Source organism: Sphaerodactylus townsendi, linkage group LG02, assembly GCF_021028975.2.
Source record: "Sphaerodactylus townsendi isolate TG3544 linkage group LG02, MPM_Stown_v2.3, whole genome shotgun sequence".
Classification (NCBI taxonomy): domain Eukaryota; kingdom Metazoa; phylum Chordata; class Lepidosauria; order Squamata; family Sphaerodactylidae; genus Sphaerodactylus; species Sphaerodactylus townsendi.
In genome coordinates, this window is record NC_059426.1 from 14,770,613 (window position 1) to 15,058,970 (window position 288,358).

The 288,358-nt window shown below is 45.7% G+C and overlaps 3 protein-coding genes across 7 annotated transcripts; 2 read left to right on the plus strand and 1 right to left on the minus strand.

The window, feature by feature from the left end:
• The first annotated feature begins 34,508 nt into the window (after positions 1–34,508).
• On the plus strand, positions 34,509–141,090 carry ITGAV (integrin subunit alpha V). The gene is made up of 30 exons (XM_048485387.1): positions 34,509–34,846; positions 54,723–54,850; positions 71,501–71,592; positions 75,115–75,229; positions 79,737–79,798; positions 82,958–83,003; positions 84,922–85,047; positions 86,205–86,249; positions 95,366–95,409; positions 95,501–95,557; positions 98,407–98,459; positions 100,765–100,967; positions 105,345–105,536; positions 105,987–106,032; positions 107,352–107,459; positions 108,790–108,848; positions 110,251–110,405; positions 111,621–111,758; positions 113,093–113,160; positions 117,001–117,148; positions 123,550–123,642; positions 123,866–123,945; positions 126,943–127,023; positions 127,933–128,038; positions 130,147–130,305; positions 131,939–132,052; positions 136,495–136,608; positions 136,698–136,808; positions 138,916–139,038; positions 140,369–141,090. The coding sequence occupies exons 1-30, from the start codon at positions 34,695–34,697 to the stop codon at positions 140,462–140,464; spliced, it is 3,114 nt and encodes a 1,037-aa protein (XP_048341344.1). The 5' UTR covers positions 34,509–34,694; the 3' UTR covers positions 140,465–141,090.
• Positions 141,091–150,524: 9,434 nt separating this feature from the next.
• On the plus strand, positions 150,525–207,853 carry FAM171B (family with sequence similarity 171 member B). Of its 3 annotated transcripts, none has more exons than XM_048483760.1 (8): positions 150,525–150,583; positions 185,789–186,022; positions 187,456–187,548; positions 190,038–190,196; positions 193,401–193,571; positions 195,653–195,769; positions 202,552–202,660; positions 204,771–207,853. In XM_048483760.1, the coding sequence occupies exons 2-8, from the start codon at positions 185,794–185,796 to the stop codon at positions 206,098–206,100; spliced, it is 2,208 nt and encodes a 735-aa protein (XP_048339717.1). In that variant the 5' UTR covers positions 150,525–150,583; positions 185,789–185,793; the 3' UTR covers positions 206,101–207,853. The 3 variants fall into 3 exon arrangements, with proteins under 3 accessions (XP_048339717.1, XP_048339715.1, XP_048339716.1); XM_048483758.1 differs by lacking the exon at positions 150,525–150,583 and adding an exon at positions 150,663–150,908; XM_048483759.1 differs by lacking the exon at positions 150,525–150,583 and adding an exon at positions 170,589–170,712.
• A 5,268-nt stretch (positions 207,854–213,121) lies between these two features.
• ZSWIM2 (zinc finger SWIM-type containing 2) lies at positions 213,122–236,843 on the minus strand. 3 transcript variants are annotated; one of them, XM_048483337.1, is made up of 9 exons: positions 236,538–236,843; positions 235,425–235,501; positions 234,838–234,878; positions 233,187–233,400; positions 228,876–229,127; positions 225,197–225,281; positions 222,252–222,355; positions 215,650–215,803; positions 213,122–213,737 (listed from the first exon to the last, which is right to left on the minus strand). In XM_048483337.1, exons 1-9 carry the CDS (start codon positions 236,694–236,696, stop codon positions 213,252–213,254), a joined length of 1,572 nt encoding a protein of 523 aa, XP_048339294.1. In that variant the 5' UTR covers positions 236,697–236,843; the 3' UTR covers positions 213,122–213,251. The 3 variants fall into 3 exon arrangements, 2 of the variants coding, with proteins under 2 accessions (XP_048339294.1, XP_048339295.1); XR_007243439.1 differs by lacking the exon at positions 222,252–222,355 and having other exon boundaries at positions 213,604–213,737; XM_048483338.1 differs by lacking the exons at positions 215,650–215,803; positions 222,252–222,355.
• Between the last annotated feature and the right edge of the window lie 51,515 nt (positions 236,844–288,358).

A 288,358-nucleotide genomic window follows, 5' to 3' on the forward strand; every position in this document is an offset into this window, starting at 1 on the left:
CATGACAAACTCTGTGTGCGTGTGCCCACAGAGAGGGCTCCGAGTGCCACCTCTGGCACCCATGCCATAGGTTCGCCATCACTGCTGTATGATTTGTAGAAGATGGACCCAGGAATGAGGTTCTTGGGGCCAGACAAATGTCTCCTCATTTTAGGGTCTTTTCATGCTGAGTATTGGAATCCAGATTACGTATTCACAAAGCGAAAGGCTCTGAAACGTGATTCATGTAGGTCTGTCTTGCACATAAAGGTTTGCCAGACTTCACTTCTGGGAAGCATTCAAAGGACCGTTCGAACAGGCCAGACGGCTGGTGAGGAGACTGAGCGGCTCCCTGGCTGATAATTACGGATTCTGCAAGTTTGTGGAATGTGAGGCGCTGCTGCTGAAAAGAACTATTGACGAAAAACCTGACAAAGTCCGTGAGATGCGCAGTAAGATTTTTAAGGTGAGGAGCATACGCAAGCGCAGTGCGTTGTTGCTTTTGCAAAGGCTTGGGAACTATAAGTCAGGAGGCGAGGCGCATTCGCCATCAGTGGGGGACAGGATTCACATTTGCCCACTTATGGTAGGAGACCTTGAAGCAGTGGTGGGATCCAAAAAATTTAGTAACAGGTTCTCATGGTGGTGGGATTCAAACTGTGGCGTAGCACCAATGGGGCTGGGCAGGGCATGACAGGGGCGTGGCCAGGCATTCCAGGGGCGGGGCATTCCTGGGCGGGGCTGTGGCAAGGACACAGCCACTGCGCCGGTCCTTGGGCGGGAAACGAATGCACGCAGGCGCAGGCTGCCACGCACGCCGGTGCACCTCCTGCTACACTGCTTCAAGTTCTGCATGCTACTGCTGAGAGGAGGGGCGTAACTAAGGCAAAAATCACGTGGCAAAATCACCAATTTAGTAACCCCCTCTCGGCACACACAAATAATTAGTAACCTACTCTCGGGAACATGTGAGAACCTGCTGGATCCCACCTCTGCCTTGAGGTCATTATGGCCTTGTCCACCGACATTCATGTTATTGGCAGGTGTTAGTTAGTTTATTATTACGGCCTTGAGGCCAGCCAACGACCTCAGTGAGAGAAGTGCTCCAAGTCATTTTTGTTCTTCTTCTTCTGCTGCTAATTTGCCGATGCCCTTGTCCATTTATGGCTTTTCTGGTTTGACCTTCCATTTTATCTTTCATTACATCTTTGGCGCTACCTGACATAACTCTCCACTGATCTCTTGCTAGCATCTGGAACAGATATTGACGCAGTGCTCCACAAGCCCAGTCTACTACCCCAGGATTTATCACTTGAAGGCCTATGTCAACTTGATGCTTGGAAATGACGCACGAAGCGAAAGATCCCTTGAGAAGGCGTTTCAGAGCTGTAATGAAAACAAGTTGGAGAAATCCTGGCTGGAGTCTAGCAAGGTACAGTCTTATCAATCATCAGCAACAGCTTTCTTTGGAATCCCAGATAATGGATTGAGTAGCCATAGGATACCGTACGGTACGTTTAATAAACTGGGAGCGGAACAGATATATTTCTCACAATACTAGAACCAGGGGGCATCCATTGAAAATGCTGGGGGGAAGAATAAGGACTAATAAAAGGAAACACTTCTTCACGCAACATGTGATTGGTGTTTGGAATATGCTGCCACAGGAGGTGGTGATGGCCACTAACCTGGATAGCTTTAAAAGGGGCTTGGATAGATTTATGGAGGAGATGTCGATCTATGGCTACCAATCTTGATCCTCCTTGATCTGAGATTGCAAATGCCTTAACAGACCAGGTGCTCGGGAGCAGCAGCAGCAGCAGCAGCAGCAGCAGAAGGCCATTGCTTTCACCTCCTGCATGTGAGCTCCCAAAGGCACCTGGTGGGCCACTGCGAGTAGCAGAGAGCTGGACTAGATGGACTCTGGTCTGATCCAGCTGGCTTGTTCTTATGTTCTTATTAGAAAGCTTGGGCCACAAATGGGATCTTCTCCAGGACATTTTTTTAAAAGTAGTAGGCTGTCCGGATGGAATGAATTTTCCCTCAGAGGGCACATGACATGCAAACAAGGAACCAAAAACAGATTGAAAGACATTACGATTTCAAACAATGATGTTTTTAGAAATCAATATAGCAGTTTATATGTTTTAGATGCAATACGACGGAAGAACAGATCCTTCTGCAATTCTTTCAGTAGACTTTATTTTTTTTAAAAAAAAATGCTAATGAAACTATTTCTTTAACATTTATGTCGCCATTGGTGTTTGAAAGTTCTAACTGTGCTGAGGAGAAGGGCCGTGACTGCCACTGCCCATATTTTCTGCACAGGGAACCATTTATGTTCGTGTAGCAACAGCTGACGAAGATTTAATATTGTTTGGGCTGATTCTGAATCTGTATACGCATATTTTTGGTATGCATGTGTAACCCCCATGCTCAGAATGGGTTGACCCAGTAAGGGGTGGAGACTCAGAGCAGCACGAGGCAGCAGACCTCATGTAGTTGGAGGAGACAAGGCTACCAGACTCGGACCTTGGTTGTATAAGCCCTTAACACCTTGTTAAGGATTTCTTTTGTGGTTGTAATGGATGAGAGTTCTCCTGGAAACCTTCATCATGTTGAATCCTGTTCATCAAGCCCTTGGTGTCTTCAGGAGCCAACCCACTTGCAAAGAAGAATTGGACTTGGCAGTATCAGTAGACTGTAAATATAAGGACTTGAAAATGCAACCTGAACAGGACCTTGAAATGTGATGTTAAATGTTGATGTTATATGTTATGTTTTAAGAAAGTAAACCATTTTGTTTTTAAAAATTGTTGTTGCAAACTCATTCCAGGTTCTGCCCCACAGAACCCACAGTTAGAGGTTACACATGCACCCTCGTTCTATCCCCCACCAATTCCACAGCTACCACTGTTGGAGAACAGTAGACAAAAAATCAGTTGAAAGTCGTGAAGTTACATTTTGGAAATAGACGCCCAACTGTATTTTTCTAAATGCGTTTTTAAGAGGCTCACCTAGTGCTGCTCAGTTTAGAGAAGATTTTGAGTAGTATAGCATGGCTGGTTAATTAGTATACATCCAAGCAACTGGCTGAAATAAAATTTTAATTAAAAAAATTCCCTTCAAAGATCATTAATTAAAAAACATTAGTAATCACATTTGGAATCACTAGTATTCTTTTTTAATTACCAGGACATTGGTGTATCAGTTTTGTAGCCACGTTCCCACTTGGCTTGCCCCTGTTAAGTGGGGGCTCATCACAGTATTTTTTTTTTTATCATATCAAAATTCCATCATGTAGCCCTAAACCAGTGATGGTGAACCTTTTCGAGACCGAGTGCCCAAATTGCAACCCCAAACCCACTTATTTATCGCAAAGTGCCAACACGGCAATTTAACTTGAATACTGAGGTTTTAGTTTAGAAAAAACAGTTGGCTCCGAGGCGCATGTTACTTGGGAGTAAGCTTGGTGGTAGTCGGTGGCTTTGCTTTGAAGCAGCTGTGCAACACTTCAAATGGGTGAATCACGACCCTAGGAGGGTTTACTCAGAAGCAAGCCCCATTGCCAGCAACCGAGCTTACTCCCAGGTAAAGGAGCGCGCTTTAGTTCTTCGCATGAAAATCAGTGGGGTTTAACAGCGCTTAACAGGGTTACCTACACTGCTTCCCCAAACTAGGAGCAGCAGTGGCGTAGTGACTAAGAGCAGTGGCTAAGAGCAGGTGCACTCTGATCTGGAAGAACCGGGTTTGATTCCCAGCTCTGCCGCTTGAGTTGTGGAGGCTTATCCGGGGAATTTAGATTTGCCTGTGCACTCCCACACACACCAGCTGGGTGACCTTGGGCTAGTCACATCTCTACCGAGCTCTCTCAGCCCCACACACCTCACAGGGTGTTTGTTGTTTGGGACTCTTTAGTTTGGAGAGGAGACGGCTGAGGGGGGATATGATTGAAGTCTATAAAATAATGCATGGGGTAGAAAATGTTGACAGAGAGAAATTTTTCTCTCTTTCTCACAATACTAGAACCAGGGGGCATCCATTGAAAATGCTGGGGGGAAGAATTAGGACTAATAAAAGGAAACACTTCTTCACGCAATGTGTGATTGGTGGCTACCAATCTTGATCCTCTTTGATCTGAGATTGCAAATGCCTTAACAGACCGGGTGCTCGGGAGCAACAGCCGCAGAAGGCCATTGCTTTCACCTCCTGCATGTGAGCTCCCAAAGGCACCTGGTGGGCCACTGCGAGTAGCAGAGACCTGGACTAGATGGACTCTGGTCTGATCCAGCTGGCTTGTTTGTATGTTCTTATGTTCTTATGTTGTGAGGGGGGAAGGGCAAGGAGAGGAAGGGGGGAGAGGAAGGGGGGGATACAGGAGAGAAAGGGAGGGATATAAATCCAAACTCTTCTTCTTCTTCTTTGGTTTAATGCTAATAATCGAGCCCAGCGGCCCAGGCCAGCCTAGGTGTGTGGGGGGGGGGGGGCGGGACTCTGTTTGCACGTGCCCCCAGAGAGGGCTCTGAGTGCCACCTCTGGCACCCGTGCCATAGGTTCGCCACCACTGCCCTAAACAAATAGCAATAACAGAGGGTTAAAGGATCCATCTTGTCCAGCCCTCTGAGAAGGTCGGGTTCCTTTCCATCATACTGTGAACACTCCCCTTGCTTCTTCTAGGAGTGGTGGTTCACTGGAATGGTCCCCATGGAAGACTGGTGGTTGAAGACAGCTCCACATTTTCCAGAGTGGACAGTAGGGATGGCAGCTGCGGATGTTGGATCGTTTGAGAAAAATAAGTATCTGCTGAAGATGCCGGTGCTGGATGCTGACAAACAGTTGGTTTGGCAGAAACAAAGCGAAGAGGAAGCGGCATGGGAGCTCTTCAGAGCTACCGGAGATTACCCTGCCTATTAATGAAGCACCAGATAATAAAGTTTGGGTTAAACTGGGTTTATTAAATAGCAGCTAATCTGTACACCTGTTGACTATCCTTCACCCCTCTTACTAGATCAGGGATGGCAAACCTTTTCGAGACCGAGTGCCCAAACTGCAACCCAAAACCCACTTATTTATCACAAAGTGCCAACGCAGCAATTTAACCTGAATACTGAGGTTTTAGTTAGGAAAAAATGGTTGGCTCTGAGGCGTGCGGTACTCGGGAGTACGCTTGGTGGTGGTTGTTGGCTTTGCTTTGAAGCAACCATGCAACTCTTCGAACGGGTGAATCACGACCCTAGGAGGGTTTTCTCAGAAGCAAGCCACATTGCCAGCAACTGAGCTTACTCCCAGGTAAAGGATCGCGCTTTAGTTCTTTGCATGAAAATCAGTGGGATTTAACAGAGCTTAACAGGGTTGTCCATACTGCTTCCCCAAAAGTAGGTCTTAGGCCAGCCTAGATGTGTGGGGGGGATTCCCCCCCCATGATGAACTCTGTGCATGCCCACAGAGAGGGCTCTGAGTGCCACCTCTGGCACCCGTGCCATAGGTTCGCCACCACTGTACTAGATGTTTCCTATCTTCTGGGCTGACTGAAGGCATCCCTATATTAAGTACAGTCTGGATGGGAATTACAAGTGTATAACACAACCTGTCATGAACATGTTTCAAATCTGCTTGATGTTGAGGCCATATTCCAATGAGCTGACCTAACTATTTGTCATAGAAGAAGAAAAGGAGGAGGAGTCTGGATTTATACCTTCGCCTTTCTCTCCTTAAGGAGTCTCAAGGCAATTTACAAACTGTTTTTCCTTTCCTCTTCCTACAACAGACACCTTGTGAGGTAGGTGGGGCTGAGAGAGTTCAGAGGGAACTGTGATTAGCTCAAGCTCACCCAGCAGGTTTCGTGTGTAGGAGTGGGGAAACAAATCCGGTTCACCAGATAAGCAGACACCACTCATGTGGAGGAGTAGGGAATCAGATTAGAGTCCACCTGCTCTTAACCATTACACCATGCTGACCAGTATAGTCACTATTGACTACATGCTTAAAAATGTTTGCCTGAGATTATTAAAGTTGTCTTGAGTTTTTTTAAAAAATTATTATTCGGTGCCTGTTCAGCCCAGCGCTCAGTCTAGTTTAACCATGTAGTCAGTGTATGAATAGAGTTTATTGTTTTTATTTTCCTTTCTATGTTTACCTTCCCAGTTAGGTAGTGCGAGACCCACCCTCCCTGGGTTCGTCCCCATGACCGAATTCCTTCCCTCCAATCCCTTCCCAGGCATTGGCAGGCCCGTCCTGGCTCCTGGTGGATGGGGAACGGGGCGGGGGGGGGGGGGTAGTTAAACACAGAGGTGGGATCCAGCAGGTTCTCACAGGTTCCCGAGAGTAGGTTACTAATTATTTGTGTGTGCCGAGAGGGGGTTACTAATTGGTGATTTTGCCATGTGATTTTTGCCTTAGTTACGCCCCTCCTCTCAGCAGTAGCGCGCAGAACTTGAAGCAGTCTAGCAGGAGGTGCACCGGCGTGCGTGGCAGCCTGCGCCTCCGTGCATTTGTTTCCCGCCCAAGGACTGGTGCAGCGGTTGCATCCTTGCCACAGCCCCGCCCAGGAATGCCCCGCCCCCAGAATGCCTGGCCACGCCACCGTCGTGCCCCACCCAGCCCCATTGGCGCTATGACACAGTTTGAATCCCACCACCGTGGGTACCTGTTACTAAAACTTTTGGATCCCACCACTGACTACATGCTTAAGAATGTTTGCCTGAGATTATTAAAGTCGTCTTGAGTTTTTTAAAAAAAATATTATTCTGTGCCTGTTCAGCCCAGTGCTCAGTCTAGTTCAGGGGTCGGGAACCCGCGGCTCGCGAGCGGCATGCGGCTCTTCCGTCGCTGTTCTGCGGCTCCACGAGCCGAGCCGCCAGGTCCATCTTCGCCCGCCCTGCAAGCAGCAGGGTGGGCGCATCCCTCGCCTGCGGCCAGCCAGGCCGCGCCGCGGGCCCAGCCTCCTGCCCGCCTCGCTAGTTGCGAGGCGGGCGCTTTCCCGGCGGCCGGCCAGGCTGAGCCGCCAGACCCGTCTTCGCCAGCCCTGCAAGCAGCAGGGCGGGCATATGCTTCGCCCGTGGCCGGCCAGGCCGCGCCACAGGCTTTTCCTCCTGCCCGCCCCGCTGGTTGCGAGGCGGGTGCTCTTCCGGCGGCCGGCCAGGCCGAGCCACCGGGCCCATCTTTGCCTGCCCTGCGGGCGCGGGGGGAGTGAGCGGGCGTGGGGGGAGTGAGCGGGCGGGGGGGCGCGAGCGAGCAAGTGGGCAGGGGAGCGGAGGGGGTGTGTGCGAGTGGGTGGGGGGTGAGCGGGGGAGGGTGAGCCAAATGGCTCTTTGAGGGGAAAAGGTTCCCGACCCCTGGTCTAGTTTAACCATGTAGTCAGTGTATGAATAGAGTTTATTGTTTTCCTTTCTATGTTTACCTTCCCAGTTAGGTAGTGTGAGGCCCATGGGTTCGTCCCCATGACCGAATTCCTTCCCTCCAATCCCTTCCCAGGCGTTGGCAGGCCCGTCCTGGCTCCTGGTGGATGGGGAGTGGGGGTGGTGGTAGTTAAACACCTAAACCACAGGGTGAGGGCGAGGGGAACCCGCCTTGATGCTGTCCCTCCTCCTGGCTACCTTTTCCTGCACACACCCTCTTTCTGACTCCCCTCCTTCACTCTCTTTTTTCCCTCCATTATCTTTCTTCCCTTGTCCCAGCTCCAGTGGCCGTGGGCACATGCGGCCCGTCCATGCGCTGTTTGCCCTGGCAGTCCAGGTTTGGGTTCGTACCAGGTGGGCAAGTCGCCCGCCCCAGCACTGGACAGGTAGTAAACTTATTAGGTTAAAGTTGTTGTTGGATTGCATTAACATAAAACGACCAGCAAATGAGTCTAAGCCCAGTTCTCTGAGCTGCATTTCTGCTGCCAGTCCTGTTCCCAAAATGGTAAGTTTTCCTAAGCCTTTCTCTGGGTTCCCCCCCCCCCCTCCCCAAACTTGCTTTGCTGCACCGGGTTAGGGAAGATTACCCCAAACCTGGGCTGGATGCCCTGTATGTAGGAAAGTCTGGATTTTTTTAGGCCCTCTGCCATAGACATAGGGCTGCCAGGTTTCCTACTATACCAAAAATAGAAAATGGAGAAGCATAGAAGTTTGCCAAGGGAAAGGCGGCATAAAATTCAATGAAATAATAGCTAAAAATAAAAAGTGATGCAAACAGCTAATTTAGGCACACTGTGCAGGAAGTGGCTCATGTAAAGAGTCTCGCTACTCTTGCATAAGATTTTTTTTCATAGGTTTTTTTTTTTACAATTTAACCCACTAACATCATTTATTAGCTACGATTGGCACCAGTACAGAAAGGAGCTAGTGGATGTACCTAAATTTATTTGCGTACCTAGATTTATTTATGGATATGAACAGGAAGTTCATAGAATCATAGAGTGGGAAAGGGCCATTCAGACCATCTAGTCCAGGGGTCTGCAACCTGCGGCTCTCCAGATGTTCCCGTGCTGGCAGGGGCTGATGGGAATTGTAGTCCATGAACCTCTGGAGAGCCACAGGTTGCAGACCCCTGATCTAGTCAAATCCCTGCTCAATGCAGGATCAGCCTAGAGCATCCCGGACAAGTCATTGTTACTCTTACTGTAAACATTTTTTCTAATGTCCACTTGAAACCTTTCTGTCACTAATTGAAACCCATTATTGTGAGTCGTATCCTCCACGACCAACAGGAACAGCTCCCTATCCTCCTCTAAGTGACAGTCCTTAAAATATTTAGAGAGCAATCCTGTCCCCCACAATCTCCTCTTGTCCAGATTAAACATTCCCACGTTTCTCAACTTTTCCTCATACGGTCTTCAGGCCCCCTTTCTTCATAGGGCTGGGTCATATTTTTTAACGATATCTTTACAGTCTTCTTTCGCAAGCTGTATTTCAGCACTACTAACAGCATATTTTTTGGGGGGTGCTGTGTGGTTTCCGGGCTGTATGGCCGTGTTCTAGCAGCATTCTCTCCTGACGTTTCGCCTGCATCTGTGGCTGGCATCTTCAGAGGATCTCCTCTGAAGATGCCACCACCATGCAGGCTAAACGAGGCATGCTAAGCTAAATCATACAGCCCTGCTAACTCCTCACCCCAGTGATTCTGGCCATGAAAGCCTTCAACAATACATTTTTTTTTTAATTTTTTGTCCTCTCCTTTAGTTTCTTGCTGATTTTCAGTAAGGATCATTTATTATACCTCTCCTTTCCTACACTCTTGATTTATTATACCACAAACATATTTTCACCAGAGCAGCTCAGACTGTTCTCATCCCCTCCGTTGTAAATTCGCAATGGCCAACCAGTCAGTGAGTATCAGTTACAGGTCAGTGCAATTATCTTTTTGAAATGATCACTTGAAATAACGCCACACGAGGACAATCGCTGAATTTAACAGACGCTCCGTTGATGTGTTTGTGAAAAAGGACCTCTTGACAGCAAGGCTAGGTGAATGTGTGTGACCAAGGTTGTGTATTATAGGTTGGGTTATAGCCTACTCTTGACCTTGTTAACTGTGTTCTTCACACATGGACAACCGTCTGAGGTTTCTGTGTTCCTTCTATGGCTGCAGTGATAGGCCCACTATGCATGGAATGCTTTCTTTGGGGATCTTCACTGCACAGTGGGGTTGTAGTAGGATCTCCTCACATTCCTCTGTTTACACACAAGGAGGCTCCCCCACTCAGTGGTGATGGGGGGCAAATGAAACCTGGGGCAAAATGGCTGAAAAAGCAGCCTGACTGGACCCACCAGGCTGCTCCAGGCTTCTGCCGGGCCTGGGGGTGGGGCAAAGGGGAAGGGTGTGTGGGCCCTGCCCACCCCCCGACCCCCCCACTTACCTTTGTTCAGCTGGCTGCAAAGAGCCAGCCAGCTAAAAAAGCAGCCTTCTGCCAGGCCTGGGGGGACCAGGGGGAGGGGGAGGAGTGTGGGGGCAATAAAATTAGTAAACAGGAGTCTATTGGCTTCATGTTAAGGAGCAGGGAATCCAGTCCGTTTCTCCAGATCAGGGGTCCCAAAACTTTTTAAACATGGGGCCAGTTCACTGTCCCTCAGACTGTTGGAGGGCCGGACTAAAAAAAACTATGAACAAAATCCTATGCACAAATGATTGTAAAATGTTTGATTTCACCTTTCAGCCTTTCTGTCATGGTCTATTTTTAGAACAGTGACCAAAGTATGTCAAGTACAGGGTGGGCTCCAAATATTGTTGGGGAGGCTGTGGAATACCTTCCCCTGTAAAAAAAAAAAAAGCAGAACTTTCCCAATGAAACATTCCATCTAACCCAGGATCAGGTATCTTCCTGGGTTCTTTCCTCCCTAGCAGCCAGCGAGCGATTCGCCAGCCTGGCTGATGCCAATGGGAGTGAGGCGGAACAGAAAGCCTGAGAGCAACACATGGAGTAGCTGAGAGGAGGGCGGAGCAGGCATTGCCACATGTAAGGTTTCCAACTCTGGGTCAGAAAATTCATGGAGATTTGGGGGTGCCATCATGTAACTGCAATCAACAGCCGTTGGGGCTGGTTCCTCCTCTCCCTTGAGCCCCCACTGCACATGAATGGAGCCATCGCCGCCATGCCTGGCGGGCCGGATAAATGCCTTCAGGGGGCCACATTTGGCCCCCGGGCCGTAGTTTGGGGACCCCTGCTCCAGATTAAAGCCTACAGCTCTTAACCACTACACCTTGCTGGTTTCCCCATTCACTTTACGGTGAGGAAGATCTTCCTTCAACGACAACGAAACTTCAGCTAATTTTCTGTTTGCTTGCAATTATTTGTCAGTGTAGTCCACGTGATTCTGTCTTACCTCAAAAAGGCTCAGAGCTGTGGACATGGTTCCCCGTTTCCTCATTTTAGCCTCCCAGCAACTGTGCCAGGCAGGTTAGGTCGGCCTTCATAATACATTAAGAATTTGAACCCAGATCTCTTTAATCCTCGTATAACACCTTAACCGTTACGTCGGGCAAGCTCCGCAACAAAACGCAATAAAGACAAAGAGGCCGAAATTACGGGCTTCCTTTGGATGTTGGCGGCTGCAAATATTCCAAACGAGCAATTTCAAATCATTCTGTACTCTTCGTCATCGGATTCATCGTCCGCCTTCAGGGTAGGGTGATAGTACATCACTGTGAATATGCCCACCAACCAAGCTGCGAATATTCCACTGGAAAATATGCAGAAAGCGATCAGAGTCATGTTTGTGAAATCGTTGACTTCTAAATGCACGAGGCAAGAGATGTGGAGTTTCTCCTGTACTGCGCCAAAAATGTGAAGACCCTGAAAGGACTTGGGTTCGTCGCAGAGGATGGTGTCAGAGTCTGCAAGCACAGAACACAAAGATGCATCAGCCATTTGAAGCGGCAACCGGTAAGTCTGTGATTGGTTTTCGAAGTTAACACTTGCCGAGCAAGAAATGAATGGCCAAAGAGCCCTGAGGATAACGAGGAAGGGGTGCAAAGCCCTCTTCTCTCATAGGTCTGATTCTGAACCTGCCCCGGTGCAGATCAATAAACCCACAGAATGGGGCCATGTAAGACATTTTTCTACAAATCTGGAACCGCCCAGGGTTTGCAGGGAAATTTCAAAAGCCTTTTTAAAAAAAATTGGAGAGGGGGTGTCAAAATCCCCCAAAGCAGAGGAGCTTTATCTCTGCTTGCACCAGCTACCCTGTTTCCCCTAATATAAGACATCCCCGAAAAATAAGACATAGTAGAGGTTTTGCTGAAGTGCGAAATATAAGGCATCCCCGGAAAGTAAGACATAGCAAAGTTTTTGTTTGGAAGCATGCCTGACGAACAGAACACAGAAAAATAAGACATCCCCTGAAAATAAGACATAGCGCATCTTTGGGAGCAAAAATTAGTATAAGACACTGTCTTATATTCGGGGAAACACGGTATGTCAAGAAAAGAGATCTCACATTCCTTCCTTCCCAAGCAGCATCCTCCCCTGCTCCAGAGAGAAGGCAGCAAGGCAGGGGTGGCTAGGAGGAGGATTTGGCCACCCCCTCAACTGTTATTTTCTCCTCCCTCCCTCTTCTGTGCCCAGGAAAGAACCAAGTGGCAGAGGCAGAGGCCTGAAGGGGGAGAAGGCCGCTGCCGCTCGCCTTGCATTTCCCATAAGTTCCTCAAGGGGGAAGCAGAGAGGAAGGAGAGCCAACCCGGCAGCTAGAGGCAGCGGTGCTATTATTATTATTATTATTATTATTATTATTATTATTATTATTATTATTATTATTATTATTATTATTATTATTATTATTATTATTATTATTATTATTATTATATTGTTGTTGTTGTTGTTGTTGTTGTTGTTAATTGTATTTATAAACCGCCCTCCCCCGAAGGGCTCAGGGCGGTGAACAAAACATAGAAATAGAGCACACAATAAAATCAGTAATATCAAATTGGATTAAATAAACATTAAGCAGTGGCTCTATCAATGTTAAAATCACCCCAATAAAAGCAGCGATCAGTCAAATATATAGATGGCGTCCTACTAACGGATCCCCAAAAAAGAAAAAGAGGAAGGAGCGGTAGGATCCGCAGATGTTATAGAAAGAAGAAAAGGGGGGGGGCCATCAGCGGCCGGCCTCCCCAAAGGCCCGGTGGAACAGCTCAGTTTTGCAGGCCCTGCGGAACTCGTTAAGGTCCCGCAGGGCCCGCGTAGCTGGAGACAGAGCGTTCCACCAGGCAGGGGCCAGAGCTGTAAAAGCTCTGGCCCGGGTGGAGGCCAGCCGCATCATTGAGGGGCCAGGGATCACCTGCAGATTGGCCTCTGCTGACCGCAGAGGTCGATTTGGGACATATGGGGCAAGACAGTGAATGAGGAGACCTGGCAGCTATCGGAGAAGCAGCAGTAAAAAGAAAGAAGAGGCAGTGGAGCAGGTGAGAGAGGAGCCACTAATAGTGGTGGCGAACCTTTGGCACTCCAGATGTTATGGACTACAATTCCCATCAGTCCCTGCCAATTGGCCATGCTGGCAGGGGCTGATGGGAATTGTAGTCCATAACATCTGGAGTGCCAAAGGTTCGCCACCACAGAGGAAGGGGTGGTGGCAGAAAGAGTAAGATAAAGCAAAAGGCACAAAAAAGGGAGGGAAAAGACTGTCAGAGCAGAAGGACAGCAAGATTAAGCAATGGGATTCTACCCCACCCCTGGTAAGTCTCGCAGGTTCCCACTTTTCCAACACTAATCTGGGTCACTAGTCCGTATTAGACACTCATACCCAAGAGGGAGTGAGGTCCCACGCTCCAGCTGTTGTGAAACTTCTTTTCTAACCCTTCACGAGGCACTACTTGCAACTTGTTATAAATATGTATACCGTATATACTCATGTATAAGTCGAATTTTTCAGCACATTTTCAATGCTGAAAAAGCTCCCCTCGACTTATATGCGGGTCATTAAAAAATTGTGTTTTTACTTTGCTGGCCAGCAGGGGGAGCAGTTTTTATGCTAGCGGCACCAAAATTCCAGGGCACCCTCAGAAGACACTCCTGATGATACCAGCCAAGTTTGGTAAAGTTTGGTTCAGGGGGTCCAAAGTTATGGACCCCCAAAGGAGATGCCCCCATTCCCCATTGTTTTCAATGGGAGCTATTAGTAGATGGGGCTACCCATTTGGGGGTCCATAAGCCGTTCCAGAACATTATGCTTGTAATCATTGGAAAACACCCCAATCTGTGGTGACATTTTTACAAAGGGACAGTTTGTAATTTTTAACTGCATATCACATAGGAAAAACCTGTTCCCCATGTGTAGGGCCTTTTCCAGGTGGACAGTTTACCACAGATTTTCCCGGTCATAAAACCTTGCGTCTTGGAAACATTTTCTGTTGAAACCATTCTTCCCCCTTCCATCCCCATTGTCAGTTTTCCCCCTTGTCTCTTCAGCTGCATTTATTCCACAATCTACTGTCAAAAATGTATTATTCCTAACAGTGATGGGATGTCAGAAGAACAATTCTCCCCTTCAGCCATTTTTTCCTCCCCTTCCTCCTCCATTTTAAATTTTCTTCTATCACATTAGCTTTGTCAATTTCATCGCAAAGGAGCAATGCCCTGTTAAGGCAAAGATTAAGAGTGAGTGAAATTGACAGAGGAATATGTTTTTTTCAGAAGAAAGCTGACGAGGGGCTGCTGCAGTAAAGCGCCACCATTAACCGCCGCAGTCCCTTGTCAATGTCTTCCTGTCAAAGCAACTTCCCTTGCCAATTTCACTTGCTTGGTAAAAGTGCTTGGGGGGAAAACAACAGTGGAACAGTGGTGGTGGTGGTGGTGGTGGACGAGGAGGAGAAGGAGGACGAGGAGGAGAAGGAGGAGAAGGAGGAGAAGAAGGAGAAGAAGGAGAAGAAGAGAGGAGTTTGGATTTATATACCCCCTTTCTGTCCTGTAGGAGACTCAAAGGGGCTGACAATCTCCTTTCCTTTTCCCCCCTTACCACAAACACCCTGTGAGGTAGGTGGGGCTGAGAGAGCTCTGAAAAGCTGTGACTAGCCCAAGGTCACCCAGCTGGCATGTGTGGAGGCTTATCACCAGATAAGCCTCCACAACTCAAGCAGCAGAGCTGGGAATCAAACCCAGATAAGAATGCACCTGCTCTTAGCCACTACGCCACTGCTGCAAGATATGTTGTATCTTTTGGCTGCAAGATATGTTGTAAACAGTTCATGCACTAAAGGCCCATGATTAACCAATCCACTTGGCTTGTTTTCTTCAACTGGAAACTGCAATTCAAAGTATCAGATACAAAAGTCTTTCCCAACCCAGCTGCTATGCATTCTTTTAACTGGCAATACCAGGCAATGAATCTTGGACCTCCTGTATGCTGTGCAAGTACCGATATGCTACCACCAGGGACCTAACCAGTTGTGATGTTTTCCAAATGTACACTTATAAGTAACTCTGGGTACATTGCCTACCTTGGCATGGCTACTAGCATGGAAACCATTGCTTTTGCACTCTGGAAGGACAACACTGGACTTAATGGGGGGGGATAGGAATGATTCTGTGGCTTGAAAAGAAGAAAGCAGGAAATGTTGAAAATCCCACCACAAGGTAAGGAAGAGCTTGCAGAAGGGACAGGAAATGGAAGGGACAGGAAATGGAAAAGGTGAAATGATAGTACTGGCAGAGGAATTGCCTGCCAAGAGGGCAAAGTGTTGCTGCCACCTTCCTTGGGCACACCAGCTGCCCCCCCCATTGACTTCCTGTTCCTGCCTTCTTCTCCAAGGGGCTTTCCCCACTGACAGAGTTGAACTGGTCTCTACCTAGGTTCACCTCAGTGAATCCCCACTGCCACCGAGCTCAACATTGTTTTGTCTCAGCACCCCCACCCCCCGAACTGCGACATCCTTGTCGCAGTTATGAACTACACTTTTCTGCCGGATCAAGGTCGATACCGCTTCGAAGCTTCGAAGTGGGGAAGCATCAAAACGACACCTCATCCGTTCAACCAATCACGAGCCGCTTTTGTGGCATGCGCAGAACGGGAGAGTCGTGGCGGGCAGAAAGTGCATGTAACTGTAAACTGTAAAAACTGTAAAAAAAAGAACGCTCCCGTTTCCCACCGTAACACAAGCGCCAATCGTGATCGAGGAGCGAAACAGGCACCAAGATGATCCCGCCCACTCAGCTCGGTTCCACGGGGCCAACTCAGTTGCTGTGGGGACAGCCTGGAATCGCCCTGCACTGAAGGGAACCGAGTCGACCTTAGCTCCCTTCTGTAGTGGGGAAAGCCCCCAAGTGATTCTGTGAGGTGGCTTCATGGGAAAGCAACCCGTATGCCATCTGTTCCTCCCTCTGCATTCCTTCGTCTTCCTTGCCTCAGACCCTTCACACCTTGCGGTCAAATTTTCAAAGTTACTCTTTCCCCCCCTTTTTTTGCAAGTTGCAGAAGTGTGCTTTTGTTTTTCTCCCCGCCTTTCGCACCGGGTGAGAAACAACGTCCGCACTAAAAGACGAGACCAGTTGGCTTTTTATACCCTACTTTTCTCTACCTTTTGAAGGAGGCGGAAAGTGGCTTACAGCCGCCTTCCCATTTCCTCCCCACAACAACAGCCTTGTGAGGTAGATGGGTTGAGAGCTGAGAAAACTGCGGCTGGCCCAAGGTCACCCAGCAGGTTTCATGCGGAGGAGTGGGGAATCAAACCCCCTTCTCCAGATTAAAGTCCGCTGCTCTTTAACACTTCATCATGCCGGCTAATGGACATCCCTGGGCAGGCATAGAGGCTATAGATGGTGATGGTGGTACAGCCCTATATTAGGGTTGCCAACTCTGGGCTGGGAAATTCCTTGAGATTTGGGCAGTGGTGGAGTGTGACGAATGCACTTATCCTGCATTCAGTTTACAGGGTGGAGTCTGCCCTGAAAGAGTTAAGCCCTGGCCAGCCCTGATTGGCCAGAGAAAAAAATGCAGGTACTATAAATAGAGTCAGCGAGAAGTGCTTTGAAGAGGGTCTTTTTTGGTCTTTTTTTGAGCTCTGTCACAGGACTTTTTTTTGTGTGCCTTTAGATTTTGCGTTTTTGTGGCAGAGTGGAGGAGATTCCATTTGAGATCTCTCACTGCTGTTGTTTGTTAATAGCTGAGGAGAGCTATTAAGACATCTGAAACTCCTGAGTCTGGAGGGAGAGTGACCGCTACTCCAAGGTGTTTTGAGAGGGGAAAACCTCTGACAAGTCTAAAAGTCTGTCCTCCACAGTTAACACCAGTCTTGGGAGGCCCAGTCCTGTGGCAGAGAGGACCAAATTTGGGACTGTGTGGGAGAGGGAGGCTGTTATGCCCAGAATCCCACACGTGCGTAGACTGGGTGTTTTTTTGTTTAGTGGTTGGGTACAGTGGACTAGGAGTCTGTCAACAGAGAGTAGTAAAAGAGCCTCTAAAGAAACATCTTTTCTAGAAACATCTTTTTTCTGTAGAACAAGAAATCTAACTAAAGAGAGGAGACCTCACCCGAGTGTCTAAGTAATGTTTTAAAACTTAAGTGAGAGTGCCAATTAACATCTCTGCAACCACCTAAGCTCTGAAATCATTACAGCCTCTGAAAGAACCAACAAGCGTAAATCCTCTCAAGAATTACCTAGGGAGAAGCCTCTTTTAAGCCAGAAATAAACGTTTTAAGTTTTTGTTCAGTTAAATCCGTTCCAGTCTCTATTTTTTTGTCTGTGTCTGTGTTCCCAAAAAGGGTGGTGACCGTTTCATCAGTTTGTGTGGGCTATAGTAAAATATATTTTGGTGGCAGCGAAGAAAATCAAGCTAATTATTAGGAAGGTTCCTCAAACACCTGACAGGAATCCCTTCCTATAGAGCTGAAGCTAATCCGCTTACGTTACACGGAGCTTGAAGAGGGTGGAATTTGGGGATGGAGCGCAGTAGGGCATAACACCAGTCCACCTGTCATGACCAACCCATTTCTAGTTTGATCCTGCCATGTCTCCCAGGCGGATCCTCTGTCTCTCCTTTTCCTCCCTCCTGTATGCTTTGTTTTATGCAAAGCCTTATCTGCTTGTTAGACACCTGCTCGTTGCTGCTCTCCACAGTACTTGGGAATGTAGAGTGTTTTGACCTAAATGAAGCCCATACTGTTTCTGGGCCGTGGGATTGGAAGGGGCCAAAACACTCTTGGTTTCTGATGTTTGGGGGGGCGGAGTTGTGGAGGGCATGATATGGGGTAAAATGGAAGGCGTTTTGGCACTTAGTTAGTTCTGACAATAAACGTCTAAATGCTCTCCCCTGATGCTGTTTCATAATAAAGAAATCACATGGACACAGAGTCTAGTTATTGAACAGTCCAGGGGCACAACAGTACCCTCCAAAGCAACCATTTTCTCTGTGGGAGCTGATCTGTGTTGTCTAGAGATCACTTGTAATTTTATGAGATTTTCAGGCTACCTTGGAATTTCCCCAGATAGTAGTAGTAGTAGTAGTAGTAGTAGTAGTAGTAGTAGTAGTAGTAGTAGTAGTAGTAGTAGTAGTAGACGACAACGAGGAGGAGGAGGAGGAGGAGGAGGAGGAGTTTGGATTTATATCCCCCCTTTCTCTCTTGCAGGAGACTCAAAGGGGCTTACAATCTCCTTGCCCTTCCCCCCTCACAACAAACACCCTGTGAGGTAGGTGGGGCTGAGAGAGCTCCGAGAAGCTGTGACTAGCCCAAGGTCCCCCAGCTGGCATGTGTGAGAGTATACAGGTATAGATAGTTTGTACAGGTACAGGTACAGGAGTGTACAGGTATAGATAGTGTATAGATAGTTTGGGCAATCTGTTCAAACCTAGGGAATCTTGACGTCTTCTTTTTTTCTAATCTGAGGAAATAAATATTTCCCTTTCTTCATCCGGGTTCCTATTCTGTTTCAGGCTGTCTTTCTAATTATGTGTTGCAGACAACATAGCTCTCCCTTTTAGCTATTTCTCTCCATATATATGAAGCCTTTTGTATAAATGCATATTTATGAACCTGGCTATGTATTACACTGCCAGCGAAATTTTGGAAGTTGCCATTGATGGAGCTATTGGTGAGCCTGCAAGTATTGGTTCAAATCGTATGTTCTGAAAGGGATGGGTGTCATTTAAGGGCATAACATACAGTTTGTAGCTAGAAGATGGCATTCCTGCAGAACTGTGAATAAGGGAGAAAATCATGCGTCTCAGAAAAAGGTCATACTTGAAAGCTCAATTGTAGTTTTCTCTAGCCAGGTAGAAAGGTCCAGCAAGGCGCAATCACACCTCCAAGGGTTATTATTTAGCCACAACTGATTAAGGAGGCTCAGGTTTTCAAATACATTGTCAATGTGTTGAAGGCCGCAGCCACTGAAATCCAAATATGTCAGCATGGGGTTGCCACTGAAAGCTGTTGTTTCCACCAGTTTCAGGGTTGGGTTGCCGGACAGATTAAGCAACATTAACTTCCCAAGTTGTGATAAGGTATAGTGAGATATATAAGCAATTCTGTTGAAACTGAGATCCAGGTATATCAACTTGACAGTACTAATGAAGGTAAAGGGCAGGTCCATGGTTAGCTGGTTGTAGCTACAGTCCAGAAAGACCAAGTCACTCAAAAAGTTAGTTCTGATGGGCGATAAAGCAGTCAAGTTGTTGTGTGACAGGACCAACGCTTTGGTGGTCATTGGGATTTTGCGTGGAAAGCTGAGCAAGTTCTTTCCGGTGCAATCCACTTTTCCCCGCTCACAGGCGCATTCTATTGGGCAAGCAAGGCTTTTCTGTGTCCATATTATTCCATTCAGAATAGCCAGCCACAAAAGTATGAAGCCACGAAAAGAGAGCAGGTCACTGCACCTCATCTCTTCTTTCTTTAAGTAGGGAAGGAAAGGTGTCATCTTCCAAAGTTCAAAAGTCAAGGGCAGCCAATTACTGCTGGGACTGTTCCATGTTGTCTCAGTTGCTACCTGTTACTTTTGTGACATCACAAGCTTGATGCAAATCGACATGATGCCCAGCTTAGCAACAGAAGCGGTGGAGCTTGTAGCAACTGTTACAAGACTAGCGGAGAAGTGGCGCTTCATCTGGTCTGAGCTCATAAGAGCTCCCTGCCACATATTACTGAACAGGGCAGTGGTGGGATCCAAAAATTTTAGTAACAGGTTCCCATGGTGGTGGGATTCAAACAGTGGCATAGCGCCAATGGGGCTGGGCGGGGCATGACGGGGGCATGGCCGGGCATTCCAGGGGCAGGGCATTGCTGGGCGGGGCTGTGGCAAGGGCGCAGCCGCTGCGCCAGTCCTTGGGTGGGAAACGAATGCATGCAGGCGCAGGCTGCCACGCACGCCGGTGCACCTCCTGCTAGACTGCTTCAAGTTCTGCGCGCTACTGCTGAGGAGCGGAGGAGGGGCGTAACTAAGGCAAAAATCACGCCCCCAGAATGCCTGGCCACGTCCCCGTCGTGCCCCACCCAGTCCCATTGGCGCTACGCCACTGTTTGAATCCCACCACCATGGGAACCTGTTACTAAAATTTTTGGATCCCACCACTGGTTGCACAGGAGTCTTCACCTCGGCTCCCAGACAGCCAGGTGGGCTCCCCCGCCGGGGAGGAGAGAATCCCCAGCCAGCCCCCTCCCGGGAAACTTCCATCCTGCTGCCCCGAATGCCAAACAAGGCCTTTGGCTGGGGGCTGACTGGGGCTTCCTTTTCCCTGAAAGCCAAGCAAGGCCCTTGGATGGGGGCTGGATGGGGTTTCCTCCCGCTTCCACACACAGAGGCCTCCTGGCTGGCTGTGAGCCAAGGAGAGGACTCCTGTGCAGCACCCCCTCCCCCCCTCCTCTGTGGCCTGGCAGAAACTCACCTGGGAACAATCTTCTGATCGGTCTGCTGCTCCAAAGGAGGGGCAAAGCCAAGGACCGGGTCAAAGCCTTATAAAAGCTCCCAACTGTCCCTCCTGCTGACATCATGACAGTATGTCGGTGTCGTGATGCTGGTGCCCATATTGGGCCTGGCCGCTTCCTACCTTCGCTGTGCCCTTTGAACATCTCTAACTTTCAGTAGTGGTAGGATTACCAGTTCGGCGAACTAGCCACAAATTTAGCTACCGGTTCTAGAAAACCGGCTGAATCCCACGTGTGTGTGTGTGTGTGTGTGTGTGTGTGTGTGTGTGTGTGTGTGTGTGTGTGTGTGTGTGTGTGTGTGTGTGTGTGTGTGTGTGTGTGTGTGTGTGTGTGTGTGTGTGTGTGTGTGTGTGTGTGTGTGTTTTCAGGACATTATAGTACAATTTTTTAAAAGGCTTTTGAGTGAAAAAATAATTAACCTAAGTAAAGAGGGAAAGTGGGGGCGGAGGAAACTCTGTATTAAGTTATGAAAAGAGTCAGGATTTGGCCTGATAAAGTGGCCATTGTCAAGGCATTTTGCTGTTGCTAGAGATAACTGTTTCCCCGTTTTACCCTACAACACAGTTGTCAAACTCGCGGTCCTCCAGATGTTATGGACTACACTTCCCATCATCCCCTGCCAGTATCATGCTGGCAGGGGATGATAGGAACAGTAGTCCATAACATCTGGAGGGCCGTGAGTTTGACATCTGTGCCCTACAACATTAATCAGAATTGGGTCAATATTATTTCAAAGTATTACTTAATTCTGATAAATTGTGCCAGCCATTTCATGCACTCGTTCAAATCTTACAGCTGTACCTTTTCACTACCTGTTTTCCCCCCACAATCAGTTTGGTTCCTTTCCAAATATTTTCCCTGTCATTTTTCTCATTTTGCCATAAAGCTAAATACCTTTTTAGAAAGTGCTTCTCTCTGGTTCCCCTTGGGCTTTGTAGTAAAATGCTTGTTTTTGAATGGGTCACCAAAGCTGTGAAAATATTTGGTCCCTGTATTGTGATATATTTTGTGTGGGGTTGTAATACTGTCACTTCACTCTGAGTAAATTTGATACCCCTTGGAGTTTTTAAAGTGCTCGCGGGGGGGTTATTTTGCAAACATGTTTTATTTCTGATTAGACAGTGCCTTTTGAATTCCATGTGGTTTGCATCTAGAGCTGCTTAGAACATGTGTGTGTGAGAGGGAGGGAGGGAGGGAGGGAGGGAGGGAGGGAGAGTCTATATGCATCCATGTTCTCTGGACTTGGAGAAGCCCCGAGGTAAGCATTCCATGCATAACGGGCCAGAGACTTTTAACATATAGATACTGAAACCAAGGTATTTGCCTGTTACTTAAAGTGAAGAGTTTTGCCAAGGTAACAACTGTTTGCCTATCAGGAGTTAAGGATGTATAATCTGACACCTTCAGATTCCCAACTGTTCTAGTTCTAAATCGTACATATTTTGTTAACCTCTTATGTTAAGCGCTTTATGCTGAAACCTGGAATATGTGAGCAATGAAGAGCAGCAGTGGCGTAGTGGTTAAGAGCAGGTGCATTCTAATCTGGAGGAACCGGGTTTGATTCCCAGCTCTGCCACCTGAGCTGTGGAGGCTTATCTGGGGAATTCAGATTAGCCTGTGTACTCCCACACATGCCAGCTGAGTGACCTTGGGCTAGTCCCAGCTTTTCGGAGCTCTCTCAGCCCCACCCACCTCACAGAGTGTTTGTTGTAAGGAGGGAAGGGCAAGGAGATTGTAAGCCCCTTTGAGTCTCCTACAGGAGAGAGAGGGGGGATATAAATCCAAACTCCTCCTCCTCCTCCTCCTCCTCCTCCTCCTCCTCTTCTTCTTCTTCTTCTTCTTCTTCTTCTTCTTCTTCTTCTTCTTCTTCTTCTTCTTCTTCTTCTTCTTCTTCTTCTTCTTCTTCTTCAATAAGAGGCATTCCCTTGAGCAGGTCCACAATGCATTTCCATAGCCAAAGTGCACTTGAAAATGAGGAACTAGCTGTCAGGGACAGAAGAGATGTATTGCCTGGAGAGGTATCGCCTGGAGCCTTGCATGTTGATTTCTCTAGCTTTCACTGGTTAGCTGAAGTACCGTGGACTGAATCTAAATGACAGTGAGTAGAACTAAGCTCCCAGAGCAAGCAATTTCTTGCCCTTGCCCTTCCTATTGCAGCCCACTAAGACCCCTGAAACCCACCTAGGTTTCAGATGGCCCTCACAGACAGTGTGGGAGGGAAGAATTGCAAAAAAAATTGTGGCTTTCCACCTACTGGAGACACCATAATGTCAGCTGAAAAGCACCTTTGTACCCAACCCTGTAATTTGAAGAAAAAAAAACTCATTAAAGTCACCCCCAAGAATGCCTCTACTCAAACCTTCAAAATCCTGAGAGTCAGTATAGAGTCATTGTGGGATACTTGTGGAGGAGAAAAGTCAGGGGGGAAAAACAAACAGGAACAAGGGCAGGAAAATCCCATGTGTGGAAATTTCATCCTGAAAGCATGTTTGTTCTTTGTTTTCAGCAATGAAAGAAGCACAGAGAACCTTCCACGTGTGGAAGCAGCCAAAGACAATTACCACTCACAATTAAGCCTAAGCATTTTTATTGTCATTGTGCACGCACAACGAAATTTACAGCAGCATTCCTCGATGCACACAATTCCAGACTCATACCCCATCCTCACTTTCCCCTTCCTCCACCCATCCCTACACAGCCCCAAACACATCAACACGAAGCCGCGGAGTTCAGCATAGCCACAGCTCTAGAGTAGAAGCTGTCTCTAAGCCTCTTTGTCCTAGTTTTGATAGACCTGTATCGTCTGCCGGATGGTAACAGTTCAAAAAGAGAGTGTTCCCCTCCAGATGCTATTTGTCGGTTAGAGTAATTTATTGCTGATTTTAGATAGCCAATGGAAAACGTGCCAGTCTTGCTCAAATATGGCTTTTTAAAATGCACATCTGTCTTCAGGAATAATTTTAAGGGGAAAAAAACCCACATGAGTTCTGATTATATAATTCCAACCAAACCCCTAAGAGCCATTGTTCCATTTCTCCTGCCGGAGAGAGAAGTTTTGGTGAGTCATTTCTTCTCGCCAGAATTAAAGGAAATAGAAAGAGAGAATAAGTCGCCATTGTTTCTTATCAGTGTAGTGGGAAATTGTATCTTTAGATCTGCTTCTCAGAAGCCACATCATTGTTTTAGAGACTATTAGGGTGTGGATAGTCTGACAATAATCCTAGCTCTAGGTATCTTCTAGATACACTTGTGATGACTAAACATATCTTATTGGACACACAAAAACACAATTCCCATTGTTTTAAGAATTTGGCACTCAAAAGTAGCTAATCTTGATTTTGCTGCTAATGACTTGATAGTTGGTCATTCCCAAGAACACAGGTGTCAAACTCATGGCCTTCCAGATGTTCAGGAACTACAATTCCCATCAGCCCTTGCCAATGCTCATGTTGGGAGGGACTGATGGGAATTGTAGTTCATGAACGTCCAGAGGGCCGCTAGTTTGACACCCCTGCCCTAGAACATCTGAAACAATAGACATGGCAGATCTTATTGACCTAATATAATTTATAGGCCTAGTTCAGATCTGAGGCCGTCTATGCAAAATTGCTATAGTCTGTCTCAGAAAAAGATGTTCGTAGGGTTGTATATTTCTCCACCACAGAATTCAGCATGCTGGACCTTCTTTGTTGTTTGTTGTAGAATGCTCCGCCTGGGTCCTAGTACCTACTTAGCCCTGTTGTTCCCTCCCCCCACCTTTTGAAAGTTTGAAAGTATTGGTGATAGTCATTTAATGAACTATAAATTCTTCTGTATCACTGTAACATGTTCGATTATGCAAAAAAATTGTTTTTACAAAGGCAGCACATCAAAATGAATCCAATTCCAATTCCAAAGCCTTTATTGGCATTATAAATTACAGAGTTAGTAAAAAGGGGCATTTATCCACTAACTGAGACATTAAAATATTAAAATACATTAAAACAACGTTGAAAATTCACAACATTCACGCACACATAAAATATTTTAGCCGTTACTACTATGTAGGCAATGATTAGCATCCCTGACCAAATAGTTCCTCAAAAAAACTTACTTAACATTCTCACATATGAGATCACAGGAACCGTTGAGTAGAAAATTCATAGTAGATGGTAGCCTGACATCGTTTGAGCTCTCTATCAATGGACAGAATGTATGTAGAGCGTAACGACTCGTACATTGGACATTCCAATAGTACATGACCTCCCCAATCAATATTCCTGGTTATAAATCATTTGCACTCCAGGCCTCAACTTTAAAGAAGAGAGGCAGACCATCAGGAGGCTTAGTAACATTTATATCTCAAGGAATTGCCTCAACTGAACTTGATGTGTGTGAACCAATTGCGCAGGTGATCAGAATACTGTATAATAACAAAATGAATCCTAATTAGTTATCATTAGTTAGAGGAAATTAGTAGCAGATCAGAATGTTAAAGCTAAATTGTAAAGTGTGAATTTTATCACAAGGGATTTGACGTCACTCATACAGCGTGGTGATCCAAGGCAGTAGAAGCCGAGCCCCCTCTGATCTCTCCTGAAATACAACTTTCAGACAGTCAAACTTGATTCTCAAGATGAAAAAAAAATGGTCTCTTTCATTTTTTGTTTACAGTCTGGAGCCCGATGCAGTTGCCCGTTCATCTTGCAGTCCGAAGCCTGAGCACGCAGGGTTAGAAATGGATGTTTTCTTCCTTGAGGCGAGATAACCGTTTTGCCCACAAAACCATCCTTAACCACCAGTCAGTCTGATAGACTCAGACTGAAAACAGAAGTCTTGTAATCCTTTGGTTAAACCGCGGGTGTGTCAGATCTAGTTATTCATTCTGGGGGGAAAAAAGGCAAGGGAGCTGATAAGAGTTAATCTGTTTGCAAAACAAGAAATAATCCTGTTGATCCATGGTTATTTTTTCCTGTGGTTTTAATTAAACTAGGGGGGTAGAGGAAAAAAATTAAATTATTCTAACTCCAACTTCCCTTGAGGCTTTTGAAAGTTTAGTTCAGGGTCATATATTTCTCGGTGTGGGAGTTTAGTAGCACCAGAATTCCCAGTGTATAAACTTCAAAGGGTCAAAGTTCCCTTGATCAAATACCAGATATTTTGCTGATGTCTAACAAAGGGAGATTTGACTTTCAGAAGTTCATACCTCTAAAACCTTGGGGATCTATCAGATGCTACTGTACTCGAATCTCGTTCTTTCGCGGCAGACCACGGCAACTACACTCCCGACAGTATATTCTGGGTGCAGCCTCTTCCTTATTTGGATATGTCTAGACTGCTAATTTCAATGGGCTGTGGCTGAGTCTCAGCCGGTCGTGACTCTGTGACTTCGGTTTTGTTTGGCCGATGATTCAACATGGTGGGGGGGTGGGGTGCGGGGGAGGCTGTCAGCTGAGTCAGCAAAACGACTGCTGTCATTACTCAGCGGCTTCTCTTCTACCATATCAAAACACAGTGATGAAGGAAATCTATTTTTAAAGAAGCGGAAGTTTGAAGAGGAAAAATACCCCCAGCCACAGGTGATCAAGTTACAGTTTACTCAAACCTGATATGGCAGTGGAGGTGAACCTATGGCACTGGTGCCAGAGGTGGCACTCAGAGCCCTCTCTGTGGGCACACACAAACAGAGTGCCCCCCCCCCACACACATCTAGGTTGGCCTCGGCTGCTGGGCTCGATTATTAGCATTAAACCTAAGACCTAGTTTTGGGGAAGCAGTGTAGGTAACCCTGTCAAGACAAGTTAAACCCCACTGATTTTCATGCAAAGAACTAAAGTGTGATCCTTTACCTGGGAGTAAGCTCGGTTGCTGGCAATGGGGCTTGCTTCTGAGTAAACCCTCCTAAGGTCGTAAGTTGGAAGAGTTGCACGGTTGCTTCAAAGCAAAGCCACCGACTACCACCAAGCTTACTCCCGAGTAACGCATGCCTCGGAGCCAACCGTTTTTTCTAAACTAAAACCTCAGTATTCAGGTTAAATGGCCGTGTTGGCACTTTGCGATAAATAAGTGGGTTTTGGGGTTGCAATTTGGGCACTCGGTCTCGAAAAGGTTCGCCATCACTGTGATATGGGTTCTGCTTCATTCATGCAGCTGCACTCTTAATTGTGCTGAATCCATCGACCGTGTACTTCCAGATTGTCTTGAGTTTCCAAAAGTCAGACAGAAACGGACTTCCCCCTCCCTGCCCCCTGATGTGACTGCTTTAACAGCCGAGACGGCTAAGCTATTCAGAAGTGAAGATGGATGGGATACATACAGGGTTGCTACATTTTTTGGATGCTGCTGTAGAAATACAGGAACATTCAAAGGAACAGCAGTGGCGTAGGAGGTTAAGAGCTCGTGTATCTAATCTGGAGGAACCGGGTTTGATTTCCAGCTCTGCCACCTGAGCTGTGGAGCCTTATCTGAGGAATTCAGATTAGCCTGTGCACTCCCACACAAGCCAGCTGGGTGACCTTGGGCTAGTCACAGCACTTCTGAGTTCTCTCAGCCCCACCTACCTCACAGGGTGTTTGTTGTGAGGGGGGAAAAGCAAGGAGATTGTGAGCCCCTTTGAGTCTCCTGCAGGAGAGAAAGGGGGGATATAAATCCAAACTCTTCTTCTTCTTCAAATGGGAAAACCTTTTTACAATGTAAGAAGTTTTTCCATCCATCACTCATCCATAATCTATATTTTAGGGGTCAATTGACTGCAACAATGAATCTTATATTATCTAATCTATATATCTGAAAGAACGCCTCCCCCCATATAGACCTGCCTGAACACTGAGGTCAAGGGGGGGGGGCTTCCTGGTGGCTCCATCACCTTCCAAGGTTTGGGGGTAGGGCCACCCAGTGGGCCTTCTCTGCGGTGGCCCCAGCGCTCTGGAACACTTTCCCACTGGAAGTCCACCAGATGCCAACTTTGCGGGAGTTTAGGTGCCTGGCCAAGACTACTCTCTGTACCCAGTCATACATGTGATCCCTTCTGGGCAGTGCCACCCAGCCAGATGACTGTAACATCTTTCAGTCTCCGGAGAGAGGGGAAGGAAGAAGGGGTGGAAGCAGAGGTGGGATCCAGCAGGTTCTCACCAGTTCCCGAGAGTGGGTTACTAATTATTTGTGTGTGCCGAGAGGGGGTTACTAATTGGGTCTGCTTTTCCGTTAGAAATTCCACTAGGTCCAAAAATCATCAAGTCCTGTTGTTTCCTATGTGGCTGGTTAGCGAAGGTAGAAAACGGGATAATTCTCCCTGTTGGGCTGTTTTAAAAACATGTTTTAGAAATATGGTAAAGTTCCTTGTTTAAGGAAAGTATCCTCCTTTCGATTTCTAGAAACAAAACTAAGTATTTGAAAGTATTAAGTATTTGACAGGCAGTCAATTAGAGGAGAAGTAGCTGTTTCTGTTGGCAGTAGACGATAGGACTTGCTATAATGAGTTTAAATTATGGACAGAAAGATACCAGCTGGAAATTAGGAACTTTTTTTACAGTAAGAGTTTTTTACAGTAACAGAGAAATTATTAATGCTCCGCCCCCGTCGTGCCCCGCCCAGTCCCATTGGCGCTACGCCACTGTTTGAATCCCACCACCCTGGGAACCTGTTACTAAAATTTTTGGATCCCACCACTGGGTGGAAGGTGGGAAGCATAAATATACGCCACCTCTTTTAATATTTTAGCGTTTTGTAAATCTTTTCAATGCTTTAACTTTGAATTTTAATTTAAAATTTAAATTATTGCTAGGATTTATATTTTATTGTTTATTGTTATGGCATGTTTAATATATGTCGGAACCCACCCAGATCCCTTTGGAGATGGGACGGAATAGAAGTCAAACAAATAAAAATAATAAATAATGCTCCCTTTTATTTGGTACCACGCTCTCACCTGTCTGATGTCTCATGGTTTAGTCTAAGCCCAATTTATGAAATTTGCTGGGGCAGGCTTTACATGGGTTGGATGACCAAGTATTTTAAGGAGGGTGGATTACCGTGGGGGGTGGGGGTGGTTTTAGAAAGGAATTTCTAAGCCGGTTTTATGAATTTTATTTTAAGATGTTTTATGACTGTGCCCCACCCAGGGATTTGGGCGATGGGCAGGGAATAAATAAATCTTGTAGTGGCTGTTTGTGACCATTTGGTTGAGTGAGCTGTAAGAGAAGAAAGCTGCATTGAACACTGTGTGAAACACCTGCTTGATTAAAAACAAACTAGTTAAATGTATGGTCGAAGGCTTTCACGGCCGGAATCGCTGGGGTGCTGTGTGGTTTCCGAGCTGTATGGCCGTGTCCTAGTAGCATTCTCTCCTGACGTTTCGCCTGCATCTGTGGCTGGCATCTTCAGATCCTCTGAAGCCACAGATGCAGGCGAAACGTCAGGAGAGAATGCTACTAGAACACGGCCATACAGCCCGGAAACCACACAGCACCCAAACTAGTTAAAACTGATAAAGCATAAAGGATTTTATTTTTTTACACGGCATTCTCTTTGCGCTGATATGAAGGAGAAGAGTTGGATTTACATCCCCCCCTTTCTCTCCTGTAAGGAGACTCAAAGGGGCTTACAAACTCCTTTCCCTTCCTCTTCCCACAACAGATACCCTGGCTGTTTTCCGCACGGGCCCAAAAAGCCAGTAAAAGGACGGTAAAAACAGCATTGTAGGCGGGGAGTTCGAACGGCCATCACTGCAGAAACGACACTGCAGCGACGCGGCAACACTCCAGTGGGCCCACAACAGTTTATTCGAAAGTTGCTGACTGAGTGTGTCTTTTCAACAATGGCGCTCCAAAGTCGGCATTGTGCAAAGCGCCTGCCAGGAATCAGTGCTGCAGAGACTACCCCCCACAATGGTGGCCCACACTGGCCAATCCTAGCGCTGAACACCTGTGACGTCTACACTGGGAAAAAAAGAATGCCGTTTGTAAAGCACAGCCGTGCAAAGTGCCTGGGTTCAGCCAATGCGCTACCCGTCTACGGAGCACCCACCCATGCGAAAGCTCCAATGCTGCAGCATTGCCAATAACACTGATGGCACAACGCTGTAATTGGCTGTGCAGAAACCGCCCCTGTGGGGTAGGTGGAGCTGAGAGAGCTTGGAAGAACTGTGACTAGCCCAAGATCACCCAGCTGGCGTGTGTGGGAGTGCACAGGCTAATCTGAATTCCCCAGATAAGCCTCCATAAGCATAAGCATAAGCATAAGCATTTTATTGTCATTGTGCACGCACAACGAAATTTACAGCAGCATTCCTCGATGCACACAATTTCAGACTCATACATCATCATCCTCCACCCATCCCTACACAGCCCCAAATACATCAATATGAAGCAGCGAAGTTTAGCATAGCCACAGCTCTAGAGTAGAAGCTGTCTCTAAACCTCTTTGTCCTAGTTCTGAGGGCCCTGTATCGTCTGCCAGATGGTAGCAGTTTAAAAAGAGAGTTGGTGGCTGGATGAGACGTGGTCCCTCCAGAATATATTTTTTGGGCTTCGTATTTAGGCTCGAGACATTACTAGATTTCGCTTCCAAGGAGGGGAGAGGGCAGCCGATAATCCCTTTGTGCAGTGGTGGATCCTCACCCTTTGGAGGCGCCTTCCTATTCGGGGCTTCACTGTGCAACTGGAGAACCATACAGACACGAATGCAGTAGGTTAGGACACCTCTCTATAGCACAGCCCGGTAATTAGGACACCAGGAAGTTTTTCCATCCAGTTGCTGCTTCCTTAAAAGTCTCAGATAAAGGTACAGTCTTTGCTGGGCTTTCTTAACCAATCACCGCTGGCAGTCTCGTACTCCCCAGGTCAAATCCTCTTTAATCATAGCAGCTTCCAGAAATTTAAAACTAGCCACCCGCTCCACTTGATCTCCATTTTATAGTCAAAGGACTTCGAATTTCTGGAGCTTATTCCTTCTATAGTCCACTATGAGCTCCCTTTGTCTCTCGGTTAGTGTTAAGAACCAGGTTATTTTTCCTGCACCCATGAGAGCAGTGTTCGGTCCCACTTCCATTCCCGGAGTAAGGAGCAGACTCATCACCTCCAGAGATGAGCCCCACCACCGTTGTGTCATCAGCAAATTTGATAATGAGTGTTGTACCTATGATGAACAGGAAGTACAATCATATGTATAAGCAGAGATTGGAACAGTAAAGGACTCCAACATTAACAGCCCTGTAGGCGTTCCCATATTTAGAGTAAGAACTGAGGAAAACCCGATTTCCCAGTCTAACCACCTCTGGGAACGCTCCAGACAAAGAAGTCCCTAATCCACAAACAGATTGAATGTCAGAGAGTCCAATAGGTCCACAAAGTTTTGTCACTCAGTCTTTGTGGCGTAGATTAGTATTAAATGCCGGAACTAAAGATCCGCCAGAAAGAGCATTCGCACATAATTCCCCTGCTGTTCCAGGTCATACAAAGCTGTGTGTAAGAGGCTAATGGCAATTGGCATCCTCCTCAGTAAGATCTATTAGTCCGATATGCTAACTGATGTTTATCAAATGTTATCCCTGGAAGGCAAGAACTAATATGCCTATGGACCAGTTTTTCAAAACACTTCATGATGATGGGGGTGAGTGCCACTGGTCTATAATCCTGAAGATTGTCAGCAGGAAATCTCTTTGGTAGTGGAACAATGGTGGAAGCTTTCAAACAAGATGGAATGGTGGACTGGGATAAAGATTGATTAAAGATCCCAGTAAAAACACCAGCCAGTTGGTTAGCGCATTCCTTTAACACCCGACCGGGAATACACCCGACCGGGAATACCAACAGCTCAAGCAGCAGAGCGGGGAATCAAACCTGTTCCTCCAGATTAGAGTACACCTGCTCTTAACCGCTATGCCACTGCTGGCTTTAAAGATTATGTGTTTGTAGACATACTGTGTCAACTGAGGTAGCCAGTGAATGAGCAGCGCCCTGTTCCTGTTAGCTTCGTCGCTCCATACCGTCTCTGGCATCAGAAAGATTTTGGAGTGACTAACGCGGCATATTTGAACTGACCTCCCTTTTAAAAGGGCATTTTATTTTAGTACTTCTGGTTATTTTAATACTTCTGTAATGATGATGGCTATCCCATCAAGTGGAATGCCAGATCCGGGGAACAGCTTTGTGTTTGTGGCTGCCTCATTTGTATCTGTAGTTAGTACATTTTTACCCACCGTGTATCCGATGGTGAGGTGGATATCAGTCTCCCCTTCTCCATTTTACCATCGCAACAACCCTGTGAGGTAGTTTATCCAGAATGTTTGTGACAGAGGCGTAGCTGGGCCAAACTGCGCCCGGTACACAGTGTGTTTTTTCTGCCCCCCCCCCCCTGCAGCGCCTCCCCACCCCCCCACGGCACACACACACCCGCCCCCTTTCCACATTTACCTACGTTCCTTTTCTATTTCTAGTACTTTTTGAGGCTGAGGCCTCATCAGATGCTGATGTCTCCAGCTTACAAAGTCTTCTTCTGCCCCCAGAGAGCCCTCAGGACTTGTAATCTATGTTCAGGAATGGTAATGAAAGCCCCAAGGGTGGAATGTAATGTGACAACTGCAACCCTAACAAAGCTTTCTCTCTTATTGTGGCGTGGCTTTATGGGAAAGGCTGTGTGGCCCAGTGGGGAGAGAATATGCTTTCCAGGTAGAAAGTCTCACTTTCACTCCCAAGCATCTCAGGTGGTGGTGATGATGGAAAGTATTGTCAGGTCACAGCCAACTTATGACAATCCGGCAGGGGTTTCAGGGCAAGAGACACATGGAGGTGGTTTGCGATTGCCTGCCCGTGTAGGAATGCTGGACTTTCTTGGCAGTCTCCTATCCAAATACTGACCATGACCAACCTTGCTTAGGCTCCAAGATCTGATGAGATCCACCTAGGGCAGTGGTGGTGAACCTATGGCACTCCAGATATTCATGGACTACAATTCCATTAAGCCCCTGCCAGCATGGCCAATTGGGGTGATGGAAATTGTAGCCCATGAACATCTGGAGAGTCGCAGGTTGCAGACCCCTGATCCAGGGCATCTCACATCACAAGGGTTCGATGGGATCTTTGCCTGAGTGTCGCCAATCGAAGTAAGAACGTAAGAACTAGCCAGCTGGATCAGACCAGAGTCCATCTAGTTCAGCACTCTGCTACTCACAGTGGCCCACCAGGTGCCTTTGGGAGCTCACGTGCAGGATGTGAAAGCAATGGCCTTCTGCTGCTGCTCCTCCTGAGCACCTGGTCTGCTAAGGCATTTGCAATCTGAGATCAAGGAGGATCAAGATTGGTAGCCATAGATCGACTTCTCCTCCATAAATCTGTCCAAGCCCTTTTTAAAGCTATCCAGGTTAGTGGCCATCACCACCTCCTGTGGCAGCATATTCCAAACACCAATCACACGTTGTGTGAAGAAGTGTTTCCTTTTATTAGTCCTAATTCTTCCCCCCAGCATTTTCAATGTAGACCATCAGTGCTTTCATGCAGGCAGAATAATTTCATTTTTCATTTTCATTTCAATTATATTTGTACCCCGCCCTATCCCCGAGGGGCTCAGAGCAGCTAACAACACGATAAGCAATACCTTTCAGCAATATAACAAAGATACATCATAACAATAGTAAAATACATATAACTAAATAACCCCAGATGGCGACTTGATATTACAGGTGATACAACTTCTAAGACCTAAACAGCAGCATTAACAATAAGATACAGCTAAATCCATGTAATATCTAGTACTTTAAAGTAAAGCAATACATACAGCGAATGAATAGATTAACATCAGAGTAGCAATACAACAATCAATAGAATTATATTGATACATCTCAACAGTGTTATCAACGCATCAATATGCAATATAAACTTCATGACAATATATAACCAATAATCTCCTTTCAACACACTTTTGTGATCGTTGACAAGTGGATTTGGTCACTGGACACAGTCAAATCCAGCGGCAAAGTGTAAGTACCAACCAAGTGCCAATCAAGGAGGAGAGCCCATCATCTGACTCGCCTATGAATGATTTACAGCCTGGGTGACAAGCTAATGTATTTCCAGGGCCGGATGTGACATGCATGTGACTTGGTTGGGCTGAGTCCAGAGGGCATGAGGCTGCCTTGCCTGCTAAGCCCCCAGTGGGCTCTCCAGCCCAGACTGGCAGTGGGGAGGGGGTGTCCCTCCTCTGGTGAACCCACAACAAACTTGCTATCCCAGACTGGCACGGGGAGGGGCTTGCTATGTCAGAATGGGACGTGGCGGGTGCCCGACCAAATCTGGAATGAAGGGGGGATGGGGGCAGTGGTGGGATCCAAATCTTTTAATAACAGGTTCCGAAGATGGTGGGATTCAAACAGTGGCGCTGCCGCACACACGCACCTCCAGACCCTATTGGGCAGGGAGGTTGCTTTAGTAACCCCTTCTCGGCACTCAGAAAAAATTAGTAACCACTTCTAGAGAAGTGGTGAGAACTGGTTGGATCCCACCTTTGGATGGGGGATGCCTCAAGTGGCTCCTGGGCTTGATAAGCCCTCTCCAGGACGCACGTTTGACCCCCCTGCTTTACAGAGTCAGGACACAGCACACACATCTGTTTTCTATGTTCCCATGTAGGTTTCTCTATGCCAGGGGTCTTCAAACTATGGCCCCCCAGATGTTCATGAACTACAATTCCCATCAGCCCTGCCACTTAGCCATGCTTGCAGGGGCTGATGGGAATTGTAGTCCATGAACATTTGGAGGGCCATAGTTTGAAGACCCCTGCTCTATGCCATCGCATCTGTTGTACTCTGGTTATAATGCTTATATTTTTATATTATTTATTCTATTGTATTGTTTTAATGTGCTTTTATTTGTAAGCCGCCCTGAGTCCTTCGAGAGATTGGCGGGGTAAAAAACAAACAAACAAACAAACAAACAAACAAACAAACAAACAAACAAACAAACAAACAAACAAACAAACAAACAAACAAACAAACGGCACCCCTGAGCACCACCTACCCACCCCTCCCAGTTTAGAGCTCAGGCAACCGGTGTCGCTTTGGGGTATGCCAGAGCCGGCACGGGGAGGCCCCGATTCCCATTAAAGCGAAAAGGGGAACTTTTACCGGCCGGTCGAGGCGATCCCTGCTCGGATGGACGCCTCCAGCCCCGGCTCCGCCTCTGGGGGCGGCCGCATGATGCGCCTGGCGGGCGGGCCCGGCAGTGCTTTCTCCGCCCCGGCCCCGTCCCGGAGACGCGGAGAACAAAACAAAGGGGAAGGGCTCGGCCGGCCCAGCTCCGCGCTGCCCAGCCAGGACGTCCCTCGCCGGCCACCAGCCGGGCCCAGACCGCCGGGGGCCGCGCGGAAGGCACCGATCCGGCCAGGGCGCACGGCTTTTACGCACCGGCCCGGCCATGACGCGGCTGCGTTGGCTGCTCTGCGCGGCCCTCTGGCTGGCGCCCGGCAGCGCCTTCAACCTGGACGCCGACAGCCCCGCCGTTTACGCCGGCTCGCCGGGCACCTACTTCGGCTTCGCGGTGGATTTCTTCGCCCCCGACCCGGCCTCGTAAGTAACGAGCGGACGAGCCTCCTGCTCCAAAGCCCGGACCCCCTTGCAAGCTGGCGCCGGTTCCGAAAAGTTGGACCGGGTCCCGGGAAAGTCCTGGAGGGGGGATGAGAAACTGGAAGCGCGCCTGCCCTGATCTCCATTCCGAGCACACCTCTGCCGGGGAAGCCCGAACGTCCTGGAAATGAATGGAGCTTTTACTTCCGAGGAGATGTGGCGGGAATGGAGATCGCCGCTTGGCTCCCCCCGCGCCTGGCTGTGTTGCAACACCCATCTCCTCCTCAATTCCTCAGAAGGGCAGACAAGGGATGTGGATTTGGCAAATCGATCAATCACGTCCTCCGGCCAGCTTGCTTTCCTTCCAGAGCTGGGATTTGAACCCGCCTCTTCCAAGCCGGCCTCTAACCACTAGGCCACGAGGGTGTTGGCATTTGTATCTTACCTTTTCAGAGTTCCCCGGGCTTATCACACAGGCAAAGCATTTATTTGCCAATGCAGTGCAGAACAGTGCCAATTGGCCATGCTGGCAGGGGCTGATGGGAATTGTAGTCCATAACATCTGGAGGGCCTAAGGTTCGCCACTGTTCTAGAACATTAGAAGGAGGAAGAGTTTGGATATATACTCAATCTTTCTCTCCTGTAAAGTGACCAGATTTTCACCTTTTTAAAGCGGGACCGCTACAAGCCGCCATAGGGAGTGCTTCACTGCCTTCTGGGAGGCGCTCCCGGTTTCCGCCCTATCACAGAGGCCGTGGAAAAGGGGAGCGCCCAAACAGGAATCTTGGCAGAAAAGCGGCAGGCTTCCAAAAATGGGGACATTTAAAAAAAAAACCCTGCGGAGACTGGCTGACAGAATTGAAGTTAAAAGCGGGACTGTCCCGGCCAATAAAGCTGGACGTCTAGGTCCACCACCTATCACTGTAAAGAGACACAAGGCACCTTCCAAACTCATTTCTGTTTCTCTCCTCACAACAGACACCTTGTGAGGTAGGTGGGGGTGAAAGAGTTCTGAGAGAACTTTGACTAGCGCAGGGTCACTCAGCCAGCTTCATGTGGAGGAGCAGGGAAAGAAATCCAGTTTTACCTGCTCATGTGGAAGAGTGGGGAATCAAACCCAGCTCACCAGATTAGAGTTCACCATCCTTAACCACTTCACCGTGCTGGTTGAAGGACGGATTCAAACCCCATGCTTGGTTGACATGAAATGGAAGAGGGGAGAAATGCCGGTTGCTTGGATGCATGGGTTGTGGTCTGTTTCAGTCAGTCTGTTTCTGGGCTTCCTAGAGGCAGCTTGAGCCTTAACCTGCATGGTCCAGGCAAAGCTGATCAGAAGCTAAGCAAGGACATCCCTGGATAGTACTTGGATAGGAGACCACCTAGACAGTGATAGCGAACCTTTGGCACTCCAGATGTTATGGGCTACAATTCTCATCCGCCCCTGCCAGCATAGCCAATTGACCATGCTGGCAGGGGCTGATGGGAATTGTAGTCCATAACGTCTGGAGTGCCAAAGGTTTGCCACCACGGACCTAGGAAGCCCAGGGTTGCTATGCAGAAGCGGGCAGTGGCAAATCAACCTCTGTTCGTCTCTTGCCTTAAGAACCCTGCTGGGTTGCCAACAATCAGCTGTGATTTGACCACACTTTGTACAAATACAGACGCAACTAGTCAGCCACCGTGTGAACAGAATGCTGGACTTCATGGGCCCTTGGCAGAGGTGGGGTCCAGCAGGTTTGCACAGGTTCCCAAGAGTAGGTTACTAATTATTTGTGTGTGCCGAGAGGGGGTTACTAAATTGGTGATTTTGCCACGTGATTTTTGCCTTAGTTACGCCCCTCCGCTCAGCAGTAGCGCGCAGAACTTGAAGCAGTCTAGCAGGAGGTGCACCGGCGTGCGTGGCAGCCTGCGCCTGTGTGCATTCGTTTCCCGCCCAAGGACCGGCGCAGCGGCTGCGTCCTTGCCACAGCCCTGCCCAGGAATGCCCCGCCCCGGAATGCCCGGCCACGCCCCCGTCGTGCCCCGCCCAGCCCCATTGGCACTACACCACAGTTTGAATCCCACCACCATGGGAACCTGTTACTAAAATGTTTGGATCCCACCACTGGCCCTTGGTCTGATCCACTCTAAACATTTCTGCTGATTAGAGATCCATGTGGCAGGATAAAGTTATGGTGATTAGATATTAGGTATTTCTGGGTGTGGTTTCGGAATCTGTGATAACACCACCCTGTTGAAGCAAAACATGTTTAGACCTGGTCATTGTCTTGGGAGAGCCAGTGTGGGGAAGTTGTTAAGAGTGGCAGACTATTCTGGAGAACAGGGTTGGATTTCCCCTCCTCCACTTGAGTGGAGGACTCTTATCTGGTGAATTGGATTTGTTTCTCCACTCCTGCATTCCTGCTGGGTGACCTTGAGCTAGTCACAGTTCGTCCAGAACTCCCTTAGCCCCAACTACCTTTCAAGGTGTCTGTTGTGAGGAGAGGAAAGGAGTTTGTCAGCCGCCTTGAGTCTCCTTACAGGAGAGAAAGGTATAAACCTAAATTCTTCTCCTTAAGGGGAAACCTCCTTGGATCTGTACCACCTTTAGGTCCAAGAAAGAAACTTGCCACGCAAATGTAATTAAATACATACTGTAGAGTTGCCATCCAAGGTTTTCCAGGTCAATTTCCTAGGATAAATGAAGGCTGCGTCAAATGTTTGTTCCTTAAAATCCTTTCAATGTTTTTTAAAAGCGGCAATTGTTAGAATTCAACATTTATTTTATGTTGTGAAAGTTGTTATTATGCCCTAGCCTTGCCAAAACTGGGCTCAAGGCAGCTCACGTATATACTTATAAAAATATACAAATTCAATCTCAATATTACACACTTAAATACTAAGAAGAGAAGAAGAAGAAGAGTTTGGATTTATATCCCCCCTTTCTCTCCTGCAGGAGACTCAAAGGGGCTGACAATCTCCTTGCCTCTTCCCCCTCACAACAAACACCCTGTGAGGTAGGTGGGGCTGAGAGAGCTCCGAGAAGCTGTGACTAGCCCAAGGTCACCCAGCTGGCGTGTGTGGGAGTGCACAGGCTAATCTGAATTCCCCAAATTAGCCTCCACAGCTCAGGCGGCAGAGCTGGGAATCAAACCCGGTTCCTCCAGATTAGATACACGAGCTCTTAACATCCTACGCCACTGCTGCTCCGAAAAACATTAAAAGTGTGGTATCAGTCAACAATATGAATCTTGAGGATCGCGATAACCATTCATTTCAGGTGCAGTTTCTTGGCCCCAGTAACCTAAAAATTTAAACAGTTGCGGGAGGGAGAAGAGGGGCAGATCGGGAAGCCAGCAGGATGGAAAAAGACTGTAGCTGCCTCAACCAAAGGCCCAACAGAACATCTTTGTCTTGCAGGCCCTGAGGAACTGACTAAGATCCCCCAGGGCCCTGGTTGTGTCAGCTGATAGTGAGTTCCACCAGTCTGGGGCTGAAAGAGTTCTGACTCTGGTTGGGGCCAGCCAGATATCTTTAGGGCCAGGAACTACCAGAAGATTAGTACCAAAGGAGTGGCAATACAGGGGTTATTTATTTATTATGAAAAGTATGAAAAATTAAGCAGAAGACAACTTAGCATGATTTTGACAGCACTGCTGTTGTGAACAGCCTCACTCAATGTATTGTCGAAGGCTTTCACAGCCGGATTCAGTTGGTTCTGGTGGGTTTTCTGGGTTGTGTGGCCGTGGTCTGGTGGGTTTTGTTCCTAGCGTTTTGCCTGCATCTGTGGCTGGCATCTTTAGAGGTGTATCACAGAGAAAAGTCTGTTTCACACTGTATCTAAATGAGAAGAGAAAGTTTAGTGTGGTATATTGTCCATGTCCTTTGCATACCAAGTTCCACCCAAACACTTAATGATTGGTTCCCCATCTTGGGACATGGACAATATACCACACTAAACTTTCCCTTCTCACTTAGACACAGTGAGAAACAGACTTTTCTCTGTGATACGCCTCTGAAGATGCCAGCCACAGATGCAGGCGAAATGCTAGGAACAAAATCCACCAGACCACGGCCACGCAGCCCGGAAAACCCACCAGAACCAGCCTCACGCAGTTTAAAAACAAGCCTCGTCTCTGATTCCAGTTGGGGTCATGAACAGTCGCATCCTTGTTGTGTGGTAATCGAGGGTCTACTCCCCTGCAAATACAGACATCATGGCCCTTTGTCCACTTACAGTTTTTGGTGTGGCTGTGTGCTTCACGGTGGGGTCTCTGCCGTGTTTCCTCATGGGGAAATGCCCCACTTCCCCTGATCCTAGCTGCCATTTTGCCTACTCCCTGTTTCTCCTGCTTCCAGGTTCAAGTGGTTGTTTGCCACCTGTTTCAGTTTTAAAAAATATAAACAAACAAGGCATTTTGTCAATCTATGACTCCTGGGCTAGATTGAAAGTGTCTGTCTAAAACAAAACAGTGATCTGTTGATCCCCCCCGCCCCCCCAATGCTGGCACAACTGCTTCAGCATAGGTGGAGAGCAGCAGAAATGCCTAACGGAGTGAAACGCACACTGGTGTGCTTCGCTTTCTCTACCCAGGCAGGAGAAGAAATAGTGCTTTGGCCACTCTTGGAAACAGTGGGGCTTCTCTGATCTTCCACACAGTAAGTTCTGAAAAAGGGGAAACGTGCACAATTGAGAATCTGACCCGAGGATAATGTATGCTTGACCCGAAGAGACCAAACTTGTGCAAAAGGCCCATGTCTGATCATCATTGCTATCCGCCGAAGGAAAATTTGATTCTTGAAAGCTTATATCTAGGAGAGTGTTGGTGAACCTATGGGACGGGTGCCAGAGGTGGCACTCAGAGCCCTCTCTGTGGGCACTCATGCACAGAGTTCATCATGTGGGAGTGGGATGGAAAATCACCTCCCCCCCCCCACACACATGTAGGCTGGCCTGGACATGATCCTTTACCTGGGAGTAAGCTCGGTTGCTGGCAATTGGGCTTGCTTCTGAGTAAACCCTCCTAGGATTGTGATTCACCCATTTGAAGTGTTGCACAGTTGCTTCACCAAGCTTACTCCTGAGTAACGTGTGCCTTGGAGGAACCGTTTTTTCTAAACTAAAACTTCAGTATTCAGGTTAAATTGCCGTGTTGGCACTTTGCAATAAATAAGTGGGTTTGGGATTGCAATTTGAACACTCGGTCTCGAAAAGGTTTGCCATCACTGATCTAGGAAATCTTTTTGGACTCTTAAGGTGTAATGGGACTCGAATCTAGCTCTTCTACTGGAGATCAACACAACTACCCTCTGAAACTAGCTATCACTGCTATATTCTGTTCCACAGAAAGTTGATAGGTCAGTTGAGGTGCATCAGCTGAGAAAATTCTTCCGCATCAGAATATAGTCCTGAATGAATATGAGAATTATCATTCATTTTTACTGGCTGTCAAAACTATTATTTTGTGCATTACTGAACATGGTACTTTTGATACAAGAGCATTTATGCCAAAATGTATTTTTACTTTAAGACTTTCAAATGGATTGGGGGGGGGGGGGGGCAGGGCTAGGAAGGCACTAGGACCCAGGCAGAACATTCTACAACAAAGAAGGTCCGGCATGCTTTGTGAAGGAGTATACAACTCTACTATCATCTTTCTATGGAACAGAAATAGTTGCTCCTAATGTTATATGCTGCCATGAACGCTCTGTAGCTGTAGCTCTAAAAGGCTTTCCCAAACTTCTTTCTCTGTTGTTCTCTGATGAGATGTTGCTCTGTACTAGGTAGCTGCTAACTTACCGGATTGTCGCTGGAGTTGAAGCTAAGAAGCTGTGGCTGATTAATCAGATGGGTTTAACCAATCAATCAAATTCATCTGAATTTCCCACAGATGAGAACAATGGCATGTTTTTGGGACCTCTTTTATACCAAGAATCGCTTTTTTTTGGGGGGGGGGGGAGCCCTGTTCTATCACTTTGTTGGAAGTTCTTCCGTGTTTGAATGTGTGCTGCGCTAATTGGGAATAGCCCTGTTTTAAAAGTTAAAGAAGCGATTGTCCTTTTTGGTTAAACATAAATGGAGAGGGGGAATACCATTGTCTTGCAATTGATTATAATTATCTCCAAAGATACCTCACCAGCTGTGTGAAATGACAGTGCGTCTTAGGGGCAGAGAGCAAACGGAACAGTGGTTCGGTTAAAATGCGTTTGAGCCCTGCTAATGGCTGGGCTGTGATGCATACGTCGTTTCTCCCGTCCTTTCTTGCGCAGAGCATGATAAAGCAATCCTGGTTAAAAACTAACTCTGGCGACCAGTGATGTATGAATGCAAGCATGCATGATAACTGGAATTAATCCTCCGGCCCCCCTGACTCAACAACGGGAATTCTAAACCAGTTTAATCCAGGCTGAGAATTCCATTTATTGGGGGACAATTCTAGAACTATTTTTTTTTTGGTATGGCAAAGATTAGACACAATCATAAGGTTATGCCACCCAGCTGGGGATTGACTCTTTGAATGCTAAGAGGAGATTCTCCAATGGAAAGTCACTGCAGGGATTTTCATGAGTTTTGCCTTCAGATTTCTGTTTGTTATGTGCTTGTGCTACAGGAAGAAGAGTTGATTTTTGTACCCTGCTTTTCTCTATCTTAAGGGGTCTCAAAGTGGCTTACAAAGTGGCTGACAAGATACCTTGTGAGGTAGATGGGGCTGAGAGAGTTCTGAGAGAACTGTGACTCGCCCAAGGTCACCCAGCAGGCTGTATGTGGAGGAGTGGGGAATCAAACCCGGTTCTCCAAATCACAGTCCGTCACTCTTAACCACATGATAGCTCTCATGGCTCCTCAGCATGGAGCACTCCGTGTGATGTGGGATGCTATGTGAGATTTGGGATGCTAAAGTGTAGGGCAGCATTTAACACATGCAAGGTATAGAATGCTATGAGGTTAATGCTGATTCCAGTCAGAAGTTCCTCATGTAAAAGAAATAATCAACTATATTAATGGATTACTGAGGTACAAGTGGACCCATTCATGTCAATTGTCTTGGAATTGGTTTTTTCATTTGCTGGAGAAAATATAGAACTTGGACACTGTGTTTATTATAAGAGTTGCAATACTATCTTTAGAATGTTGGGGTAGGGTTCTGTATAATTTCCAAAGAAGTCTGCAGAAATTGTTGATGAAAGAGTACAGTTCTTCCATCTATTTTCCCCAATGTTCTGTTTAAATCCCGGCAGAGCAATCATGCATGTTCCTAAAATAATGTTTATCTACAGAGGATGGTCCAAAACTCTGCACAGCTAGTTTCAACTCTTTGTTGGGTTTTAGGCTTCTCAAACAGCGACCTTGAGCACGACAGATGGCTTTTTAAACTGAGGGGAATTCCAAAAGATCACAGATTTCACTTGACTGGCCTGTACAAGCCTACAAGTCACGAGGCCAATCTCAGCCCACCAGCCAGTCTCTGTTTGGGTCGTTGTCGACTTTCCTCAGGCTGTGCTTCCAAGTGAACAAAGTGGCTGTTTTGGGTGCCAATCAACAGAGAGTGGCAGTGAGGGAGAAGTAATGGGCGTGGTGTGTGCCAGTCATCACATCCAAGAAGCTGTGTTATCACAGCCTGGATTCGGCTAGAGCACCATAGGAGCTGTGGATATTTGTGGCACCGGGAATTGACTTCCTCTATTGTGGTACCAACACTAGTGCCTCCAGGTGGTACCAAAATACATAAAGGTGTATCAACACCTGAAAGTCTTTAACTCATATAGTCACTTAACTAATTCTTACCCTTTCTATATTTTTACAGATAACTCAAGATAATCCAGGTAAAAAGACTGTATTTGATATTTCTCAATAAATAAAACAAACAAGATGTTCTCTGATTTGGTCTCATTAACAAAACTAGTATCATGTGCAGTAGAAGCCTCTTACAAATTTGAGTTTCTGCTGTAAACATGCCCGACAAAATACGTATATTTTTAGTATAACGTGTTTTATTAATGGTTTTTATATAAAATGGATCTCATTATTGTAGGCAAAATATCCAGTTTATTTCTGGGGAAGCCATTGAAGGTATGGCATATCTATGCCCTTGTTGAAAACTGATTAGAATAAGTAATTTGAGAAATTAGTTTACATACCATTGAGTTTTATGTAAGGAGTCTGGTTTTGAAGCATATTTTCATTACGTACTTTCAGGAACTGGAGTTGAAGAAGGTCATCCAAAATAATAATCTATTTGAAGGTTCTGCCATCCTAATTTGTGTTGTGTATATATTGATAAAATATATGTATTTTGTTTATCTTCTTTATTTTGTTTATTGAGAAATATCAATTTCGTCTTCTTAGCTGGATTATCGATTACATTATCTGTAGAAATAGAGAAAGAGCTGTGTAAGTGACCATATGAGTTAAAGACTTACAGGTGTTAGTACACCTTTACGTGTTTTGATGCAGCAGTGGCATTTATTTAACCTTTCAGTTGCAACTACCCGATTTTTGATGCCTGAACCTCTAGGTGGTGCCTGGAGAGCTCCAGGATTTACCACTGATATCCAGCTCACAGAAATCTTGGACCCTTTCCCCACTTACTTTAAGCCCCGTGCTACTCTCCTCAAATAGTGCGGGGTCCCGGGGCACTCCCCACTACAGGGGCGGCGACACTGCCGCTCTCGCGCCCCCTCAGCACGCGACATCCCTGGCGCTCCTAAAAACGGCACCTTTTGATGACCCCGCGCAGAGTGCGGGGTCGTGGGGACACCCGAGCGCACACCAGAGATGCCGCGTGCTGGGAGCAGCACGCAGCAAAGGGCCCGCAAAGGTAAGTGGGGAAAGGGCCTTGGAGAAAACCTTGGAGAAAATGGCTGCTTTGGAGGGTGAACTCTGTGGCATTATACTCGCCTGAAGTTCTCCCCTCCCCAAGACCTGCCTTCCATGCTTGCCCCATGTCATCACTGCCTGGATCCAATGTTGGACAGAAGGAAGGTTCTGGAAGGAAAAAGTATGTGTTGAGCTGAGGGGTTCCTCACACATGGATCACACTTCAGGGCAAAAGTGTCTCTCAGGATCCTGGAATATGTATTTCAGAAAATACTTCAAAACGTAGTTGAATCTCTCACCTAATGAAGGAAAGACCCCTCAGGGGAAGAAAGGGCAAGAATGACTGGAGTCAATCTCATCCGTATCAGGGACTGTCAAGGACTATGTCAGAATCGTCTACAAATTGAATTTCACTCAGCTCGGTATGAGTAAATGACATAGCACCGCATAGCTGTGGCTACACCAGCCTCAGGACTGAATCGTTGTCCAGTCTCCCCTATTATATAGTACCGTTTTGCTCATTACCTTGCTAGTTAAATCCCTCAAGGTTTTGTGTTAATGGCAGACTTTGCCTTCAAATCAAATCTTTATTATGGTGATAGATCAGCATAAGATAAAATGACATAAAAGGATAGTTGACATAAAGGATAAAGCATATTAAAACAATCAACATAAATACTAAAAGGGATTTTTAAAATTATATAGGAATAAAAAGGCACTAAAATGGTTAAATTGAAAACTATAGCTATCACTAAGCTTACTTTGTTGCACAGACTATCATGGCGCCTCGTCTTGTAACTGATCGTGCTGAATGTGGCTTATAAGCACTGGGTTGCCAACAGCCTGGAGATAAAGTGTTCTGTCCCGTTAATATTGCCTTAATGCTATATTATTGCCCAGATGATTTTTAAAATCTCTATGGTAGGAGGGGCTTCAGCTGCCCATTTAAGCACATCAATCCTCTGTTAAAGCAACAGGACACATTTTATCCAGCTTGTTAGTAATTTTTGGTGTTAAGTACGTGGCAGAGTCCCACAGAACACATACAGCTGCTTGATACTGAATCATGAAGGTAAATATTGTCTACACACCTACTGGCAGCAGCTCTCCAGGGTCCTAGTAGAGGGTTTTTTATATCACCCACTACTGATCCTTTAAACTGGAGATGGTAGGGATTGAACCGGGGACCTTTTGAATGCCAAGCAGATGCTCTACCATCGAGCCTTGGCCCCTCCCCAAACTTTGCTCATGAAGTTACAAATTGTGCAGGATTGTTTCACCTATGATCACCACATCCCTTTTTTGCTGTCTGCCAGATGTACCTAGTTCTCATCTACTATTCTTCTTCACGGACTTACAGAACTGTGTGTATCATTCCACTGGGACTTCAGGAGTCTTGCTTCCATTTCCCGCCAATTCTTCTTCTGACTCACTTGTCATATTTTCCACTGTTGTCCGCTTCGTTTTTATAGATTGTTGTTAGCAAACTCCCTTTTAAATTGTGTCGCATTTCCGATTAACCAGGCTGTCGGCGAGGTCAAATCGATTCTCTTTGAGCTATTGACTCCTCTTTTATTTTTAGTCCATGACTCATTTCATATAGTTTTTCTGTTGATCCTTCTGTATTGAGTCTGAAGTCAAGAAACAAAGCGTGTGACTATAAACACAACCGTTTGTTCTGCAAGTTCTGATGAAGTAATTGGGAGCCATTTCTGAAGCAATATATTTGGGACCACAGTTCCTGTTGCCATAAGTAGAGAAAGACAGCTCGCTGTCTGAAGATGAGATCCCAAACAGTTTTCTCCCCAAACAGCTAAATTATATGAGAAATGGATTAATTGTTTGTTTGTGGGAAGGAGTTTAGCATGTTGGATTAATTGCACAATAGTCTATTGAAAAGCCCACTAAGGTAGGGTATACAATAAGTAAGATAATTAATGCTATTATCTTCTTGTGAAGTTCTTGTTTGTTTTAGTAATGCTTGTGTAATTGAATTTCCTGTCGTGTGTGCCTCCAGGTCGCCGTAAGTCAACAGCGACTTCATGGCAGAAATAAATAAAGATGAGTAGGTTTGATTCTCTGAATTCTGGGGGGAGTAACTGCATATGTGCTAGAAATATGCAAATATTAGGTGTTTTTTTTTTGCAATGACCATGTTTGCATCATAAGATACACCTTTTGAGGTCTAAGAAGACAATGGGAGTTACTCATATAATCATATTTCTGTCCCTGCTAGAGTGAGGCTCAGGGCAGGTCAAAGTTCAGGAACAACAACATAGTTCAATTTCAGCAGACGCACAACCATAACACTCTTAATCAGTCTACATTTGATTATAATTCAGAATTCCAAAATCATACGTAATGATGGTGCAGCTCGTACACAGTCTTCTCTTCCCTTCGTTCAGTGGAATATAAACATGGAATAAAGAGTAAAGAACTGCCGATATCAACGATGGTCAGGGGTGATCTAAGAGTGAAAATGGTAATGAAATGAAAATAGAGATGGGAGAGGACCAGTGCTCGGGGCCAGTGGTGAGATGGTAGCCATCGCTGCCCTCAACCACCAGCCTGGTGATACATCTTTGGTCCCTCAGAGCCAGATCTCTTCAGACAGAAAGTTCCACCAGGTGGGGGTCACAGCTGAAAAGGCCCTGATGCTGTTTGAGAACAGCTGGATAGACTATAGGCCAGGGATTGCCAGAAGATTGCTTGTTGAAGATCATAATGTTCTGTGGGGGACGTACAGGAGAGACAGTTCTGAAGGTTTGAAGGCCCCGGATCATTTAGGGGCTTTAAAAATAAGCACCATCTCCTTGAAATTGACCCACAAACCAGCATGAAGCCAGTGCAGCTGGTGAAACACTGTATGTGTGCCCTTCATGGAGTTCCTGTAAGGAGCTTGCCTCATTTTGGACCAGTTGTAGTTTCTGGAGCTGCCTCAAGGGCAGCCCTGTGTAGAGCACATTACAGTAGCCTTGCCTGGACATGATTGTTTTGTGGGCCACTATGGCTAGGTCAGAGCAGGACAGGTAAGGCACTGGTGAAGGCTGAAAAAAGCTGTCCCAGCCACATTTGTAATTTACCTCTTTAACATGAGAGAGGCATCCAAGATTACCCCCCATCTCCTGATACATGAAGAGGGCACTGCTTGGGTTCCATCAAGATCTGGAACAGGTTTCCAACCCCGCCACAGAACCTCTGTGATGGATTTAATTTCAGTCAGCTCTGCTTCAATCATTTCACCGCAGCCACCAGGCACTTGGCCAGGGTATCAGGGATAAATCCTGTCCTCCCATCAGAAGATAAAGCTATATATCCTCCCCCTTCCCACACACCCCAGGAGGTGCTGATTGGAGAGCTTTTCTCACAGTTATATCCTCTGTCCCTGACCTTGGAGGAATTAGGACAGAAATGAGCAAATCTAATTGGCACACTGACTTGGACTTGTAATAAATGATTCACATATATGTTTGTGCAAAGTTATTATTTCAATTATTTTTCATGTAAATGATAACTCTACTAATACTAACCCTATTCTAATATATTAATGAAAATCATAAAGGGCAATACATATATATAAATATAAAGTGCCAGTGTCAATGAAACAATATCAGTATATCATTTTCATCATATCACTTGTTAAGTGTATATTCCAAAGTCCATATGAGACTTCAAATTGATGAGTTCAAAGAAATATTTACATTTCCATTTTTTTATGATTCTCAAATGGAACCTCACGAGATTCTCATCACGTTACTAGTCAAGTGTATATCCAAAAGTCCATATGAGACTTCAAATTGTTTACTTGTAAGAAAATTACGATTCCATTTTCATGTGATTCCCAAATGGAACTTCACAATAGAGCTGATACATCCCGTACTTTGAGTCCATACATAGATGGTACATTGGAGCTGAGAATCTTGTATAGAATCGCACCACGCGTCTGAATGTGTTTTTGAAGGTATCTTCCTCAGTATACCGATTCTCAATAGCTTGATTTCATTCTGGGGTTAACTTTCTTATATAGGGTTGTCCTTCCCCTAGAGAGGAATTAGATCAGCCATTGCAAGGTTGTGCCTCAAAAATCCAGCGTCAGTGAGGAAGCAGGTCAAAAGAAGATCGCAACTGAAGAGCGTAACTCTGTTTAGGATTGCACTGTGAGCGAAAGAAAGTGGAATTGGGAAGGAGCGCTCGTGCAGATGACAGATTCCAGCCGTCTTTTTGTGTGTGTGTGGTTCTTCTCAGATTGTGGGGTTTTTTTTAAAGCTATGCTTGTGGATCTTCCGTGGCCCTCTGAGAGTGACAGATTCCTTTTTGGGATATGTTGGCCTGCAGCCGATTTTGTGGTTTACCAGTACGGCAATTCATATCTGTAGGATCGACGTGGAACACTCCTGGCCTAAACATTTGTGTTGGCCAGCATTCCTGTCCTTGGCAAACAGCTATGCTATGAGACACCAGGTTGGTATAGCGGCTCGTATGCCATGTGTTTTGCATTTAGTTGCTGGCTTGGAAGGTATTCGAATCAAGATATAGCTGCGATGTGTGTGTGTGAGTATTGGACTGTTCCTTTTCCTTGCTATTAAAACTTTCATATAACTCCTGTTAGAACTAGGCTAGCCTCATCTCTTCAGATCTTGGAGGCTAAGCTGTGTCAGTCCTGGTGAGAACTTGGATGGAAGACCACCAAGGAAGTCCCGAGTGGCTACAGCTGCGACTTGACAGCCCTTTCCACAACTAGGACCAAGAATGTCAAATCAAAACCATTTCAGTGAGGCCAACGATGGCCCTTTCTGCTCAAATTCCCTGAAATGTTTCTAAAACGTTTCCAATCCCCCCCTCCCATCCTTTACAACATAGGTGTCAAACTGGCGGCCCTCCAGATGTTATGGACTACAGTTCCCATCATCCCCTGCAGCATCATGCTGGCAGGGGATGATGGGAGCTGTAGTCCATAACATCTGGAGGGCCATGAGTTTGAGACCTGTGCTTTACAACATAGGTGTCAAACTCGCAGCCCTCCAGATGTTATGGACTACAGTTCCCATCATCCCCTGCCAGCATGGTGCTGGCAGGGGATGATGGGAGCTGTAGTCCACAACATCTGGAGGAATAGATGGCTGCAAGTTTACAATGCTATCATGTCTTCACCGCCTTTTCGCCTTCAGAAAGCGCATTCCTGGCCACCATTATGTGATTTCTCTCTCTCTTTTTGAGTTCTCTTTGGAATCGATGCTTCAATGCTTTATAGCCTCGTGGCACATTCTCTACTCCTCATATGCTTAATGCTTCAAAGATTGACACACACACACACACACACACACACACACACACACACGCACGCAAATAAAAGAACAAACAGAAAAAATGCTGCAAATGAACAGGTGAGGTGGAACAGAGTGAGCTCAGAAAATGATACCGGGGGGAAGTTCAGGGAAGCATAGGATCTGAAGATGTTTTCAAAACCTTTCAGCCAAAGAAGGGGATTCATTTAAAAAGTTTTGCGGCTGGAAAGAAAGCATTTGGAGGCAAAAACAATGCAGAACTCTGTGGAGAAAATGGAGAGCCAGCATGGTGTAGCGGTTAAGAGCAGGTGCACTCTAAATCCAGAGAACCGGGTTTGATTCCCCGCTCTGCCACTTCAGCTGTGGAGGCTTATCTGGTGAAATAGATTAGCTTGTGCACTCCAGCGCATGCCAACTGGGTGACCTTGGGCTTGTCACAGTTCTTTGGAGCTCTCTCAGTCCAACCACCTCACAGAGTGTTTGTTGTAGGGGAGTGGAAGGGAAAGGAGATTGTAAGTCCCTTTGAGTCTCCTTACAGGAGAGAAATGGGGAGATATAAATCCAACTCTTCTTCTCCTTCTCCTTCTCCTTCTCCTTCTCCTCCTCCTCCTCCTCCTCCTCCTCCTCCTCCTCCTCCCTCTCCCCCCCCCCCCCCCCCCCCCTCCCTTCTTCTTCTTCTTCTTCTTCTTCTTCTTCTTCTTCTTCTTCTTCTTCTTCTTCTTCTTCTTCTTCTTCTTCTGCTGTGCCTTAAAAGGTTTTAAAAGATTTGTGCGGAAAGGGCCAATAGGGAGTGTCCTTTTTGGTGTGGTTGATGGGAACTATGGACTGTGTTAGCTACTCTGAGGAAAGAGTTTGCCCCTTAGTAAGGATTGCCAGATATGATTTTTTCTATTTTGGAGGAAACTTGTTGTTTTTCCATGTACTTGTGAGGTGAGGTGTTGAAGGATGGAATTGTTGTATATTATGCTCCATGAAATGGAATGTAAAGAATAATTTCCACAAGGTTAGGAAACTACTAATCCTCACATTCTGCTTTTTCAAAAGTCTTGAACACTAAAGATTCTGCTGGTTAGTCAAGGCCGGCTGAGTTTCCAGAAGACACTGCTGCCAGATGGAGTTCATCTTTTTTTGTGTCTCTCCATCGTGGTGTAGTGGTTAAGAGCAGGTGCACTCTAATCTGGGGAACTGGGTTTGATTCCCCAGTCTGTCACGTGAGCTGTGGAGGCTTATCTGGTGAACTAGATTAGCTTGTGCACTCCAACACAGGCCAGCTGGGTGTCCATGGGCTAGTCACAGTTCTTCGGAGCTCTCTTAACCCCTCCTACCTCACACGGTGTTTGTTGTGAGGGGGGGAGGGAAAGGAGATTGTAAGCCCCTTTGAGTCACCTTACAGGAGAGAAAGGGGGGATATAAATCCAAACTCCTCCTCCTCCTCCTCCCCTTTCTTCTCTCTTCTCTCTCCTCTCTTCTTTGGTATTGCAACCCAGCTCTGTAGCCTGCCTGCTGTTGAAGGAATCGTGTTCAGTGAGTTTTGCTGGTTTAGCTAAATTAGATTCCTGGCAAGTGATATAGACATTCTGGGGAACGGCAGCCAAACCTCAGTAGCCCAGCGCCTATTCTGCAGTGCTTGCTGGTTAACTGTGCAGATGCATGGGCTTCTGTCGCTCTTATGAGACTAGAAAGGGCCCAGAAACAGCTGTACCACAGTAGCCATGTGCCAGCCAATTCCGCGCCACAAAAAGAAACGTTTTTAAAGACTGAAATATAAAACGTTTCCTGTTGGAATTCTGCACAGCTACTGTTTTGAAAATGTATTTTTTTTTATTTTCTTTCCCTTACACTGTTTTATTTCTAAAATACGTTCTAGCGTTTCTTTCCCCCTGAAGCGTTTTCCAACCGTTCCCTGCTCGCCCGTGTGGAAAGCGGGAAACGTTTCATTTTAGTGTGATTCTGTGGCTGCTCTGCTATGTGTGTGCGCTGACCAATGGAATCGAAGCAGATGAGTAGCAATACCTACACCCAATCATAGTGCAGGCAACATTAAGATCCAATCAGAGAGCCGGAAAATCAGCACCCCTTTGAAAAACCTTTTTGGCTTTGAATTCACACATGTGTATTAAAAAGGGATGGGGGAGGAGTGTTTTCTATGCAGAGGAACCAAAATGTTTTACATAAGTTGAAACATTGTCTGAATATTTTGGTTTGGCACAATGCAGAACAAAAACACGAAAACGATTCTTTTCAAAAGGTTTGCTAAACGTTTTGCAAACATTTTAATGCCTTTTTGCGAAATGGACCTCTGTAACCTTCCGGAAACTTGATATCCCTGCCTTTCCTTCGTCTTGCAAACATCAAAACCAGGAATACTGTTTAGCCTCTAATTGTCTGGTGGATTGGGAGGGAAGATGTCATAGTGCAGCCCGATTTTGTCAGATCTCAAAGCTAAGCAAGGTTGGTACTTGTGTGGGAGACCACTGAGGAAGGCTTTGGGTCACCATAAGTCAATTGCAACTTGGTGGCATTTACCTACATGTCGGGTATCAGGTCTTAAGAGAGAGCCAACGTTGTGTAGTGGTTAAGAGCAGGTGCACACTAATCTGGAGAACCTGGCTTGATTCTCCACTCTGCCACTTGAGCTGTGGAGGTTTATCTGGTGAACTAGATTAGCTTGAGCACTCCAACACATGCCAGCTGGGTGACCTTGAGCTAGTCACAGTTCTTTGGAGCTCTCTCAGCCCCACCTACCTCATACGGTGTTTGTTGTGAGGGGGGAAGGGAAAGGCATCTCCAAACAGGGGAGAAAGGGGGGATATAAATCCAACTCTTCTTCTTCTGAACTGTACAAAAAATGTTGGTTCCATGAATCCCATAAGAACATAAGAACATAAGAACTAGCCTGCTGGATCAGACCAGAGTCCATCTAGTCCAGCATTCTGCTCCTCGCAGTGGCCCACCAGGTGCCTTTGGGAGCTCACCTGCAGGACGTGAAAGCAAGGGTCTTCTGCTGCTGCTGCTCCCGAGCACCTGGTCTGTTAAGGCATTTGCAATCTGAGATCAAGGAGGATCAAGATTGGTAGCCATAGATTGACTTCTCCTCCATAAATCTGTCCAAGCCCTTTTTAAAGCTATCCAGGTTAGTGGCCATCACCACCTCCTGTGGCAGCATATTCCAAACACCAATCACACGTGTGAAGAAGTGTTTCCTTTTATTAGTCCTAATTCTTCCCCCCAGCATTTTCAATGAATGCCCCCTGGTTCTAGTATTGTGAGAAAGAGAGAAAAATGTCTCTCTGTCAACATTTTCTACCCCATGCATAATTTTATAGACTTCAATCATATCCCCCCTCAGACGTCTCCTCTCCAAACTAAAGAGTCCCAACGCTGCAGCCTCTCCTCATAAGGAAGGTGCTCCAATCCTTCAATCATCCTCATTGCCCTTCTCTGCACTTTTTCTATCTCTTGATATCCTTTTTGAGATGTGGCGACCAGAACTGAACACAGTACTCCAAGTGCGGTCGCACCACGGCTTTATATAAGGGCATGACAATCTTTGCAGTTTTATTCTCAATTCCTTTCCTAATTATCCCCAGCATAGAGTTTGCCTTTTTCACCGCTGCCATGCATTGAGTTGACATTCCCATGGAACTATCAACTAAGACGCCCAAATCCCTTTCCTGGTCTGTGACTGATAGCACTGACCCCTGTAGCGTGTATGTGAAGTTTGGATTTTTTTGCCCCTACGTGCATCACTTTACATTTCGCTACATTGAACTGCATTTGCCATTTCTTAGCCCACTCACCTAATTTATCAAGGTCCGCTTGGAGCTCTTCGCAATCCTTTGTGGTTCTTACCACCCTACATAATTTGGTATCATCTGCAAACTTGGCCACCACACTACCCACCCCTACTTCCAGGTCATTTATGAATAAGTTAAAGAGCACTGGTCCCAAAAGCGGATCCTTGGGGACACCATTTCTACATCTCTCCATTGTGAGAACTTCCCATTTATACCCACCCTTTGTTTCCTGTTCCTCAACCAGTTTTTAATCCATAGGAGGACTTCCCCTCTTATTCCTTCCTTGCTGAGTTTTCTCAACAGTCTCTGGTGAGGAACTTTGTCAAAAGCCTTTTGGAAATCCAAGTAGACAATGTCCACTGGTTCCCCTTATCCACATGTCTGTTTACACTCTCAAAGAACTCTAGTAAGTTTGTAAGACAGGACTTGCCTCTACAAAAGCCATGCTGACTCTTCCTCAGCAGGTCTTGCTTTTCTACAAGTTTAATAATTTTATCTTTAATGATAGATTCTACTAATTTACCAGGAACAGATGTCAAACTGACTGGCCTGTAATTTCCTCGTCCCCCCCTAGACCCTTTCTTAAAGATTGGTGTGACATTGGCCATCTTCCAGTCTTCAGGGATGGAGCCTGATTTCAGGGATAAGTTGCATATTAATGTGAGAACATCAGCAATTTCATGCTTGAGCTCTTTAAGAACTCTTGGATGAATGCAATCTGGGCCAGGGATTTGGTAGCATTTAGTTTATCAATGGCTGCCAGAACTTCTTCCTTGTCTACCACTAACTTCGCTAGTTCCTCAGTTCACCTCCTAAGAAGCTTGGTTCAGGTGCAGGAATTTTCCTCACACCTCCTCTTTGGGTGAAGACAGATGCAAAGAATTCATTCAGCTTCTCTGCAATCTCCTGTCACCTTTTAGCACACCCTTTTGTTCCTTCATCGTCTAACGGACTCTACAGCTTCCCTAGCTGGCTTCCTGCTTTTGATGTAACTTGAAGAACTGTTTGTTGCTAGTCTTGATGTTCGCAGCCATGCTCCTCATAATCCTTTTGCCTCCCTTACAGCTAACTTGCTTCTCTTTTGCCACCATTTGTGTTCTCTCTGGTATTCTTCATCAGTTAAGTTGGACTTCCATTTTCTAAAAGACATCTTTTTTTTCCTAATAATTACCTCAACCTCCCTTGTTAGCAACCATGGTGGCTTTCTTTTGGACTGGGCTGCTGCCTTTCCTAACCTGTGGAACACATTCCAGCTGAGCTTTTAAGACTGTGTTTTTAAATAACCTCCAAGCACCTTGGACATTTTGACTCTCTCTTGATTTTCCCCTTTCAGCTTCCCAAGACTATCCCCTCATCTTTGAGAATTTCCCTTTCTGAAGGCAAATGTAACTACATTAGTAGTTACCACTTGTTCGTATGCAGAGATACTGAATCTGACAGCATTGTGGTCGCTGTTCCCTATCGGCTCAACAACACTGACTTCCCGCACCAGGTCCTGGGTCCCACATAGAATTAGATCTAGGATCACATCTACCCTGGTTGGTTCTACAACCATCTGCTCTAAGCCACAGTCATTTAGCATATCCAGGAATGTTCTCTCCTTAATATGACCTGAACATGCATTTTTCCAGTTTATGTGGGGATAGTTAAAATCGCCCATTACCACGACATTTTTGCTTTTGTTGGCCTCTCTAATTTCTTTTTCCATCTCAGAATCCTCTTGTGCACTTTGGTCAGGGGGACGATAATATATTCCTAATGTTAAACTTTGCTTCACCCCTGGTATTGATATCCACAGTGCTTCTGTAGAGGAATCAGCTCCCCCTGCATCTCCAAGAAATCAGCCTTTACATTATACTAGTGCTCTTTCTGTTCCTTGATTCTCCTGTGCCTTATATTGATTCATACTCAGTTTTGTAGATTGTATACTTGATCAGTTGTCATCCATGAAACAGTGAGCAGTCTTGAACGGTCTCTCTTTGTTCAATTGTTTCTTGCAGGACATTTCTTCTAGTGGGTGCGCCAAAGGCAAATACCAGCCAGCCGGGAATTGTAGAAGGAGGTCAAGTCCTCAAGTGCAGCTGGAATTCCAACAGAAATTGCCTTCCAATCATCTTTGACTCTACAGGTAATTGTTAGAATATTCGGCATCTCTTTTATAAGTTATTGCAGGAGCAAGATAGTCGCCCCATTTGGTTTGCTTATGTTAATGCAAGGCAGGTGAGCAGTTAATTGGTTGATTGGGGGTCACCTTCATTGTCGGCATATTATGGTGTGTAGCTTGTTATGCTTCTGCAAGAAGCAGCAGTGGCGTAACAGGTTAAGAGCTCATGTATCTAATCTGGAGGAACCGGGTTTGATTCCCAGCTCTGCCGCCTGAGCTGTGGAGGCTTATCTGGGGAATTCAGATTAGCCTGTACACTCCCACACACGCCAGCTGGGTGACCTTGGGCTAGCCACAGCTTCTCGGAGCTCTCTCAGCCCCACCTATCTCACAGGGTGTTTGTTAGGATATAAATCCAAACTCCTCCTCCTCCTCCTCCTCCTCCTCTTCTTCTTCTTCTCTTCTTTTTCTTTTCTTTTTCTTTTCTTCTTCTTTTCTTCTTTTTCTTTTTCTTCTTTTTCTTCTTTTTCTTCTTTTTCTTCTTCTTCCTCCTCCTCCTCCTCCTCCTCCTCCTCCTCCTCCTCCTTTTTCTTTTTACTCTCCTCCTTGTCCTTACGCTGTATTGTTGAATGCTGTTGTGTTTTCCTTGTTTGATTATTGTGAAAGCTAGCCTGTTTGCTGGTGCTTTTTGGCACATGGCTATTTTGTCTCCCTCTTTTGTCAAATATGTTTTTGTCGCCCTTTCCGCGCAAAATCTTTTTATATTCCGAATTTTATTAGTGGATAATTCCTTTGTATAACTCTGCTGCGTTTCACTCTGCTGGGAACTGGATAGTTTCAGTTATTCTGTCAGTAGAGACTAATACAGTCACAGCGTTTGGCTGTTACCTTACTCGGCCAAAAACCAAGCACAGAGAACTTCCTCGGATTCTTACCTTCCAGCATTGGCATTCGGGGGCTTGCTGTCTCTGTGTTTCGAGGTTGCCTGCATAGCAGTGGTATAATGGTTGACATTTGGCTCATGTCATGACTTCATCTTTTGATCCAGGGCTTTGTTTCCTGCTGCCCCTGGCAGAAGCCTCTAATCCCATCAGATAAGACGGAGAAATCACAAGAGCTGTGTAAGACAGGGAGCCAGCCCTGTAAAAAGTGATTAGATAAAGTCTAGGAATGGCTCATGCTTAACTCTTCTTAGATGCTTCTGAACTTGCGGCATATATGGGTGATGATCATCTGAGGTTTTCCTTCTTAAACCTTCACGTACCTGCATCTGGGAATCCTGGTTGGCCAGAGTAGCCTAGTGTGTTTACCTGGAGATTGAAGATAATGTGTGTAATTCATACTTTATGTTTACTATGTGTAGTGTAGTGGTTAAGAGTGGTGGACTCTAATCTGGAGAACAGGATTTGATTGAAGTCTATAAAATTATGCATGGGGTAGAAAATGTTGACAATACTAGAACCAGGGGGCATACATTGAAAATGCTGGGGGGAAGAATTAGGACTAATAAAAGGAAACACTTCTTCACACAACGTGTGATTGGTGTTTGGAATATGCTGCCACAAGAGGTGGTGATGGCCACTAACCTGGATAGCTTTAAAAGGGGCTTGGACAGATTTATGGAGGCGATGTCGATCTATCGCTACCAATCTTGATCCTCTTTGATCTGAGATTGCAAATGCCTTAACAGTCCAGGTGCTCAGGAGCAACATCCGCAGAAGGCCATTGCGTTCACATCCTGCACGTGAGCTCCCAAAGGCACCTGGTGGGCCACTGCGAGTAGCAGAGAGCTGGACTAGATGGACTCTGGTCTGATCCAGCTGGCTTGTTCTTATGTTGTTATGTTCTTATTCCCCACTCCTCCACGTGGGCGGCAGACTCTTATCTGGTGAACTGGATTTGTTTCTCTGCTACTACACATGAAGCCTTCTGGATGACCTTGGGCCAGTCACAGAACTCTCAACCCCACCTACCTCACAAGGTGTCTGTTGTGGGGAGAGGAAGGGAAAGGAGCTTGTAAGCTGCTTTGAGACTCCTTACAGGAGAGAAAGGTGGGGTATAAATCCAAACTCTTCTTCTAACAGGCAGTCACTATGGCAGTAGGGTAGCCTTGTCAGTCTCTCACAATAAGCAGAAGTTTTGAGACTTCTTAAATATGAATGCAATACATATAAATGATTTTTTTTTCACATAAGCTTGTGTCAAGTCAAGTCAAGTAGTATTTATTGTTTGAGTCATTGGGTATAACATCCAAAAATACATACAGTGGAACCTTGGTTTTCATTGCCTTCGGTGTTCATCGGTTTCGGTTTTCATCGATTTTTTCACTGTAAATAATATCTAAATTACAAGCTGCACAAAATAATCCAAATAGTTGACAGAATTTGGATTGAGTGGCCAAGATTCAAAGAGCTTCTGCACTTCAAATGTTTCCATGTGTTCGAAGGAATTTGTCTGATGTTGCATGCAGTTGTGACCCCTTGAACTACAGGGTCTTCCTGCGACCCTTACAGGAGCACTTTGCTTTCTTGGGCGGGGGGCGGGGGGGCGGAAAATCCTCAATGTGTATATGGAAGACGTTTCAAAAAATTTTTGGAGCCTGGCCTTCATTCAGGATCCTATAATCCACTCTGGTTTGACATCGTTATCATCTAACTTATTTTAAAAGCAGCCGATTTATCCCTGTTTTATTGTCGTCACTTAGCCAAATCCAAATCCAAATCCAAATCCAAATCCAAAACCTTTATTAGGCATAAAACCGGAGTGTGTCATGAATTCCAAATACAGTAAAAAGATCATTATTACACAACTTGCAGTACACAGAGTAAAAATGTAGCAACAGCTTCAGAGATTTCAGCATTAGAGTTATTTAGAAGCTTAGCCATTTTTACCTTATCAGAGAGAAGCATAAATCCTGTTGGTAGTACAGTTCTCAAATCAGTTCTGAAGTTGTTATATTTTGAACAGTGAAGCAGAATATGAGAAAGTGAATCAGTTGTATCAGGACAGAATCGACAGCAACGCTCATTTTGTGGGATATTAGAGAAGCGGTAATCTTGAGATGTACTCGATCGGAAAAAGAGTTACACCTTGCTCTAGTCAATGACCCATCTGCAATTATAATTAACAAGATGTTCCAGGTATATAGCAGGGCTAGATTGCTGAGGGATAATCCCAAAGAATATTGGAGAGCAAGAGCTTTGCGCTTTGCTCAGGAGAATCGTCACTTAGCTTGGGCTTAGGGCAAGTCAAATGACCCTGAAATATCATACTGTGTGACAATTGCACAAGCATTGTTTTCCACTGTGCGCCTACTGAGAAGCCATGGATAGTCATCACAGATGGTCCATGGAATGGACTTTGGAATAGACATTTCTCGTCTTGTGATGTGATCCTTGTATTCAGTATTAACATTGTGACACTGAGGACTAGAACACTGCCAGTTTGAGTTTCGGTCCAAAGACTCTGATTCTGTAAGATTCTAGTTCTGTGTTGCTGGTTGCCATTAGGAATTTTAGTAACAGGTTCCCATGGTGGTGGGATTCAAATTGCAGGCGGTTTCAGGCTGGGCAAGGTTGCATGATGTGGGCGCGGCCAGGCATTCCGGGTGGGGTATTCCTCTGGCATGTGCAGCGACGCCAAGCGCGCTGGTCCCTTGGAAACGAATGCACGCAGGCGCAGGCTGCCACGCACGCCGGTGCACTTCCTGCTGGACTGCTAAAAGTTCTGTGCGCTACTGCTGAGAAGAGGGGCGTAACTAAGGCACAAATCACGTGGCAAAATCACCAATTAGTAACCCCCTCTCGGCACACACAAATAATTAGTAACCTACTCTCGGGAACCTGTAAGAACCTGCTGGATCCCACACTGAATGCGGCTATATGGTGGACCAAGTTCCTTTTTCATTGGACCTGTGGTTTACCAGCTAGCTCACATACCGTACCCTAAATGGAGTAACATAAATATTTCATTTGCAGATGCCTTTTTATGTCGCAAGGGCTTTGCAAAGTATGTTGTTCTGGTTCCTTGTCAGTTGTTTAAATTATTCGATAAAGGGCGGAAGTGTTCAGAGTATCTTTCAGAGTAAAATCTGCCTGTACAATTAGCCTTGAATTCCTGTGCTGTGAGTTATAGAGGACCCCAGCGACACCCCAGACCAAAGCAGCAGCAGCAGAAGAAGCAGAAGAAGCAGAAGAAGCAGAAGAAGCAGAAGAAGAAGAAGAAGAAGAAGAAGAAGCAGAAGAAGCAGAAGAAGAAGAAGAAGCAGAAGAAGCAGAAGAAGCAGAAGAAGCAGAAGAAGAAGAAGAAGAAGAAGAAGAAGAAGAAGAAGAAGAAGAAGAAGAAGAAGGGGGGGGGGTTGGATTTATATCCCCCCTTTCTCTCCTGCAGGAGACTCAAAGGGGTTTACAATCTCCTTGCCCTTCCCCCCTCACAACAAACACCCTGTGAGGCAGCTGAGAGATTCAGAGGAACTAGACTAGCCCAGGGCTCAGAGCTCAGGGTCCACTTCATCAAGTTTCTACCAGCATGGCCAATTGCTGGTAGGGGCTGATGGGAATTGGAGTTCCTGAACATCTGGAGAGCCAGAGGTTCCTACCCTGGACTAGCCCAAGGTCACCCAGCTGGCGTGTGTGGGAGTGCACAGGCTAATCTGAATTCCCCAGATAAGCCTCCACAGCTCAGGCGGCAGAGTGGAGAATCAAACCCGGTTCCTCCAGATTAGATACACGAGCTCTTAACCTCCTACGCCACTGCAGTATATACGGAGAGATCTCTTTCTGAAAAACTGCAAAACTTCTTCTTTGGTTGAGACAACTACATTTTTGTTCAACGTTGTTGGCCTCCCGAATCCACCCCTCTTCCTTTTAGTATAACCTTGTATTAGGAAGAGCAGGGGGTTGTTAACGGAAGTTGATGCCATCTGTCTATATTTCAAATGTTTTATTAATTATGAGTATTAATTTTGTATATGAAACGTTGTGTGTATATGAAACGTGGTTATAAATCTGTTAGCCATCCAGAGCCTGGCCTCGGGCTGAGAAAGGGTGGGATACCAAATCTAATTAATTTTAAAAAAACTGAGTAGAAGGTTTTTAAAAGGAGAAGGGTTTGAATTCATACTTCCTCTTTCTCTCCTGAAAGGACAGTCAAGGCTGATCTTTTCCCTTGGGAGGTGGGTGGGGCTTGAGAGAGTTCTGATTAACTGTGACTAGCCCAAGGTCACCCAGTAGGCTTCATGTGCAGGAGTGGGGAAACAAATCCGGTTCACCAGATAAGAATCTGACACTCATAAGGAGGAGTGTGGAATCAAACCCAGTTCTCCAGGGTAGAGTCCATAGCTCTCAACCACTACATCACATTAGCTTTAATCACTACATTACCATGGTGTAGTGCAGGGGTGGGCAATTATTTTTTCCAGGGGGCCGCATAAGAAAATGAAAATATTGTGGAGGGCCGGGCCAAAAGGCAGGGGGGCGAGGCACCTTTGAAAGCCCCGCAGAATCTGTCAGCCAAGGCAACCGGGCTCTCAAGTGGGTTTCTAAGCAGGCACCTCGCCTCTGAAAGCACGGCAGGGGCCAGTCAGGGTCATCTGGCGGGCCGGATGTGGCCCGCGGGCCGTATAATGCCCAGGTCTGGTGTAGTGGTTAGCATTCAGGACTAGGATCTAGAAGACCCAGATTGAAACCTCAACTCTGCCGTGAAATTTCTGTGTGACCTTGAGTCAGTCTCTCTCAGCCTAACCTACCCCATCGTATTGTTGCAAGGAAGAGGGAAAATGAAGTAGTTGCTTTTAGTCTCCGTGGAGGAGAAAAGTGGGGTATGAAATCCATAAAGAAACAAACAAAAATGAGGCTATCTTAGATTTGATGCATAGTTGCGTCAAGGAATGAACAAGCCATTGCTTTCACCTCCTGCATGTGAGCTCCCAATGGCAATCTTTTGGGGCTTCAAATTCTCATGAAAGTGAGTTAGCAGAGAGTTGGACTAGAATGGACTCTTGGTCTGGATCCAGCTGGTTTGTTCTTTATGTTCTTATGTTCTTAATAAAATATGAAAGATGTGTCCTGAACAGCAAGGTTTGTCCTTTGTTCATTTGAATATCATTGTATCTAATTCTGAACTGAGCACTAGGGTGCGGATCAAAAATGTCTGTGGGTATAATTATATGGATTTCCCCCCCAAGGAAATACATAATTTAAAATCCCATTTCTTGATTTAATGCTAGACTTTCATGCCGGGTGCCTTTAAAAGGGCAGTTCATTTGGTTCCCACTTCCAAAAAAATGCGTGCAGGACAAGGAGAAAGAATTAATAAGGAATCAAACGTAGGATTCCTGCCCTCTTCCTGCCAGGTCGAGCTGTCTAAAACCATCATGTCGACTTAGATTTACTGGACGCAGTGTGGCAGAAGCCCACTTAGTTCCACTTGCCTTCATCGGAGCATCGATACCTACGGACAGACCCATTTGTCATTCATTCATGGCTTGTGTTCTGTGCCGTGTTAATGGAAGACCACGGCTTTAAAAATAATAAACGTTTCCCCTTCACCGGGCAGCTTAGCCGCATTCTCGACAGCATGCTAAGAGAGTGACCACCCCGTGCCCACAACAGGAAGCTTTGTTGAGAGCCGATGCGGTCACCCGCTTCTGTGACCCATTTAAGCGTAGGGATCTATCGTTGCTGTTTGAGGCAGCCTTGGGGTCAGCTGCTTTCTTTCAAAGCCCTCCAGGGCAGAACATTCAAATGTGTCATTGTTGAAAAGCTGTGTTTGGAGGTCATCTGAAGGCCCTTTGTCGTTTATTCCGACTTTTGTAAAATGCTTGCCAACAGTACAAACGTGTACAATACTGAAGCCAAATCTAACAAAATAAGGGCAGAAGCATCAAACGCCGAAACAACCAAACCCCTTTTTCTGCTTTAGAGGAGTTTTCTATTTGTCTCTGCTCCTGAAGATTGGTGGGTGGGTGGCCGGAGGAATTTGGCGTCGAAGAACAATTTATAATGACTGATGAAATCTTTATTTGTGTGCTGTTCTTCACCTTTAAAACAAAAGGCTTTTTTTGCCTTTTAGCATTTTAATCGGCTTGCCACTGTTTGGTAATTGACATTTTTCTATGGGCTTTGGATTATGGATGGATTGTCTTCTTCTAAATTTGATCTTGCCTAGTTTGTCCTGGTGGACTACCTAGGGCGATGGTGGCAAACCTTTGGCACTCCAGATGTTATGGACTACAATTCCCATCAGCCCTTGCCAGCATGGCCAATTGGTGGGATTCAAACACAGTTCCTCTGAGCTCTCTCAGCCCCACCCACCTCACAGGGTGTTTGTTGTGAGGGGGGAAGGGCAAGGAGATTGTAAACCCCTTTGTAGTCTCTCCTGTAGAGAGAAAGGGGGGATATAAATCCAACCCCCCTCTTCTCTCTTCTTCTTCTCTTCTTCTTCTTCTTCTCTTCTTCTTCTTCTGCTTCTTCTGCTTCTTCTGCTTCTTCTGCTTCTTCTTCTTCTGCTTCTTCTTAGCTTCTGCTTCTGCTTCTTCTGCTTCTTCTGCTGCTGCCAAGCTTTTGGTCTGGGGTGTGCGCTTTGGGTCCCTCTATAACTCACAGCACAGGAATTCAAGCACAATTGTACAGGCAGATTTTACACTGAAAAGATACTCCTGAACACTTCGCTACCTTTATCTAATAATTTAAACAACTGACAATAAGGAACCAGAATAACATACTTTGCAAAGCTTCCTTTGGCGACATAAAAAAGGCATCTACTGTAAATGAAATATTTATGTTAACTCCATTTAGGGTATCGGTATAGAGCTTAGCTGGTAAACCACAGGTCCAATGAAAAAGGAACTTGGTCCACCATATAGCCGCATTCAGTGTGGGATCCAGCAGGTTCTTACAGGTTCCCGAGAGTAGGTTACTAATTATTTGTGTGTGCCGAGAGGGGGGTTACTAATTGGGTGATTTTGCCACGTGATTTTTTGCCTTGAGTTAATGCCCTCTTCTCAAAAGCAGTAGCGGGCAGAACTCTGAAGCAGTCCTAACAGGAAGTGCACTTTGGCGTGTCCAGTGGCAGCCTAGCTTCTGCGTGCATTCATTTCCCTGCCCAAGGATCGGCATGCAGCGGCCTGCGTCCTTGCCACAGCCCCCCTCTAACCCAGGAAATCGCCCGCCCCTGGAATGCTCCGCGTTGGCCATGCCCCCCCCCGTGCGTTGCCCAGCCCAGGTGCTCTTTGGCATGCTTAACGCCACAGTTTGAATCCCACCACCATGGGAACCTGTTACTAAAATTTTTGGATCCCACCACTGCTTTCAATCCTGGGTGGAAGAGCTGTTGTGTAGGTGAGGAAAGGCAAGGAGGAGCTGGAAAACCTGAAGGGAACAAAATGCACGCTAATTTCTTCACCCACCCTGTGAAGGGAAGGAAAAAGTCACGCTCTGCCCAGTTTCAGAAACCGTGGAGCTTCTCAGATCTTTTTGTACAACGCACGCTTCACTGTACAGGCATACAGAAATGTCCCGCAATCCGATTGGCTGCACCTGAAACTAAGTGATCTACTCCTTTGACTTTATCAGACTTTATGCTACGGATGTTGATGCTAGAGCTGAGGCGAATGCGGTTCAACCTGTTTTGCAATCTGTGATTCATTGAACAGCCACACCTGTCTTCACAGTTTGTAAGCTTGCTGTTCTCCCACGTGGGACTGTACAGTGGTCACAATGACGAAAAACACTGTTGCTCTCTGTAATTGTTGTTCATCTAGTGGTACTCTGTACTGGCACACATCCCTCCCACCTTCTCCATTGCAGGCAGTCGTCTAACTCAAGGGATAACCCGCTGCGTGTGGCGAAGGGAGATCTGGAAGGAGAGAGTGTACCTCCTCCAACCAATTATCGTGATCCTGGACAGGAAGAACAGCTAGCCCAGGCTTGTGACTTTGGGAGGGGAACACTCATCTAGTGACTAGAAGCTCTTAAAGTGCTCACTAAAATGCTCCGCTGCAAGCCTGCACAAGCATAGTCCCACGTGTGCCTGTACAGAGAACGACTAGATCAGCCATTCTCAACCAGGGTACCGTGGTACCCTTGGGTACCGTGAGCATATCCCAGGAGTACCGCGGCAACACTAACGCCCCCCTCATTTTGTGTTGTCTCCCACCGACGCCAGCAAGGACATGGAGCTGGCCCATGGGGCAGGGCCTGCCACAAGGTCAGCAGCCACCCCCACCCCCAGTGCTTCCCTTCACCCTGGGAGGGGAAGGTGGGGTGTGTGGCAAACAGGGGCAATGGGAGGGGAAGGTGGAGGGTGGCGGCAGGGGTACCGTGAGGTATGAAGAGTGAGGTCAAGGGTACCCTGACCTCGAAAAGGTTGGGAAACACTGCACTAGATAAACAACGGTTATGATAAGCAACACTGTTTTTCTGGCAGCTGTGTAGCAAGAGTTCTCAGTTTTGTCAAAGGCTTTCCCGGCTGGAAACACTAGGATGTTGTGGGTTTTCTGGGTTGTATGGCCGTGTTCCAGTAGCATTTTCTCCTGACATTTTGCCTGCATCTGTGGCTGGCATCTTCAGAGGATCTGAGGGTAGTAAAGCAAGTGGAGTATATATGTCTGTGGAACGTCCAGGGTGGGAGAAAGAACCATTTGCATTGGTTAAAAGTGTTAAGGGCTCAGTTTGCATGTTTTAAGTGCAATCCACCCATTTTAGCATACGTATGTAACACCGAAGTTGCCTAATCCAATTAGTGAGTGCATCTGCATAGCAGTTGTCTGGCATTTAATCCAAAAACGCGTGCGTTCCTTTTGGCTCAAAGAAGTGATGATTTATTGTGATGCGTTTCCAATTTATACTGATAAACGAATTGAGCCCTGATTCAGTGCAGCATGCCGAAGGCAAAGTTGGAGGAGTGTACAGTATGCCTCTTCGTGCCCCCCCCCCCCCAACACAAACACGCAGGTCCTGGCATTAGTGACGTTAGTCATTGTGCATCCGGTTAGGTAGATGCCGATCCGGATTTAACTGGATTTATTTAGGCCATAACTAGATGCTGAAGGGAATGCATTGTGTTGCTCATGCTGCATTAGCAAAATGAACTCTTTTTAGTGGGATTAAATTATAGTTCTTTGCCCATTTTGTGCAAGGCAGGTTCTTTCTGTTTCCAGTAAGGACTCATTCACCCAACCATAGGCTTATCTGCCGCTGGAAAACGTCTCAAAAATTCTGCATCCATTGTGTCTATTTGTCTCTCTTTCTGTGTGTGCGTCTTTCTCTCTGTAACCAGCTGGTTGTATACATGTGCCCTTTTAAACATTTTATCTGCCACTGGAAGTGGCTGAAACTGTTTTGAAATGGTATGAATAAAGTTTATTCCGGTACACGGCTGCCACTGCTCACAACCCACTGGCCACAGAAACCAGTGGTGGGATCCAAAAATTTTAGTAACAGGTTCCCACGGTGGTGGGATTCAAACTGTGGCGTAGTGCCAATGGGGTTGGGCGGGGCATGACGGGGGCGGGGCATTCCTGGGCGGGGCTGTGGCCAGTCAGTCAGTTTTATTACGGCCATTAGGCCAGCAAAGCGGGGCTGTGGCAAGGACGCAGCCGCTGCGCCGGTCCTTGGGCGGGAAACGAATGCACGCAGGCGCAGGCTGCCACTCCCGCCAGTGCACCTCCTGCTAGACTGCTTCAAGTTCTGCGCGCTACTGCTGAGAGGAGGGGCGTAACTAAGGCAAAAATCACGTGGCAAAATCACCCATTAGTAACCCCCTCTCGGCACACACAAATAATTAGTAACCTACTCTCGGGAACCTGTGAGAACCTGCTGGATCCCACCTCTGACAGAAACCACTGTATGCAGGACTGATCCGTCCATAGAAGCGAACTAGGCCATTGTCTGAGGTGCCAAAACACAAGGGCGCCTCTCTCTGCTCTTTAGCTATCTTGAAAAGAGAGCTCAGGGAACCGAGAGGCACCTTGCCAGCCTGGAGATATTTCCTGCATTGTAGAGCACTTTTTTTAGTAGCCTGGCACATAGATACTGATACGAAAGAGAGGAAATAAAGAAAGGGCAACTATTCATTCAGGCGTCTGAGAAAATAGTATTCTACTCGGATCTTTCAGTGTGTTAATACCGTACTATGCTGGTGCGCACATACAGGAACAAGTTGAAAGAGTTTATCCAAGGAGGAAAATATGCAAACTGCAGCTGTAGACATTATCTTCATACCTAGATTAATGCACTGTTATACCTCCCTGTTACTTTCTGTTCCGGCGTGGGTTCAAGCAGTTAACACAGTGATGGCGAACCTATGGCACAGGTGCCAGAGGTGGCACTCAGAGCCCTCTCTGTGGGCACACACAAACAGAGTTCATCATGTGGGGGGGAAATCACCCCCCCCCCCCGCCCATCTAGGCTGGCTTGGGCCACTGGGCTCGATTATTAGCATTAAATCTAATACTGGGGAAGCAGTATAGGTAACCCAGTTAAGTGCTGTTAAACCCAACTGATTTTCATGCAAAGAACTAAAGAGCCTTCGGGGAGGGCGGTATATAAATATAAATAATAAATAAAAAAATAAAGTGTGATCCTTTACCTAAGAGTAAGCTTGGTTGCTGGCAATGTGGCTTGCTTCTGAGTAAACCCTCCTAGGGTCGTGATTCACCTGTTCGAAGAGTTGCATGGTTGCTTCAGAGCAAAGCCACCTTCTACCACCAAGCCTACTCCCGAGTAACGCACGCCTCAGAGCCAACCGTTTTTCTTAACTAAAACCTCAGCATTCAGGTTAAATTGCCGTGTTGGCACTTTGCGATAAATAAGTGGATTTGGGGTTGCAGTTTGGGCACTCGGTCTCAAAAAGGTTTGCCATCACTGAGTCAACATTTACAGTGTCTTAAGCTAGCAAGCCCCTGACAAATAGGACTTGAAACCCTCCTCTAAGAATTGCCGTGTAGAAGCACAAAAACCTGATACCGCCATGTTGGTTGATGGCAAATACATTGGTAGTTTCTCAGAGTGTTTATTAAAAAATAGTGGATACATGCAACACGGGGGAAAAAACAATGTTGTGGTCACCACCCATGTTGGTTTATGTGAGACTTTCATGCTTTTTCCTTATAAGGAAAGGTAAGAAATTCCTAACGTTTTGGAACAGGCCTGAGGGGCAGCATCAGTGGAATTTCTGCAATGGCTTTAGGGTTACAAGAGTCCAGGTGGCGACTGAAGATCTCCTGCTATTACAACTGATCTCTGGACGACAGAGATCATTCAGCTGCAGAAAATGGCTGCTTTGGGAGGTGGATTATATGGCATTATACCCAGTGGTGGGATCCAAACATTTTAGTAACAGGTTCCCATGGTGGTGGGATTCAAACAGTGGCGTAGCGGGCATGACGGGGGCGTGGCCGGGCATTCCAGGGGCGGGGCATTAATAATTTCTCTGTTGCTGTAAAAAACTCTTACTGTAAAAAAAAAGTTCCTAATTTCCAGCTGGTATCTTTCTGTCCATAATTTAAACTCATTATAGCAAGTCCTACCATGTTTCCCCGAATATAAGACAGTGTCTTATATTAATTTTTGCTCCCAAAGATGTGCCATGTCTTATTTTCAGGGGATGTCTTATTTTTCCTGTGTTCTGTTCGTCGGGCATGCTTCCAAACAAAAACTTTGCTATGTCTTACTTTCGGGGGATGCCTTATATTTCGCACTTCAGCAAAACCTGTACTATGTCTTATTTTTAGGGGATGTCTTATATTCAGGGAAACAAGGTATCATCTACTGCCAACAGAAACAACTACTTCTCCTCTAATTGACTGCCTGTCAAATACTTAATACTTTCAAATACTTAATTTTGTTTCTAGAAATCAAAAGAAGGATACTTTCCTTAAACAGGGAACTTTACCATATTTCTAAAACATGTTTTTAAAACAGCCCAACAGGGAGAATTATCCCATTTTCTACCTTCGCTAACCAGCCACATAGGAAACCACAGGACTTTATGATTTTTGGACCTAATGGAATTTCTAACGGAAAAGCAGACCCAATTAGTAACCCCCTCACGGCACACAGAAATAATTAGTAACCCACTCTCGGGAACTGGTGAGAACCTGCTGGATCCCACCTCTGATTATACCCCATTGAAGTCTCTCCCCTCCCCAAGCCCCAGCCTTCTCAGGCTCCACCCCCCAAATCTCCAGCTTTCCCCCATCCTGCTATTGACAACCCTCCGTGTCATTCCACTATAAACTGTGCTATTAAAAATGCAGAACATTTTAGATTTGTCAACTTCCGTTTTTCAGCAAGAAGAAAAATTCATCGATTTGGAAGTCTTCTTAGTTACTTTCAGTTGCGTAATTAGCATGCTGTTCATGAAAGGGATGGGCCATTTTTTTAACAATAAAAGATAGTCCTAAGACCTCAGATTTCTACTGGAAAAGAAAGAATGTGATTTAAGTTCATGCTGTGCTTTTGAATAAATCCCCACATTCATGTTCTTGTTTTAGTTCTGCAATCTTCTACAGGGCTAAAATCCAAGTTTTAAACCAGCTGTTTTGTATTTTGCTTGCCAGCAGAGACAGGAATATAGTTCTCCAGGAATTTCCCAACAGGAAGTAATGCGGTGCCTGAAGAGATAAAAGATTTCCGTACAAATCTCTACCAGACAGAGATGTTTGGATGAGTCACTCGTGCCTCACAATAAAGCAAGCTTCTGCCTCACAATAAAGCAAAAATGTTCTCCTTCTGGGCTTGATGGGGGGGGGGCATGTTTGTGCATAATCAGCAGGCAGGGGGATCGCAACCTGGTTGTACTTTTGGGAGGCAAAATGCACACAGAGGTGGCTGTCAGCATCATCAGTTACTTTAGCACCTACACATTGGTTTTAAAATGTGCCCAAAGCACAGCCACATTCCATTCCAATGTTGCTGGGGGGGTTTTCCCCAATCACCTGCAGCCCTAAAAGAAAAAGAAAATCTGGTTGGCGTTTGGCTTGAGTTAGTGAATACAGCCCAAATACAGTACATCTGAGTTTTTGGACTGTTGTCATTATCTAAGGTGACCAGATGGTCACCTTCGTAAACCGGGACAGGTGGGCGGCCCCCCGTGCGCGTGCGCACACACACACACACACTTGCGCAGCCGCAGGAGTGCACTGCCTTCTGGGGCACTGCCGTTTCCCACCCTGTGACAGGGCAGGAAACGGCAGCGCCCCAGAAGGCCATGCCTCTGCGGCCGCGTGCGCATGCGGCCGCAGGAGCGCACAGCCTTCTGGGGCACTGCCGTTTCCCGCCCTGTCACAGGGTTAGGGCGGGAAACAGCAGCGCCCCAGAAGGCAGTGTGCTCCTGCGGCCGCGCGGGAGGCTGCTGCACTGCCTTGCGCCCCAGAAGGCAGTGCGGCAGCCTTCCAAAACCTGGGACATTGGGGAAAACCTGCGGGACACGGGACAAGTTCTTTCAAGGCGTGAATGTCCCACCAAAACCAGGACAGATGGTCAGCTTACATTATCTGTACTTTTTATGCTTTGCGAATATATCCGTCGTTCGTGCATGAATTGAGTGCGTGTTTGTCTGTGGGAGAGAGGGAGATATTTGCCAGCGTGACTTTGCTGTTTATTTATTTATTTCCTTTCCGGCCCTGCTTTTCTCACTAGGAATACAGGCAGATTCAAAACGAACTTTGGCATTTTAGTGCACAAGAGGCCTTTTTTTTCGCCATCAAGTCACAACAGACCTAAGAGGACCTCTGGTGGGGTTTTCCAGGCAAGAGACCTTCAGAGGTGGTTTGCCACAGCTTACCTCCATGAGACAACCCTGGCATTCCTTGACGTTCTCATCTAAATATTTGCCAGGGTTGCCCCTGCTCAGCTTCTGAGATCTGACAAGATAAGGCTAGCCTAGTTGGGGACCGTGGCAGTAATGCCATGTGGCTTTATCTGTCTGGAAACCTATCTTGTTTGAATTCCAGCGTTCTTTCTAGGAGGTCAGGACTGTGGATGTAGTCCTCTGTTCCCCGTTTTACACTGGAAATAACCCTATGAGTTATGTTGGGCTGAGAGAGAGAGAGAGCGTGAGCACGAGCGCGAGAGACCGCAAGAGAGAGCGAGAGCACGCAAGAGAGAAAGAGTGTGAGCGCGCGACCGACCGAGAGAGAGAGACTGAGAGAGAGAGAGAGACCGAGAGAGAGAGAGACCAAGAGACCGACCCCCCGATCCCGACCGACCGACCAACCGACCGACCGATCAACCCGGGGGGGGGGGGACATGGCTCTGAGGTTGAGTTATCTGCTTGGCATGCAGAAGTTCCTAGGTTCAATCCCTGATATCTCTGGTTTAAAAGATTTGGGTAGTAGTTGGTATGAAAGTCCTCTGCCTAAGTCTCCAGAAAGCTGCCACCAATCTGAGTAGACAATTCCGACGTTGATGGATCAAAAGGATCTGATTCAGCATAAGGTAGTTCCATACGTATGCCAAGGTCACCTAGTGAGTCTGAGGCCCCTTCCGCACATGCAGAATAATGCACTTTCAATCCACTTTCAATGCACTTTGCAGCTGGATTTTACTGTGCGGAATAGCAAAGTCCACTTGCAAAAAAATTGTGAAAGTGGATTGAAAGTGAATTATTCTGCATGTGCGGAAGAGGCCTGAGTGGAGACCGGAGACTCCTCAGTCCAAGTCAGTCTTCATTAGCACTGCTTCTCTCTGTGATCTATATTTTACCACTTATTTTACCACTTATTTATACCCTCGTAACGCCCGCCACATTTACCATCTTTGGCAGTGCCTGTTGCTTCCATCTCTCGGCGCTGCCATCCCCTCTCGGCCTTTTAGATCGGGTGCCTCTAATCCAGTGGTTCTCAACCTGGGAGTCGGGACCCCTTTGGGGGTCGAACGACCCTTTCACAGGGGTCGCCTAAGACTCTCTGCATCAGTGTTCTCCATCTGTAAAATGGATAAATGTTAGGGTTGGGGGTCACCACAATATGAGGAACTGTATTAAAGAGTCGCGGCATTAGGAAGGTTGAGAACCACTGCTCTAATCCAATCATGCATTGTACTGTTGTGATGAAGTTATCTGCTGCATTGAATTTTAATTAATGTATTATTGTTTTTAGATGGTTTATATATTCACTGAATTGTTATGCGGTTGTTTGGGATCGTTGTGAGCCACCTAGAGCCCTTTGGGGATGAGGCAGCCTATAAAATCAAATAAATAAATAAATAAATACATACATACATACATACATACACACACACACACATACATACATACATACATACATACATACATACATACATACATACATACACACATACATACATACATACACACATACATACATACATACACACACACATACATACATACATACATACATACATACATACATACATACAGCCTGCTGTCATAACACAGACCTTTTGGCATTTTAAATTCCAGGAGAGCTATCTGTACAAAATAATATAAGAGTTATAAGCATCTACCTGTTTTTTTCTGCTTTTTCCCTCAAATGTTTCAATAGAAAAAGAGGAAATTATTTTTTCTCAATTTATTGAACATTTCCCTCCCCCCCTTTAATTAGACATGCGTTTTAGGAGTAAAATCAAATAGATTTTGCAGGGATACTGCTGAGTGTCCAACAAAATTGGAATTGTTTCAGTTCACTGAATTCTTTCTCTTTTTCAGGCAACAGAAATTTTGCTGTAAATGACCCGCTGGAATTCAAGTCACATCAATGGTTTGGAGCATCGGTGAGATCTAAAAATGATACAATTCTGGTAAGGCTTCAGTGCTTTTCACATGTTGCTGTATTCAAACTCTGCAGGGACTCTTACAATAAAAAATAATAATGTATACAGAGGGGAAAGAACTCTCTGCCCTCTCTGTCTGGGGACGGCTACCCGACGGCCTTAGCAGCCACCTGTGCGCACTTGGGAATTATCTAATGATGTGTTACATAATAATCTTTACACAGTACAGTTCTTAGAAAGCATTTTGCACAAGCACTTTCTTTGACTGCGGTTTGCTCAGATTAATAATAGTCATCTAAACGTGGTTGCAAAATTTGTATTGGAGTTGGTAAGCTACGGTGACCATCCGTCCCGATTTTCATGGGACAATCACTCTTTTGCGTAGAGTGTCCCGTGTCCCGCCGGGTTTATGCCATTGTCCCGATTACAGACAATGGCCCGCAGCAGCACACTGCCTTTTGCGGCGGCACTCCCCAGTCAGGAAACAGGGAAGCACCCCAGAAGGCACCTGGTAAGCACAGTGACCTTAAAAGGCCTAAGGGGAAAAAAAACTGAAAAATAGCATAACTATTGGCTATAATGACTTTTCCGTTCAGTTTTGTCCGAGGGAAAAATAGGAGATTCGGGGAAACATTGGGAGAAATTCCTATTTGATGATTTTATTCTCTATTGGTTTGAGTGAAATGCTATCAACACAAAGTCTTACTCATGCAAAATGCTTTCTAAGAACTGTATCGTGTAAAGATTATTATGTAACACATCATTAGATAATTTCCAAGTGTGCAAGTAGACTTGGGACTTGCATAACATTTCTTTGGATTGAAGGATTCCTAGCAATGGGTACATTTGTAATTTTGTTTAATTAAAACCAAGCCTTTTTTACTTTCATATTTTATACATTTGCCAAACAGTATGGTTGTATGTGTTAACAAAGCTGTGCACGATAGATACATATTAGGCTCTTAAAGCAGTAATGCAAAGGTAAAAGGTACACTTTGAACACAGCATGGAAGTGCCCTCCTGTACATAAAGAGCAATCCTAACTTGGACTACTCTGAAGAAATTTCAATTTAATTCAGTGGGGTTTACTCCCAGGAAAGAGGATTGCACCCTAGAAGACCTCGCCCATTGGCCCAAGTTTGCTTCTCTCTGTATAGGCCAATCCTAAGAATGTGAAAGGCTGTTAGGAACTAAGACTGTGTTACACATCAGCATGTAGTCAAGAAGGACCCTGATGGATTAGACCCAAGGCCAGTATTGCTGGTGGCTGGAGATTACAACGGAGTTCCCCTGGATAAAATGGTCATTTTGGAAGGTGAACTCTATGACATTATACCTCTCTGAAGTCCCTCCCTGAACCCTGCCCTTCCAACTCCCCAAAGTCCCAGCAATTACCCAATCGATAGTTGGCCACAGCTACCCATGGCCGATCAAGTTCAATTTCTCACAGGGGCCAATCCAGTGGTGGGATCTGAAATTTTTAGTAACAGGTTCCCATGGTGGTGGGATTCAAACTGTGGTGTAGCGCCAATGGGGCTGGGCGGGGCAAGACAGGGGCGTGGCCGGGCATTCCGGGGCGGGGCATTCCTGGGCGGGACTGTGGCAAGGACGCAGCCGCTGCGCCGGTCCTTAGGTGGGAAACAAATGCGCGCAGGCTGCCATGCACGCCGGCGCACCTCCTGCTAGACTGCTTCAAGTTCTGCGCGCTACTGCTGAGAGGAGGGGCATAACTGAGGCAAAAATCATGTGGCAAAATCACCAATTAGGAACCCCCTCTCGGCACACACAAATAATTAGTAACCTACTCTCGGGAACCTGTGAGAACCTGCTAGATCCCACCTCTGGGCCAATCCTTATAGTAGGAGGAAGGAGTTTTCCAAATCCAAACACTTTTTATTGACATTATAAAAGGCTTATTTTACAGAACAATAAATAATATGGTAACAAAACTAATAAAGCCATATAATCTAAAATACAATATTGTCTCAGCGTGGTTTGAACTCGGAATCAGTTGTTCGGTGAGTATGAACATCAGCCTCTTGTATTTAATTGTGAATGTTGTTTCATAGCAAAACACACGGACCTTGCAACCTTTTCAGTTACAACACAAGACTCATTATTTAGTAACAGGCAGATTTTCTGTTGGTCCGTAAATCCTTCTTTGTTGACCAAAAAAGGAGTCAACAAGGAATGCCTGATTGTGCTATAAAAAAGACAATATAAAAGTATGTGACCAACAGTTTCTACATGATTTACATTGCAAGCACATGTTCTTTCTTGGTCGGGAATTTTTGAACATCTCCTGAGCATAACTGCCGATGGTAAAGCATTGCATTTTGCAAGTTACACTGCTCTGCGGCTGTTGGGCAGAGTTAATTGGTGTAAGGATTTGGCCATACTAACTACACTAAGGGAAGTTCCTGAGAATAGAGGATAGCAAGTCCTGTTGGCATTACTAATTAGGTTCTGATCTCCCCAATCGTATAGACTCAACCAGAGGCGTAGCTAGGAAAAATGGAGCCCAGAAACAAAATCTCAATCCCCCCCCCCCGCACCCCAGCACCCAGGTCTACTGGCCAGAACCAGGGTCTACTGTCAGTCAGTCAGTCAGTCAGTCAGTCAGTCAGTCAAGTATTTATTGTTTGAGCCATTGGCTATAACAATACAGAGATACATGCAGTTAAAACAGTAACTTAGTTAAAACAATAATTTAAATTAAAACAATAACTTAGTTTTACATTAAAATATAAATTATTAGTATTCGCAATCTCTAAATTAAAATGCCCCATCAAATACTTTCCACGTCAGATGTTTTTGCAGCTTCTTCAGCTAGTCTAAGTTAATCTCCAGTACTTTGGAACATCAGTTCAAACAGCGCTTTAAATACTGCCTAGAGCCCGTGCCGCGTCCAGGCCTACTGCCTAGAGCTTACGCCAGCATCCAGATCTACTGCTTGGAGCTCATGCCAGCATCCAGATTTACCGCTCAGAGGTGCTGCTGGTGCCCAGGTGTATGTGTGCCCGGGGACATGGGTTACCCCATGTCCCCAAAGGTGGTACGCTCCTGGTCTCAACCTCAGCATTCAGAGAATTTCTTTGGCAGGCAACATAGCCGAAAATTCTAATGAGAAGCCTAAAGGAGTTACTGATGATGCACAGTCGCTGTCCAGTGAACTCCAGAGCAAAGGCAGATGCTGATGCAGCCTCCTGAAAGGGTGGCGCCAGCAAATTAACAGCTACAGTCTGAAAGTCAGCAGACGCGATTTAGCTTGACACCCCACACCCCCCCCCCGCTGCCCTGTTGCAAAGCAGATAGTTCACAAGCTCTTTCAAGTTCAGTAATTTCTCAAGTTGCAAATGAGGCAGAACTTCCCTTTGGGTTCTCCGCATTTGCTGCCCGATACGTAGGTAAGGCGGAGGTGGAGTATTTTTTGCTCGTTGCGGTCAGACCTTCTCTGCCGAGTCTTCTGTGGCTTACAAAAAGTTGCTCTCCCCTCCGCAGGCGTTCTGTAGCTGTTTCTAGACGGCTTTCGTTCTGCTTACTTCGCAGGCATGTGCACCATTGTATCACTGGAGAACCGAACAGAAGGCAGAGCGGGAACCTGTGGGGACTTGTTATCTTCATGACGGGTCTAAAGTTGTCGAATATGCTCCCTGCAGGTCAAGTATGTGGAGAATGTCTTGCTTGTCGTAATTATCTCCCCGTGCCTCTTTTGCTGTGTGTCATCACATTATATGCACAACAAGAAGGGATATGTCATGTGCCCTCTCTCTGGCTGCTTTCATCGTCGGATAAATGCATTCTCAATGCACTGTATTATTTATTTATTTAGGTTTTTGGACCATCCCTCTCCTTTCATGCGCGGTATTGTTTCCAGTAAAGCAATATATATACAAGTAGAAGAAGAAGAGTTTGGATTTATATCCCCCCTTTCTCTCCTGCAGGAGACTCAAAGGGGCTTACAATCTCCTTGCCCTTCCCCCCTCACCACAAACACCCTGTGAGGTGGGTGGGGCTGAGAGAGCTCAGAAGAGCTGTGACTCGCCCAAGGTCACCCAGCTGGCGTGTGTGGGAGTGCACAGGCCAATCTGAATTCCCCAGATAAGCCTCCACAGCTCAGGCGGCAGAGCTGGGAATCAAACCCGGTTCCTCCAGATTAGATACACGAGCTCTTAACCTCCTACGCCACTGCTGCTCCTACAAGTGCATAATAAATACAATAGAACTATAACGGCTCGCTATAAATTAAAATATTTAATCTCTGCATATTTTCCTAAAACAAAAGGGTGAAAACATCCAACTTCCCTGCGCTGAGATAGATCTTTAAAAAAGAAGGGAGGGATAAAATAAAGCCCCTCACTGAATAGAGGAGGTGGCCGGTGGGAAGGGACGGGGGAGGCCAATGCTGATAACTGTTGCTGCCTCAACCATATACCTGGTGGAATAACTCCGTTTTATAGGCCCTGCGGAACTGCCATAAATCCCACAGGGCCCTGGTCTCACTAGACAGAGTGTTTCACCAGGCCGGGGCCAGGGCTGAGAAAGCCATGTCCCTAGTCAGGCCAGCTGGACTTCCCTCAGGCCAGAGACCACAAGGAAATTTTCACTCAGTGAACGGAGTGTCCATCAGGGGATGTTGTGGGAGAGACAGTAGCAATTGTTTGCCACCGAATTTTCCTATGCAAAACCGAAAAATCCAGTTGCAAACAATTCGTGGATTGAATTGAAAATGCCTTTAATGGTGTTTTTATATATATATATATATAAAAAAATACAATAGGCTCGAAGAATATAAAAATTAAGATCGTCAAGTAAAACAATCTTTTTTAAAAAGAAAGGATTAAAAGTTTTGTTTAGCGAAAAATTGGGAACATGAGGTGACAACGACACACAGAAATGTGGCCGTAAGTTCCAGTATTGAGACAGAGTTGCTCTGATGTGCGCAGTTTAATATACACTGTGCACCCAGACCTATTTGCCTCCGAATGGTATCAACTTCTCAAATCAAAAATTTACTTGATAGGTTTATTACTTGAAGATCTCTGTATGCTGACACCCAGAGAGATCTTCCGAACCTTAAAAAGTAGACTTCTAGAACAGGAATATCATATCTTGTTGGGGCAAGCAAATAAATCATGCTCACCCCTCTCTGTTGGAATAATACCGGAACAGGGGCACATAGCCAAATATCTTGAATTATTAACTGAACCCCAACAGAACAAGTTTTGCTCACCTCATTATGGAGGACCAACAAAAGCCAAAAATCTATCTTGGAACAGTTGGCTTTATTTCTTTCCTCACTCACTCCCCACTGCTATTTCAACAGCAGCAGGAGAGATTGTCAATCGCCCCGGAGGTCAAAAGAATTTTAAAAATGCTCAAGGGAAAAGGAACACTTCATTGTATGCAGGGATAACGACAAGGATCTATTAACATTTCTTTGGAAATCCCTGTTTCCAGAGGATTAACCGCATCATAAAAAGTCTCCTTGGTCTCACTTGTGGCATGTGAGACATTAGCTTTCTTTTCCTCTTGTGAGGCAATCGTTGTGTCAAAGCTTTCTTTGGCTTACTGCTCTGTAAACACGGGCAAAATGGAAAGGAACACTTGAGATTGTCTAGTAGCCCCAGTTCTTACAAAACTGCTTGACATAATCCACAAAGTCAAACAAATCTCATCATAGATAGGGCAATTCACTTCGTATGGCTGGCACGCCCTCGGTGGGGGGGGGCACTCTCCCCCACCCCCGGTTCCATTGCTTGGAAGAAAAATTAGTGGGTAGCTCTAGGAATTGCTGGAAATTCTGTGTTAAGAATCCTGGGTTTTATCATAGAGTTTCCAGTGATTCCTAGAGCTAGCCTTTGTCGTTTCTGGGTAATGGTAGGAATTGCCAGGAAATCAATAGTAAGGACTACATAACTAAATAGTGAACGGCTTCCCTCTTGCAGTTCTGATGGATGACCAAAACATTATGTGCTGAGGCGACAGTCATCACTAAGGTGCCCATGAGCTCTACAGATCATACTGATGTGTTTCCTAGAGCCCCCTTCTTCTTATTCTAAGTGTAGAACCAGTTATGGCTTTTTTCTACCACATGAGTATTTAACTCATTTATTACAAGGTCTGGGAAATAACTCCTTCTCAGAGTTGTTTTGGCATGAGGAAACAGTTGGCATAGCAGGAGCTCTTTTTTTCCCCACAGTAGCAGTCCAAGACCAAATAAGCTGTGCTTTATTTTTAATAGCCCCCCCCCCCCACACACACACATACTGTTGCTATGTGACTACAAGGGAATCCAAATTGTGTCTGGGCATTCCGGACAGATCTCTTTTTAAAAAGCATGTCTAGTCTGGCCCATAGTCCTTGCAAGAGAAGAGGACCCCCCCCCCCACCCCGGCACCTATTTAAATTAGGTTAAGTGAGAGGGGTGGTGGAAAATGCCTGAGATCACTGTTGGCTGGAGTGAGCAACGGATTTGGTGGCTGCGTTTCTTGACTCCTGTCTGACTCCAGATTGATATTAGTCTGGTCAGGTATTGAGAATTTTGAGGCTCTGGGGTTGAGTTGGCAACTCCTGCTTGAGACATACCTGGAGATTTCTGAGTGGAGCCTGTGGAAAGAAGGGTATGAGAAGAGGTGGGATCTCAGTAGAGCATAACACCATAGAGTTTGGGATCTCAGTGGAGCGTAACACCATAGAGTTTGGGATCTCAGTGGAGCGTAACACCATAGAGTTTGGGATCTCAGTGGAGCGTAACACCATAGAGTTTGGGATCTCAGTGGAGCGTAACACCATAGAGTTTGGGATCTCAGTGGAGCGTAACACCATAGAGTTTGGGATCTCAGTGGAGCGTAACACCATAGAGTTTGGGATCTCAGTGGAGCGTAACACCATAGAGTTCGGGATCTCAGTGGAGCGTAACACCATAGAGTTTGGGATCTCAGTGGAGCGTAACACCATAGAGTTTGGGATCTCAGTGGAGCGTAACACCATAGAGTTCGGGATCTCAGTGGAGCGTAACACCATAGAGTTCGGGATCTCAGTGGAGCGTAACACCATAGAGTTCGGGATCTCAGTGGAGCGTAACACCATAGAGTTTGGGATCTCAGTGGAGCGTAACACCATAGAGTTCGGGATCTCAGTGGAGCGTAACACCATAGAGTTCGGGATCTCAGTGGAGCGTAACACCATAGAGTTTGGGATCTCAGTGGAGCGTAACACCATAGAGTTCGGGATCTCAGTGGAGCGTAACACCATAGAGTTCGGGATCTCAGTAGAGCGTAACACCATAGTGTTCGGGATCTCAGTGGAGCGTAACACCATAGTGTTCGGGATCTCAGTGGAGCGTAACACCATAGAGTTCGGGATCTCAGTGGAGCGTAACACCATAGAGCTCGGGATCTCAGTGGAGCGTAACACCATAGAGCTCGGGATCTCAGTGGAGCGTAACACCATAGAGTTGGGGATCTCAGTGGAGCGTAACACCATAGAGTTCGGGATCTCAGTGGAGCGTAACACCATAGAGTTGGGGATCTCAGTGGAGCGTAACACCATAGAGTTCGGGATCTCAGTGGAGCGTAACACCATAGAGTTCGGGATCTCAGTGGAGCGTAACACCATAGTGTTCGGGATCTCAGTGGAGCGTAACACCATAGAGTTCGGGATCTCAGTGGAGCGTAACACCATAGAGTTCGGGATCTCAGTGGAGCGTAACACCATAGAGTTCGGGATCTCAGTGGAGCGTAACACCATAGAGTTCGGGATCTCAGTGGAGCGTAACACCATAGAGCTCGGGATCTCAGTGGAGCGTAACACCATAGAGTTCGGGATCTCAGTGGAGCGTAACACCATAGAGCTCGGGATCTCAGTGGAGCGTAACACCATAGAGTTCGGGATCTCAGTGGAGCGTAACACCATAGAGTTCGCCCTCCACAGCAGCCATTCCTCCAGGGGAACCAGTCACCCCCCGGCTTTTGGAAATCTTACTCTGGGTCATTGTTCCCAACTGCTAAATCGGCAACATGACCTAGGCTTCCATGATAACTTTTCTCAGGTTGGCCCCAGGGAACTGGGCACAACCAAGAAAAATCCTGAAGAGCAGACTGGAAACTGCAGTTGCTGGAGTGTATTTTATGCATCCTTACAGCCGATTATTTCCTCTTGTTCTGCAGCCAACATCGATGCCGAAGGACAGGGCTTCTGTCAAGGAGGATTCAGCATTGACTTCACCCAGGTACCGAAGCTTGTTAGCGTGTCTCTTTCTTCCATTCATGTTGCCTGGTGATGAAGGAGAGAGCTAGCAAAAAATGGATTCGATTGCCTGGCTGTTGTGGGTTTTCCAGGATGTACGGCCATGGTCTGGCAGTTTTTGCTCCTAACCTTTCGCCCGCATCTACAGCTGGCATCTTTAGAGGCATACTGAAAAATCTGAGGCCAGCCAAGCCTAACAAACAAGGAGTGTATGTATAGGGATACAAGGCAATGAGGTATAAGCAGTTAGTTTGAGTATAATTTCAATAGATACTTCATAAACCGTTCATAAAGATTATTCATAAAGATATATTGTGATTATTTAACTGGATATAAAGGTAATAAACAAACATATAATGAGAGCATGTCATAAACATTGTCCATGAGGCACGAAACCTGCAATAGTCATATTGCGTTCCAGTCAGTTGAAAGAGTCAGTATCACCAATATTCAAGGAATAAAAAATATTAAGACGAATTGTGGTAGTAGACAGCAGCAGCTCCAGCAAGTAATGAAGAAACTACGGCGACGGCAGCCACATTCACAGAACGCATTGCACGCTAGTCCACGTTTCAACAGAAATTTCTTCAGTGCGTTCAGGAAAATCTATTAGAAATAGAGATTGAATTCTCTTATTGTGTGTTTAGCTAAGTCAGGGGTAGGGAACCTGCGGCTCGAGAGCCGCATGCGGCTCTTCTGCCCTTGCACTGTGGCTCCACGAGCCGAGCCGCCGGCTTCATCCTTGCCTGCCCTGCAGGCAGCAGGGCGGGCACATCCATGCGCTTCTCAGAATGAGCGGAGTAAAAGGTTAAAAAAACCCCATATATATTTAGTGTTATCTTTATTTTAAATGTCAAAAATTATTTGCGGCTCCAAGTGTTTTCTTTTCCTGTGGAAAACGGGTCCAAATGGCTCTTTGAGTGTTAAAGGTTCCCTACCCCTGAGCTAAGTAAAGCAGCATACAGCTTCTACATTCAGTGAATCAGCTAGTTCAGGGGTAGGGAACCTACGGCTCTCCAGATGTTCAGGAATTACAATTCCCATCAGCCCCTATCAGCATGGCCAATTGGCCATGCTGACAGAGGCTGATGGGAATTGTAGTTCCTGAACATCTGGAGAGCCGCAGGTTCCCTACCCCTGAGCTAGTTACAAAGTCTTTAGAGGTATGCCATGGAGAGAAACACATCTTACCATGACATACCTCTGAAGGTGCCAGCCGTAGATGCAGGCGAAATGTTAGGAGCGAATACTACCAGACTGCGGCCACAGTGCCCAGAAAACCCACAACCACCAATTGATTCCTGGAGAGGCGGTATAGGAATTTTCAAAATAAATCAATAGTTACTCATTGAAGTACTATGTTTATTTATTTATATCCCACCCTTTCCCCATCATAGAACTCAAGGCAGTGCAGACAGAGTTACCAGGAGACCTTCTGTAACCAGCAAACTCTGACCTGCTTCTGCTGACCCCAGATATCACAACAGTGTGTTTATATAACCCTTTAGGTATCATAAAGAGCTGTTGTTCAGTAATCTTTCCACCAATTCTGCAAGGTATACTGTGCCTGTTGCAGACGTTACGGGGATGGGAACTGAGCTACCTACTCAGTTCACAGCAGCGGTTAAATGTAACTCGGAGATTTTTCTGGTTCACGGGTTCCTTCTCTTTATTCAACGCTACGCTGCTCATGCAAAAATTCTTTTTTTTTAAAGTCATGGTTTTCCGAATATAAGAAGCATAGTGGCTTCCGGGATCAAGTAATCCAAAAATGTAACAAAAAATATCTGGTGTATACAACCATAGGGAACAGGGAACAGGGAAAACCATAAAATTGGCTTACCTACCTCAGAAAATGTTCAACTTCTTTACACAGGAAAAATTCTTTGTAGGGAGAATTCTATAAAACTGCAGCAGTACCTGAGCAGGCACTAGGCCAGTGATGGCGAACCTTTTCGAGACCGAGTGCCCAAATTACAACCCAAAACCCACTTATTTATCGTAAAGTGCCCACACAGCAATTTAATCTCAATACTGAGGTTTCAGTTAAGAACAAATGGTTGACTCCAAGGTGTGCGTTACTCGGGAGTAAGCTTGGTGGTAGTCGGTGGCTTTGCTTTGAAGCAACTGTGCAACTCTTCCAACGGGTGAATCACGACTCTAGGAGGGGTTACTCAGAAGCAAGCCCCATTGCCAGCAACCGAGCTTACTCCCAGGTAAAGGATCGTGCTTTAGTTCTTCACATGAAAATCAGTGGGGTTTAACAGTGCTTAGCAGGGTTACCTACACTGCTTCCCCAAAACTAGGTCTTAGGTTTAATGCTAATGATCGAGCCCAGCGGCCCAGGCCAGCCTAGATGTATGTGTGGGGGAGGAGCGATTCCCACATGACGAATTCTATTTGCACGTGCCCACAGAGAGGGCTCTGAGTGCCACCTCTGGCACCCGTGCCATAGGTTCGCCACTACTGCACTAGGCCATGACAAAGATACTACGGTGAAAATGAGGAGGAAGATGAGTTCGGATTTATACCCCTTCTCTGTCTTCTGTAAGGAGACTCAAAGGGGTGTACACACTCCTTTCCCTTCCTCTCCCAATAACAGACACCTTGTGAAGTAGGTGGGGCTGAAAGAATTCTGAGAGGTTTGGGACTAGCCGAAGGTCACCCAGCTGGCTTCATGTAGAGGAAGAAGAGTTTGGATTTATACTCTGCTTTTCTGGACCTTTCAGAGGTCCCTTCCGCACACGCAAAATAATGCGTTTTCAAACCACTTTCACAACTGTTTGCAAGTGGATCTTGCTATTCCGCACAGCTTCAAAGAGCATTGAAAGCAGTTTGAAAGTGCGTTATTCTGCATTGCGGAATGAGCCAGAGTCTCAAAGCAGGTTACAAACTCCCTCCCTTCCTCTCCCCACAACAGGCACCTTGTGAGGTAGGTGGGACTGAGAAAGTTCTGAGAGAACGGTGACTAGTTCCAAGGCTTCATGTGGAAGAGTAGGGGAAAGAAATCCAGTTCCCCGGATGAGAGTCCACCCCTCGTGGAAGAGTGGGGGAATAAACCCAGTCCTCCAGTTTAGAGTCAACTGCTCTTAACCACTACACCATGCTGGCTTACCTAACTTAATTTTTCTTTCTGCATTAGGGAGACAGAGTGCTTCTTGGAGGACCTGGAAGCTTTTATTGGCAAGGTGAGACACTTTGCTGGCAAAGTGATGTTCTATTAAGCCACTGACGTGTACCTGGCCCTGATCTGAATGGCCCAGGATAGCCCAATCTCGTCAGATGGAAAAAGTGCAGAGAAGGGCAACGAGGATGATTGAGGGACTGGAGCACCTTCCCTATGAGGAGAGGCTGCAGCGTTTGGGACTCTTTAGTTTGGAGAGGAGACGTCTGAGGGGGGATATGATTGAAGTCTACAAAATTATGCATGGGGTAGAAAATGTTGACAGAGAAATTTCTCTCTCACACACAATACTAGAACCAGGGGGCGTTAATTGAAAATGCTGGGGGGAAGAATTAGGACTAATAAAAAGAAACACTTCTTCACGCAACATGTGATGTGGTGTTTGGAATATGCTGCCCCAGGAGGTGGTGATGGCCACGAACCTGGATAGCTTTAAAAGGGACTTGGACAGATTTATGGAGGAGAAGTCGATCTATGGCTACCAATCTTGATCCTCTTTGATCTGAGATTGCAAATGCCTTAGCAGACCAGGTGCTCAGGAGCAGCAGCAGCAGCAGAAGACCATTGCTTTCACCTCCTGCATGTGAGCTCCCAAAGGCACCTGGTGGGCCACTGCGAGTAGCAGAGTGCTGGACTAGATGGACTCTGGTCTGATCCAGCTGGCTTGTTCTTATGTTCTTATGAAGCTAAGCAGGGTCAGTACCGGTTAGTATTTGGATGGGAAACCACCAAGGGATACCAGGGGTGCTACGCAGAGACAGGCAGCGGCAAAAACCACCTCTGAATGCCTTAAAAACTCTACAGCACAGGTGTCAAACTCGTGGCCCTCCATGCTGGCAGGGGATGATGGGAACTGTAGTCCATAACATCTGGAGGGCCGCGAGTTTGACACCTGTGCTCTACAGGGTTGGCAGCGGCTAGACAGCACTTTCTACCACCATGTTTATGTGACAAGCAAATATGGGAAATCAGTCCCCAAGGGCTACTTTATCCTGGCAAAGCTGCTTTGGGAAGGGGCAATTTCCATGAAAGAGTTGGCAGTTGAAGCAGCTGCTTTCTTTCATATCTGTCCTGCAATCCTTCTGACTGTCCCTGTTATGTTTTCCTGCAAGACTCCCTGACCTTTGCAAATATTTAGAACTTTGCAAGGTGAAAAGGTAATCCTGCACAGCAGAGACATCTTTAGCATATTATAAAAAGATCTGTTTGGGCATTTTGTGTTCCCAAGCATGGGAGAACACGAGCATTGTCAGCCAAAACGGATCTCTTTTTCCCTGCCTGCTGCACAGAACTCTTGTCAGTTTCATAGCGGCGCTGACGATTCTGTGGGCTGCAGGAGATTTGCCGTGGAGGTTTTCTCATGCCCGTGGAAGTTTTCTCTGCTTGCAGTTCATCCGTTTGCTATTTCGCTATCAAAAGTAGATGAATACAGTGTATTGTCGAAGGCTTTCATGGCCGGATTCAACTGATTGTTGTGGGTTTTCCGGGCTGCGTGGCCGTAGTCTGGTAGATCTTGTTCCTAACTTTTCACCTGTATCTGTGGCTGGCATCTTCAGAGGTGAATCACAGAGAGAATCACCTCCTGCATGTGAGCTCCCAAAGGTACCTGGTGGGCCACTGCGAGTAGCAGAGTGCTGGACTAGATGAACTCTGGTCTGATCCAGCAGGCTAGTTCTTATGTTCTTATGTTCTTAGAAGTGTGTTATACACTTTGTCCAGTTTTTACAGTTTTAATAAATATAATATTTTTGGATACTTATGTAATTGTTCTTATTCTGAGATTTGTATTGAAATTGATTGTTAGCCATCCAGAGCTCGGCGTTGTGCTGGGATAGCATGGGGTATAAAATCAAATAAATAAATAAATCTACACACACACACACCACCCATTTTTATAATTCCTTTCTCTCCTCTTTCTCCAGGCCAACTCATATCTGATCAAGTGGCTGATATTGTGTCAAAATACAAAGCCAACGTCTACACCACCAAGTATGACAACCAATTAGCAACCCGGGCAGCAAGCGCGACTTTCGACGACAGCTATTTGGGTGGGTTACTTGGAAATAAAGTAATAGCAGTTTGTGTGGAAGATGGGACCATATTTGGGGCTTTTCCTCCAGTTTCCAATGAGATTGATGAAAGTGTTTCCCAATAATTTTTCACTCATGTACCCCTTGGCAACCCATTGCCCTAAAATTGTACCCCCATATTAAAAAAACCCATTGCATAATTTATCCCACCTATCTCCAAATGCTCTGGTGCATACCCCATTGGCTATGCATACCCCGGTTTGCCAGCCACCTTTCCTTGCTTTTCTACCCAAAATGCATTAGGAAAACCCACGCTAGTAACTATGTGCCCCAGTTTCTTTCCCAGTTTCTTTCCCACTCTTATGCCAATTGGCCATGCTGGCAGGGACTGATGGGAATTGTAGTTCATGAACATCTGGAGAGCCGCAGGTTGCAGACCCCTGCCCTGGTGGATGGGAACAGACGGTACCAGCCTCACCTTCTTTCCCTCAGTAGCTGAGAAAATAAGTTAGGCCCCTTCCGCACACGCAAAATAATGCGTTTTCAAACCACTTTCACAACTGTTTGCAAGTGGATTTTGCCATTCCGCACAGCTTCAAAGAGCACTGAAAGCAGTTTGAAAGTGCATTATTCTGCATGTGCGGAATGAGCCCCTGTTAGAGCCCTTGAGCCAGATAGCCCAGGATAGCCTGATCTCATCAGATCTCAGAAGTTAATCAGGGTCCACCCTGGCAAGTATTTGGATCAGAGATCTCCAAGGAATACCATGGAGGCAAGAGGCAGACAGTAGCAAACTATCTCTGGGTGTCTCTGGCCTTGAAAACCCTAAGACCCAGGTGTCAAACTCGTGGCCCTCCAGATGTTATGGATTACAGTTCCCATCACCCCCTGCCATCATGATGATGGCAGGGGATGATGGGAACTGTAGTCCATAACATCTGGAGGGCCGTGAGTTTGACACCTATGCCCTAAGAGGTTGCTGTAAATCAGCTGTGACTTGAGGGCAAAAAAATAATAAAATAAAAGTTAATTCGAATGGCCTAAATAGCCACAACCAGAACAAACCCAAACATGTCGAAATATTCAAACAGATACAGTTTATATTAGTTGTCATGCAGTGTAGAGAAGAAGAAATGCCTTCTAATCACAATTTCCCCCCCATGTTTGACTGACAGGTTATTCAGTGGCTGTGGGAGATTTCAACGGTGATGGCACAGAAGGTATGGCTCATTAATATTTGTGTGGAATGTGCAGAAACTGCAAATTCTTGTTCACAGGGAGTAGATTGAAAGGCCTGCATAATCAACAGTGCAGATGGTGGAATCCAGTGCGCAGTGTGATGTTTGCTTGTTCTCTCTGGTTTCAGTGGAGCTGAGCATTTCAAGCAAGTGGAGGATTGTAGCCTTAATGGGGACTCATACAATGTACCTCGTCAGTCAATCCGTCAATCTTTATTACGGTCCTGGACCAGGATATGATAAATGAGATACTTACCATTTAAAGGGATAACTACATCACAACTGTCAATATATATCTAAAAGAATCTAACAGAAGAAAGTTGGGAGCACGAAAAAGTATGGGAACGTGAGGGGTTGGGATGAGAGTGTAAATATTAAAAGGAAACAAGGCACCAGGGAATAATAAAATTGGCAGATAAAATCAGATCCTCTGAAGATGCCAGCCACAGATGCAGGCGAAATGTCAGAATGCTGCTAGAACACGGCCATACAGCTCGGAAACCACACAGCACCCCAAAAGACTATAACTATTAGGTCACAATACAGTCTAGTGAAGAAGGAGCCGCATGGCGTAGTGGTTAAGTGCTTGCCCTGCCACTCACACAGTCAGGAGTTTGAGCCCCCTGTGGGTCAGATATCCTGGCAGCTGGCTCATGGTCAACTCAGCCATCCATCCATTTCTTGGTCGGTAAATGAGTACCTAGCTCATACCTAGCTCATAGCTAGGGGGTAAAGAATAGCTGGGGAAAGCAATGGCAAACTACCCCACAAAAACGGCTTGCCTATAAAATCACTGCTCGCAGTGGTACCCCAAAGTCGAACATGACTGAAGGGGAAACTTTACCTCTTTTACACTCTAGTAAGACAAACTTAGTATTCATTATGCCTGTTTTATAACAGAGGCTGCCTTGCGATGTTTGTCGAGTCCTGCTGCACAAAACCTGGCAACACTGTGCGTTGTATCAGAATTATCGTCTTTAAACAGCAGGGAAATATAAAATTGACCTGTGTGGCCTAGAAATCTATGCCAGAGTGGCAAAATAACACTAGTGCATCTTTTTTTTAATGGTATTGACATTGGATAATTTTATTTATTTATTTATTTATTTATTTATTTATTTATTTATTTATTTATTTATTTATATGTTCAATTTCTATACTGCCCGATCCCCAAAGGGATCCGGGCGGTGAACAACACAATTCAAAACATCAAGCAGGAGCAGATCATACACAGAATACAAATATGTAGCTCCATCCCATAATCATCAATAAAACAACCTAAAAACTCATATAAAACAGCGGATAACAGTTAATAAATAAATAAACAAGCAAGAGGCGTCCAGAAAACCCCCAATTAAAACCTACCCCAAGAAGGGGGGACGGCGGGCCCCTCAATATGAGGGGACCCTGATGTAACAGCGCCAAGGCAAAGAGCAGTGAGGGGGCACCATATCAGCGGCTGGACACTCCGAAGGCCCGGTGGAACAACACAGTCTTACAGGCCCTGCGGAATTCACCGAGGTCCCGCAGGGCCCGGACAGTTGGAGGGAGGGTGTTCCACCAAGCCGGGGCCAGTGCTGTAAAAGTCCTGGCCCGTGTGGAGACCAGCCGCATCATTGAGGGGCCGGGGACCACCAGCAGATTGGCCTCTGCTGAATAGAACATATTCTATTGTTTCTGTGTGGATTTGTATTTGGTTGACTGACCAAACCCAAAGGGTCCTCACCAATGGCTCATCTTCACCCTGAAGAGATGCGACTAGTGGGGTGCTGCAGGATTCTGGGCCCAGTCCTATTCAGTATTTTTATCTATGAGTTGTCCGATGGAACAGAGGGCATGCTAATCAAATTTGCAGATGACGCCCGATTAGGAGGAGTAGGTAATGCCCCAGAGGATAGGGCAGAGGTGGGATGCAGCCGGTTCTCACCGGTTCGCGAGGGGGGGTTACTAAAAAATTTTGTGTGCCGAGAGGGGGTTACTAATCGGGTCCGCAAAATGCCGAGAGCCGGTTCTCACCGGCTTCCGAGGAGGGGTTACTAATCAGGTCCACAAAATGCGGAGAGGGGGTTACTAATCAGGTCTGCTCCGCAAAAAGAGACTTGCAGGCGCTGGTAAGCTTCCCCATCCACGCTTACGGCGCGGCTACCAGCTTCCGTCAAAACTCCAGGAGGCGGAGGCGGAGCCATCCAGAGCACTCTGCTGAGGTGTGTGCTTTTGCCTGCTACCAACCACCCGCTTGGCCGCTTCTCGCCGAAACTCCAGGAGGCGGAGCCATGATCCAAGCGCTCAGCACTGCAGTCACGCGGTGCTTTTGCCTGCCGCCACCCACTTCCATTCCCGCCGAAACTGCGCCACGCTGCACGCACTCCAGGGCTTGCTGCAAGCGGCAGAGGAGCCGGGCAACCGCAGCGCATAAAAAAAAAAGCTCGCGAGGCGGCGAGTGGGGAGTAGCTGAAGGAGAGGGGAGGAATTCCGGTGGACACTGGGCTCCGAGGCGCTCACCCGAGAAGCGACCCCTGCAAAGCCCTCTCTGCAAAGAGCTTAGGCCCGGAGATCCCTCACCCATCCTGGCAAGGACGGCTGGGGACTAGAGGCCAAACGCTTTATGCGCCAAGGTGGTTTTTGTTACTTCTATTCTGAAGCTGCACCAGGAGCTTAGACTGGAGCAACTCTGTTCTGGATTGCACTGTTGGTGTGGTAATCTTCTGTAGGGTTCAGAGGAATTCTGTGTGATCTGTGGACCTCAGTGGAGTTCACCAGTTCTGAAATAAGGATGTCTGTTACGGTCTTGCATTTGACAAAGGCTGCACTAGGGTATGGAAATGTTCATACTTCCAAGTTCCAAGGGAATTCAGTGCCCAAAAAGTTGTTTCGTCTGTGATTCAACAGGGAACTTCATTCCAAGACTGCTGAACCATTTTTTACTGTAGTGAAATACAATTTTGATGTACAATTACAAGCATTAAAAATTTCTGAATATGTAAAATTCATATCAGGAGATTTTGATATCAGTGTGGATCTCTACAACTTGTGCCAGTGATTCTTCTCTAATGTGAGCTCTTCCTCAGAAATTATTAGGAAGAGTCAAAGCTAAAGCATTTGGATGTGGCTGTTCTGCAGCCATGAATTCTATCATCAGGACGATGAGGTGTAGCACACAAGTGTTCTTTTTTTTGTTTATTCTGCATATTCCTGAGAGCTCAGCTTCCCATATGTTTCAGAAGCATGAGTGTGAAAAGTTCTGGTGAACTTTATATACAGTGGTTTAATGCTTTTAAGTATATATGACCCTTTCCCCACTTTCCTTAAGCCCCGCGCTACTCTCCTCAAGTAGTGCGGGGTCCAGCTGCCTTCCCCACTTCAGGGGCGGTGAGAATGCAGCCGCCCGACGCTGCCTCTCTCCCGCCCCCTCGACGCGCGGAATTCCTGGCGCCTTTTGAAACGGCGCCTTTTGACGACCCCGCGCAGAGCGTGGGTTCGTGGGGAAGCCAGGGCGCGCGCCAGGAATTGTGTGCACCGGGAATTGCCCGGGAATTGCCCGCAGCAACCCTCGGGCAAAGGTGAGTGGGGAAAGGGCCACAGAGTGTGTGTACTCAGAGGAATTCTGTGTGATCTGTGGACTTCAGTGGAGTTCACCAGTTCTGAAATAAGGATGTCTGTTATGGTCTTGCATTTGACAAAGGCTTCACTAGATGGCTAAGAGCAGGTGCACGCTGATCTGGAGGAACCGGGTTTCCCAGCTCTGCCGCTTGAGTTGTGGAGGCTTATCTAGGGAATTCAGATTAGCCTGCGCACTCCCACACATGCCAGCTGGGTGACCTTGGGCTAGTCACAGCTTCTCGGAGCTCTCTCAGCCCCACCCACCTCACAGGGTGTTTGTTGTGAGGGGGGAAGGGAAAAGAGATTGTCAGCCCCTTTGAGTCTCCTACAGGAGAGAAAGGGGGGATATAAATCCAAACTCTTCTTCTTCATACTTCCAAGGGGAATTTAGTGCCCAGGAATACCCCGCCCCCTGAATGCCTGGCCACACCCCCGCCATGCCCCGCCCAGCCCCATTGGCGCTACGCCACTGTTTGAATCCCACCACCATGGGAACCTGTTACTAAAATTTTTGGATCCCACCACTGGGATAGGGTCCGATTTCAAAATGACCTGGACAAATTGGAGAACTGGGCCAAAACGAACAAAATGAATTTCAACGAAGATAAATGTAAGATTGAAAATGCTGGGGGGGTGGGGGGGGGAGAATTAGGACTAATAAAAGGAAACACTTCTTCGCGCAACGTGTGATTGGTGTTTGGAATATGCTGCCACAGGAGGTGGTGATGGCCATTAACCTGGATAGCTTTAAAAGGGGCTTGGACAGATTTATGGAGGAGAAGTCGATTTATGGCTACCAATCTTGATCCTCTTTGATCTGAGATTGCAAATGCCTTAACAGTCCAGGTGCTCGGGAGCAACAGCCGCAGAAGGCCATTGCTTTCACCTCCTGCATGTGAGCTCCCAAAGGCACCTGGTGGGCCACTGCGAGTAGCAGAGAGCTGGATTAGATGGACTCTGGTCTGATCCAGCTGGCTTGTTCTTATGTTCTTATGTTCTTATGTTCTTAAGATACTACACTTAGGCCCCTTCCGCACACGCAAAATAATGCGTTTTCAAGCCACATCCACAACTGTTTGCAAGTGGATTTTGCTATTCTGCACAGCTTCAAAGAGCAGTGAAAGCAGTTTGAAAGTGCATTATTCTGCCTGTGTGGAATGAACTTTAGAAAAAATGAAATGGGTGACGTAATTTTTTTTAATGATATTAAAGGTCCACAAATATGATCCTGTAATGCGGCATGGGTGCATGAAAGCACACTCATAAAAACCAGCCTTACAACCAATATATAAAGATCTGGTCCAAACAAATTCTTCCGTACAATGACTGTTTGTGTAGTAATGTTGCTGTTGTGGGTAAGTGTAGGTGTTCTTAAAGGGACTGGGCGAAATTGTGATTAAAGTGGTTTATTTGGATAGACACAGAGTTTATTATGTTATTTATATGGTAGCTTAGTTAGGGGTTATTTTGGTTGTTTGTAAGCCCTTATATTGTTTTCATTCTCTTATGCACATTTGCTATATGTGAGCACATGAGATGTGTTCCCCCATTATAGGACATGAATAATGGGTAGCGTTGCCAGTCTGGGATGTGAAATCCCTGGGGATTTTAGGGTGGAATCTGGAGAGGGGAGGGTTTGTGGCAGGTAGGGACCTCAGTGAATAATGCCATAGAGCAGTGGTGGCGAACCTATGGCACGGGTGCCAGAAGTGGCACTCAGAGCCTTCTCTGTGGGCACGTGCAAACAGAGTCCCCACCCCCCCAAACACATCTAGGCTGGCCTGGGCTATTAGGCTTGATTATTAGCATTAAACCTAGTTTTGGGGAAGCAGTGTAGGTAACCCTTTTAAGTGCTGTTAAACCCAGGGGTGTAACGAGGCAGCCCTGGGCAAACTGTAGCCCTGGGCAAAACCTGAGTTGGATGCCCCCCCCCCATGGGCGGCCACTCCACCACGACCAAATTTCTTTTTGCACCAGGACATTGGTGCCTGCAGGGGGTGCATTTTTAGCACCAAAATTTCAGCACCAAAATTTCAGCACATCATCAGGAGACTGTCCTTATGCTACTCCCCAGGTTTGGTGAGGTTTGGCTCAAGGAGTCCAAAGTTATGGTCTCCCAAAGGGGGTGCCCCATCCCCCATTGTTTCCAATGGGAGCTAATAGGAGATGGGGGCTACAGTTTTGAGGGTCCATAACTTTGGCCCCCCTGAACCAAACTGCACCAAACTTGGGGGGGTGCCATCATCTCCAGATGATACCCTGAAATTTTGGTGCCGATACATCCAAAAATGCACCCCCTGCAGGAACATCCTAGAAATTTGCCCAAGAATCTTTGTTCTGCATTGAGTTTTCTGCATTGCTGTCAATGGGGGTTGCAGGCTGTGGGGGACACATTTCTGAAGTCACAGTCTCAAAACTTTCAGGGTCTCATCAGGAGACTGCCCTAATGATACCCCCAAGTTTGGTGCAGTTTGGTTCAGGGGGGGCCAAAGTTATGGACCCTCAAAACTGTAGCCCCCATCTCCTATTAGCTCCCATTGGAAACAATGGGGAATAGGGGCACCCCCTTTGGGAGTCCATAACTTTGGACTCCCTGAATCAAACCTCACCAAACTTGGGGGGTAGCAAAAGGACAGTCTCCTGATGATACGCTGAAAGTTTGGTGCCGCTAGCCTAACAATTGCACCCCCTGCAGGCCAAAAATGGAAAACCACTAAAATACTCAAAAACGAACCCAGCATTTTGATGCCCCCCACAAGGTGATGCCCTGGGCAGCTGCCCACCTTGCCCAATGGGCATTACGCCAGTGGTTAAACCCCACTGATTTTCATGCAAAGTACTAAAGCGTGATCCTTTACCTGGGATTAAGCTCGGTTGCTGGCAATGGGACTTGCTTCTGAGTAAACCCTCCTAGGGTCATGATTCACCCGTTGGAAGAGTTGCACGGTTGCTTCAAAGCAAAGCCACCGACTTCCACCAAGTTTACTCCCAAGTAATGCATGCCTCGGAGCCAACCGTTTTTTCTAAACTAAAACCTCAGTATTCAAGTTAAATTGCCGTGTTGGCACTTTGCAATAAATAAGTTGGGCACTCGGTCTCGAAAAGGTTCGCCATCACTGCCATAGAGCAGGGCCCTCCAGATGTTCATGAACTACAATTCCCATCAGTCCCTCCCAACATGAGCATTGGCAAGGCCTGACAAGGCCTGATGGGAATTGTAGTTCATGAACATCTGGAGGGCCGTGAGTTTGACACCTGTGCCATAGAGTTTACTCTCCAAAATAGCCATTTTCTCCAGGGAAACGAATCTATGTCAGCTGGGGATCAGTTGTAATAGCCGGAGATATCCATATGCCCCCTGGAGGCTGACAGTGGTAATATTGGGGGAACAGAGTGGTAGAGGCGAAAGAAAATCCATGAGCGAAACGAGAAGTGTGTCCCATAGACAGATTGGAGGGGACAGCTGACTCCTTGGTTTCTGCTGTGGGAAAAGGGAACTGCATCCTGGTAAGACTGATTTTAACTTGTTCAGACATGTCTGTATCAGAAAAGCAACTGCAAAAAATACAGTAGGTAATTTGAATTGCTTGAGCCTGACATTTTGCCTATAACCAGTGACCATATGTAGCTAGAAGGCCTTGGCGGATGCTATCAGTTCCACTCTCCCTTCATGTTCATTGACCCTGTATGTCAAAATTCCATCTATAAAGAAGAGGAGGGGTTTGGATTTATACCCCACCTTTCTCTCCTGTAAGGAGACTCAAGGTGGCTTACAAGCTCCTTTCCCTTCCTCTCCCCACAACAGACACCTTGTGAGGTGGGTGGGTCTGAGAGAGTTCTGAAGAACTGTGACTAACCCAAGGTCACCCAGAAGGAATGTAGGAGTGCAGAAACACATCTGTTTCACCAGATAAGCCTCTGCCACTCAGATGGCGGAGTGGGGAATCAAACCTGGTTCTCCAGATTAGAATCTACCTGCTCTTAACCTCTGCACCACGCTGGCTTTGGTCCTGGCGCAAACCTGTAAACGAACTGAAAGGACTATGTTAAATGGATTTGGAGAAGTATTGTCCACCCATGTGCGCTTATTTCATAAAACTTTGCCTGTCCCCAGATTTGCCATACTTTTCTTGTTTGCTTCTTTCCTCACTGGCGAAATTCCCCCTTACACATATTTGCTATTGGTGGCCAATGTCTTACATCTTCCACCAACCCTGTCTTGTGTCTGTTGCAAATAAGGGATGGTTAGCAAGGTGGGGTTCTGGTAGAGTAGGGGTCCCCTACTTTTTTGAGCTTGAGATCATCTCTGGACTTCTGACGCAGCATGGTGGGTGCAGCCACTAATTGTCTGCCACAGGTTGCCTTCAGACACACAGTGAACATCCTTGTGTTGTGGCGGCAGCTGCCGCCGCCAAGCAACATTTTTAGAAAATCTGCACAGCCAATCAAATCTCCAGTGGCCACTCAGGAACTTTGCTGGGGGAAAAAACCTACAGACTCTTGCCCACTTTATAAAAACATTTGGTGGGAATCAGGAAATATGTTGGCAAATATCATAGTGCCTTCAGGCACCATGTTTGGGGACTCCTGTTTTTGAGCGTCTAGCTCACTATAACAACTGGGGAAAACTTTTAACATTTATAACAGATTGTTGCAGTGGTGGGATCCAAAAATTTTAGTAACAGGTTCCCATGGTGGTTGGATTCAAACTGTGGCGTAGCGCCAATGGGGCTGGGCGGGGCATGACGGGGGCGTGGCCCGGGCATTCCTGGGCGGGGCATTCCTGGGCGGGGCTGTGGCAAGGACGCAGCCGTTGCACCGGTCCTTGGACGGGAAACAAATGCACGCAGGTGCAGGCTGCCACGCACGCCGCTGCGCCTCCTGCTAGACTGCTTCAAGTTCTGCGCGCTACTGCTGAGAGGAGGGGCGTAACTAAGGCAAAAATCACGTGGCAAAATCACCCATTAGTAACCCCCTCTCGGCACACACAAATAATTAGTAACCTACTCTCGGGAACCTGTGAGAACCTGCTGGATCCCACCTCTGGATTGATGGGATAATTAATGAGAGCCGGCTGCTGTAGAGGTTAAGAGCGAATGGACTCTAATTTGGAGAACCGGGCTTGACTCCCCATTCCTCCACCTGAGCGGCGGACTCCTATCTGGGGAACTGGATTTGTTTCCCGATTCTTCTATCTGAAGCCTGCTGGGTGACCTTGGGCAAGTCACGGTTCCTCGGAGCTCTCTCATCCCCACCTTTCTCACAGGATGTCTGTTGTGGGGAGAGGAAGGGAAAAGGTGTTTGTAAGCCCCTTTGAGTCTCCTTGAAGGAGAGAAAGGCAGGGTATAAATCCAAACTCTCCTTCTTCATAAATCCCATAAAAGTCAATGGAATGCATGCTTGTATGACAAATAACAATGTTGTTCCCTAAATAGTCATTTGAAGGGCCTTTGTTCCTCAGAGATTGCTGAAGAATGTATCTTTTCTTTTCTGTTTAGATTTTGTCTCTGGTGTCCCAAGAGCAGCGAGAACGTTGGGCTTGGTAGGAAATTTAAATAAGATCCATTCAATAGTCAATTTTTAGCAGCAGTCACTAGAATAACGTAATTCTCAGTTTTTGATCTTTTATATAGGTGTCCATTTATGATGGGAAAACCATGGCATCTTTGCACAATTTTACTGGAGAACAGGTATGATTTTCTCTATATTGGGTACAGTGACCAGACGTCCCGCTTTTGGCGGGACAGTCCTGCCTTAAAACAATTTGTCCTGCGTCCCGCGGGTTTTTTGAAGTGTCCTGATTTTTGGAAGGCTGCCTTCTGCCGCACTGCCTTCTGCCGCACTGCCTCCTGTGACAGGGCGGGAAAACGGGGAGCGGACCCGAAGGCAGTGCGCTCCTGCGGCCGTGTGCACGGGAGGCTGCCGCACTGCCTTCTGGGTTTACAAAGGTGACCATCTGGTCACCTTAATAATGGGGGATAGTGTTGTGAGGCATACTTTTGTCCCTGGCCAGTGAAAAAAATGAAGGATTTATGATTTGAAAAAAAAATAATCTAGACAAGATTGGGATAAGGTGGAGAGTCGGATGGGGGTTTTTCAAAATGAAGGTCTCACTGATTTGTATCAAAGAACTGTTAATTTGGCCAAATAAATCTAGCCAGTGAATTTGCTAAGCAATAAGAGGCAGTCCTTTTTTCCCCATATCAAGTCACAGCGGACTCGATGGTGACCCGATAGCGTTTTCAAGGCAAGAGACATTCAGAGGTGGTTTGCCACTGCCTCCCTCCACGTCATGACCCTGGAATCCCCTGAGAGGTGTCCCATCCAAGTAGTAGCCAGGGTCAGAGCTGAGAATGTGTGATTGTCCCAAGGTCACCCAACAAGGTACCATGGCACAAATGAGGATTTGAACTTTTCCTGATCCTAGTCCCGTGGTGGCGAACCTTTGGCACTCCAGATGTTATGGACTACAATTCCCATCAGCCCCTGCCAGCAAGGCCCTGCTGCCTGCAGGGTGGGCAAGGATGGGGCCAGCGGTTTGGCCTTGCCGGCCGCCGGGAAAGCGCCCGCCTCGCTTGAATGGGGTGGGCGAGAAGGGAAGCCCACGGCACTGCCCAGCCGGCCACGGGCAATTGGTGCGCCCGCTCTGCTGCCTGCAGGGCGGGCAGGGATGAAGCCGGCAGCTCGGCTCGTGGAGCCGCAGTGCAAGGGCAGAAGAGCCGCATGTGGCTCTCGAGCCACAGGTTCCCTACCCCTGTTCTAGTACTAGGTTCCGCAATGAAATTTCTAGCCACTAGGGTTACCTGGCAGCTGGGATTTGTCAAGTTGTGTCTTTAAAATGTCATCTTTCGTCAGCTGGATGCCACTGAAAATGACATCCCTGTGGTGAGCTATAAACGTGTGCATCAGTAGGGGTGGGGAACAGTACTCATCATGTGAATTGGAGCCATCACACACTCTGTGGTTAGAGCACCTGACTGGATTGCAGAAGGTCCCACGTTCAATCCCATTCATTGTCAGAGGGAAGAACCAAACGGTTAAGATAAAATAGGGCCTTTTACATTGCTATGCAGCAATTATTATTATCATGTGGTGATGAAAATCGCCACACAATAATAATAATAATATAAAAACTTACTGAATTTTTGTTCTTAAAAATTGAGCCTGGTTGAAAATATTGGCACACCATTTCATACCTTTTGAAAGAGCAATGGTTCCATATTGAAGACCCGGGTTTAAATGGTGCTAAACTTTGCAGTAAGTTTTTATATTATTATTCATTTTTATGAGTTTATGATTGTACAAATAATTATCTAATTATTTTCTGTTTGCTTTCTGCTTCAAAGATACTTACCTCAGTCATTTATAACGCACTTTTTTTGGTCAATATTGTAACATTTTGTCCGATAGCAATATTTTGTATTATTTTTTACCACTGAGCCGAAATGCGTTGGAATCTAAAAGTGTCGTGTAAGACTTTATATGTTATCATGTGGTGATTTTCATGGATGTATATTTTGGGAGCCTATTTAGGGCCTTTTAGTATGATATTTTGATTTTAATTTGAATAAACACATTTGTATTTTTGCTACATAGCTACATAAGACCCTATTTTATCTTAACCCTTTGGTTCGTTCATCTGTGTTGTGTAACCTTAAATCTATTCAGTTCTGCTTTTAAAAATAAATGTTAGAGGAACCCCAGAGAAAGTTCATTAGCCTGGGGGAGTGCCTTTTATTCAACAAAAGGAGCAAAATGCATTTCTGCTTGTCACTGCAGAGGGAAAGGAACATTCTTTTTTCTGATTTTTGTAGAAAATAATGTGTTTTACAGAGGAAGGAAAGAAGTGAAACAGGAAATCAGCTGTTTTAGCAAGCAAAATTTGAAAAGTGTGTGGCAGGTGTAAGGGAACATTTATTGGGAAAAAGCAAAAATGGAAATGCTTAAGGGCCAAAACAGAACTGATGCTGGGAAATTCATGATGATGTTCCTACCACGCTGTTGCTGCAAGAACCTCTGATTCAGATTAGGGTTTGAGACATGGGGAGAAGAGGGAAGAAGGGAGTTTGAACTTCCACCCAGTGGTAGGATTCAGCCGGTTCACACCACTTTGGCAGAACCGGTTGTTAAAGTGGTGCTTGTAAGCAACCAGTTGTTAAATAATCTGGATCCCACCACCGGAACCGGTTGTTAAATTATTTGAATCCCACCACTGCTTCCACGCCATATGGTTCATTCATGGAATTCAGCCCTTCCCCTTTCCCCAGTTTTGTTTATATCCCCTGAATGGGAAAAAAGACAGACACGTTCTTTTGCCTGTCTTTTTTCTTATTTCATGCTGAAAGCATCGTGGGTGGGATTTTTGAACCCTACTTCCTTTCTGAATCAAAGCCATGCACAGGAGCTCTTCGCATTTTTAAAAAGATGGGGAAGCTTTTTTAAAAAGTGTCTCCAACTACTACCTCTGTTTCATCCTGAAGGTCTTTACTTCAGTATTTACATCAAATGCAACAATTATCTGTTTCATCTTGTCTCCCAGATGGCTGCTTATTTTGGGTATTCTGTAGCCACCACAGATATTAATAGAGATGGGTAAGTTATGCTTTTCTTAACAAAAAAAATCTGGAAAGGGCTATCTGTCTTTGTAAAATTAAAAAATCAAATCTTCGATTAACAAAGAGCAACGGGAAAACACAACGAAAAGTAACGCCATGCATGTTTAATTTTTTCTTTTCTTTTCGCTGGCTTGTTCTGTTAGATCCTTTGCATAGTATCTTATTTCAGAATGCTTCGTGTGAACGTTTAAACAGTTCATGCGTTACTTCTTTGTCTTGTGAAGACATCATACACAGCAGGACTTACGATTGGGGCCCGTTTGCCTGTAAATCTAGAAGATCTCAAGCACGGATCCAACTTTATCACTCCGATCATTTCCAGCATGACAATTTTCTTTCCCGTCTTCCCTTTTCTTCATCCCTGTCTTGCACAGTTCCCATTCCCTGAATAACGTTGAATCTATCAGCTGCAATGTTTTGAATGAATGATAGCGCTTTGCAAGAGGTGTTAGCTGGTTTTTCTCAAACTGTAAATAGATTGCTTTTGTGGCTTTGGAATTGCCATGTGTTGCTTGGGGGTACCGTTGGTCAGACAATGGGAATGTAGGTTGTGACCCAAAGATCCAGTGCTAAATTCTGTGAGAGCATTGAGGCTTTTCAGCAGAAAGTGTTTTAGTAAATAAGAGCTACCCAAAAGTCATCCCGTACTAACTTGCTTGGCAGTCAAAATCTGCCTGTCAAGGCCAAGGTGACCAGACGTCCCGCTTTTGGCGGGACAGTCCCGCCTTAAACCAATTTGTCCCGCGTCCCGTGGGTTTTTTTTACTGTCCCGATTTTTGGAAGGCTGCCACACTGCCTTCTGGGGCGCTCCCCTTTTCCCGCCCTGTGACAGGGCGGGAAACGGGAACGCCCCAGAAGGCAGTGCGGCAGCCTCCCATCACAGGGCAGGAAACCCTGTAAATTTCCTGTCACAAGGCAGGAAATCGGGGAGCACCCTAAAAGGCAGTGCGCTCCTGCGGCCACGCGTGCACCTGCCCACCCTGGTCCCGGTTTAAAAAGGTGACAATCTGGTCACCTTAGTCAAGGCCAGCATTTTGAGCTGAGGGAGGTGGTGACAGAGCATTTTCAGTGGAATGTGCACACTCTTGGGACTTGCCTGGCATTACTTCCTTTTTATGCATTAGACTACACCCAGTGGTGAGATTCAACCGGTTCGCACCACTTTGGCAGAACCGGTTGTTAAAATGGTGCTTGTAAACAACCAGTTGTTACATTATTTGAATCCCACCACCGGAACCGGTGGTTAAATTATTTGTATCCCGCCACTGGCTACAACATATCTTTTTTTACCCAAGCTTCTAGTTAGCAGGTTTATCTTATCTTTTAAATTATCCGCTACTTGAATTTTTATGCTATGTGCTTTGTTACGGCGCTTGCATTTTTCATGGTAAGCTGCCTTAAGCTGGACTCTGAACAGCCAGCGCAGAAATATTCTAAATTTATAAAAGCCCTGAGGCCCCTTCCGCACATGCAGAATAATGCACTTTCAATCCACTTTCAATGCATTTTGCCGCTGGATTTTACTGTGCGGAATAGCAAAATCCACTTGCAAACAATTGTGAAAGTGGATTGAAAGTGCATTATTCTGCATGTGCCTGAATGGCATTCCTTGAAGCACAAGGCACTTCATCTGGAAGGCAAAATTGGCAAAAATATTTTTGTTAGTATCAGTATCATTTGTTAAATCCCTCTCCTCTATTAAAGCCTTCCACAAATGCATGTCCTGTGTACAAGCAGAATCGCTTGGCACATGTGCAGAGAGCATTTTGTTTTGCTTTTGCAATCCAAAGGGTGTGTGTTACTTTTTATTGGCATAAGCTCTCATACTTTAATATGATCATCTGATGTATGTATGGCTCATTCCGCACATGCAGAATAATGCACTTTCAAACTGCTTTCAGTGCTCTTTGAAGCTGTATGGAATAGCAAAATCCACTTGCAAACAGTTGTGAAAGTGGTTTGAAAATGCATTATTTTGCCTGTGCGGAAGGGGCCTATGGTCTGTGCTTGAACCAAAAGCATAGAAACAAAAATGTAGTTGCTAAGGGTGGTTCCAAACTGTGTGAAGCTCAGCGCTTCTCAGTCTCATGGATTTCAAGAGATAAGAATTTCAAAAGATTTTGAAAGATAAGCAGCTAAGCGCCTGCTTAGTTCCCACATTGAAATCAGTAGGGCTTAGAAATGCCTGGATTGTGGCTGTCAGTGATGTGCACCTGTGTTTCCGAAAGTAGGAAGGGGCTTACTATTATTTTTTGCAGTGGGTGAAAGACTTTTTTTTACAGCTACACAGATTTGCTTATAGGAGCCCCACTCTTTATGGACCGTGGTTCTGATGGCAAACTTCTAGAAGTGGGCCAGGTGGTTGTCTATCTGCAACAAGCCTCCGGCGGCTTCCTCCCCATGAAGCTGAATGGCTTTGAAGTCTTTGCAAGATTCAGCAGCTCCATCACCCCCCTGGGAGACCTTGACCAAGATGGCTTCAATGGTAAGACGTAATCAAGACCTAGCTTTGTTCATCGGTTTCACCGTTATTCACCGTTATTCTTAAGCAGTGTACGCGCCTGAGGTACACGCATACTGGATGAGGTACACGCACATACTAGATGGGGGATACACAGTGGTGGGATCCAAAAATTTATGTAACAGGTTCCCATGGTGGTGGGATTCAAACAGTGGTGTAGCACCAATGGGGCTGGGCGGGGCATGACAGGGGCGTGGCTGGGCATTCTGGGGGTGGGGCATCAATAATTTCTCTGTTACTGTAAAAAAATCTTACTGTAAAAACAGAGTTTCTAATTTCCAGCTGGTATCTTTCTGTCCATAATTTAAACTCATTACAGCAAGTCCTATCGTCTACTGCCAACAGAAACAACTACTTCTCCTCTAATTGGCTGCCTGTCCAATACTTAATACTTTCAAATACTTAATTTTGTTTCTAGAAATCAAAAGAAGGATACTTTCCTTAAATTCCTAATGGAATTTCTAACGGAAAAGCAGACCCAATTAGTAACCCCCTCTCGGCACACACAAATAATTAGTAACCCACTCTCGGGAACTGGTGAGAACCTGCTGGATCCCACCTCTGGGGATACACCACTGAGTAGCAGTGGGTGTGAACAAGATCTTGGGGTACGGGTGGGCAGTAAGTTAAATATGAGCAGCCAGTGTGATGCAGTGACAAAAAAGGATAATGTGATCTTGGGGTGTCTCAACAGAGGCTTAACATTCGCATCTCCAGATGTCATAGTCCTGCTGTACACTGCATTGATCAGGCCTCACCCAGAGTATTGAGCGCTGTTATGGAGGTCTCATTTCAAAAAGGATGTGGATAGAATGGAGCGGGTCCATAGGAGAGTAACAATGATGATCAGGTGCTTGGAGAAAAGGCTGAGGGACTTGGGTATGTTTAGTCTGGAGAAGAAGAGACGGGGGGGGGGTGCAGTGGTGGGATTCAAAAAATTTAGTAACAGGTTCCCATGGTGGTGGGATTCAAACTGTGGTGTAGCGCCAATGGGGCTGGGCGGGGCATGACGGAGGCGGGGCTTGGCATTCTGGGGGCGGGGCATTCCTGGGTGGGGCTGTGGCAAGGACACAGCTGCTGCTCCAGTCCTTGGGCGGGAAACGAATGCACACAGGCGCAGGCTGCCACGCACGCCGGTGCGCCTCCTGCTAGACTGCTTCAAGTTCTGCGCGCTACTGCTGAGAGGAGGGGCGTAACTAAGGCAAAAATCATGTGGCAAAATCACCCATTAGTAACCCCCTCTCGGCACACACAAATAATTAGTAACCTACTCTTGGGAACCTGTGAGAACCTGCTGGATCCCACCTCTGGGGGGTGGGGGACATGATTGCTGTCTAAAAGTTTTGAAGGGCTGTCACTTAAAGGAGGGCAGGGAGCGGTTCCTGTTGGCAGCAGAGGATAGGACTCGCAATAATGGGTTTAAATGACAGGCAGAAAGGTTCCGGCTGGACGTGAGGCAAAAGTGTTTTACAGTAAGCACTGTGCAACAGTGGAATCATCTACCTAGGGAGATTGTGAACTCTCCCTCACTGGCAGTCTTTAAGCAGCAGCTGAACAAACACTTGTCAGGGATGTTCTAGTCCAGGGGTCTGCAACCTGTGGCTCTCCAGATGTTCATGGACTACAATTCCCATCAGCCCCTGCCAGTATGGCCAATTGGGCTGATGGCTGGCAGGGGCTGATGGGAATTGTAGTCTATGAACATCTGGAGAGCCATAGGTTGCAGACCGCTGCTCTAGTCTGATCCCGCATTGAGCAGGGGGTTGGGACTAGATGGCCTGTATGGCCCCTTCCAACCTACGATGCTATGATTTTACAGCGGACTTCAGGCCAGTCACTAAATCTGGTTATCCATTTCTTAACCAGAATGCAAGATTAGATGACTTTTAGTTTGATCCAGGGTTTCCCAACATGTTACCCATATGCTCCATGATCCCCCCCTTTTTTGGCACCCTCCAGACTTTTCAGAAACTGAGTGGACCATCGTAAAGCTGGGCTTATTATTGGCTACCCTTATTCAAACGAAAAACCTCCCTGCAGCTGCCATAGCAGCCAGCCACTGGAGGACTAGGCTGGCTAGAAAGCACCCAAACTTTCCTTAGTCACTGTGTGGTGCCATTTCTCCTTCAGACTTTTTCCTTCCCCAGAGGTGTGAAGGTAGAGCACAGATGTCAAACTCGTGGCCCTCCAGATGTTGTGGACTACAGTTCCCATCATCCCCTGCCAGCATGATGCTGGCAGGGGATGATGGGAACTGTAGTCCATAACATCTGGAGGGCCATGAGTTTGACACCTATGAGTTAGAGGAATTCTGTTTGGCTTTAGCGCTTGCAGCGGCCATATTAGGCTTGGTTTCACAATCCCGCGGCAGCCATTTTGGGGTAGTCTCGCCATCCTCTCTCAAAATTCCAAATGGGCCCACAGGCTTGAAATGGTTAGGGAACCCCTGACTTGATCCAACAAGGCAGTTATTACATTTGTATCTAAAGACCTGCAGGGCCTGTAAAATAGAGCTGTTCTGCCAGGCCTATTATTGAAGGCAACCACAGTATTCCAACATAGCTGGCCTCCCTCTTCTCTTCTCCTCTTTCCCCCTCTCCTTTTCCTTTCCCTCATTCCCTTCCCTTCTGTTAAATGGAGCAGCAGTGGCGTAGGAGGTTAAGAACTCGTGTATCTAATCTGGAGGAACCGGGTTTGATTCTCCGCTCTGCTGCCTGAGCTGTGGAGGCTTATCTGGGGAATTCAGATTAGCCTGTGCACTCCCACACACACCAGCTGGGTGACCTGGGGCTAGTCACAGCTTCTCGGAGCTCTCTCAGCCCCACCTACCTCACAGGGTGTTTGTTGTGAGGGGGGAAGGGCAAGGAGATTGTAAACCCCTTTGAGTCTCCTGCAGGAGAGAAAGGGGGGATATAAATCCAAACTCCTCCGCCTCCTCCTCCTCCTCCTCCTCCTCCTCCTCCTCCTCCTCTTCTTCTTCTTCTACTTCTTCTTCTTCTTCTTCTTCTTCTTAATTCCCGCTAGTTAGTTAGGGATTGATTTTTGTGGCTCCTTTTACGGCACATTGATTGCTAATTTTAACTACTCCATCCATTATCGTAAGCTGCCCTTTACGGGGAAGAGGGGCCTAGTAATCGAATGATTAAGATTTATAAATAAATAAAAGTGCATGTTTACAAAGTTGACAGTTACCAACTGTGTCCAGATTTTGGAATCTACTTCCCCGCTCACAGGTTACAGTAGAAGACCTTTTAGATGAGAAGGCACCACTGATTTTTAAACACTAAGGCCCTTTCCACAGAAGAAACTGATAACATTTTCAGACTGGAAAAAAATGTTTCCTCTGTGGAGTCCTGCATTGTTTTTCCCTGCTTTGGTTCCAAAATTTTTCCAAGCAGTTTTTTTCTCTATTTTTTAAACTGCTTTTACAACGATTTTCTCTGTTTAAAATGTTTCCGAGCCGGCTTTCCTCTCTGTGCATTCGTATTTACGCTGTTCTCTCTTTCCTGCTGCTGTTTTCCAAACCTTCGTGCATCATCGACTTCCCCCTCAGTGCCATTTTTCAATGTCCTCCATCTCTGTCCTTTCTCCCTCACCTCCTCATTTTTGTCATGGGGAAGGTGCAATTTTGAGTGAATATGAAGCATCAAATGGAGCTACAGAGCATCAAAATAGTGACTCAATGAAGCATTGTTTCTATGAATTAGCAAAAAAAAATTAACCCTCAGCGAGGCCATGAACCTTTGTAGGAGATGAGTGCAGACAAACATCGTGATAAAGGAGGGAATCAAAAATGTTCTGGAAATGTTCTAAATTACTCGTGTGGACAGGGCCTAGATAAGTGATAAGTCAGTGGCTCAGTCAGTTGACATTCCTCCACCCAGACTGTTCTGAATAGTTTACAAAGTGCCAAATGACCTAGTTGGACTCTGGGCTGCCTGTAAGGTTGTGATTCAACCTTGAGTAGGTTTCTGCTGTAGTTTCTGGCCTTGGCGCCCAGAGCAGTTATCAGTTGCTGTTTGCTTGCCTGTGAGAATTTCTGTGTGAGAAACTAGATTGTTTATTATCTGTCTTTTCTTGGCGGGAACTGGTCCGAAGCCCATAAAAGCGTCTGCCGGCGTCTTGAGGAGCCAGTTTCCGCATTGCCTGTCTTTGACCAAGAATGCCAGCTCAATAAAGAACTTGATAAAGTTGCTTTTGACTGGACTTTACTGGTTCGTTACACTGCCACAGAATCTCTTTAAGCATACATTTTGGTAAATATAGTATGTTTCACAAATGCTTGTGTCTGCCCCGAGATCCCAAGAATTCTTTTTTTTCCTTTTCTTTTTGGCCCAATAGACATTGCAGTGTCTGCTCCTTATGGTGGAGTAGATAGGAAGGGGATGGTTTACATCTACAATGGCAGAGCCACGGGTCTGAATGGAATACCATCTCAAATCCTCGAAGGAAAGTGGGCATCTCAAACAATACCACCAAGCTTTGGATACTCACTGAAAGGAGCGACCGATGTGGACAAAAACGGCTACCCAGGTGATGTTTCAATGATGAGAATTTGGTTTCAGCTAACCCTGAATTTCACCAAAGTGTTCAATTCAAAGTCACACAACAAAAGAAAGGCACTAGTTCAGTGGTTCTCAACCTTCCTAATGCCACGACCCTTTAATACAGTTTCTCATTCTGTGGTGACCACCAACCATAAAATTATTTGTGTCTCGGTTCCTAAGACCATCGAAAATATGTGTCTTAGGCGACCCCTGAAAAGGGTTGTTCGACCCCCAAAAGGATCGCGACCCACAGGTTTAGAACCGCTGCACTAGTTCCTTTGGATCTTCACCCAGTCATATCCTTGTTTAAATACAATCACATTGTTTTGGAGGGAAGGATATCCAGTTTTGGACACTGGGGTTGAATTGATGATCAGAATAGAACCCTTAAAAATATTAAACTTTCAAATCTGTATTAATGTGTTTTTATTTTCAGACTTGATTGTAGGAGCATTTGGTGCCGACAGAGTTGCCTTATACAGGTAAGAAAGCTTCAGAAAAGTGGAAGGTAAAAGCTTGGTGATATTCGTGTTCATCTGATTCTATCAGGCTGAATTAGGACATGTGGTCAGCAAAGAGGACTTAGATGTTTAAAGATTCTTTGGTGTCCTAGCTCATCAGAACAAGATTAAGATGGTGATTGGGCGGGGGGGGGGGGCGGTATTGATCTTTGCTTCATGGAAGAGAGGCTACAAAAGTCTCACAGGGTTATCTTGTAAGATTTTGGGTACACACAGACACACACAAAGAAGATGATGACTTTGGATTTACACCCTGCCTTTCTTTCCTGTAAGGAGTCTCAAAGTGGCTTACAAACTCTTTTCCCTTTCCCTCCCCACAACAGACACCTTGTGAGATAGGTGGGACTGAGGAACTGAGAGAGTCCATTCATTCATTCATTCATTCATTCATTCATTCATTCATTCATTCATTCATTCATTCATTGGCTCCCAATTGTGGGGGATACCGATAACACTGAGAAATTGATTTGTCTATTATCCGATGGTGATCCATACATTTCCAACTGAGTAGCACTTTTTGCTCATGCCGGAAGAAGAATCAGGCTACTTATGGTGTAATGATGATGTGTTTTATTATCTGACAGGGATATTTATATCAGTACTAATTGAGTTTATTTTAGATATATTGGTATTGATGGGAGGGTTATCAATTGCCATCTGAGGTTTTTCTAGTTTTATTCAAAGTACTGTATTTTAAATATTGTTATATTATTTATTATTTATTTTTATTTTATTTATTATTGCATTTTTATACTGCCCTCCCCCGGAGGGCTCAGGACGGTGTACAACACAAACAAGCAGACAATAAAACAAAATAAAAGTTAAGTTAAGACTTAAAATGCAGCATTCAGTTATCAAAACCAATTTAAGTTTAAAATAGATGGCATTATAGTTTTGTTATGTTGTGCGCCGCCCTGAGCCCTCCAGGGGAGGGCAGCTAATAAATCCAATGAATGAATGAATGAATGAATGAATGAATGAATGAATGAATGAATGAATGAATGAATGAATGAATGAATGAACGAACGAACGAACGAACGAACGAACTCTCTAAGAGGACTGTGACTAGCCTGAGGTTACACCGGGACTTTTGGGACGTCAGGCAGTTGCTCCACCAGTAAGCCACAACCCATCCCAGACCATAGACTGCATCTGTTATAAACTGTTTTATTAGTCTGTCATTCTACTTTAAGTGAATAAAGTGTTTTGAGATATCGCGCATAGAGTAAGGTACAGTTCTCATATTTTTCTTTTCATTTATTGTTTGGTTCTTTTCAAAGGGCCCGGCCAGTCATTACTGTAAATGCGTTACTAGATGTTACCCCGTCCATTCTTAATCCAGAGAGCAAATCGTGTGACCTGAATGGAAATACCCAGAAAGTGTCCTGGTAAGAAAACTTGCTTTTACTTCCGAGTATCTTAAATTAACATTTTAAAGCTGGCTAATGGAGAACGGCCTCTTTCAGAGGGCAAAAGAAGTCAAGAGACAAATGAAATGTGTTTGCTTTCCCAGACTTCTGTACATGTCCAAAAGTGAAAAGATGCAAAACAAAAACAAAAAGCCCAAAACAAAAGTGGAAAGATGCATGATTTCCCTGTGGGGAGATGCATGGACCAACCAAAGACTAGGAACGTGAAATTTATTGCCCTCTAAATTTTCCCCGGCCTTGACCTGAATGGCCCAGGATAGCCCAATCTCCTCAGATTTTGGAAGCTAAGCAGGGCCATCCCTGGTTTGTACTTGGATGGGAGAATACCATGTTCACCACCTCTGTTCCCCACTTGCCTTGAAAACCTCATGAGGGTTAGCCATACACTGACTGTGACTTAAAGTACCCTCTATCAAATTTCCCTCTGATATTAGACTGCTCTAGATGGTGGAAGAAGTGGCAGAATTAAGGTGTAGAATCCCCTGGACTCATCTAATTCCACATCCTAAAGCTTTTCTGGATAGCCGGTGGAACAGAGCAGAGGGTCACCCAACAGAGGAATTATGAAATGGGACAGGGGAAATCCACACACACACGTACACTCCTCGGTTGAGTAAACCTGAACTTCCTGTGGGAGAGGCGCACATCTTCCCTGCTTTAGACTGCAACTGGATGCACATGGAGAAGAAACAGAAGTCTTATACTTCTTCTCTTGGCACTCAGGGGCAGAGAGAGGGGGAACTGCGCCCGGGGCACGCGTGTGCCCCATGCCTCTGCCACGCCACCACCCGCCTGTGCCACTGAACGGCCCCTCCATGCCCAGGCCGTGCCCCTGCCCAGGCGCACGCCCGGGGCGTTGTGCCCCCCATCCTGTTGGCACTACGCCACTGTTGGCACTTCTTTTGTGTATCCAAAGCAGCCCTAGCATGCTGTTTCTCTTTCAGTAGACGTTCTATTTCTCCATCTGCTTACAAAATAAACTGTGTGTTTATTTTGATTAAACAATTTGCCTGAGAAAACAGCTATCTTTTGAAAGTATAATTCATAACTGGAAATTGAGAGAGAGGGAAGAATGGTTTTCAGGTCTCCTTAAACGCAACGCCATTGACACAACCATTGCTGGATCCTCTTGATTGCTTCAGTGGGCAAGATCCAGGATACAACCCATTCAGTGTCCTATACTGACTCCCCATTGTAATTGTAGCATTCAGTGGTTACATCCTGCCCTGTTGTGCCTAAACGATAGGTGTTGTTTTTCCCCAACCATTTTTTTAATTCTTTCCAACAGCTTTAAAGTGAAATTCTGCTTAAAAGCTGATGGCAAAGGAAACCTTCCCAGGGAACTCAGTAAGTACGGTTTAATTATTAATAGCATTTAATGCCACTTTTCTACCCAATTGTGTCATTGTCGTTGTTGCTATTATACCACCTCCTTACTCATTTATTTCTTATATATACCTCATCTGTTTTAATTAACAACCACTGGGGACCATTTAGATAGCTAAATATTGTTGGCTACAGCCTTGCACATATTGGTATATGTTCCTTGTCTTGTTACCAATTATCAGAATATACAAAACACGCATACCTGTTTTCATTCCGCCCCTTCCCATCTCAAATGACGGATGCCCTCAAAATATCGGAGAAGGATTTTCAATACATTCCTAAGTGGAGAACCACGCTGCACATTAACATTTTATAATGAGTTGGGTCCACGTTCCCCGGATCGAATCACTTTCCCCACAACCCCACAGGAGCTGCAGGGAAAATTATTATGAAGGTCCTGGGGAACCTTATTCAGATTAAGAATGTGGTCTGGGTGGAGAAGGGGCGCTTACTTTCCCGCGTCACCCCACACAAAACTGAAATAGCCCAGAGGTGGGTGGGAACTGTTGGTCCCATTTTAGAGCCGAAGCCTAGAAGGTAGTATCGAGGCTTAGCATCCCACACGGAGTACTCCTACCTTCTCTCCTACCTGAACCTCTACTTAGCAGCCCACACTGAGTACTCCTACCTGGACTCTGGCTTGTTTCTTCTGGATTTAAGGGTGATGGATCCCTTTCCCTCCTGGATTTCACCTAGAACAGTGGCCCTGAGCTTTTTTTCACTTGTGTATCCCTTGACAACCCATTTTCCTAAAATATTACCTAGTGGTGGGATTCAAATAATTTAACAACCGGTTCCGGTGGTGGGATTCAGCAGTGGCGTAGGAGGTTAAGAGCTCGTGTATCTAATCTGGAGGAACCGGGTTTGATTCCCAGCTCTGCCGCCTGAGCTGTGGAGGCTTATCTGCGGAATTCAGATTAGCCTGTACACTCCCACACACGCCAGCTGGGTGACCTTGGGCTGGTCGCAGCTTCTCGGAACTCTCTCAGCCCCACCTACCTCACAGGGTGTTTGTTGTGAGGGGGGAAGGGCAAGGAGATTCTAAGCCCCTTTGAGTCTCCTATAGGAGAGAAAGGGGGGGATATAAATCCAAACTCTTCTTCTTCTTCCAACAACTGGTTGCTTACAAGCACTACTTTAACAACCAGTTCTGCCGAAGTGATGCAAACCTGCTGAATCCCACCACTGATTGTACCCCCATATTGTACCCCCCATATTTTTTGTGCATCTCCAAACACTCTGGCCCATATCCCTGGGGGTTCACGTACTCCAGGTTGGGAATCAGTGACCTAGAACATCACCTCAGCAAGTAACACAAACTTCGCCATTCTCTAACTAACCAGAACTTGGCCTGTGTTGATAGCTTTCCATGTGGAACTTCTGTTGGACAAACTCAAGCAAAAAGGCGCCATAAGAAGAGCCCTTTTTCTCTACAACAGACAGTCTAGCCATTCTAAGAACATGACTGTTGTCAAAGGAGGAAGACTGCACTGTGAAGAACTTTATGCCTTTTTAAGGGTAAGTGGACACAAACCTCACTCCTTCTAAACGTTAGCTTCACCTTTGTGAGGTTCACCATCAGGGGCAGGCAGTCTAATGCTTACAGTCTGGCTTCGGCCCACAGGAACTTTTGTCTTGGGAAAGGTTTTCTATGTAAATAGGGGAAATAGTCCATTTGGGTAGGGAATTTCAGAGTATTGTCGAAGGCTTTCACGGCCGGAATCACTTTGGTGCTGTGTGGTTTCCGGGCTGTATGGCCGTGTTCTAGCAGCATTCTCTTCTGACGTTTTGCCTGCATCTGTGGATGGCATCTTCAGAGGATCTGAAGTGTGTATATTAAAAGAGGATCTGAAGATGCCAGCCACAGATGCAGGCGAAACGTCAGGAGAGAATGCTGCTAGAACACGGCCATGCAGCCCGGAAACCACACAGCACGCAAATTTCAGAGTGTTTGGATGCTGTACTGACTTCAGTGGGACTTAAAGGCCGTGAAAACGTTTTTCGTTCCCAGGTGATTTGGGCAAGAACCTTGGCTTTGGCCGAGCCACCACGGACCCACAGTTTGATTTGTAACCCTACAAATGGTGTTTCCTAGAAGTATTAGTGCCGGTTAATTGAGTCACTTCGACAAGCATATCTTTGCTTCCAGATAACCTGTAAAACACTGTGTTCTGTATTATTATGATAGATCCTTTGGTTGCAGTTCAGAGGAATTTAAGTGTTATTGAAAACCAAGGGTCTTCAGCACACAGCAGTTGCTCCATTAATTTCAATGGGACTTAAATATTTTTTGTGGATTGTGATCCCTATTTTTTTTCTTCTGGGAAGGCTCCCTGAATTTTTTAATACACACACATTTTTAATACACACACATTTTAATACACACACATAATACACACACATTTAGTACACAATTTTTTAATACACACACATACACAAAGCACAATGGTTGACTTTTAAAACATTTATTAAAATACTTAACTTTCTCACTAAGGTGCTGTTTCCAATTAAACAATGGATAGCTTTAAAGAAGAAACTTACCCAAAAGCACCGACACAGTGTTTTGCTGAGATGTCTAACAATGCTATCCTAAAACAGAGTTATACCCTTTTAAGCTGATAAACTTCAATGGATTTAGAAGGTTGGAATTATGTTCAGGATCAGACTGTAAATTCTCCGTCAAGGAGCAATTGGTTTGTTTGTAACACTGACCTCATTTTGGGTTCATTTTAGGATGAATCTGAATTTAGAGACAAGCTCACGCCGATCACCATATTCATGGAATATCAGTTGGATTACAAAACAGCTTCCGATTCTACTGGTTTACAGCCCATCCTCAATCAGTTTACTCCTGCGAACATTAGCAGACAGGTACAAAATGAACAGATTTGTTCGTGAAACAACAGGCTTACCTTTTTGCATCTGCAAATTCCCCTTAAATAGATTGTTGCAACAATTCTTAGAAATAGGCCTGTTTAGTCTGAAAGATTTAGAACCCCATCCAAAGGGGGAGGGGAATCCACTTTTGGGAGCAGCCGGCCACTGTGTTGGCAGATTCGCCCTCCCCAGGGCACTTACCCTGGTAGAAAGGCCACCCTCCCAGCACTGGAACACGGTGGTGAATGCCACGCCAGCATTCCAGGGCCGCTGCCAACGTATGAGGGGCAGGCTGGGGCATGGCCAGGGGAGGATCCTGACGTTTGCCAGTGTTGGGCGGGCAGGCTGCGATTTGCATTTCAGCTACCCTTTGGGGTGACGTAGGTTCATTACTGCTCATAGAGATTTCTCAGCAGTGGTGAGACCTCTCCACATCATGACCCTCTTCACACCACTATGTGAGGGCGGAAGCAGTTCAGTCTCAGAACAAGGTTCTTAACATACCATTTATTTATTTATTTATTTATTTTATTGGATTTATAGGCCGCCTCACCCCCAAAGGGCTCAGAGCTGCAGAGCTGCAGGAACCATAATAAGTTCTTCCCTATATCATTAGACCAAGGGTATGCACCCTGTGGCTCTCCAGGCGTTCATGGACTACAATTGCCATCAGCCCTACAATTCCCATGGACTACAATTCCCTCCAGACGTTCATGGACTACAATTCCCAACTGGCCATGCTGGCAGGGGCTGATGGGAATTGTAGTCCATGAATGTCTGGAGAGCCGCAGGTTGCAGACCCCTGCATTAGAATATGCTGCCACAGGAGGTGGTGATGGCCACTAACCTGGATAGCTTTAAAAGGGGCTTGGACAGATTTATGGAGGAGAAGTTGATTTACAGCTACCAATCTTGATCCTCTTTGATCTGAGATTGCAAATGCCTTAATAGTCCAGGTGCTCAGGAGCAACAGCTGCAGAAGGCCATTTCTTTCTCCTCCTGCATGTGAGCTCCCAAAGGCACCTGGTGGGCCACTGCGAGTAGCAGAGAGCTGGACTAGATGGACTCTGGTCTGATCCACCTGGCTTGTTCTTATGTTCTTATGTTCTTAGACAGATGACAGTATGCATCACTTTGTAAATCCCTTGGAAGAAAGTTGGGATAGAAACTTGATGAATTCTCCTCCGTCTTCTCAATTTAGACGTTAAAAAAATAGTTCTTCGTTATAAGCTTTTGGTTTTCTACGCTGCGAGAGGGAAGGGATCGGCCAGCTTTTCACTGTGAAAACCATTATTCCTAAGTCAGTTTCTTTCTTTTTTTAAATTTAGGCTCATATTCTTCTGGACTGCGGTGAAGACAATGTCTGTCGGCCAGATTTGCAGGTGGCAGTCAACAGGTAGAGTCATAACAATTGTGCAAACTGCGGAGAATTGAGTCTGAAGCCAGTTAGAGCGTGCATTTCACCTCGTATCTACTAATGTATAATCTAGGGATAGCAAAACTTGTTGCCATGCAAAAGAAAATCTGAAATGTGGAATACTGAACTCTCTTGCTACGGACTTAATAGTAAACTACATGTTACATGCTTGAACGATTAGCAGTGCCAGAACACCTCTTGTTAGAGCAAGCAAACTGTTCTCGGAAAAGGGGAATTTAGAACAGGGAAATGGTAGAGACAGAGGGCTACATAACCTTTTCATCACTGAGATATCTACCTTCAACTGTACATTCTCCCCAAGTCTTTCTCTCCCGGCAGGATTTCAAAGACATCTGCTCTCCAAAACTCATGTTTTGAACCTTTTTGGGAGGCAAAAACAGTGATGGGATTGGGGTGTTGTGTGGCTGTATGGCCATGTTCTAGTAGCGTTGTCTGCTGACATTTTACCTGCATCTGTGGCTGGCATCTTCAGTGACGGGATTGTGGAAGAGACGAATTTGGAATCAGGAAAGGGTGGACAGTTAAACAGTTTAACCCCCTTTTCTTCTGTTGCTGCTTCTGTGTTCTGAAATTGCCTCTCTAAAAAGGGGAGGCCGGGTCAAGGCACCCTTGAATCTATTTGCACAGAAGACATATCTGGCTCCTGTACCCTATTTGCCTTGGTTGCCCATGAAACACAGAGGTCGTTCCGTGTGGTTTCATCCAGCAGAGTGCAGCACTGTTGGTGTATGAATGTTTCATGAGAGGTGGCTCTTTTAGAAGTAGCTTCAGTTTCAGATGCTCGAATTCTCCTGGGTGTTTGGCAAACTACAACTGCCTGGATTGCCTTTCTCTGCCTTGCTCCAGCTCCCTCAGAGGCAGCTGGTTGGCAGCTGGCTGAAAGAGAAAGCTAGATGGGGAGGGCTTTGATCTGACTCCGCCATGCATTTTTTAGGTGGTTCTTGAATGTAGAAAAGCATCTGTTGTATTTGGTCTCAAACTCAGAGATTGTATTATAGGTGTCTGTGTGTGTATACGTGTGTGTGTATATATATGTATATTCCTTACCCCCCCCCCCCAACCCACACACACACATATATGGACTTCACAATTTCCACATGAAAATATTGTTGGCAGGGTCTCTAATCTATATCTATAAACGCGAAATACCACTGACTGACTCACTGACTCATCAAAAGAACTAAAAAACCACCGAACCTACAAAGTTGAAATTTGGCACACTGGTTCATTATGAAGTTTAGGTGCTCACTAAAAAAGGATTTTTCAAAATATTCAGTTTTACTTGAGTTATTACACATATACTGTTGAACTCTGGCCATCTGCGTTCCTGTTGAACTTTGGCCATCTGCACAAACGTTCTAAAGGTGACTGTTAAAAACCTGCTTGCCAAGCTAAAGGATGCAGTACGGGGAGTAAAAATGCCATTTTTATGCCAGCACAGGGGCACTTACACTTGTGCTGGGGAGTCATATGGTAGTACAATGCCTGGGTGTCACTGTAGCCACAACACCAGCACTCCTCCAGCACAGGAGCCCATGCTGGCACTGAAACCCATTTGCTGGTGCTGATTTAGAGCTCCATCCAAAAGAGGAGGGGGGTTGAATCCACTTTTTAGAGCACTGCACTGCTGAGCTAGTGGATTCACCCTCCCTGGAGTAGGTACTCCAACGGAGAGGCGATCCTGCCCACGTGTGACCAGCGCCCCCTGGCTCTGGAATGCGGTGATGAATGCAGCACCAGCATCCCAGGAACCCAGTTGCTACCGGCGTAGCAGAGGTGGGCCAGGGGCATGGACAGGCAAGAAACAGGTCCAGCAGACTATTTCTAGCCTGCATTACCTCACTGTTCTCAATGGAATCAGAACCCTGCCACTCCTTTTCAGGTATGCAAGGATTCACCTGTCAAATCTTCCCCTCCAGGAGAAGTGAGAGGAAAACAAGTGATCCTTCTCAGCTTAAGTTTCTCTTGTCCTACATCCCGCAGTGAGATAAGCCTCAGAGAACTTCACCAGTGCTGCCATTCAGACCGCCATTTTCCCAAAAGTTGGCCCTCTGTCACAGTTTTGATGCACTTCCCTGTTTCCTCTAGGAATCAACCTTGTTTTATTTGTGATCTACTTTAACAGACTTTGGCCCTGGCTTTCCATCCCTTTAGGTCTGCTGTAACAAGAATTGCCAACTCTGGGTTGGGAAATTCTTGGAGATTGGGCGGGTGTGGGGCGGGGGAGAAGTTAGGGAGAGAAGTTAGGGAGAGAAGGGTCCTCTGCAGGATATGATGTCATAGTCCTCTCTCCAAAGCAGCCATTTTCTCTGGATGAAGCAATCTCCATCATTTGAGAATCCATTGTAAATGCGGGAAGTCTGGCAACTGTAGCTGTAACACAGACATTGGGGCACACTAGCAATGTCTGCCAATCACAGCTAGGCAGTAGCGTAAGGAATTCCTTTTTCCCATGAGTCTTCCAATCAATGTTGTTAGAGGCGGTCCTGTCTGAGATGTCAAAGGAAACACTGCCGGATTGAAAGGAGCAGAGCCTTAACAGTAGTTGCTCCACCGTTTTGCAAATTCTTCCTGAACACAGTTTTCACCATTCGTCAGTGCTTGAATTAAGCCAAGCAATGTAGAACATATTTTGTTTGAATGGTTTTAACTTTTCAGTTTTATCTTTTTCCCCCAGTTATTATTTTAATTGTTGGAAATAGAATTGTTTTAGGTATGGAGAGGGAAATAACTTTCAAAAGTGTCCCTGTTAATTTGCTTCCATTCCCTTAGTACGGTGTTGATAATGGTCATACAACTTTATTCTTTCTTTATCTTTATCTTTATTAACCTTTAATAGGCATAGATAGATCAAGATTTACACAGACACATTCTGCAGTCTCAAGTACAGTTCAGTAGCAAGGAAATAGTCCACATAACTTGACTGTTGACTTCGAGGGGTTCAAATCACTTCAGAAAAAAAAAAAATAGCCAGAGCAAATGACAGTAAATACCCCTACACATCAATGTAAAAATACAATCTAGTCTAAAATTGCAATAAAAATAGATCTGTTTAGCAAGTTAAAAGCAAAATAATACAGCAATAGGTATCCTGCCATGCCGAATATTAGACAGATTGGAGAAGATACCTATCTTTTATAAGAAGTTCTACGTTTGTTTTATGTATCATATTTGATATTTAAAAATTTGATTCTGTGCCAAATAATAATGAACCAATTTGGTTTAGTGTACTGGTATTTTATATATATATAAAAGCAGTTAAAAGTAATAAAATGGGAATAAATTAGCACTTTAAAATGGTTGTCAAGTATAGAGCTACCATACGTGTTGTATGAGCATTGTAATCTCCAAGAAGAAAACAGTAGGGTTAGAAAATTTCCTCGCCACTAATAAAGGGTGGATTAATCTGAGACGTGCATCTGCATTTATTTGGCACTCTAGGAGGACATGGGTAAGAGAGTCAATGGAGCCACAGCGACAGTGTCTTTGATACAACTTTATTATATCCTGTGGTGCTTGACCGTTTTCCAGTACGTGGTGTCAAAGAAGAGAGTGTGAGAGATACTAGATGAAGTAATTTATCGAGGGGCCTTTAAAGAACATCTTCCAGCTTGTAATTTATGATTGTCCGATATTTTTGTAACTGTTGTAATTGAGTCGATAAATATCTATTCCTCTCTTCAAGGGCACTTCACTAATCTAGTTCAATGCTAGGGTGGCACTAGGCCATTCATTTAACGTAACTGAGCATGCTGTGATTTAAAGCTCTCTCTTTCCTTCCCTGTTGGCCTCGTGCAGCGATCAGAAGCAGATCTATATTGGTGATGACAGTCCTCTAACGCTGATCGTAAATGCCCAGAATCAGGGGGAAGGAGCTTACGAAGCAGAACTCTTTGTTACCGTCCCTCCTCAAGCTGACTTTATCGGCATCGTTCGTAACAATGAGGTAGGTCCGGCAAATATTGTAGTCGCTTGGTGTAGCTGTTGTGGTATAATTGTTGTGATGCTAGGCCTTTATTCGGCATAGAGTTGCGAACTCTTGGGAAATTCGGGAGATTCGGGAAGGTACCAGGCCTTTATTCAGCATAGAGTCATGAACTCTTTGGAAATTCGGGAGATTCGGGAAGGTACCTTGGCAAAGTATAATGCTATAGAGTTTGCCCTCCAGAGCCGCTATTTTCTCCAGGAGAAGTTGTTGTTCCGGGGTGGCTCCCGGCCGCAAATTGTGGTTGGCAACACTAATTTAGCATTGAATTAAACTTCAGTGCATTGTTCATCTTTATACTGAAACATTTTTGAGGTTTGGCTGAGGATAAAAAAGAATGTCTGGAACATGTCTGTTCTGCTTTGATTTGCTTCCTTGGCTACGGTATGTGTCCCAGCAGACAAGCATGTGGTATTTTAACTGGAATAATCTCATTACGATCTGAAGGTAGACGGGCTAGATAGTTCCCTGCTTCCTAGCCTTCAGTTCTTCAACTGTGAATTGGAAAAAATAAACTTATCTTAGAGAACTATTGCAAAGATGAAAAAGGCATCAGTTCGGATATGTGGTTCTATAAATGTATGCAGTATCCCAATGCCTTTTTTTGAGAGAGATGCAGTAGTATCTATCTGGGATGGCACTTCTTACATCTTCTATACTTCTGGCAGGGAAACCCTCAGCTTTTTTCCTGCCTTTTTCCCTTCAAGAACTGAGTTTCTTCAGGAATATGGTAGCATTAGGTAGAAAGCATTTTCTCTTAGCCCTATAAAACATCCCAGAAGGTGAAAGATGCCCATTGACTTTTATTTTCCTTTCCAGGCACTCTTCTCACCAAGGCACGCTAAAAAAAATATACTGAGGCAGAAGTAAACTTAAACAGTAACACATGTTTATTTAACAGACAGAGGAGATGGGAAAGGGAGGAATATTGACTTGGAGATGGATGGATTAGATGAATAAGGCAGGAGACAAGGGAAATATACACACTTGTTACACATGAGCTTGGCACAGAGTTTTAGTTTTTGATTTCTTCAGCACAGCATTTAAGGTTACTCAGTTATTGTTCAGTTTAGATGTTGGTTTCACAGAGGTTTCTCAGTTTGTACAGTTTCTATATCTTAGATCAGGGGTCTTCAAACTATGGCCCTCCGGATGTTCATGGACTACAATTCCCATCAGCCCCTGCCAGCATGGCCAAGTGGCAGGGCTGATGAGTATTGTAGTTCATGAACATCTGGGGGGCATTTGTTCATGGACTACAATTCCCATCAGCCCCTGCCAGTATGGCATCCCTACACAGCCCCAAACACATCAACACGAAGCCATGGAGTTTATTCTAGAGTAGAAGCTGCCTTTAAGCCTCTTTGTCCTAGTTTTGATAGACCTGTATCGTCTGCCGGATGGTAACAGTTCAAAAAGAGAGTGTGCTGGATGAGACGGGTCTCTCAGGATATTTTGGGCTTTCTTTAGGCTTCAGGAATTATTCTTCCAAGGAGGGGAGAGGGCAGCCGATAATCTTCTGTGCAGTATTGATCACCCTTTGGAGCGCCTTCCTATCTGCCACTGTGCAACTGGAGAAGCATACATAGTGATCACCCTTTGGAGCACCTTCCTATCTGCAACTGTGCAACTGGAGAACCATACACAGATGCAGTAGGTTAAGACACTCTCTATAGCACAGCGGTAAAAGGACACCAGGAGTTTTCCATTCCAGTTGTTGTTTCCTTAAAAGTCTCAGACAGTACAGTCTTTGCTGGGCCTTCTTAACCACCCCGGCAGTCTGTACGCCCCAGGTCAAGTCCTCTTTAATCATAATGCCCAGAAATTTAAAACTAGGCACCCGCTCTACTTGATCTCCATTTATAGTCAAGGGCTGAATTTCCCTTAAATCTTCCTTGGTTTTGCCTTGACCTGCCAAAGCTATCTTAGCTTCATCCATTTAGAGTAATATGGCCCAGCATGAAACAAAGAGATGGATCTATAAAACCGGATGGTCCATACCTTAAACCGGGGGGGGGGGGGGGGCTGTCGTAAAAATGCACAGTCTGCATGCAACACACCAGGCCAGCTGTTAAGACAAAGCTATTTCTGTTGAGGTGCTTAGAGCCAGGCATTTGGTAATTAAATTAATTCAGGCTCATCCTCTTACAGCTTGGGAAACCAGCAGAGCAGTCCCCAGAGAATACCCCAAGTGTCTAGCGCTTGCTGTTCTCTTTCCAACATGGCAATAATTAACAAGGTTTTTAAAAGCTGTTAATTCCTCTGAAGGTTCTGCCAATGGGAGGATTCCTCCTCCGAAAGCATTCAGGAATGCCTTTATGAGGAAATAATGATTTTTTTAAAAAAAAAAGTTAATTAATTAAAAGAAGCATTACTACATAGGAGAGAGACATGTGGAGGGCACATCTATCAACATGTTAAACTTTCATCATCAAATACACACACACACACACACACACACACACACACACACAAACACCCCTTTATTAGGCATAGAATCCATATAACAGCCAACATTGTCCAAACAAGTATCCCATACATGAGAACCATCGCAGGTAATTATTTCAAAGTTTCTATAAGGAACCTAGCTGCAAAAGTTAAAATCTCGGAGGTGGAATTGTTTAGTAGAAACGTTAATCTTCCCCACAGTAGAGTATTCGTTAAAGATTACAGGACAAAGAGCAAAAAGTCTGGTCCTAGATCCCTCGTATTTGGGGCAGTCGAGCAATATATGTTCCATGGTTTGAATCGCTGTGATACAATGAGGACATTTCCGCTCCTGCAGGTCGATTTTTCGGAACCTTCCTTGTAGCATAGAGCGAGGGAAGGAGTTACATCGAGCCCTAGTGATTATCCATCTATGCTTGGGCTCCTGAAGTAAACTCAAATAATCTGCCATGTGATTGATTTTAAATTTGATATTAAAGAAGAGGGGGGAGCAATTGCTTCTCGCCTTGTCCTGCAGAACTTGAAACTCTTGATCTAGCAGTCGCCTTTTTAATTGAGAGAAGATTTCAGGAGCAGGCAGCATTTCCAAGGCTTCCCAGGAAAGTCCCAGGGAAAGTATTTTAGTTTCATCATCAAATAGTCTCTTTAAGGTTAAGTCCCCCCCCCCAAAAATAACGGAAAAGTTTAACATTGGTTCTTAACTTTTTTTTAAAGTTCAGCTTCTTATTGCCTTGATCTGTGTAGCCTCCCAAAAGACACCATTTCTTTTTGTATTCTGTAGTTGACTTGTTGTTTATCAAAGATGTCAGCTCTGCCATTGTTTCATATGATGTTAATCCGTTTATCCATTCGGTTAGATCCAGAAACTGTTCCGATTTTCATTTTGCTGCAAACGCAATTCTAGCTACTGAAGCCATATTCTTAAACAACTCATTATAGAGTTTGGGTACATTAATTGGCAAAATATTTAACAACATACTTTTGGGCTCTGATACAAAACTTAACTTTCCTAATCTTTTGCACTGAATCTTAATCCAATATTTTCTTGCTTTTTTACATGCCCACTGCCTCTGTATTTTGACAATTCCAACATTTGCAAATGTAATCCTTATCAACTTTAGCAATACCTTTAGATTTTCTGAGGTTAGGTAGTGTCTTGATACATACTTGATAATAGTTTGCTGTGCATAGAATCTAATTGTAGTTGGAGTGAAGAAAGGCCTGGCAGGATATTATGTGGCATAGTGGGATTTATCACTGTATAATGTTGAGAACAGATTGGCTTGTTTTCTGTGAGGATCATTTTCCACCCTGATTGGGGAAAAAATCCCTATTAGGGGAGGTGCTGTAGGAGAGCATCTGTTTTGCATGCAGAAATTCCCAGATTCGAACCCCGGCATCTGCTGTCTACAGTATCAAGTGTACCAAACTTAAGGGGACCATGTTACACATCTAGAAACATCAAAAACATGTTGAGGCTGGAAAATCAAACGGGAATCACTCCCTCATTAATTGAATATGCATTTTAATTATACCATTTTTGTACACCTAAAGCTACCTATATTTCACACATTTTCCAAAATTAGCCATTAAATATCAATGGTCAATAAGAATAAATGTAATAAAACCAGACCAAAATCAAAGCAACTTCTAAGGACCCAATACAATAAGGCAGCTCCCCAAACAGGCACTTCCAAAATATGATACAGAATTTTCTTATACGTTAACAATATATGATGTTCTTAACTTACTGTAGCAATAGTTGTATAAAAGAGAATTTTTCTGCTCCTAGAAGTTCGAGGCAATCGTTCCTTTGTAGCACAATTTGTTCAGGCATGATGATCACAGGCAAACAGAACCCTGGTTCAGTGGTGGGATCCAATAATCCCATGGTGGTGGGATTCAAACTGTGGCATAACGCCAGTGGGGTTGGGCAGGCATGCCGGGCATTCCTGGGGTGGGGCATTCCTGGGCGGGGCTGTGGCAAGGACGCAGCCGCTGCGCCGGTCCTTGGGCGGGAAACGAATGCACGCAGGCACAGGCTGCCACACACGCCGGTGCACCTCCTGCTAGACTGCTTCAAGTTCTGCGCGCTACTGCTGAGAGGAGGGGCGTAACTAAGGCAAAAATCACGTGGCAAAATCACGAATTAGTAACCCCCTCTCGGGACACACAAATAATTAGTCACCTACTCTTGGGAACCTGTGAGAACCTGCTGGATCCCACCTCTGCCCTGGTTGTATTATCTGAAACAGAGAAGCCTTAAGAATATTATATATTGTTAACAAACTAGAAGATTTTGAGAATTCGGCAAGTTGTTGTGAACCCATTTTGGAAGGTTCCTGTGGTGCGGGAAGCCCAAAAAGGTTGTGTGTGTTTTTTTTAAGGCAGAAAATCCCCCAAAGCAGGGAACAGAGGGATGCCATGAAAACTGTGGCATATCTTCATTGGTGGCTACATACTGGTGGCTCAGCCAGGCAGTGGAGGTCAACTAAGGTTGGCCTCACCCCCTAACCCACTCCCAGCCACACCAGCACAGTATTTTGTGCAAGGAAGCCCGGGTAACAGTGTCAGTTTCTGGTCCTAGAAGTTCGAGGCAGGACTGCCACAAATCTGGGTGCCACAAATCTGTGCCACACCCCGCTGCCAGGATAAGTACTCCTTCTGCCAGCACATTTGTCCATTATACTGGTAGAGTGGACACATTTGCGCCAGGAGCAGCAGTGGCGTAGTGGCTAAGAGCAGGTGCACTCTGATCTGGAGGAACCAGGTTTGATTCCCAGCTCTGCCGCATGAGTTCTGGAGGCTTCTCTGGGGAATTCAGATTAGCCTGTGCACTCCCACACACGCCAGCTGGGTGACCTTGGGCTAGTCACAGCTTCTCAGAGCTCTCTCAGTCCCACCTACCTCACAGGGTGTTTGTTGTGAGGGGGGAAGGGCAAGGAGATTGTCAGCCCCTTTGACTCTCCTGCAGGAGAGAAAGGGGGGATAGAAATCCAAACTCCTCTTCTTATTCTTCTTCTTCATAGAAGGATTCCCTCGCCCCCAGATTGTGCTGCCCTTGTACTGGGTCCTTAGCAGCTGCTTTGATCTTGGTCTGATTTTATTACATCTATGCCTATTGACCATTGATATTTAACGGCTAAGTTTGAAAAAAAAAATGGCATAATACATGTCGCTTTGGCTGTATTAAAAAAATGGTATAATTATAATGCACATTTAATCAATGAGGAAGTGTTTCTCATTTGATTTTCCAGCCTCAACATGTTTTTGTTTTTGGTATAGTTAAAGAATTGAGAGCATGTGGTTTGAAAGACCTCTGCCTGAGACGCCACCGCTAGTCAGAATAGACATTGGATTGGATCCTGCCAATTTCTTCACTCAGTCTTGACCATATCCCTTCCTTATTATTGTCCTCATTCCACATAGCCTTTTTCCATGCAGATCCCATGATCCCCAGCATAACTTTTTGGGAGCTCAAAGGATGTTTGGTGCACCCTTTGATGCTCTCCTGTTTTCACTGGTGGAAAAGGTGTTGGATCCAACCCGCTGGTAGACCAACAGCAGAAGGCAACTTCATGTGTTCAACTAACAAGACTAAGAGACTTTTGTGCATGTTGGAGGTAGTACAAGCACTGGCTGTGGTAGGTTTTCTGGGCTGTGTGGCTATGATCTTGGAGTTTTTGCTCCAGACTCTTCACCCAAATCTATGGTTGGCATAGACGACGGAGAAACATCAGGAGCAAAAACTACCAAGCCACGGCCACACAGCCCACAGAACCACGACAGCCAGTTGATTCTGGCCGTGAAAGCCTTCAACAATATATTTAGAACTTTCTGTCTGTTGACTTTCTCAGGGATGAGAGGACGTGCTGTGTTGCTTTTTGAAAACGATCACTTTTATTCCCCTGCAGGCTCTAGCAAGGTTATCCTGTGCATTTAAAACAGAAAATCAGACGCGACTGGTTGTCTGTGACCTTGGAAATCCCATGAAAGCCGGGACCAAAGTAAGAATGAGTGACCTACTTACTAGTTTACTGCTGAGTACAAAATAAAAGGAAAGTCACCTGGTATATGCACCATGTCTGTTCTTAGAGCAACCAGTAGCTAAAGAGGGGCAACACCACATTCTGGGATTTCACTGGCTGGTGGAGTGTTGAAGTTGGTATGGGCCACCTTCCATTTGCCTGTCACCTATCTGACCTTTCATTTCTTTTTTGTGTGTCAAAGCTTTCAGTAGGTCTTCATTTCAGTGTCCATCAAGAGTCTGAGATGGATACTTTTGTGAAGTTTGATCTTCAGATACGCAGGTAAGTAGCAGTAGAAGAAGAAGAGTTTGGATTTATATCCCCCCTTTCTCTCCTGTAGGACACTCAAAGGGGCTTACAATCTCCAACAAACACCCTGTGAGGTGGGTGGGGCTGAGAGAGCCCCGAAAAGCTGTGACCAGCCCAAGGTCACCCAGCCGGCGTGTGTGGGAGTGCACAGGCTAATCTGAATTCCCCAGATAAGCCTCCACAGCTCAAGCGGCAGAGCTGGGAATCAAACCCAGTTCCTCCAGATTAGAGTGCACCTGCTCTTAACCACTACGCCACTGTAGCACTTACGTTGCATGTATTCCACAGAAGGTCAGACAAGAACCAACAGGTGGAAATTACATCAAAGGGGTGTTTGGCTAAGCATTAGGAAGAGCTTCCTGACAGTTAGAGCAGTTACTCAGTGGAACAGGCTTCCTCGGGAGGTGCTGGACTCTCCCTTCTGTGGAGGTTTTTAAGCAGAGGCAAGATGCCCATCTGATATCAATGCTGATTCTGTGAACTTCAGCAGATCACAAGGGGGGGGGGCAGGAAGGGATGAGCCGGCGCTCGGCTCTTGCGGCCCCTTTTTACGCATCCAAGATAATTCCAATCTCATCGCAACTGTGGGGTCAGGAAGGAATTTCCCTCCAGGCCAGATTGCCCAGGGATCCCCGAGGTTTTTTTGCCTTCCTCTGGGCATAGAGAGAATGGGGGAAGGGGTAGCTTTGAGTTTCCTGCCTTATGCAAGGGGGTTGACTAGACAACCCTTGGGGTCCCATCCAGCTCTATTTTTCTACATTTTATCTAAAAAGGTAAAGTTTCCCCTTCAGTCGTGTTCGACCCTGGGGTACCACTGCAAGCAGTGATTTCATAGGCAAGCCGTTTTTGTAAGGTAGTTTGCCATTGCTTTCCCCAGCTATTCTTTACTCCCTAGCTATGTTCTAGGTACTCATTTACTGACCAAGGAATGGATGGATGGCTGAATTGACCATGAGCCAGCTGCCAGGATGTCTGACTCACAGGGGGCTCAAACTCCTGACCGTGTGAGTGGCAGTGCAAGCACTTAACCACTACGCCACACGGCTCCTACATTTTATCTATCTGGATAATAACTATGGCTGTTACTGAAAGGCAATGCCAAAGGAGTAGCGACATATGGCTTTCCTAGTTCTGTGATTATTTTCTCAAGCGTTTTCTAAAAACAGAATACAGTTAAAGGGCCTGCGACTGAACGACAAGAAATAGGAGGTGAGGGTGGACATTTTCCCCCTCATACGACCCCAAAGATTTTCTGCAGTGGGGTTATATCCAGTGGCGCTTTTCAATGGGAAAATGACAAAAGGAGAGCTAAAGAGACCCTCTCTCCCCATAGGTGGCGTGGTAGAAAGTACTATCAAGTCACAGCTGACTTATGGTGACCCTATAGCAGGGGTCTGCAACCTGCGGCTCTCCAGATGTTCATGGACTACAATTCCCATCAGCCCCTGCCACCATGACCAGTGGTGGCAGGGGCTGATGGGAATTGTAGTCCATGAACATCTGGAGAGCTGCAGGTTGCAGACCCATGCCCTATGGGATTTTCAAGGCAAGAGATGAATGGAGGTGGTTTGCTATTGCTTGCTCCTGTGCAGTAACCCCAGACTCCCATCCAAATACTAACCAGGGCCGACCCGGCTTAGCTGTTGAGATCTGACAAGACTGAGCTAGCTTGGTCCATTCAGATCCAAGTCCCCACCACTATATGCTGCTAAAAAATCATTTGGGGAAAATAATGGTGGAATTGCATGTAGCCTTATAATCTTGCCCTTCATATTTATATTTCTTCTCCCCTGCATGAATTCTTTGATGACGAATAATGCTTCCACTGTGACTGAAACTTTTTCCACACTTCAGACATTTATATTTTTTTCTCCCCTTTGCGAATTCTTTTATGGACACTAAGGGTTCCACTCTGACCGAAGCATTTTCCACACTCCAGGGATTTATATTTTTTTCTCCCCTCTGTGAATTTGTTGATGGGAATTAAGGTTTCCCCCGTGAATGAAGCTTTTCCCACGTTCTAGACACTTATATGGGTTCTCTCCCATGTGAATTCTTTGATGGGAACTAAGGCTTCCACCATGACTGAAGTTTTTCCCGCACTCTAGGCGTTTATAATTTTTCTCTCCTTTGTGAATTCTTTGATGGGAAGGAGAACGTTAGAACATTAAAAATCCTAACTCTAAAACAGATGGCGACAGTATAGCTGTAGAGAAGAGGGGAGGTGAAGGAAAATTGTTGGAAAGCCGTTGTTAAACTGTTGCTGCCTCAACCATAAGATGTGCAGAACAGCTCTGCCTCATAGGCCCTGTGGAACTGCATCAAAATCTGCCAGGCACCGGTCTTATCAGATTGGCCATGCTGTTAGGGGCTGATGGGAATTGTAGTTCATGAACATCTGGAGAACCGCAGGTTGCAGACCCCTGGTCTGGATGCTTGGAAAACTGTAATGCTAAACAAAAAAAGGTCATCATAAATGATGCACTTTTCAGGCATCACTGGAATAACCCACGAGATACAGTGGTGGCGAACCTTTGGCACTCCACATGTTATGGACTACAATTCCCATCAGCCCTTGCCAGCATGGCCAATTGGAATTGTAGTCCATAACATCTGGAGTGCCAAAGGTTCGCCACCACAGCACTAGAAATACCACAGAGCTTTTCCCATCAAAGCATTAAATTTCCAGTATAGCCCAATCTCATCAGATGTCAGAAGCTAAGCAAGGTCAGTAGTAGGAAGGGAGGCCACCAAGGAAATCTCTGCAGAGGAAGGCAATGGCAAACCACCTCTGCTTCTCACTTACCTTGAAAGCCACCTGCTGGGGTCACCATAAGTCAGCTGTTACTTGACGGGGCATTGTTTGATTCTCAGTATGGTATTGGAACATAACCACCAAGTCTTCTCTTTGATGGTGGGTCCTGGCTGGAATATAAACGTTCTCTCAGTGCCACTGTACTTTTTTTACAGCTCCAACTTGTTTAACAACCTAAGTCCAACGATATCTTATCAGGCAGACCTGGCGATCTTAGCAGCTGTTGAAATCAGAGGGTGAGTTGTAACTCTTGTGCCGCTTTAGCCGGGGGCTTATTTTCTTTTAAAAAATTTTTTATTGATATTTTGGATTGTTACAGATTTATATTATACATCTTTATATTTCATCCTCCATATCCTTTTACCCCCTTCCCCCCCCCCTCTCCCCTTCTTCTTTTCTTCTTTAAAGGTGCAGCAGCAGGTCCCTTCTTTCTAATCTTCTTTTCCAGTTTTCTTCTGTGATTCCAATTTTGTTTAACCAGTCTTTGAATTCAGTCCAGATCCACTTCATATCTCTTTGTTTTTCTTGACATTATGCCAAAAATTTCCAATTGTATTTGTTCCCATATATATTCCAACCATTTCTGTATTGTCCAGGTTCTTTTGTCCTTCCACCCTAATGCTATTAGTGCATGGGCCACTCTGATCATAAGTTTCAATACCCTGTTTCCCCGAAAATAAGACATCCCCTGAAAATAAGACGTAGTAGAGGATTTGATGAAGTGCTGAATATAAAGCATCCCCCGAAAGTAAGACGTGACAAAGTTTTTGTTTGGAAGCATGCCCGTAGAACAGAACATGCAGCTGTGGAGCGGGGGAAAAAGACATCCCCTGAAAATAAGACACAGCACATCTTTGGGAGCAAAAATTAATATAAGACACTGTCTTATTTTCGGGGAAATATGGCAGCTTTCTCTTTCTTTGTTCTATTATTGTATAATCCAGTATGCCTATAAATAATAGATCTATATTTATCTTTATTTTTACATTCACATATTTTCCCATATACGTTATAACATTTTCCCACGGGTGTTTTACCTCTGGACATTCTAACCACATATGGAGGGGCCTATTTTCTGAACTGTGTAACAACTTCTACAGATTGGTCGCTGTCTGACTTGATGGTGTGTTCCTTGGTCCCTGCAGGGTCTCTTCTCCTGATCACATCTTTCTCCCAATACCCAACTGGCAACCAAAGGAGAATCCAGAAACTGAAGAGGATATCGGGCCTCTGGTCCAACACATCTATGAGGTAAATCTCACTATATCACTGCAGACCCAACCCTCCTTTTCCTAATGGAGGATATACATAAACTTTCACCAAGGAATCTCTTCTTTTCACTAACAAAAAAAAGAAAGGAACACCTTAGGAGCAGCAGTGGCGTAGGAGGTTAAGAGCTCGTGTATCTAAATCTGGAGGAACCGGGTTTGATTCCCAGCTCTGCCGCCTGAGCTGTGGAGGCTTATTTGGGGAATTCAGATTAGCCTGTACACTCCCTAACACGCCAGCTGGGTGACCTTGGGCTAGTCACAGCTTCTCGGAGCTCTCTCAGCCCCACCTACCTCACAGGGTGTTTGTTGTGAGGGGGGAAGGGCAAGGAGATTGTCAGCCCCTTTGAGTCTCCTGCAGGAGAGAAAGGGGGGATATAAATCCAAACCTCCTCCTCCTCCTCCTCCTCCTCCTCCTCCTCCTCCTCTTCTTCTTCTTCTTCTTCTTCTTCTTCTTCTTCTTCTTCTGTGACATGTTTCTGAAAATGCCAGTACAGTGATTCTGCACAGACCAAGTAAAATGGGTTGAGGCCCTTTCTAAAAGCATTTGTGGGGGGCGGGGGAGTTAATGGCCAGAACCCGGCTTAAATGAAAATCACTAATTTAGCAACTTTTTTCATTAACCCGGGTTGCAAACACTTCCTGCTTGCCTGTGCGAATTACAGCAAGCAGGAAGCATTCAATCCCCACCAACCTCCCTCCACCATTATGGTGGATTCCCCAGGCAGCTGCCATTAGAGGGGATACTATAGTAGGTGGCTGCCATGCTGTGCAGGTAGGTGGGGGAGATTCTCAGGTGGGAGGATTCTCAGCTGTGCGGTTCTCACGGAAACAATGTTTCCATGTGAACCATGCTGCCTCCTGCCTCCGGGATCCCAGCAATCCTGGCTGGCCCCTATAGCCACTATGCAAACACAAACACAAAGCCACAAACTTGGAAAACCCACAATAGCCAGTTAATTCTGACTGTGAAAGCCTTCAATGATGGATGGGCGGACGGATGGACGGGCGGGCGGGCGGGTGGATAAATGGATGGATGGATAAATGGATGGATGTGTGTGTATATGTGTGTGTACCGCCCTCCCCAATATACACACATACACACACACATCTATATATTTGTATACGTTGTGTGTATATATATATATGTATATATATACACAGACATCTGCACACACACATATATGTTTGTATATGTGTATATATGTATGTACATATACACACATATACATACACGCATGTTTGTATGCGTGTGTGGATGGATGGATGGATGGATGGATGGATGGATGGATGGATGGATGGATGGATGGATGGATGGATGGATGGATGGATGGATGGATGGATGGATGGATGGATGGATGGATGGATGGATGGATGGATGGATGGATGGATGGATGGATGGATGGATGGATGGATGGATGTTTCAAAGCTCTCACTTGACTTTTCAGCAACCTAGATATCTACTTAGAGCTTGGAAACTAAGCAGGGTCAGTCATGGTCATTCTTAATGGGAGACCACCAAGAAAGACTGGATTTGCTATGCAGAAAAGCAATAGCAAACCTCCTCTGCTCATCCATCTCTTGCCTTGAAAACTCCACAGTCCTGGGGTCACCCTAAGTTGATAGTAGCACATTCTTAAAGAAATGCTGAGTTTGATTTTAGTTTATCCTACAGCATGACTTACATTTCCGTCAGGATAAAACTGTTTGTACTGATATTGAAAAATATTTCCAGCCTATATATTTTTATCATGTAACTCAAGTTCTTCACACATTAGTGCCTGGAGGGCCCTAAAAAGGCCTTTTTGCAACAGACCCTAGACTCCTGTTTTCTAATTTTGTCTCAGTTGAGTCACTCCTAGAGGACAAGGGAACAAGTTTGTGCCTCAGGAGCACCACACAGGTGCTTTTAGAGGACGAAGGGAGACTCTGAGTTTTCCACAGAAAGGCCTACAAAGGGGGGTAGAGAAGACAACTCCTTAGAAGGCTTTCCTTGGTTTTATTGGTCAGAGAGCCAGTGCTATCCAGCTGTGCGCACAGGCCAGCTGCTTGAGTGACAACAACCCGCTTGCTTTGCTTTCTTCCTGCTAGCTCCGGAATAACGGCCCGAGCGCCGTCAGCAAGGTGATGCTCAATCTTCAGTGGCCGTACAAGTACACCAATAATACCCTGCTGTATATCGTCCAGTATGAAATTGAAGGGCCCATGAACTGTATCTCGGATATGGAGATCAACCCTCTAAAGATTAAGGTAAGAGGAAGCCATTTTCAGGAGTTTGAGCCCCCTGTGGGTCAGTTATCCTGGCAGCTGGCACATGATCAACTCAGCCATCCATCCATTCCTTGGCCGGTAAATGAGTACCTAGCAGATAGCTAGGGGGAAAGAATAGCCGGGGAAAGCAATGTCAAACTACCCCACAAAATCTGGGGTTCTGTTGCCCCCCTTGAAACCGGAACTAAGCTGCCTTTCCCATCTTGGTAGGGCCCCAATTCCAACCTGGGCCCTGCCTCTCCTCCCTTCTCCTTTGGCCTTTAGACCGGACGCCTGTGTGTGAGCTTTTACACAACCTTGGTTGTTTAATTTGTATTTATTGTTTTAATTGCTGCTGAATTTTAATGAGTTAGATTTTATGTTATATTGATTTACTGATCTGGAAACAGTCATGTTGTGAGCCGCCTCGAGCCCTTCGGGGATGAGGCGGCCTATACATTTAATAAATAAATAAAATAAAATAAAATAAAAACAGCTTGCCTATGAAATCATTGCTTGCAGTGGTACCCCAGGGTCAAACACAACTGAAGGGGAAACTTTACCTTTTCTGTTTCCTGTATGTTTGTGTTGACATGCCTTCTTAGTGATAACAATAACAGCAAAAAATCCCCAAACAAAATTAAACATTGCCACAGAAGGAAATATTAATTCAATGGGGTGTCAATATGAGTGCCTCTAGCGCTACATTTCTAATTATATGTGACTGTGTTGATATTGACTGAGTGGTAGGATGAGCAGCAAGTTGAACCCCTCCCTGCATTAGACGAAGGTTGTATGAAAATGAAATGTTTCACTCTTTGCTTCTTCTAAAAACCAGCTGTTCTATATTGCAAGATTAAACTGAAGGTTGACCAAGCACTCTAACTCTGAGTTTGTACTCTCTAGTCCTAAAACATTCCTGAGATAAGGCAAAATGTTTTGTATTTTGTAAAGTCTGGGGTTGGCTGCTGGCACCAAGAAGGAACTCAGAACTCCAGGGGAAACCTGGAGATTGGGCAGGAGTTTTGGGGGATAGACCAGGAGAATAGCATGGGTTAGACGAGGTCAGCTGACGTACACAGATTGCACAAGATCTGGAAACTAATGTCCTTTGTCTTATTTCCCTTTGCGATCTGTACAGATAATAAAACTCAACTTGGCATTCTGTGGTTTTGTGTGATTATTGGCTGAATTCCACACAGCAGAGTTACAATAGATTTTAGAAGGCTGTGATCCAAGCACATACTAATTCAGTTTGCCTGGGCAGCAAAGACCTTGCTCAACCTGGTCTACGGATTCACCTGATGAGTCTGAGCGAATAAGAAGCATCCTCAGAACTTGTTTTCCAGATACCAGCGGCTCTCAACAGTTTCAGGAATCGCTACGGCTACCTGGCCATGCTGACAGAGGCTGATGGGAATTGTAGTTCCTGAACATCTGGAGAGCCGCAGGTTCCCTACCCCTGAGCTAACTGAACGAGGCAGGTCAAGAGATCCTGAATTTTTGCAGACCACACACCACATTTAACTCTCTGGTGCTCCCACGTTTGCCGTTTATCAGCTCTTAAAGTATTGAGGGGTGCAGGTGTTTGTCTAAAAACCATCAAACTTTTTCTTGATGCTGCCTCTTACAGATGTCAGCTGCTGGACAAGACGAAAAGAACGACACATCGAATGGCGAAGACAACCGCGATCACCACATCAATCGGAGGGATCTGAGCGCTGCGGCGGGAGACGTGCAAACTTTGGTACATGTCTTTGTGCCAGTTTCATTGCCAGTAACCTGATGATTTTAATTGTGGTGTGAGAGTTTTAGAAGAAGAACAGTTTGGATTTATACCCCACATTTCCCTCCTGTAAGGAGACTCAAGGTGGCTTACAATCTCCTTTCCCTTCTCTTCCCCTCCCCCCAAACACCCTGTGAGGTGGATGGGGCTGAGAGAGCTCCAAAGAACTGTGACTACCCCAAGATCACCCAGCTGGCATGTGTCCGAGTACAAGCTAATCTGGTTCACCAGATAAGTCTCCACAGCTCAAGTGGCCGAGCAGGGAATCAAACCCAGTTCTCCAGTTTAGAGTTCACCTTCTCTTAACCACTACACCACGCTGGCTCTTTAGGAGCACTTACTGCATCAGAAAGGTGGTGGAAAGTGACATCATGTCGCAGCCTAGGACAATTTATGCGCGAAACAGATTGATTGAATCAATATAACGCAGGGGTCTGCAACCTGCGGCTCTCCAGATGTTCATGGACTACAAATCCCATCAGCCCCTGCCAGCATGGCCAATACTATAAAACAGTGGTGGCGAATCTATGGCACTCCAGGTGTTCATGGACTACATAGACTACAATCTTCATGGACTACAATGGACTACAATTCCCATCAGCCCAATTGGCCATGCTGGCAGGGGCTGATGGGAATTGTAGTCCATGAACATCTGGAGTGCCATAGGTTCGCCACCATGGCTATAAAATAACAACTGAAGGCTGATAATTACAATCTCACAATATGAAGAATATAAATGCACTCATCTGAATTTACTGTTTTAGGCAGTAAGCCGTTTAAATCAGTTTCTGTATTTATTTTTCATTATAAACCAAAAATCACAGTTTAATTGGCTGGCTGACCTCGTTGAACCTTGATTATGTTACAAACTCGTGAACTTAAAACATTTTACAAAATAGAAACGTAAGTTTTAGAAATACAGTTATCCACCTGTTTACAGTCAGCTTCTCACATATCTCTGTGAAGCTGTAAAAAGTCAGCTTCTGTAATATATACAGGAAGCTTCGAAACAATTGCTTGCATCCATGTTGACAATCAGTTTCTCTTTATTATATTTATACAAGTTTGAAAAGAATACATCTCTCTGTACAACATATCTCAAATGAACATGTACGTAATATGAAAACCTTTTATCTGCGCTTATAAGGGCACTTACAACAGAGCATTACTTTTTAAAGCTGCGAAACCTTATGATTTAAAGTGACCCATTAAGATAACACAGTGTCTTTTGGAAAGAACTTTGGCAAATATGCAGTAAGGGATCATACATCAAACCAGAGGTGGGATCCAGCAGGTTCTCACTAGTTCCCGAGAGTGGGTTACTAATTATTTGTGTGTGCCGAGAGGGGGTTACTAATTAGGTCCGCTTTTCCATCTCCATGCCCTCGCCTCCCCGAGAGGCATACTGCCTTTGAACGTGAAGGTTCCATATAGCAATTGCGACTAATAATGTAACTCCCTGAACTGGGTTAATCCCTTCCAGGTACTGCAATTCATTGATTCTCAGCCTTTCGTACCTTTTATCTCACCAGTCTCTATCAAAGAACCTGTGTATTTCACCATTGCTGTGTTCAGATTTGTGAGTTGGGGCATTTTCTATAATGTGATGATGATTTAGAAATGACCTGGTGCAAAAAAATTTTTTGGGGTCGTGGTGGGGTGGCTGCCCATGGGGGGGGGCATCCAACTCAGGTTTTGCCCAGGGCTCAGGTTTGCCTAGGTACGGCTCTGCCCCCTTTGCTGAGGAGGGGCTGGCGAGGGAACCTGTTACTAAAATTTTTGGATCCCACCACTGCATCAAACATGGACAAATTTCTGGTGATCAGAAATGTTTTGAGAATTGAAGGTCTTCCTCAATATATTCATATCCAGCACATAGTGATATGGTAATTTTCAGCCTTCACACGGTTGTTTTGCTATATTGATCACGTCGCCGCCGACTTGTGACAGCCCTGTAGGGTTTTCAAGGTGAGAGACACGCGGAGAAATTTGCCATAGCGTGCCTCTGTGCAATGACCTTGAATTTCCTTGGAAGACTCCCATCCAAGTATTAAATAGGGCTTACCCTGCTTAGTTTCTGAGATCTGAGGACATCAAGCTAGCCTGAGCCATTCCAAGGGCCTGCTAGTCATACCCCTGTTGAAAACCCTAACGGGAACTGATTTGTATTGTTGTCTACTCATAAAACATATTGGGCCCTTGAAGCCTCTTTCAGGTTTTCGGAATACATCGTCTCAGTCTGTATCATAGGCCTTTCAGCGCACACCTGGAACACACAAATGGCACATTTCTGTCATCCACCTCTTAAGCACACCTTGCCTCCGGCACGTCCTTTTTCGCCCCTCCATTCTGGTTGACACTGATGACAGTGTGAAATGCAGCAAACACGCTTGTCTAGCCGCAACCACAGCAGCATTTCCCGCCGCGATCAGGACAGAGGCACGGCATTACCTCAGCTTCTGCAGTGTAGCTGGCAGTGGGTGTCAGTGGCCCTCGCTAGCAGTGATTTAATGCCCCGCATTTATTGCGCTTCAGGTGCCTGTGATGTACGATGAGCAGGCTACCCCGGCTGATTGACTGCCTGAGTCCCCAGACTTGACAAATAACTCCTCGTTCCAAGTCTTTCTAGGGGCGGGAGATGTCAAGGACGCTGGAACTCTAAAAGAGCTTGCTGATAGCTTATTTTTTTTATCCATCTCTCTCAGTTCAAGGGCAAGGCCTCCTGCGATCCAAAAGTGTTTTATTACTGTCAGGGTCAGACATCATGGGAGGAAAAAAAGAGGACCTTGTCTCTCTCTTTTTAATATTGCTTGACGTTTTTAGTGCGTCCTAGAACAGGAGGACATGGCGACACCAATTTGCACTCTGAACTTAATCAATATTACTTACAAATGTAAGTCCATTTTATCCCGATCCTCTTTTGACATCCCCAAGGAAACAGCAAAGGAAGTCGTTTCTTCTTCCTCTAGAAACCCAGAGTAGCTCTGAAAATGAGTCCTCTGTCCATTAAAAAATGGAGCGGCAAAATCACCAGGCAAATGTCATGTTTGACTCCGGACTATTTGACCTTTCAGAAGTACAAATCCATGAGCGAAAAGGGTGTGTTCTCTTTCCCACAATGGAGTAGAACCACCGGTCACCCCTCCCGTCGCATTTAAAATCTCTGTTCTCAGATTCTGTTCTCAGATTCTATAATATATTTTTTTGGCTGCCGGATTAAATGCCGTACTATTGCCTGAATTAAAAGGCTGATTTTCATAATGTGGCACTTTTGTAACACGGGGAAGATTGGTACCTTGACTCACTTAGTCCTCAAACACCCTTTATTTGGATGGGAGCAGCAGTGGGGTAGTGGTTAAGAGCAGGTGTACTCTAATCTGGAGGAACCAGGTTTGATTCCCCGCTCTGCTGCCTGAGCTGTGGAGGCTTATCTGGGGAATTCAGATTAGGCTGTGCACTCCAGCACACGCCAGCTGGGTGACCTTGGGCTAGTCACAGCTCTTCGGAGCTCTCTCAGCCCCACCTACTTCACAGGGTGTTTGTTGTGAGGGAGGGAAGGGAAAGGCGATTGTAAGCCCCTTTGAGTCTCCTTACAGGAGAGAAAGGGGGGATATAAATCCAAACTCCTCCTCAAACTCCTCCTCCTTCTTCTTCTTTTCGGAGGTGAAGTGGGAAAATCTAGCAAAAATCCAAAGAACCTACTACGAGCAATCATACATCAGAAGTGCAATTAAAGTGCTAATTTAATTAATTTCAAAGTAATCTTACGGACAATATTCTAATCACAAACTGAATCCAAAAAGTGGGGGAGGGGATTACAATGTATAATACAACAAGCATTCAGAAACAAATGGCATGTGTCAAAGCTCACTCCCCAGGGCAAATACAGATACAATCCTTATAATCAAATTCAGACAGCTTCTCCGCGGTAATTGCCAGTTTTGTAGCGGCTTGTCTACTTCGTCAGTGACATATTGTCTTTCCTTGCCCATGACCCAATATTCTCACTTGCCCATAATAGTCCAAGCATATCTTTTAGTGCCTGTAATATTATAGTCAATGTGTCTCTGATATCTGGGCTAAGTCTGAAAATTCCACCTCGGCAGTTGGATTTGTTCATAAGGACTGCGTATGTACTTGTCTTGGAGAGTGCTCTTTGACTCATGCCATTTGTTTCTGGAAGTTTGCCGTCTTATTCATGGGACTTTTTCTTCTTTGGGGATATGGTTTGCGATTAGAATGTTGTTGTACGTACAATTACCTTGAAATTCATTAAATTAGCATTTTAATTGCACTTCTGATATATGGCTGCTAGTAGCTGTGATGTAGTAGGTTCTCTGGATGTTTGGAAGATGGAACGTGAACGTACAACTGTTCTAAATTATTTGTCTCTTTCTCCTCAGGGCTGTGGAACCGCAGAGTGTTTGAAGATCTTCTGCCAAGTCGGCCGCTTAGAAAGGGGGAAAAGTGCGATTCTGTATTTAAAATCTCGCCTCTGGACTCAGACCTTTATGAATGTGAGCATCTGCTGCTGTTTTAATGCTCCTGCCAGCTCCTGGGACGTCTAGATCTTGCTGACGTTCCTTTATTGTCCTTCCTGTTACAGAAAGAAAACCAGAACCATTCTTACTCGCTTATATCATCCGCCTCTTTCAGCGTGATCGAGTTTCCATACAAGAATCTTCCCTTTCCTGAAGACGTTCACAATTCCACAATAGTAAGCTGTCTGATATTTGAAATGGGTTTGACCCATAGTAACGTAATTAAACTGAAAAGAGCAGGCAAACCGAAACGCCAATTTGTCCGGCTTCTGCCATTTTTTACCAGCTGATATTAAACGGCGCAGTGTTGAATGGCCTTGATTTCATGCTGCTTAAGCTTTTAATTAAATTTTAGCCTTCAATTAAAAGCTTTAGATGAATAGCTTGATCTTTGCATTGTCATTTTAGTAGGGCTGGCTCCGGCACACAGATTAGCATTTTGGCACAGAAGTCTGATAGGCAGACAGGGAAAGCCACCAATCATATGCTCCGTAATCCTCTGCCTGCTGGCTTGAAAGAAGGACAATACAGCTTTCTCCAAGGTGTGTGCACGCATACGACGCCAGTCAATCTAGCTTTTCAAAGATCCCTAAAGCAGCTTACAATATATAATGGTTAAAAGCTACAAAATCACAGAATAAAAATGGCAGCTGTTCAAAACAAACACATAACATTGAAAGATGTTGAAAAGGGAAATGTAGTCCCCTGTACAAGCACTGGGTCTTTACTGACCCATGGAGTAGTGTCACATCATAACGTTTACTAGGCAGACTGTGTTTACGGGGTGGTTTGCCCAGTACGGGGTGGTCTTCCCCAGTTTCTTCCTACACTTTACCCCCTAGCAAGGGCTCTTTCTGCACGGGCCGAATATAGCGCCCTGGGGAAGGCAAAAACACCGTCCCCAGGGAACTGTTTGCATGGGGGGCGCAGCTGCTTCGAAGCCGCTGTTTCCCAACCTTGCTCCCCGAGCAAGGTTTTGGGGAAACAGCAGCTTCCAACCATGGCAGCGGCTGGAAGGCGCCATCCCTCCCCCCTTTCCCAATCGCCGATTCTTTCATTGCTCCCTAGCAGGAATCCGTCTGGCGTGATCGGCGAGGCCGGGGGACATTCTCCGCCCTGGCGCACTGCAGAGCTGTCACGCAGAGCCGGGGTAAGTCCTGGCTCTCGCAACGCCTACCAAATGGACGGTCTCAGGGAAGTTGTAATCGCTCGATCGGGGCGACGGCGCAGCGCTTACCGCCAGTCCCGGTAGTTTCTGGGATCGTTCGTGCGAACAGTTCCAGGGGGGTTGGGTCAGTGTCATGTACCCAACCCCCACCGTGGCCGTGCGGAAATGGCCAAGATGAGTAATTTTACTGCCTTCAGGAAGATGGAAGGCTGAGTCACTGCCAAGCTGGCTACCTAACTGACTTCTGTTGGGATCGAACTCAGATCATGAGCAGAGCTTGGGCTGCAGTACTGCACTTTACCACTCAGCACCATGGGACTCCTTCCTATTGTATTAAAAGGGGTTCTTTAAAAAAAACTTTTAAAATGTGAAACGTGCATATTGGCTTCTAAAAATGTCAGATCTAGACACAATGGATCTTTTTTCTTAATTCCAAGGCTTTTATTCACTGGCCATGTGTATATCCAAGGAGTGAAGCATGACTGTGCCATCCCATTGTTGTGGTACAGGATGTAATGTTGGCCTTGAATTAGGAGCACAAAGGAAAACACTCACAGTTGCAATGTATTTTAAAAGACGGTTGAAGATTTACATCCATTTTTTCACCCATTTTCTTCACTTTCCACCACTATTCTTATTATCAGGAATGTGACTGTGAGAAATTGTCAGAGCTTGTCATTAATGCCATGATATCCTCATGTTGTTTCTCTCTAAAAATATTTTTCTTTTTTTCTTTCTCGCTTTCTTTCTATTTTTCTCTTTCTCCATGTTTTTTTCTCTCTTTCTCTCTTTTTCTTTGTTTCTCTTTCTCTCTCTGTTTTCTTTTTCTCTCTCCTCTTTTTCTTTCTCTTTGTCCCTTTCAATAATTTTTTCTTTCTTTCTTTCTTTCTTTCTTTCCCTTTCTTTTTCTCTTTTCCCTGTTTCTCTCTCTCTTTCTTTCTTTTTCCATTTTCTTTCTTTCTTTCTTTCTTTCTTTTTCTTTCTTTCTTTCTTTTTCTTTCTTTCTCTCTTTCTCCCTGTTTCTCTCTCTCTCTCTCTTTCTTTTCCCATTTTTCTTTCTTTCTTTCTTTTTTCTTTCTTTCTCTCTGTTTCTCTCTCTCTTTCTTTTGCATTAGGTTACTACAAATATCTTGTGGGGTATCCTGCCAGCTCCAATGCAGGTGCAAATATGGGTAATCATATTGGCAGTCCTAGCAGGGCTATTACTTCTGGCTCTTCTGATTTTTGTAATGTACAGGGTAAGTGGTGTATTTGATTAAATCCTTGCTTTCTTTTTTTTTTAACCTCGGGACTGATGCTAGGCCCTGACCTGCGAGTCAGATCCAATCAGATCTTGAAAGCTAAGCAAGATCAGCCCTGGTTAATTCTTGGATGGGAGACCACCAAGAAAGTCCTGGGTTGCTATGCAGAGGCAGGCGATGGCAAACCACCTCTGTTCATCTTTTGCTTTAAAACCCCATGAAGCGTTGCTGTGTCCCTTGCAACTTTCCAGCATTTCCCATCAGACTACATGTGGCTTGAAACCACCTCCTGTTTCAGCATCTAGCAGTGCCCTTTCAGCACAACCGGTCTTCTTTCGAAATGGTTCAGCTGAGGCAAGAGAAGGCTGCATCAGAATGGACTGAGCCCGTTGGACTGAAGTCAGTTTTTAGCTGAGTTTATGGACAGAAGTCCTCTGATTATGGACGGAAGTCCTCAGTTTATAGACAGAAGTCCTCAGATTAGCCTGTACACTCCCACACACGCCAGCTGGGTGACCTTGGGCTAGTCACAGTTCTCTCAGCCCCACCTACCTCACAGGGTGTTTGTTGTGAGGGGGGAAGGGCAAGGAGATTGTCAGCCCCTTTGAGTCTCCTGCAGGAGAGAAAGGGGGGGATATAAATCCAAACTCTTCTTCTTAATGACAGAGCAGTTGTGAGTATCATTTTTACTGGGGACGCCTAAATCAGCTTTGGATCTTCTTATGCAGTGGAGTCCTAAGTAGAGTGTATTCCTTTCTAAACCCATTAACAACAATGGACTTTGAAGGGGATCAGCTGTGTTTACGATCACACTGTCAGGCCTTTTATGTATATTGAAGAATAAGCAAGATAGATTTGCGGGAAAATAGATTTGTGGGAAAAGTCGATCCAGCAATAGGCAGACAGAAAGGAAAATGTACTTACCGCAGTTCCAGATGCCCAAGCGGTAGCATAATAGCTGCAGCAATAAGTATTGCTTTAACCTACCATTTTTAAACAAAACAAAGGCGGCCGTATGGAGCAGCGGAATGCACAAACAGATGGCTCCCCTGATTTCATTTCATTTACCTTTGAATCAGCGTCAGCAGAAATACCTTGTTCCCTGACTCACACATGTGGAAAAGATAGCGGGGATACGCTTGCTTTCACTTTGTGCAAGCAGACAGCAAGGGGTAATTTTAGCACTTCCATCTGTGCGCTCCTGGAAATCTGTTGTGGGATCCACACCTGTGGTTTCTGTTAATTTACCCCCAGCCATACAAGTGAATAAACTCTGGTTCCCAATATGGAATGTGATGTTTTCCCTTCCTCCTGTCTTCCAATACAGATGGGATTCTTCAAACGGGTGCGGCCACCTCAGGAAGAACAAGAAAGAGAACAGTTACAGCCCCATGAAAACGGAGAAGGGACATCGGAGGCCTGAACAGTGTTTTAGCTGTGTCATTTACTGAAATACTTTACAGTTGACAGCGTCTTCCTCTTAAAATATGCACTTTTCTCTGCCAAGGGACAGAGAAATCAAGAACTGCACTGCAAAATGTCTCTTGAACGTCGAGAAAGGTCTTAAGGGCAGAATCAAAGCAATACCTTTTAACTTCACATTAATCCTGCTCACACACGTGACTAATACTTGAGCACTGATGAGCATATTTTTAGTGCCACAGTTTTCATTACCCAGTTTCAAAAGGCAAAGAAAGATTTCATTGAATGGATTGGTATGACTTGAGCAGTTACAGAGATGGCTACTACTTACTACTTCAGTTTAATGAACTACATGGACATTAACTAGAGACCTGTAATCTTGAATGCTCCCAGCTGGACTTTCCCCAAGGTACTTACAAGTTCTTCAAAGTACTACATGCCATTACATTTTATTGTCAAGTGAGTAACTGTACAAAAGATACCATGGGTTATAGATCGGCTTCCGTGATCTGCTTGCTGATTATTTTATCACTGCTGAAAACTATGCTATTTCTGTTGTATGGTACCTATTTCAGGAGTTGCTGACCTGTTCACTGAACATTTAATGTGGAAGATGCGCTTTAATTTTTTAAAAAATTAATTTAAAAAAAAGGAGCAGCAGTGGCATGGGAGGTTAAGAGCTCGTGTATCTAATCTGGAGGAACCGGGTTTGATTCCCTGCTCTGCCGCCTGAGCTGTGGAGGCTTATCTGGGGAATTCAGATTAGCCTGTACATTCCCACACATGCCAGCTGGGTGACCTTGGGCTAGTCACAGCTTTTCGGAGCTCTCTCAGCCCCACCCACCTCACAGTGTGTTTGCTGTGAGGGGGGAAGGGCAAGGAGATTGTAAGCCCCTTTGAGTTTCCTGCAGGAGAGAAAAGGGGGATATAAATCCAAACTCTTCTTCTTCTCTTCTTTAGTTTCCTAGTTTTGATGGGAGATCAGCAGAGTTTTTTTCTAGAAATTTAAGATCCCCACTATCTGTGGCAACAGAAATTGATTCTTCGATCCATTTTAATAACTTTCCTAAAAGTCCACGGGGGCATGTCAAATATGTTGCTGTGTGCAAGAAGCAACTTTGGGTTTTCTACATTTAAGAAGATTCAGATTCTGGGTGAGGAATCTGCATACAGAATAAATTATACAAATTAATATAATTCCCTGCAGACTCCATTATGCTTTCAAAACTTTTCAGGCTGGCTCTCTTGCTAAGTCTCTTAGTAGCTGGTTACCAGCTGCTTCAAACCGGTTCTTTTCCACCCTCGTGTTATCTGTTCAACACAGCATCATTTCCTTTTCGGCGGCGTTACTTTCCCATCCAGCCTTAATGGAGATTTCAGCTGACTTAAGATGCCTGAAGTCAGGCTAGGGTAAATTTTCTTTCTCAATGGCAGTGCGTTCTTATGGCTGCCAATATGTCCTAAACCTACAAAACCACATATTGGATCCAAGGCCGCCCTGTGGGATGCTGGTGGTACCCCTAGGGTTTAGCTCGCTCTACATGCCAAGTACAGTGGAACCTCAGTTTTTGTTGGTAATCCATCCGAAAAGAATCGATGAAAACCAAAACCGATGAAAACCGAGGCAAACTTCTCCATCGGAATCAATATAAATCCAATTAATCCATTCTAGGCACTCCAAAAAACATACCAAAAACACATTTTTGGGTAAATAAACATAGCGCTTAATGCTGAAAACAGTAACAAACAATAACACAAGTCCAGCTTCAGAGCCAGTGGACCAATGCCGCACCAGAAAGCTGTCCAAAGAGGTCTGTTTCTGATGCCTCTTTAAGATTTGTCTGAAATGAGGCAAGATGTTGCCATTAAACAAGTTGCAGACATGGCCTGCAACAGCTTTGTCCGGGTGATTTTTCTCCACAAACCCCTGCACCTTACTGCAAATCGATGGAAACCGAGGCAAATCGATGGAAACCGAGACAAATTTTTCACTGAAAAAATCGATGAAAACCGAAGGCAATGAAAACCGAGGTTCCACTGTACAATTCTCCTGTTTCCCTCTTCTGTCTGGCAGCATATGAGCTTCCGTAGGTAAACGTTGCAGCAGGTAGGGGCATTTGTACCAAAAAAGGCTGTACATCCCAGATCTAAGCCCATGCTGTGCTCCAGCGTCTGGTTTCTGTTAATGGGAGACTAGACTCCCCCGTGATCATGTGAACTCTACCGGAGGTAACTTTTCAGAGACAAGGAATGACAATAGAGGCATCATTGCTATGGTACATGTGGTTATTTTTGTTTCATTGTCTCTGTCTAAACACATTTTGATGGGTTTTGAAACCCTGTCAAAACCTGCCAAAGATGTTTGACCAGAGATCATAACAGGACAGAAACAAACAAACAAAAAACCCAACCTCCAGCCTTTGTTTTGTATGACTCTTATTATTTCACTTGGAGACCTCTGACAACCTGTTCTTTGTACACACGAAAACAAATGTGGAACTCTTCAATGAAAATCCCAACAATAATCCACTGCCCCAGTCCGCATCAGACTTTGACGTTGTATTGAAGATAGGGGTGTTATCTATGTGTTGATTATAATTTTGTACTTTTAGTTTCGGTACACCATTGCTTAATTTCCTTATCAGTCTCTAAAAGGTACTGATTTAATTCAGCTTTCACTGGCTTCAGCATAATTTCATGTAATGGTTGGAAACTGGATTCATGGTTGGTCGAGACAGCGTGACAGTTTATGGGGGTCTGTTTTGTTTTTTAGTATTCAAGTGCAATATCATTTTTAACCAGATCTGAGTAATTAGTTACCAAATTATGATTAGCAGCCTGCCTGCTCTGTAATTTTGTCAGGTCCCTTTCTCCTGCGAAGACAGCCAGTTATACATGCACAACTCACTGCCGTTTTAAAGTCAGTTCACTTGTACATGTTCATAGTTCAATGTCATCCGTTAAAAAAGCACACCACATTTGATATGACGCGAAAACCTCTCTGCCGCTTATGATCCATGACTGTCATTTCGAAAGCAACATCAAGTCATTCACACACGCATGAGTGATATTGCTTGTCGGAACTTGATGACGGATATGCATAGATGCAGATTCACTCTGAATGGGTTAATTGCCTCAACTGAAAACCAGAGATTACAAGAAAGTATTATTTGAGTTGTTTGATTTGTGATGTCTGTTCTGATCATGCATGAAATCACTGGGGTTGACTGTGTGTGAATGAACTCATTCTGCGGAGGGCTTTGTGTGAAATGAAAGGTTCCAGGAAGTCAGGGAAGAAATCGTGATGCTTTCGTGGCCCTGAGGACTGTATGCTATATAAATATTTTTGATTTAACATACAGGCATACTTCCCGTTTTCTCCTTCCCTTCCAACTCCCAGTCTCAAGATTTTGTGTGCAACCAGATAAAGAGTCTCACATTCTAAATCGAAGCCTAGTCCAGGGAGAGCATAAAATGCGGTACAGCCTAAGTCATCCAGAACCGTGTGTGTCATAAATTATCTCTCAGATATCTATATCTGTAAGAACACAGAGCAAAAAATACTAAACTGAGTTGCTATGTCATTGCTGACAAAAGTGTGTAAAATTGCCCACATTGGGTAAAGCACAACATATGATATGAATTTTGCAAGTTGCTAACTCTTTGATTTACACTACAATCCGGCACATAGAATTGCTCTGTCCATTGAAGACGCTTTGCAGTTAGACCAATGACGGAATGGTAACTGATACTACAGTGCTTCTGCTATGTCAGTATGTATTCACGCCCTCCCATGTCTTTTCCTTGCAATTACTGTGTTCCATCTCATTTCAGTGTGCATCAAAACATCGTCATAAAAAGCATTACAATTTTTACTTAACGCGAGCGGCCTGCCTTTCTAACACAGAGAGACGCAATGCCCAGGATACTAAGACTCACTGAACTAAATCTATCCACCCAGAAGTGCTTTGGGCTCAGAAACTCCCTATAGCAGCAGTGGCATAGTGGTTAAGAGCAGGTGTACTCTAATCTGGAAGAACCGGGTTTGATTCCGCTTGAGCTGTGGAGGTTTATCTGGGGAATTCAGATTAGCCTGTGCACTCCCAACACTCCTACATACACCAGCTGGGTGACCTTGGGCTGCTCACAGCTCTATTGAGCTCTCTCAGCCCCACCTACCTCCCAGGGTGTTTGTTGTGAGGAGGGAAGGGAAAGGAGTTTATAAACTCCTTTGAGTCTCCTGCAGGAGAGAAAGGGGGGATATAAATCCAACTCTTCTTCTTCTTCTACATGCTGCATGGCAAAAGACACAGACACACAAAAGTATGACATTTCTTTGCCCTTTCTTTGTAATATCAAGAAAAACTTGGTGCATGACACAGTGCTGGCTCAGATCTTGTAGTTCTCTTCCCCTTGTGGATTAAGTTCTGCTGTTGCTCAGTGTGCACTTTCAGTGCTAGCTGCTCTCAGTTCATGCAAGGCATACTGCTTTTTGTGAGTTGGAAGTGTCTAGCATTGGAGGAACACACTAAGCAGGAAGTCTACCATCCAGCATTGTGCTTTTCATTGCCTTGATCCCATGTGACGCCTCCATACTAAAGATTAAGGGGAAGGTACACCCACAATAATGATCAGAGGAAATTTGTACCCACCAGGCTGAAGACTAAAAAATCATTGTGTTAAAAAAAGAAAAAATATTTACTATGTTCCTATGTACCTGTATTGTACAAAATTGCTTTGAAATAATTTTTCAACACTGCTATGATGTTATAAAATTCCTTGTGATTTTTTAGTCTTCAGCCTGGTGGGTACAAATTTCCTCTTATCATTATTGATCCCATGTGAGGCATCTCAGTGCATGAACTCATCACACTGTGTTAGGTTTACTTTTCTAGATGTTACCGGTAAGAGGACAAAAGAGTCCAAAGCCACAATAGCTCTGTTGTGTCTTACAATATCTGGCTAAGCCCATAAAAGAAAGGCTAGAGCAATTCATACTATATCACAAGGAATCTTGCGATTCACAACTATATGTCCAAACTTTCACGGAGGTAACACAAACCTTTTGGCAAGCCTCAAACAGAATTTTGGCATCTTAGCTGACATTCATGGTGTTGAGACTGGGAATATTTTGCAGTGTATTTTTATTTACATGCAGATGTAGTGTTTATTTGTTAAATACGTATGAGACTATCTGCATTCGCAGGTAATTCATAAAATAGCTGTTTATTTAAGGAGCTGTTTGCCACACTTTGAATTTTTTTGGATTAGCCTGTGTCTTCCTGTCCCATGACTGCCTAGCAGGGGTCTGCAACCTGTGGCTCTCCAGATGTTCATGGACTACACTTCCCATCAGCCCCTGCCAGCATGGCCAATTGGCAGGGGCTGATGGGATTTGTAGTCCATGAACATCTGGAGAGCCACAGGTTATAGACCCCTGGCCTAGTGCTAAGCAATCTGAATCAATAGTCCCTCTAACTGTGTTAGGGAACTGCGCGAAAGTTCCCTAACCTCTGTGCGGAACTGAGCCACCTGCGGGAGCTCCCCCTGCTGGTGGCTGCTCAAACTGCATGGCATCAGTAGGATGTCTGTGCAGCTATGCACACGCTCAGCTCACAGGGAACATTGCTATTATCTATCCTTTATGAACATCTCACCTGTTGCCAAAGGTTGGGAAATATCTGATGTGTTTGAGAAGTTAGGATAAATACAGACAGCTGCATTCTTGTATCAGTTGAACTTTCATGGCCACCTGTAGTGAATAACGTAGCTTGTTGAGGAACTTCTCTATCCCACACACAGACACACACAATTGCTATTGAGTTCCCTGGTGAGATGGAATCTTTGAACCAACTCAAGTCCGTACTGTATAACTTCGATCCCAAAATACTTCATGCTCTGCCATTATTCATTTTAGCTGAAAATGTCAATGTGCTTCTGTCATAGGAAATCCCATTAAAGTTAGGAGTATTTCTTTGGAAAGAAATGATGGGTTTAATTTTGCACCAACAAGAGAACAATACTGTAACACAATGGAATAGAGAGTATTTTAGGGGAATCAAAATAAACTAGCACTTACAATTCAGCGTTCTTTTGATGGAGCTGCATTGATTGTTTGTCTCTGAAGTGTGGATAGCCAATAACACAAATCTATGTGGTAGGATGGAGCAATAGTCAAGGTGGTTTATAGAAGAGGAATAAGTGTTATCAATTGCCTCTAAACTGGTCAGTCTTTAATCCTAGAAATTCAATGACATTAAGTGTTTTTTTTTTAAATTTCAGTGGGAAATCAGATATAATTTCAATTATTCGTATAAATCAATTAAGCAAGATTTTATGTAAATAGTGGAATAACTAATGTTTAAATTTTTGGAATAAAATACCTCACTCACATGTTGTTTAAATGTATTTTCTGGAATGTTCTGAGATAAAGCGGAATGTTCTGAGATAAACGTGACTGCCAGCTTGCGGGTCACACACTCTCACCTGGCCTAAAACTGACACTTTGGGTTGTGAAATGTGAGATTGCCTGGGACTAAATTACTCATTCCAAGTTTTGACCCTGATACTGTATGATATGAATAAAATAGCAGCCCACCCATCATTAAGACATCACGTATGCTGAATTCAAATTCTGTATGCCTCACCAGAAAATATGTGTCAAGAACGAAATGGGGGAATGCAGAGGTTAGAGTACAGGTGTCAAACTCATGGCCCTCCAGATGTTATGGACTACATTTCCCATCATCCCCTGCCAGCATCATGCTGGCAGGGGATGATGGGAACTGTAGTCCATAACATCTGGAGGGCCGCGGGTTTGACACCTATGGGTTGGAGGAAGTGACCAGGGCCATTTTAACCCATGGCCGGACCCCTAGGCTTTTAGGAACTTTGGGACCCCTCCAGCACTTCAGTCTTTCACCCCACTACAACTGACAGCCTGACCTCGGTACGGTAGGTACTATATTGCAGTCCATAGCCCTATATCAATTTTGAGGGTCTCCTAAAGAATTTTACTCACAATTGTTCTCACATGGGATCAAGGTCACAACTAGATTGTAGTCCTCATGGACTCTCCTGCTGATGCCACCCAAGTTTGGTGAGGTTTGGTTCAGGGGGACCAAAGTTATGGACTCCCAAAGGGGGTGCCCCCATCCCCCATTGTTTCCAATGGGAGCTAATAGTTGAAGGCTACACCTTTGAGGGTCCATAACTTTGGACCCCATGGACCAAACTTCACCAAACCTGGGTGGTATCATCAGGATAGTCTCCTAAAGATACCCTGAAAGTTTGGTGCTTCTAGCTTAACAATTGCGCCCCTGACAGCAGGCACCCCCAAATTTCCCCAGATTCCCCTTTAAAATCCACCCCCTTCGGCATGGATGTAAAAGGAGAATCTGAGGTCCCCAGTTTAAACATTGAAAGTAATGGTGTTTCAGGGTGGGGGATAATCCACCTCCAAACAGCATCACTTTCAATGTTTTAACTGGGGACCCCAGATTCTCCCTTTAAGGTGGATTTAAAAGAAGAATCTGGGCTCTCTAAACACCATTGAAAATGATGCTGTTTGGGGGTGGATTCCAGCATCACAGCGGCCACTCATGGGTGGGGGTGCAAAACTCAGATTTTGCACCAGGCTCCATTTTCCCTAGCTATGCCTCTGACCGGAGGGAAAGGCAGAAGAGACTGCTGGCTGCCCAGCCGGTGGGGGCGGGCAGGGGAGTCTGCCATCCCTGACCTCGGAGAGCTCCCCGCACTGAGGCTGGGGGCGTGGCTTGGGAAGGCGTGGCCACGCTCCCGAACCCCTCCCATAAAAACTCTATACCTACGTCCCTGGTAGGACTGTGTGTTGCTGAATCCAGTGATGACTGCAACTTCCTACTGAGGCGTGCTCATCCCTAAGCACTGAGGAACTGCACTGGGAGAAGTGTTCAGTTTAAATAAACAGGACTCCTGTGAAACACAAATAAGATTTTATTGCGGATTAAGCTTCTGTGAATTAAAGCCCACTTTGGCAGATGTGTACAGAGGTTCATGTTAAACAAGCTTATAGGATGTTAGGAAGAAGAATTCGTATTTATACCCTGCCTTGAGGAGTCCCAAAGCAGCCTACAAACTCCTTTTTTCCCCCTGCAAAAGACGCCTTGGGATGAAGGTAGGGCTGAGAGAAATGTGACTGGCCCAAGCAGTCTTCATGTGTAGGAGTGGGGAAATAAATCCAGTTCACCCAGTAAGAGTTTGCTGCTTGCGTGGAGGCATGGGGAATTGAACCTGGTTCTCCAGATTAGAGTCCTAACTAGTACACCATGCCGTACTAGGCAAGATCTGAGCACGCAAAATTAAAGTGCGCTCAAGAAAAGTGCAGAGGCCTTTCCCAATAGCAGTCGTAGGCAGTCTCCCTGGTTTTGCTGAGCTGGTTAGCACCTGTGGCCTCACTATTCAGCTTTTTATCAGTTTGGTTCTGTAGTGAAGACATCAAAGAAGTATCTGTTTTGAAAAAAACAAACCATCAATCTATTGGTCCCCCATGGACTAATAACATGACCTCTGACCTGTTTGTAGGTATACCAGCTGTTGTTGCCAACCTCCAGGTGGTGACTAGAGATCTCCTGGGATCACAATTCATCTTCAGGTGATAGAGATCAGTTCACCTAGATAAGATGCCATGTTGGAAGGTGAACTCGATGGCTTTATACCCCTCTGAAGTCCCTTCCCTTCCCAAACCCTCCCTGTCAAGAGCAAAATGTAAGCAAGGAAACCCCTTGATCACTTCACCTTGCATTTTGTTTATTGGCTTGGTACACCAAAGGGCAGCCCCACGTGGAGTGAGTCGCAGTAGTCTAGCCTAGAGGTGACCATTTCCGGAGCACTGTGGCAAGATCAGTCCGGGACAGAGAGGGTGTCAATGGTCTCGTGCCTGGCGAAGATGACAAAAAGCCTGGCATGAGACCTGGGCCCCCATCGATAAAGAGGAGTCAAGTGGCACATCAGGACTCCTGGACGGTGCAGGAGTCAGAGGGCTGGATTTGTCCTCTCCCAATTGGCTGAAGCACAACTGGGGGGCGGGGCAAGTTTCACTGGCCCATCTTGGGCCCGTGGAATAATTCTGCCAGAGCAGGAGACTGCAACCTGAGGCTCTCCATATGTTCATGGACTACAATTCCCATCAGCCCCTGCCACCTGAACCTGTGGCTCTGCATATGTTCATGGACTACAATTCCCATCAGCCCCTGCCAGCCTAACCTGTGGCTCTGCATATGTTCATGGACTACAATTCCCATCAGCCCCTGCCACCCAAACCCGTGGCTCTGCATATGTTCATGGACTACAATTCCCATCAGCCCCTGCCAGCCTGACCTGTGGCTCTGCATATGTTCATGGACTGCAATTTCCATCAGCCCCTGCCAGCCCCTGGACCTGTGGGTTCCCACGCATATGTTCATGGACTACAATTCCCATCAGCCCCTGCCAGCCTGACCTGTGGCTCTGCATATGTTCATGGACTGCAATTTCCATCAGCCCCTGCCAGCCTAACCTGTGGCTCTGCATGTTCATGGACTACAATTCCCATCAGCCCCTGCCAGCCTAACCTGTGGCTCTGCATATGTTCATGGAATACAATCCCCATCAGCCCCTGCCAGTCTAACCTGTGGCTCTGCATATGTTCATGGAATACAATCCCCATCAGCCCCTGCCAGCCTAACCTGTGGCTCTGCATATGTTCATGGACTACAATCCCCATCAGCCCCTGCCAGCCTAACCTGTGGCTCTGCATATGTTCATGGACGACAATCCCCATCAGCCCCTGCCAGCCTAACCTGTGTCTCTGCATATGTTCATGGACTACAATTCCCAATTGGCCAGGCTGGCAGGGGCTGATGGGAATTGTAGTCCATGAACATATGCAGAGACACAGGTTGCAGACCCCTGTGCCAGAGCGAGAAGAGTCACCAAAATGCCAAGGTTGCGCACGCGCGGATGGGGTGTGTTGTGTGTTGTCTGGTCTTGTGTGCGTTGTCACGTGTTGTGTGTGTTGTTGTCCTGCCTCAACAGAAGACGCCTGTCCTCTCCGCGCGCCCCGAGCCCTCGAAGTGGCTCGGGCCACGCGCTCTTCTTCCAGGTGAGGGGAAGCCCCGCCCCCCGCCGTCACGTGGGGGCGCGGGCCCCGCCTCCTGCCAGCCAGCCCGCCCGCCCCTCACGCCGTGGCGGCCCCGCTGCCGCCGGGAGCTGCCGGCCCCGCGCGCCCTCCGCCCGGCCTGGCCCGCAATATGCCTCCGCTGCCCTCCGGCTGGTCGCCATGCCGCCGCCGCGCCTCCTCCTCCTCCTCCTGCTGCTGCTGCTGCTGCTGAGAAGCCGCCCGGGCTCGGCAGCCTCCCCCGACTGGCGCCCGCAGCCGCCGCGGAGCGCCCTGCCCGGAGCAGCCTCGGCCGGCTCCTCTGCTGCAGGTGGGTCCCCCCCCCCCGCGCGCGCGCGCGCTTGGCAGCCGACGTCCCCTCCCTCTTGCGACGCGTCCCGGGGCTCCCCCTCCCCAAATTGGGGGCTTGCACCTGCGGACCCTGCAGCGCCCTCCCTCGCTCCCTCGCCACCCACCCCAGCCGGCTCTCGATTCGGCTTTGGTGTTTGTGCGGGGAACGCGTGCCGCTGGACTCGCGCCGTTCGTCCAAACGGGGCGCCTGCGCTCGCCCCTTCCCAGGCGCGCCGTTGACTCCGCCGTCCCCTGACGGGCCTTGGAGCGCGGGGGTGGAAGGGAGGGGTTTGTCGCATCCCACCCACCCCTGCCTTCTATGCATTTTGCACGGTGCGTGGCGTTGCCCCGGCGTCGCCTCTCGCTTGCGCATCGCCGCCTGGTTGCTCCCGAGTTTGCCGCAAACCCCGGTTTGCTCTTCCCTTCCTCCCACCCGGGCTTCCAAACCTCCCTATTGGCCTTGTTGGCACCGCCTCCCGGAGCCCAGGAGGGGAAAAACGTCTTTGCACGGACTTCTGCAAAGGCTGCTAAAAACATCTTTGCAAAGGATGCTAAAACACCTTGGCGGAGGCCGGTGTTTTCAACAAGCGCCAACGTCAACCAGAGGCCAGGATGAGAAAAACATCTTTGCACGCGCTTTTTGCAAAGGATGCTGCAACGTATTTGCAAAGGCCAGTGATTTAAACGCACGCAAATGTCAACTCTGTGCACGTCTGGAAAGCTGGGATGAGGTGGCGGCGGCAGCTCCCTTCCCAAAAGCTGCTTCCTGCCCTCTTCTCCCTCCTTCCTCTGTTGCTTTTCTCTTTGCTTCATTTTACAGGTTTGCTCTCGTTTAATGCCTGGCCTGGCTTGCATTTCTTCCCCTGGGATGCATCGCTCCCCCCCTGCTGCACCTGTACCCCTGCTCTTCCATGAAAAAAAAAGCCCTTTAATCTCTGGCTTTCCTGCTTTCCTCCCACAGCTTGCAGTCTCTGCTGCTCCCAGTGGGCCACCCCTAGACATGCGTGTGCCGTTTGTTATTTATGGCCAGTGTTGCTGGGGAGAGGGGTCTGGGCCGCTGCGTGGCTAATGAAGCGGGTCTGTGTGCCCCTTGGGGATGGTGCATCGGCTCTCCCGGTTGCTCTGCCTATCTGGCGTGGGATTTGATGGCTCTCTCGGAGCAGCAGCTGCTGGCTTTTACAGCTGCTGGGGAAACAGTACTATTGGAAATTAGAGCATCCTTCGTCATTCTGCACCAAGAGAGAAAAAAATTATGCTCTTCCCTGCTGGAAAGTGCTTTTTGGTTGGGTTTGAAGAGCACAGAAGTGTGCTGGTTAGAGGCAGCGTGGTGTAGTGGTTCAGAGGGGGTGGGCTGTAATCTGGAGAACCGGGTTTGGTTTCCCACTCCTCCACATGAGCGGCAGACTATAATCTGGTGAACTGGTTTTGTTTCCCCACCGCTACGTTCCTGCTGGGTGACCTTGGAGCTAGTCGCAGTTCTCTCAGAACTCTCTCAGCCCCTCCTACCTGACAAGGTGTCTGTTGTGGGGAGAGGAAGCCACCTTGAGGCTCCTTACAGAAGAGAAAGGCATGGTACCCTGTTTCCCCGAATATAAGACATCTCCTGAAAATAAGACGTAGTAGAGGTTTTGCTGAAGTGCGAAATATAAGGCATCCCCCGAAAGTAAGACATAGCAAAGTTTTTGTTTGGAAGCATGCCTGACGAACAGAACACAGAAAGTGGCCCATCATTGGCTTGGTTCTGTAGTTTGACACCTATGGGTTGGAGGAAGTGACCAGGGCCATTTTAACCCATGGCCGGACCCCTTCATGATCCTCTGAAGATGCCAGCCACAGATGCAGGCGAAACGTCAGGAGAGAATGCTGCTAGAACACGGCCATACAGCCCGGAAACCACACAGCACCCAAGTGATTCCGGCCGTGAAAGCCTTCGACAATACATAGAACACAGAAAAATAAGACATCCCCTGAAAATAAGACATAGCACATCTCTGGGAGCAAAAATTAATATAAGACACTGTCTTATTTTCGGGGAAACACGGTATAAATCCAAACTCCTCCTCTTCTAAACAGGGTCAGGAGACATGTCAGAGTGCATTATTTCCTCTTTTTCATCCCTTGGTATATTTAGGATTGGGTTTTCTGGGCTGTGTGGTCATAGTCTGGCTGTTTATCTCCTGACATTTCACCCGTATCTGTGGCTGGCATTTTCAGAGGCATGGCTCAGTAAGATGTCTTTCTCTCCACGGCACAGTTATGGCACATAGATGCCGGTGAAACTTGAGGTCTCAAAACTACCAGACCACTTCCACACAACTCGGAGAACCCACAACAGCCAGTTGATTCGGGTTGACCATTTTTAGGATTATAGGATGGGTCAAATGGGGCTGAATTTGACCTGCAGCGTTGTTTAAAGCAGATCTTGCATTTGTTTTTTGTTTGTGGCCTCCAGTGTGTGCATCAAAGCTTCTGTGACGCCCCTCCTTGTTGACCTAATTTTCCAAAACAAATTTCCAGTCGCTGTCTGTGTTTTTGACAGCCAAAAATATGTTTCAGCCTTGTTTTGTTTTCAGTCTCTAATTAGAATGGGAGGAGATGTCTGTCTGCTGTTTGGATACTGTAGTGTTTGTTATTGGGGAAATGGGTCAGCATCTCGGGCTATAGATCGGTCAGAGGGTGACGCTCACTTCCCAGATGACGTTCTCTGGTAAGCGTGGCTCAGCAGTTTTGTGCTGCTGGGACTATAATCACCAGATGGACATGCTAGCCAGCGTAAGTCTTAATTCCCTTCAGTGACTGGCAGAAATCTGTGACCTCACTTGTTTTTCTTGCTTTGCTGAGCAAGAAAATGTGTCATTTCTCCTGCTGCTGGCAGCGTATACATGCAGAAACGTGGCGGTGAATGAATCCGCCTTGATGCCTAAGAATTGGTCCTTGAAGCTATATCTTTAACGAAACCTTGTTTCAGTAATGGTGTTGGCACAGAAACGATTGACGTAATCAGTGAAACATTATGTTCTCAAAGATCTGGAGTTCTTTCAGGCACATTATGCACAAGCCTTGAAATGATACTGCCAGTGGTGGGATCCAAAAATTTTAGTAACAGGTTCCCATGGTGGTGGGATTCAAACTGTGGCGTAGCGCCAGTGGGGCTGGGCGGGGCATTCCGGGGGCGAGGCCGGGCATTCCGGGGGCGGGGCATTCCTGGGTGGGGCTGTGGCAAGGACGCAGCCACTGCGCCGGTCCTTGGGCGGGAAACAAATGTGTGCAGGCCCAGGCTGCCACGCACGTCGGTGCACCTCCAAACTGCTTCAAGTTCTGCTCGCTACTGCTGAGAGGAGGGGTGTAACTAAGGCAAAAATCACGTGGCAAAATCACCCAATTAGTAACCCCCTCTCGGCACACACAAATAATTAGTAACCTACTCTCGGGAACCTGTGAGAACTTGCTGGATCCCGCCTCTGGATACTGCCTTGATTCAGCAAAGCAGGTCAACCGAGCCTTCGTTCCATTCTGCTTCAAAGGGAAAGCTCAAGGAAAGTGTGGAATGGTTAAGTAGGCACTTAAGGAAGACGGCATCTGTGTGAAATGCACGTTTATCAATGGAATTGCCAGGCTGAAAACTGGCAAAGATTTCCGACCCAGTGCAACTTTTTTTCATCCCAGTGTTAAAATTGAGAAATATAAACAATGAACTATTGTAAAAACCAAGATTTGGGGGAAATGAGCATCAGGAAAATAGGGAGAAAACAAAGGACTTGCTGGGGAAAAGTTGAGGGCAGCAGGGGAAAAGAAGGACCCAACATGAGATAGAGCAGTGATGGGGAACCTTTTTGAGACCGAGTGCCCAAATTGCAACTCAAACCCCACTTATTTATCGCAAAGTGCCAACCAGGCAATTTAACCTGAATGCTGAGGTTTTAGTTTAGAAAAAACCAGTTGGCTCCCTCTTCCTCCGCCCCACCCGCTTGAGCAGGGACCACCCTGCTCTAGCCTCCAGCAAGTCCCATGCGCACCACTCTGTGCCTCTCTAGCATCTCTGCCTCCTCTGTGCCCCCCCCTCGGGCAGCAGCCACCCGGAGCACAGGCATCAAGCCCACCAGCCGAGTCCTCCCTGCTCACTGCGGTGCGTGCACATCATTCTCAGTGGCCCAGGCCAGCCTAGATGTGTGTGTGGGCGTGATTTTCCACACCCCCCATGACGAACTCTGTGTGCGCGTGCCCAAAGAGAGGGCTCAGAGTGCCACCTTTGGCACCCGTGCCATAGGTTCACCATCACTGAAATAGAGTGTCTCAATCAAGCAAGCCTGCAAGACTTAAGCAAAGCTATTAATGATAGGACATTTTGGAGGACTTTAATTCATATTGTTGCCTTAAGTCAAAAGCAAACACACAGAGGGCCCATATACTCAAGATAGCGTAATTTTCACCTGGGATGCTGTGCCAACTACCTTGACCATGACCAAAAATACTAATAAGAGGTTAAATTTATACCCCATCCTTCTTTCCTATTAGGAACCTCAAAGTGGTTTTCAAACTCCTTCCCTTACTCTTCCCACAATAGGCACGTTAGGAGTAGAAAGGGGGTAACTTTTTTGTCAAATTCATTTTGACAGCTGTCAATCAAATCAGTCTTTTCACCTGGGGCAATTCTGGGCATTGGAGGTTGGTACAATCTATCCAGTCTAATTTGACAGCTGTCAATCCTTTCATTTGGGGCGATGCTGGCTATTGTTGGGAAGGAAAGTAAGTATATGTTGACTTTGTCCCACAGTGCAGGGTAGTGGTCAGGAAGGTCATTCTGAGAGAACCATGCAAAAGGGGCACAGGAATTGAGTAACAAAGATGTATTTGCTGCCCCCCCCTCTCTCTCACACACACACACTCACACACACACTCACAGCAAGGAGAGTACTGCTCCTTTTCCTTTAAAAAAAATCTTGCCTTGCAAAGCAACAGTGAGGGACCTTTCTCACACCCCCAGGACTACACAGCAAAAAAATCTTGCCTTGCAAAGCAGCAGCGATGGGGTTCTTTGCTTTGGCTCTCCCCCCCCCCCCACCTCATGCCACCAGGGCTACACAGTGAGGAAGGTGCAGCTTTCTGTTTAAAACTCACCAGTCACCAGGATGGAAGGACAAAACTTTTCTCCCACCAGTTGGTCCAGGAATCCCTGTGCCGCCCCCTACTGCCCTAAAATTCCTCCCTGTCCCCTTTGATGTTTCCACGCCCACAGGGGGCAGTGCTGCTGACTTTGGCAACCCCCAAATTTATCATTTATGTAGCACATTTTAAATCATCATCATGTTTCACATTCGTCAGCTCCAAAGAACCTTCCCTTTTCCCATCTCGCTCCTCACAGTGTCACGTCATCGTTAGATTTCTGCAAGTTCTATTTGCAGAAGTCTATGACAAATCTAACAATAGCATTAATGGTGGCATGGTTATTGTGATGCTGAACAGTGGCTCTGAGCCCCCAAGTCTGCCAACCAACTTAGACCCCCCCCCCCCTCAGCAGCAGTGGCATAGTGGCTAAGAGCAGGGGCACTCTGATCTGGAGGAACTGGGTTTGATTCCCAGCTCTGCCGCCTGAGTTGTGGAGGCTTGTCTGGAGAATTCAGATTAGCCTGGGCACTCCCACACACGCCAGCTGGGTGACCTTGGGCTAGTCACAGCTTTTCGGAGCTCTCTCAGACCCACCCACCTCACAGGGTGTTTGTTGTGAGGGAGCAAGGGCAAGGAGATTGTAAGCCCCTTTGAGTCTCCTTCAGGAGAGAAAGGGGGGATATAAATCCAAACTCTTCTTCCTCTTCTTCTCCCTACAGAAAACCACACAAAATGCCAACAACAAAGACACCTTGGGTCTAGCCCAAGGATAATATTCTACTGGTGATCCATACTTTTTAGTTAACTGCTTGTAAAGTTTCTGTACTTTGCTGATATCATTCTTCTTGCTGTTAGTCTCCTCAAGTGTGTTAATGAAGAGAAGGCAGGCAGACTTAACAAAATTAATGGTAACTGCAGCATAACTCTTAATTTTTAGAAAGGGATCCATGGTAGAGCCATGACATTCCAGCTCTGTAAAGAGCAAACCAGTCAAGGCATTCTTAGAGCTAGAACTATGAAACACATACAACAATGATTCTTGCTGGAGTAGAATTAGCATCGCTGTTTGGGTGGTAGATAAATATGTAGACACCTATAGCAGTGGTGGTGAACCTATGGCACGGGTGCCAGAGGTGGCACTCAGAGCCCTCTCTGTGGGCATGCGTGCACAGAGTTTGTCATGTGGGGGGGAATCCCGCCCCCACATCTAGGCTGGCCTGGTACGCTGGACTTAATGTGCATGCACCTCAGCGAGCAGGGAGGTTGGCGGGCCTGGTGCCTGTGCTCCAGGTGGCTGCTGCCCGGGTGGGAGGGGGGGGGGGCAGAGGCGGCAGAGATGCTAGAGAGGCGCAGAGTGGCGCATGTGGGACTTGCTGGAGGCTACAGAAGGCCGGCCCCTGCTCGAGGGGGTTATTCAGGTTAAATTGCCGCGTTGGCACTTTGCGATAAATAAGAAGAGAAGAAGAAGAGTTTTGGATTTATATCCCCCCTTTCTCTCCTGCAGGAGACTCCAAGGGGCTTACAATCTCCTTGCCCTTCCCCCCTCACAACAAACACCCTGTGAGGTAGGTGGGGCTGAGAGCTCTGAGAAGCTGTGACTAGCCCAAGGTCACCCAGCTGGCGTGTGTGGGAGTGTACAGGCTAATCTGAATTCCGCAGATAAGCCTCCACAGCTCAGGCGGCAGAGCTGGGAATCAAACCCGGTTCCTCCAGATTAGATGCACGAGCTCTTAACCTCCTACGCCACTGCTGGGTTTGGGGTTGCAATTTGGGCACTCGGTCTTGAAAAGATTCACCATCACTGACCTATAGAGACAGGAATGATCTGGTAAGACTGTCTTTGAACAAATGATTCAGAGTTAAGGATTATTAGTTTGTGAAGGAGACCACATTATTCAGAATAGGGAAATCTGTGAAGCATCTTTACAAAGTGGCCACAGATAACACAATGGCAAGTGAGATTTGATGTCAGTAAGTGTAAAGTGGTGCACAGTGGAACAAAACAGCCAAAATATATGTTGATGGGACTGGTAACAGATCCTGGGGTCCTGGTTCATGGATTGATGAACTCGTTGTGTACCCACACTGGAGGGAAAAGCAACGTAAGTTCTGTAGATTACTAGGAAGGGAACAGAAAATAACAATCAGTTCTGTAATGCCTTTAGGTAAATCTACGGCATAGCCTCATTTGAGACGCTCTGTACCGTTCTGGTTACTCTGTCAGCCCAAGGATATATTCGTCCGTTGCATAACTCACTAATAGAATTTGCTGCCACAGAATTTGTTGATGGGCTTAGATGACTTTAGAAGAGGATTAGACAAATTCAGAGGCTGTCCATCAAGCCGTGATAGTTTAGGAGAACATTACTGAAGGCAGTATATGGATCTTGGAATATCTAATGCTGGGGAGGAAGAAGAAGAAGAGTTTGGATTTATATCCCACCTTTCTCTCCTGTAAGGAGACTCAAGGTGGCTTACAAACTCCTTTCCCTTCCTCTCCCCACAACAGACACCTGTGAGGTAGGTGCGAAACTCCATGGAGGAAACGTTTTATTTCCTGCCTCGAAACGTTTTAAAAGGTTTACGTGGAAAGGGCCAGTCTGCTTCAGAATGCCCCATCAGTTTCAGAAAAGGTTTGCTGTAGGGCTGCTTTCTGAGAGGCACAATATCTAGGCCTCATTTGTCATGTTTTGCTATACTCTGTCTCACCAAAAGGTCTAAGAGGCTTTCCCCACTACAGAAGGGAGCTAAGGTCGACTCGGTTCCCTTCAGTGGAGGGTGATTCCAGGCTGTCCCCACAGCAACTGAGTTGGCCCCCTGGAACCGAGCTAAGTGGGCAGGATCATCTTGGTGCCTGTTTCACTCATCGATCATGATTGGCGCTTGTGTTAAAGCGGGAAACGGGAGCGTTCTTTTTTTTTTTTACAGTTTTTACAGTTACATGCACTTTCTGCCCGCCACGACTCTCCCGTTCTGTGCATGCCACAAAAGTGGCTCGTGATTGGTTGAACGGATGAGGTGTCATTTCAATGCTTCCCCACTTCGAAGTGGTATCGTCTTTGTTCCGGCATAAAAGTGTAGACAAGGGTGTCGCAGTTCTGGGGGGGAGGGGACTGAGACAAGACAATGTTGAGCTCGATGGCAGTGGGGATTCACTGAGGCAAACCTAGGTAGAAACCAGTTCAACTCTGTCAGTGGGGAAAGCCCCTAAGTGTGGTTGGTAGTTATTAGGCAGACATAGTGTTCTTCCGCAGTAGTAAACAGTCCTGACAGCACTTAGACCTCCAATTGCCCCCTCCAAGCCCCAACACAAGCCCCAAACAAGTTCCTCATAGTTGTGCAGCCGAAAAGCATGCCTGAAGAGTGAGCAGAAGTGATCGATGGCTAGCACTTCCCACTATGAGCGCAGCTCCCTCAAGAGGACTGTGGAAGCTGAGGGGGCCGTCATCCCCTCAGTAGCAACTGAAGCAGCCAATGTCACTGCTAGTGCCAGCACTCTGCCTTCCCTCATCCTCCTCCTCCATTGCCACAACCCCTGTCCTCCTCCGGGCACATCATCCTCTTGCCTAAAAGAGCTAGCGTGGTGTAGTGGTTAAGAGTAGGTGCAGTCTAATCTGGAGAACCGGGTTTGATTCCCCGGTCTGCCACTTGAGCTGTGGAGGCTTATCTGGGGAACCAGAGTAGTTTGTGCACTCCAGCACATGCCAGCTGGGTGACCTTGGTCTAGTCACAGTTCTTCAGAGCTCTCTGAGACCCACCCACCTCACAGGGTGTTTGTTTTGAGGGTGGGGGAGGGAAAGGAGACTGTAAGGAGACCCTTTGAGGAGAGATAGAGGGGATATAAATCCAAACTCCTCCTCATCTTCTTCTTCTTCTCCCCCCCCCCTTGAGAATCACTGTTGTTTGGCTGATCCCAGGTGAGAAGGTTTCCTGCCTTCCTGCCCCCTTCTCTTTTCCTCTCAGCAGCCACAGCTGCCCTCTTTGCCCCAGCTCCTCTGCATGGGGCTTCTTTGTGCTGGCATCTTCTCAGCCATCTTCTCTGGCTTGGGGGTCTCTAGGGCTGATGGGGGCAGCACAGCTGCTGCTGGCAATGATCGTTCAAACCCATCCTTGACAACCACCCCACATAGTTGTCCACGTCTTCTTCTCTGCTGCCCCGCTTGGGCCTAGCCTTGATCTTCAGGGCAGGGGAGGGTTGGAGGTGGATGGGGGGCACTAGGACCCAAGCAGAGCAACAAAGAAGGTCCACAAAGTGACAGCAGATGACTCCAAAGACCTCCTTAGATCTTTTGGTGACATAGAGTATAATTTGTGGTTTTTCGAATCCCAGCTGTACATAATGCCATAATTGAAAAGTTTTACAGCACTTTTATTTTAATGGTGAAGTTTAAAAACCTTCAAGCATTTGAGAGCATCATCCTGTCAATTTTGTCTTAGACATGTATCAAAACAATTATTGTTTGTCTCATATTTACCCCTAGCTAATTTTATAGGCAATTGCTTCAAATAGTAAGAAGCACACATTTTAACTAGCAGCTGTTTAAAACCCGAAGTGTTCGCACTTAACATTCAAATAAATTTACTTTCAACACCTTTCCCAGACTCTGATGCCAAACTTTGCTCATTAAATAATCTCATTCACGCAGCTATGAAATTAGCTTGTCTTGCACACAGCTATTCTATTTTCACTAACGGTAACAGAATATTTGCATTGCTTGCATCAGGAGTGCCTTGTAAGTTAACCAAAATTATAATTCTGTGCTGGAGAAATTAATCTTGCCACAGATCTTAGAGTACCCTGAATTGATGTTTCTCTCTTTCCTTTCCCATGGGAGTAAGGATCTTGCTTCAATAACCAAAATTGTTGATTATTTATCTGGGTCGCTGTTGCATTGTAAGAATTGCATCAAAAGTTGCTATAGTAACTAGGATAATCGTAACAGCTCTGATACTTAACATTTAACTAGATCCCAGCATTTCATTCAACATTTTATACATATATATTGAGTTTACTTTGATTTATATTGCTTGTATGGTGCCATAGCATACATGTGTTTTATGGCATTTAGGAGCCAAAGATAGATGGGTCTTGAAGGCAGTGTTCCATTGTAGGAAAAATAAGCAAGAATGGGTGGAGCCTTGTCGAAGAATTTTTGGGGAAGCTGGAAGGCCAAAGATCACGACCAAGGATTTAACAGGGAAGCAAGTGTTGAAAGGTAGACTGGGGAAAGGTTTTGAAAGTAGGGGTGAACCAAACATGGTGTGGATGGGAAGCCAAGGTAAGGAATCATGTCATGTTAGGTGATGAGAGGCCCTTTCCGCACGGGCCAAATACAGCGCCCTGGGGACGGCAGAAACTCCGTCCCCAGGGAGCTGTTCGCATGGGGGGCGCAGCTGCTTCGCAGCCGCGCCGCCCTTGCTCCTCCCCAATGATGTGAAGCCGCCGTTTTCCCATCTCGCTCCCTGAGAGAGGTTTTTGGAAAACGGCGCCATCCCTCCCCTCTTTGCCTGATGGACCTACCTTCTCTGTGACCGTCCGGCGCGTTGCCGAGCCAGGGGACACGCCTCCCCTGGCCTCGGCAACGCGCCGGACGGTCACAGAGAAGGTAGGTTAACCAGACGACGGCGCTCCACGATGCCGTCTTCCCTTTTGTTACCGGGACCGTCCATGCGAACGGTCCCGGGGAGGTTGGGTCGGCGTCGTGTACGCCAACCCAACCCCCACCGTGGCCGTGCGGAAACGGCCAGAGAGAGAACAATTTTGATAGTGAAGTTTGGAATAAAAGTAAGAACCCTCAGGCATGACTTGGACGGGCCAGAAAGGAAAAGGCTGAGGTTATCAAAGTAGAACAGTGGTTCCCATCCTGGGGTACACAGATCCCAGGAGTATGCATGCATTTGGGAGTACACAAAAAAATGTAAGTACTGGATTTACTAACGTGGGGGTCCCATTTTAGGGAAATAGGTTGCCAAGGGGTATGCAAGTGAAAAAAGATTGGGAACCACTGAGAAGATCACCAAGATCAGGAACCAAAGTTTATCCAGTGAGAGGGAAATGGATGGGACTTCCCAAAGTTTGAGAGAGAAGCAACATGAAAGCAACTTGAGAGCAGTAGTACAGCCTGATTAAAAACGATAGGCGCTCCTCTCATAATGAATAATTCTGGGCAACAGAAGAGTGAGGTCCATTCAGTACTTCTTCTAAATCTAGATCCTGAGTGAATTCAAGAGCGGGGGGTGGAGACTCTTAGGTATCCTGTTTGCCCACCATTTGTTGTTGCTAGGAAGAGACTTCTAGTCTCCAGTAGCAACCTGGCAATTGCAAGTATGGGACCATGCCAAATATGTCCTCGGGTGTTCTATTAGTCTGTGCCACAGCACAAAACATAGGAAGAATTAGAAAGAAGCTCTAACTGGTGGCCCTTCTGTTCCATGCTGCTGTGGAAAAAGGAACAATTGGGTCTTGTGGAGAAATAATTTTATTATGATTTGTCTCCTGCCCTTTTTTAAAAAAAGAGGAGCTCGGGCCCAGGTGTGTGGTGGTCAAGCCATTGTTTTTTCGATCAAATTTGACAGCAAACTTGTAATTGTACAGTGAGGTTCGTGGCTGAGGAGGAGCTGGTCCAGGCCTTCCCTGCGGGATCCATTACGGCAGGGTGATGTTCACATTTGCCAGGCACAAAATACTGTGGCGGTGGGAAGTGTCATTAAGTTGCAGCCGACTTAGGGCGACCCCATGGGGTTTTCAAGGCAAGAAGCTAACAGAGGTGGTTTGCCATTGTGTAGCAATGATATACTCCCTTGGTGCTCCCATCAAAGTAGTAACTAGGGCCAAACTCTCAAGAATTTCAACTCAGTGGCTCTTTCCCAAGACTAACAGGTCCTGAGTTGGGCAATAGCTGCATGGGAGCATCCTTCAGGCCAGAGGTGGGATCCAGCAGGTTCTCACAGGTTCCCGAGAGTAGGTTACTAATTATTTGTGTGTGCCGAGAGGGGGTTACTAATTGATGATTTTGCCACGTGATTTTTGCCTCAGTTATGCCCCCCCTGCGCTCCTCAGCAGTAGCGCGCAGAACTTGAAGCAGTCTAGCAGGAGGTGCACCGGCGTGCGTGGCAGCCTGTGCCTGCGTGCATTCGTTCCCCCCCCAAGGACCGGCGCAGCGGCTGCGTCCTTGCCACAGCCCCGCCCAGGAATGCCCCGCCCCTGGAATGCCCGGCCCCGCCTTGTCATGCTTCGCCCAGCTCCATTGGCACTACACCACAGTTTGAATCCCACCACCATGGGAACCTGTTACTAAAATGTTTGGATCCCACCACTGCTTCAGGCCCTCACCCTTTTTATTGCCTCCCCCCAATCTGGGTTGTGCCCCCGGCCCTTCCCCCTGGCTCTTCCCTTATAGTAGGGGTGGCCAACCTATGGCCAATTGGCCGGGCTAGCAGGGGTTGATGGGAATTGTAGTCCATGAACCTCTGGAGCACCATAGGTTGGCCACCCGTGCCTTGTAGACTTTAAGGGATCTCTTCCAGCCAACTAGCTCCTTCCCTTCCTTCCTGGCCAGACTGGACCCTGCCTCTTCCCTGTTATGGCTCCAAGAGGGCAGAGGCCTCTGTTGAGCTTCTGGCTGAGAGCCTGGGCTTCTGGCATGCTATTGGGCCATGTCTGGTCTTCTAGCCCTCTTCTGCTGGTGTGTGGTTTTTGGAGCCCAGGCAGCTGCTGGCCCAGGGCAGGGCTCCTCCCTACAAGAGAGGAAGGTGAGTGAGCTAAGAAATGGCAAATGCAGTTCAATGTAGCAAAATGCAAAGTGATGCATATAGGATCAAAAAATCCAAACTTCATATACACGCTACAGGGGTCAGTGCTATCAGTCACAGACCAGGAAAGGGATTTGGGCGTCTTAGTTGATAGTTCCATGGGAATGTCAACTCAAAGCATGGCAGCTGTGAAAAAGGCAAACTCTTTGCTGGGGATCATTAGGAAAGGAATTGAGAATAAAACTGCAAAGATTGTCATGCCCTTATATAAAGCCGTGGTGCGACCGCACTTGGAGTACTGTGTCCAGTTCTGGGTCAGCCAGATCTCAAAAAAAAAAAGGATATTGAAGAGATAGAAAAAGTGCAGAGAAGGGCAACGAGGATGATTGAAGGATTGGAGCACCTTCCTTATGAGGAAAGGCTGCAGCGTTTGGGACTCTTTAGTTTGGAGAGGAGACGTCTGAGGGGGGATATGATTGAAGTCTATAAAATTATGCATGGGGTAGAAAATGTTGACATAGAGACATTTTTCTGTCTTTCTCACAATACTAGAACCAGGAGGCATTCGTTGAAAATGCTGGGGGGAAGAATTAGGACTAATAAAAGGAAACACTTCTTCTCGCAACGTGTGATTGGTGTTTGGAATATGCTGCCACAGGAGGTGGTGATGGCCACGAACCTGGATAGCTTTAAAAAGGGCTTGGACAGATTTATGGAGGAGAAGTCAATCTATGGCTACCAATCTTGATCCTCCTTGATCTGAGATTGCAAATGCCTTAGCAGACCAGGTGCTCTGGAGCAGCAGCAGCAGAAGGCCATTGCTTTCACATCCTGCATGTGAGCTCCCAAAGGCACCTGGTGGGCCACTGTGAGTAGCAGAGTGCTGGACTAGATGGACTCTGGTCTGATCCAGCAGGCCAGTTCTTATGTTCTTATGTTCTTAAGCTGCCTTGCTCCGTGTAGTCAGTTTTCTGCTGCCTGCCACCCTGTGTGCCCCCAGACCTGGATACTTTCTCCCGGTCGGGGCAGGAGTCCAGGGATGCGGTCCCCAGACATTGAACATTCAGATCATGTTCTTCTCAATTCAGGTGCTATCATAAAGCAAGATGCTGAGACCTCGTGTGATATAGTAAGAGCCCCTTTGTTTTTGCATGGGGGGAAAATGAGCAGAAAAACTGTTGGTTTCCTGGTTGTTTTAGCTACGTAGCATGTCTTTGTTTTTTGTTTCGAAAATAGTTAACCTCCCTCAGCACTTAAAGCGGCACCCCCAGCAACATGGAATGAGAAGCAGCCCAATTTGTAATTCCCCTTGAATTACTGTCTCGTTTTTCCAGGAGGTCTATTTCCCAGGCACTTGAAACAAGGAGAAAAGCCAGTGAATTCTTTTTGCTCTTCTAAGCAGCCTGTTGGTCACCTGCCCTTTTCTCTACTCTTTGCCACTGATTAATTTCCATATGAAAAATTCAGTGAGCGACGTTAGAAGACAACACTGTTTGCACAAATCAGCCTTCTTCCATGTAAATATCAACTTTGGCCTCTAAATATTTTATGCAGCATATATTATTTATCATGGTGGATGTAGCTTTTAAGTTTCAAGTGCAGTGCCTGAATTAATTTGACAGTGGGCATCTCATGAATAAATGTCTGAAACATAAGAAGAGATTTCAAGGAACAGCAAGCCTTTTAAGATGCTTCCTTCTGAATACTGCAGTGCCCTGGTCATGAAAGGCACAATATAAGGTGAATCATTACATTATATCTGAATTCAGTAAATGTCAAATTGATGTGAAAACTCCGTATCTGAGCATGAGTTATTTTCATTGACAATATCAGGGCCCGGTTGTTTGGGGGCACCAGGATTACTTCTTCTACAGTATTTTATTTCATTTGTTTCATCATCCCCCCCCCCCACCCAACTTTTCTCCCTGAAGTGAATTACATCATTTTCCCCTCCTCCATTTCATCCAACACTGTGAGCTGTGCTTCACCCAGCAAGTTCCCAGGGCAATATGCAAAATCAAATTTGGGTCTCTCAGATCCTAATTGGACACTCTTAACGTAATGGTTTCCAACCTGGGGTACATGTGCCCCCAGGGATACACCAGAATGTTTGGGGTGCATGAAAAAAAGATAATGGAGGAAAAAGATACATTAATGTCAACAAGGAAAAACAAAATTCAAGTCAAACGTTGTGAAATTAATTCAGTGTTATGATGAATTAATTAACCGCTCTGAGCCCTCCGGGGGAGGGCGGTATATAAGTGGGATAATAAATAAATAAAATAAATAAATGAGTGGTGGTGTGGGTTTTTACTTCATTATTTAACTTCAAGAAAAGCCTGCATTCCGTAGCTTTGTTATTTTGGCAAACATGCTTCTGCAGTTCTCATGGGCCTTTTCACAGGCTGTCATTCTCCTCTGCTGCGTGAATGTTCGCGTTCAGACATGGTTCCACGTTTTCTCTATGAACTTTCTCCTGGGGCTCCTGAGCTCTCTCTCGAAGACAAAACAGTGACAAAACTGGAGTTTTTGTCATCATTTAAAGTTAAGTTTAAATCAATTTTTCAATGCCTGTATTATCAGATATTAAGAAGAAGAAGGAGAGTTTGGATTTATATCCTCCCTTTCTCTCCTGCAGGAGACTCAAAGGGGCTTACCATCTCCTTGCCCTTCCCCCCTCACAACAAACACCCTGTGAGGTAGGTGGGGCTGAGAAAGCTCTGAGAAGCTGTGACTAGCCCAAGGTCACCCAGCTGGCATGTGTGGGAGTGTACAGGCTAATCTGAATTCCCCAGATAAGCCTCCACAGCTCAGGCGGCAGAGCTGGGAATCAAACCCGGTTCCTCCAGATTAGATACACGAACTCTTAACCTCCTACGCCATTAATAAATGCAAAAATTACATGTATTAATTAATACAATGTAGTTTTTAAGTTTACTATTGACAGTAGCCCTCTGTAAGTTTTACTGACTTTATCTCCAATTCCCCACCCCCCACTCATATCGCAGCTTTACTTGGAAGTCTAGTTGCTATGAGTATATATGAAGTCATAATATGTCACACTACTGCTCCATCTAACCCATGGTGGGTTACTGTGGCTGGTCCATGGTGGTAGCCCTTCAAAGTCTCATATAACGGCTTTTCCCATCTCTTTTTCTGAAACATTTTAAATGGAGACACCAAGCATTGAAATCTGACCCTCTGAAGATGCCAGCCACAGATGCAGGCAAAACGTCAGGAGAAAATGCTACTAGAATATGACGATACATCCCGGAAACTACACAACTCCCTAGTGATTCCAGCCATGAAAGCCTTTGACAATACAAGCTCTGAAAATTGGCACATTCAAAAGACTGAGCTATTGACCTTTTTTGTCTACAAACGCCATCATCAAACAGTTCTGCCCTAAACAGAGGTACGCTCTGGTGAATCCAGCATCAATGACTTAGAAAAGTGTAACTCAGTGATGGCGAACCTTTTCGAGACCGAGTGCCCAAATTGCAACCCAAAACCCACTTATTTATTGCGAAGTGCCAACCCAGCAATTTAACCTGAATGCTGAGGCTTTAGTTTAGAAAAAACTGGTTGGCTCCCTCTTCCTCCGCCCCACCCGCTCGAGCAGGGGCCAGCCTGCTCTAACCTCCAGCAAGTCCTGCGCGTGCCTCTAGCATCTCTGCCTCCTCTGCCCCCCCAGCCACCTGGAGCACAGGCACCAGGCCCGCCAGCCAAATCCTCCCTGTGGTGCACGCACATCGTGCTCAGTGGCCCAGGCCAGCCTAGATGTGTGTGTGTGGAGGGGGGGGTGATGATTTTCCACCCTCCACATGATGAACTCTGTATGTGCGTGCCCACAGAGAGGGCTCCGAATGCCACCTCTGGCACCCGTGCCATAGGTTTGCCATCACTGGTGTAACTCTTCTTAGAATGACACTATAAGACTTGGGCCGTTTATGCATGCACTACTTACCCCACAACTGAGGAATACTTGGTTCTGTAACTTTGGCCCCTTCGGCACAGGCAAAATAATGCGTTTTCAAGCCACTTTCACAACTGTTTGCAAGTGGATTTTGCTATTCCGCACTGCTTCAAAGAGCACTGAAAGCAGTTTGAAAGTGCATTATTCTGCATGTGCGGAATGAGCCTTAGCTTGGTGTTGGGCTTCTCTCCTTAGACCGCTCTTTTCCTTCCCCTGTGGGTTTTTTGTTTCCTTCTTCAAACCAATCCATTTGCCTGCCTGCCTCTTAGTTGTTGCTGGGCAACCTCCATTTTGGGAGGTGGCGTGCCATCTTTTGGGGAGGACATCTAAAAGACTATTGATAGTTTGCTGAAACAGTTTGATTTACTGGCCAAGGCAAGGTCTGCCATGCTGAGCAATAAATAAAAACCTAAAGTCTGCCGGAAAGAGGGAGGACAGAAGGCAGTGGCAGCTGGCGAGGGGGGAGACGAGGAAGACCATCAAGCGGTCTCTTAATGAACCCATCCTTGTCGGTTTCACTGGATTCAATGCTCCATCAATAGATTTAATAAAGGGAATAGCTCAGAACCAACAGTGGTCTTGTCCTACAGCAGTGGTGGCGAACCTATGGCACTGGTGCCAGAGGTGGCATTCACAGCCTTCTCTGTGGGCACACACGCACAGAGTTCATCATGTGTTTGGGCCACTGGGCACAACGTGTAGGTTAAACCCCACTGATTTTCATGGAAAGAACTACAGTGCAATCCTTTACCTGGGAGTAAGCTCGGTTGCTGGCAATGGGGCTTGCTTCTAAACCCTCCTAGGGTCATGATTCACCCATTCAAAGCGTTGCATGGTTGCTTTAAAGCAAAGCCACAGACTACCACCAAGCTTACTCCCGAGTAATGCGTGCCTTGGAGCCAACCATTTTTTCTAAACTAAAACCTCAGTATTCAGATTAAATTGCCGTGTCGGCACTTTGTGATAAATAAGTAGGTTTTGGGTTGCAGTTTGGGCACTCGGTCTCGAAAAGGTTCACCATCACTGTCCTACAGCAAACCTACAGAAATGTCGGTTCTCCTTGAAAATCAGTGTATGAAGATATGCCTCTGACAAATCAATAGACATCAGGGATTCTGCGATGGTACGTGGAGTCTCCCTCCAGAAATGAAATAACTTGACAAAATGACTGACAAACTTTAAATCCAGAATGGCCCTCTACTCTCCATTGCGCTTGGGCACTCTGAACAGAATGGAGTATACACCAGTTCCCCTTTGAGAAACAGGAACAGGCTCTACAGCCTCTATTTCCAGCAGGTGGGACATTGCCTTTAGTTTTCTTGCTCTTTTGATTTGATTTTTGGAGAGGGGGGACCATTGGGGGAAGAGAGAGAAACCTTGCTACATAACCTGAGGAGACTGTTTCTAGAGTCCATGGGTCCTCTACGTTGGAGAGGTACCAAGATTGTTGAAATCATGCCAGTCTGTCTCCTACTGGAACAGGCTTGGCGTCATGCTTTGGAGTGATGGGAGTCCTGATTGGAGTGATGTGAGTCCTGGCGTCATACTTGTTTCCTTGCGGCTTCCGGACCATAAAGCCTTTTTTGAATTGTTGTCGCCGTTGGTTCCATGTAGGACATTTGTGAGGTTGAGGATTGTGGTGAAAGGAGCTTGAATAGTTGGTCTTCCTCTCAAATTTGCGAAAAGAAATAAGGTGATGTGAAGAAAAAGTAAAAGTCCAAGTGCAAGGCTGGCAACTTTTCCAACTGCTCTTCCTGGAGGCAGGATAAGAACGAAAGGAGAAGTGGCCGGTACCAGGCAGAGCTAGGAAGCTGGAAACTTAATTAAGAATCCTGCCTCCCCGATTGGTAGCTGGAGATTACCCAGATGTCCTCGAGAACAAATGGAGAACACACGGGTATAAATGGCATTAGCTTTATGCTACACACATGTGCATGTAAGTAAAAACCAATGAGGTACTTCCCCAGGAGAAGGATCGAGCCGCCGCCTCCCTCCAGATCACCCCACCCTGAAGCTTTTTAGTTTTTTTAAGGAAATGCAGCCATCAACTGTTTTTACATTTGTGGGCATGTAATATGTAGTTCTGTGCAAATGTAGTAACATTACATGGGGGAATGTTGTTCAGTTCTTCTGTGTGATAAAAATATATGTTTGTCAGGTTTTGTTTTTTTAAAAAGCACTTGATCTTGATGTTCAATGCATATGCCCAGCACGTGTGGGCAGATATTGATCTACCAGTAAACATGAGAGAAAAAAGATTGGAAACCCCTGTTTTAGAAAGTTGAGAAACTCACCAGCTGTTTTAGGTCATTAGCATGATGGTAAGAGATAAAAAGCTCTTGTGTGTAGCCGTGAATATATGTTGATACAAGTTTGTGTGTATATAGGCATATATGTCTGTTTATGTAGTATATATGTAGATACGCAACACTGTTCTTGATTGCAGATTTTTTAAATTGTCCAGTGTAATTGTTAAGCCTTGGAAGAGCTCCAAACTACTTATATCCCTCTAAAAAATTATTTCAGAGTCCATATTATGCAAACACATTAGCTATTGTAGAAGATGAGATTGAAATACTTTAGTCCCAGCAATACTTGCTTATTTCATTATGGCATAGTGGTCACTATAAATAAACGGAGTGCCTTCAAATGAGATGTAGAAGTGGTTGGTATTGAAAGGGGCGTGCTTTTAAGTCAGTGTGGAAGGAAGGTGGTAATATCCCTCTTGATGAGATGTGCATTTTGCCCATAGCATGTATTGTGTGCCTCTTATTGTAAGAAATGCGTAGAGCTCTTCTCTCTCTTCTTACCTTCTCATGGATTACTCTGCTCAAAACTCTGCATTTGTGGAATTGTCTCCAGAGAAGGATGAAACCGGATTCCATATAGCAGATGGCTTTAAAGATTAGCGGTGTCCAAAGTGAAGTGGAAATTGGACAGAGTGGGAATGGTGAGGTGATATTTCAGTCATATCTTTTGGGAGGCACATAAGCTAAATTAAAAGGTTCATTTCCCCCTTCCTCTATTAAGGATGTGACAGTTGAAGTGAGAAAGCTCTCTTGTAAGTATTTCACTTCTGTCGCAATTCTTTAGTTTGTGGTCATAGACCCATCCATGGAAATGCATATAGCAGGGAAAATATATTCAGTTCAATTTTATGTTTGTACATTTAGAAGTGAGACTTACTGTGGGGTTTACTCTCAGATACTGAGATAAGTATAAGTGAGAGACCCTCAAGGATTTGTGGAGGGCATCTCATTTTCCCTTCTGCTCCCTTCCCTAAAAGTCTCACAGCCCGTCCCCTTTTTCTGCTTTGTTCTACACCTTCCCACACTATTTCCCATTTCTTCCTCATGATAACTTCCATATCCTCATTTTTCCATGTCTCTACCTCCCACCCACCAGACATCTTGCCTTTTATGTTCCCTTCAACTTCAGCAATAGTATTTATTTTTTTTTATTTACATACTAGCAGTAAAGCCTGTTGTATGAAATGCAATGGGTTCTATAAAACTGTTGGTGTCATCAGCTCCCCCCTTATTTCATTCCATTAATGTTATTTGTTTGATTTATACCCCCCGCCCCACCCCCGGTAGGGCTCATCCTCTTCCTGAATGTCTGCTTCTCTTCCTGGATGTTTATATCACCACAAAACAGTTAATTGCACAGTTGCAGTCGCCAGCCATTGCGACCCTCCCATGGGGAGCAGCCAACACCTATACCTGTCCTCCCTCCAGTCCCAGCCAGGTGGCTGGGGCTGGGCTCGATGGCCGCCCGCTACTCCCCCGCCGCTGCCGACCGTGGCAGAAGGACGAGGGCTGCCGCCAGCCGCCTCCACAGTGCTCTCGCTCTCCAGAGCGCCTGCTGTCGCAGTCTGATCGGGGCTCTCCGCGAGGTCCGGGGAGGGGAGAGTCCCCGCTCCTGGACAGCTGTGTTGTGCCCGGGCAGAGCCGCAGTGAAGGGGCGGGGGAGCCGCAGGCGGCTCGGGAGCCGCAGGTTCCCGACCCCTGCAGTAAATAATAGTAAAATTCTGCGCAAATGACAGCAAGCAATATATCAACCAAAACTACATGTTCAGATTTCAGACAAATAGGATAAATTTGTTGTCACTTCTGGTGGAATTAATGCTGTTGTCACTTCTGGTGGAATTAATGCTGAAGTTCAGCAGTTTCTTTTAGTCGTGAATTTTTTGAACAGCTTTATTTTTGGAATTCCCATGTGGCGACAAGAGGGAGGGAGTCAAAACGGAAGAAAATCTGTTTTCTTTGCATCCTACTCTAACCATGCTGTATACTCTTTTTAAGACAGGAAGATTTTTTCCCCTTACACACAAAGGCTACTCTGAATGAGCCTGCCAGCTGTGCTGTTTTCTCATGCTTGATACCTATAAGCCAGACAAGGACCCTAGTTGATAACCTTGGTCTGATCCCAACCCTGGATTAACCATTCAGCCAAATAATCACGTGCTTTGGGCCTCAAGTAAAGAGGGCCCCATAGAGAATTTTTTCCTCCTTATATCTGCTAAATATCGAAGCAGATTTTTTATGTCAGATTAATTTTGAGGATATGATCAAAGACTTTGCAATTAAAAATGCAGGAGAAAATTAAAGACAAATAAAGTTATAAGTAACCACAATAAACATTATTTAGCATCTTTAATTTGTGTGAGGTAAAATGCTGTGTATCTTCATGACAACAAAGCAATGGAATAATGGGTGTTTTGTTCCATACATATAACGACATTTATTTATTGGATGGATATATGTGTGTATGTTATAAAATGATGTAGTGTTGTTTTTATTTTGAATTACATATATGGGGGATACCATAATCTTTTCAGTGCCTCTAAAAGCCTTAATCTGCCCCTGTCTAATCCAGGGGTGGGTTTCAGCAAGTTCGTACCACTTCGGCAGAACGGGTTGTTAAAATTTTTATTCCTCCGGTTTGGAGTTCCCTTTTGCCATCTATGGGACCCACTCCTTCGTTCTGCTTCCCCCCCTCTTTGGGAGGGTTTTAATTGGGTTTTATTGCGTGACGCCATCTTTGTTAATTTTATCGCTGTGTTTTAATTCTAATTTAACGGGGTTTGTTGGTATGGGTTGTAAGATGTAATTATGTTGTTCACCGCCCAGAGCCCTTCGGGGGTTGGGCGGTATATAAAACAAACAAACAAACAAACAAATAAATAAATTGGTGCTTGTAAACAACCAGTTGTTAAATTATTTGAATCCCACCACTGGTCTAATCCCTATAATTCTGTATGAAAATCTGAGTGGGAAGTTGGTCGAGGAATTGTTGGAGATTTTGGGGTGGAACCATGAAAGGGCCCTCAGTGAGATGTAATGCCATAGAGTCCACCGTCCCAAAAAAGAATTGCTAGGTCTGGGTTGGGAAACTCCTAGAGATTTGGGAGTTGGAGTCTTATCATGCCATGGAGTCCATTCTCCAAAGCAGCCATTGGCCCTTTCTGCACAAATCGCCTAAAACGTTTTCAATATCCCCCTTTACCACAATGGAACACTCTCCCTCCAGCTGTCCGGGCCCTGCCGGATCTTGGTGATTTCCGCAGGGCCTGCAAGACTTGAGTTGTTCCACCGAGCTTTTGGAGAAACCAGCCGCTGAGTGTGCCCCCTCCCGATACCATCGGGACCCATTACTGGGATATATGGGTCCTTAATACCATCAGGACCCGCTACCTCCCCCTCCCCCTCCCCCTCCTAGGAGGATTGGGTTTAGATGGGAGGCCATCTTAGGATACAACCATTGTTTTATTATATTTATGGAAATCTTGTTATGATGTTTTTATCTGTGGTTTTATGTTGTACACCGCCCAGAGCCCTTCGGGGATGGGGCGGTATATTAAATTAAATAAATAAAATAAAAAATAAATGTATGTCCGCACGCACCCCTCAAAACAATTCATGGCCGCCATTATGCGTTTTTCCCCTTTTTTTTGAGTTAGTTGTTGAATTGATGCTTCAAAGCTTCGTGCTGCAATTCTGTACACTTTATATAATCGATGTTTTGAAATTTAAGCCCCAACAAATTAAAAAACAAACAGAAATAAGGACAACGAACAGGCTAGGAATGAGCTTAGCGACATGATAAACGGCACCAAGGAAGAACTTTGAGGACAGCACAGAGATGTGGGAAATGTAGCAAATAGATCTCACAGTGAGTGGAGCCATTTTGAAAACGTTAGAACCGAAGAATTGTTTTAAAAGGGGATTCACTGAAAACATTTTGAGACTGGAAATAAAACCTTTTCAGAATGAAAGGGGGGAAAAATCAGTGCAGAACTCCATGAGGGAGACGCTTTATTTCCTGCCTGAAGACATTTTAAAGGATTTGTGCGAAAAGGACATGTTTCCCCAGAGGAACTGACCTCTGTTGCTTGGAGATCATTTGTGATTCTAGGAGATTTCCAGGTTGGCAACTCTAGTAGGAAGGCTTCCAGAATTAGTATGGGAGGCACAGCTCAAAACTGGGAGGGAGTGATGAATTCTGTGAACTGGTTGGTACCACTTCCTTGAAATGCATATTCCTCCCTATGAGAATAAGAGGTTTTGCTGAAGTGCTAAATATAAAGCATCCCCTGAAAGTAAGACGTAGCCAAGTTTTTGTTTGGAAGCATGCCTGTCGAACAGAACACCAGAGCATGCAGCTGTGGAGCGGAAAAATAAGACATCCCCTGAAAATAAGACATAGAGCATCTTTGGGAGCAAAAATTAATATAAGACACTGTCTTATTTTCGGGGAAACACGGTAGAGTAGAGCCACAAGTAGTTTTGAGTTCTGGACTGGGCACTCAGCTGATTTTAAATTAAGAAAAAAGATGCAACCGGCTCGCCACGGCACTTTCCCTCCACAAAGCCAGCGGAAAGGCAAATCCTTCACAAAAGCAGAAAAGATCAAAGGCCTTCTGTAGCTCGAATGCAACTCACAAATGCTACCCTGGTTGTAAATGGCTCGGAGGTCTTTTAGCGAACCTTTCAAACCTGATCACAATTACCGAAAATCACGAAGAAATAGCAACACAGTTGGCACGCTCTGTTATTGAATTATTGATGCTCTTGAATACTTAATAAGCAGAAAGTATGCCAGGTGCTGTTCATCATGCACCCGGACGAGAGCCTTTACAAGCACATACGATGGAGCTTTATTACATATGAGGTCTAATAAGAGGTTAGCCCCACATTATTTCTTACGGTTCCATGTTGTCTTTCCAAGGGAACTGTTAGAAATCTAATTTCAAAGGCTGTTACAGCAGGGGAGGGGCATTTGAGAATGCATCCTCCTGGAAATACGAAGGCTGTTCTGTAATTTAATATTTAATAATATTTAATAATTGAGAGGCAGTGTGCTGGAATGGTCAGGCTAGGATCTGAGAGACACTGGTTCAAATTCCCACTCTGCCATGGAAGCAAGCTGAATGACCTTGGGCTAGCCACACAATCATAGTCCGACCCACCTCATGGGGCTGTTGTGTGGATAAACTGGAGGGTTTGGAACAATGTAAGCCGTTTTGAGTCCCCATTGGAAAGAAAGGTGGGGCATAAACTAACTAAATAAACTCCATATGCCTGAAGCATCTGACTTGATATTTTGGAAGTTTTATCTGTGAAGAAAATACCAGGAAAGGACACTGAATGTGGTTTGAGAGAAAAGTGGGAACACGGAATGGGTGAATGCAGAACTTAACTGGTGGAAACAAATGTGTAGCTCCTTGAGAATAGCAATCACATAATTTCAGAAGCACAAAAAGATTATTAATGTATTCTGTTTGGTTGTCCAGGAAGCAGGCGTCTCCAAGGGTTGGTTGGCATTTCTGATTTTCAGGGGATGTCTTATTTTCGGGGAAACAGGGTAGTTCCAAACCCCACATTCACACAGCACTCTCAAACCAGCTAGGAATTTACTTTTATTTACCGTTACTTATTTATTTACATATATTATGTATAGACCACCTTTCTCACTGAGGCTCAAAGCCTTTGGTTGAGGCAGTGCAATTATGTCATCTGGCTGGCCTTCCCTTCCCATTCCTTCCCTTTTTCATTTTTTTCTTGTCTTCCCTCTTCCTTCCTTCCCTATCCTGTTCCCCTCCTGCCCCTCCCCCGTTTCCTTCTCCCGTCCCTTTTTTATATCTCCCCCTCCCTTGAATAGCTTGAAATTAACTGGTGGTTGTTCTTCACTGTTGTAGCAGGATTATGGAATAGTCCCTCATTGAAAAAATAAGGAGGAAAATGTTACGGTGCAGAATTTTGACAATTTTCACTATTTACAGGATGTATTTTATATTAGTAGGGGTATTTTAATTTTTATTGGGTCATATTAATCTGTATTGTATACTGTTGTTGTACGTTGAATTATGTCGCCTGCCAGGGTAGGGCAGATAAAAATCACAATAAAATAAAGTAAGTAAAGTGTTCTACACAAAGTGAGTCAATATAATCAGTAGGATGGAGGCATTCAATAAACAAATAGAATTTGTTGTGGAACCAACCAGAAAGCTAAAAAAAAAAACTGAAGCAAATCTTAACATGACACATAAAATGATCCAAGATTATGTAGGAGGATCCAAACTCTAGTATAGGCAATACGCCTCAGAATTTGTCCAAGTAATTTTGTGATTAATTTTACAGAGTGCTATTCTATTGCACACATAGAAAAGTCTTCTTAAATGATTCAATCTTATGTAATTTGTGAACTCGCAGCCCTCCAGATGTTATGGACTACGGTTCCCCTCATCCCCTGCTGGCAGGGGATGAGGGGAACTGTAGTCCATAACATCTGGAGGGCTGCGAGTTTGACACCTATGCACTAGAATTTTGTAAATATTCTAGCTTCATTACCCCTCCTCCCCCCACCAATTCCTACTGCTACACCTGAGGCACTTGCAAGGAACAAATTCTATCAGGAGGCCGTCATCCCTGTGGTCACTTTTCAGAAGTTTTGATGCTGACATGAGGCATGCAAGACTTCTTTGTTTCGCACAGACTTTGGTTTGTGTTAGGAGCTGGGGAGCCATCCAGTTATTAAATCCTTCGGATTTGGGTTACCAGGTGGATGTTTGAATTGGTTTTATTGTTGTATATTTGATGTGCTTATTTGTGTTGTATTTGTCTTCATTGTATTTTAAATGTTGTAAGCCTCCCTGGGGGGAGAGGGTAGGGAACACAAATTAATTAAATTAAATAAATACAATTTTAGATGCAGACCTCCAGTCAATGCACAGTGGCGTGTTGACTTTTTCAGCTTACTTTGCTGTTCGCCTCTACATGATACTAGCCCAATGCATGGGAAAGTCTGATACCTCTGGAGCATCTGATTTTGCCTTTATAGGTCACTGCACCATTTGTCTGTCTAACAAGGCGGAGCAGGGAATGGCATGTTCTACACGGGCAGAGCAAGATGTGGAGAATAGGGATTGTTCATTCAGCTAAGACCAAACAAATCACCCTGCATGGAAGCTCCCAGCTGCTTAGCCTGTGAGATGGGAAGATACGTTGGAGGCCGTCTGTGGGAAATAAATCTCAAACATACGCCTGGCTTTTCAAATTGGGGCAGACTTGGAGAAAAAATTCCACGCTAACATAAATCAGTCTCAGATGCAGGCATGGGGACGAAGCCAAGGAAGCGTAGCATGCATATAAGTCCGGCAGCTGCTTCTAAAGACATGCCGTTTCAGAGGAGAAGATTTGGAGCTAGGGTTGCCAATAGGCCTGGAGGAAAATGTCCTGTCCATCAGTGGAGGTTTAATGTGAAGAAACGGAGAGCTGAAGTTTTTGGTAAATGGTCATGGAATCAGAAAGCAGGCTTAATGATTTGATCATTATAGCCTTTTCTTTACCAATTTTATTACACCCCTATGCCTCTCTTCTTTTTATAGCTTTTAATAGTCTAATAATTTTTTAAAAATTAAAAGTTTTTTTTCTTTTCAATACCAACAGCCCAATCCAAATGTGGGGGGGGGGATGCTTTGGGCGCAGCGGAGGGCCATGCTGATGTGTTTGTCCCCTCTGTTAGTGCAAGAGGCACCGATGTCACCAGAGGGAGCAAATACGTCAGTGTCCAGCTGCCCCAGAGCTCTGCGGGCACTGCCACGGAGCTACACTAGTGTCCAAGCAGACACTGGTGCATCCGGGGGGGGGGGGCAGGCTGAGGCATTCCAAAGGGGTGGAGCTAACTGTAGTTGCTGCCCTCCAAACCTTCAAAGTGTGACGTAAGCCTGTTTGGACTGTGGGGTAATTTGAGCTGGGGTGGGGTGGGGGGTGATGCAGGAGTGTTTCCAAATTACCCTCCTTTCTGTGCCACCCAAATTGAAGGTGGCATGGCACTGCCTTCACTTCACCCTCCCTGACCCCCTCAGTCCTGGACTATATTGCTCTCTTGTGCTTCTATCTTATTGTTTAATGTTTCCTCGCTTTTTTGTGTTTTCAATTTTTATTACTAGTGGATTCTTTTAGAGACGTATGTATAATTTTAAAAGATTTTGTCCTTTTAGTTATGTATTATTTACCTTATGCATAATAAGGGGGGATGATGATGATGATGATGATGATGATGATGATGATGATGATGATGATGATGATGATGATGATGATGATGATGATGATGATGATGATGCAGGTAAATGGCATTATCTTGTAAACAAGATCCCATTAAACTTCTATTAAAGAGGTAGGACTGTGGAGGCTTATCTGGGGAATTCAGATTAGCCTGTACACTCCCACACACGCCAGCTGGGTGACCTTGGGCTAGTCACAGCTTCTCGGAGCTCTCTCAGCCCCCCCTACCTCACAGGGTGTTTGTTGTGAGGGGGGAAGGGCAAGGAGATTGTAAGCCCCTTTGAGTCTCCTTCAGGGGAGAAAGGGGGGATATAAATCCAAACTACTCCTCCTCTTCTTCTTCTTCTTCTTCTTCTTCTCCTCCTCCTCCTCCTCCTCCTCCTCCTCCTCCTCCTCCTCCTCCTTCTTCTTCTTCTTCTTCTTTGCCACTTTTCCACTGTCTTCTTCGGAAACCCATCTTCTCCCCCCCACCCCCCACCCCATAGTTGCTATCCTAAGAAACCCATCTTCTCCCCCCCACCCCACACCCCATAGTTGCTATCCTAAGAAACGTGTCCCTGAGGTTGAGACATGTTATTAGCTCAAGTAATATGTCTAAAAACCCAGCAGAAAGGGGAGTAGTGTTTGATAATTGTTCTGCCCTAAACACTCAGGAAAATAACATTTCTTATTTAGGTCTTTGGATATTCTTTGAAGATTCTAAATGCTAGCTTGCTGAGTATTTTTATAGGAGGGCAGTTGTCCCAGTAAATATAAGAAAATATTGAAACTAAAATACTTTGGGCCTTGAATGGCTGAGCGTAGTTCTGAATCACTTTGTTTGTTAGTTGTTAAATTTCATAACATTTAGAGTACTGAAGATAGTTGTATGCAAAACTCAATGGTGTTATTGGAATCTAGACTTTAAGGATATTACACTCTGATTCATTAAGATCAGACGGGCTTATTTCCTGAACTAATTAGCATAGAATTACCTACTTAAATAGCTACTGTAGGTGTGAACTATCTTAGCAAAACGTGAATTCCCCATCTGTTATAGGTGTTAACTAGCTTTGCAAAACTACAGCTTCTGTATTTGCCCTGGTTAGGTTTGAGTTTTGCATAATTATATTTCACTCTGTACTTCCTGCAGATACAGCAAACTGCTAACCTTGCTCTCTCTCTCTCTCTCTCTCTCTCTCTCTCTCTCTCTCTTTCTTTCTTTCTTTCTTTCTTTCTTTCTTTCTTTCTTTCTTTCTTTCTTTCTTTCTTTCTTTCTTTCTTTCTTTCTTTCTTCAGCTTGAATGATGAGTATCCACTCATTACATTAGAATTAGGGAGCTAAAGTCCGCACAAGTGTTAGCTGGCAATACATTTCATTTATTATGTGACTACTACAAGGCACTAATTTATTTTTGCTACCACAAACTAAGGCTCATTCCGCACATGCAGAATAATGCACTTTCAAACTGCTTTCAGTGCTCTTTGAAGCTGTGCGGAATAGCAAAATCCACTTACAAACAGTTGTGAAAGTGGTTTGAAAATGCATTATTTTGCATGTGCGGAAGGGGCCTAACACAGATTCTGGAAGAGTCATTCTTGAGGGAGAGGAGGAAGAACATTTTGTAGAAGCATTGTGTTGTCTTCATAAGCAGGGATAAATAAATAATTGACTACAGAGTGGTGCTTATTTTACTAACAATGGAGGAATCCATACATTTGACATTTGTTTGTAGGCTAGTCATCTTTGGAAGTTGTATGAGGAAAAGGACCATGTATGTTGCCCTAAACTCCTTTCAGGAAGGGTTGGGTAAAAATATACTCTATAATAGATGCTGAGTGGATGGCCACAGGTGGGGATGATGGATTGGATAACGCTTCTTCTATGAGTAGGGACCATATGGTAAGGTTGATGCATTTCCATGCACTGAGCATTAAGGAATCATTGCCTCTCCTAAGGGACCGTGAAATTTACATCTGTCCAGGGTATGTCTGAATGTATCCTCCATTTTCCAGCATCAGCCTAGATTTTCTGGCATGCTGTCCCATTGAGAAAAAAGAATACCCAGTGTCTACGATGACGATAATAAATACGTCATTGCAGTTATATCTTCTCTTTCTTACATCATAAAATTGAAGGTGGGCGCTTAAACAGACCACAAACTGTGTATTTTCAGTGAGTTTGCCATGTTACATGTAAAGATGTGAAGGCCAAGAAAAAAAAACAGAAAACTTAAGGGGGGGTGTGTGTGTGTTGTGTGTGTGTGTGTGTGTTGTGTGTGTGTGTTGTGAGAGTGTGTGTGTGTGTTGAGCGTGTGCGTGTGTCCTTTCAAAATTTCTTCCCCCTCCAGTTTTTCTGGCAGGAAAAAAAATGGAAATTTTGGGAAGTGCTAAAAGAATGCCTGTAAAATATTTTCTCTTTTAGAATGGATGAAATACGTCTAAAGATAAAATAAAGGTTTGTCAAACCTGATAGCTAATTCCACAGGAGAGGAGGCATCTCAGGGGTGTCGAATGGTCTGTTCAAAAATAACTGAAGAAGCAATGTCGGCAGTTCGTGCAACTATTATCTTTGGAAGCTGATCTAATTTTGATTTTCATGTAACAATTGTGTCAAGATTTAGTATTTTAAAGTGAACATTGAATATACAATTAATTTTTTAAAATTGGGCCCCTAGTCAGAAATCTGTTATTCGCTATTGTCTTCCCCCCCAAGGCTGTGATCGAATATTAACAGGACGCATCCATCTCTTCCAAATGTTGCTTCTTCCAGCTGCTTATTGGGAAAACCAAGATTAATTGCGTTCGCTCTGGAATATGCTGAGCTGCAGTGGCTTTTGTAGCTGAGCGCCAGTATCTTTCAATAATTATGAATTGGAACAAACGCAAGTCTGCTAAATTGGCTGTCTTTCTTGCCGTGAGACTTCTTTGTGTGTTGGTTAATATTGAATGGGTATGTAAAGAAATATATTGTTGGATGGATCCAAAGAACCGTAAGCTTACCACTACTTGCAACATGAAATTTTCCCGGCCTTCCTTCTTCAGAGTTCCATGTCCTACGGAAAAGCTATTTCTGAGGTACTTTTGGGGATTGCAGAGGGCACGACAGAAGGGAGATTAGTGGGAATCATTCCGATACATTTTGCGCCAAGATTCCCAATTTCATTTAATTCCGAATAACTTTTCTGTAACAATTAAGAAGACGACCTACCTTTCTATTTTCAGATTATTTTACCTTATTGAATATAATTCCTTTTATGTGTATAAGGAGAAAGAAGACTCTCACTTGTGTGCATGGAAGAATTGTACTCATTCACCCATTGTTCTGACATCCCAGTAGTGTTCCTAGGAAGGGACATTATGTATGCCAAGTGTAATACATTATATATAAGCAACCTGCCTCAAGAAGAATCCATAAGGAGATAGAATGATAGATATTGACATAACAGCATGTTTTTACAGATTCTTGCTTTCTGTTGTGTTGGTGATTTAGTACTGGAAATCGGAGCACTGAGCTGAATGGCAAAAAGAGGTATTTTGGCCTTACTGAAATGAGAGAAATAACGTTATTGTTAGTTGCAAGGAATTTTGAGTATTTAGAACTGATGTTTGCAAGACTGGAAATAAACTTTTCCAGCTGCATGGCAGGCCCCGTGGAACCATGTGGGTTCCATAAATAAATGGAAACCATTTTAGATTCTTCCGATGTTGGCGTTCTTTCCAAAGTTTTATCTTGTATATATAAATTGACAGCATTTGGAATTGGGAATTCAGTTTCAGTAAAATATTCATTGTAACAGTAGCAATTCTTCCCATCCATGAATTGTTTAACTTGGTCCATCTTTGTAGGTATATATATTTGCAGAGGGCATCTCATATCCTCTCTGCCACTATTTCCGCTTTCTCTTTCAACGAAAGCCTCCACACCCTCAGTGAAAGCCTCCACAACCTTCCTTTTCTCCTTTGCATCTGTTCTGAAACTCTAACAGTACAGTATTCTGGCTTTTATGGCATTACTGCTACTGAACAGAAACTGCAGCCAGGCATGGGTGAGTCATGCAACAGGAATGGTAGGAAGTTGCCTGGTAGATATTGGACAGCGTGACCTCAGTAAATTCGCTTTCAAAGAGCAAAATAATCCTGGAAAGGTCTGCCTTTTATTGACAGAAACCAAGGCTTGAAGGCTGGCAATACTGTTGCAGTTAGCTATACCTTTTTCCCCAAGAGATCTAAGGACTGTCATTCGTGATGCAGTGGAAGTGAAAATGTTTCTGCTGTTGAAAATTGTCCAAAATTTTAATGACCTCTTTATTATTTATTTATTTATTTATTTATTTTTCAAACTTATATACCGCCCAACCCCCCGAAGGGCTCTGGGCGGTGAACAACATAAAATTCAAATACAAATAGACATAAAATCGAATGTAATGAATCACTAATAACATACTTAAAATGCAGCAAGTTAATACATAATATAGCAATGCCCGCAAAATCCCTCTTATACCCTCCCGAGGGGGGAGAGAAAAAGGGTGGGTCCTGCAGATGAAATGGACCCTACCTATAAAATGAAAAAGGGGGGAGGGGGGCATTTTCAGTGGCTGGACACCCCAAAAGCCCGGCAGAACAACTCTGTCTTACAAGCCCTGCGGAACTTGCCAAGGTCCCGCAGGGCCCGGACAGCTGGAGGAAGAGTGTTCCACCAGGCAGGGGCCAGGGCTGTAAAGGTCCTGGCCCGAGTGGAGGCCAGCCACATCATGAAGGGGCCAGGGACTACCAGCAAGTTGGCCTCTGCTGAACGCAGAGGCCTAGTAGGGACATATGGGGTAATGCGGTCTTTGGCTGTTCTCTCTTGCCCATCTCCTCGATGGCTGCCACAGTGTTCTGGCATTGCACCAGCCCGGTGATGACGTTAAAGGCGTCCAGAGCTAGAGGTGATGGCAGTGGAGCACAGCATCTGCAAGTCCTGCTGGGCAACAGTCCCATCTAACCCCATCCACTTTCTAAACATAGTTGATGAGCTCTTGGGAAGCTGTGATTGGACGCCATGTCTCCTATAGGCACTACATTGGAGCCCTTAATCCTAGAGCATTGCTGATGCTATGATGTCACTTCCACCTTCTCCACAGGTAGTGCAATTGCTACAGAGGGTTTCCAGTCAAGAGGAAACAATTCTCAACATACCAAAGCTTTGTTAGCAGCAGACCATTGTATTTTAATTGCTGTGTGTTCAGGAAATACATCAATTTGAAAACGACGAACGTCTGTTTCACTACCCCTGTGCAGCTTTAGTATGCAAGGATTACTGTCAGAGAATCTCTGCATCCATTTTAAGCCTGTATTAAAACATAACTATTGCATTCTTAATATTGATTTGAGATAAAACTATACAATATATTATTATTACATAAATAATTAAGGGCGAGCAGTTACATTAGTCCACAAAGATGCCTTGCCCCAAAGTTAAGCAGGTCCCAGGCGAAGAGCTTCCTATGAGAAGAGCTCTTGATCAATTCAGTGTCTTGATTTTATAGGATTTTAAAATATCCTAACAATAGCTAATTTGTTCCACAAGACAAGGGACACCATTCTTGACTAACTCATTATCTTGTAATGGCAAACACCGTACAAGGTTATGCATACTTGAAATGACTTGTTAAAACATATAACAGTGATGGCGAACCTTTTCAAGACAGAGTGCCCAAATTGCAACCCAAAGCCCACTTATTTATTGCAAAGTGCCAACACGGCAATTTAACCTGAATACTGAGGTTTTAGTTTTGAAAAAACAGTTGGCTCTGAGGCGTGCATTAGTCAGGAGTAAACTTGGTGGTAGTTGGTGGTTTTGCTTTGAAGCAACCGTGCAACTCTTCCAACAGGTGAATCATGACCCTAGGAGGGTTTACTTAGAAGCAAGCCTCGTTGCCAGCAACCAAGGTTTCTACCAGGTAAAGGATCACACTTTAGTTCTTCACATGAAAATCAGTGGGGTTTAAGAGCACTTAACAGTGTTACCTACACTGCTTTCCCAAAACTAGGTCTTAGGTTTAATGCTAATAATTGAGCCCAGTAGCCAGGCCAGCCTAGATGTGGAGGGGGGGGCACTCTGTTTGCGCGTGCCCACAGAGAGGTCTCTGAGTGCCACCTCTGGCACCAGTGCCATAGGTTCGCCACCACTGACATATAAGAATTTAGTTCGTTCTTACTACTTTTTGTCTTAGCTGATAGCTCAGTTCAAAGGGCAATAGAGTGACTGCTGGGGACAGTCCCTCATTGCCAAAGAGGCAATCAGTGGCGTGGGTACCAAGAAGTACAAAAATTTATTCTCTCCCAGGGAAGCCCATATCTGAGAATGACTTCATGCCACCCTTTTTTGTGGCATGAGTCTACACCACTAAAAAGGGATGTTCCTGGGCCAAAACTCCACTGGAAGCAACTAAAGTCGGCCCTACCCCCAGACTGTCCCCTCTCAAGCAGGTTCCTGTGGTAGAGGGGCACGAACACACAAGGCAGCTTCTGGATTTGGGTGTCACGCAGTTGCAGAACACCCTGTATCAGGCATAATATTCCTTCCATGTATGAACGTCTTACACCAGTAGAGTGGGCATCCACATTGACACAACCCTGCTCCATTTCCAAGGCTCCATTCCCCCTCCCCTTTGGATTGCACTCGTAGTTTACTTAAAAATAATCACAAGTTTCTCAGCCAATACAGCTCATCTTTGAACCATATCTTCCCTTCTGTGCAGCTGGACAACCTTGTCGTTCTCAGGTGCTTCTGCGCTTGGGCAGCAACAGATAATATCTATTGATGTGGGTTAGGCAACTTCTGGAGAGCCAGGGTGTAGTGGTTAAGAGCAGCGAACTCTAATCAGGAGAACTGAGTTTGATTCCCACTCCTCCACATGAAGTTTGCTGGATGACGAGTCTCAAAGCGGCTTATAAATTCCTTCCTTTCCTCTCCCCAGAGCTGATACCTTCTGAGGTAGGTGAGGCTGAGCGAATTTGGAGAGAACTGTGACTAGCCCAAGGTCATCTAGCAGGTTCCATGTGAAGGAGCAGGGAAACAAATCCAGTTCACCAGATTAGAACTTGCCACTCAAGTGGAGGAGTGGAGAATTAAACCTGGTTCTCCCGATTAGGGTCCACTGCTCTTAAGCACTATATCACACTAGTAGTGGTGTACAGATTCAAATGTATTATCTGCTTCTGGTATCGTTGAGGGTAAAAGAAGAGGGCCACAAGACTGTTATTTACCACAAGACTACATTTTGGCTCTGGCTATGTGTACTCTTCATCGTGGGACTTAGCAGCCATATTACTGAAACAATACCTTTCGTAATTGAATAATTTGATCGAAAACTCAAGCAGGCATTTCTCTTGAGATAGAGAACAAGTCTGATCTTCTCCCTTTTAACCATATTCTGCAATTGAACAAGTACCAAAGTGTGGTGTCTAATCTTTTGTCCTTCTTCTCTTTAGGATCGATGTTTACATTGAAAGTGCAAGTCAACGACATCATCAGTCATCAATACCTACGTCAAGCCGTTGTAGAAGTCTTTGTCAATTACACCAAGACCAATTCCACACTAACTGGCAACAGTGGAGCAGTATTGATAAGAGTTCCCTATCAACTAGGTCTAAGTTTAACGATCACATCATATAAAGATGGTTATATGTTGACACCTTTGCCTTGGAAGACTGGGAAAATGCCAAGTGAGTAAACCTCTTTTAAAATCTTATTACTAAACTGAATCGAGTTGAACTTTCATCCTTCCCTTGAGTAATACACCTGATTGACACCTAATGAATGTGACATGCAGCCCAACCCAAAGGGCCTGATAGAGCGGTGTCCGGAGACAATCGGCAGCATGGTCTCCAGTTGCTGATACAGCAACTGGTTTGGGGGATTCTCAGCATAAGTGCACAACCCTACAGGGTTGGTTTCTGGTTTAGACTCAGGAGGCTAGAGGCTTGGTCCCTTGACCTCTGGCTGTCTGGGTAATCAAAACAGCTGGTGGCAGCTACTCCCCGAGGTGTGCGGACTCGCACTTCAGTCTCTTGTTTGTTTGCCCCGGCTGAACCAGCCCCCTTTCTAGAGCAGTTGCCCTAGCTTGGGGGTTTGACCTACATTGGCAGTGCTGTGGAGGTAGTGGGTTTGTGACACATACCGTATATACTCGCGTATAAGTCTACTTTTCCAGCACATTTTCTGTGCCAAAAAAGCCCTCCTCGACTTGTACGTGAGCCGCCGCCTGTCGTCCCTCTTACTCACTCATCTTTTCCTTTCCCTGCAGGCTCTGAGGCTCAGCTTCAGGGAAGCTGCCGCTTGGGCAGCCTGTCTCTATGATTTTCTTAAAAGGGCAATGCTCCAAAGATTGCTTAAGCCTGCTGGGCACCCCACAGCTTACAAGCAAGGAAACGCCAGACAGAGTAGTTGTCTGCTTTTTGAAACCCCAAAAGCAGGCGAATGCTCTGTCTTGCAAGCAAGGAAATGCAGAGCAGCCCAGGGCTGGGGCTGCTGTGGGGATCCGGGAGGTGGTGGGGGAAGCGATCCGGTGGGGAGCGGGCGCCCTGGCCCTTCCCTGCCCCCGCCTGCTTTGGCGAATGCTCTGTCTGGCGTTTCCTTGCTTGCAAGCAGGGAAACGCCAGAACAGCCAATTTATACACGAGTCAGTAAGTTTTCCCAGTTTTCGGTGGTAAAATTAGGTGCCTCGACTTATACGCGGGTCAACTTATATACGAGTATATACGGGTAATTCAGAAACACAACCAATAAAGATACTCAAAAATATTTTAGAAGTTAAGTGCAAACATACTTTCAGTATGCATTAGTTGTGTATTTCTGCAGCGTTTCACCATGTCAGACCTCTCATAGTGAGTCCTGGCAGTTATACAAGTAGCAGAATAATTGTCTGCAGGGATTTCGCTCATTTGAATGTACAACGAAAGTGCTGTTGAGCGCACGCCATTTTTACTTAGCCAAGGTCAATAAACTCAATTCTTTCTCCTGATGAAATACTTGATTCTCTCCTCTTCTTGCCGCCATCTTTCCTTGTGCCGTAAATTTACCACAGCTCTATAACTGTGCTCCTTTTGACAGCGCCTGCCGATGTAGTAATATATTCTCACTATTGAATTTTCCACAGTATATTCGTCTGTGACGCTTTCGCTGTTCCCTCAAAGCCAAGCAAATATATGGCTGTTCGAGGATACAGTTTTAATAACTGGGAAACTATCTGGTAAGTAATAACGACGCAAAGATGAGAATTGAAACGGCTTTTATTTAGGATGATGTGAGGTGATAGCTGGTTGCATTTGCTTTTATCACGTGTAATTAGGAGCAGTGGGCTGCAAGATGTTCATGTTTTGTAGGCAATCTTTCAGTCTTGCATCAGGGGTAGCTTTAAAACCTGGATAGCTTTAAAAGGGGCTTGGACAGATTTATGGAGGAGAAGTCGATTTATGGCTACCAATCTTGATCCTCTTTGATCTGAGATTGCAAATGCCTTAACAGACCAGGTGATCGGGAGCAACAGCCGCAGAAGGCCATTGCGTTCACATCCTACATGTGAGCTCCCAAAGGCACCTGGTGGGCCACTGCGAGTAGCAGAGAGCTGGACTAGATGGACTTTGGTCTGATCCAGCTGGCTTGTTCTTATGTTCTTAGGGGTATCATTTTCTATATGAGTTTGCTTTGGGTTGATTTTTCCAGCTTTTCCCTGTTAGGTCTCTGGAGGTCTAAGATCTACATCAAACGAGACATCTGATTAACTCCAGAGGCCCATTCAAGTATTTTAACATTCCAAGCAACCAGCACACACACACACACACACCCTGCTCTTGAATAATCCAGCATGAGTTCATGGGAAACAATCTAGTTTCCTGTGAAATAATTTTATTTTTGATGTTAAATATGTGGCATGTATTAACTGTATTGGCTGTGTGATAAAATCCATTGTAATAGGTAGTTCAGTGGCTTTCCTTCTTTCTTACCAAAAAGAAGTTTGACGGGACCTTGAAGACTGAAGATTTATTGTAGCATAAATAATTGCTGAATCAGAATTAATTGATAGATGTAATTGTATTAACTAAAACAGAGGAAACACATTTCTTACCCATGGGGGATGTCACATTGGCTTAACATCATTAGGAAGATTATGTTATTATCTGTGACAGCTGTTGTGGATGGTCACTTATGTACCTGGTCGACTTCTGAGTTTTGTAAAACAAAATGCCACAAATTGTACCTCTGCTACACAAGAAGGAGCGAAACTGTGTCACTGGACTAAAAATATTTTTGTATTCTCAATAATATCAAGCATAAATGCACACAATCATTACAACCCTGTGTGTATGCGACTGACGCAATAGCAAAACCACAGAACCTTATCCCTTTAAGACCTAATATGCAAACCGGAGCCGAAGCTCTATAATGTCATAATGTTGTGTGGTTACAACCTTGCTGCCACAGATTCTAATGTCCACCATGTGGTCCCCTCCAAAGTTGGAGCGGAGCGGGCGGGCCAGCTGCCCGGAATGGCAGGTCTTCAAGGGACACAGTTCTGTGAGTTTGTTACTGGTACCTGATCCCTCCTCATTTATTATTAGTCAGTAAAGGCAAGCAGCTTATTATTCCAAAGAGTCATTTGGCTTTATTACCTGTCAATGTTTCACCTGTCACATGGTACCCACTAATTTCCTGTTTGCTATAGGTCATACTGTGTATAAAGACAGTAGGGGGCACCATGAGATTAAGTAACCTTCCTGACAAGGGGCACCAGAAGACATCCCATCTGGGTACTTCCCCACTGGAATCACTGAGTTCCGGCTTCACTGTTTGCACATCCTGACATGCAGTACCAAAGTTCTGTCGGTTTTACCTCTGCCAGCTGTTGACTTTTAGGATTACTTATGTACATTTGCTTCCACTCAACCTGAACCCTTTGGCATCTTGGCATGCATTCGTGCATGATTTTCACTTTCTCTAACGAATGTTCCCAGTAGTTTGATTCAGATACAGTTCTTGTAGAATCGCCCAACAACCATACAGAGAATTCCTTACTTAGGTCAGCTCTAGGGCCTCTTCCGCACATGCAGGATAATACACTTTCAATCCACTTTCAATACACTTTGCAGCTGTATTTTACTGTGCAGAATAGCAAAATCCACTTGCAAACAATTGTGAAAGTGGATTGAAAGTGCATTATTCTGCATGTGCAGAAGGGGCCTGGTACCAGCTTACTTAACATCCACTTAAATTAAACCGTCAGTTGTGATGTTGTACCCATTGTAATGTTTATTGACCCACTCCTTAAGTCTTTGTTTGCTCCCAACTAATGGTTTTGCAGAGCAAACTTGTGGTGTTCCACACAGTGTGTGTATTTGGCATAATATCCAACAACATGGCATCGATGTCCTAGCCCATTCTTAGAACACAAGCAGTGTGTTACAGTGAATACACATACCTGCCTGTGCATGTGTACATCTGTTTGTAAGAAAGAGACTATATGTAGTCTTTTTACATATGGAACCAGAGACTGGTACCAGGGTAAATGTGAAGTTTAGATCACACATTCAGTAGTATATGCATTGAATGTAACATAACTCTGCGCACGTGAAAACCAAAAAACCAAAGTGTAGTATATATGAATTGTACATTCATTCACAGTAACTTATCGGAAGGATGTTTTGCTAATTTTCTGACTTGGAATTATTTTATCTCTTTCAGATGCCAAATCTCAACCAAGTGTCCAGTTTCCAAAAAATTTAATAAAGCTCCCAAGGAACCACCACATCACAAATGTGACAGCCTATCTTACCGTGCCACAACAGTTTTTGAAAGTGGACCATTTCCTCTATACAACTGGGATTCTTCTAAATATGTCAGGTGTGTTAGATTTGCTACCTACTCTTGAGGATCTAAAATTTTAATTTCATGTGCTTATAGAAGTGTTGGACCTAGAATCCAGAAATATGTCTCATTATAATGAAGGATCTGAAGTGAGTCTCTGTAAGCCTGTATAAAAGTTTTACTGGTGTTGGACAGGAATAGTCTAGGCCTCAATGTGTGTTGTGGGTAAGAAATGATTGATCTATGTGTTGAGCAGGGCTTGTGGATGGGACTATACCACACCAGATATATTCACTGGATTCTTGAATGCTCTCATGTTCCGCCTGTGCTACATGTCTACAAAACGTTTTAACAGAGGCTCATTCCGCACAGCGTATTTATAATGAGTTGTAATCGTTATAAATGAATTAGTTTTCCATTTATAAAAAGGCAACTCATTATAAATATGCTGTGTGGAATGAACCATAGATGAACATTCACAAACACAGGCCAATTACGCATTTGTTCGCTGTGTGTTGAGGGCAAATGTCTATCTTAGCATTGTTTCTTGTACAGACATATTTCTTCAAGCCCCACGTTCACTTTTCATTCATGCTGGCAGAGTGGGCAAATTTGCCAGTGAGCCTAGCTTTGCCCGGAACATGCTCCCTCCGCCCGCAGCCAGCCTTCCCACTCCCTCCCACTGACATCCACACCTTCCCCCTCGCCCCCCTTTCATGTTGCCAGCTCCTTCAAGTGAAAGAAAAGAAGCTCAATCACTCTCTGCAAGAAATCTTGCCCCAACATGCCTCCTCTCTCAGTGCACCACAAAGAGGAAGCACGTTGGGACAAGATTTCTTACCCCAATACACTTCTGGTCTCACTGTGCGCCAGAGCACCTGTGGGTAATCGTCCCTAGGGAAGGAAAAAGGTGTGTATGTATGTGGGGGAATTTTGTATTAGCACTATATCTTAGCAGTGAGCAGCACCATAAAGAAATCTGATCTCCCATAAAAATTTCAAACTGCATTGTCCTTCTGTCTTAAATCATGCTTTCTGTCCCAGGATCTAAAGAATTTTGACTGAAGGGCAGAGATGGACTTGTATGTTCACTGAACAAGCTTTAGAGTTGACTCTACCACGACACGTTTTGATATTTTTTTTTACCTAAAACTGCCCGTTCCCTCCTCCCCAGTCTCCTGAGGCTGGATGCCAGGATCATATTGATGTAGCAGGCCCTTGAGCACACCAAGAGACAGAGGCAGATTAATAATATATGCTTTACCTTTTTGCATTTGAAGAATCGGCAAAATAAACCAGCTTTCGCGATTTTCTTGAAAACTCTCTGGAGTGTTTTTAAATTATTCATGTGCTCCCAAGGAGGTGGGGGAAGTTCTGTCCCAGGGCAGGTGAAAGTTAATTGACAAGAGATACTTGACGGGTTTTTTGCAACCCACGTCTGACTGTCTGGAATATTTAAAGAAGGAATCTGGAAATTAATTCTGCATTAGCCTTTCTTTGGTAACTTCTGTCCACAAGGCAGTGATGTTTCAAGTTAGCAGAAAAGGAGAGAGACCGTAAATGGGTAGTTTTCACAATATTTTGATAAGGCAAGCCTGTTTTAAAAAGAACAGGCTTCTGTGCTTAAGCTACTTATTTTACTTGATAACTTAATGTTTTTTTTCATGTAAACTGTGTCCTCGGGGGGGGGGGGGCGACATACCAACTAGCTCCTAGTATGTGTGTTTGTTTACTTAATAAAATCCCAATTGATTTATTCATAAGATCGTTTTTGAAAAACAGAATATGGGAAATCTGACATGTGTACCAAGATCCAGGTAGTGCTACACTCCTCACATGACAAGTTCATTGCTAACCCTTTTGTGTCAGCTCATCCTTCCTACAGCAATTTCCACTGACGGAGTGGGAAAATTCTTACATTTCTAACATACTGTATATACTCGAGTATAAGTCGACTTTTTCAGCACATTTTTAATGCTGAAAAAAGCCACCCTCGGCTTATACTCGAGTATATACAGTAATTCCAAGATGGCCGCTGGAGCTGTGGCACACCGAGAAAGGAAATCACACCAGCTGTGGCAGAAGCATTTTGCCTGCATCCAACTTGAGTATTAAATTCAGCATTCCCTTTTGTGTTTTTATGTAAAGCTAGGCTTGTAAATCTTCCAACTTTGATAAAGCCACAGTCTTTGCAATTAGAGTTGCTCCATTGGCTCTGAATGTCTGTTAGGTATTACTCTGTGCCCTTGAAATTTGTGTTCTGACAGGCATGGCATCAACTTTTTTTTACAACCAGTGAGATACCTTCATGAATTTTATTGGTATCTATTTTATTTTTGAAATTTACCAGTAGCTGCTGCACTTCCACCCTAGACTTATACTCGAGTCAGTAAGTTTCCTAGTTTTTTGTGGTAAAATTAGATGCCTCGACTTATATTCGGGTAAACTTATACTCGAGTATATACGGTAGTTTTGCAAATCCCTTAAGTTGATCTTAATAGACCAGTATACATTCTGCATTTTGGACTTACTTAATTCTTTCCGGAGGTTCACTATACAGCCAGTTATGTATTGGCTACATTAGTGTGTGTGGCTGTATGTGTGTAAAGTGATGTCGAATCACACCTGACTTATGGCGACCCCTTAATGTGTTTTCAAGGCAAGAGTTTGCCATTGCCTCCCATTGCAGTCGCTGTTAAATGTGATCCGGTCATATCAGTGAAACTTTGGTGCTTGTTTGGGGGCATTTTATTTCCCCCTGGTGGCGCGTTTTTACATAACCTCTCTTGCTAAAGACTGAAGAGTGTGTGTGTCCCCCCTCCCCCAGCACAGTGATGGATTGGTTCCAATTTGTATCCATTGCTAGATAATCAGAAAAGCTGATGAAGAAGAGCAGAATTCGTTCCACATGGATAGCTTAGCTGTGTGGAAGAATACCCATTTGTGCCTTCCATAAATCCTATACAAATAGCATGCAAGGGAGGGAACGCAATGTCTGCTCAGTTACCATTTTGAAGAAATTAGCTTGGATTGATGGGATAGCGCTGCAGAAAGGAAAGGACAACCTTGTGCTATTTTCTTTGGTTTACAGACCAAGTGTGCACTAGTGTGCGGACGCATTCATCCTTGTCTTTTAAATGTTTTTAAAAGGAAAATTAAAAGCAGGAGCTATACTTCCTCAAATTTAGGAAATGCTTCAGTGTGTTAAACGGGAACCCTCCTCTCTGTGTGCTTGTCTAGGTTTTAAAAGTATTGAGCTGACCCCTCTCGCTGCGATATGCGTGAACCTATTTTCGTCGGGGAAAGAACTGAAAGTGGATGGCTCTATCCACATAACGTTACCGCTTCTGCCTACGAGAACTGTAAAAGCAGGAGGTCGGATCCTGGCGTGGACCTTTGACACGAACACTGGTAAGAGGCATTCATTTGCAGGCGTGAAGCTTTGAGTTTGATGCTTATGGAGGGGGGGACACATAGGATGGACGGACAGGCAGAGCCATGGTAGCCTTTGAGGCTTGCCCTCTGACCCTGTGCATGTTTTCCCTGAACAAAATTCCCACGAGGCGCAGCTCTCTTTTTCAGAAGAAAGTTCCGCTGACCATCCCCAGTGAATATGCTCAGGATTACAGCCTTTTAATTGGTCGATTTGCGATGTAAGCATTTTCTTGCCTCCCAAAAAAACAGCCCAGAGGCAGTGCCAGTGTTTATGCACAATGAATTCTTGACACGGAATATATTTGACTTTCATTAATGTCAGCAGGGCTTGTATACATTTAACAATTTGATCCAGGGCATGCTCACTGCAGTCTGTCCCTTGAAATAGCCCAGGCTTAGGTTTGAGTAACTCTACACAAACTAGAATATACTTAGAGGAGGATTTTTACCAATTGAAGAAGATTTACTAAAATTTTACGTGAGTGGGGTGCTGTGTGGTTTCCGGGCTGTATGGCCTTGTTCTAGCAGCATTCTCTCCTGACGTTTCGCCTGCATCTGTGGCGGGCATCTTCAGAGGATCTGAAGATGCCAGCTTCAGATCTTCAGATCCTCTGAAGATGCCAGCCACTGATGCAGGCGAAACGTCAGGAGAGATTGCTGCTAGAACACGGCCATACAGCCCGGAAACCACACAGCACCCCAGTGATTCCGGCTGTGAAAGCCTTCAACAATACATTTTACATGAGTGTTGATATATTTTAGATTGTAAAGACCCATCACAATAAACATCTTCTACTACTTAATGTTAAAGTTTAACCCAGACCTGAACGAGTAGGCTCGTGTGTTTTGGGATTGTGTCCATTAATTGTAAGCTACCACGAGCAGAACTGTGAAGAGACAACACAGAAATATCCTACATAAATAAATCAAACACATGCTAACAATTGGCCATGGTGGCAGGGGCTGATGGGAATTGTAGTCCAGGAACATCTGGAGAGCCGCAGGTTGTAGACCCCTGATCTAGACAGAACCTGGTCTAAACAGCAACTGTTAGGGTTCTAACACACATTGAAATCCTGTGGCTCTGACTGTTTGTGTTTTGACTTAAAGACCATGCCAAGGTGGTCCAGTACCTATTGTATGGTATCCCTGTTTGGATCCAAGCTTGGCACAAGAACCTGGAGCGTATCCAATCAAACTTCCTATATAAGATATTTGGCACCCCACATTGTGTATATGTTGTGGCAAATGCCAAGAATCAGGGTGACATTTATTAGAAAACTGAAGGGCATGATAAACGTTTTCTAAGATTTGGCTGCGTCTATGCTTCTGCACAGATCCAAAAAGTTTATCTTTGCTAGAAATGAGGGAGCTTCAGCTTTCGAAGTGGTGGCTCCATATTGAAAAAAAAATCTTCTCCTTGGGTTTCTCATTTGAGTCTATTCATATTCTTACACACGGAAATTTACCATCATCTAAAGATCAGACTGTACGATCAGGAATACCAATCTCTCCTGAGTGCTGCACAAAGCTCCTGTTCCCCTCTATACTTTGGGATCACACCCCCAAAATCTAACCCGGCTGTATACTTAGAACAGCTTGTTAATTATAAGTGCAGATGGGTCATGACAAGAGCAAGGTGCAACTCATTCCCCTCTGTTTATCTTCAAGGTCGTTTCCTTTAACATCCCACAAAGTGAGCGTTGCTGTCGGTACTGTCCCAATGCTATAGACTCAATCCCTCATATCCTGCTTTACTGTTCGAGGTATAATGATATTAGAACCAATCTGGGAGCTTTACTACCTCTAGAATTTATGTTTCTCTCAGACAGACTAAAAATGTCTAAGCTATTGAACAGCCCTCCTGTAGAAATTTCTGAAGCAGTTGCTACATTTTTAATCCATGTTCTACATGATATATAACAATGATCCTGTTTTTGTATTTGGAATGTATGGTACTTCTGGTTCATGCCTAATAAAGGTTTTTGGATTTGGATTTGGACTTAAAGACCTTTTAGCTTTCTGAAAGAAAGCGTATCATCATTTTTCCCCTGCAGGTGCTTGGGTAAATCATGGGACAGGCGTGGTCAAGGATGCGGGGGACCATTTAGTATGGACGTACACTGCTCCGAGTCTGGGTTACTGGATTGCAGCCCCACTTCCTGGAACTGCAGGTACACCAAGGAAACTCAAAATTATTGTAAACACAACTTAATGGTTGCTTCCAGGGCAATGATTTTAATGAATTTTAATGTTTTATTGCTATATTGTATTTATGAGATCTTATATTGTATTTGTTCTATGTCTCATTGTACACCGCCCAGAGCCCTTCGGGGGTTGAGCGGTCTATCAAGACCAATGAATAAATAAATAAAAATAAAATAACCATGCTGGGGATCAGAATGAGGAGGATAATAATCCAATAGGGAGGAAAAAAGATTCTCTCCTAGCATTAACGATAGCCTCCTGGACATGGCGGGAGGAACGGTGGAGATTTATCTCTTAGGACAGAGAATGTTGCATTCTATGTTACAGCATCATTGGAAGGGACTTCCCCAAACACTTCAGATGGTACAAAATTGTGCAGGTGCTAGCTTCATCGTGTGCCTGGCATAGATCCAGAAGACACAGGAGTCTCAAATCCCCTGCTCGGATGTAGTGCCTAGCCAGACTGTGCCTTTGGAAGTGGAAATGCCCATCTGCTGTTATTGTTTTTGGGAGGAGTGAATGTTTCTCTGTATTTATTTATTTATTTATTTATTTATTGATTGATTGATTGTTTCGTCTTATATACCGCCCAATCCCCGAAGGGCTCCGGGCGGTGAACAGCAAAGGTTCAGAGACAAGCAGGAGCAAATCACACATACAATATAAATACATAGACTCCATCTCATGTCAACAATAAAATAACTTAAAACCAGCGAAAACAGATTAATACATAAAAACAGGCGTCCAACCTCAAATTTAAAACCTACCCCCAAAAGAGGGGGGGATTTGCAGGCCCCTCAATATGAGGGAACTCCTGATGTAACAGCCCCAAAGACGAGGCAGTAAAAAAAGAGCAGTAGGGGGCACTTTGATATCAGCGGCCGGACACTCCAAAGGCCCGGTGGAACAACACAGTCTTGCAGACCCTGCGGATCCCACCCTGGTCCCGCAGGGCCCGGACAGCTGGAGGAAGGGTGTTCCACCAGGCCGGGGCCAGTGCTGAAAAAATCCTGGCTCCGCTGTGGGAGGCGCTAAAATCAAGCATCATCGAGGGAGCCAGGGGATCACCAGCAAGTTGGCCTCTGCTGATCATGCAGAGGCCGAGTGGGCGACGTATGGGGTGATGCGGTCCCACGAAGAGTCTGCGGGTCCCAGGCAGCATAAGCGCTCTTAAAGGTCCAGAACCTACACCTTGAAGATGATTCGGAATTCGATCGGAAGCCAAGTGCAGCTGGCGCAACACAGGCTGAATGTGATTGCTCTCGAAGGCGCCTCCTGTGAGCAAGCGAGCACGCCGCGCATGCTGGACCACAGCTTTAACTTCCGAGATCAAACGCTAGCGGGAAGGCCCACGGCTGTGAAAGTTTAGAAGTTACAATAGTCTAACCTGGAGGTGATCAAGCTGTTGCATGTGGATCACAGTGGCCAAGGTCCGCTTTGGGAGGAGGAAGGGCCAGCCGCCCGGGCCTGACGGAGATGGAAAAAAGCAGTCCGGGTTGTGGCATGGAGCCACCTGGGTCTCCATTGAAAGAGGCGAATCCAGGTGGACCCCAGACTGCTTGAGGACGGAGGAGGTCGTAGCGCCTAATGAAACCCCCCCTCCCACATCGGCGGCTGGAAATCCCCAGCCTCTCCCTTCGCTGCCTAGCCAGAGGATCTCCGTCTTCGATGGATTCAGTTGCAGCCTGCTCTTGCTTCAACTTCAACCAGCTACCGCCTGCAAACAATGCTGGAGAGCCGCGGGGAAGCGGCAACCGCTCCCCCCTCCATCAGCAGAATGAGCTGAGTGTCATCGGCATACTGATGACAGATCAGCCCAAAGCTCCGCACCAGCTGAGCAGAGTGGTCGCGATATAGATGTTGAAATAATGGCCGGGGATAATGCAATGCCCCTGAGGATAACTCCGCAATGGAGCCGGGACCTCCGGGAGGCTTCATCCTCGCACCACACTTGCTGGCTCTGGCCCCGGAGAAACGCAGGCAATCCACTGAAGGACGAGTGCCCGCGCACCCCGGATGACGGCCAGGCGGTGGAGTCAAAAAAGGTGCGTGATCAACCATATCAAACGCTGCGTGTAAGATCTAACAAAACCAGCAGCGCCCGATCCGCTTCTCCGTCGTCGAGCTGTATACAGGATGCGCATCTGTGATGGCGACAAGAGCAGTCTCCGTCCCATGCCCAGCACGGAAGCCGGACTGGGAAGGGATCGAAAGTCGATGTGTCATCCAGGAAACCCTGGAAAGCTGCTCCAGCACCACTTCTCTCAAATTACCTTCCCAGAAAACCAAAGATTCGAGACGGGGCGGTAATTGGCCAGATCACTCGGATCTAACGATGGTCTTTTTAAGAGTGGGCGGACCACTGCCTCCTTCAACCCATCCGGAAAGACTCCTTGCTCAAGGGAGCCATTGATGATATTCAACAGATGGGGTCGTAGCTCCGCCCGGCAGGCCTTTATAAGCCAGGAGGGGCACGGATCCAGAGGACAGGTAGTAGGTCTAACAGCAGCCAAGGCCCTGTCAGCAGCGGCATCGGAGAGCAGGGAGAACTGGGCCAAACTAGGGCCCGACGACGGCAAGGGAGCCTCCAGTTCACTAATTGTAGATAACGTGGCAGGAAGGTCCTGGCGGAGCGACGTGATTTTATCTGCAAAAAAGCTCATAAATGCCTCACAGCCAACAGCCAATCGATGGTTTGTAGACCTCTCCGATAAGGAGGTCAAGGACCGAATTATACGAAATAATTGTGCCGGGCGGGAGCTAGCAGACGCAAGAGAGGAGGAAAAGAAAGCTCTCTTTGCCTCCTTCGTTGCCATCTCATAGGCCTTCATAAACGTCCTATAAGATGTTCGCGCCGCGTCGTCACGAGATTTCCTCCACACTCCGGCTCTGAGTCAGTCCCTGCTCAAGCGCCCGTTTCATATGGCGCAGCTCCTCGGTATACCAAGGAGCCTGCTGAACACGGGGGGCGAAGAGGACGCCGGGGGAGCAACAACCTCGATGGCATCGGAGAGCCGGGAATTCCAGTCCTCCACCTGCTCATCAGGAGTGTGCCCGACGGGTTCAGGTCCCGTAGAGCATTCAGGAAAGCAAGTGGATCGATAAGTCTCCGCAGGCGGGCATAACTCAGCCCCTCGCCTAGACGGGGTTGGCGCAACAAGTCCATCCGAACCTTCCGGGAATAATGGTCGGACCATGGCACTCTATCTATAGAGGATCAATGCGACCATATCAACCTCCTAACCCAAAGACTAGAAGTCCAGCGTGTGGCCGGCCTCATGGGTGGGGCCAGAATTTACCAAGGAGAGGCCCAGATGCCGCCATGGATGACACTACAGGTCCACAGCACGGCTGTACATGAGAGGCGGCGTCAGCATGGACATTGAAGTCCCCCAGGACAATAAGCCTGGGGAACCGCAATGCCCAATCTGCCACCACCTCCAGCAGCTGCGGCAGGCAGTCCCTCGGCTCGCTAGGCGACCGGTACACCAAGAGGACTGCCATCCTCCCCGAGGCCAACCACTCCAGGCCGACACATTCCACGCCAGCGATCTCCGGGACAGGGGCAGCCCTGAAGGGAATGGAATCTTGGATGAACAATGCCACGCCTCCCCCCCGGCCCTGTGTTCGTGACCGGTGGAGGCACGCGAAACCGGGTGGCGCGGTCTCGCCCAAGGCGACGGTCTCACCCTCGCGCACCCAAGTTTCGGTGATGCAGGCCAGGTCCATCTGCTGGGCTCCGAGATAATCACGGAGCACAGCAGTTTTATTGTTAATGGACCTGGCATTAATCAACACCAGAGACGAAGCAGAGTAACCCTGAACCCTGTCACCGCCGTCCCTAGGGATAGGTCGGAGGTCAGAAGGCGAACGCGCATAACCATATCTCATTCATCTTCTATCATATGGCCCCCGCCTACCGCTGTATCTACCCCGTCCCATCAACACCGGGATCCCTAGCCCCAATACAGGTGCCCCCATTGCTCAACCGCCCCACCCCAGATTCTATAGCCTCATTAACCGCTTCCACAGTAGTGGACCCAACCCTACCACTAGGCAGCTAAACACTATCCTAATTTCCTAATCCTAAGAACAATCACATACAGGTTGAGAAAATTACTACAATCAGCTAAACCTAAACAGTGCTATAACTAATCCCCACTAATCCTAAACACTAATACAAAGGCCAGGCTATAGCCACTAGGCCAAATATCAAAGGCAAAAGGGCCAGCGATCAGATAGATGGATCTCACCGATCAGCTGATATTTATTGGTAGGCCGAAGGAGGGTGTTGGCTAACAGATAAAAGTTGCCACCACCAGATGTACAGACCTTCAATAAGTAGCACAAGACAGTTCTTATATAGGCAGGGAACCAAAGTCCCCGCCACCACCGGGTTTGATTGATAATCCACAGACTGCCAGGGTGACAAAGGACCCAAAGATGCCAGCAATACAATCACGGGCAAGCGGAGCAACCTTCAGGGGGCCCCTGCCACCGGCCACCCTAAGTAGATCCCATTCATGCCGCTCCGAGCCCGGAAATTGTCCCCTGGAATATGGCTCACACGGCTCTCTCACCACCGGTTCCCCAAATCCAGACAGTGTAGTATTGCCAGGTACCCGGAGATTGTCGACTCTCGGCCACCCAGCCAGTCCGAGGAACATTTCAGAGTACCGTCATTGTATAAAAATGTACTGCTCTAAAATCAGGTTCTTTTCACCCCAGAAAGGTACAAGTATCTTTCCAGATCTGCTTGATGCCTCCTCCCCTTCCTTATCCAGGCTTCATTTAGATTATCTTGCCAGAAGGGCATTGCTTGTATGTTGTTTGAGTTAGATTCCCCATATTGGCCACAGAGGGCGCTTCGGTCCTCCGGTAGTAACTTTTTGGTGGCTCCTGGCCTCAAGGACATTGGGCGTTTCCCCACTCACCACGACCCCCGCTATGCCGCTTGCTGCTCTCAGCACGCGTCATTTCTGGTGCGCGCCCAGGCGTCTCCACGCTCTGCGCGGGGTCATCAAAAGGCGCCGTTTACAAGAGTGCCAGGAATGACGCGCGCTGAGGGGACGCGACAGCGGCAGCGTCGGGGCGGCTTCGTTGTCGCCGCCCCTGTCGTGGGGAGTGCCGGGGGACCCCGCACTACTTGAGGAGAGTAGCGCGGGGCTTAAGGTAAGTGGGGAAAGGCCCACTGTTAGCCTCAACCAGAGTCAGGGCCTTTTTGGTTCTGCCACCAGCCTGGTGGAACTCTCTGTCAGCTGACACCACCAGGGCCCTGCGGGACACCTGTAGGGCCTGCCGGTCAGAGATGTTTCACCGGGCTTTTAGTCAAGGCAACCCATTAGTCCAGTCTGTTCTATCTTGCCAGCCTCCCAAATCTTGCACCTCCTCCTCCCCGTCCCAATATTTAAAACACTGGGAATATGCGACGGGACGGCGTTGGAAATAGACTGTAAGCGATTGAGGTCCTCTGGATACCCAACTCATCGCCATCAGTTATTGTTTATTAGATTTTAATGATTAAGTTTTAACTTGTACAATTGAGACTGTGGCGATGTTTTCAAGCTGTGTGTGTAAGCCGCCCTGAGCTCAGCTTAGGCTGGGAAAGGGCAGGATATAAATATAATAAACTAAACTAGATTGGATTCTATCCCAGTAGTACGTACGTACCTTCCTTCCTTCCTTCCTTCCTTCCTTCCTTCCTTCCTTCCTTCCTTCCTTCCTTCCTTCCTTCCTTCCTTCCTTCCTTCCTTCCTTCCTTCCTTCCTTCCTTCCTTCCTTCCTTCCTTCCTTCCTTCCTTCCTTCCTTCCTTCCTTCCTTCCTTCCTTCCTTCCTTCCTTCCTTATTTATTTATTTATTTATTCATTTATTTATTTATTTATTTACCGCCCTCCCCAAAGGCTCAGGGCGGTGTCCATCAATGATAAAACAATTTAAAACATCATAGTATATAATTTACATAAAATAATTCATAAAATACCAAGACTACAGATGGCGTCAACCCCTCCCCCCCCCCTTTATATACCCACGGGAGGCCAGATGTTCTTATGGCGGAGTTGACATCATCCCGGCTGGCCAAACGCCTGGCGGAACAGGTCCGTTTTACAGGCCCTGCGGAAACTTTGTAAGTCCCGCAGGGCCCTGATCTCACCTGGAAGCCTGTTCCACCAGGTAGGGGCCAGAGCCGTAAAGGTCCTGGCCCTTGTAGAGGCCAGCCGGATCGCCTTGGGGCCAGGGATCACCAGTAGATCCGCCTCCGATGAGCGGAGGGGCCTAGAAGGGCGATATAGGGAGAGACGGTCCCTCAGATAAGCAGGGCCAACAAGATTTTTTTTAGTATAAGCTTTCAATAATCAAAATTCCCTTCATCAGATCTGAGCTTTAACTCTTGATAACTTATACTAAAAAAAATCTCGTTGATCTCTGAAGCGCTACTAACCAGCCTACAATACATTGAGCTGCAGCAACTAGACAGGCTTGCCAATGTCCCAAAGCACCATTAAATCATTTTGGACAGGTCTAGGATAGAGCAGATGTAAATGGGCGACATCAGTCCATCCCACGTGAACCATTTTTGTTTCATTTGAATTGGAAAACGCTGCCATGTGTTTCCTGCTCACTGAAATACCTAGTCACCAAATGTCTGAGGAAAAGCAGAGTTAGGAAAGACAGAGGAGGAATTGTTACTGAAACATACCCTTCTGCACATAGTCACTTTTTCCTTATTTATGTTTGTGATTATTGCAGGAGGTGTGAAGGATATAACAGAGTACCACACAGTGTTTCTGACGGTCATCCTGGGAGGCACTGTCGTCATCATCGCTGGGTTCTTTGTAGTCCTCCTGTGTTACTGCAGGTGAGCAGAGGAGGGGGGAAGTTGATTCTATATTTTGCAAGTCTGTCTGCCTCTTTATCAGTTCGGTTTGTGTCACCCCCTCTCCACCCGCCCTCGGAGCTTAGCACGCACATGTTCTTCCTCTCCTCGGGGCGCATCTACAGTAAATAGCACCCGGGGCAAAACAGTGAAATTGCAACCCCTCCCCCCAGCAGGGTACCACTGAGCCCAGGGGCTGGCAGGACCCCCACCACCTTCTCGCCCCCCCCCCCAGATTTCTCAGGCAGCAGAAGCCCACCCCAAGCAGAGGACAGGTGACCAGCGGCACCAGAGCACCAGGGAGGCTCCAAATCTGCCACTCCCTTTACCCACCATGGAAATGGGCCAGAGGGCCCCTGTGTCTGGAAGAGGTGGGGGCCACAGTTTACATCCCAGCTCCCATTAAGGCTCTGCTCACCCAGCCCAGCCACCAACACCTTGTCCACCTAGCATTGGGGGAATCATGTGGCTCGTGCCTGCCCCCCCCCCCCCCCCCGCACCTCGCTCTGGGTTCTTGGCTGGCGGGGGGGCGGTGTTCACCCACCTGCATACTGTCTCCCGCCTGCCGACTCTCTCGCTGGCCCAGCCTGCTAGCCTACCCGCACCCAACACAGGGCCATTCTCAGCTCTGGGCCTGGCTGCCTTCCCAACCCGTGGGGGGAAGGGACAGGACAGGTGGTCTTACATGCCCCCCATCTGACCCAGGTGAGTGGCGCCTAAGGATAGAGCCCCCTCCTTTCCCCCTCCTGATCCACCTCTGCCTCTCCTCCTTTTTGTCCTCAAAGCAGGCGGAGAAAGAGCGACAGGTCTGTGGTTGGATCTTTCATGTTCCTAATCCAGCACAGCCCACTATACCGCGCTGGGGTTTTGTTTTTCTGTTTACATATTACTTAAATTTGGAAACTGGTCAAAATACTGGAGGATGGAGTTCCCGTAGGAAGGGGAGCATAAAGGCTGAATGTTGCCAGCCCCAGATGATTACATATTCACAGTCATTCTCTTGAACTATTCATGTCGTTTATCTGCTATCTGGGAGGAGATAAGGGGGAAAGTGTTTGCTTTGTCTGCCCCAAAGGTAGTGGAAATTAATAATTGTTAGCAACCAGAGGACTCAAAGAAAAAAAAAGAGAGAGAGAGAGAGAGAGAGAGAGAGAGAGAGAGAGAGAGAGAGAGAGAGAGAGAGAGAGTTGACATTGTACTCTGTTGTGTGCCACACCTTGTGCTGTAAAGCTAGCCCCTCTTTCTTGCATGTTCACACACCAATATAAGGCACAATATAGCAGCTTTAGGACTGTTTACTGTTCTTCCTGTATTTGATTCTCTAAAGAAATCTGATTTATAGTAGGAAAAAATGTTGTAGGTCTTTCTACATGGTGCATATCCAGGACAAACTGGATGTTCTCTATTCGAGTTGCAGTTCTGAACACAGGCTGGGTAATAACAATTAATAAATAATAATAAAAATAATAAACTGGTTGGTTTCAGTTTACTGGTGCTCAAAACGGCAACCTCATATCCTGATAGACCAGTGATGGCGAACCTTTTCAAGACCGAGTGCCCAAATTGCAACCCAAAACCCACTTATTTATCGCAGAGTGCCAACACGGCAATTTAACCTGAATGCTGAGGTTTTAGTTTAGAAAAAAACAGTTGGCTCCAAGGCGTGCATTACTCAGGAGTAAGTTTGGTGGTAGTCGATGGCTTTGCTTTGAAGCAACCGTGCAACTCTTCCAATGGGTGAATCACGAGCCTAGGAGGGTTTACTCAGAAGCAAGCCCCATTGCCAGCAATCGAGCTTACTCCCAGGTAAAGGATTGTGCTTTAGTTCTTTGCATGAAAATCAGTGGGGTGTAACAGCGCTTAACAGGGTTACCTACACTGCTTCCCCAAAACTAGGTCTTAGGTTTAATCCCCAGGCGAGCCTAGATGTGTGTAGGGGGGGCACGGTGTTTGCGTGTGCCCACAGAGAGGGCTCTGAGTGCCACTTCTGGCACCCGTGCCATAGGTTCGCCAACACTGTGATAGACAATGATGCAGCTTTTCAAGGGTTTTCTTTTTCTTTTCTTTTTCTTTTTGCCCCCATTTTCCGTAGGGATAGATGCAGTCGATCTCAGAGGAGAAAAAAAAACATGACCAAACTGGATATCTTAAAAAGAGACCAGATGACATCAACCAGTCAAATAAATCATCTGGGAATCGCCAGAGGGTCACTCCAGCCCACGGACAAATCTCAGCTGTATTCCCCCAAGTTGTCATCATACAAACCACCGAGAGGGGCTACGGCAGATGCAGAAGACAGAAAAGCTCGCGACAATTTCGGTCACTTCTCAGAAGGCCCCCCATACCAGTCATCTAGCAAGAACACTCACTCGAGCTCACCCCAATCCTTAGAACTTAGCAAGGGGGTAAGACATTTGCAAGCAACACAAGACGTCAACAGGCGTATATCCCCTTCTAGAAACTCACAAGAGCAGAACCAGTATCTCTCAATGCATGAAGAAATATATGGTATCTCACCTCTGCCGGAGCAATTGGTTCATCTTTACAGCCAGCCTATCGCCATCCTTCAAACTGCTGACCTTTTCCACTCCCCCGAGCAGTTGCACAGTGGCAAATCGGCTACTTTGCCAAGGAAAGGGCAGTTGGTCTACAGTCCAATGATGGAGCCCTTGAGTCGGGAGAGTTACACCCAGACACTACCCAAAATGCCAGCACACTCTCACTTGCAGCTGCCGACTTCCAGAGATGAAACGGCGATGTCAGATGGTCAGCAGGGCTTATCACCCCAAGCTGCAAACTGGGGGCGCTACACCAATAGCTTGCTCGAGTCCGTTTCTGTTCCAGGGACGCTCAACGAGGCTGTGGTCATGACGCCATTTTCATCCGAGCTTCAAGGCATTTCGGAGCAAACCTTGTTGGAGCTCTCGAAAGGAAAACAGTCCCCGCACCCCAGGGCGTGGTTCGTGTCCTTGGAAGGCAAGCCGATAGCCCAAGTGAGACATTCGGTCATCGATCTCAAGAAGGGCCGGAAGACAGAGAGTAACGACACTAGTTTGGACTCTGGGGTGGACATGAATGAGCTCAACTCCAGTCGGAAACTAGAGCGGGAGAAGACGTTCATAAAAAGTGTGCAACATTCTAAAGTCCTCTATCTGGAAGACTTGGATCTCAGCAGCAGTGAAAGCGGGACCACCGTTTGCACCCCGGAAGATCAGACTGTCAAACATGTGCCTGATGGAAGGGGTGATCCGGTCCTCCAACAGCCCGCTGAAGAGGTGCCTAGGACAAAAAGCCTGGCCGAAGAGCTTGAGGCCAGCCCTCCTGCCACGAAGAAAAAAGGAAAGCCTCTTCTGACCAAAAGAGATAGCAAAACCAACGTCCGGAAGAAGAGAGAAGACAAGCCTCTCATTAACATTAATTAGAATTACAATTATGTCTCTTGGGGTCGGGGGACTTGTGGATTCCGCCCCTCCCAACCCTTCTGCGTCTTCTTTGCAGTGTTCTACAGTTGCATATTTTGCAGAAGATGACGAACCTTCGTCAGCGTGATGGATATCTGAGCAAACGGAAGAGGCTGTCAGTGTTTTGTTGAAACCGAATCGTATCGCTTTTGTTCATTGTTTGAGCAACATATTTTTTTTATAAAAGGGTTTTTTTTTTAATCCATGAACTATCTGTGAAGGTGAACATGCAAGAAGTCTCAATGCTAATTTTTCGGATCAGGAACTGGGCATTTAGTAAGGAAGAAACAGTGTGGTGTTGATCCGGGATAGTATTGAATTGCCTTGGGGAAGGGGCAGACACATAAAAGACCGTGTCTGGTAATGGAGATTCTGCTTGATGGAGATTGTTTGATGTAATTATCCAACTAGGCAGCAAGGGACTGGTTTTTTTCAACCAATTGGCCATGCTGGCAGGGGCTGATGGGATATGTAGTCCGTGAACTTCTGGAGAGCCGCAGGTTGCAGACCCCTGAAGCGGAGAGGGTGAAATCTAAGCATCACATTTACAGATCTTCCTGCGACTTCTGTCCTGTACATTGTTCTACCATGAAGTTCTCTGTATAATCTTGGGCAGGGCGGGTGGGATCGTTGTCAATTCTGAATAGTATTTCAGGTGTTCACACCTTTCCCTTTTCATGTTCAACTCCAGTATGTATTGAGCCAAATTGTGCTCTTGTTTTTAGGATAAAAGTTAATTTGTACTGATGTATTTAGGACAGGATTCAGTCCTCCAGTGTCTTATTATTGTAAATAGCCAGAAGAATGGCCTTGGGGAAAAGATTTCCTCCAGTGTAGAGGCCCTGTGCTGTTACCTAGCCTTTTGAAAAACACACAAAAAAAGGCTAGAACATAATCAATTTGACTTCTGTGCCTCATTTGTTCATTAGCTTTGAAGTACTTTGATCCCCAGTCCTAAGAGTCTATCATTTATTAGAGAAAATCACATTGGAAAGTGTGATCCACTCAACTGTGATTATGAATAAGCTCAGCCATAACCTCCAGGATTCTTTCCTGTGGCCAAATTGGCCTTATGGGACTTGGCCTAATTTTTGCACCCTGTTTATCCTCTCATCTGATAGCAAAACATGTCTTAGTCAGAGACCATAATTAAGTGATGATTTGTCACTGTTGAAATTATATAACGCCATCATCCTAAGACCTGGCAAACGAAACCAGAGGCAGTAGGCATACCAAGCGGCTTCCTACATGTCCCATCAACGAGCTTCGCTGCTGTCTGAGATGAGAGCCTGAACCAATCGCAGGTTGAGCAAAAAGACCTTTCCCTGGCTATTTGCTACATTGATATGGCGATGTACAAAGTCACGTGCAGACTTGATATGCTTGATTTGCATAACCAGCAGTTTGCATAATATGCAAATTAAGTTGCCTGGATTTGGAGGACTTCAGCACAAACCTGATGGGCTGCACATCTGTACAAAACACGACGAACGAGCTTCCGCCTCAAGGTCTGCCTTTCACGTTATGTTTGTCTGTAGGAACCCCAAGTGTTTCCTGACCCTAGTTGTGCACTATAGAGTACGTTCATCAGGTTTTCAGGCCCAGCCTTTTGCTGACTTCCAGACGGGAAGGTGAACAGTGGACCCGGCCGATAGGACAACAGCCATTCGTGGAAGAGAATTTATTGTAGAGTTGGAAATGGTTACCAAAAGAATTTTTTTTTGTGCATGAAATGTAGCTAATATATATAGGAAAGAAAAGTCCATAAAGGTGCATTTTTCGCTTTTCAAATGGTCTTCTTGAGTAATGGATCCTGCTTTGGCTAACAGAAAGGTAGATATTTGTAACTCCAACTTGTAAATTAATACAGCCCTTTAAAAATTATTATCTGCTGGAATATTGTGCAGCATTTGATAGCTGCAGATTAAGTAGAAAATGATGTGATTGGTTTCTGAAAAGTTATTTACAGTCAAAGTAGAATTAAAACCATGCTTGTCTATACTGTGACATTTTTCGAACAAGCCCAGCCCACCTCTATAAGGACTGGGCTTTGCCTATAAGTCATAGGTGTCAAACTCACGCCCCTCCAGATGTTATGGACTACAGTTCCCATCATCCCCTGCCAGCATCATGCTGGCAGGGGGTGATGGGAACTGTAGTCCATAACATCTGGAGGGCCGCGAGTTTGACACCTGTGCTATAAGTGATTCAAAGTCATTTTGCGTTGCCTAAATAAGTCAATCTAATCTCCTTTTTTGTCTGTTTTACTTAAAAGGTGTCACCAAAAAAAGAACTCTGGAAGTACCCTAGGTTCTATAAATTCAAGGTGGAAGTTTGATATCAAACACCATTTAGGCTTTGAAGAGTGTCCCCAGATCTGTCAAGAACGAATAGTCTTATAAAAAATGTAAATCAAAAATATAGTAAATTTAAATCAAAGGTCAGAGATTGTTGATTTTTAAATTATAAAAATTGGTCAAGCGTTTAAATTACAAGAATTGGTCAATACAGAGTATTTCTTCTTTTCCGTTCTGGAATGCATTTGGGGATATTTTTGACACATTCATGAAATGCTTTTTAAAAAATTTTAGAAAAAATATATGGATTATATATGAAAAATCTGATCAAAGTTTGAAATTGTTTTCATAATTTTTTATATGTTCTGCTTCATAAATTTCGGAACAAGTCGTATTTATTCCTTTTGGCATATACTGCCTGAAAATGAAATGCGCATTTTCTGTTAGCCAAAAAAGATTTTACTAGAATTTTGCTAAAAAAAATAGTATCAGTTTTGGAACATTGCATGTATGTAATATTAAGGAGGTTGTTTTTTTTTTTAAGAAAAGTGGTTTTTTGCCATTATTGAAGATTTGCCAAAAGAAAGAAAGAATAGACTTTTTTAAACTGAAATATTACAGCCCAGATCCAAAGAACTGCATGCTACATTCCGCATGCCCCATGTGCTTTGCGTTTGCATTTCTGAAACCTTTCATGTTACATGGCAAAGCAGAGAGGAGCTTTGGAAGGTATATTTTTTTGGAATTGGGGGAATGTGCCAGCAAAAGGAGAAAAGTTGCAACATGCCGGCAGGACTGCTTCTAGCCTTTTGACTTACCTAAGGAAACATTGTCCATCTCTGCCTAAAAGCAGCAAATCTGGAGTGACTAAGAGCGGAATCCTGATGGGGGGAGGAGGCGCTGCCTCAGACGGGGACTGCGCAGCCAAGTTGGTGCCGAGCCACCTCCAAAGGGGCTTCAGCCATATTCAGGAGAATAAAATGGAAATGCTGTTGTTGGATGGATAGCGCCACTTTGGCATGCGAGTGGGAGGTTAATTTTTTTTAATGGTACATATTAAAACCACAGTGTACCTGGGAAAAGATTGCATTGGGGCTGAAAGCTGATTCTCTGATGTGATTGTTTTCTACAAACATTTCCGGATTCGTTGTGGTTTTCTATTCAAATATATAATCCTGCCACTACCTGCAGCCTGAAATGGTATAGTCTAGGCGAAGATTAACTAAATATGTTAAATGCATACATGAATTCTCTGTCTTTGCCTTTTGGAGTATTCCCAAAACAAAGATACTTAAACTGCCATATCATGTGTACAAATGCTTCATTTCCTTAGAAGCATCTGAATCGATTCCTCTCCCTTGATACAAAATAAATTTATAGTCAGCATTTCTGATGTTCTTCTGATCTTAACATTTTGAAATTTGATATCAATTAGTTTTACCAACTGCCAAGTATTTGTACATTTTCCAGTTGCTGATAATGCTGTTTCTTAATCGATAATCTTAACTTTAAAGCACAACTTTCATCAAATAGTTTTTTATTTTTACCCCATATTAAAATTTTGGTTGAGAAATCTCTTTATTCTGTGCAAATCAAAAGCCCCGTTCTGTGAGGTACTACATTTAGAATTGGGGCCATTATGGGATCACATGGGTTGGATTGTACAGCAAAGTAAGCTCAGCTTCCCCTTGTGATCAGCCAAAAGCTAATGCCTGGGGTTGTGCGCCATTCAAAATGCCACAGTGAAGAAGGAAAACCAGGAAAAATCATCGCATCCTGTTCCCAGATCAGAGCTTCTGTTATCGCAAGATGCTTTACCCCACAGGTGTCAAACTCACGGCCCTCTAGATGTTATGGACTACTGTTCCCATCATCCCCTGCCAGCATCATGCTGGCAGGGGATGATGGGAACTGTAGTCCATAACATCTGGAGGGCCAAAGAGATGGGACAAATTTTGACTGGTTTCTCTTCACTGCAGCCCAGGTGCCTTGAGGACATGAGGCTCCCGTGACTCTAACCATCACATTTATAGGGCGATCACCTAGGCTACTAGGGGGAGGTTGAGAACAATCGCATCCATGATCACTTCCCACTTTCAGTTCATTGGCTGCCACTGAAAGCAGTGCCCTCTGCCTCTTTTCATCTCGCCAGTAATGGTCAATACTGCAAAATCCAGGTTGTCGGGATTTTGTGTTAGTTGTGGTTCAACAACCATGCCTGTGTGTGGAGCAGTGGCATTTCACGACCTCCCTGTGAGATCTGTCAATAAGTCCAGGGGGGTCCTGCTCAGCAGCATCAACTGAGTACTATCTTCTGCCATTCAGCATGTGTCAGCAGGCAATCTTTGTATTAACAGATGTTACATAAAAGCGGGGGAGGTGTTGTGGTGGTACCACATAGCTTCTGTCATGTCTCTTTCTAGCCTAAGTGTTCCCAGTGCACCATTGGGCACATGTCATTAGCTGAGGCTGTAAATACTGAGAACAAGCGTTCCACAGCTGCACTATTGCTTTCGTGACCCACATTTCATTCTAATTTTACAATATTCTGTAACACCCTCCCCACATCCTTTTCAAAAGTGTTTCTACATTTTCTATTCTGAAAAGTGTCTTACGTCTGTGTAATTACTATGGTACTAAATCACCTGTTGCGACGGCAGATCTTAAAATTTATAACGTGTTCAGCAGTTCATGAAATATAATAAAATAGTTTTTAAAGTTGATTGACGGCTTTTGTGATTGGTCTTCATTTTAAAAACAAATGCATTTCCGAAACAAAATTTTGACTGACCTCTTCCCTCCCTGGTATGATTTTGGGGTGTGTGGATTGGGGGGGATATTTTAGTCTCAAAAACGCCGTCCCCAGGAGCCGTTAGCACAGGGCGTGCTGCTAAATCTCAGCAGCTCTACCCGTGTCCCTTCCCCAATGCGGCCTCAGGCGCCCAAAACCTCCCCTGCTGGAGGGATGATACAGCGATTCCCCGGGCGTCAAGGTGCGAAACGGCACCGAATAAGCAGTCTCGTCTTCATTAATTCGCGCTGCTGCGCGCCGTTTTCGTTGGCTCTCCTCGGTTAAGTTCTCCTGCGCTGTCCTCCGACCCCTGGAGGTCGGAGGGCAGCATGGGCGGGTCTACGGAGGCCAGCAGGGCGACAACGGCGACGAGGTGAGTGGGGAAGGACGGGGAAGAGGCGGGTCGTCCCAGCCGGTTCTGAGACCGTCCATGCGGTTCGTGCAGTTCTGAGACTGTCCATGCCTCCGTGTGGAAAGGGCCAAACTGTTCCATCCTTGGCTAGTTTTTAGCAGCTTCATAATGTTCTGTATTTGACAAGACAAGACAACCTTTAATGGCATAGTTAAAATTATTAAATTGAATATGTTTGGCCCATCGAAGCAGTGAAACGATACCTTCATTTTCCCCCTTCTACCCCCTTTTCCCTTCATCAAACCAGGAACATGAACTGACTTCTATAGGGGAAGTTAAAAACCACTTCTCTACAGAGGGCTATGTGGTATTGACAATGGGCCTTTCCCCACTTACCTTAAGCCCCGCGCTACTCTCCTCAAGTAGCGCGAGGTCCCCCTGCACTCCCCATGACAGGGGCAGCGCACTTCCGACGCTGCCGCTGTCACGCCCCCTCAGCGCGCGGCATCCCTGGCGCTGGAGAAAACGGCGCCTTTTGATGACGCCCAGGCATGTGCCAGGGATGCCGCACCATAGGGGGGATCCTTGTGAGTGGGGAAACGCCCAATGACACATTAGGCAGTTAATTTAACATGATGCAGGAATTTGTAGCTCACATGATAGAAAGATGGGCAACCATAAACAACCATCTGTGCTTTGGGAAAATGACTTCATGCTGCCTTAGAGACTGAATTCAAAGAATGAAGCGCACATGTAAACGAAGTATTGGTGTAAATTTAAACAGACGTTGCCCCATAAACGATCTGCATCAATAGACAAAGATAGGCTTCACTTGACTTTCATTCCTAGGAATGTCCACCCATCCTGTTGTCCCAGCATTCTGACAAGCTTGTACCTGTCGCATCCCAGGAAAGTAGATCAAAGTCACACACTTATTTTCTCTTAACCTGCTCCTTGTGATGATAGCTTGAACTCTTCTGGTCCTTACCTACAGATTTGCTAGATCATTTATCCACAAAATGCTTGATATTTTGGAGATAGTTAGATCTGGCAAGGATACCTGTGAATGCAAAAAGAGTAATTCACCAATTCCCCCATCCTGCTAACAAAACAAAATCTCCTTCCTTATGCTGTCCCTTATCTCCTGGGAGCAACACTTCAGAGGACATTTGGGGATGTGAGGGGAAGGGAAGCAAAGGGAAGTCTACTCTTCCAAGAGAAATCCCTTGTATTAAGCAGACCATACTGGATAGATCATACTGTATCCTGTATCTATCCTGTATAGATGTATCTATCATACTGGACAGAAACAATCCAGGATATATACAAAACCTTTTAATAAGCTGAAATCCTGCCAACCAGCCATTTGGCAATAGAGTTAAGAGCTCATCCGTTGAGATTTAAGACTTCTTAAAATTACAGAGGGATGCCCTGAGCTGCTACATGGACTGTGGAACTGACCAGCTGCTTTATAAGTGATTTCTTCATCTAGGAATACATATCAGCAGAAGAGATTCAGGTATGTGATTTCAGTGCAAAACAGCCTGAATAGATTTTTTTATTTAAAATTTTATATATTAATAAGTTAAACATCTATATCAGAATTCCACAAGCATTGTGTAGCTCTGACAGAATTTACCATTCGAAAAGTAAGAACGTGATATGTCCAAGTCTAGTTGAGGCTTTTAAAATACTGAAAAGTGTTCATTGACCTTTTTTGTGTGTTTGTTCCCAACACTGTATCCAAATGAGATCTTGGAACGAGGGCCAAGCCCCTAAGGTATCTTGAAAACTTCAAATTCCCTGTCTTCTGAACGCTACCCTGGCCAGAATCAGCGCTTCTCGTGTGAACATGGCTGAAGCTATTCAGAGTTAAATCCTGTTCAAATTCTGAAGGACTTTTCTTCTTATTACAATGTATTTGAGATTTCTCAGAGCCGGAGCTTGGATTTATTCCCTTGATGAACAATCCAGTCCCTAGTGCAAACAATTCCCGCTCCGTCTGCTCTGCAAGTTGGTTTTTAGCTTGAGTTGCTGACGGGGTTTCTTTGCCTCTGCTTGATACATCCTCCTGGGTTAATGGGTTATACACTACATGTCCGTCTATGGGGCATCCATTTTCTTTCCGTAGCCAATGGTCGATGCATTTCCGGTGAAACTGAAAGATAAGACACAAAAGGCTGAATGGCAATTATCCGTCACAAAGATGATTCGTTCCCAATCTGAATCATATCTCAGCAGACAGATAGTGGCTCCACAAGGTATATGCAAAGTGGTCAAATTCTCCTTTAAAGTGAAAATCAGGAATAATGTACACAGTCACATGTATCCAGTGTTGGAAGTGAAGGACTTTACGCTGTTTCCTGCCTCAACCTACAGAGGGGGTTTTACTAGAGAGCTAGTGGCTAGATAGGGACCTAGGGATTTGACACCTTTACTCTATCATGCTGGCTCTATCCCTTTGATGTTAGAATGATACTCTCAGGGACTTCCTTCCTTCCGGCTTCTTCCTCGACCCCTTCTCACACTTCTTCCTACCATGCCTAGAGAGAGGATGGATGCTTCTCGCATGCATCTCCATCCAGCTAGATTAAGATAGCATAGTGACTCTATCTACCTACCTTTCTATCCAGAATGGAGTTCACTAATAAATACTCTTTTTATTAGATTAGAAACTACAACTGACTCCAACTTTCTTTTGTGTAAGCTTGCCACACATTGGGATCCATCACGCACACGCATGCACACAAGGTAAGGGCTTCTGCTGTGTTCTAGCCACCCGTGCCGCTCTGCTAACTACGATAAGGGATAATCTCCAACTACCAGGAGCACTTATCCCAACATCCAGCTCTACTGATCTCTGGAGGACTGGCCCCATGCATACCCGTTTACTATGGAAAATGCATTCGCTCAAACGAGATTGACTGTTGTAAATCAATATGCTTAAAAAGGCATAATGTTCTTAACTTAGAATAGCTCCATGATTGAACTAGTGCTGTCCAAAGTCTGCTACTGATACCCAAGTATTGGCTTGGATCCCACAGCACATTTCTGCTAGCTGAGGGGAATTTTCATCAGTCCTCATTCCCACTGCAGACTACTGATTTGCCCCTTGTGCTGATCCTGAAGGTCCCCTGGGGGGCAGGATCTCATCCCCCAGAAGAAGCATTTTGGGTTGAAGTGGGAGGGGAACATTGGGTTAGTCTCAACTGTTGAATGTATTTCTATTTAAAATTGACTGTCTAATGGTAATTGTGACTGATGATGCAAAAGGTGTCTGCCGCGCTGCAGGGATGAATGTCCGTCGCAGCAAGATTTCTTGTATGGACGTATTTCCTTCAGCCCTTCTTTCACTTTCCATTCTCTCCGTGACAAGAGAAACCGCTGCTAGTACAACTTTAATTTTCTTTGTCACCAAAGCAGGGCAGATTTGCAGTAAGCAGAGCTTTGCCCCGGACAATTCCCCCACTCTGCCCCAGCCACCCCACCTTCTCCACTCTACTTCTGCCTTCACCAATAACCGGGAGGGCTTTTTAAAGCTATTTCAGCTTTAAGCATTTATACCATATTAGCTCTATTGAAAATAGTGATAGACCTAATGCAGGAATATAGGAATATTTTCATTTTAGGAAGGCAATGCAAATTAATATGGTTAGGGTTAGAGGTTAAACCGCATAAGCTCCATTAGCTTAAAAATTGACCATCTGAATCAGCCTTATACCAAATCAGACTATCAGGACATATATCTTAGTATGGTCTACTCTTACAAAAGCTCCTCAAGGTCTCCAGCACTTGTCTTTCCTCCTACCTGAAGAGCTTTCATTGGCGATTCTGGAGATTTAACTTGTAATAGTTTGTATGAAATCCCGAGGTGATCTATGAGAAGATTTTGGAGAAAATGTTGGGCAGTACTCAGTCAGACCTGCTAGATTAGAGCCCAGCAGCCCCTAAGAGACCAACAAGATTTCCAGGGTATAAGCTTTTGAGAGTCACACCTTGCTTCATCAGATACAAGTAGAAATGGCCATCTCCAAGTCTTTATATCCCAGTCAGCCCTATCTTTTATTTACCTTATGATTACATGGCAGGAATTTTGCAACTTGACCAAGGCAAAAGATCTTCAGACAGAGTCTACACTGCAAACCCGGACCAAGTAAACTGCCAGATTTCCTAACCAGCACAGTCGGCAACGAGTTTATTATGCGCTCTGGTGTGCAGTTGAACCTAACAAAAACAAGGAATAGGATGCAACAGTTACCCATTTTTCTCTATATGGACCCATTTGGTGCAAGCAATGTTGCAGATTGAAGAAACGTTCTTCAAACAGAAGGTAAAGTTGATAATGGATTACTGAGTCACCCCCACAATCCGACCAGCAATGATAAGATGCCAACCTGATCACTCTAGTGCTACCAACAGCAAATGTCATCATTTCAGCAGGACTGAACCATTTATTCATTCAAATTATTACTCCCTCGCATTTCTACAATTCCAGTTTTAAAAAATTAAAACCAGCAAAAAATGCACAGAAGCAGTACACAGATAAAACCCTTTAAACATTACCCATTCAACGAAAAAGAGTCTGGGTTTGCATAGTATTGGAAATGGCAATACAGTGGAAGACAGTCCTATTCCGCAATAATAGAGCAACCATAAAGAAAGGCTGCAAATGAGCAAAAGCTAATCTAACCTGCTTCACAGGGGGAAAACTAAGGCCGTTTCCGCACGGGCATTTAATGGCGGCCTGGAGATGGCAAAAACGCCATCTCCAGGCATTCGATATAGAGCGAAGCTGCATCAAGAGTCACACCCCGACCGCCCGAAAGCCGGCGTTTCCCCAAGCCAGCTCTTGTTGAAAACGCCTTGAAAATCGCTACCCGGCGAAACTCACATTGGTCTTACCTGTGAAGGGTAATTCTCCATTGAGCGATTGGGAACATCTGGGTATTGCTAATCCACCAATCAGGGGAGGCAGGGAGTTTAAATAAATTTTTCCCAGGATCCCTCTGTCTCTTGCCCAGCTCCTCCTTTAGCCAGTTCAGGTTTCTCCCTTCAGCAGTTCTTTCGCATCAATCTGTACACAGTGCTCTCCTTGGGAGAATAAAACTCACTCCGGAAGCAAAAAACAGTTAGTCAAAACAGCTTGGAGTCACATAACGTAGTAAAGGTAAATCCAGCGAGGTAAACAACTGGGCAATCAGAACAGAGTGATCACCAAAACAGCTTAAAACTTCTGGGAATTGAAAAACATTCTTTAAGGAACCAAACACAGGAGAGGATGTATGATGTATACTTATGGGCAGATGTTCCCAATCGCTCAATGGAGAATTACCCTTCACAGGTAAGACCAATGTCGTTTCTCCATTGAGCGAGGGAACATCTAAAGTGACCTCCCATAGCAGTGTCATCACAATCGTTTAAAGGGTGGGATCTAAATCCTCTCCGATAATGTGCTGTAGCACTCTGCATATATTCCTGCATCTGCCGCGACCAGCAATGCTCAGTCTATAATGTCTTACAAGCGTGAGGCGTGGAAGACTACTGCCGCTTCTACATATCTCTGGGACTGAGACATTGTTATTGAGAGGTCAGTGATTCGTGGATGCATTACGAACTCGAATGTCGCGGTAATCCCTTATAGGACTGGTAACCCAGTGTCTTATAGGCTTCCCCTATGGAGTCTCTAAGACATTTACTGATAGCTTGGGAGGACAGCTTTTGACCCTTGTTATGATTGGCAATAGAGATAAACAAGTGATTCTGACCGCTTGCTAAGGTCCTGTGTTCTAATCAGGGAAGGCCTTTCAACGATCTCTAACATCCAGCTTGTGCCAATATACTTCTTTTGGATGCTGCGAGGGACAGAAGATGTGGGTAAAAAATTTTCCTGTCTTCTGTGAAACTGAATTAACCTAGGCACAAATGTAGGGTCAGGGACGTAATACCACCTTGTCCCTGTGAAAGATGCATAAGGTGGAAGCTTAACTGACAGAGCCGCGTAGCTCCAAAACCCTTCTGGCCGATGTAATGGCTACTAGGACGATGATCTTCATTCTAAGGTGTTTTAAGAAAATGTCCATAATGGGTTCAAACGGGGAGGCCGTAAGGGCATGCAGTACAGTATGTAGTCTCCATGTGGGAAAATGGTGCTGTACTGGTTTTCCTTTTAAAGTAGCTCCCCTCAGAAACCTAACTACGTGTTGTTGTGTTGTTGTTGGGTACGCATCTAACTTGGGGATAACTGAGGCCAAGGCTGCTACTTGTCTCCGAAGTGTATTGGCTCTGAGCCCTGATTCCAGCCCCTCTTGTAAGAACCCAAGGATATCCTTAACGGCCAGTGTAGTGGGAGTAACTCTCTTCCTCCAGCACCATCTTACAAATGCCTTCCAGGATGTATTATATATTCGCTTAGTAGAAGTCTTTCTGGATGCGAGGATCGTGTCCATAACTGCCTGGCTGTAGCCCTGAGACGCTAAAAATCGCCGTTCAACCTCCATGCGGTCAAGATCAGACGTTCTGGTTCTGGATGTACAATGGGACCCTGATGGAGTAGATCCTGTATCAGGGGAAGGCGAAGAGGTTTGTGTACTGACATCCTTAAGATGTTCGCAAACCAAGGCCTTCTCGGCCACCAGGGGGCCACCAGGATGATCTCCGCTCTCTCTTCCCTGATCTTCCTCAGTAATCTGGGTAGTAATGGAAAAGGAGGAAAGGCGTATAGAATTCCTCTCAGCCAGGTGGACGATAAGGCGTCCGTTGCTTCCGCTTTCAGATGGCTGAATCGGGACATGAACCTGGGCAATTGATTGTTGTGATTGGATGCAAACAAGTCCATCACTGGATGACCTAAGGTTTGGGATATCCACACAAAGATCTCCGTCTTTAGTTGCCACTCTCCCGGGTTGCTTAGCCAGTCCGCTTGTATGTTTAGCGATCCCTTGATGTGTTCCGCTCGGATAGACAACACATGTTTTTCCGCCCACTGAAAAAGCAGAATCGCTTCCCTCTGGAGCAACCTGGACTTGGAGCTGCCCTGTCTGTTCAGGTACGTCTTGGCAGCGACGTTGTCCGTCCTGACTAGGATGTGGGACCCTTGCAATTGATGCTGAAAATGCTGTAATGCTAGTCTGATTGCTCTCAATTCCAACACGTTGATATGGAGTTGTGATTCGGCCTTGGACCATACCCCCTGTATGGGAAGACTCTCCAGCATGGCACCCCATCCCATCATGCTTGCATTTGAAAAGATCTGTTTGGTGGAACTGATCCAGAATATTCTGCCCTGACTGAGATTGCATTTCTTCGTCCACCATAAAAGACTGGTTTTTACCGTTCTTGGCACTGTTACTTGCCTGGTCGATCTGTTGGTAATGAGCTCCTGGAATGGGCGGATGAATCTCTGCAGTGGTCTGGCTCTGAATCGTCCCCATTGAATGGCTTCGGAGTACGCTACTAATAACCCCATCAGACTGGCCAGGGTTAACACTGGCCAACTGTCTCTGGACACCACTTGACGAATTTTGTCTTGCAGAGTCTTTTGTTTCTCTGGTGGGACTAGTATCTTGCAGGACTTGGTGTCTATGAGGAAGCTGAGGTGTTCTAGCCTCTGGGAAGGTAAGAGTGAGCTCTTCTTTCGGTTGACGAGGACACCGTGTTCTTCCAAGGTTTGTAGGGTCAGCTGACGGTCCGCTATCGCCTGCTTGTAAGGGGCTGACCTTATGATTATGTCTTCTAAGTAAAGGGTGCAGCCTTATGCCCTTTTCCCTTAAGCGACACCACTCAGATTGACTAGGACCTTGGAGAACACTTTCTCGGGTCCAGTGCACAGCCCAAAGGCAAGAGCCCTGAATTGAAAAATGCTCTCGGCCTACCCGAATCTTAGAAATCTCGATGTCCTTGAAAAATGGGAATGTGCAAGTAGGCCTCTGAGAGGTTCACCGAGGTTAGGAACTCCTGTGGATGTAAGGAATTGGCTGATGGACCCACCTTACAAACTGATTTATCATTATTTCAGGTCTAGAATAAAGCCATTCTCCATTTTCTTTGGGACTGTGGAATAAGACTGAATACACTCCCTTTTCTCTGTTCCTTTGGAACAGGTTCCACCGCTTCGATCTTTAGTAAGTGGGAGATGGCATGTACTTTCCTTGATCTTTTTTTCTGGATTTAAGAGAGAGGGACAACAGGAACCTGCTGGGTGGAAGGGATGCAAATTCTATCACGCATTACCCTGAGGATACTATTTCTAGGGACCAAGCATCTACTTTGGAAGACTTCCAAATTGTTTGATACTTTTGAAGTTCGCTCCCCCAATCGCCAAGCTGGCGTCAGGCTTTGGTAATGCGATGCATCTTGAAAGGAACGGTCAGTTCCCTGTTGTTTCCTGGGTGCAAATCCCCTCTTAAATTGCTGGCACCCCTGGTTCCAATAGGCCGCCTTCGGTCTCTCTTGACTTGGTTGAAGCTAGGCTGAAATGATTGTCCTTGATAGGGCCGAAAATTGGTATTGGGACTTGTTTTCTTATCAAACCTCCGAAAGGACTTAGGTAACTGCTTGGGTTTCTCCTTGGGGTCAACTAAAAAATCATTGAGCTCATCCCCAAACAATTTATGTCCCTGAAAGGCACATTCGGAAACTAGGGCCTTAGACTTCCAATCTGTTTGCCACGCTCTTAGCCATAAAAGCCTCCGTGCAGCTACTGATGATGCCATAGCTGCAAAAGTTACTGAGTCCAATGTTGCGTCTGAAGCAAAGCATACCGACTTTAACATTCTATTAACACCTTCAATAGATCTGGTCTCGCTTTCTGGTAACAATTCTAGCACCTTCCTGGCCCAGGCAATAGAAGCTCTGCAAACTATGGATGCAGTGGCGGAGGCTCTAATAACCATAGCCATGGCCTCATGAGACCCTACGGCATAGTTGATCTCTTAGCCTGTCTTGCAGGTCCTTAATTTGCCCTCTACCGTCTTTAGAGACTGCACCTGAGGATTGTGGGCCACTACCGGACCGCCTATAATGGGCACCTGTAGGATGTCAAGCATAAGATGGTAAAGCATAAAGTTTTTACGTGAGGAAATTTGGGCACCTCCTGTTTGGCGGTCGGTTTTGTCCCATTCATTTGTGACCTGTGTTTCAAAATATCAGGAAAGGAAAAACCTTTTTTTGAATGAGCATGGAGGGGAAGCATTTCCCATCCCCTTTGTGCAAGGAGGTAGACTTTCTCTTGGAAGCACCTTCACCACTCTTAGCCTCTCCTAAATGTAGAGCAGAAACTGCTTTGGAGAGCAAATATTGATAGTCCTCTGATTTAAAAAAGCGGGAAGACTGCTCTGTGACTTGAATTTCTTCAAGCTCCTCCATGTCAGATAAGACCTCCCCCTCCTCTCTGCTTTGAGTGTCTGCATCAGAGGAATCATCAGCACCAATGGCTGGGCTTAATCTGGGCTTTTTAAGAGCTGCCTTGGTCTGCCAGGTGGGGTTGAGTCTTTTATTCTCTCTGGCTGCTTGCCGAATAGGCAAGGCTCTAGAACTATTGGGGGGGCTAGAGGGCTGATAGGCCTGCTCTCTGTAAAGGGCCAACATCTCTTCCCTCATTGAGGCTTTTTCCTGCTTGAAGGCCCCCTCAACATAACTAAAAATCTCAGCTTTTAGATCTTTTAGAGAGAGCTTACCCTCGTCCTGGACCTCTGCCATGGTCTGGTCCTCTGACAGGGTGGGGTGAAGCTCTAAGCCCTGGCCTAAATATCAAGGCACAAAGGGTTTCTCCGAGCGTGATCCGCCGCTCCGCGAAGTAGCGGCGCCATCTTGGCGCCTCTTTTGGTGCTGCTGCATTTCTTTCCAGCTGCCTTTGTGCGCCTTCGTCGTGGCTGTGGCGGACCGAGCCCTCTCAGGGCTGCTGTCCTCCTCACCCGACTGTTCGTCGGATGGACAGCGTCGTAGGAATTGGCCGCTTCTCCTCCTCTGAGGAGAGCACTGTGGCCTTCTTTCGCGGCATCGCGCTTTTCCCGCCTCTCGCTGCTTGCCTGCAATGAGGGTTGCTGAGCAGAGCGAGGGAGCCACCTGGAGGATTTTTTGGCAACAGACGCTGCCTCTATCCTCCCCTCCAATGAGGTAAAATTGAATATAGAATTAAATATAGAAATATAGAATTAAAAATAAAGAGAACAGTGGCAGTTAAAGCCACTGCGACTGCACTCCCTAAAGGCAGGGAACAAACTGGGTAAAGGAGGAGCCGGGCAAGAGACAGAGGGATCCTGGGAAAAATTTATTTAAATCCCTGCCTCCCTGATTGGTGGATTAGCAATACCCAGATGTTCCCTCGCTCAGTGGAGAATGGCAGCGGCTTCACGACGCCTCCCCACTCTCCTCGCACTGCGCCACTGGAGCAGGCGCCAGGGTTGTATGCATGGCCTGTGGCGACGTGCCGAGGCCCGGGACATCGGCGGGTGCTGGTTGGCTCGGCGCCCCGCTGCCCAGCTGTTTCCAGGACCGTCCATGTGGACCGTCCATGTGGACGGTCTGTTCCGCATTCGTGCGGAAACGGCCTAACAGACTCTAATCAAAAGAACCATGAAATATCCCTTTATGCAGTGCACATACATTACTATTTTCTCTAAATTGCCTCTTTGAATATAATTTTGTTGACTGAAAAAATATTCACGTGAACTACATTAAATATCTCATCTTCTCTTTGTCCCTTTCTTCATTGCCATCATCTCCTGGATTAACGCTCTTCAGATTTTGTTTGGCTGACTTCCATTTCTGATTTCTTTTCTAGGGGAACGGGAAAGAGCTAATGAAAACGAAACGATTGAAGTAATTACATGAAGAGACGTTCCAGCATTTGATACTCCAAAGTCACTGACAGGAAAAGAACAAGCAGTTTGATTTATCTGGTCTTGCGTCAGGGCTAAAACAAAGGGTGGAAAATCACAAGGCAGAGGCCTGCAGCAAGCACATTTATAGAAAAGAGGGAGACGTCTCCCGCTTGGTCCACAAAAAACTTTCTGGGTACAAAACAGGGCAGATAGTGATCCTGATATATAAGTCTGCCTCTTACAGATTATGCAAGATCACTGGCACTATAAACAACACTGGACTGTCCAGTTTGTACAGAGGGTCCTAGGCAGTAACCCTTAGGTGCAAAATTTGGTTGGTTGGCCTCTAAAGGGTTTGTTTGTTTGTTTGTTTGTTTGTTTGTTTGTTTGTTTGTTTGTTTGTTTGTTTGTTTATATCTTCAATTTTTATACCACCCGATCCCCAAAGGGCTCCGGGCGGTGAACAACACAATTCGACATCAAACAGGAGCAAGTCATACACAAAATATAAATACATAGGCTCCATCTCATAATCATCAATAAAACAACCTAAACCTCATAAAACAGCGAATAACAATTAATACATAAATAATACAAAATAAACAAGAGGCGTCCAGAAACCCCAATTTAAAACCTACCCCCAAAAAGGGGGACGGCGGGCCCCTCAATATGAGGGGACTGTGATGTAGCAGCACCAAGGCAAAGAGCAGTAAGGGGGCACCATATCAGCGGCTGGGCACCCCAAAATTGTGGGATCGCCAGCCCCAGGAACTGCCTTAGTGGTTACATTTTAATATTTCAGTTGTATTTTAAAACCACTGTACAGGATCCTTTTAACACTATGAAATGATTTACGTTTTCATGTGTTTATGTAATTACATGCTGGTCTTATACCAGCATGTATAAACATTAATTTTTTAATTAAATCTATTACTATTATTATTTAATTTGGTTTACTATCACAACTGCCAGTTCTTTAGCTGGTTATTGGCCTTTCATTACAATTCGAGCCCCGCCCAGAGGCCCAGGATGTTGTGATGTCGCAGCGCAGTATTAATGTGGATCCCAGCTGGACTGTCTTTTGAATCTGAAAGATGTTGATTTTGTTTAGTTGAAGGTGTTTCAAGTGCAGCCCTAGTGCAGTGGTGGCGAACCTATGGCACGGGTGCCAGAGGTGGCACTCAGAGCCCTCTCTGTGGGCACGCACAGAGTCGTCCCCCCCCCACACACACATCTAGGCTGGCCTGGGCTGCTGGACTCGATTATTAGCATTAAACCTAAGCCCTAGTTTTGGAGAAGCAGTGTAGGTAACCCTGTTGAGCGCTGTTAAACCCCAATGATTTTCATGCGAAGAACTAAAGCGCGATCCTTTACCTGGGAGTAAGCTCGGTTGCTGGCAATGGGGCTTGCTTCTGAGTAAACCCTCCTAGGGTCATGATTCACCCATTGGAAGAGTGCATGGTTGCTTCAAAGCAAAGCCACCAACTACCACCAAGCTTACTCCCGAGTAACGCATGCCTCAGAGCCAACTGTTTTTTCTCAACTAAAACCTCAGTATTCAGGATAAATTGCCATTTTGGCACTTTGGGATAAATAAGTGGGTTTTGGGTTGCCATTTGGGCACTCAGTCTCGAAAAGGTTCGCCATCACTGCCCTAGTGTTTTCAGAATGGCGACTAGGGTACCAATATTATTGTTGTTGCTGCTGTTATTATTCTTATTATTACAGGATGAGTTGCGCTAAAACAATGTGGTTCTAGTGCAGCGGTTCTCAACCTGTGGGTCACAACCCCTTTGGGGGTCGAACGACCCTTTCACAGGGGTCGCCTAAGACTCTCTGCATCAGTGTTCATTGGTAAAATGGATAAATGTTAGGGTTGGGGGTCACCACAACATGAGGAACTGTATTAAAGGGTCGTGGCAGTAGGAAGGTTGAGAACCACTGTTCCAGTGTGAGTTTCATTTGTCTAAGAGGATGGTTTGTACCATAGGTGTCAAACTCGTGGCCCTCCAGATGTTATGGACTACAGTTCCCATTATCGAGCCCAGGGATGCTGGCAGGGGATGCTGGGAACTGTAGTCCATAACATCTGGAGGGCCGCGAGTATGACAACTGTGGTTTGTACAATTAAATTCTAAAGTCAACAACAAGTACATCAATCACATGTTGTGCCAACTGAAACAGCTACTGCAGGAGACCTCAAATGACTAGGAATCGTACCAAGATTTCCGAAGCTGAAACCTTGATTTTAGGGTGGAAAGATAGCTTCACTTGGCACATTCTCAAATTTTGAAGGAACCGACAAGACTTAATCCTTGAGCAAGATCAAACTGCACCTTCAGGAAGCATCTGTTAAGAATCTTGAAGCTGTGCTACATCATAATAATTACAACCTTTATTGGCGTATAGCTGTGCTGCATTTCCCCAGTTAATAACTGTATCCATACCTCTCCACTTCTTAGTCCATTAATATGACATTTGCTAGTGAATAACCTCATCCAGTTCTTAAGTTAACAGCACAATTCTAGGGAGGGGGAAATCATATTGTATAATGAAGGTAATGAAGAAACAAAATATTCAAAACACCCTTGCTTGTTTTATTCTCTCCTGCACTAATGGACAATCCTTTAGCAATTCCTAAACAAGATGGAAAATAGCAGCAATGCCCATTTTTCTTTCACATGGATAATTTTCCAAAATGGATTAGTTTGAAAAGAGTAATTATCAGTTCCCTAAATAAATGTGTCTATTTAACTCTTGAATTAGGATCAATTAAGATTATGTTTTTGGACTGTACCTCTCGGAACACAAAAGTATGCGAAGGGTGGCAAACGCTTCTAAAACAACAGTGGCAGAGGTGGTATTCAGGACATTCAGTACACCTTGAAAAAAGGAGAATAAAATTAGCAGGCATTCCTCATTTAACCAAAAAAAAAACCCTGCATCATTCAAGCACAAGAAAGTTTACTTTCTTATAAGGAAACTGACTTGAGTACAAAAAAGTATCAGCAGAGTTTAAAGCGGAGTCACTCTGGTAAGATGAGAAGGTCTAGAAGTCTTCCTGCACTCTCTGCAGCCTACTACCACAATTGGAAAAGAATACTCTCCACGCAAGATGTTCTTTCCATAGGAAGGTTTCACTTTAGCAGTTGCAAGTTTACACAGGTCTATGCTATACAAGACTATAAGACTACGTATACAGAACTTTTCAGCAAGAACAAAGTTGAACACACACTGAACTTAACACTCTGGACTCAGACTCTCTCTGAACTTAGCATATATAATGCATTGCTTATACATTCAACAAGGATACTCCCCCCCCCCACCCTGACAACAGCCTCTCGTTGGTCTAGAGCCGTGGTGGCGAACCTTTGGCACTCCAGATGTTATGGACTACAATTCCCATCAGCCCCTGCGAGCATGGCCAATTGGCCAAGCTTGCAGGGGCTGATGGGGATTGTAGTCCATAACATCTGGAGTGCCAAGGGTTCGCCACCACTGGTCTAGAGTCACAGTTGAACTGACCAATCATATTAAAGGTCAACTGTAGCTTCTTGTCCCTAGACTGACTGTCTCCGGCCTCTGTGTTGGGCAAACTTCTGCTGGCTTACAAGATGAACCTTTTGTGAACCTTTTTTTTAATCATGACAATAAACTGCCAGTATTTTACTGTGGAACATTCCACTTGAGACTAACAACTGTATTTTACATTTCCAAGAGAAATATTGATGTTCTTTTGGCCCCTTCCACACAGGTATAATGGGTTGCAGTTGGGATAAAGGAACCCATTTTCCTGTTTTTGTGTTCACGTGCCTCTGTGCAGGCAGTTATTGGAGGCCATGGAAATAATCCAGGTTGCTGTTGCTCCTTCGCACGGAGACGCATCATTAAAAAAAAAACCCACCCATGTGTAGCGGTGGGAGCAGCAGTGGCATAGGAGGTTAAGAGCTCGTGTATCTAATCTGAAGGAACCGGGTTTGATTCCCAGCTCTGCTGCCTGAGCTGTGGAGGCTTATCTGGGGAATTCAGAGTAGCCTGTACACTCTGAGGGACCTTGGGCTAGTCACAGCTTCTCGAAGCTCTCTCAGCCCCACCTACCTCACAGGGTGTTTGTTGTGAGGGGGGAAGGGCAAGGAGATTGTAAGCCCCTTTGAGTCTCTTGCAGGAGAGAAAGGGGGGATATAAATCCAAACTCTTCTTCTTCTTTATGTGGAATAAAAACAAAGAACAACTTTCTATTCTAGCACTAACTTGGATACATTGCCTAGGACCAAGTGGGCCCACATAGTACCTATCTGGCAAGCATAGATTCATCTCTTGTGATGAATCTCAACAAAGAAGATGCTAAGACAACAACTGAGTGAGACAAAGAAACATAGGCCCCTTCCGCACATGCAAAATAATGCACTTTCAATCCACTTTCAATGCACTTTGCAGCTGGATTTTACTGTGCGGAATAGCAAAATCCACTTGCAAACAATTGTGAAAGTGGACTGAAAGTGCATTATTCTGCATGTGTGGAAAGGGCCATAGTTAACTTTATAACCTCTGACCTACGTGATTTGTCCCACATAAGCAATGCCAGGCTAACTGACCAATGGCTCAATCAATGAACTGGTCCTAAAACTCTGACCTCGGTAACTAATTAGCATGCACACAGTTAACCCCATAATGTCAGGATTGTGACAGACACTTGCAAATGCCAACAGCTTTGCTGCACCTTCTTCCCACATGGCCAATTTCAAGCCTCCAAAGGTGTTTCATCACCCCCAAGGATGCCCTCTTCTCTCCCAGGCTAGGCATGTGCATTTTGGGATTTTCCCATTTCAGTTTTTCCCAGTAGGCAGGCGGTTTATTAGGGAAAGGTTTGGTGATTATATCTGTGTTTTATCCAGGGATTTCCCCCTCTGTACACCTTCACTGTACTGCTCAAGGTTAGTTTCCTTTATGTTAATTAAAATAAAATCATTTTTCCTTTTAAGAAGGCTGATTCCCTCTCATTCTTGCAAGAGCTGGTCTGAATCAGGACCATCGTATACACAGGATTACTATATTGCATATGGATTTAATACCCCGAAATATACGTGTTTGCTCCACATTAGCAGGTGGGATGCCTTTGCACTTTATGGGACCTCCACATGTCTAGTGAATTGTCTAGTGTTCAAAGCAATAGTATTCCAAGCACATTTGTTACAAACCCACTTCACGCTGGAAATGCGGTTGGGCAGATGAGATGCCAATACTAACCACCCACCCAATGCTTGGAGAGGTCAAAATTAAACAATGAAGACTCATCATTTTAAAAAGTAGCATCCTGTTGAAGGTTCTACACTAGCCTTAGAAAGGTAGAAGGTTGAAGGTTCTACACTAGCCTTAGAAATGCAGATACTTTTATTCGTGGAAAGTAAATTGGGCCAGAAAATTCTCTTCAAGTGACCACTAGGGGGAGCAGTTTTTTTTCCTTTTTCCACTCTGGTATTTTTAATGTAATTGCTACTCTTTTTACTGAGGAAAAAAAGATTCAGTATGTCACCTCACACTTCTTAAAACATGGTTTTTACACAACACGTGTTTTTTAAAATGGCTAAAAACTATTTTTAAACAAGAAAACTGATCAATTTTCTGTATTGGTGGTCTACAGAAACTGCAGCTCCAATCTTTAATGATATACCTGTGTGTTGTCAAATGTAAACAAAGGTATCTGGCAAACGTAAATACAGTTTTGCTGTACTGGACTATAAGGTCCAAGATATACTCATTCAGAATTAAATGGCTATGCTGAAACAACACCTAGGGAAAACAGAGCTTCTTCTTTAAGATAAGGTGACCAGATGGTCACCTTCAAGAACCAGGACGGGCGGGCGCCCCCCCCCCCCCCGCGCGCGTGCGCGTGCACACACACACACACTTGCGCAGCCACACACACTCGCACACACACACGGAGCCACACACTCGCGCACACACACTCGCGCAGCCACACACACTCGCACGCACACACGGAGCGCACTGCCTTCTGGGGCGCTGCCGTTTCCCACCCTGTGACAGGGCGGGAAACGGCAGCACCGCAGAAGGCAGTGGGCTCCTGTGGCTGCACGGGAGGCTGCCGCACTGCCTTGCGCCCCAGAAGGCAGTGCGGCAGCCTTCCAGAACCCGGGACATTGGGGAAAACCCGCAGGACAAGTTCTTTCAAGCCGTGAATGTCCCGCCAAAAGCGGGACGGATGGTCAGCTTACTTTAAGACTAACAAAATGGATTTTCATAAGGGATTTTTAAAAAGCAGAATTACCTTTATCTATAAATTAGTAGAAAATATATGGGTTTATGATGCAAAGTAGTGGCATGTACCCACAACATATTAATTTCAAAGACTGGGCCAAAGTTTATGTGCGAAGCTTAATTTATAACAGAAGGGAACTTAAAAACTACCACAAAAACATGAATGAAGGTGCAACTACATGCCGCTTTAAAATGCTTACTTGTAGCAGTTGCCCTCAATGGGGCATAGTCTGCAGTTATTGCAAGGGACTCCAAGGTGTCTGTCAAGAGGCTGTTTCTCTGCGGCAGTCACAAGTCTTCGGCAATTTCTGAATTCTTCCAAAATGACCCTCAGTGGAGCAAAATCCTCCCTGCACAGGGGGCATTTTACTAAAGAGTCTCTCTCTAATCCTTCCTGATGATCAGCCCAGATCTTCATGCACACAATGTGTACGTTGTTGCCACAACCGAACCTGCAGAAAATGTACGATCGATTACCATATATGTTCTGCAAAAAATTCATATACAAAATATTCTGGATCTCAGGTGCACAATTTTAATTGAATGATTCACAGATTTAGTAACATACCCTGTTTTCCCGAATATAAGACATCCCCGGAAAATAAGACATAGTAGAGGTTTTGCTGAAGTGCGAAATATAAGGCATCCCCCAAAAGTAAGACGTAGCAAAGTTTTTGTTTGGAAGCATGCCTGACGAACAGAATACAGAAATATAAGACATCCCCTGAAAATAAGACATAGCGCATCTTTGGGAGCAAAAATTAATATAAGACACTGTCTTATATTCGGGGAAACACGGTAGATACAAAAACTCTTAATTCACTGCAAGTATTCAGAGATCAAAGTCAAATGCTTTATCTTAACTTTGCCCTTTAGCTGTTTCTCTCATTGAATGCATTTGCTGATTGAACACAAGGAACTGTGGTCATTGCAAAAGACTTAAAGAGGTTTATTTTTAAAACTCTGCTTACCTAACATGCAAGTGAAAAGGCCGTTCGATATTTACCGTGAATAGGACAGGAGGACATCTTACTTGGGTGATTCCTATTCCTTCCTTCAGGGAGGCAGGAACAAATTATTTTCACTTCCTGTCTCTTGTAGTGGGAATCACCCTTCTTCAGGATAGGGAACTTTGATAGTGGTTCAACAATGTAACTAGACTTAACTGTAACTAGTGTAAAAACTAGAAAAATAGCATCTCAGGGACAAGAAGCAGAAAAAGAATACAGAAATTATGACTTTTGGAGGACCAAGATGTCCCCCTGTCCTCAGAGGAGAAGGTCCATTCGTGGTAAATATCCAATGGTCCATTCTCTCTCTGAGACAGGAGGACATCATGCTTGGGATCTTCCAGAGCAGTGTCCCTGTTTGATTGTGGGGGGGGGGGGGGGCACTGTCAATACATGTCACAGCACAGCCTGTGCCTGCTTAACTATATGTGCGTGATTTGTAATGTCTAACAATGTAGAGACTGTTGACCAGTTCTCAGTTTGTGTTTTATTTTCACCAAAGCGTGTTTAGCCAAGGTTGCATTAGTACCTGAAGACTGACTGAAGGAGCAGTGATGCTCACTGGTGTGAGCAACCAGTGGACTTGAAAGCTCCAATTATCCATGCCGTCTGAGTGGAGCTTATGGCAGCCCTGGACATCTGTTTCCTTTAATTCAGTGGAGTAAGGCAACCCAAAAGGAATTCTGAATTACTAATCTTACTGGTTCTGATGATAATGACTTAACCGTCCTTCCAAGCTGAAGACTGTAAAAGTTAATTCATAAACTGAGCCAAGGCACACATTCTCTTCATAAAGGAGGGAAAATGCCTATTTGAGAAAGGTTAATTCATTCTCTCTTTAGTTTCTCAAAAAATTCTGGGGATGGAAACAATCTTTCTATGAAGTCAGTTTGAGGGAAATTCCCTTTCACTTTTGGGTCGGCATCAGTGAGGAGATCTGCCCCCTCGAGAGAAATATCCACAAGATTAAGGCAGCCATTAATTTAAGGAAGAGATATTGATAATCCTCAGGTTTGAAAAACCTTACAAATTGATTAGGGACATCTACTAGGAACTCCTCTACACTGGATATGACTGCCCAGCTGAAACGAATCTCTTCTGCACTTCCTGTCTCCCCACTACCACCATTTTCCTAGCTGCTTGGGTTGACCATGTGGGTCAGCACCCTCTGTACAGTGGCCACCATTGTGTGTAGTAAGAGAGAGGCTAGAGAAAAATGGAGGCCTGCCTCTAGTAGCAGAGGTCCAATCCTGGTAGAATGAGACGATCTCCTGTCAGATAAAGGACATAAACTCAGGATTTAAACGTTGAGGCCCCAACCATGCTGAAGATCCAACCCAGCCTCCCTCGAACAATTGTGATTGGAGGATCGGGCTCCAAATTCTGTACCCAGCTAGTATTGGCAGAATTCAGTTCTGAGCATCACAGACCACATTGCTGGGAACCGCGTCACTTCTTCCTACCAACAAGGTATCATCCAGTTCCTCAGTTGACTGGGAAGAGCACCCTCTCTTTGCGTGCTTTGCCAGTGCACTGCTCCAAGCTTCTTGGTAGCCTTGTTCCTTCACAAACCTTCTCTTCACAAGCCTGCACACTGTTCCAAGCCTCTAGTAGACCACAGAACTGATTCCCAGGTTAGCCTTTCATTGTACACTTTGCTCCCAGTCTCTGGGTAGACTACAGCATTGGTTCCTGGGCAAGCCTGATCCATAACAGAGGTAATTTACCACTGGCACAGTTAGGAGCCTCCAATTCTCTCTCTGTAGTTGTTTCCTGGCATAGTAGTTTTTTTGGTGGGAAGTTGAAAATCTGCTGTAAAGGCCAACTATAAGCCACAATTTCTCTTTCCTACCTCTCCTAAACTCCCTAACTCTGTCTGAGTACTGCAGATAGAAGGAGAAGCAAAAGAAAAGGATGAGGCAGAAAGAAAGTAACAAAGTATAGATTATAGAGAAAACAGGGGAAAGTATAGGACTCAGCCTGTGCCTAACACTGCTCTCCCAGTTTGAGGCAGGAAAAGAACTGAGTAAGGGTGACTCCCACTCCAGAGACAGGAAGTAAAACGAATTTGTTCTGCCTTCCTGAAGGAAGGGTGGGAATCACCCAAGCAAGATGTCCTCCTGCCTCAGAGAGAGAAGAATAGGACACTGCATTTTCTGTACAGTACACATACAGATTATATGTTTGTTTCAATATTAAGGACTGGGGCAGATTTTGATAAATATTGCAGTTTGGAAAGACAATCAGATCTCTTGCTCTCCCTCAAGTATGTGAAATTCCACTAATTCCGCCCGACCCCTACACACATGAACATTGTCACATGCAGGGTCATCATATTACTAACAAGTGACATATAAAGAAATTAATTCAGTTCAGTTTTTTAGTTTCATGTATTCTATTTGTAATTACTCTGTTTTAATGTATATTGTTTTGCTATGTTGTTAGCTGCAGGACGGGGATAGGGCGGGGTATAAATTGGCGGGGGGGAAAGATGCTTGTGTGTGCAATTTAAGAAACCGTAGGAGCAGGGAACTGGAAACTGTTGGGGAAATTAATGTAGAAGGTATAGCTTGGTCCCTAGTTTATTACCATTTGATGGAGCTTTTGGTTTTTTAACAGTTTTGAAGGGTAGAAGTATAATGAGTGGATAAAAGCTAGCTCTGGGTTGGTCCTGCTGTTTCATTCAACAGCCAACATTAATTGAATCAGAGCAGGTGCTCCTTGTCAATTTGGTATTCTGTGGTATTAATTCAATGGTATTCTGTGCCTATTAAAAAATCTTCTGCTACAATCTCGTTCTTTTTTAACCCAAGCACCCACATTTCCCATTTAGAAGCTAGCCCTTAATTACAATGTTGTAAGAAAGCTCAATACACTAGGGCTCATTCCGCACATGCAGAATAATGCACTTTCAAACTGCTGTCAGTGCTTTTTGAAGCTGTGCGGAATGGCAAAATCCACTTGCAAACAGTTGTAAAAGTGGTTTGAAAACGCATTATTTTGCGTGTGCGGAAGGGGCCTATGAAAACTGGCAAAACCTTCCTGCTTGCTGACCACCTCCAAACTGAAAAGACAAATGTGTGCTTGCAATAAAAACTAAGGGCTCCATCATACTGCTTCCTAAAGCACTAAAAAACTATCACTGTTCTATCTTAAGACAATGTTTAACTCCAAAATAAGTTTATAGTTTTGTAAGACAATGCTAACCTTCAAGCCTTTATCTTGGGACTATTTAGTCCAGTGGTTCTCAACCTTCCTAATGCCGCGACCCTTTAATACAGTTCCTCATGTTGTGGTGACCCCCAACCCTAACATTTATCCATTTTACAGATGGAGAACACTGATGCAGAGAGTCTTAGGCGACCCCTGTGAAAGGGTCGTTCGACCCCCAAAGGGGTCGCGACCCACAGTTTGGGAACCGCTGATTTAGTCAGTGTTTTGGTTGTGAAGATGCTACTTTCTCATGACAATTTATCTTTCCTTCTAGCCGAGAGGACTCACCTGCAATAGGTGACAGGAAGCATTTTCCTAAATAGCACATCCTGGCAAATGGGGCATACACCCTCGTTCTCAATTTCTTTTTGTTTAACGAACCCATCACCAGCTGTCTGCAACTCCTTAGTGCAAGTAACCACTGCTTTGGGTTGGAGAGCATTTTGAGGATCCTGAAGCACATGGTTAATTTCTCTTTCTACAAGACCCAGCTTTAGAGCATCTGCAATAAAAAAAAATTCAATCTATAATAAAATGTCATTATATTGGTCTGACTGTTCCTACCCTGTTTCCCCGAATATAAGACATCCCCGGAAAGTAAGACGTAGTAGAGGTTTTGCTGAAGTGCAAAATATAAGGCATCCCCCAAAAGTAAGACATAGCAAAGTTTTTGTTTGGAAGCATGCCTGACGAACAGAATACAGAAATATAAGACATCCCCTGAAAATAAGACATAGCGCATCTTTGGGAGCAAAAATTAATATAAGACACTGTCTTATATTCGGGGAAACACGGTAGTTCAGTTGCAAACTAAGTAACATTCTGAACCATACTCCTACTTCCATGACCTTTCAGCCCTATCTTGTTGGCATCTGTCTCTGATACCTGGTCTGTGATCAATCCACCTTTTCTATTACTCAAGAAGTTAAAGAATCATAGAATCATAGAGTTGGAAGGGGCCATACAGGCCATCTAGTCCAACTCCGTGCTCAATGCAGGATCAGCCCAGAGCATCCCAGACAAGTGTTTGTCCAGCCACTGCTTAAAGAACAGGCAGCAGGCAAGCCACGACAGCTATGAATCCTTATCGAAATGTGGACAGAACAGAGAAACATGGTTCAATGGAAAATTCAGAACAATGCACTTTCAATCCACTTTTAATGCACTTTGCAGCTGGATTTTGCTGTGCGAGATAGCAAAATCCATTTGCAAACACTTGTGAAAGTGGGCAGAAAGTGCATTATTCTGCATGTACAAAAATGTCCTGAGAGAAGCTGACACAAGAGGCTGACATTTTCTGGCCCAACGGCTCCATCTCCTCCCCAAAACTCTTCTGCTTCCTTAAGGTAGAGGAATGTCCAAAAGTCCAGTAACAACTCTACCTCTTCCCCTAACTAATCCAGAGGCTTGCTGTGACTTCACCTGAAATTTCTCTGCCTTATTCTACAGGTCTCTTCAGAAGAGTGTGTGTCATTCAGTTGGTGTTGCAACCTAGAACTGCAGCTCCTTGAAATAACAGGAGAGAAATGGCTGAAGAAAAGCTTCTTACTTATGCTTGGCTTCCTTAAAGTGAATTTGAATCCAAGGAAGAAAGGGGTCTCATTCACACATTTGTCTACCACACACATCTTCTGAAGAGCACTGTTAACATCCCTTAATAGTAAAACAGGCAAGTCTTTTTATTCAGAAGCTGAATTTCTTACATGTTGTGTGTACGAGTCTTCTGTTGGTCACTGCATGGCCCCAGTTTGGAAATAATGGTACTACATGCATGTGGGTTCATACAAAGACCAGTCACAAGGACAGATCTGTGCCATAATGTGATCATCCAAATATGATCTTATAGGGAGTCAATGAAAAGCTGTGATGATATTCACACTGTCTGTACTGGTCCACAGAAAGGGAAAAATGAAAAAAAAAAAGAGTGACCAGTACTTACATTCATGATCTCTTGGAAGTTTGAATTTTTTCAACAGTAACCTGATAACAAACAGAAAATGTACACGTTACCTGTATAATCTAGCTAAAGTTGACTTTTCATCTTTGCAGGAAAGTAAGCACACATCTTTGCTATCCCAAGTGTCGTATTGGTTATCAAAAGGTGACTCCTTGGAGTTTTAGTCTGTATGGCTTTCAATCTGTAGAACTTGTGGTTTTCTGTGGTAACATGAATCACCCTTCTTTTTCTGTTTCTACGGCAAACCCCCCTCCCCAAAAAAACAAATGGCAAATAATTGCACAGGAATTGTCTTTGGTTTTGATGTAACACATCCACTTAAAGATGCTTAGGATCACAACCTTAACAGTTTTCCATCCCCACCTTCTCTCAGCTCACTGTGTTCCTGCTTCTTGAGGATACTCTGCCTTACCAACCTTGCTATGAGAACAGAATAACTGTGTGACTTTTCATAAGCTAGATAGCTATAACTCTGAAGGAGAGGTATATACACACACATGCACACAAAAGTCCCAGTGCACACCAAATACGTTGTAACATTATATGACTTCATATAAAAATCTATTTACCAGCAAATATGTTTACAGAGGTCCTTTTCTTTCTCAAATGTTGAGCAGCTGCACGAATGAGGGTTCCCCAGGAAAACCTTTTATACCAAACCAATAAAAAAACATACAATACAAAGAAGACAAAAATGAAGCATAAGGTGGAATGGTGTCAACATAACATAACTGAAGTATGTACTAAAATCCCTCTATTCTTCATGTTGCTTTATATACTCAACATCTCGAAAGACAACCTACGCAGCAGGGATCTGTTTGTGTGGCTACTGAAGATATGGTTGGCCAGGGCCCTGCAGTGAACCATGCTGAAAAAAGGAGCGAGTGAATTTTGGGAAGGCTGGTGGTGACTCTCTATCTGTACAGTGTGCTGTAGTGGTTAAGAGCAGGTGCGCTGTAATCTGGAGAACCAGGTTTGATTCCCCGCTCTGCCACTTGAGCTGCAGAGGCTTATCTGGTGAACTAGAGGAAGGGAAAGGAGAGGAAGGGGGGATATAAATCCAACTTTTCTTCTTCACACAACGTGTGATTGGTGTTTGGAATATGCTGCCACAGGAGGTGGTGATGGGCCCTAAACCTGGATATCTTTAAAAAGGGCTTGGACAGATTTATGGAGGAGAAGTCGATCTATGGCTACCAATCTTGATCCTCCTTGATCTCAGATTGCAAATGCCATAGCAGACCAGGTGCTCAGGAGCAGCAGCCGCAGAAGGCCATTGCTGCACGTGAGCTCCCAAAGGCACCTGGTGGGCCACTGCGAGTAGCAGAGTGCTGGACTAGATGGACTCTGGTCTGATCCAGCAGGCTGGTTCTTATGTTCTTCTTTAGCAGCGGGCTCTTATGAGGGGAGACTACAATCTGGGAAACCCATGCTCAAATCCCCACTCTGAAGCTTGCTGAGCGACCTTGGCCTAGTTGCCTACTCTCAGCCCTCATTGTCAAGTATTTGGATGGGAGACACACAAGCACACCCCTCCAAGGTAATAGCAGGGTCGTGTCGTGGAGACAGGAAATGGCAAACCACTGCTGACTGCCTCTTGCCTTCTAAACCCTAAAGGGGGGAGGGAGGGTCATCATAAGTCAGCTCTGACACAACTGGCCCCCTCCTGGAGAGTCCCTCACCCGGAGCTGCTCTTCCTCTTCCTCCTCTTGTAGGACGAAAGCGGTGGGCCCCAATACCCGCACGATACGCATGGTGCTGCCCAGCGCTTGGTCCTGTCGCCAGCTCAGTTTTGGGGTGGCCGTCGGCCGCCGCCGCCGCCGCTGCAACATGGACGCCATCCTCTCTCCCCCACCCCCACCCCTTTAACCGTCTCTCTGTTTAAATTGCAACGGCCGCGAGTCAGGCCCGGTCTCCGGAGCGTGGACGGTTGTCATGGAGACGGCGTTGGGTCCGGCCTCTGGCGCGGGGACTCCGGTTGCCATAGAGACGGCCGCCGCCGCCGCTAAACATCGAACGAGCTCCGCCTTCCCGCTCAGAGAAGGGCGGTGCGGAGAGAGGGAGAATAGCGGGCGTGGGTTTCCATGGAGACGGCTCCTGGAGAGGAAGGGCGGAAGGAGAACCCTTCTCGCGGTTTAGAAGGGGGAGCGGGGATGAGCTCGCAGCTGGATGGTTCCCATGGTGACGGCACGGTGGGCGGCGCCTTTGAGCGCGCCCCGACCACGCGCACACCTCCCCACCCCCAACCCCATGCGAAATGTATTTATTTATTGTTTGGATTTCCTAGAGCGCCCACCCCCGAAGGGCTCTGGGCGGCGTGCAATAAAATACTTCAGTTAAAATTGCGGCTTGCTGATAAGGATGAATAAAGTTAAACTTGGTCAGCATACTTTTATTTTTTTTAAAAAAAATATTCATTCTTCAGAGTCATGCCCCACCCACAGGAATACTGAGAAATGTGTTTCAGCTGCACTCATTTTTTACCTTACAACAGCCTTTCGAGGTGGGTTAGTCAGAGGGATGGTCACCCTCCTTGAATCGCAGTTCCTCTTTCCGAACCTCTCAGTAAAGAAGCCTCTGGGTGTATAAGGAGCTTCTTAGCAGCATCTTACTTGGCTCACCCAAACTCCTGGAATTGCATCTCTTGAGTTTCAACCTCCCCTTTGTAATCAGAATGTATCTGACAGACAGATGTTGATATTTTTGTTACATATTGAGATAATGTTTACTTGGCAGTCAATGCTTATTTGGTAGCTCTACCAAATGCTACTTGTGAGGTAGGGCAAGGTTCATACACTTTAACATGACATCCTCCTCTTCCTCTTGGTAGCCCTACCAGATGCTACCTATGAAGAAGTTCATCATACACTTTAACATGACATATGCTGCCATGCACCACTAATGCTCTTCTTCCATTTGTATTGGCCAAACTGAGCTTTCTGGACAATTGGGATTGGACTGCTGGCTGGGTTTCAAGGTAATAAATTGAAACTAACCAGACATCAAAAAATAAAAACCAGTAGCAGGCTAGTATCCCAGAGATGTGGTTTCGGATCCTCACTTGTGCCATGGGATCTCTCTGGGTGACCTTGGGCCAGTCTTTCTGTCTGCATAACTTATTTCACAGGTTGTTGTGATGTATGATGGACAGCTGCATAATGATGAGTTCTCCTAGTCATAAAACTTTGAATATCAGAAGGTTCAACAAGGAAAAAAATCATACACACACACACACACACACATACATGTATGTATGTATGTATGTATGTATGTATGTATGTATGTATGTATGTATGTATGTATGTATGTATGTTGGTCTGGCTTGGGAACCTGATTCTATCATTTCCCAAAAAGAGACAAAACAGTTTTGAGTTTTCGTTTAATCAAGCCTCTCTTGTGCCATATTCTGACTTTTATAAATAAAGAGTTTTTGACAAATACCTTACCATATTAAGTGTGGGACAGACAAACAAGTCATAAAGTCATAAACAAGTCATAAATCTCTGGAGCGGTAGTGGTGATTGATGAGGGAAAATAAGTAAAACAAAAGAAGACCCGTCACATGAGGATAAAATGGAAGAGAGGAGAATGATGTAGAGGCAGAATAATAGAATTCTAAAATCACACAGTTGGGAGGGAACAAACAGGCCATCTAGGTCATCTTCCTGTTCAATTTAGGATCAACCTAAAATATCCTTGTAAGCTGCTTCGGTTCCTCATTCAGGAGAAAGGCAGGGTACAAATGAATTGAAGAAAGAAAGCATGTTTACCTCCTTGGATGTTCAGTAATAGATAGCAATACTTAGGCAGAGAAGATTTCAAGGAGACTCCAGCTACAAGCAAAAAGCTGCTGAGTTGAATCCACTGGCAGTTTTGATAGTAAGACAATATAGACTCAATAGGCCCTGCTTCTGGTGCCACAGCAATCTGGGTAACAATTTGGGTAGCAAAATTTGGGTAGCAATTCTAGAAAGGGCCATCTTTAGGGTTGCCAACCTGCCAGTGGTAGTTTCAGATCTTCTGGCATTACAACTGATCACCAGGTGACAGAGATCCGTTTACCTGGAGAAAATGGCAGCTTTGGAATGTAAACTGCAGAGGCATATCGGGGGGAAATGGAGCCCAGGGCAACCTGTGCATCATCTGTTGGGGTCAAGTTGCACTGTTAGCTTGCTCTTTGCTGCATGGGGTGTAACTGCTGGACTTCCCACTTCTCCAAATACAATACAGGAAAACAAAACCCATCTAGGGCCCTTTCCGCACGGGCCAAATACAGCACCCTAGGGACAACAAAAACGCCGTCCCCAGGGAGCTGGTCGCATGGGGGGCGCAGCTGCTTTGCAGCCACGCTGCCCTCGTGCCTCCCCAGCGGCGTGAAGCTGCCATTTTCCCACATCGCTCCCTGAGCGAGGTTGTTGGAAAACAGCAGCTTCCAGCCGCTGCCATGCGAACGGCAGCGGCTGGAAGGCACCATCCCTCCCCTTTGCCTGATCGACCTACCTTCTCTGCGACCGTCCGGCGCGTCGCCGAGGCCTGGGGACACGCCCCCCCGCCCTGCGACTCCAGAGCAGTCGCACAGGGCAAGGTGTGTGTGTGTCCCCTGGCCTCGGCGACGCGCCAGACAGTCGCAGAGAAGGTAGGTCAATCGGGCGACGGCGCTCCGTGGCGCTGTCTTCCTGTTCGTTACCGGGACCGTTCGTGCAAACGGTCCCGGGGGGGTTGGGTCGGCATCATGTACACCAACCCAACCCCTCAGCGTGGCCGTGCGGAAACTGTGAAGAGGTCGTTCTAGTTACAGTATCAGGCAGATTCACAGTAGCCTGACAAGGATCTTTGATCTCTGGATAGGAAGCCCAAAGCCTTTGAATAAATCACACACAAAAGAAGCTAGTGGCCAAACAGTTGTAGATCAGAGAGTCTGATTTACAGGAGGAGCAGGAAACAGAGTTTACCTGAGAACCAAGGGGAGAGAAAAGGAATTCTGATCCAGGCTGGGCAGGAGAAAGCAACTCCTGATTCCCAGGTCTGAACAAAACCAGCCTGGAACGATGTTAGAGCTGAGAAATCTATGTATTAGAACATTTCTTATTTTCTGTTTTTTTCAATAAAATCTTTGGAAAATTCAGCATTTTTTGAGTATCTGGAAAAAAGAACTCAGGATTTATAAGACAGGCATGGATCCCCACATTCGTGGTCTTGTAAATGGGAGTGTGAAGGGGCGGGAGAGGGAAGAGGTTATAGTGGTAACTTGATTATAGGTGGAAGTTCAACAACTGAAGTTGTGTCCTCCTTAAAGATTGTTCCAGTTTCACACGGATAATAATGCCAAAGAGGTGAGGCAGTGGCATTTGGCACAATCACATGTGTGCTACATGTGTATATTTGCATGTAGCTTAGTGACAATGTAGCCTGTTAACTGGACAATCTCTAGTACTAATCTTTTGGGTTTAAAAAAAATCCAGGTGGAAAACAGAAAAAGGAAATTAAAAAAACAAAGTTTATAAAGTCAATTTAAAAAACACACACCAAGAATGCGGAAATTACAACTTCACTTTAACAGGGAACACCTATGTGATTTCCCAATAGGGCTGAACCACATGATTAGTCTAAATGTGTATTTTGGCTCTCAGAGCTTATGCAGTTAGGTGGAATTATTTGAGATGAGTTTAAAGTGCTGCTATTAAAGCTACTGGAATGTTTTCTCTTAGTTTCTATGAGTGAGATCATATCACAGAACAAAGAGAACATAAGTACTTCCGATCTTTTCCTCCCAATTCAAATAGTTAAAGCATAACATGGGAGGCGGGGGGAGAGAGAGCGAGAGAGAGAGAATGTGCTTTGTAATTTTATGCCACTCTCACAGTATCCTATTTAAATGTTTTCCATTCCATGTTCTATTTATTTGTTTTACTCCCAGTGATTTCAGTTTTATGAGCCTATTCAAAAAGGAAATGGCGAAAGTGACCGCATGCAATTTGTTTTAAAATATCCAGTCAACAAAATAAAAATAGTATCTCCTGTTCTGTTCCATTGTCTAGTTTTTTGTCATGAGAAAATTATGAGGAAACCTCAAAAGTATATATTGAATGAGTTTAATATTTGAAAAGTTTGTGACTGTTTACTGCAACTGTTAAGTGACAGACCATGTGCATAGAAGGTCTGATATTCAGTTAATTTTAAATCCATTTAATCCATAATTCTCTTTGACCTTTATGTTAAATCTCTGACCAAGATTATCAGGAGCTTTGGAGTGGTTTGTCATCAATATGTGGATGGCATCCAGTTCTATAATGCATCACTATCTAAGCCTCCAGAGAAAGCTGTGACGATCTTGTGCCAGTGTCTTGAAGTTTGGTCCAGTGGGAGAGGATGAATAAACTTAAGCTTAATTCATGTGTGGCAGAACAGGCCTGGTTTGACCTGCATGCTTTATTCCACCCAGCCATCTCCCAGGGGCAGGGGCGGAGCGAGGGGGAACTGTGCCTGGGGCACGCGTGTCCCCATGCCCCTGCCATGCCCACCCCCGCCCCTGCCTTGGAATGCTCCACCCCCACCACATCCCCGCACAAGTGCATGCCCAGGGCTACATGCCCCCCTGCCCCATTGGCGCTACGCCACTGCCCAGAGGGTCCTACTCCTCCTTGGAGGGGCTTCTCTCTCTCTCTCTCTCTCTCTCACTGTCTCTCTAGGGTAACAGTTGCCACCTCCTGACCTTCATACTTCAGAATGAAGATTTTACCTAAAAGACTCTCCTACCATTCACCTTGCTTTTTATTCTTAGAGGGTCACTTGTGGTAAGTATCAGCAGTCTTGGCTAAAAGCCAGACGATTAGAGCTAACATTTAACATCCTGGCGCTAAGTCCCTACCTTCCGAAACAGTTTGCAAAACGCTCTACCATGTTTTGAAGCAGAAGAGAAATAATAACAGCATTTTTTTTGTTTGTTTCTGCAATGTGAACTCTATGACGTCCAGCTCCTCTATCGAATGTATCCAGTCTGCTAATGGGAATGCTTGTTAGACTGATTTTCTTCCATCCACAGTGTTCAAGACACATCGCTTGAAAGTATTAAACCATAGTGCTCAAAATGCTTTACTGATTACTAGTTGAAACAGATTATCATTGACAGTTTTAAAATGTATGTTTCCTAGCGAGGACCAACCCTCTGGGTTTATTTCCTTCGGCAATATCTGGAGGGGATCTGATAAGGCAGCGTTGCTTTACAAAGGTCAGAGAGGCACGGCCTTCTCCTCCACTCCAGCAGCCACCAACAAAGACAGACCTGTGTTATCACTATCACACCAGAACGGCATGTGGGCTCGTGTTCAACAGAGCACAAATGCAGGAAGAGGGTCAGGCTGGTCAAAAATTAATGTAGGTTTGGTGAAGCTAATAACGCGCTCTTGTGTGCGTGTTTAAGACTTTTCAGGTAAGCTTTACATGCTAGCTAGGGTCTGAAGGAAAAGATTCTTCAGAGGAACAGATTGGCTTGTTGGTGAGCTGTGGTTTTCCACAAAAGGCTTTGTAATCATTCCACACTAATCTTGGTGTTGTGATTAAAAGGGTTGTGCTGGAACCAGGGAGACTCAAATCCCCTGTTGCTGTAAAACTTACTGGATGATCCTGAATCAGTCATTCTCTCCCAGCTTATCCCAGCTTACAATGGGTGAGGGTAAAATAGAGGAGAGGACAAGCAATAGGGTCACCAGCAGTGGTGGGATCCAAAAATTTTAGTAACAGGTTCCCATGGTGGTGGGATTCAAACAGTGGCGTAGCGCCAATGGGGCAGGGCGGGGCACGACGGGGGCGTGGCCGGGCATTCCAGGGGCGGGGCATTAATAATTTCTCTGTTACTGTAAAAAAACTCTTACTGTAAAAAAAAAGTTCCTAATTTCCAGCTGGTATCTTTCTTTCCATAATTTAAACTCATTATAGCAAGTCCTATCGTCTACTGCCAACAGAAGCAACTACTTCTCCTCTAATTGACTGCCTGTCAAATACTGAATACTTTCAAATACTTAATTTTGTTTCTAAGAATCAAAAGAAGGATACTTTCCTTAAACAAGGAACTTTACCATATTTCTAAAACATGTTTTTAAAACAGCCCAACAGGGAGAATTATCCCGTTTTCTACCTTTGCTAACCAGCCACATAGGAAACAACAGGACTGTATGATTTTTGGACCTAATGGAATTTCTAACGGAAAAGCAGACCCAATTAGTAACCCCCTCTCGGCACACACAAATAATTAGTAACCCACTCTCGGGAACTGGTGAGAACCTGCTGGATCCCACCTCTGGTCACCAGCCTCCAAGTAGAGGGGCATTTTTGCAGCAAGAGAAAGCTTTTCAGAGAAATGAAGTCTGACTTGATTTTTGTAAGAACCCTCTTATATGTGACATATTGACCAACATTGAAAATACCTTGCACTTATAAGTCTCTGAAGATTTTCAAAGACAGAATATATCTAGAAGCTGGTCGCTTGTGTTGGATTTTAAATATTAAGTTAAAAGCTATCACTGTGGAGATTAGGGAAGCAATTGTAGAAGTGTGGACTAGTACTTATGAATGTACTTATTTCTGTATGACAGAAATACTTAAAGGTGTACCAGGGCATTACTGAGATACTGCCCTGTAAGTGTGTATATTATAGACTTAGTAAACTCACACATTATACTGTCTATGACTACTATCCTTATTGTGTGCAAATAATTGATTGCTTGATAACTTCAGTTGCATACCCCCTTTCTATTGTATATATGTTCATATGATGGAGCAGCGGTGGCGTAGTGGTTAAGAACAGGTGTACTCTGATCTGGAGGAATGGGGTTTGATTCCCCGCTCCGCCGCTTGAGCTGGGGAGACTTATCTGGGGAATTCAGATTAGCCTGTGCACTCCCACGCATGCCAGCTGGGTGCTCTTGGGCTAGTCACAGCTTTTCAGAGCTTTCTCAGCCCCACCCACCTCACAGGGTGTTTGTGGTGAGGGGGAAGAGAAAGGAGATTGTAAGCCCCCTTGAGTCTCCTACAGGAGAAGAAGAAAAAGAGTTTGGATTTATATCTTCCCTTTCTCTCCTGCAGGAGACTCAAAGGGGCTTACAATCTCCTTGCCCTTCCCCCCTCACAACAAACACCCTGTGAGGTAGGTGGGGCTGAGAGAGCTCTGAGAAGCTGTGACTAGCCCAAGGTCACCCAGCTGGCATGTGTGGGAGTGTACAGGCTAATATGAATTCCCCAGATAAGCCTCCACGGCTCAGGCGGCAGAGCTGGGAATCAAACCCGGTTCCTCCAGATTAGATACACGAGCTCTTAACCTCTTCTTCTTCTTCTTCTTCTTCTTCTTCTTCTTCTTCTTCTTCTTCTTCTTCTTCTTCTTCTTCTTCTTCTCCTCCTCCTCCTCCTCCTCCTCCTCCTCCTTCTTCTTCTTCCTCTTCTTCCTCTTCCTCTTCCTCCTCCTCCATATGGAGCCTGGAGATCTCCCAGAAGTACACCTGATCTCCAGGTTGCATAAATCAGGTCCCTTGAAGAAAATGGCCGCTTCAAAGGGTGGTTCCCCCTCTGGCCCCACCCCCAAATCTCCAGGAAGTTCCCAACCCAGAGCAGGCAATCCTACATGGACAGCACCTTAGGTTTCGTGGAGGAAGGATGAGATAAACATGTGTTAAAGAAATAAATTGACCATCATTTATTTACTTCATTCCTATCCCTCTTCCAGGGGCTGGGAATCCTCTGTCACGGGGCCCCTGCCACCATTTTCAATCAGTTGGCCAGTTGTGGGACTGACCAGCAGCAAAGAGAGGCCTAGGCTGGCTATGCCAACGATGTGACGACATCCCTTCTGGCACTCCCTGGAGGTGACGTCATCATGTCGCCAGTCATGAAAGACACTCTGGTATGTGGGCAAAAAATGTATAGTAAAATGATTTCTGCAATAGAGGTTCTGCCCAGATACCAGAGTGCCCCCAGTCTTCTGGCAATGTGATATCCCATCAGGTACACGCTGGAATTGATGTAATTGAGTTGCCTCCAATGCCAGCTTAGGCCTCACTCTACCTTCTGCCAGTTGCCAGAAGGTACCTGGTGACCCTACCCTCCTTTCTAGGGCTGCCCTCCTATTGGTAGCCCCGGTTGCTTGCTGCCACTCCGAATGGCAGTAAAAGAAACAAAAGCCAGTGTTGTCTTCACTGCTACATCTCTGTATTGTAGTGACATATGGTAGCTCTAGCAATTGCCAGACATGCTATGCATGACCATAGTGCTTCTGGTGATTCTTGAGCTACCTGATGAGCTATCTGGTGACTCCTAGAGCTACCATAGAGTTTCCAATGATTCCTAGAGCCACCCAGAAATGGCACCATGATGTAGCAAATATCACACACCTATGTTCCAGCCCACAACTCTTCTGCCAGTTGCCAGGCTTATCATGGCAACTCTGCACTTTGCTCTCCTATGGGGACCTAAGCTGGTTGATAACATTTTCCCCGTCTCAAATTTGTCCACACTACAACCCTGTGGCGTAAGTAGGGTCTAACTGCCTGAAGGTCAGTTTTCGAGGATGATCTTTCAGCTTGCCTTTTTTTGTTTCTTTCAATTTTGATATTGTAAATCCATTTATTGTGCATTAAGAAACATGGTGCCAATAATCCAGCACAATCAAATCCTTATTTGATTTGGCTCAAGTACGACGATGTCTTATGTTGGATGGCGGCCACAATCTTTTGTGCTTGTTTGCATAGAAAACTTTTAATGGACTGGGAGTTTCCTCTTTATTGCAATGCTAATTTGGGTATCCAGGTTTTTTTTTTTCTGGTTCCAGTAAGCAAGCCCAGTTCCCTGAACTTTTGACTAATTGTAGCAAATGAACCACTGCTCCACCTCCTCTTTCTGTCATTCTTTAAAATACTTGAAAACCATTAATGGGATCCCTTTTCTCCCGGGGGGGGTGGGGGTGGGGGGTTCAATTGATACAGAAGAAGAATTGGATTTTAAAACCTGCTTTTCTCTACCAAAAAGACTCTTAAGGTGGCTTATAAACACTTTCCCTTCTTCTCCCCACACCACACATGTTGGCCCCTTCCGCACACGCAAAATAATGCGTTTTCAAACCACTTTCACAACTGTTTGCAAGTGGATTTTGCTATTCCGCACAGCTTCAAAGAGCACTGAAAGCAGTTTGAAAGTGCATTATTCTGCATGTGCGGAATGAGCCCTTGTGAGGTAGGTGGAGCTGAAAGAGTTCTGAGAGAACCGTGACTAGCCCAAGGTCACCCCAGCAGGCTTCATGTGCAGGAACAAGGAAAACAAATTCAGTTGACCAGATGAGAGTCCACTGCTCGTGTGCAGGAGTGGGGAATAAAACATGACTGCAGATTGGAATCGGCTCCTCTTAACCATTATACCAGGCTAACTGTACAGAATATGATGGTGAATTTGTAAAGGGGGACTGGTTGCTGTGTCCATATCATGCCAGTATTGAAACGCCTGACATAACAGCCATTTTGCTTCCAGGCTGGATTCAAGCTGCTGATACTTAACTTTAAAACTATTTGCAATCTAACAGTCCAAACTTAGGGGGGAGGAAATCTGCCTATCGAGGCAGCATGGGGCTGCACCAGTGGATTTATCCCCCCTGGGGCATTTACCCCAATGGAGTGGTAAATCCACCAGCAAGTGGCAGCCGTGGCCCTCCACAGTGACCAGATGCAGGGATATTCCAGAGGGCGTTCTACCTTTAGGGCTTACATACCGCCCCCGCCGCCACCGAAAAAAGCCTGTGGTTGCTTAAAATTAAGCTAAATTAACTTCCAGGTAAGTGGGGGCCAGGACGAGATTGGGGTCAAGGACATGGCCATGGAAAGAGGGAGAGGCAGCAGGCAGTGTCCTCAAATGGAAGTTACATGAAAACCACAAGGAAGCGGTTGGGAGGCAAAATGGCAGATCAGATTGGCTCGGGACACATTGCAAGGGGAGAATTCCCTTGTAAACAACAAAAAACACAGGAGAATCCCACTGTGAAGCAAACAGCCATGGGGCAAGTAGTGAATGCATAGATGGCCACAGACAACAAATCCAGCATCTGACCATCAGAAGAATTCTGTCCCCGAATCCAGAGCTCTCATTCAACTCTCATTGCTCATGTCTGAAAATAGACCTATTCCCGACAGATCTGTCCAACCCTGCTTTAAATTTATTGGAACCAGTGCCAATCACCACATCCTGTGTGTCAGTGAGTCAAACACTGGGTGAAATAGTCCTTCTTTTGTGTGTATGCCTAATGTTTCACAGAGTGAGCGAGAATTCTAGTATTATGAGATAAGGGGAAAAGTTTATTTCCATCCATTTTTCTCCACTCCATGAACAGTTTAGTAGACTTCTATCATGAGGAATCAAAGTGGGGGGCCGGCAATTCAGCAATCTTGGCACATGCTCCCAAATCGCCCTCCTTTCTTCCAAGTTCATTCTCTTCCAGTGCGTACAGAATCCTCATTAATTTACTTTTATTTTGGGTCAGTATGCTTTTCTGCAGACCTAGGGGATCCCAAATTGCTAAAAACCCCAAAATAATTTTGCTGTTTTGATCATCTGCAGGAGGGGGGGGAGGGGGGGAGTTGCTTTATTATTAAATCAAATTTTATAATAGATGTTAACATAGATGTTAAAATAAGTGTTTTTCTCTTAACAGGAGTGATTTGTTCTATTTTTCATACATTCTAATTCATATTTGGCCCCAGGATAAAATTCCCACAGACAGAAGGGGGCTTCAAACTTCACTGATTAGCCTCTCCCACCACAGACCTCCAATCAACCCCTCATGCTACTCCTGGGGTCCTGTGTTCCCCAGGACCCATATTGGGGGGGGGCATTTTCAGCAGCAATGGGTGGGGAGAGGCGTGGATGAAAATGCCTCCCATCCAGTGATGGGATCCAAAAATTTTAGTAACAGGTTCCCATGGTGGTGGGATTCAAACTGTAATGTAGCACCAATGGTGTGGGCGGGGCACAACAGGGGCGTGGCCAGGCATTCTTGGGGCGGGGCATTCCTAGGCGGGGTCCTTGGGCAGGAAACGAATGCACGCAGGCGCAGGCTGCCACGCACGCCGGTGCACCTCCTGCTAGACTGCTTCAAGTTCTGCGCGCTACTGCTGAGAGGAGGGGCGTAACTAAGGCAAAAATCACATGGCAAAATCACCAATCAGTAACCCCCTCTTGGCACACACAAATAATTAGTAACCTACTCTCGGGAACCTATGAGAACCTGCTGGATCCCACCTCTGCTCCCATCCATAGAAATCACTCATGGATCCAAGACAATATTCAATTTAAAGGATTGCATTTTCAAGTAATCTTATTGTTAGTTGCCTCAAATTTATCGAGACATCCTTTTAAAACAAATACATAATACATTAAAGTGTGTGTGTGTGGGGGGGGTATTAGTCAAAAGAAAATTGACAGGGATGATCAAGAGACCCAAATATCTTCAGGGTTGTTGGAAAACATTTTCAATTATTGAAGCTCAAGTGAAATGGGTATCCCAGATGAGAAAAGGTACCATCAAATCTAGGAGGAAATCAGCTGGGTTAACACCGTAGCAGACTCAAAGAAGTTGTTAAAGACAAAAAGGCTTCCTTTATGAAGCAGAAATTTGCCCAAATGAAGAGAATTAGGAGGAGTATTGGCTCTGGCAGAGCAAATATCATTCTGATAGGGTTATCAAAAAGAAAATTTGAAAAAGTGCATTACTAAAAACATTAAGAACGGCCACAGAAATGTCCATTTACATAAGCTCGGCTTTCTAGCATCAACAAAATACTGGTTCTCGTGTATACATGTAACCTCAGCTTGTGGGTTCTGTGGGGCAGAACTTGGAATGAGTTTGCAACAACAAATTTTTAAAAACAAAATGGTTTACTTTCTTAACACATAACATATAACATCAACATTTAACATCTCATTTCAAGGTCCTGTTCAGGTTGCAATTTCAAGTCCTTATATTTACAGTCTACTGATACTGCCAAGTCCATTTCTTCTTTGCAAGTGGGTTGGCTCCTGAAGACTCCAAGGGCTTGATGAACAGGATTCAACATGATGAAGGTTTCCAGGAGAACTCTCACCCATTACAACCACAAAAAGAAGCCCTGAAACAATAAACTCCAACATTTACAACATAGCAAAAATAAACAACTACCTTCCCAGTAGTTCCCAACAATATTGCAGTTACCTTAACAAGGTGTTAAGGGCTTGTACAAACCAAGGTCCAAGTCTGGTAGCCTTGTCGCCTCCAAACGACATGAGGTCTGCAGCCTCTTGCTGCTTTGAGTCTCCACCCCTTATTGGGTCAACCCATTCTGAGCATGGGGGTTACATACACAGTAGTTATAACACACATTTATTTAGAACTGTATGCCCATGGAAGTGTTACATTCATACAAATCACAAGCCCACCAGCCATGCTACTCAGGAACGCATAGTTACAATGCACCCAAGTTGCATGATTACACCATCATGTGATTTGAGCAAAACATGGATTTGGACATATGAAAATGGATAGATTGGGTGCACTGCAGAGACCATACACTCTCAATACACATAGCTGATCCACTCCCAGTTTGCATGAACGTAACATCTGCAGATTCAGTTGATGTGTGCAAAAACTCTTGGATGGATAATTTACAAGTTCATCTTTCTTTTTTACTCCACAGAACGAAATACTTCAAAACAAATGGCCTTTAATTTAGTACGTTTGCTTCACTCGGCATTTCTGCTACCCTGAACATTTTTTGCGATGTCATAATTATTTTCCTACAGCGCCGTTATCGAAAATGTGTTTGGACATGATTGTTCCTTAATGTATCTTCGGGGAAATCGGATTAGGAACTGATTGGAGCAAAATAAGAAAACCACTTTGCAAAGCTGCACACGAGGAAATTGATTTAGAGTTCTCGGCGCTTATTATGTGGCAGGTGTTTCAACAAACGAAACAGTAGATTATTTCCTCGGGGCACAGTTAATCCTTTTAGCTCAAATAAGGATTTTCAGTCCATTTTGGGGACAATTGGCAAGAGTCTCCATGTATTCGTTTATTCATCAGGCTACGCTCTTAAACTGTACTCTGAGTGGTGCTCTTTGCAATGCACCAGCATGGTGTAGTGCAGTGGCGTAGCGCCAAGGGGGCTAGGGGGTGTGACGCACCAGGTGCGCACCAGTGCAGGAGCGTGGTGGGGCATGATGGGGGCGTTCCGGGGCAGGGTGGAGGCATGGCGGGGTGCAGGGTGCAAGCGTGCCCCGGGCGCAGTTCCCCCTCGCTCTGGCCCGGGCGTAGCGGTAAAGAGCTGTAGATTCTAATCTGGAAAACCATGTTTGTTTCCCCGCTCCTCTACGTGAAGCCTGACGGGTCAATCACAGTTCTCTTGGAGCTTTCTCAGCCCCACCTACCTCACAAGGTGTCTGTTATGGGGAAGTGGCTAGAGGGGAAGTGGTTAGAGCATGAGATCCCAATGTTACATGACATGAGGAAAGGTGCAAGAGAAAACAGCTAGTTATGTAGTGTTTAGAGAATGAGATCCCAATGTTATATGATTGCTGGTATGTATGAGAGAAGAGAGCCAGTTCTCTATAATGGTTAGAGCATTCAGAAAGGCTGTAGGAAACTTCATATGTGAAAGACTTTTCCAAGGAATCTCTCTGGTTTACTTCAGATGAAAGCTTATACCCTGAAAATTGTGCTGGTTCTTAAGGCAGGGTTGTCAAACATGCAGTCTAAGAGCTGCATTCAGCCCTCGAGGGGTTTTATTAGGCCCAAAGGGCAGGTTTGACCAGGAGCAATGGGGGAGAGGGTTGCCTCAGCCCTCTGGCAGGCCTGATAAACCCTCTCAAGGCAGCTATCCCATCCTGTTGCAGGCTTGCCAGTCCAGGCTACCTCCAGTGCCATTCTGGAGCCAGCTGAGCCAGCTGCCCCTGCCCAGAGCCCAGCCCAGCCAAGCAGAGGTGGGATCCAGCAGGTTCTCACAGGTTCCTGAGTGTAGATTACTAATTATTTGTGTGTGCCAAGAGGGGGTTACTAATTGGTGATTTTGCCACGTGATTTTTGCCTTAGTTACGCCTCTCCTCCACTCCTCAGCAGTAGCACGCAGAACTTGAAGCAGTCTAGCAGGAGGTGCACCGGTGTGCGTGGCAGCCTGTGCCCGTGTGCATTCGTTTCCTGCCCAAGGACCGGCGCAGCAGCTGCGTCCTTGCCACAGCCCCCCAGCAATGCCCCACCCCCGGAATGCCCGGCCACCACGCTCCCGTTGTGCCCCGCCCAGCCCCATTGGCGCTACGCCACTGTTTGAATCCCATCACCATGGGAACCTGTTACTAAATTTTTTGGATCCCAGCACTGCAGCCAAGTCATATTTATGTCATACTCAGCCCTTACAACAACTGAGTTCGACACCCCTGCTCTAAGATGTCATTGGACTCAAATCACACTCTTCTACTGCAGACCAACACGACTACCCTCTAAAACTATCCTGAAAATTAGAATGTGTCTCAACAAAATGTTAGAGAAGATTCAGGGTGGATAGGTTTTGCTCATGTTCAAGGTCTGACTCTCTATTCATACAGATGGGGAGCAATTTGCTTCTTACAGAAAATCCCCTCCCCTGATTGGCTTACAAATGTTTGTGGGGATATCTGAAAGCTGATGCATCTGTTTTTCTTTCTCTGGGGGACTCTTGTGGGAAGTGTAGCAACCTCTTGGGAAAGAATTGTTGAGTAGGAACAACATCTCGTCCTGACAATCTGAATTAGACTTGAATGGGGGGAATTACTCAAAAACATATGGGATTCTGTAATTCATTCATTAGAAAGAAAAATGAGGGAAATCGGAAGAGCTAAGTTTAACTGTTTCTGGTCTGGATGGACCAGGCTAGCCCAATGATATCTTACTTTGGAAGCTAAGCAGGGTTGGTCCTGTTTAATATTTGAATGGGAGACCACCAAGGAAATCTAAAGTCATGACACACAGACAGGCAGCGGCAAACCACTTCTGGACCTCTTGCCTTTTTAATATTTGTTTGTTTGTTTATTTACACAAAATTAGAACTTGATAGAGAAAAGAAGGAAGGAAGAATAAATAAATAAGTGGATCTACATTAATAACTGACTAAACCAGGGGCCTTCAAACTATGGCCCTCCAGATGTTCATAGACTACAATTCCCATGAGCCCTACCACTTGGCCATGCTGGCAAGGGCTGATGGGAATTGTAGTCCATGAACATCTGGAGGGCCATAGTTTGAAGACTCCTGGACTAAACTATAAAAATACCAATTACAGTTTAAAACACAATGAAAAAGAAGGTTGAAACAAATTAGATATATAGATTTTGCAATCTTTTCATAGGCCCCTTCCGCACATGCAAAATAATGCATTTTCAAACCACTTTCACAACTGTTTGCAAGTGGATTTTGCTATTCCGCACAGCTTCAAAGAGCACTGAAAGCAGTTTGAAAGTGCATTATTCTGCATGAGCCATAGTAACAAACTTGCTGAAAAGATGTGTGTGTATATTGATAGATAGATATACAGATATAGATAGATATAGATTATATATATAGATTTAAGCTCTTGTACATTAAAATCATTTTAGACATAAACTTAGCACTGCTTTCTGTTATAATATTTAAAGTTCTTAATGAGTTTCATTTCATATTCTGACTACGGTTCAATTAATTTTGCCACACAAAGGTATTCTCTTATTTAAACTACCCAGTTCTCTTAAGCAAGAACTCTTTCAAACTATAAAGGCATCAATTATACTTGCTACGTTTGGTAAATAAATTCCTATTGGAACTATATATGTTAGAGTCTCTGGGGACTTTTGTGGAAAGCGTAGCAAACCTCTCCAGTCTTCTTGACCCTGGGGAAATACTTGGGTGCTGTGTGGTTTCCGGGCTGTACGGCCGAGTTCTAGCAGCATTCTCTCCTGACGTTTCGCCTGCATCCGTGGCTGGCATCTTCAGAGGATTCCTCTGAAGATGCCAGCCACAGATGCAGGCGAAACGTCAGGAGAGAATGCTGCTAGAACACGGCCATACAGCCTGGAAACCACACAGCTCCCAAGTGATTCCGGCCATGAAAGCCTTCGACAATACATGGGGAAATAATTTTTGAGTAGGAATGGCGTAGGAAGTTAAGAGCTCATGTATCTAATCTGGAGGAACCGGGTTTGATTCCCAGCTCTGCCGCCTGAGCTGGGGGGCTTATCTGGGGAATTCAGATTAGCCTGTACACTCCCACACACGCCAGCTGGGTGACCTTGGGCTAGTCACAGCTTCTCGGAGCTCTCTCAGCCCCACCTACCTCACAGGGTGTTTGTTGTGAGGGGGGAAGGGCAAGGAGATTGTAAGCCCCTTTGAGACTCCTGCAGGAGAGAAAGGGGGGATATAAATCCAAACTCTTCTTCTTCTTCTTCTTCTTCTTCTTCTTCTTCTTCTTCTTCTTCTTCTTCTTCTTCTTCTTCTTCTTCTTCTTCTTCTTCTTCTTCTTGACAATTTGTAATAGACCTAAATGGGCAGAATTTGTAGAAAATTGCAGGATACTGTAATTCATTCTTCAGAAAGAAGAATGAGGTAAACGGGAAGAGCTAAATTTAGCTATTTCTGATCTGGATAGACCAGGTGTTACCATATCTCTGAAGCTAAGCAAGGTTGGCCCTGTTTAATATTTGGATGGGTGACCACCAAGCAAGTCCAGAATCATGATAAAGAAGTAAGCAGTGACAAACCACTTCTGAGCCTTTCTTGCCTTGAAACTTCTACAGGGTTGCCATACGTTGGCTGAACCTTTGATGGTACTTTCCACCACCACCAGGTTAACTGTGTCCCCTGTTGCCAAGATGTCAAAGAAAATCACACCTGAATTAAAAACACTGTATTTCAGTGGTATACAGTAGGCTTAGTAATTTGGTAAAGCCGAAAAAAACCAGAAAAAGCCCGATCTGGCTTTTTTTTCGGGTTTTATTGGGCCCCAAATACAAGCTGCACCAAAAAACCGAAGCTGAATACTGATAAAATCCAATAACCTGAGTATCCATTCGGCTTATCGGATTTCAGCTATTTAAAGTTTAAAGGGAGCCTTCCATAGCGACTAGCCTTTTGGATTCCCTTTAAACCAGCTTAATTTTTTTTCCCAACTGGAGAATTCCCCCCCCCTCCCCTGACAATTCCCTGCTCCATCTTACTTAATACTTACCAGTTGGTTGGTGTGTGTTGGGCTTTCTGATGGGGGGGGGGGGAGAGACTGCCTAAATGTTGCTGAAGTTGGCTGCAGCCTCCTTCTCTCCTTCCCTGGTGCACTCTGTGTGTTGTTTCCAGTGCAACAAATTGGAAAGCTGAGAGTTCCAGTCCCAAGCAATGAGTGCCATGCATTTCTGCGGGAACCTAGCTATCTAGGTCTTTGCAGAGTTTGCACCTTTAGGAGGCGGGAGAAAAATTAAATGTGACCAATAAAGTGTGAGCATAACTGCCAATACTGCTCCTTGGCCAATCAGGGGTAAAAAATTATTTCCTGTGATATTCAAACTCCTGGATTTTGGGTGCCTGTCTGGTTGGTCTAAAAGTATAAATTGCAGTGCTGGTTTCTAGCCAGCCCATTCTGTTCCAGACTGAGATAGAGTGATAGTTCAGGATTTTCCTTGAACTTGTCGTCCTTCTATCTGCTTTTTGGAGAGCCTGTCTTCGTGGGATACCTGTACACCAGCCCTGCAGAGGAGACCAGCCTGGAGAAGACACCCAAAAGTTTGACTTTGACTAACCAACCTTTACTTTTAAAAAAGTATCTTACTGTTAACATTTTATTGCTGTTTTTTTAATTGTTTCTGGTAGTGTTTGGTGGGAGGGGGAGACTGAAGGCATAGTTCCAAAGGCTTAAGGTCTTACTAACCAAGTTTAACTTTTTCAAAAAGTACTCTAGCATTACAGTTTTCATTGTTCAAACTTTGGGTTTTGGTGGGCTGGGGGTGGGGTGGAGGCTCACGTCTCAGGCTAAGCCTACACAGGTCTAATTAGTACTGGTTTTTTTTAAAGTTAGGTCAAGGGTGGTGTGGGGGGGGGGAACCTGCTTAATTACTTCTTTCCCACACATGTAAGTCTACGGTGGGAAATTTTCATAAAAAATTGGACCCCCTGAACCAAAATCCACCAAAGTTGGACAGTCTCATCAAGGGTCTCCCAAAACCAACCTACAAGTTTGGTGCCACTAGCTTTCACAGTGCACCTTTTCCAGGCAGAGAACCAAAAAAAGCCAAAAAAACAATTCCCAATAATGTTAAACGAACCCGAATTTTTCAGGTTTTTCTGGCTTTTCCAATAATTTTAAAGCCAGAAAAACCTGAATCCCAATTTTACTGAATGCTTTGGTTTTTGCTCAAGCCTAGTATAGTCCTTTTCAGACAGCTGCCAGATCTTTAGCTGGTTGTTGGCCTTCATTACAATTCGAGCCTCACCCAGAAGCCTAGGAAGTTGTAATGTATTGGTGTAGTATTCGTGCGGATCCCAGCAGGGCTGCCTTCTGAATTTGACAGATGCTAATTTTGTCAATTCGAAGATGTTTCAAGTGCTGCCCTAGTGTTTTTGGGATGGCGCCCAGCATGCCGATTACCACTGGGACTACCTCAGATGGATTATTATTGTTGTTGTTGTTGTTGTTGTTGTTGTTGTCGTCGTCGTTGTTGTTGTTGTCGTTGTCGTTGTTGTTATTGATTCGGATTTCGTAGACCACCTCATCCCCGGAGGGCTCTAGGTGGTTTACAACACAACACATAGTATCCAACAACAGTTAAAACACAATTACAACCCTTAAAATCACCAACTGTGTATCATGGAGCTACTTGTGATCCTCTATTAAGCATGGTCACTGCGTTGTATGAAAGGGTACATCATGTGTATTTGCCATACTCCTGCAGTCTTGGTATGTGTAATCATGAACCCTAAAGCATCCAGTAGTCAGTTCATGTGTATTAAAACTGTATGCTCATGTTCACACAGGATGGCCACTCAGAGTATTTGAAGGGCCACAAGTGACACATTTTCCCTTTGGTAGGCTCATGGTACTTGTGAATGCACCATCTGAAAATATCTGTTGTGTGCCACCCATACAAACAGATGTAAAGTACAAGTTTTCTGTCATTTCCAGTAACAGATGAAAAGGAAAGAAACCACTGAATAACCAGCTGCAAAGTTACTTTTCCAAGCCAAAATACATGTCGGATGATTCATTCTGGGATTTCCCAGAGTTTTGTTTAGGCTTAAGAACTACTCGTATATAGTCAGTATAGATGCAATGTTAGACAGGTTAGAGGCAAAGGGAACAGCTGATAGAGAATGCTGCTTCCACATCACTGCCAAGGTTTCTTGCTGGCACAGTGCTGGCAAAAAGCTGCGACTGCTGCGTAAATACCACCTGTATTGTTGTGGTGACAGAAGGTCACCTTGTGCTCTCTGCCAATATCTTTCAGGAGCAAAGGATTTACTTATTTATTGCTTCTTTTACAATGTTAAGCAGTCCCAAGTTCAATTTCCATGATAGCATCCGAGAATTTGAAGAGGAGCATTTAGCACACAAAATACTCCCTGTGTAAAAAAAACCCAAACATAAAAAAAATGACCAGGAAGAAGTTAGCACTGAACAAATTTAAAACAGCCTAACCAATCTATCAAGGATTTAAATGGAGACATGTGCTTTTTGAGCCACAGTCTTATGTGGTCTCACAATACTTATAGGGGATAAAAAGTTGAGCCAGGATCCTTGGGGAATTTAGAAGAAGAAAAAGAAGAGTTTTTATTCCCTGATTTCCCCCCCTACCTTTTTAAAGGAGACTTGAAGCAGCTTACAATTAATTGCCTTCTCTTCCCCTTCCCACAACAGACATTTTGTGAGGTTGGTGGGCTGAGAAAGTTCTGAGAGAACTGTGACTAGCCCAAGGTCACCCAGCAGACTTCATGGGGAGGGGTGGGGAATCAAATCCAGTTCTTCAGATTAAAGTTCACCACTCTTGACCATTACACCATGTAATTTGGGTATGAAAAAAACTACCTTGATGATGTAATTTCAATTTCAGGTTAAGGGACATCCAGTGGTGGGATTCAAATAATTTAACAACCGGTTCCAGTGGCGGGATTCAAATAGTTTAACAGCTGGTTGTTTACAAGCACCATTTTAACAACCGGTTCTGCCGAAGTGGTGCGAACCTGCTGAATCCCACCACTGGGGACATCCCTATATCAGGCAACGTTCTAGGCCAGTGGTGGCGAACCTATGGTACTCCAGATATTCATTACAATTCCCATCAGCCCCTGCCAGCAATTGGCCATGCTGGCAGGGGCTGATGGGAATTGTAGTCCATGAACATCTGGAGTGCCATAGATTTGCCACTACGCATTCCCCCAAGAAAGACTGGGAGAATTCCTAGAGCACTTCTTGACTTGGAGACCTCTCTTCCGGGTCGCCACTCAGAAGTTACATCGACACATTGCGTGACGTTGTCTCTCTACCCGCTTTTGCTCCTGAATACAGCATATACAGCATTTTATTAAATGTATAATGTGTGAAGAGGCCAATTTCCAAAAAAGATGGAAGATTTCCTCCCTGTAATCATCCACAAACAGGGGTATCCAAGCCCAGAAACATGAGAGAGCCTTTGCTTATAGCTGCTTGAGATAAACTCAGTACTTTATTAGTCAACTGTCTAGGCGTGATACAAAGCTCCCTGTATTTTTTAATTCCAATTAAAAATCCTTTGGATTTTATTAGCCCTGGTCAATACCCTAGAAGTTTGGTAAAATTAAAGACACCACAGTTATTAGGGCATAGAATTATCTGTTTACAGGCAAGACAAAAAAGCTTACTCAGCTGAGATATACTCGAATATTCGGTATACCTGAAAAATTCAGGTCTGTCTGATTTTTTTGTGGGGGGGGGGTTGTGGTTTTTTGCATTTGTGCCTGCAGGGGGTGCATTTTTAAAGCTAGTCACCTAAAACTTTGTCTCCATTTTTAAAGCTGGTCTCCAACTTTGCTAAAGTTTGCTTGGGAGGGGCAAATGCTGTGGGCACTCAGTTGAAGGTGAACCTGATGCACACAGAATGAGTGCTCTGCCATTCAAACTTTAGCAAAATTGGCTAGTTCCTTTCAGGAGACTCACGCCAACAGCCCTGTAAGAAATTAGGTGCCCGTACCCAGAACAACCCCCCAGGAACCCTCCCCAAATCTCCAGCACAGAGCCAGCTGGGCATAACAGCAAGCCCCACTGAAGTCTATGGTGGGAAAAGTTTATTAATTTTTCCCACCATAGAACTTGCTGAAGAGCCTGGCAGATTCTGTGCTCTGCAGTAGCTCCATTGTAATCAATGGGGAATTTCTGTGCAGGCTGCACATTTTTGAAGATAGAGGCACCAAAATGCAAAAAACACCCAAAAAAAAATACCCCAAAAAAGCCCAAATGCCTTGCATTCAGATTCATTCATATTCAGACAGGACATATTCGGGCCAATTGTGGCCCAAATATGCCTGAATGCGCCCAGATTCGGGCCGAATCCAGGATTCGGTGCACCTGAATCTCCAATCCCAGATTTTATACACAAAACTCAACAAAAAGCAGGTGCCAGAAAACACATTGGTGGGTGCTAGGGTTCCCAAACTCCAGGTGGTGACTGGAGATCTCCCACTAATACAACTGATCTCCAGGCAACAGAGATCAGTTTCCCTAGACAAAATGGCTGCTTCAGAAGGTGGAATATATGGCATTATACCCCATCTATGGCATTATACCCCATCCCCTCCCCTCCCTTCTTGGGCCCCACCCCCCAAATGAAATCCCAGAGCCATGGGTGCTGGTCCAAACTGGGGTTCGTGGGATTGTGTTATATGAGTTAAAACATCTTATTTCATTACTTGGACAAAAAAAAAGTTCAATGTAATTCTACAAATGAAGCCTGTTACTACATCATGATAATGTTTTGTAATGCTTTTGGGGAGGGGAGGGGATCTTTCAACTCCATTTAATAGTCAACAATTATTTGAGTTTGTGCTCTCTTTTGAGAATCTCCATAAATAGATTTACAAATTAAAAATGGCTTTGATCCCAAGATACTCCTGTGCAGTTATGAACTGTGGGTGGGGGTGGCTTGCTTGGACTTAATCAATCCTCCCCCCATCAGGTAAGTGACCTGTCATCTGTCAGCAAAAATCATCTGTCCAGCACTCCTTGACAATGCAGGTGTATTACACGGTATAGTAGAGCAGGCGGGAAAACCAAGTGGGAAAACCTGTTCCTCTTTCTTCATCAAATCTTATATCCACCTTATTTAATGTTAAACTTTGCAACCGATCCAGGTGAGTCTTGGAGGGAGCAGAGAAAGGAATTACCACAATTGATTTGGCTTTCAAGACTTCTATAAATGGCATATATGTTCTATTATATCTTCCGTGCTGCTGCTACGGCATGAAAATCCTGCCGGGATTGCCTTCATTCTGGAATCCATAATTGGCCCAGAAAATATAATAAATGACTGGCACTTTATGCATTGAAGGAGAAAAAAATACCAAAGTCCCTGCTTGGCAGCGAATCAGTCACAAGAGGGAGGCAGAGACCTTCATAGTGTGTGTAAGCGAAGGCTTTCCTGGTGTGCTGATAGCTTTCCTTATGCTTTAGGCCGGTGGTGACGAACCTTTTGGACTCGGCCTATCAAAACCTCAGAAAATGTCTCATTTGACTCCCCCCCCCCACCGAGCAAAAGAGAAACAATTCTTTACATATCCATTCATCTTTTAAAAATACAGTCCAATCATGTATTATATAAAGAAATGTCAAATAATTACAAAACTGACTCAAACAGGGAGAACAGTTATCCGGTGTTGGTGAATGCTGGCGTGCGGCGTGCCACCTTCAAACCGCGTGTCCTAGGTTTGCCACCATTGCTTCAAGTTCAGGCTAAGCGTATTAGAGAGGATTATCCCAGCGGAATTGGAACCCTTGTAGTAATATATTTTCTTCTGTTCTTTTACAATTAATCTTTACAATGACTTTCCTTTAGAAGGAGGAGAAAAAGAAGAATTTGGATTCATTCTATTCTTTTGTCTCCTGTAAGGAGACTCGGGGTTGGCTTAAAGACTCCTTCCCATCCTCTCCCCGCAACAGACACCTTGTGAGGTAGGTGGGGTTGAGAGAGTTTTGAGTGAACTGTGACTGGCCCGAGGTGGTGAGCAGGCTTCATGTGAAGGAGCGGGGAAAGAAATCCAGTTCACCAGATAAGGGTCTGCCACTCATGTGGAGGAGTTGGGGATCAAATCCAGTTCTCCAGATTAGAGTCCAACTGCTCTTAACCACTACACCGAACTAGCTTTGGAGAAAGGGTCTGTCAGTTCCTACAGCAGTGTTTCCCTACCTTTTTGAGGGTACCCTTGACCTCACTCTTCATATCTCATGGTACCCCTGCCGCCACCCTCCACCTTCCCCTCCCATTGCCCCTGCTTACCACACACCCCACCTTCCCCTCCCAGGGTGAAGGGAAGCACTGGGGGGGTGGCTGCTGACCTTGTGGCAGGCCCTGCCCCATGGGCCAGCTCCATGTCCTTGCTGGCGCCGGTGGGAGACACCACAAAAATGAGGGGGGGCAGTAGTGTTGCCGTGGTACCCCTGGGACATGCTCACGGCACCCCAGGGTACCACGGTACCCTGGTTGAGAATGGCTGTCCTAGAGGAACATGACATCACTTCTGGATTTTCCCACAAGTTCCATCTTGGCATACCTGCATGATGCCGCATCCCCATATTTCGACCCCGCTTCAAGCTCCCATTAGTTGCCAGGCTAATGTCACTCCATCGGAGAAATTGCACGGCTGCTACACCAAGCGCTGTAGAAACGCTAAGAACTATTATTACTTTGACCTTGCAAACGGGACGATGAAAGGTCCCAGCCTTCTTTTTAGCCCATATTGCTTTGCCTTCAATGTTCCTTTCCCCCCAAGCCAGTCTTTCCTGGATCAGCTTCGAGAACAACGGACTGGAGTTTTAATGGTGGGTGGGATGGGATAGTGGCGAATCTGTTTCTTCAGAAATCCGCAGGTCAATAAGAACTGTATGGGTGTGCTCGTTGTGACTACAGCAACAGATGAATCATCTTGTCTGATGCAACAGATCGGCATCGCAGCAGCTGCTCCCGGCCCCCCTGCAAAAAAAAAGCTAACATGCTCTCTGCGTACACCTGCCCTGAATACTTCTTTAAGCTCCAGTTTCCGAACAACAAACACATCCAGAACCCAGCTCACTATGCCAACGTCCCCTGCTAGCTGGAGTCCTGTCTCAGGTTTATTTCAGGATGGACACCAGCCGGGCACTCAAACGAGTATCGCAAGCCAAGAGACCTCCAGAGAAAGTTGTTCACATACCGCTGAGCCCAGTGCACAGACCAGTTTCATTCATTTTAACAGGGGGCTTGCAAACTCAATGAGTTGGGCATTTCCTTGGAGGACCTGCTAATGTTAACAGAGCAGGAGGTCTATGGGGCTGTCAAGAAGAGACTTTTGGTTAGAGAGTTTCAACAGATGCTAGAGGAAGCTCATAAAACCTGTTCCCCGATCTCTCTGGGAATACCTGTGGATAGATTAATTGTAGCCCGGTACCTTTATCTCCTGGTTGAGGCCTGGTGGCGTAGAGCAATCACCTTAGCTAGGTGTAATGCCCTGCCTTCCTCCTTTAGCCTTGGACGCCACCTTGGAATCCCACATAAAGAAAGGAAATGCCTGTGTGGCATGGGTTCTGTGGAAACTGTATTTCATATGCTGTTGGATTGTCCTTTTTATGAGATAGGTAGGAAGAAGCACATAATCCCCTTCCTGCATGGAGGTGAAGGCATTACAGATAAACAGAAGCTGATATATCTTTTAAACAGCCACAACTACGAGCTGTTGGAAGTGGTGGGTAAATTTTTAAATGGTGTTATTTTAACTCGTCAGAAGTTGTAAAGGCTGTTATTATCTTGCAATGTTAATGTTAAACTATTTATATGCCATTAAAGGTATCCGGGGGAAAAAAAAGAGGGCTTGAATGGGAATTTTAGGCTAGTCATCATGAATTACTTTACTTAGCTAGCAGGATTCCAGCCCCACTCTGTGGATTACTGCTGCGTTTGGTGAGAACATTTCAATGGTACATTGAAGACCACCTTCTTGATTGAATGAACAGTTCAGGAACAAAGATTGGTGCATACATTTAGGGGTTATTACAGTTGATAACTTCAAGGTGGGGCTGAGAGGATTTCTAGAATTACTATGTATTCTTCACCGTAAAGTTACCTTGGAGGAAATTGCAGTTTTGGAGGGTGAACCAATTTTCAAAATGACAGTAAAGGCGTAGGGCAGCAGTTCTCAACCTTCCTAATGCCGTGTCCCTTTAATACATTTCCTCATGTTGTGGTGACCCCCAACCCTTACATTTATCCATTTTACAGAAGACTGATGCAGAGAGTCTTAGGCAATCCCCGTGAAATTGTCGTTCGACCCCCAAAGGGGTCACGAGCCATAGGTTGAGAACAACTGGCGTAGAGGAACCAAGCCTGTTGACCCAAAAATTTTAGTAACAGGTTCCCATGGTGGTAGGATTCAAACTGTGGCGTAGCCCCAATGGGGCTGGGTGGGGAGACACCCGACAGGGGGGGGGCATGTGCCAGGCATTCAGATGGTTCTTGGGCGGGGCTGTGGCAAGGACTCAGCCACTGCGCCGGTCCTTGGGCGGGAAACGAATGCACGTAGGCGCAGGCTGCCACTCACACCGGTGCACCTCCTGCTAGACTGCTTCAAGTTCTGAGTGCTACTGCTGAGAGGAGGGGCGTAGCTAAGGCAAAAGTCACGTGGCAAAATCGCCAATTAGTAACCCCCTCTCGGCACACACAATGAAGTGCTGTCAAATTATATATGGTGAAAACGTGTGCAGATGCAAATAAAGAAGAAGAGTTGGATTTATATCCCCCCTTTCTCTCCTGTAGGTGGCTTACAAACTTCTTTCCCTTCCCCCCTCAAAACAAACACCTTGTGAGGTAGGTGGGGCTGAGAGAGCTCAGAAGAACTGTGACTAGCCCAAGGTCACCCAGCTGGTGCGTGTTGGAGTGCACAAGCTAATCTGAATTCCCCAGATAAGCCTCCACAGCTCAGGCGGCAGAGCGGGGAGTCAAACCCGGTTCCTCCAGATTAGAGTACACGACCTCTTAACCACTACGCCACTGCTTCTATTTTCTAAAATAGAAAACCCCATCCAGCAGGATCGGTAGTCTCTCATAAACAGCAAATTACACATCAATAAACAAGTGTCCATACAATATATTGGATGAATCTCTCAGAAGAGAACAGAGTCCTGAAACACTGTCTTATGTATTCCTAACTTCTTAAGGAGTAAAAGTTCTTTTAGGAGTCCATACAGCAAAATGAGAATTCTTCCACAAATCTGAAACCTGAAAACGGGGCTCCCGGTAGTCTTGATCACTTCATAGTGACACATTAATGCGTTCCCTTTATCAGAAGCGTACCAGGGGTAAATGGCGCCCGGAGACAAACTGTCTCCAGGACGCCCCCCAGGCCCTGCCCCCACACCACCCTAGCTCTGCTCCCTGATGCCCCAGGCTCCACCCCCACTGTCCTCGACCCCACCCATGTCACCATGGACATGGGCAAGGTCTGGGGTGCCCACTTCCCCCCCCCACAGGCTCCCCCTGCTGGCTGGGCTCCCAGCCGGCAGCCGGCAGTCTCTTCTGACCTCCCCTCCGGGCAGATCAGAAGAGACTGCAGTCCCGGTCGAGCAGACCTTCTTTTATAAGCACTGAGGCCAGGGGGTGGGGCTTGGGGAGCAGGAAGGGGTGGGACTTCCTGCTTCCCAAGCCCCACCCCCAGCCTCAGTGCTTATAAAAGAAGGTCTGCTCGGCCGGGACTGCAGTCTCTTCTGGCCTGCCCAGAGGGGAGGTCAGAAGAGACTGCAGGCTGCCGGCTGGGAGCCCAGCTGGCGGGGGGAAGGAAGGGAGGGGGAGTCCAGGGTGGGGTTGAGGGTGCTTGGAGGAAGCAGGAAGTTCTGCTGCCTCATCGTTTTTTGCGGGACAGCAGGACTTGCTGGTCACATGGGGACACGTAACCAGAAAAGTGGCGCCTGGGGACAAGGGGTACCCCTTGTCCCTAGGCAGATACGCCACTGCCCTTTATTAGGATATCCCAACCAAGCATTGCATTCTAGAGTCTTTTGTATATTCCTGTTCCATTTTAGGACTGGGCCTCATAGTAACATTGTGTAAAATCCTCATTCTGCCATGAAAGCTTGGTGGGTGACCAATCACGCACGGTCCTTGTGAGGATAAAATGTAAGAGAACTAGGCACGCCACTTTGGACTGGAGTCAAGGAGGCAGGCAAGGTATAAATGAAGTGAATAACTAGGCTGTTCCACAGAAGCGGAGGAAGGGATAGCATTCAAAGGGAATGATTCCCAGCCTAAATTTGCAAATTTCATTTACCTCTTGGAACAGAAACTAGTTTGACACAATAAAAAAAACAATCTAATTAAATAGTTGTTAACAAATCTTACCAGTTTGGCTATTAGTTACAGAGGGTAGCCATGTTGGTCTTCAGTAGAACAACTAGATTGGAGTCTAGTAGCACCTTTGACCCCCTTTTGGACTCACATCTTAACATGGTGAGGGGGTTTGTGTGTGTCAGCGAATCTGGGATCAATGGGGTCCAGACACTGTTGAGAATCTAAACTCCTAGGAGAGTCACTCCAGATGGAATGGTCACAGCTGACACTCCAAACTAAAATGTGTCCCAGAGGCAGAGCTACCAGGCGGCAGGGGGTGCATGTTGCACCGGGTGTGCACCAGGGGGCGCGCGCGAAAAATCGCCCCCTGCAGTGCCCCCTCCTACAGCACCACCCCACCCCCACACTTACCTTAATGAAACAGTGCAAGCTGGAGAAGTAGCCTGTCCCCTTCAGGCTGAAAACGGCCTGGTGGGAACTACACTTCCCAGGAGACCTTGTGAGCCCCAGGGTCTCATGGGAAGTGTAGTTCCCACCAGGCCGTTTTCAGCCTTTAGGGAACAGGCCGCTTTTCCAGGCTGAACTAAGGTAAGGGGGGGGGGCGGGGAGGCAGGACATTGCGGGGGGGACACAGAGTGTGTACCGGGTGCACTCTGACCCAGCTACACCTCTGATGTGTCCAGTTGAGACACCAAACTAAGATATGTCCAGTTGAGATGTCAGACTAAGACCGTGGTGGTGAACCTATGGCACTCCAGATGTTCATGTACTACAATTCCCATCAGCCCCTTCCAGCCATGCTGTGGTTCATGAACATCTGGAGTGCCATAGGTTCACCACCACTGGACTAAGATGTGTTCAGCCCATTTAAGGATCAACAGCCATATCGGAAGAAGAGGACACCATCCAATGGTGATGGAAACAGAGGAATCCTTTATAGGTAGCTGCTGAGCAGCAGCCGTTGTGGAAGTTGACACTGGCAGAGGATCTTTCATAGACAACGGCAATGTCACTGCAGCTAACCCTGGTTAGTGCTGCGCAGAAGAAGGCAACGGTAAACCGCTTCTGATGAACCCTTACCTTGAAAACCTTGTGACGAGACAATCCAAAATGGAAAAAAAATGGGATGTTTTGGAGGTCACTGGTTCACAGGGTCACCTATGAGTCAGAAGCAACTTGACAGCACTCAATACCCACATACCTTAGAGACCAACAAAATTGTCAAGGTGTAAGTGTAACCCCCATGCTCAGAATGGGTTGACCCAGAAAGGGGTGGAGACCCAAAGCAGGAGTGGGCTGCAGACCTCATGTAGTTGAAGGAGACAAGGCTTCCAGACCTTGGTTGTATAAGCCCTTAACACCTTGTTAAGGTAAACTGCAATATTGTTGGGAACTACTGGGAAGGTAGTTGTTTATTTTTTGCTATGTTGTAAATGTTGCAGTTTATTGTTTCAGGGTTTCTTTTTGTGGTTGTAATGGGTGAGAGTTCTCCTGGAAACCTTCATCATGTTGAATCCTGTTCATCAAGCCCTTGGAGTCTTCAGGAGCCAACCCACTTGCAAAGAAGAAATGGACTTGGCAGTATCAGTAGACTGTAAATATAAGGACTTGAAATTGCAACCTGAACAGGACCTTGAAATGTGATGTTAAATGTTGATGTTATATGTTATGTGTTAAGAAAGTAAACCATTTTGTTTGTTTTTTAAATTGTTGTTGCAAACTCATTCCAGGTTCTGCCCCACAGAACCCACAAGCTGAGGTTACATAAGCTTTTGAGAAGTGAGCTTTGACTCTTGAAAGCTTATACCCCCAAAATCCTGTTCCTCTCCAAGGAGTTACTGGACTCACATTTAGCTGTTCAGTTTGGTTAATGAGAGGGTTTTTTTGCAGCAGCCGTAATGAAGCATTCGTCTGTAGTGAGAACAGCGATTCATGACAACCTAGTGTGAGCAGGTAGAACAAAGAATGAAAATTAGCAACAAGTTCCAGCAATGAAACCAAGTATTCCCTTCAGCCCAAACAGTGTGGGGGATCATGTCCCGCCACCATCTCAATATTAATCTCAACTGACAGCGGCGATTAATACCGTCAGCCTAAAATCAGCGCCCTCCAATAAGGAAGGTTAAAGACTGAATGTGGAAGCCCTTGCGTCTATTTGTGGAGAAATTTAAACCCGCCTGTCCTTTTCGTTCTAGGAAGGCATTTATTCATGTCTCTTTGAAGTGCTGCTTCTTAAGCCCTTAACTGTCACGGAGGGAACCTTGATCAACCATGTGTCCGTTGTGTTTTCGTAATGTTTTCTATTCCGGTCCGCCTGGCAGGGAGTGGACTTTCTCTCAAAATGAACTCGGCAATGAACTCAAGTTCCTAACGAAGCTGGCAGTAATCCAATCCATATAAATCTTCAGAATGGGTTCCCTGACATTCCGTCTCTCTACTAAGGGCTCAACCAAAGGCTCAGTGAGATATCCAAAATCAGGTCTCCGGCCGACTTCCTAGTAATAAAATGAAGCTGTGCAGGGTTTTGATCGGGTGCCTGTCTTTTGCTTTCTCTTAACTTTGTTATTTACATTTTAAGAAATAGCAGCAACCGAATCACCGGGGGCAGCCATTGCGGCTGTGGTGAGCAAAGGAGGCAAAGGGGTTGCTTGCAAAAGCAATACTGGCCAGCATGCTGCAGGAGGGTTGCAATGATTGGCTCCAGGCCTTAAAAGGCAGGAGGAGCCTAGGTATAAATAATTATTATTTAATAATAATAATAATAATAATAATAATAATAATAATAATAATAATAATAATAATAATAATAATAATAATAATAATAATACTTGTGTAGCAGAGTAACTCTTTCCCCCTCATGCCATTTTCCCAACAGAAACCAATACACAAACAATCCCGAGATCCTATTGGTCCTTGAAGGAAAAAGATAGGCACCTCAATTTTTTTCTTTCTTTTCTCCCTACCTCACCTAACAGTGTGATGTAGTGGTTGCAAGCAGTGGACTCTAATCTGGAGAACTGGGTTGGATTCCCCACTCCTCTATATGAGCGGCTGACTCTAATCTGGTGAACTGGATTAGTTTCCTCACTCCTCCACATGAAGCCAGCTGTTTAACTTTGCACATCCAGCACCCTGTAGCCAGTGGTGGGATCCAAAATTTTTAGTAACTGGTTCCCATGGTGGAGGGATTCAAACAGTGGGGTAGCACCAATGGGGCAGGGCGGGGCACGACGGGGGCGTGGCCGGGCATTCCGGGGACGGGGCATTAATAATTTCTCTGGTACTGCAAAAAACTCTTACTGTAAAAAAAAGTTCCCAATTTCCAGCTGGTATCTTTCTGTCCATAATTTAAACTCATTATAGCAAGTCCTATCATCCGCTGCCAACAGAAACAATTACTTCTCCTCTAACTGACTGCCTGTCAAATACTTAATACTTTCAAATACTTAATTTTGTTTCTAGAAATCAAAAGAAGGATACTTTCCTTAAACAAGGAACTTTACCATATTACTAAAACATGTTTTTAAAACAGCCCAACAGGGAGAATTATCCCGTTTTCTACCTTCGCTAACCAGCCACAGAGGAAACAACAGGACTGTATGATTTTTGGACCTAATGGAATTTCTAACGGAAAAGCAGACCCAATTAGTAACCCCCTCTCGGCACACACAAATAATTAGTAACCCACTCTCGGGAACTGGTGAGAACCTGCTGGATCCCACCTCTGGCTGTAGCCCAATCTAAACGGTCCTCCCTGGCTGTTAATATTAAAACATGTATTAGGAGAACTGTTTTTGTATCTCCCATATAACTTCCTTCGTAGATATATTTTCATTTTAGGATTGACATCCTTGGAACTATTCTTTCAGTAAAGCATCCTGATTTTAAATTTTACCAACCAGCCAAACTTTGGGGGTGTACTGGCCAGAGTAGCTAGTGTACTGGCCAGGTTAGACCCAGTTTCAAATCTTCGCGCTCTCGTGAAATTCAGCTTGTGTCAGTCACTGGTCGTTTCCCCACTTACCTCGACTCAAGGTTGCTGTGTGCTACTCCCAGCATGCATCATTTCTGGCACGCTCCCGGGCTTTCCCACGACCCTGGGGTCATCAAAAGGTGCCGTTTTGAGGAGCGCCAGGAATGACGCGCGCTGAGGGGCGTGACAGCGGCAGCGTTGGGGCGGCTGCGTTGTCGCCGTCCCTGTAGTGGGGAGTGCCGGGGGACCCCGCGCTACTGGGGGAGAGTAGCGCGCAGCAGCAGGTAAGTGGGGAAACGACCACTGTCTCGGTAACCAACCTCAAAGACATTGTCCTGAGTAAAACGGGGGAAGGTGTGGCCATGAACACTGACCAGATTTCCTTGCAGAATTAGCAAGTGCAGAGCAAGATTTTGAAAAACCGAACAAATAAACATGTGAGCGCAAATGTGATAGAAACTGTGAAGCAGAAACCCCCACACGGAGACTTGCGTGTCCATGAGCAAGCACACTCTTGGCGTAACCGATCTTACAGGTTGTTGTAAAGCTGAAACTGAGAAGGGGAGAATGTTGTCAGCCAGAGAATTTTACTGTTATTATCTTCCTCAGTACATCGTGTCAAATGTTATTCTGAATGATGCTTTCTATGGGGTGGGGTGGGGGGCACTATGAATGAGTTTATGAAATCAAGCAGGCAGTGACTTGAAAAAGTTTGGGAACTAGAAGAAGAAGAGTTTGGATTTATATCCCCCCCTTTCTCTCCTGCAGGAGACTCAAAGGGGCTTACAAGCTCCTTGCCCTTCCCCCCTCACAACAAACACCCTGTGAGGTGGGTGGGGCTGGGAGAGCTCCGAGAAGCTGTGACTAGCCCAAGGTCACCCAGCTGGCGTGTGTGGGCATGTACAGGCTAATCTGAATTCCCCAGATAAGCCTCCACAGCTCAGGCGGCAGAGCTGGGAATCAAACCCGGTTCCTCCAGATTAGATACACGAGCTCTTAACCTCCTATGCCACTACTAGTGTCCATGAGCATAATGTTGGCATCACACAGTTATCTCTACGTTTCTGGCATTAGTCATGTACTGTGAAAGTCACCCCTTCTTTCCTCCTTTACAGTATACTCTTTAGAAGAGATAAAATATGGCGATAGCGAAAAAAGATACCCTCATTTTATTACTGACAGCACATTTTCAGTTTGTCTCTGGGAATGCCAGAACAGAGGTCATTTTAAATTATTTCACCTCCCTGCACGCTTTGGATTTTTCCCACACTCAGTTCCCACACAAATGTGTGCCCTGTTGTACTCTGAATAGCGTTTTCTTTTTAAAATTCATATAGAAACCTATTGACTGTGTTAAGGTCTGCCTTGGATGATTTTGCATCCAACGCAAAAGATCCACAGTGGCCCTATTCCTATGCTTCAGTTTCTTCTTCCATCCTAAGTGGCCACCTTTATTTGTTTGAAACCCTCACCTGATGGCTCTGAATGTCTTACTTCAATTTCTGCTGTGCCCTTTGGAGTGCTTTCTGCATGTTTGCTCCACAGATTTCTCGGGAGTATATTCATAGGGCATGTTACTCTGAAGTTAATTGTTCACTCCTGTCAGATTTTCTGAAATGGTTATGTGAACATCAGCTAGCAGAAATCTAGTATCTACCTTCAGGATAGTTCTGGAAAATTCCACTGATTATCACATGTAGGACACTAGTTTTCACATTGGGCGTTTTCCCACTTACCAGTAGCTGCGCGCTACCGTGTTTCCCCGAATATAAGACAGTGTCTTATATTAATTTTTGCTCCCAAAGATGTGCTATGTCTTATTTTCAGGGGATGTCTTATATTTCTGTATTCTGTTCGTCAGGCATGCTTCCAAACAAAAACTTTGCTACGTCTTACTCTTGGGGGATGCCTTATATTTCGCATTTCAGCAAAACCTCTACTATGCCTTCTTTTCTGGGGATGTCTTATATTCGGGGAAACAGGGTACTGTAGGCAAGTAGCGCGGGGTCCCCTGGCACTCCCCACTACAGGGGCGGCAACAACGCAGCTGCCCTGACGCTGCCGCTGTCGCACCCCTTCAGCGCGCGTAATTCCTGGCGCTCTTCCAAACGGCACCTTTTCATGACCCCACGCAGAGTGCGGGGTCATGGGGAAGCCCAGGTGCACGCCAGAAATGACGCCCACTAAGAGCAGTGCGTGGCATAGGGGGGTCGTGGCAAGTGGGGAAACGCCCATTGTCTGCCTCTAGAGAAATTTTCCTTGTCAACTCCATGGCAGCTGCAGAACCCCTAAGAAACTGCCATGAAGCCCCATGTAAAAAGTTCTGGGATATGTTGTAGGATTCATAATTGAGTTTTGCAAAATGTGACTGTGCTTTCTGGGTGTTGTCATCACGTTGTACGTCCTGAATGTGTGTACTGTAACACACCCCGGAGACTGCAGATTTCCAGACTAAATCAGGAGTTATAGGCAAGCTGTCAGCCTACATTACTGATTTTCTCATTGGCCCTTTCTGCACGGGGCCAAAAACAGCAGCCCAGGGACGGAAAAACACCGGTCCCTGAGGAGCTGTTCGCACAGGCAGCACTACTGCAATGCAGCAGCGCCGTCCTGTGCGGCCCCGAATGGTGTGAAGGCGCCGTTTTCCACCTTCCTTCCCAAGGGAGATTTTTGGAAAGCACTGCCTTCCCATTGACGCCTTTGCTTTCTCAAATGGTGGAATGTTATGGCTACTGTATCAGCAAACTAGTGTACTGTCTCTTTAATGCCTGCATTTGCCCTTCGGTCAGAATTGGGCAAATGCAATAGAATTAATCAGAACTTTTAGCTATGCCTTTTTCAGCCAGGAGGTAGCCATTTTCTGGTACAGGAACCCCAGGAGAGGAGGTTTTACGGGTATGCCACTCAAAATGAAATTGTCCAGCAAAAGCAGTATGAAGATAAAAACCTTGAGGGGGGGAGGGAAGCAATTTAGCCTCTTTCCTGGATCTGAGAAGCTGAAGAAGTAGAAACGGAAGTGTGATGAATTCTTTAGATAGCTCTTATATATGTAAGAGGAACGGTTGGACCCCCTCCTGTCACAAACAATCCTTGCCCGAAGAAACCCCAAATAGGGTTGATGAGAACCTGCTTGCCCCCACCCCACCCATGGGCAGGGGGCCGAAACCAGTTTCAGGCTACAGCCAGAGGTGGGATCCAGCAGGTTCTCACAGGTTCCCGAGAGTAGGTTACTAATTATTTGTGTGTGCCGAGAGGGGGTTACTAATTGGTGATTTTGCCACGTGATTTTTGCCTTAGTTACGCCCCTCCTCTCAGCAGTAGCGCGCAGAACTTGAAGCAGTCTAGCAGGAGGTGCACCGGCGTGCCACAGCCCCACCCAGGAATGCCCCGCCCAAGGAATGCCCCACCCCAGGAATGCCCATTTTTACCCCCGTGGTAGCGCCCAGCCCCATTAAGCGCCCGCGTCTGAAGTTTGAATCCCACCACCATGGGAACCTGTTACTAAAATTTTTGGATCCCACCACTGGCTACAGCCCTGTGCATATTTGCTTGAGAGTGAATCCTGTAAAGTATAGCTGGACTTACTTCTGCTTAAACATACACAGGACTGCACCTTTCGTGCTAAATTAAATGCACTCTTCACGGGCCTTCAATTTGTGTTAGAGCTTCTGAAAAATGTTACCTCCTAACGAGAAAAGGCATGGGTGCCTCTGAAAGTTTCTTTTCTGGAACCAGAGGCTCTCAATCTGATTTGGGCCAGTTCTGTGTAATTGGTTACCAGTGGTGAGGAAATGCTTACACACAGCTAAAAACCTCTTTGCTGTCTATTACTTCCCAGCATGGGAAATGTGTTCTTCAGTTAGGGATTTAGAAAGTTGATCAGTTAAGACCTGTGGCATCGCACCCCTCTTTGTCTCTAAAACTGCTTTCACTGACTGGCATGGCAGTATGTTGCTGGAAAGCAGGGACGCACAACACTTTCCCTACTTCACTGGTGATTCCAACTGCTGTGAACACAGGACTAAATTGGACAGTTGTCCTACCCATGGCTGTTCATCTATATATATAAAAATCTAACCGTGTGTTTGTCCCTGATGGTCTCCCTCAGAAGCTGCTGGACGGATTGCCCTCAAATTTTCACAGGACGTCCCTCCCTGTTGCGGGCAGGTACTCGGACCTTCAAACCACCGAAAGTCCCTACCCGAGCCAGGTAAAACGTCTTTTTTTCACCAGAAACGCCAGGCCCATGAAGCTGCCTCTGTTTAACTGTCACCCTTAGAATGTCCGTGCAGCCTGTCTGTCTGAGGGCTGAGGGCTTAGAATGTTAAACTCCAGATGGGCAGGAGAAATGAGCAGTGAAAACAGTGGCCGGAGGTAATACTGGTAGGTATCACGAGTGGGAAGTGAAACACATACACACTTTGCCCGTGTAGCAGGGCGTCAGGTGGGGTTCCCCCAGCTCACATGCGGGCAGCTTTCCAGCTCTCTGTGCCTGCCCACTGCTACCACCACACAACACACATCCAGCTCGTCCTCACACACCTGACTCTGCCTTCGCTCACATCCAGCCATCACTTACCCACTTCCTCACCCATATTCGCCACTTTGCGGCTATAACACTAAAAGCGAGCTGGAGTTTGCACTGGCTAAATCACCGCTGGGGTTGGGGTAAACCAACACTACCGGCTCTGCTTCTTTTGCACATGGCCCTTTAAGAACCCAGAGGGCTGGCCTTGATCTGAGTGCCTCACCACCCTGCCTCTGCTGCCTGACTGGGACCAGCCTCCTTGCCCCAGTTCTGCCTTACCCAAGCCAGGACTGTGCGTGGCAACCAGTCTCATGGACAGTGGGTTTCGCACTCTGGACAGTTCCGTTGTGGAATGGAAAGGGTTACCTTATACTAAAAAAACAAGACATCACCATATAACGATGGGCATTGAAAAGGGAAAGAGGGATTCCAGTTGATCACCCAAAAGGCTATGCTGGGGATCATTGGACCTGCATGGACATCTGTGTGGGTTGCGGACTGTGATGAGAAGGACAATTGCCACAGCAACGCGTGGCTGGGCCCGCTAGTATTTTCTTATAAAAGAATAAAATTGTATGTACAAATTATACTATGTTGTTTATTTATTTGTAGAAAGACCTGTGCATGGCAAATGAATGAATAATTTTTCCTGAAAGAATTACTTCTCCTGAGGAAGACTACAGTGAAAACGTACTTAAAAACGCGCGAGTCGTTTGGGAAGTACTTTCTACATGGAATATAATTATCCTAAAGATATTGAAAAAATGAACTATTTTTGTTCAGTAGATGTTGAAGATATGGATTATATATCTCAAAAATGAACTTCTGTTGTTGAAAAAATATTTTACTTGTTTTTCAAAAAACTGGATGTACAATCATTGGATTCAGTAACTGGACAATTATAATAATATATATTAATACATTTATTGAATATATGTTTATCCCTCGATCTTCAAGCATGGCCTTCTAAGCCTCCTAATAAAATATACATTACACACAACTTGGAAAGGCACAAAAAGGGAAACAGGATCTCCTGATCTTCCCACTGCAGGCCGGGTCCAATCAGGATTGGGTTCTTAAGCCATTTTAAATGGCCCAGTTCTTCTCTCTTTGAGAGCCAGCAAGATGTACTGGTTAAGAGCAGGTGGTTTAATTCACCACTCCTTCACATGAGCCATGGATTCTTACCTGTTGAACCATATGGAGGAGAAGTCGATTTATGGCTACCAATCTTGATCCTCTTTGATCTGAGATTGCAAATGCCTTAGCAGACCAGGTGCTCGGGAGCAGCAGCAGCAGCAGCAGCAGAAGGCCATTGCTTTCACCTCCTGCATGTGAGCTCCCAAAGGCACCTGGTGGGCCACTGCGAGTAGCAGAGTGCTGGACTAGATGGACTCTGGTCTGATCCAGCTGGCTTGTTCTTATGTTCTTATGTTCTAGAGGCTGTATTAGATTGTGTCCTGAATAGGGCGGTGCCCTTTTGTACAATTGAAGAAAGGTTCCCAGAGTATCTTCTAAATGTACTTGTCTTTTGCAGTGTTGTGAAGGGAGAAAGATGGGGATAAAAGCAGAGATGTTTGGTTCTGCCTACCATTGAGGAGCTCAGCAGAGATTTAACACTGTAGAGTCCACCCTCAGAAGCTGCCCTTTCCTTCAGGGGACCTTGTCCCCATAATCCGACAATCAGTAGTAGTTCCAGGAGAACTCCAGGCCACACCTGGAGGTAGGCAACCCAACATCTAGACCTCCGCCTCACCAGCCCCAATGAGTACCAGTCCTGCTGCGACTCTCCCTGTTGAAATAACTGCACTGCAGAAATACTACCTGCCAGGCAGCAACACCGTCGGTGTTCCTCACTGTGGAACCCACAGGTGCTGTGGCGCCTGCCAATCAGAGGTGGGATCCAGCAGGTTCTCACAGGTTCCCGAGAGTAGGTTACTAATTATTTGTGTGTGCCGAGAGGGGGTTACTAATTAGTGATTTTGCCACGTGATTTTTGCCTTAGTTTACGCCCCTCCTCTCAGCAGTAGTGTGCAGAACTTGAAGCAGTCTAGCAGGAGGTGCACCGGTGTGTGTGGCAGCCAGCGCCTGCGTGCATTCGTTTCCCACCCAAGGACCGGCGCAGCGGCTGCGTCCTTGCCACAGCCCCGCCCAGGAATGCCCCGCCCCCGGAATGCCCGACCACGCCCCTGTCGTTCCCCGCCCAGCCCCATTGGCGCTACGCCACAGTTTGAAACCCACCACCATGGGAACCTGTTACTAAAATTTTTGGATCCCACGACTGCTGCCAATGTGCCAGGGAGTACAACCTTTATGTCCTCAGGGGGCATCCACTGAGAAACAACTACCTCCATAATAGACGGATGCTTGGTTTGGAGCTTCCCAACATTTTGTGATTAGACTCAGCTCCCATGGCAGCCATTTTGTGGTGTAGCCACTCTCAAAATTGTGGTGTAGCCATTTTGTGGTGTAGCCACTAAGTCTCAAAATTTTAGAGCAGCCCTCAGACTCAACAAACTTGGGGACCCCCAGCCTCAGACGCTATCTTTACTAACTCCCCAAGTGGACATTACCATATAGCAAGCACTGAAGATGTAAATGAAACATTTTATTGGTCACCTAGTCTGAGTTATTGTAAAATGTGTGTGTAAATAAATGTCCTTCTGTTTTCTTGGCCGAATCTTCTGCCTCTTTGTCTCTGTTGTGAATTAAAAGAACAGTTCTGTCTCCCTTGAATTGCTGCAGCTTTTGAGAGCAGCTGCCAATATAAAGTGTCCGGAGGTCACAATATTCCCATAGCAAATTCTCTGCACTGATCTTCAGCTGTTCAAATAGTATACTTCTGCTCACAGTCCTCCCACTGAGAATACGCTTCACGAGCATAAGGAAACAGTATCGTATATAAAACTAACAAAACGTTGGACACAAAACACTGACTTTGCAAAAACTTCCTGGTGACTGCCTAGAGAAAAGAAGTGATTCTTCTGATCCAGATATTCCTTTGTGATCTGACACAAGTAGAGCTGTACGTTTCAAAGAACATTGAATATAATAGGCTTAAAAGGAGATAACTCTGTTTAGGATTGCACTGTTAGCGTTCCCATTAGATTAAACAGAAGCAGACAGCTGTATGCATAAACGTAACATCTTTGAAACCACTTCTTCAGAAATTGAACAGTAAAACCTTTGTGGGTCTGTGCTCTCCTGCTCTCCTGCTTTTCAGCCTACAAGGAATCATTAGATTTGGATACGTTCCTTAGCCCTGATCGGGACGGCCTAGGCCAGTGATGGCGAACCTTTTTGAGACCGAGTGCCCAAATTGCAACCCAAACGCCACTTATTTATCGCAAAGTGCCAACCCAGCAATTTAACCTGAATGCTGAAATGTTGGTTTAGAAAAAAACGGTTGGCTCCCTCTTCCTCCGCCCCACTCGCTCGAGCAGGGGCCAGCCTGCTCTAGCCTTTTTGTGCACTGCTTGTGCCTCTCTAGCATCTCTGCCTCCTCTGTGCCCCCCCCCTCGGGCAGCAGCCACCCCAAAACACGAACACCAGGCCCGCCAATACCGAGTCCTCCCTGCTTCGCATGTGCGTGCGGCGGCATGTTATTGCTCAGTGGCCCAGGAATCAGCCGGCTAGATATTATTGATGTGTGTGTGTGGGGGGTGATTTTCCGCCCCTAACATGACAAACTCTGTGTGCGCATGCCCACAGAGAGGGCTCGGAGTGCCACCTCTGGCACCCGTGCCATAGGTTTGCCATCACTGGCCTAGGCTAGCTGGACCTTGTAGGATCTAATTAACTAAGCAGGTAAGTACTTGGATGGGAGACCAATGGCGAAATCCCAGGTTGTAACACAGAGACGGGCAATGGCAAACCACCTGGCCGCTGCCCCAACCCAGGAAGACCACCCTGGCAGGCTGAGCGGCAGTGGCCTTCCCGGGCTAGGGCAGCGGCCAGGAAGCCTGGGCGACTTCCAGTAGGGCTGTGGCCATTGGCAGGCTGTGTGTTGGTGGCCTTCCTGGGCTGGGAAAGGGCCCTCATGGGCAGTAGCCTTCCCAGGCCACCCACCCGGGCCACGCAGCCAGTCCCCAGGCACGCAGCACACTCCGAGGCCTGCCGCCCTTTGGTGGCCAGGCGGCAGGCCTGGCTGCACACGGGTCAAGCCACAGCCACTGCCTTCCCTTGCCTCCCCTGGCCCAACATCAAAAAGGGGGGGCACAGCAGCCAGGTAAGTGGGCAGCAGTGAGGGGGGCATGCAGCGGGGGGACGAACCAGTAGCTGAACAATTAGAATCCCGCCACTGATCTCTGCAGAGTGTTAATATCATACAGTCAGAAGTGGGATTCAAACAATTTAACAACTGATCGTTTACAAGCACCATTTTAACAGCCGCTTCTGCCGAAGTGGTGCGAACCGGCTCAATCTCACCTCTTCATATAGTCAGTGGTGGGATCCAAAAATTTTAGTAACAGGTTCCCATGGTGGTGGGATTCAAACTGTGGCGTAGCGCCAATGGGGCTGGGTGGGGCATTCTGGGGGCATGGCATTCCTGGGCGGGGCTGTGGCAAGGACACAGCCGCTGCACCGGTTCTTGGGCAGGAAACGAATGCACAAAGGCGCAGGCTGCCACGCACGCCGGTGCACCTCCTGCTAGACTGCTTCAAGTTCTGCGCGCTACTGCTGAGAGGAAGGGCGTAGCTAAGGCAAAAGTCACGTGGCAAAATCACCAATTAGTCACCCCCTCTCGGCACGCACAAATAATTAGTAACCTGTGAGAACCTGTGAGAACCTGCTGGATCCCACCTCTGCATATAGTCCCTCCCTTCCAAAGCAGCCATTTTCTCTGAGGGACTTTATCTTTGGCCCTTTCCATACAAATCTCCTAAAACATTTGTAAAACACTCATTAAGCATTTTCAATCACCCACTTTTGTTCATGCTCGCCCTCTTGAAACGATTCTTGGCTTCCGTTTTCTATTTTTTCCCTGTTTTTTTCCCCAGAGTGAGGAGAAATCTGTGCTTCATGCTTCACAGCTTCATGTCACAGTTCCCTGAGTCTATGCTGTGAAGATAAAAAACCCCAAATCTCAGAAATGCTCTGAAATGCTCCAAAGATGGGGCAAGGGCTTCTGAAGGCAAAGAGTTACCTCACAAAATGGCATCTTAAAAGACCATTTCAGCCAAAAGAATCACTAGAAAATGCATTTAAAATTATTGCATTTAAAATGTTTTGAGGAAGAAGAAGAAGAGGAGGAGGAGGAGGAGGAGGAGGAGGAGGAGGAGGAGGAGGAGTTTGGATTTATATCCCCCCTTTCTCTCCTGCAGGAGACTCAAAGGGGCTGACAATCTCCTTGCCCTTCCCCCCTCACAACAAACACCCCGTGAGGTAGGTGGAGCTGAGAGAGCTCCGAGAAGCTGTGACTAGCCCAAGGTCACCCAGCTGGCGTGTGTGGGAGTGCACAGGCTAATCTGAATTCCCAGAGAAGCCTCCACAGCTCAGGCGGCAGAGCTGGGAATCAAACCCGGTTCCTTCAGATTAGATACACGAGCTCTTAACCTCCTACGCCACTGCTGCTCTCAGTTGTGCCATCGCGCGGAGTCATGGGGTTCCCCCCCCTTACCTCCTTTGCGGTGTAGTCACATGAGGAAGCTAGCCTCAAAATGTTTTCAAGTGTGCTTGCTGATCTGGAGATCAGTTGTACTTTCAGGAAGTTAGCCAGCTTAGTTTAAGGCAATAGTTGCTGTGCCCAAATATATTGTTTGGTCTGTGTGAGTGGAATGCCTCTGAGCAAAGCTCTCAGAGCTTGGGGCTTTGGTCAGGGAGGAAGCGGGACCCCATTTCACTGTAATTGATGCTTCTCTCAGCCAAGACATTCATGCCACACCAAGGTTAGTATGCAGGCCATTTGAGGGAACGGAGTGTCAAGTATAGATCAAATGGCCATCTCTGACCAGATCCTTATGTGACATTTGAATATTATGTTAGATCTCTCATGTAGAACCGTTAAAACCTTTTTTTCACTGAAGAAGCGTCTAGATTTATACCCCGCTTTTCTCATTTGTAAGGAGCCTCCCTCCCTTCCTCTCCCCACAACAGGCACATTTTAAGGTAGGTGTGACTAAGGGGCTTTCCCCACTACAGAAGGGAGCTAAGGTCGGCTCGGTTCCCTTCAGTGGAGGGCGATTCCAGGCTGTCCCCACAGCAACTGAGTTGGCCCCCTGGAACCGATCTAAGTGGGCAGGATCATCTTGGTGCCTGTTTTGCTCCTCGATCGTGATTGGCCCTTGTGTTACGGCGGGAAACGGGAGCGTTCTTTTTTTTTTTACAGTTTTTACAATTTACAGTTTACAGTTACATGCGCTTTCTGCCCGCCACGACTCTCCCGTTCTGCACATGCCACAAAAGCGGCTCGTGATTGGTTGAACGGATGAGGTGTCGTTTCGATGTTTCCCCACTTCGAAGCGGTATCAGCTTGACTTGCTCCGGCGAGAAAAGGGTCGTAGCTTCATAACAGACAAGGATGTCCACGGAGTTCACGAGGAGGACTGAGACAAAACAATGTTGAGCTCCGTGGCAGTGGGGATTCACTGAGGCGAACCAAGGTAAAAACCAGTTCAACTCTGTCAGTGGGGAAAGCCCCTAAGAGAGTTTGAAGAGAACTGTGACTAGTCCAAGGTCACCCAGCAGGTTTCATGTGGAAAAGCTGGGAAACAAACCTGGTTCATCAGATTAGAGGCCACAACTCATGTAGAGGTGTGAGGAATCAAACCAGGTTCTCCAGATTAAAGCCCACCACTCTCAACCACTATGCCACGCTGGCTCTCGATATCATGCCCTGATCCATATGACTTCCTCTTCCATAAGGATTGATTTTCTGTAGCTCAATTAAATACCTCAGGTTTGGAATATGGATCCCAGCATCACATATGACTTCCACCTGTGACTGGCAGAGGCTCTCTGAAGTTCCTTCCGCGCAACACAGAGAGAGCGAGTTGTAGGCAGGATACACTAACCCGCTCTCCAGTTTTCCTGTTCATATGCCTCCGTTCAGGCAGTGACTGGAGCCCATGGGAATAATGCGGGTTGCTGTCATGCCATCGCACGGAGGCATAGGGTTCCCCCCCCCTTACCTTCTTTGCGGTGTAGTCACATGAGGAAGCTAGCATGGATCCTCACAGCCACGCTGCTATGCAGCTGCGAGGCGGGGACCTGTCAAAAACAGGAAGCCCAGCCGGGTAAAGCGCTTCTCGGGGAAGAATTGCAGAAAGTGCGGTTCTTGAAAAACCTGGGTTGGGGGGGAAACGCGGAGTGGACTAACGTTTGGAGCGGGAGCCATGCAAAGTCCCCCCCCCCCCACACGCACACACATACTTTTTTTTCTTGTCCTGAACCCAGGTTGATTGGCCCATGTGGAAGAGACCAGAGATCTTAAGCAGATCTCATGTTTTTCAGATTTCCTTGGGGCCGCCTAGGTACAAGAATGTGTTCTGCCACTGAGTTAGGCCCTTTCCATCACTGATTAACTCCCAATATAAGAATTTCTCTCTTTTTGAGAGCCAGTGTAACCTCAGCTTGTGGGTTCTGTGGGGCAGAACTTGGAATGAGTTTGCAACAACAAATTTTAAAAGCAAAATGGTTTACTTTCTTAACATATAACATCAAACATCAACATTTAACATCACACTTCAAGGTCCTGTTCAGGTTGCATTTTCAAGTCCTTATATTTACAGTCTACTGATACTGCCAAGTCCAATTCTTCTTTGCAAGTGGGTTGGCTCCTGAAGACTCCAAAGAGCTTGATGGACAGGATTTCAACGCGATGATGAAGAGGTTTCCAGGAGAACTCTCACCCATTACACAGCCACAAAAAAAGAAGCCTGAAACAATAAGCTCCAACATTTACAACATGGCAAAAAAATAAACTAGCCTACCTTCCAGTAGTTCCCAACAACATTGCAGTTACCTTAACAAGGTGTTAAGGGCTTATACAAACCAAGGTCCGAGTCTGGTAGCCTTGTCTCCTCCAAACTACATGAGCTCTGCAGCCTTCTGCTGCTTTGAGTCTCCACCCCTTTCTGGGTCAACCCATTCTGAGCATGGGGGTTACACCAACGTGGTGTAGTGGTTAAGAGCAGTGGACTCTTATCTGGTGAACTGCTCCTGCACATGCAGCTTGCTGGGTGACCTCAGGCTATTCACAGTTCTCTCAGAACTCTCTCAGCCCCCACCTCACAAGGGACCTGCTGTGAGGAGGGGAAGGGAAGGTGATTGTCAGCCACTTTGAGACTCCTTAAATGTAGAGAACAGCAGAACGTGGAAACCAAACCTTCTTCTGTTTTGAGCTCCTTCAAACGGGCAGTATTCAGCCCACAACACACTTATGTAGGCCATTGTTACTGTGTATATAGTTCCATAATAATTCTGCTGCGATGCATTTCTGTTACAAATTACATTGGCAGGAGAGGTCTCCTTACCCAGAACCCTTTGCTGTTTTTCTCCTTTTCTCCTTATGCCCAAATCCAAAACCTTTATTAGGCATAAAACCGGTGATTGTAACCTCCATTAGAAACAATGAATGTTTACCAGTATTTTGTCCCACTGGAGGTAAAAGCAGTTTATAGGTATAGATTTTCATTCTATGTGAAATTCTTTATTGGGCTAGTTTAGCACGCGATAATAACTTCTTGGAATGACCTTTCTGCAATAGGGAAATGCACACGAGGGACCTTAATCCAGCAACATAATCTGACCACTTCGCTATGAGAATACCTAAATCAGTGCTTTGCTGGTTTATCTGATGTTTTAACAAATGAAACAAAAATATGCTTGAAAAAGGGTTAGAGGTTCCTGCCGCCATAAGATTTTGAAAGTTCAGATGTTGCACACACTTGCAGGAGCCCTCTCTTCCTTCCTACCATAGAAAGTTGTGTGAGAAAAGCTTTTGTGAAGTTATTTTTGCCATTGACTTAGTTGTGTATTATCCTTGCCAGTCGGCACACCCTTTCAGATGTGGGAAATGATTATCCTTTTTTTCTCTGCAGACCATGCATACATTTAGGAATATGCTGATTTTTAAGACCTCCTGACCAGAGCACATCTGTAGTTCACATCTGACTGCAACAGCTAAAGCGGTGAATATTCTGTCTTCCCAAAGGTGTTAGAAATATATGATGAGATTCTGTATCATGTTGTATTAATCTTTCTACAGTACTTACAGCTGTGCTATGTTTGCCAAAGCTTGTGTTTTTAAAATTGTATTTATTTATTTTTATTTTTAAATTTTTTACCCCACCCTTCCCCCAAGGGGCGCAGGCAGAGGTGGGATCCAGTAGGTTCTCACAGGTTCCCCAGAGTAGGTTGCTAATTATTTGCGTGTGCCGAGAGGGGGTTACTAATTGTTGATTTTGCCACGTGATTTTTGCCTTAGTTACGCCCCTCCTCTCAGCAGTAGTGCGCAGAACTTGAAGCAGTCTAGCAGGAGGTGCACTGGCGTGGCTGGCAGCCTGCGCCTGCGTGCATTCGTTTCCCGCCCAAGGACTGGCGCAGTGGCTGCGTCCTTGCCACAGCCCCGCCCAGGAATGCCCCGCCCCCAGAATGCCTGGCCACGCCCCCGTCGTGCCCCGCCCAGCCCCATTGGCGCTACGCCAGTTTGAATCCCACCACCATGGGAACCTGTCACTAAAATTTTTGGATCCCACCACTGGGCGCAGGGTGGCAACAGCATGTTAAAAACAAAGGGACCTTCCGCACTTACTGTGTTGTACCGGTTTCTACTCAGGTTCAACTCGAGGTGTATCCACGCCACTACAACCCGAGCTTTCGGCGTTGTCTTGTCTCTGTTCCCCATTCCCGGAACAGCTGACATCCCTGGCCACGCAGAGATTATGAACTTCGCGACTTCGTACTGGTGGAACAAAGGTGCGATATAAACCCCGAAGCTTGAAATGCGGGGCGCATCGAAGCGACACCGCATCCATTCCAACCAATCAGGAGCAACCCGTTAAATGCGCCAGAATGGAAGGAGAAAGTCGTGGCCGAGGGCAGAAGCGGCGGCTTTTTTTTATACAGTTTCCCTCGCGTTTGAGAAGCTATGATATCGAGATGCGTTTCAAAATTGTGGCGAGGAGAAATCCACTGACTGGAAAAAATTTTTACGGCGCCAAAGCTTTGTAGCTCCGACTGCGCCGGAAGTAGTTCAGCGTGTCAATGCTACGTGGCAGCTCGCGGCGTGCGGAAACTGTAAAAAAAAAAAAAACAAGAAGCGTTCCGTTTCCCTCCGTAACACAAAGCGCCAATCGCATTTGATCGAGGAAGCCGAAACAGGTACCCGCCCACTTAGCTCGGTTCCAGGGGGCCAAGGAAGTTGCTGTGCGGACAGCCAGGAATCGCCCCCCATTGAAGGGAACCGAGTCGACCTTCACTCCCTTTTGTAGTGCGGAAACACCCAAATACAACGAAATCTTATTAAATAAATTAAAAATTGCTGTATGCTGGAGCAGCAATGACAAAGTGGTTAATAGCAAGTGCACTCTAATCTGGGGGAACTGGGTTTGATTCCCCGCTCTGCCGCTTGAGCTGTGGAGGCTTATCTGGGGAATTCAGATTAGCCTGTACACTCCAACACAAGCCAGCTGGGTGACCTTGGGCTAGTCACAGTTCTTCTAAGCTCTCTCAGCCCCACCTTCCTCACAGGGTGTTTGTTGTGAGGGGGGAACGGAAAGGAGTTTCTAAGTCCCTTTGAGTCTCTTATAGAAGAGAAAGGGGGATATAAATCTACTTCTTCTATTCAAAAAAGTGTTTCTCATCAATCCAAGACTGAAATCCACCATTTGTAATTTTTTTAATGACAAATTGACCCCACTATTACCTGAAGTGAAAGGAAGTGTCTCCCTTTTAGTATGGTGAATTAGCAGGAGCAGGATCTTGACTTTGGAAAAGGTCGGGCAAGCTTCGGGTCTTGATTGCCTATGTATACGGGAGTCAGCTTTTCACAAGAAACCTGCAGGAGGGCAAGTAAAGGTTAACAATTTTAATGAGGGGATAATGGGGGTACACAAGCACATAATAAAAGCGGCAGAACACACACACACACACACTGTCCTAAGATATAGACAGTTTTGAGGGGATAGGTCTGGAATAGATAAGGAATGTATGGGGAGGAACAATAAAAGTTATAGTCACCTGATCTTGAAGTGGAAGGGTCCGACGAACAGCGACCTGGGCTTAGCTCTGGGAGAACAGCACTGTGGAACAGTATCACACACAGACGTCCAGAGATACTGAACACTTTCTATTGGAAGAGTGGGCTTCTCATAAGAGAAAATAGATCTTCAGGGTTATGTGGAGTGATCCTTAATCTCCCTAGACAAAATTCCTGCCTTTTCTGGAAAGGACGAGAGACAGACTCCAGCACTAATGGTTGGGTCATTGGTCTAATGGGTTGAGACATCAGCCTTAAGTTCTAGGCTCGGGAGTGTCTCCAAAGGGGTAGTTAGCTGATGAAATTACAGCTGTGAAACAACGCCAGTGAAAATAAGGTGGTTGAGGGTATTAGAGGAAGATACATTATCTAGAACAACACTGGACAGCTAAGCACATTAACACATCCATTGTCTTCACTGGAGTGTATGGTCCACGGCTACAGGTGGGATCTCTCTCCAGGGCAAGGAATTTTGTGTTGACTTAATCCTGTCAGGAAGGGTTTGAGAGAAAATTTGTGCAGGTTTCTGTGGAGCAGAGGTGCAGCTAGGAAAAATGGAGCCTGAGGAAAAATCTGAGTTTTGCAGGAAGCGGGGGCATATTCGTTTGTATTTTTTGTATTTTTAGTGTTTATTCAGTTTTTGGCCTCCAGGGGGCGCAGGTTTTAGGCTAGCAGCACCAAAATTTCAGAGTATCTTTAGGAGACTCTCCTGGTGATACCACCCAGGTTTGGTGAAGTTTGGTTTAGGAGGTCCAAAGTTAAGGACCCTCAAAGGTGTACCCCCATCTCCAATTAGCTCCCATTGGAAACAATGGGGGATGGGGCACTTATGACAGGGAAAAATTCTTTTAGATTAGGTTTCTCTTTCTTCCTTTCGACTGCAACATGAACGCGAACTGAATCTATTTGAATACATGTAAGGTTTTCTTTTACTTTTTTGCAATATACTTCTTGGGAGATTTATTTACTCCATTCAGTATCATGCTTCTATGACTGGGCAAACTCTGCTAACCGAATAAGTCAAGTAAATTCATTTATATAATGGATAAATGCCTTTACAAAGCATTGTCAACAAATATAAAACTTTATGGAATGGATTAAAACATTATGAGATAAAATTTGCAATAATATAAATAGCCTTAAAACAGTAAATATTAATAAAACAGGCATAACATATCAACCAATAAAATCAATTTTGGACAACTTGCTCTCATGGCGCTTATTTTCTTTGCTTCTAGCAGGGTGGCCAACCTATGGTGCTCCAGATGTTCATGGACTACAATTTCCATCAGCCCCTGCCAGCATGGCCAATTGTAGTCCATGAACATCTGGAGCGCCATAGGTTGGCCACCCCCGTTCTAGGGCACAAGTTGACATGCAGTAAGGCATATAATCTTCAGAATCTGCTAGCAGGAATATTATTTTCTCAGGGTCAGAATGAAAATTTAAACCAGATAGTATTCTAGCAAGAAATGTAGCCCTGGGTTGCACATAAAACGGGCAGTCAAGTATATAATGGAGTAAATCCGCCAGGGCTAGCATACCACATATGCAAAAACATTGGTGTTTGACTATGGCGACCAACCAATATTAACCAAATATCCCAGCACTCTGGAAATGATATGCAGAGAGACTAGTTACCAGAGACAATCTTGCTCAAATTGCATACGCTGGACAGATCCTTTTGAAAGTTTGCTAGATGTAATCAGAAGGCTGATAAATGGGTGGTGTGTTGTTAACGGAGCAGTTAAACATTTTGAAAATGTGCTCCCCCCTATATTTTTCTCTCCCATTTGAATGGGGCCACTTGGCACACTACCTGTATTGCTTAATAAACTCTGCTCAAAGGACAGCCATAATGCTCGCCAAGTTTAATGTTATGCCTTCTGCCTTGTTACATGGCAGATTTAATAAGCAAGAAAAGGCTAAACGATTGTGCCCATGTAACGATGGCTCAGTTGAATCTCTGGCCCACCAATTACTACACTGTCTCAGATTCAAGGAAATCAGATCCAAGTATGTGAATCTTACTCCTTTACATTTACCCGATCTCCCCGATTTAATTAGATTACACTACTTGTTGGACAATCCTGATCCTTCTTTCTGTATGATAGTGGCAGACTTTCTCCTGGAAATTACTAAACGCCAGTAGATTTCCTTCGACCTAACATTTATTTCCTGTTTTGTATATGCTTTTTAATCCGTTTTTTATTATTGTTGTACTGTTGTCTATGCCAATAAAGGCTTGCTAATATATTGGCTAATATATTTTAGATTGAGGGAGTCCAACGTAACAGGCAGGAGACGCTTTACTTTCCTCCCTTCCACCCATTCACTTAAAGTTCTGTGCCATCCACTGTCAGGAAGAACCTGCCCACCCGCCATTCTGTGCAGGTTGTAGACAGATTCTCTGAGTGTCTGATAGGGTACAACATCCCCCAAGCAGGTCTTCTGCCCTGGCTGCAATTACGACCGATCTGCAGCAACACGTTCATTAATGCCCGGCCAAGGCAGGGAGGTCCCTTTTTCTTTTCTTTTTCTTTCGTGTGTTGCACATGCTCAGCAATGCAGGTGCAGCCAATTGTGTTGTGGGACAATCGGCATGGCTGCGGGGGGTTCATTTCTGTATGCCTGCGCAGCTACGCATGTGTTGCGGGATTTTATTATTTTTTTAAAGAGAGAAGCGTCTCTGTTCGAAGGCACAAAAGCAACCCGGATTGTTTCCATGGACTCCAACTGCTGCCTGAGTGGGGGAAGGGCAAACATGTGAACGGGAAAAAGGAAAACGGGTTCCTTTATAACAACTGCAACCCATTATGCAATGGTGGGATCCAAAAATGTTAGTAACAGGTTCCCATGGTGGTGGGATTCAAACTGTGGCGTGGCGCCAATGGGGCTGGGCGGGGCACAACAGGGGCGTGGTCGGGCATTCCTGGGGCGGGGCATTCCTGGGCGGGGCTGTGGCAAGGACACAGCCGCTGCGCCAGTCCTTGGTCAGGAAACGAACGCATGCAGGCGTAGGCTGCCACGCACGCCGGTGCATCTCCTGCTAGACTGCTTCAAGTTCTGCGCACTACTGCTGAGAGGAGGGGCGTACCTAAGAAAAAATCACGTGGCAAAATCACCAATTAGTAACCCCCTCTCGGCACACACAAATAATTAGTAACCTACTCTCGGGAACCTGTGAGAACCTGCTGGATCCCACCTCTGCCATTATGCATGGGCTGTGCGGAATTCACCTTTAATAAGCAGGCAGACTTAACTGGTTTTTTCCTCTTGTCTCTTTTGGAAGCGCTTGGCATCCATACTTTCCTTTGACCCTTGAACCATTTTCACAGGTGGTGTGCCAAAGGGCAGAGGAAACTGTTTGCTCCCCTTGCTACAGCCATACAGATGTAAATCTTCACTCATGTTTTTTTTTCTGTTCTGCTCCTATGAATCAGAAAATGCCACAGGAAATTGTGATTTTTCAAGTGAATAGATCTTTTTCAAATTATATCTTTATATTCTCTGGATTTAATTATAGCATGGAGAAGGCAGTGAAACCTCATGATAGGTCTATTACTGCTTCTTAGTGATATTGTTTTCATTAGAATAGTGCATTACAAAATGAACAGTAGATACCCTGGGGAGGGGGGGAAACTGTAGAAGCAGAGACACACATATACTAAATTACCAAGTCATGATCGGCATGGAGAATGGGGAAGAAATGCTTTTTGGGATATTTTTTTTTAATTGCGAATGTTGCCTTCATCAAGAAGCTAATTGCATGTGTGGAGTCAAATACTGGATATAGAATTTGCCATTTGAAAAACCAATGTGATTCTTGAGAATAAAAAGGCATAGTTCAGTGCGCTGGAAACAGAGGCCCCTTCTGCACGGAGGAGGAAGGGGTTGGGTCGGCGTAGAACCGGCTGGGACGATGGCGCTCCGGCCGACCCGCCTCTTCCCCGTCGCCTCCGTCACCCTGCTGGCCTCCGTAGACCCGCCCACGCTGCCCTCTGACCTCCAGGGGTCAGAGGACAGCGAGGGAGGGTCTTCGGAGGCCAGCAGGGCGGCGGAGGCGACAAAGTGAGTGGGAGAGGGACGGGGACAACAGCGCATTCCCGGCGGTGCCGTTCTCACTGCGCCGCCGGGGAATGCGCTACAGTTTACCAAAAACCTCCACTCCAGGAGGGGTAGTTTTGGAAGGCGACTGGAGGTCAGCCTCTGGGAGGGGAAAGGGAGCTAGATGCGGTGGTGCTGCGCTTTGGCT

What these genes read in the sequence shown, in the direction of transcription:
- ITGAV (XM_048485387.1), top strand. Translation starts at nt 34,695, where the DNA reads ATGACGCGGCTGCGTTGGCTGCTCTGCGCGGCCCTCTGGCTGGCGCCC. An exon ending in ACAATTTTACTGGAGAACAG is followed by an intron (nt 95,558 to 98,406) that starts GTATGATTTTCT and finishes CTTGTCTCCCAG; the next exon opens with ATGGCTGCTTATTTTGGGTA. An exon ending in GCAGCTGTTGAAATCAGAGG is followed by an intron (nt 127,024 to 127,932) that starts GTGAGTTGTAAC and finishes TGGTCCCTGCAG; the next exon opens with GGTCTCTTCTCCTGATCACA.
- FAM171B (XM_048483758.1), top strand. Translation starts at nt 150,761, where the DNA reads ATGCCGCCGCCGCGCCTCCTCCTCCTCCTCCTGCTGCTGCTGCTGCTG. An exon ending in GATTCTTCTAAATATGTCAG is followed by an intron (nt 190,197 to 193,400) that starts GTGTGTTAGATT and finishes GTGCTTGTCTAG; the next exon opens with GTTTTAAAAGTATTGAGCTG. An exon ending in GACCTTTGACACGAACACTG is followed by an intron (nt 193,572 to 195,652) that starts GTAAGAGGCATT and finishes TTTCCCCTGCAG; the next exon opens with GTGCTTGGGTAAATCATGGG.
- ZSWIM2 (XM_048483337.1), bottom strand. Translation starts at nt 236,696, where the DNA reads ATGGCGTCCATGTTGCAGCGGCGGCGGCGGCGGCCGACGGCCACCCCA. An exon ending in CTTCCTGTCACCTATTGCAG is followed by an intron (nt 229,128 to 233,186) that starts GTGAGTCCTCTC and finishes CATTTTCTGCAG; the next exon opens with GTTCGGTTGTGGCAACAACG. An exon ending in GAGAAGATGAGATATTTAAT is followed by an intron (nt 215,804 to 222,251) that starts GTAGTTCACGTG and finishes TGTTTTTGTTAG; the next exon opens with GTTCAACTGCACACCAGAGC.